Source organism: Hemiscyllium ocellatum, chromosome 29 (genome assembly GCF_020745735.1).
Source record: "Hemiscyllium ocellatum isolate sHemOce1 chromosome 29, sHemOce1.pat.X.cur, whole genome shotgun sequence".
NCBI classification, from domain to species: domain Eukaryota; kingdom Metazoa; phylum Chordata; class Chondrichthyes; order Orectolobiformes; family Hemiscylliidae; genus Hemiscyllium; species Hemiscyllium ocellatum.
The window spans coordinates 14,960,097-15,212,017 of NC_083429.1; the positions used below are offsets into that span (position 1 = coordinate 14,960,097).

Here is a 251,921-nt window from a genome sequence, read left to right on the forward strand (position 1 = left end):
GACACCGATTAAGAAATGAGAAACCACAATGTTTCTGGAAATGGAGTATTTTAGTTGCAAGGATACTAAAACAGTTTATTGGATGAATGTTCCTGTTCCTTTCTGGGCGGCACGGTGGCACAGTGGTTAGCACTGCTGCCTCACAGCGCCAGAGACCCGGGTTCAATTCCCGAATCAGGCGACTGACTGTGTGGAGTTTGCACGTTCTCCCTGTGTCTGTGTGGATTTCCTCCGGGTGCTCCGGTTTCCTCCCACGTCCAAAGATGTGCGGGCCAGGTGAATTGGCCATGCTAAATTGCCCGTCGTGTTAGGTAAGGGGTAAATGTAGGGGTACAGGTGGGTTGCGCTTCGGCAGGTCGGTGTGGACTTGTTGGGCCGAAGGGCCTGTTTCCACACTGTAAATAATCTAATCTAATCTTCACACACTGCAACATCCTGACAGTATCATGGTTCCATTCATCTTCTCAAGTAGGTGAGGTGCTTCCATTGTCATGTGGTGTCTGTCTGTCTGTCCTGCTCTTTGTGTGGCTTTGGTGTTGCTGGGTTGTGAGATCTTTGTCATGTCCATGGGAGTTTAAAGTGTATTCCATTGTCTGTGTGCCGTCTGACCCAGATCGTGAGCTGCTTGGGAATTCTAGGTGTCCTGGTACAATTTGGCCAATTTGCTTTTGTGGCCTACCATGGGTTAGCAAATCTTTTCCCACAATTACTTATTAATTTCTTTATAATCCAATTGATTCTGAGTTGTCAAAACCACCAAATTTAAATTTAATAGGTTTGTGCTAGCCAAGGGCCTGGTTAAAATTGATTGGCTCATTTCAAACAGTTGCCAACACATCAAAACAAGACTAAGCTTTCCAAATCACACAGCCAATTGATATGTTTCAATTTTAGAACTGTCTGCAATCTGAAGCCGCTTACACACTGTGTATAACGCTCAAGCTTAGAAAAGCACTTTATCTCTTAAAGGGATCATGCATCCTTTCCTCATATCACGTTTACAAAGAAATTCTATTTCCTGATTTCCACTTTACAAGTAATCTACACAATTTTGTAATAGGGGAAATATAATGCACTCCAACCTCGCAGTGCCCACCTCTCCCTATAGGCATCAAGAGCATTGGTGGATACTGTGTGATCCCTCTCCAATGACACCTGCTCATAGTCAACCTGTGCCCAGGAGCACACCTACAAGAATGTCCTCTGCACCAGTACCCAAAGATTAGGAGCATTGGACTAAAGTGCAAACAAAAACATAAAATAAGGCTGTTAGAATAACTTAAAAGGGAGTGCAAATGGAATCTCTACAGGGTGGAAATAGGCCACTTGGCCAAAATGTTCACACTGACCCTCTGAACAGTATGAGCACAGCAGGTCAGGCAGCATCCAAGGAACAAGAAATTCGATGTTTCGGGCATAAGCCCTTCTTCAGGAATGAGGAAAGTGTGTCCAGCAGGCTAAGATAAAAGGTAGGGAGGAGAGACTTGGGGGAGGGGCGATGGAGATGTGATAGGTGGAAGGAGGTCAAGGTGAGGGTGATAGGCCGGAGTGGGGTGGGGGCGGAGAGGTCAGGAAGAAGAATGCAGGTTAGGAAGGCGGTGCTGAGTTCGAGGGATTCGACTGAGACACGGTGGGGGGAGGGGAAATAAGGAAACTGGAGAAATCTGAGTTCATCCCTTGTGGTTGGAGGTTTCCCAGGCGGAAGATGAGGCGCTCTTCCTCCAACCGTCGTGTTGTTATGTCTGGCGATGGAGGAGTCCAAGGACCTGCATGTCCTTGGTGGAGTGGGAGGGGGAGTTAGTGTTGAGCCACGGGGTGGTTGGGTTGGTTGGTCCAGGTGTCCCAGAGGTGTTCTCTGGAACGTTCTGCAAGTAGGCAGCCTGTCTCCCCAATATAGAGGAGGCCACATCGGGTGCAACGGATGCAATAGATGATGTGTTTGGAGGTGCAGGTGAATTTGTGGCGGATATGGAAGGATCCCTTGGGGCCATGGAGAGAAGTAAGGGAGGAGGTGTGGGCGCACGTTTTGCATTTCTTGCGGTTGCAGGGGAAGGTGCCGCAAGTGGAGGTTGGGTTGGTAGGGGGTGTGGACCTGAGGAGGGAGTCACGGAGGGAGTGGTCTTTTCGGAACACTGATAAGGGAGGGGAGGAAAATATATCCCTGGTGGTGGGGTCCGTTTGGAGGTGGCACCCGCATGGGCCCCAGCTATGCCTGCCTCTTCGCAGGATATGTGGAACAGTCCATCTTCCGCAACTACACTGGCACCACCCCCCACCTTTTCCTCCACTACATCGATGACTGTATCGGCGCTGCCTCGTGCTCCCACGAGGAGGTTGAACAGTTCATCTACTTTACCAACTCCTTCCACCCCGACCTCAAATTCACCTGGACCGTCTCAGACTCCTCCCTCCCTTCCTATACCTTTCCATTTCTATCTCGGGCAACCAAATCAACACGGACATCTACTATAAACCGACTGACTCCCACAGCTACCTAGACTACACCTCCTCCCACCCTGCCCCCTGTAAAAACGCCATTCCGTATTCCCAATTCCTACGTCTCCGCCGCATGTGCTCCCAGGAGGACCAGTTCCAATACCGTACAGCCCAGATGGCCTCCTTCTTCAAGGACTGCAGATTCCCCCCAGACGTGATCGACGATGCCCTCCACCGCATCTCCTCCACTTCCCGCTCCTCCGCCCTTGAGCCCCGCCCATTCAACCGCCACCAGGACAGAACCCCACTGGTTCTCACCTACCGTCCCACCAACCTCCATATACAGCGTATCATCCGCCGTCATTCCCACCACCTCCAAACGGACCCCAACGCCAGGGATATATTTCCCTCCCCTTCCCTATCAGCGTTCCGAAAAGACAACTCCCTCCATGACTCCCTCGTCAGGTCCACACCTCCCACCAACCCAACCTCCACTCCCGGCACCTTCCCCTGCAACCGCAAGAAATGCAAAACTTGCGCCTACACCTCCTCCCTTACTTCTCTCCAAGGGATCCTTCCATATCTGCCACAAATTCACCTGCACCTCCACACACATCATCTATTTTATCCGTTGCACCCGATGTGGCCTCCTCTATATTGAAGAGACAGGCCGCCTACTTGCGGAACGTTTCAGAGAACACCTCTGGGACACCCGGACCAACCATCCAACCCAACCACCCCGTGGCTCAACACTTTAACTCCCCCTCCCACTCCACCAAGGACATTGGACTCCTCCATCGCCAGACATAACAACACGACGGTTGGAGGAAGAGCGCCTCATCTTCCGCCTGGGAACCCTCCAACCACAAGGATGAACTCAGATTTCTACAGTTTCCTCATTTCCCCTCCCCCCACCTTGTCTCAGTCGAATCCCTTGAACTCAGCACCGCCTTCCTAACCTGCAATCTTCTTCCTGACCTCTCCGCCCCTACCGTACTCCAGCCCATTACCCTCACCTTGACCTCCTTCCACCTATTACATCTCCATCGCCCCTCCCCCAAGTCTCTCCTCCCTACCTTTTATCTTAGCCTGCTGGACACACTTTCCTCATTCCTGAAGAAGGGCTTATGCCCGAAACGTCGAATTTCCTGTTATTTGGATGCTGCCTGACCTGCTGCGCTTTTCCAGCAACACATTTTCAGCTCTGATCTCCAGCATCTACAGACCTCACTTTCTCCTCTGAACAATATCCCACCTTGACCCCTTCTCCTATTATTCTACTTTTCCCCTAACTAATGCACCCAGCATACACATTCCTGAACACTATGGGCAATTTAGCATTACCAATTCACCTAACCTGCATATCTTACAGCATCCAGAGGAAACCCACACAGACATGGGCTGTGTGGAGTTTGTACAGTCACCCAAAGCTGGAGTTGAACCCAGCTCCCCAGCACTGTGAGTTAGCAGTGCTAACCATTGAGCCACTGTACCACACTTTGTAGGCAGCATGGTGGCACAGTGGTTAGCACTGCTGCCTCACAGCGCCAGAGACCCGGGTTCTGTTCCCGCCTCAGATGACTGACTGTGTGGAGTTTGCACATTCTCCCCGTGTCTGCATGGGTTTCCTCTGGGTGCTCTGGTTTCCTCCCACAATCCAAAGACGTGCGGGTCAGGTGAATTGGCCATGCTAAATTGCCCGTAGTGTTAGGTAAGGGGCAAATGTGGGGGTATGGGTGGGTTGCACTTCGGCGTGGACTTGTTGGGCCGAAGGGCCTGTTTCCACACTGCAAGTAATCTAATCTAATCTACTTAACAGTACTGCACATCCAAGGACTAATCTGTTCTGAATCTGCTTAGCTTTCACTCACAAATAGCACATGCATGGTCCACAGTGTGACAATGCTGTCACTTTAAGGTTATTTTGTCCTTGGTTTTTTTTGAAGAAAGATCATAAAAGCAGAGATAACAAAGGTACCATTTCAACAATGGAAGGAGAGTTGGTTTCTTCCAGTTTGTTTTAGCTGTCGCAGTCACAAGATGAGACAGCACAGGGGAATTGCAAGCTTCAGTAAATAACTCCTCGGACTTTCTTCTAAATTCTCTTTGGATGTTGTTCCCGACAAAAAAAAGTTAGGATCTAGACTACATTAAAAATTTTGAAGGGTCCAAAGTAAGCTACTCGATTGAAAGCCTTCAAATCATTGGACTCCACAAGAGTATTCTGGTTGTGGGTCATCCGAATGGTGGAGGCTCGGGACCCACTCCTCTCTTGAAGCTGGGTGACCTGATCCCTCAGGGAAAGGCTCTCCCCCAGGACTAAGGCACCCGGTAAAATAGATTGGACAGGGTAGGGGACAGGCACTGAGGAAAATACCTTCCTCCTTTTCACCACCTAATGACCCAGCAAGGTTTTGAGTGACTGCACCGAGTCCTACACCGGGCCCCGGGGATCGGTGGAGTTACTCCGGACCTGCGAGGCCGCGGCACAGCAAAGGCCGAAGGTTCACCCTGGGGGGAGGAACAGTCCCGCACTCCAATGATATGGAGCACCTCTCCTCAGGTATAATGGCTGCCTTACCTTCCCTCTCACTCCCCCAGCCTCTTCAGGAGATACGAGCCCGGTTGCTCAACAAATACCATTGGCTGGGGGCAGGCTGGAGGCGGGGCTATCTCCGGAAAGACTGCCTTTGTCACCCCTGGCTGACCCCACCCAAACTTCCGGCTTCCGTTACACTCAGCTACAGTAGGGAGGGTATCTGGCTCAGAGCCCCTGAGATTCAGACAATGTGGGGGCGGAAGCCAGCGAGGTTTTAGATTAGATTCCCTACATTGTGGGAAAAAGGCCCTTCGGCCCAACAAGTCCACATCGACCCTCTGAAGAGTAACCCACCCAGACCCATTCCCCTACATTTACCCCATCACCTAACACAATGGGCAATTTAGCATAGCCATTTCATCTGACCTGCACACCTTTGGAATGTGGGAGGAAACCCACGCAGACATGGGGAGAACGTGCAAACTCCACACAGTCAGTCGCCTGAGGTGGGAATTGAACCCAGGTCCTTGGCGCTGTGAGGCAGCAGTGCTAACCACTGTACAGCTCATGGTTGAAGGCGGCAGTGGCAGTCCATGAGTCCATGAGCACTGCTGCCTCACAGCGCCAGGGACCTGGGTTCAATTCCCGCCTCAGGCGACTGACTGTGTGGAGTTTGCACGTTCTCCCCGTGTCTGCGTGGGTTTCCTCCAGGTGCTCCGGTTTCCTCCCACAGTTCAAAGATGTGCGGGTCAGGTGAATTGGCCATGCTAAATGCTAGTGTTAGGTAAGGGGTATATGTATGGGTGGGTTGCGCTTCGGTGGGTCGGTTGGGCCGAAGGGCCTGTATCCACACTGTAAGTAATCTAATCTAATCTCTGGACAGCAGGCATTAGTCCTGAAGAATGGTTATACCTAAAACATCAACTTCTCCACCTCCTGATGCTGCCTGGCTTGCTGTGTTCTTCTAGCCTCCTGCCTGGCTACTTTGAATTCCAACATCTGCATTTTTTTGCCTCTTTAATCAGCAGCAGCAGTCTATAGGGCGGGGGCGGGGGCCTAGGCAATTGTCGAAAAGCAGGTCCAAAGTGAGAAGCAGGCAACAGAACAAGTTAGCCTTCTCTCCATACACACCACAGTATCTAGACTCTGACTACCTTGCTCACAGCCAGTCCCTTGAGTGACGAGATTCTGAGACTCCTGTGTTTTTGTATTTTTTTAATGAAACTTAAGAGGGTGCCAAAAAGATTGACAAGGACGTTGTCGTGACTGGAGGGTTTGAGTTAGAGAGGCAAAATAGGCTGTGATTTTCTTTTTCCCTAGAGCATCAGAGGCTGAGGGCTGACCTTATTGAGGTTTATAACATCATGCTGAGCAAGGTCTTTTTCCTAGAATGGAGTTATCCAAAACTAGAAGGTGTGAGTTTAAGATAAGAGGAGAAAGATTTAAAAAGGATGTGAGGGTGGTGCATGTATGGAATGAGCTGCCAGAGGAAATGGGGGAGGCAGGTACAACTACAACATTTAAAAGGCACATGAGTGGAACATGAGTAGGAAGGGGTGAGAGGGATATGTTGGTGAAAGAGACTAGGCCAGATTTGGATGTCTGGTTGGCATGGACCAGTTGGACTGAAGGGTCTGTATCCATGCTGTGTGAATCTATGACCCACTTACTGACTGCAATATTTGCACAGAGGCAGGTATTCTGTCATCAAGTCACCCTTTATTTAAATGTGCACAACACACGGGCTCTAACCAACCAGCTCAGAACCAATCCATAGAATTAGGAGACTCTGTGAATCTCCTGTTAATTCTTTTTCATTGTCACTGAAAGAACCACACAGGTTGGTATCCTGTCACCCTTTATTTACATATGCACAGTATATGGACTCTGAACAGCCATTTCAAAGCCAGTCCCTATAGTGAGGAGAATTCCTGAGACACTTGCTTATTTTTGTTAGCAAGGGCTCTATGATTTGCCCAGATTAACTGAAGATTTTCTGTGAAACTGCAATGTGCTGAAAAACATTGACCCTGAGGCTTTATTTGAAAATGGAATGCAAGGACCATGCCCAGAAAAACAGCAATGAGGTTCAGTCAAAGATGGGAATGAAGCACAGGCTTCAGAGAGGAGATAAGGTAGCATGGATAATAGGTGTAGGTGTAGGACATTCAGCCGTTAGAGCTGGCGCCACCAGACATGGCTAACCATGCAATTTCAGTCTTCCACTCCCACTTTCTCTCCATACACCTTTGGTTAGTACAGCATCTCTAACCACAAGGGCCATGTCCACCTCCCTTCTAAACAACTGGCTCCAACAACTTTCTGTGGTAGAGAATTCTATGAGTTCACAACCCCTGAGTGAAGAAATTCTTCCTCATCTCAGTTTTAAAAAATCACAACAGCAGGTTGTAGTCCAACAAGTTTATTTGGATCTATTGGACTATAACCTTGCGTAGGTTTGCTCACTGAGCTGTAGGTTTGATATCCAGATGTTTCATTACCTGGCTAGGTAACATCATCAGTGGCGACCTACAAGTGAAGCGAAGCTGTTGTCTCTCGCTTTCTATTTATATCTTTCTCCTGGATTAGGTTCCTGGGGTTTGTAGTGATGTCATTTCCTGTTCGTTTTCTAAGGGGTTGACAGATGGCATCTAGATCTATGTGTTCGTTTATGGCATTGTGGTTGGAGTGCCAGGCCTCTAGGAATTCTCTGGCATGTCTTTGCTTAGCCTGTCCCAGTCCCAGTCGAAATGGTGTTTTTTTTTCATCTGTGTGTAGGGCTACGAGGGAGAGAGGGTCGTGTCTTTTTGTGGCTAGCTGGTGTTCGTGTATCCTGGTGGCTAACTTTCTTCCTGTTTGTCCTACGTAGCGTTTGTGGCAGTCCTTGCATGGAATTTTGTAGATGATGTTGGTTTTGTCCATGGGTTGTACAGAGTCTTTTAAGTTTGTTAGTTTTTGTTTGAGAGTGTTGGTGGGTTTGTGTGCTACTAGGAGTCCGAGGGGTCTTAGTAGTCTGGCTGTCATTTCTGAAACTTCTTTGATGTATGGTAAGGTGGTTACGGTTTCTGGCTGTGTTTGGTCTGCTTGTCATGGTTTGTTCTTGAGGAATCTGCGCACTGTATTTTTTGAGTATCCGTTCTTCTTGAATACCTTGTATAGGCAGTTCTCCTCTGTTTGCCGAAATTTGTCTGTGCTGCAGTGTGTGGTGGCTCTATGGAATAGTGTTCTGATACAGCTTTGTTTGTGTGTGTTGGGATGGTTGCTGGTGTAGTTAAGTATTTGGTCAGTGTTTGTCGGTTTTCCATATACGCAGGTTTGTAGTTCTCCGTTGTCCTTTCTTTCGACTGTGACGTCCAGGAATGCGAGTTTGTTGTCGGTTTTTTTCCTCCTTGGTAAACTTTATTCCTGTGAGGGTGTTGTTGATGATGTTAAATGTCTCTTGTATCTTGGTGTTGTGTGAATTTTAACTTTGTCCACCCCAGTCCAACACTGGCTCCTCCACATTATTCCTCGCCTCAGTCCTGAATGGCTTACCCTTTCTTCTGAGACTGTGACTCCTAATTCTGGACTTTCCCAATGTCAGGAACATTCTTCCTGCATCTAGCCTGTCCCAAACCCATCAGGATTCTATATGTTTCTATCAGATCCCCCTCATTCTTCTAAAGTTCAGTGAGTAGAAGTCCAATCGATTTGGTCTTTCTTCATATGTCAGTCCCGCCATCGTGAGAATCCATCAGGTGAATCTTTGCTGGACTCCCTCAATAGCAACAACGTCCTTCTTCAGACTAGGAGACCAAAGCTGCACACATATAACACATAAAATGACTCTTATATAACTGTAAAAAAACACATCCTTACTGCTATACTCAATTCCTCTCACTATGACGGCCAGCATGACATTAGCTTTCTTCACTGCCTGCTGCACCTGCATGCCAACCCTCAGCAAGTGTTCCACCATGACACCCAAGTCTTGTTGCACCTGAATGTTTCCTAAACTGCCACCATTCAGATAATAATCTGCCATCCTATTTTTGCAACCAAAGTGGTTAGCCTCACATTTATCCACATTAAATTGCATTTATCAAGTATCAGCCCATTCAGCCAGATGTCCAAGTCACCCAGCAGCCTCTTAGCATCCTCCTCACAACATGCACTGCCACCCAACTTAGTGTTATTTGCAATTTGGAGATTTTGCATTCAATTCCTTCATCCAAATTGTTTATGTTTACTGTGAACAGCTGGAGTCCCAGCACAGAACCCTGGTGACACCCCACACATCACTGCCTGCCACTTTGAAAAAGACCCGTTCATTCTAACTCCCTTTTTCCTGTATGCCAACCAATTCTCTATCCACGTCAATATATTTTGTCCAATAACAAGAGCTTTAATTTTCCTTACTAATTTCTTGCGTGGAACCTTGTCAAAAACCTTTTGAAAGTCTAGATACATAACATCCACTGATTCACCCTTGTCTTCTCTACTGGTCACATCCCAAAAATTCCAAACAATTTGTCAAGTATGATTTCCTTTTAGTGAATCCATGCTGATTTTGACCGATTCTGTCATCATTTTTTAAATGCTCAGTTATTACATCTATAATATTTGATTCCAGTGTTTGGAATGCTTTCTTTTATTGGTCAGAGTATTGAGTACAGGACGTTGGTTAGGCCACTGTTGGAATATTGCATGCAATTGTGGTGTCCTTCCTATCGGAAAGATGTTGTGAAACTTGAAAGGGTTCAGAAAAGATTTACAAGGATGTTGCCAGGGTTGGAGGATTTGAGCTATAGGGAGAGGCTGAACAGGCTGGGGCTGTTTTGCCTGGAGCTTCGGAGATTGAGGGGTGACCTTATAGAGGTTTACAAAATTATGAGGGGCATAGATAGGATAAATAGACAAAGTCTTTTCCCTGGGGTCGGGGAGTCCAGAACTAGAGGGCATAGGTTTAGGGTGAATTGGGAGAGATATAAAAGAGACCTAAGGGGCAACTTTTTCATGCAGAGGGTGGTACGTGTATGGAAGGAGCTGCCAGAGGATGTGGTGAAGGCTGGTATAATTGCAACATTTAAGAGGCATTTGGATGAGGTATATGAATAGGAAGGGTTTGGAGGGATATGGGCTGGATGCTGGCAGGTGGGACTAGATTGTGTTGGGATATCTGGTCGGCATGGACAGGTTGGACCAAAGGGTCTGTTTCCATGCTGTACATCTCTATGACTCTATTTTCCCCATCGCTGATACCAGTCTAACTGACCTATAATTCCGCATTTTCTCTCTGCCTCCTTTTACACTAGCTACCCTCCAGTTCATTGAAACTCTTCCAGAATCTATAGATTTTGGGAAATGATTACCAACTCATCCACTATTTGTAAGGCCATTTCCTTAAGTACTTTGGGATGTAAAACATCAGGACTTATCAGGTTTTAATCTCCTCAATTTCCCCAATACCATTTCCTCACTTATAAGGATTTTCTTCAGTTCCTCCTTGACCCACAGTCACCTAGCATTTCCGGTAGATTATTTATGTCCTCCTTGGTGAACTCAGATCCAAAGTATTAGTTTGATTACCATCTCTTTGTTGTCTATTATGAATTCACCTGATGTGAAGTGTAAAGGACCTTCATTTGTTTCCACTAATGTTTTTTCTATTCACATATCTTTCCACAAGCTTGCTCTCATGTCTATGTCCCGTTCCAAATTAAACCTTTTGTTCTGCTCTGTTAAATTTTAAATTTCTTCTGGTTCTCAGGTTTCCTGTTTTTTCTAGCCAATGTATATGCTTCCTCTTGGGTTTGGACAAGAGACAAAAAAAAAACTGCAGATGCTGGAATCCAAAGTAAGCAGGCAGGAGGCTAGAAGAACATAGCAATTCAGGCAGCATCAGAAGGTGCAGAATTTGATGTTTTGGGTATGACCCTTCTTCAGGACTGCAGTCCTTACATCCAAAACATTGACTTCTGCACCTCCTAATGCTGCCTGGCTTGGTGTGTTCTTCCAGGCTCCTGCCAGTCTTCTTTGGCTTTAACAATATCCCTCATTTTCCTTATTAGCATGGTTGAGCCACGTTCCCTTTTTAGTCTAACGCCAAACAGGGATGTACAATTGTTGAAGTTCATCCAAGTTTTCTTTTAGAAGTTAAGGAGTGTGAAATCAAATTTTACATGGTCCCTCACCATGTTTGGAATGTGTAAAAAAAGTTTGTTTAAAACAGAATTTTGAAATTTGGTTATGTATTGTCTTTGTGATCTAAAATGTATAAATACTGGACGAATCCTTGAATTACTGCTACCTGAGAATCTTTTCTCTGGGGTCTCTCTTAAAATTAGCTCAGTAAAGGTATTGATCTGTACCTTGAGGCCCCTGAGATTATTTTGTAAAATAATCTACTACAATAAACCAACTTTCAACAATAGTTCTCACTATCACCTATCTAGCTTTTATTGCTCCCTGGCTCCTGTCAATAATCCGTTGTTTGCCTATGTTTTTTGTTCTCTTTTTCTGCTCTCCCTTTCCTTCTACCTAGACACGGGGACATGGAGAATGTGCAAACCCCACAAGGACTGGAATAGAGGCTCCACTTCGAGGTTGGAATCGAACCCATGTCCCTAGCACCGTGAAGCAGCAATACCAGCCACTGCGGCGCCCCAAAAGTCTACTGTTTCCAATTGATGTCTTTCAAGGTGGTGGGGACTTTGTTCATGCATTCATAGAATCATAAAATCCCTGCAAGTGTGGAAACAGGTCATTGGCCCAACAGATCCACACTGATCCTCCGAAGAGCAACCCACCCAGACCCATTCCCCTTCATTTACTCCTGAACAATGCCTACACATCTCTGAACACTATGAGCAATTTAGCATAGCCAATTCACCTTTGGAACCGTGGGAGGAAATCGGCGCACAAACCAGGTCAGACCTATGTTGAGTTTGAAAGAATTAAACATAGCAACTTTGATATTTGGGTGAGAAGCTATGTGGTTGACCAAAAAGCTCAAGAAGTGAGAAGAGTTTCAGAGATGGTGGTTGAATATGCATTGGTGTTTAAGTTGAAATTTAGTATCCGACAAGAATTTGATTCTGTGAGGCATGGAAATTGGGAGAAGAGGAGATTCTTCACTACAAAACAAAAAGTAGATCACACTGGAAATAGCTTACCACAGGTAAAAGAAAAGAAGCCCAAGAGGGTGAAAAGGAAGCAAAAAGCCTCAGGTGTGCCCACTGTGAAAAGGGAGAAAGTGCTGATCGTTGAGGAAAGGCTGTGGGGAAAAGGATGTGATAAAAGAATTTAAAACTAGTAGGATAAGTGAAGATAGTAAAAGAAATCCTGAAAGGAATCAAGGAATTGCAGGAGAATGCACAGCCTAGCGTGGGGCTAGATAGTGAGATAGTGCCTGATCTCTACAAAGACTTCACCTCTGTAGATAGGGTTTACTTAGGAAGGACAGGGGGAGAAGGTAGAGGGAGAACATTACCATATTGACAGATACAGTAACTGATTAGTCTCTCATAGCAAGATATCAAAGTATTTGCAATCTTTCTGACTTGTTACCTGAGAAAGTGATCATTTGTGGAATAAATGGACAGAGATATCCCCCTGTGTAAGATCAGGTTGAAATGTCCGCTCAAAATCAGGGAAGTGGTAGCGGGTGTGATTGAAAGTGTGTCTATTCCAGGAATACATTGGAAATGACCTTGCAGGATCAAAGGTGGGAGCGATGCCCCTTATAATGGAGAAGGTGAAAGAAAACCAGGGAATAGAGGATATTAAAGAAAAATATATCCCCTGGAATTTTTCCAGATGGTGTGGTAACACAATCCCACAGTCATGGGCGGCACGGTGGCAGAGTGGTTAGCACTGCTGCCTCACAGCACCAGAGACCTGGGTTCAATTACCGCCTCAGGCGACTGACTGTATGGAGTTTGCACGTTCTTCCCGTGTCTACGTGGGTTTCCTCGGGGTGCTCTGGTTTCTTCCCACAGTCCAAAAATGTGCAGGTTAGGTGAATTGGCCATGCTAAATTGCCTGTAGTGGTAGGTGAAGGAGTAAATGTAGGGGAATGAGTCTGGGTGGGTTGCGCTTCGGCAGGTTGGTGTGGACTTGTTGGGCTGAAGGGCCTGTTTCCACACTCTAAGTAATCTAATCTAAGTTACAGCAAGAAAGAAAAACGAAAGAGAAAGATGGAGTTGATGTCCAGTTACCTGACACCCTGTTTGATGAAATGATACAGGAAAAACCTGAATACGTAGAAGATCAGGCAGAGATGTTTAGTTAGAGTTATAGAGATGCACAGCATGAAAACAGACCCTTCAGTCCAACTCAGCCATGCCGACCACATATTATAAATTAATCTAGTCCCATTTGACAGCATTTGGCCTATATCCCTCTAAACCCTTCCTATTCATATAACCCATCCAGATGCCTTTTACATATTGTAATTGAACCACCCCCACCACTTTCTCTGGCAGCTCATTGCATTCATGCACCAACAGGGCATCATGATGACTCAGTGATTGGCACCACTGCCTCACAGCGCCAGGGACCCAGGTTCGATTCCAGCCTCAGATGACTGTGTGGAGTTTTCTCCAGGTACTCTGGGTGCACATTTCCCCCACCCCCCGCGTGTCTACATGGGTTTCTTCCAGGTGCTCCGGTTTCCTCCCACAATCCAAGGATGTACAGGTCAGGTGAGTTGGCCATGCTAAATTGCCCATAGTGTTCAGGAATGTCTAGGTTAGGTGCATTTGTCAGGGGTAAATATAGGGAAATAGGTCTGGGTGGGTTGGTGTGGACTTGTTGGGTCACGAATGGACTACCTCTCCACTGTCAGGAATGCTATGATAACTATTACCCCCTACCCTGTCCCTCCACAGCTCGTCATCACAGCGTGTCCAGCCCCGCCCCTGACTCGAGCCCTGCCCAATGGTAACACTGGGCAGAGTGTGACACTCCTCTGTGTTTGGATGTGAAGGTTCTTCAGTATGATGGCGCTTACAGTTCAGCGCTTGCTCTGGAAACGCGTCTTTACAGCTTCGGGGTTTGTTAGGGCCTGCGTGCCGCTGTTTAGCTCCGTGCACAGCAGGACCGTCTCCACCTGTATTGACCGTGAGTGGAATGTATACCGGAGGCAGCAGGGTGCATGGGCTTTGGGGACAGTCCGGGCGGTAGCAGTCAGCTCTGTATAAATCCGTTTGCAGGAGCCGGGCAAATGCTTTCGGAGGAATCAGACGACATTCAGCTGCGGGGAAATTGGAGAAGGTTATTCTTACGTCAACGAAAGTTTAATGGACACGTTCAAAATCGCGAAAAGTAAATGCGAAACTGCTGTAGTCATAGGGTTGGTAACTTGGTAAGACCGGTTTAGGCTCGTTAGTAAAAGAGGTAGAGGCAGGTGAGATCAGATAAGTATTTGAAAAAGGTAAGATTTTGGGGTAAATAAGAAAAAAATAGACCTAATTGCATAGCTTCCACAGAACTGACGCAAGCACAGTGGACTGAATGTGTTTTTTTACAGCTTCCATAGGGCTCTCGGACGATCAGAAAGAATTCCAGAAAATTGCCTTTAGTTTTGCTTTGAATGAAATGAGTCCACACATGGCAGAGTGGGATCAGAAGGTAAAGTGACATCCTGCTAAATGTATATGTTCATGTTGACTGCACCAACTTATATTTAAAATAGAATACTGTGCTTTATACAATGATGTACAGCTGTTGAATTGGATCAGACCTTTGCCATATCCATTTACAAATGATGAAGACAATAGTGAATCATAAAAAGGCAAGGTGGAAGAGCTCACAGTTGTCTTCATCCAGAAGAGAAGAGTGCACAATCTTTTTCTTGAGGCCTTATTATTACAGAGATATTGTAGCCTTTAGGAGAAAGTGAGGACTGCAGATGCTGGAGATCAGGACTGAAAATGTGTTGCTGGAAAAGCACAGCAGGTCAGGCAATATCCAAGGAGCAGGAGAATCGACGTTTCGGGCATGAGCCCTTCTTCAGGAATTGTAGCCTTTAGTCAACTTGATTTTGACTCCACGTGCTATCAGAAAACATGAAATTTGCCACGATCGATAGATTAATTGGTCTAACTGGACCACCAACAGTGTTTATGTTCCAAACAAAGAATCATGATCAAAGTTATCCACAAGTGCCTGCAAATGAAACCATAATCTTTTGTTCTATTAAAATCTTTCATAATGTTAAAACACCAACTCAGTTGTTGAAATTAATTTTCCATTTACATGTCCGTTCTCCCACCTTTTGCCAATCTGAGTAAACAGTTTAAAACTACTCTAACTTGTTTTATAGTTAATTATTCAGTCTGTTACTTGCTGATTCCATCTATTCAGACATTAGCTATAGATCCTTTGAAAATCCAAGTAATAAAGGGAGCACACTATAGGCTGCCTTAATCACTATCCTTCTGTCCTAAAATCTTAAGGGACTGATGTACTTGCACACCAAGGTCCCTCTGACCCTCGGTATTTTCCAGAGTCCTGCTATTGGTCAGGTATTCGGTTGCCTTGTTCGCCCTACCCAAGTGTATCACTTCACATTTATCATGATTGAATTTTATTTGCTACTGATCAGTTTGTCAAAACTTGTATAAAAACTATAAACAGCAGAGGCCCCAACATGAACCACTTGTGAGACATCAACTTGCAGTTGGAAAGCACACCTCAACCATTAACTGTTTCCTGCCATTTAGCCAATTGTGGATCCACTTTGCCAAATTTCCTTGGATACCATGGTAAGGTTCTTGAGATGCACTGGTGTCCCTACTTCTGAGTCTTACCTACCATTGAGATGTGAAACAACATGTATAAACACTTTGATTAAGATATTTAAAACTAGGTGAGAATGTGAATTCTGCAACAGATAATTCACTACCATCTGCAAAGCACAAAGCAGGCAAGTGATGGAACCCTCCTCGTTTGGCCAGATAATTGTCGTTGGAATTGCACTAAATATTCTAACATCAGGGACATTTAAGCCACTGCTGGACAAGTCTGTGGACAGTAGTGAATTGAGGATGTGTAGGTATCTTAGATTAAGGTAAATGCTCAGTACAGCATCATGGGCCAAAGGGCCTGTACTGTGCTGTACTATTTTATGTTCTATTTAATACCATCCTGAATATAGCTGCCCATTCGATTAAGATGCTGTACCCACATCTGAACATTTAGTACCCTGATGGAGAAAATATAGCTGAAATGTGTACTGTCTACAGCATGCATTAAATTATTCTGTAATATACACAATTCAAGTGACGGGCACCAGGTGCACGGGAATACTATCACCTCCAGGTTTCCCTCCCAGTCTCAAAGTATCCTGTGTACAGGAAGTACTCAAGTAAAGACTTTGGCAATTCAAGGAGAATGTTTGCTGTCACTTTCTGATAACCAGAATGAGCATTTCATGCTGACAATTTGAGAATTATTAATTAAATAAGGTATGATGAAGTGCAAATTGAATCCCCTAGCCATCTGATCCTTTCTACTGGATAAACAGTGACACAAATGTCACCTGTCAATATATAGTTTTAAACTAATGGATCTGAAATTTGACCTATCGATTCTTAAAATTACATTTCAAGAATGGATAATTGGTGCTTTTCATTAATTTAAATAAATTAGGTTCTGTACAGTCATTATTGATTAAATTTGTTAAGTCAAGATTAATTATGTTGGTGTTACTATTTTAATGTTTGCAATCACATTAACTACAACTGCTATCATCAGTTAAGTCCTTTTACATTTAGAATAGAACAAAGCCATCTTTCAAACTGAACAGAATGAATGCTTAAGGGAATGAATGTAGATACTACAATGGCCTGAATTTTGTTGTGATAATGACAGCGAAGTGTTTCATTATACCATTGATATTAACAGTAACTTCAGAAGTCTGGTCTGGTAACATGAAACCCAGACATGCCTGTGCGTAACAATAAATGATGTTGCTATTGACATCCACACCTTCATGAATAAATAGCGTATCTCTGCTATTTCAGAAGTTGCACTGCAGAGGTTTCCCCCAGACGGTAATCTCCACTGTGGTCCTGATCAGTGGTACTATTTTCTCACTTGAGCTATCCTGGAAAAATTTGGAGCTTGTTGACTGGAGTGTAACTGCTTTTCATAGCAGACTAGTGTCACAATTACCATAAAGCATCCTCATACTCCCTGGAAAGTTAATTCTGTAGCTGTGGAAAGTCATTATTCTGATAAAAAATTCTATAGTTTAAAATTATTTTCCTTTTTGTAGAAATCTTATTTTTAATGGTGGATTTTTAAGTGCGTTTAACCTGATTTGTTACGGGGATGTGACAGTAATTACAAATTGCCATTTTCTGTCGCCAAGGGCTAAACTTGGAACTAGAGTTGTTGGGTGAGTCGAAATCTTGACGTAAGTCACCAGCCAGCTTTATTCAGACAGTAGTCAGCTCACCTGTTTTGCAGCTAACCACAAAATCCTGGCCTGTTTCACCTTGCAGTAAATGTATATGCAAGATGGATGTTGAGTCCCAGCATCAGCTACTTTCTTTATTTGGTAATTTGCGGCATCCTTCAGCGGTTATTGTTGTTTTGAGAATGATAGCTGTAATCACTACAGTTCATCTGTTACTAAATCTATGCAATTTACTGGTTTTAAATCTCCACAGGTGTAATATGGGTCTATATTACACAAGCTGAAGGCATGTCATAGAGTCATAGAGATGCACAGCATGGAAATAGACCCTTCAGTCCAACCTGTCCATGCCCACCAGATATCCCAACCCAATCTAGTCCCACCTGTCAGTACCCGGCCCATATCCCTCCAAACTCTTCCTATTTATATACCCATCCAAATGCCTTTTAAATGTTGCAATTGTATCAATCTCCACCACTTCCTCTGGCAGCTCGTTTCATATATGTACCACCTCCGTGTGAAAAAGTTGCCCCTTAGGTCTCATATCTTTCCCCTCTCACCCTAAACCTATGCCCTCTAGTTCTGGACTCCCCCACCCCAGGGAAAAGATTTTGTCTACTTATCCTATCCATGCCCCTCAAGATTTTGTAAACCTCTATAAGGTCACCCCTCAACCTCCGACGCTTCAGGGAAAACAGCCCCAGCCTGTTCAGCCTCTCCCCATAGTTCAAATCCTCCAACCCTGGCAACATCCTTGTAAATCTTTTCTGAACCCTTTCAAGTTTCACAACATATTTCTGATAGGAAGGAGACCACAACTGCACGCAATATTTCAACAGTGGCCTAACCAATGTCCTGTACAGCCGCAACATGACCTCCCAACACCTGTATTCAATACGCTGACCGATAAACAAAAGTATACCAAACGCCTTCTTCACTATCCTATCTACTTGTGACTCCACTTTCAAGGAGCCATGAACCTGCACTTCAAGGTCTCTTTGTTCAGCAACACTCCCAAGGATCCTACCATTAAGTGTTTAAGTCCTGCTAAGATTTACTTTCCGAAAATGCAAGACCTCGCATTTATCTGAATTAAACTCAATCTGCCACCCCATTGGCCCATCTGGTCAAGGTCCTGTTGTAAACTTTCTTCGCTGTCCATTACACCTCCAATTTTGGTGTCATTTGCAAACTTACTAACTGTACCTGTTATGCTCAAATCCAAATCATTTATGTAAATGACAAAAAGTACTGGACCCAGCACCAATCCTTGTGCTGTGATATATTTTATACTTCATACATTATTACACATAATAATAATTATTATTATTACACATAGGGGATTATCAATTTGAGGGATTGTATATTTTTAGTATTTCCTTTTGGGTTTTGTTCTGAAGTGAAAGACTATAAGATGTAGGAGCAAAAGTAGTCTATTTAGTGAAATCATGGCTGTTCTTTAAGGCAAGTGATGAAAGATTTAAAGGAGATGCATGAGAATAAGAGTGGTAGGTGCCTGGCTTGTGCTACCAGGGAAGATGGTAAAAGGAGAGACAGTAGCAATGTTTAAGAAGCATTTAAACAAACACATGAATTGGCATGGAATAGACCATGTGCAAGCAGATAGAATTAGTTTAGAATGCTTTTGTAGTTGACGCAGACATGTTGGGACAAAGGTCTTGTTCCTGTGCTGTGCATTACTGATCTATGTTCTGATAATCCTCAACTCAATTTTTCTGGCTTATCCGCAAGTGTTGATTACTTTAGTCATTAGAAATGTGGCCAACGCAGCCTTGAATATACTTAACGACCCAGCTTTGACAGCCCTATGCTTAAGAATTCTACAGATTTACCAATCTGAGAGAAAACTTGAGAAATGAACAACTGCTTATTCTGAGATTTTACTCTTTGGTCCTGGAATCTCAGAAGGGGAAACAACGTCTCCCCATCGACCTTGTCAAACCCCTAAGAATTTTGCATGTTTCTATAAGGTCCTCTCTCATTCTTCTGAACTCCAGTAAGTACAAGCCCAAACTACTCAACCTTTCCTCCTAAAGTCCTTCCATACCTGCAGTGAACTTAGTTAACCTTCTCTAGACTACCCACAATACCAGGATTTTCTTTTAAGATAAGGCAACTGAGACTGTTGAAAGTACTCGGGTGGCACGGTAGCTCAGTGATAAGCACTGCTGCCTCGCAGTGCCAGGGACGCGAGTTCGATTTCAGCCTCTTGCAACTGTCTGTGTGGAGTTTGCACATTCTCCCCGTGTCTGCGTGGGTTTCTTCTGGGTGCTCCAGTTTCCTCCCACAATCTAAAGATGTGCAGGTTAGGTAAATTGGCCATGCTAAGTTGCCCATAGTGTTAGTTAGAGTTTAATGTAGAGTAATTTGGTAGGGGAATGGATTTGGGTGAGGTACTGTTCGGAGAGTCGGTGTGGACTTGTTGGGCCAAAGGACTGTTTCCACATTGTAGGGATTCTATGGTTCTGCTTCAGCTGTGGTCTGATCAGTTACTGGTATAATTTAAGCAAAGCTTTCCTGTTTTTTACTAAAAATTCCCTTTGAAATAAAGGCTAGTGGATGCTAACTTTTTGTGATATATATACCAGCAACCACAAATTCCTCTGTGCAGCTTTTTTACAATCTTTTCTGTTTTAAATAATACTTAGTTCTTCTGTTCTTCCCATCAAAGTGCAAAACCTCACATTTTCCCACATTATATTCCATCTGCTATGATTTTGGTCAGTTGCTAGCTCTGTCTTTATCTATCTGTAGACTCTTAAGTCATCATCACCACTTGCCTTTCCACCTATTTTTGTCAACCTCAAACTTAGTGATAGTATGTTTACTTCTATTATCCAAGTCACTATTTTGTAAATAATTGTGGCTGCTGTATCTTTCCTTGGTTTACAGTTAGCATCCTGAAAATGACTCCTTTATCCCAACTCTCTGCTCTGTTAGTTAGGCAATCCTATCTCCTCAACCCTTTATACCACCTCAAATACTAGGGTTATCTCATTGAGTAATTTTATGTATGGTATCGAATGCCTTTTGGAAATCCAAATATACTACATCTCCTGGTTCCCCTTTATCCACTATTTGGTACCACCTCAAAAACTAATATATTTGTCATGCATGATTTCTTGTTCATGAAGCCATGTTGACTCTACTTGATTATGTTATACATTTCTACATGCTCCACTATTACATCTTTTATAATAGCTTAAAATTTGTAATTTGGAAGATTAGTCCAACTTGCCTGTTGTTATCTTTCCATTGTAAATAGACAGTTTTCCAATTCTGAGATTTTTCTAGGATCCAACAATTCTTGGCGGATTAAGACAGTGCATCCACTATTTCTGTAGCCGCACCTAGGTGCAACCCATCAAGCCCAGTGGATGGTTAGCCCCAGTAGTTTCCTTAAACTTTCCCTTCACTGGTAATTATATTTATTTCCTCCTCTTCCCCCATTTAGTATTTTTGTAATGCCAATAGTATCTTGTCCTGCGAAGACTGGGAAATATTTGTTTAACTCTTCTGCAGTTTCTTGTTACCCCATTATTTTCCTTGCTTCATTCTTTGTTGTCTCTTTCTTACTTTTTATATCTTTAAGAAGGCTGTACTGTCTGTTTTTGTTACCTTCTGGTTTGATGTTATAGTTTATTTTTGGTCATCTTATGATGGCTGTTAAAACTCCCTCAGTCTGATTTTTTTCATATTGTATGTTTTTGTTTCTTTTCTTTAAAAGGTTTTTTTTAAGATTAGATTACTTACAGTGTGAAAACAGGCCCTTCAGCCCAACAAGTCCACACCGACCTGCCAAAGCGCAACCCATCCATACCCCTACATTTGCCCCTTACCTAACACTATGGGAAATTTAGCATGGCCAATTCACCTGACCCGCACATCTTTTGACTGTGGGAGGAAACCGGAGAACCCGGAGGAAACCCACGCAGACACAGGGAGAATGTGCAAGCTCCACACAGTCGCCTGAGGTGGGAATTGAACCCGGGTCTCGGGCGCTGTGAGGCAGCAGTGCTAACCACGGTGCCACCGTGCCGCCCACCAGGTCTTTTATCATTTATGTCTTTTAATATTGAGCAGGAAATCTTTCCAGTGGAGACAATGAGGAAAGCTGCGCAACTTGGATTTGGTGGGATTTATGTTCGTCAAGATGTTGGGGGATCAGGACTATCACGAGTGGACACCTCGATCATATTTGAAGCATTATCAACAGGCTGTGCAAGTACCACTGCTTACATCAGCATTCATAAGTAAGTAGCATTGAAAATTGCACCCAACGGACAAGTACTTTAAAATTCCCAGAGCAACTGATCCTCTCCTTGTAGTGTTATCGCTCATCACAGCAACAACAGTGGATGTCTTATACAGTGTATATGAGTGGAGAGGTTTTGCAGGAGTAAAAAGGAACTAGCAATAGTAGGGAAATTTGAGGACTTGAATGAAGACATGATTGAAGAGGCACCTTTTGAAAAGGTTCTTGAAAGAGTAGTGGGCAAGGTCTGTAGAGTGCCACAAGTATTGGTGCTTGGGCCGCAATTATTTCCAACATATGACTTGAATGAGGAAAATCGAAGTACTGTAGCCACATTTATGGATGAGAAAATAGATGGAAAGGAGAGTGTTGAGAATAACATAATCTGTAGAGGGATATAGGGCAATGTAAGCGAGCAGGCAAACACTTGGCAGATGGAATCTAATGTGGGAAAATGTAAGGTAATGCACTTTGACAAAAAGAATACAGGAGCTATGTATTATTTACAAAGACTGAAGGAAGCTACCGAATTTAGGAATTCTCATGCATGAATCATAAAAAGCTAACTTCCATATTCAACAGGTAATAGGGAAGGCAAATGGAATGTTAGCTTTTATTTCAAAGGGGCTGGAGTATAAAGGTTGGGGAGGTTTTACTAAAACTGCATAAGGTACAAGTTAATCCTCAGCCGACATACAGTGAACAGTTTTGAGCCCCTTCGCTAAAGAAAGATATGCTGGCATCAGAGGCAATCCAGAGAAGGTTTATGAAGTTTCCTCATCTTATGCGGAAAGGTTGAGTGGGTTTCTAAACAATAGAAATGTTGATTGTTTGGAAGGAAATGAGTAGTAGGTTCTTTAAGGCACCATTACTTCCATGTTGCCTTCACCTTTGTGTCATCAGTAATTATTTCAGTGTTCCCTCAATTCCTGAGTCCAGACAAGTACTTTTTGAAGTTAGAAATAACCCTGAAACAACTCTGGAACATCCATCACAACTTAACAGCCATTCATTTTATCATCAATAAGCTGCACACACTGAGGAAGGAGGGGTCCAGAGTGAGAGACAGCCCAAGTGAGTATATGGTGTGGGGAATTTGGAGGTAGTTTCAAAGTTTGGCGCAGCAGGCAAGCGGTATTGTTTGCTTGTTTTTTTGGCTCATAGCTTGTAAGATATTTTTTAACAGAATAAATCGAAGCCCAGGATCAGGGGCTCAGCACAAAAGTGACATTGCAGGTAACCTGTTGATAGCTTCTAATATTCAAAGTTTGTGAGAAGATTTGTAGCTCGGGTGCTCGTTGTTATGGTTCTGTTCGCCGAGCTGGGAGTTTTTGTTGCAAATTTTTTGTCCCCTTTCTAGGTGACATCTTCAGTGCTTGGGAGCCTCCTATGAAGCGCTTCTGTGCTGATTCCTCTGGCATTTATACTGGTTTGAATCTGCCGCTTCCGGTTGTCAGTTGCTGTCCGCTGCAGTGGCCAGTATATCGGGTCTAGGTCGATATGTCTGTTGATAGAATTTGTGGATGAGTGCCATGCCTCTAGGAATTCCCTGGCTGTTCTCTGTTTGGCCTGCCCTATAATAGTGGTATTGTCCCAATCGAATTCGTGTTGTTTGTCATCTGAGTGTATGGCTGCTAACGATAGCTGGTCGTGCCGTTCGTGGCTAGTTGGTGTTCATGGATGCGGGTTGTTAGCTGTCTTCCTGTTTGTCCTATGTAGTGTTTTGTGCAGTCCTTGCATGGGATTTTGTACACTACGTTGGTTTTGCTCCTGAACTATGAAAGCAACCACCCGAACACACACAAACGAAGTTGCATCAGGACATTATTCAAAAGGGCCATAACACACTGCAGCACATCTGAACTACAAAAAGAGGAAGAAGAGCACCTATACAAGGTATTCACCAAGAACGGATACCCGCGCAATTTCATCAACAGATGCCTTAGGGAAAGACAATGAAATGAGGACATGCCACAACCCAAGGGACTGGCCACACTCCCATACATCAGGAGCATTTCTGAACTGACAGCCAGACTGTTGCAACCACTAGGACTCATAACAGCACACAAACCAACAGCCACCCTCAGACAACAACTCACCAGGACAAAGGACCCGATACCCAGCATGAGCAAAACCAACATAGTGTACAAAATCCCATGCAAGGACTGCACAAAACACTACATAGGACAAACAGGAAGACAGCTAACAACCCGCATCCATGAACACCAACTAGCCATGAAACGACACGACCAGCTATCGCTAGTAGCCATACACTCAGATGACAAACAACACAAATTCAATTGGGACAACACCACTATTATAGGGCAGGCCAAACAGAGAACAGCCAGGGAATTCCTAGAGGCATGGCACTCATCCACAAATTCTATCAACAGACACATCGACCTAGACCCGATATACCGGCCACTGCAGCGGACAGCAACTGACAATCGGAAGCGGCAGATTCAAACCAGTATAAATGCCGGAGGAATCAGCACAGAAGCGCTTCACAGGAGGCTCCCAAGCACTGAGGATGTTACCTAGAAAGGGGACGAAACGTTTGCAACAAAAACTCCCAGCTCGGCGAACAGAACCACAACAGCTTCTAATATGACTATCGACTCTAGGTTACTTTCAAAATGAAGGTAAATAGGGGAAATGTTTGTAGGTTACAAATTAAATGACCAGTAGGAAAATTTCTAAGTCAAATTAAGAACTAAGTACTGTAAATAAAATAGATATTCAAGTTTGGGTGACCTGCTGTCCTGCATGATGTGGAAGCTATTGTTGTTCATAGTGACCACATCTGTAACAACTGTTCGTTGGTTGAGGAATTCTGGCAGTCTGATTTTCAAACACTGCTACATATTGGGAGGGAGAAAGTTATCCTCTGTGTTTCAGGAGGCAGTCACATCTTATATTAGTTGCCTTGAATTTGGTCAGGGACAGGATTGTGTGACTGTGAGTGAGGTAGGTAGAGGGATCCTGACAATTATGTTGTAGAACCATTAGCTCTTGAGCTTGTCCAGCAAGTGTGAGATTCTTGCTCCCTGTGTAGATGAAAGTGTGGATTGTAGAGAGGATGAGCAAACTGACCATGGCACTGTGGTACACTTGTGGTTCAAGACTAGAGAGAGAAAAAGAAGTGTAGTTGTAATCGGGGATTGTATAGTTGAGGGAATAGATGCTGTTCTCTGGCCAGGATCGAGAGTACTGAAGGCTGTAGATCCTGCCTAGTGCCTGATTCAGGGTATCAAATCTGGGCTACAGAAGAATTTGGAGTAGGAGGGGAAAGATCCAGATGTCGTGATCTATATAAATACCAATAATATCGCTAGAAAGAGGTTCTGGTGATGGAATATGAGCTTCAATGTGCTAAATTAGAAAGTAGAACTAAAAAGTACTCCACAACCGCCTGATAAAGGATCAGCGCTCCGAAAGCTAGTGCTTCCAAATAAACCTGATGTTGTGTGATTTTTAACTTTGTACACCCCAGTCCAACGCCGGCATCTCCAAATTACGGCTATTACAGTAATCATAGGGAACTGCAGGTAGACTAGGAAAATCAGATTGGTAGCAGGTCTTCGGAAAATGGAATTTCTGTGAAATGGATTGTTTTGGAGCAGCTTGTAGAAGAGTCTACTAGGGATCGGGCATTTGATTATGTTTAATGAGGAAGACTTGATTAGGGAGCTGAAGGTGAAGAATCCCCCGGGGGTAGTGCCCATAATATGATAGAATTTACCCTGCAGTTTGAGGGGGAGAAGCTGGAATCGGATGTAACAGTATTATAGTTGAGTGAAGGTGACTACAAAGACATGGGCTGACCAGAGTTGTTTGGAAGGAGAGCCCTAGCAGTAAAGAGGGTGAAGCAGCAATGGCAGGATTCTCTGGGGATAATTCAGGACACACAGGAGAAATTCATCCAAAGGAAGAAACAATGTACTAAAGAGTGGAAACCTGGCTGACAAGGGAAGTCATGGACAGCATAAAAGCAACAGAACAAAACATAGAATGTGAAGAAGATTATTGGGAAGCATTAGATTAGAAACCCTTTAAAGACCTGCAGAGGATAACTTCATAAAAAAACGGATTCGAAGATGGAATATGAGCAGAAGCTAGTTTGTAATATAAAAGACTAAGGAGAATATGGTGGGGAAGCTGAAACTTATGAAGTTGGATTAATCACCTGGGCCAAACGGACTACTCCCCAGATTTCTGAAAGTGGTAGCTCAGCAGATTATGGAGGCTTAGTGGTAGTGGTTCAGAAATGACTGGAGTTGGTGAGGCTCCCAGAGGACTGGAAAATGGCTAATGCAATATCTCTGTTAAAGGAGGGAGGAAGAAGACAAGAAACTTGACAAGTTTGCCTGATCTTTAATTTTGGTTGTTAGCAAGATTTTAGCATCTGTTATTCAGGATGAGATTTGGAGTACTTGGAAGTACATGGTAAATAGGGCTGAGTCAGCTTGGCATTGTCAAGGAGAAGTCATGTCTGACTAATGCACCTAACTGATAAGGGGATTGAGAGTTACAGGGACAAAGTGGGAGGATGAGATTGAAAAGCATATCACCCATGATCAAATGGCAGAAGAAACCTGATGGAGCAGACTTACGCTATTCGATCATATAACTTAAGGGCTCCTTCTTTGTCTTCTGCCCTTCAGCCTTCTATATTAGTGTTTTTCTGGCTGACCTCTTCTCCCTATCCTGCAAAAAAGTTTACTTTTTCCAAACCCTTCCACCCTTTTCTGTCCCATGCTAAGTAACACTTGCTTGTACCCATTGGAGTACATTGGCTGTTTGACACCCAGCAATACCAGGTAGAAATTCTCAATTCTATATTGAATTAATTGCATGAATTCATCACCTCATCTCCCTAACGTTCCTCAAATATCTGTTCTTCTGACTTTACCCTCTTGTAACATCATCCCCTTCTTTTACCTCATTGGATTTCCAATTTGGTCACTTTGGTTTTGCAATCCTAGAATTCCTTACTGAAATTCTATTGCCTCTTTTCCTAGCTTTCGATCCTATTAGGTGTCTTCCATTTTTATCTGTTTGTGTCCCTGAAGCATGCTAGGATGTTTTCCTGCGCAAAATGAGTTACGTAAGTGCAAAGCTAAATACTAAATAATGGAAACCTGAAACAAAAACACTTTCCTCTATTGCAAAATTCGTAGACTTTGTCTAGCCTTCTATTAACAGATGTTTTCTCCAATTAAGTGTCATTGCCCTTGCTTCAAACTCTGTTTCCTAGATACTAACACCATCCCTTTCTCTGATAATTGTCTGAGATTACGTCAGACTGTTTGTGATCACGATGTCATATTTGCTCCCAAGATGAATTCCAGTCTCATTTCCTGTGCCATCACTGAGTCTGCCTACTTCTCCATTCATAACATCACCTAACCTTTCCCCTTTCTCAGCTTGTCTGCTGCTAAGGCCATCATTCATATCTTCGTTAACCTTATGCTTGATTGTTTCAGCGCACAACTGGCTAGGTTCCTGCATTCTATCCGTGAAAGACTTCAGATCATCCATAACTTTGCTGCCCATGTCTCATTTCACTCTCAGTTCTGTATGTGCTGATCCATATTGGTTGTGAGAATTCTAAAATTCTCATCCACTTTTTCAAATACCTCTCTCTTTTCCCGAACTTTGTGAATGTTTCCCATGCCCTTTGAGATATCTACCTTCCTCTGAATCTAACTTATTGTACATTCCAGATTTTAATTGCTCCATAGTTGCTGACCTTGCTTCCAGTGCCTAGTTTCCAACCTCTGCAACATACCCAATCTCTACACTCCAAACCTCAATCTCGTGCTTGTCTTATAATGTGCTGATCAATCAGAGCTAATATCTGTGCCTAGATGCTTAACTTTTCATTATAATGCACCTACGAAGCACCTTCTTTTATTACTCTAAAGATGCTCTGTAAAGACAATACACACAACATAGCAGATCTGGCAGCATCTGGGAAGAGGGCACTAATTTTTCAGGTCATTGACTGATTATGTCAATTGGAAAAGGTTTTAAATACGAAAGCAAAGAAAGGGGATTGTGGAGTTTCAGGAGAACAAGAAAAGAATTTCTCTGTTGGTAGAATACAAGTGACACTAAAAGTCTAGGGGTAAGGGTGAGGCATCACAGGGAATGGGACAATTAAATAACAAAAAAAATCCAGTGATGTAAATAGATAAAGGCAGAATTATTAACAACAGCTGCTGTTCACAAAAAAACCAAGACCTGTGCTGATAGTTATCTGAAATTCTTCAAAAGTATTCAGTTCAGAAGGACATTGAGTCCACTCAAAGTGCTGTTTCTGAAGCATACATTGAACTTCATTCAAGCACTGTAGTAGGCTATGGGCAGGCAAGTTTATGTGATAGCAAAGTTACAGTCTTGACAATCAGAGGCACACTTAAAGAGTTAATGGAGGTGTTTTGTAGCATGTATGCCCAGGCAATAGAACATAGAACAGTACAGCGCAGAACAGGCACTACGGCCCTCGATGTTGTACCGACCTGTGAACTATTCTCAGCTTGTCCCCTTACACTATCCCAGTGGCTGAGTTAACCACATTGGCAGTAGGGCATTCCACGCCCTTACCACTCTCTGCGGAAAGAACCTACCTCTGACATCTGTCCTAAATCTATCACCCCTCAATTTGTAGTTATGCTCCCTTGTACAAGCTGACGTCATCATCCTAGGAAAAAGTATTTCACAGTCTACCCAATCTAATCCTCTGATCATCTTGTATGTCTCTATCAAATCCCCACTTAGCTGCCTTCTTTCTAATGAGAACAAACCCAAGTCTCTCAGTCATTCCTCATAAGACCTTCCCTCAGACCAGGCAACATTCTGGTAAATTTCCTCTACACATTTTCCAATGCTTCCATATCCTTCCCGAAAAAGGCAACCAGAACTGTACACAATATTTCAAGTGCGGCTACACTAGCGTTTTGTATAGTTGCAGCATGATATTGCGGCTCCAGAACTCAATCCCTTTACCAATGAAACTCTAACACATCATATGAGTTCTTAACAGCACTATCAACCTGGGTGACAACTTTCAGAGATCTATGTACATGGACTGCACATCCACATTACCAATAATCTTTTCATTGACCCAGTACTCTGCCTTCCTGTTATTCTTCGAGTAAAAAATGAGGTCTGCAGATGCTGGAGATCACAGCTGCAAATGTGTTGCTGGTCAAAGCACAGCAGGTTAGGCAGCATCTCAGGAATAGAGAATTCGACGTTTCGAGCATAAGCCCTTCATCAGGAATAAGAGAGAGAGAGCCAAGCCGGCTGAGATAAAAGGTAGGGAGGAGGGACTAGGGGGAGGGGCGATGGAGGTGGGATAGGTGGAAGGAGGTCAAGGTGAGGGTGATAGGCCGGAGTGGGGTGGGGGCGGAGAGGTCAGGAAGAGGATTGCAGGTTAGGAGGGCGGTGCTGAGTTGAGGGAACCGACTGAGACAAGGTGGGGGGGGGGGAAATGAGGAATGTAGTTCGGAGTCCGTGTGGGATCAGTCGGTTCCTTAGGCAGGTGCTGAGGAAGGAGATGTGGCTGTGGTAACGGGTCTGTTTGAGAACGTGGCTGAAGAGCTTCTGTGCAGAGGAGATGACCTGGGGGTGCAGTGAGAGAGGGACTCACTGAAATCCTTGTAGAGGGAGGAAGAGAGCTTCTTCAAGGAAGGCATCCTTGTAAGAGGATTCGCAGTAGGTTAAAATCTTCGAGTAAAAAATGAGGTCTGCAGATGCTGGAGATCACAGCTGCAAATGTGTTGCTGGTCAAAGCACAGCAGGCCAGGCAGCATCTCAGGAATAGAGAATTCGACGTTTCGAGCATAAGCCCTTCATCAGGAATAAGAGAGAGAGAGCCAAGCCGGCTGAGATAAAAGGTAGGGAGGAGGGACTAGGGGGAGGGGCGATGGAGGTGGGATAGGTGGAAGGAGGTCAAGGTGAGGGTGATAGGCCGGAGTGGGGTGGGGGCGGAGAGGTCAGGAAGAGGATTGCAGGTTAGGAGGGCGGTGCTGAGTTGAGGGAACCGACTGAGACAAGGTGGGGGGAGGGGAAATGAGGAATGTAGTTCGGAGTCCGTGTGGGATCAGTCGGTTCCTTAGGCAGGTGCTGAGGAAGGAGATGTGGCTGTGGTAACGGGTCTGTTTGAGAACGTGGTCCTGTTATTCTTCCCAAAGTGCATCACCTCACATTTAGCTGCATTGAATTCCATTTGCCACCTCTCAGCCCAATTCTGCAGTTTATCCAGTTCCCCCTGCAACCTGTAACATTCTTCCAAACTGTCCACTATTCCACCGACTTTAGTGTCATCTGCAAATTTACTAATCCATCTACCTATGCCTGTGTCTAAGTCATTTATAAAAATGACAAACAGCAGTGTTCCCAAAACAGATCCTTGTGGAACACCACTGGACTCCAGGCTGAATATTTTCCATCAACCACCACTCGCTGCCTTCTTTCAGAAAAGCAGTTTCTAATCCAAACTGCTAAATCACCCTCAATCCCATGACCCCACATTTTGTCCATTAGCCTATCATGTTGAATCTTATCAGAGGCTTTACTGAAGTCCATGTAAACAACGTCAACTGCTCTACCCGCATCTACAAGTTTGGTCACCTTCTCAAAAAACTGAATGAGGTTTGTGAGACATGACCAGCCCTTGTTGAAACCATGTTGATTATCTGAAATCAAATTGTTGCTTGCTGGATGATTATAAGTCCTACAACAGAAGTAAGGCTCACTGGTCTATAATTAACCTGGGTCATCTCTACTGCCCTTCTTGAACAAGGGCACAACATTTGCAATCCTCCAGTCCTCTGGTACTAAATTTGGTAGGCAATGATTCCATTATCAAAGCAAAGGCTCTGCTATATCCTCCCTAGCTTCCCAGAGAATCCTTGGATAAATCCTATCCGGCCCAGGGGACTTGTCTACTTTCACTCCTCCTAGAATTGATAACACCTCTTCGTAACTAACCTCGGTCCTTTCTAGTCTAATATCTCATATCTCATTCTTCTGCTCTACAATATTCTCCTTTTCCTGAGTGAAAACTGATGAAAAATGTTTGTTTAGCACCTCTCTGATCTCCACAGGGTCCACACTCAACTTCCCACTTCTGTCTTTGACTGGCCCTATTCCTACCTTAGTCATCCTTTTATTCCTCACATACCTGTAGAAAGCTTTAGGGTTCTCCTTTATTCTATTTGCTAAAGACTGCTTGTGTCCTCTCTTTGCTCTTATTAACTCTGTCTTTAAATCCTTCCTGGCTGATCTGTAACTCTCCATTGCCTCATCTGAGCCATCTTGTCTCATCAACACATATGCTGCCTCCTTCCGCTTAACAAGACATGCAATTTCTGTAGTAAATCACAGTTCCCTTACCTTATCACATCCTCCTTGCCTGACAGGGACATACCTATCAAGGACACGCAATATCTGTTCCTGAAACCAGTTCCACATTTCCATTGTCTGCATCATTGCGTTTTGCTACCCCATTCTGTGCATCCTAATTCTTGCCTAATCGCATCATAGTTGTCCTTCCCCCATTGATAATTCTTGACCTGTCGCATGTATCTAGAGTTATTGATGGGGCAGTATTTGGTCTCCTTATTGTAAAGTGGACCACATTGTGAACAGTTGATGCTTTATATTAAACTGAAAGAAGTCATGGCTTCATCTGATATGGGCCTTAGACATTGAGAACAGAGGAGGTGAAAGCTCAAATCTGTAGGAGTCCCCTGAGTCGATCCTGCTTGCTAATCTATTTCCATTTTGGATATTGGTCAGGATGATGGTTCCTCAGAATAGTACTGCCAGTCTTATGTCAGTGGCACATGGATGGCTGAGCTACATGGGGGAATTGGAATATGAATAGAAGAGTAATATTAACAGGGGATTCCATTTTCAGGGACCAGACAGGTGTTTCTGCGACTATAGACATGACTATACAATGGTATGTTGCCTGACTTGTGCCAAGATAATGGATGCACTGTCTGAAGGGAGGGTGATCAGCCAAAGGTCATGACCTATGTTGGTACTGAAGACTTAGACAGGAATGAGGACACGCTCCTGAAAGCAGATTTCAGGAAGCTGTGTAAGAGATTGAAAAGAAGGGCTTCTAAGTGTGTACTCTCAGGATTACTCCCAGTTCCAAGCCATAGCATTGAAACAGAAAAAAATGAGCGATTGAACATCGAACTGGTACGTAAGGTTAGGGCATCGGATTTCTGGAGCATTGGGACCTGTTCTGGGGCAAGATGGAACTTGTAGAAGCTGGACTGTCTATAAGGGAAATTTGCCACTATTGCTAGGAAGGATTTAAACTAAATTAGCTTACTTACAGTGTGGAAACAGGCCCTTCTGCCCAACAAGTCCACTCCGACCCACCGAAGTGCAACCCACCCAGACTCATTTCCCTACACCTAACACTACAGGCAATTTAGCATGGCCAATTCACCTAACTTGCACATTTTTGGATTGTGGGAGGAAACCAGAGCACCTGGAGGAACCCCACGCAGACACGATGAGAATGTGCAAACTCCACACAGTCGCCTGAGGCGGGAATTGAACCCGGGTCTCTGGCGCTGTGAGGCAGTAGTGCTAACCACTGTGCCACCATGCCATGGAAGGGAATGGAAACCTTAAGTAAACCCAGCAGGGAATCAAAGACAGAAACTTAGCAAGTGACTCTGAAAGACAAAGGAAACAGAGATTATACACCACAGGAATTTGGCAGTGTTAAAAGGTGTACATGCAAATGAAGCAGGATTTCAAATTAAGCCAACAGGCTGAGGGCACATCAACACATGGCAAGATGATGTCATTGGTATAACAATAATTTGGCCTAAAGACGGGCAAGACTGGCAGCTCTAGATAGTTTTCAGGCAGGATAAAGAAGGGGATGAAAAATGTCAGGGCATAATATTGATGGTTAAAACACCAATTGTAGCAATGAGGAGGGAGTATATACTAAACAAAGCATCAAATCTGCCAAATGGGTTGAGCTCAGAAACAGGAAAGGCAGCTATACTACTAGGTGTGTACAGTCAAATGTTAGAACAAATATGGAGGCGAATTTTTGTGCAGAAAGAAAAGTTTAATAATAGATAAGGATTTCAACTATTTGATGTTCAAAAGGGCTTCTTCTGTACTGTACAATTCTACCCAAATATCGACTAGGACACAAAATGTGAAAAGCAGAGTGCACAATTCTTGAATTGTGTTCAAGAGGACTTTGTTAGCCTTGCACACGATAAGCCCAACAAGAGAGAGCATAATTCTAGATTTAGACTTTGGAAATGAAGCCGATCAGGTGAATGATTATCAATAGAATCATAGAATTTTGGAGTACAGAAGGAGGACATTTAGCCAATCAAGTCTGTTCTGGCTCTTGAAAGAGCTACCCAGCTAGACCCATTCTCCAACCCGATTTTTATAGCCCTCTAAATTCATTACTTTCAAATGTATAACTAACTCACTTTTGAAATTTTCTAAAGAATCTACCTCCTCTTAATCTTCTTGATCTTCTCTGCTGCAAGGAGAGAATTTCTCTAATATATCCTTGTATAAGGAATCTTTCATTCCTGGTATTATTTTTGTAAATCTCCTTTGCTGATGAATGGAATTGGCATATTCCTGTAGAAAAAAACAATGAAGATTGGATGAGGTGCTTAAAATAGCTTGAAATAGTTTTATATGTTTCAAAAAAAGCTGGGTTAAATGCTAATGGAAATCAAATGGATTGTAAACAATAAGAATGAGAATGGAGATTTGAAAAGCCAATTGAAATGAATAAGTAACTCATGAATAAATAGTATAAATATATAACTTCTTTGTCACATCAATATTCCCTTTGGCCATTTAGGTTTCAGCAACGTAAGAACTATTGCAGGTCGTTTGGTTCCTCCAGCCTGCTCTGCCATTCATCCAGATGAAAGCCATTCTCCTACACTATCCACATAATATCCAGAAATCTATCAATCTCTGAATATAATCAATATCTGAGCTGCTGTCATTCAATCTCTCCTGCTAGTCACCTAACCACAGACCTTCATTTGTTCTTGTCCTATGCAACCTTTCCTCAAAATTTATTACATCTCTAACTTTTCTGATTTAAGATGACAGACTTGAAACTAGTATCTCTGATTTTCCAGACACCAAAGCTGCTTTTTTACGTATTTTCTATTTTACTGTTTTCAGTATCTACTGCAGAATTTTGTTTTTCCATTAGATTAAGTTGTCAGAATGAAATGAGATGAGGGAGATATGATAGAAGAAAATTCTCACAAAAAATGTTGAACTGCACCCTTATAAATGCTTTGTAGAATCCTGAGGACTGTTCTGCAGAGAATAGGATAAACCATGTCACTGTAAAACATTCAGCCCTAATGTGAGCAGTCTTTAAGCTACTATAGCTCGCAGCAGAAAAGTAATATTAATGACCACCAAGAGAGTCATTAGTTAATTAAAGCTAACAGCACAGATTTGTAAAAGACAATTCTTGTCAAAAAAATTCTACTGATCAAGAATCTGTAACATGGCTTTAGATTTATAGAAGATATTTGATTAAGTACGAATTAGAATGCTTGTAAATCAAATTGAAGACACGTTAAGGGAATATGGCAATTCAACAAAGGATGTTGTTAAATGGACAATCATGATTTGGAGATGCCGGTGTTGGACTGGGGTGTACAAAGTTAAAAATCACACAACACCAGGTTATAGTCCTTCAGGTTGAAGGAGCAGTGCTCCAACACTAGTGTTTTCAATTAAATCTGTTGGACTATAACCTGGTGTTGTGTGATTTTTAACTTTGAATGGACGAAGTAGCTAGTGTCTATTTTCCAGACTGGAAGATATAAATCTAACCCTAACAGGTGATTTCCCTAGTGGTCAGTGATCGAATAACTATTCTCCATAATGTGGGTAAATGATGTGGCTTAAGGACATAAGAGGTACTATGTCAAAATCAACAGATGACAAAAATAGAAAGTCAATGTTGGCTTTTGGTCTTTTTTTTTATCATAATGCAAACAAAGCTTGGAGCTTGTGATTATCAACTCTGAACTGAATGTATTGTTATTCTGTATTCCAGTCTTAGCTGGAATGTTACTTAGATGTCAAACTTATTGACGACAGTTTCAAAATGTTAATTCTATTTTAGGTTACGCAGCTGGTTTTCATCATATATCAGGACATAGATGTAAAGCAGAGTGGGTTAGATGGTGGTACAGTGATAATGTCACTGTACTTAATTTAATGGGGCCCTCTTGGTTGTAACTATATCTCTGGATCGAGAGGCCCGGGTTCAAGTCCAAACTACTCAGAAGTATGAAAAAACACCACTGAACACCGTTAGAAAAAATAGGTGAAATAAAAAAAAGAAAGCAGATTGGGTTAGATGGTGGTGCAGTAGGAATGTCACTAGATTTTATAATTCAGTGAGGCTTTGTTGTGGTATGGTGGCCATAGGGAGACAGGGTAGTGAAGAAGATGTTTGGTACACTTCCCTTTATTGGTCAATTCATTGCGTATAGGACATAAAAACCGAAAGAACTGCAGATGTTGTAAATCAGAAACAAAAACAAAAGTTACTGGAAAAGCTCAATGAATCTGAACAGTTCTGAAGAAGTGCCACCAGACCCGAAGCATGAACTCTGATTTCTCTTCATAGATGCTGCCACACCTGCAGCAACTTCTGTTTTTATTGACATTGAGTATAGCAGTTAGGAAGTCATGTTGTGGCTGTACAGGTCATCGGTTCGGCCTCTTTTGGAATACTGCATTTAATTTTGGTCTCCCTACCATAGGAAAGGTGTTGTTAAACTTGAAACGGGCTTGGTATCAGACATGTAGCTGTCAGTGTCCAAGTCTGGTCCAGGAGAAGCTATTTCAGAGGCAGGGATGTTCTCCTAGTGGGTCTGTGCTAGCTGAGTGGTGAGGAGGGCAGATGGTAACAGGATTGCACAAAGGCGTGAGCATCACAGTTGGATGGCCATGGCTAGCGCTTTCAAGCTGGCAATGATAGCAATGAGGGCCATCAGTCACTGCAGTAGGCCAGTGCCCCATGACCCCAGCCAGGAGGCTGCCCAATCCCAGAAGTCCCAGCAGGAGTTCTGATCATGCAGGACAGAAGCTGCCTGCCGGATATGTTGTGCCAGGTCTGTGATGTTTTCACTGGGGTCAGGAATGTAAGTGCAGCAGTCAGCACCAGTGAGGGCACATGTGCCCCCTTTTGCAGTGAGCAGGTAGTCCAGGGCCATCCTGTTCTGCAGAGCCACAGTACGGATGGCAACAGCCTCGCATTCAGCTGGGTGATTGCACCTGCTGTGGAGTTTGCCACCTCCTCTAGTGTGGCGGCGAGTTTGTGGGCTTCTACCTGTAACCATAGGGTTGCAGAATTGGGTGACATCAGGTAGAGAGCTGCTTCGATGGCAGCGAAGGCTCGTCTGCTGCGGGTCACGGGCTTTGGGAAGGGAGGGGACTGAGTGATTAATGAATGGTACAGCGTACCCAACATAGTAGCTCCCAGTCCAGGAAAATGGCAGCCAGGGGTAGGCCACAGATGGAATAGGTGCCGTTGTTGGTCCGGAGACAGCGGGTCTGGGTCCCTGTCCAGACAATAAGGAAGGTGGGGTTCTCTCTGGTGCTGTTGAGGACCTGTAGATTTAACATGCTGCCTTCTGCAGCGGATCGGCGTGCTGCGGGAGTTAGGAGCAGGGAGTCAGTGCACCGGCTCCAGCCAGCCTCCCATCTGGATGGCTGTGTGGTTTTAAACAGAAGGATTCCCAGATGGCCCTTGTGTGATAGTGTCAGCAATGGGTTAGCGCTGGGGGGCTCATGGGAGAGATTGTAGACTGGGTAAAACCACCCTTTACATTTGTCCAGGTGGTACCCCGCAGACCTCCAACGGCTGAGCTATTGGCACCATATTTGGGCGTGGCCAGTGTAGTAACTTCAGGGGATCTGTCTGGGTCTAGCCACCATTCCGCCATGTCAGAAATGTTTAAGGAGATTGAGGCTAAAGGAATGCCCCCGTGAGAGTGGACAGGGACCCTAGTTCAGACCCAGCAACGGATCTGATTAAATCTCTGGGCATACCCATGGGCCAGCTGCGAGCAGCTGGATCCATCCTTGGTAGTTGGAGTGGTTTCTTCCTCTGTGTGGTTCCTATTCATAGGTTGTGGAGCCCTCTTGCAGTGGGTGGCGTGTGTCCATTTAGGCCATCCTTCCAGTTTCACAGCAGTCTGGGTTGTCATTAGGATCAGGTACAGTCCTTTCCATCTATGGGAGAGAGAATTATTTTTAGTGATTTTATCATGACATAATCCCCGGGTCGGAATGGATGAATGGGCACTGATTGGGGTGCGGACTGGATTGAGGGGTGCGAAGTGGAAGGGGTGCTCCCTTAGGTGCATCATCATGTGGCCTAAATCCTTAGGGATCCATGGACTCTTAACAATGAGGGGACTGTGCGGAACAGCCGTTGGGCCGTCGTAGAACAGTGGAGCCTGTTCCTTGCCAAGTTGTACCTCTGTTGCCACTCCCACAAAGTACAGGCCAGTGAGTGCTTGTGGGGAGGTGAGGGCCTGGAAGTACAGCATATGTTGATGCCAGTTTCTCAGGCTGGTAGCTGCACAGTGAAACTGATGAAATGGCCTGTCAGTATCATCCAGCGGAGGACAGATAAAGTGGGGGTTGAAGGGGCTATTGGTAACAGGGAAAGCAGGGTGTTGAGAAGAGCGCGAGTCGGGGTAGTGGGGCAAAACCAGGCATAGCAGGAGCTTGTCTGGTTAGGAAATTCCAGGCTGCGGGTGATTGCCGCACGTAACATGGAATAGTGGGTGTCCAGGATCTCCAGTGTGAGACACTCCGGGGAACAGTGAATGCTGGCATTTAGCTTGCATAAAGTCTGCAGGAGGGTGACTGGGCAGGTAGCAGAAATTATGGTCGCATCAGGGAACAGTGGCTGGTCCAATACTAAAAGTCAACGGTTGTGAGAGTGTTCTGTCATGGGCATTCCCGAAACCCCGACTGTACGGACAGTGTTGGAACTTGGGGAAAGTTCCACAGAGGGAGGCGCAGACAAGTGGGTGGACCCGGAATCCACCAGAAAGGAGATGAGCTGCCCCCCCCGCATTTCCACATCCATCACCGGATTTTCTGATGTGGAGCTGGAGAGGTGTTTTGAGGCCGCCTGCAGAACCTCTCTCTCGTGACAGCCCGAGTTTATTTCAGAGGCACGAGGAAGGGATCAGCCATAATGTAGGCAGCTTGGTGGGGTGATGGGCTGTGGCTGCTGTGCCTGTGGGGAGAGAGGGAGGATGGAGGGGCCTGGCTGTCCCTGCCTGCATGGTACCTGGCAGCGTTTAGCCAAGTGTCCTGTTTTGCGACAGTTCCAACATGGTCCTTTGAAGAACCCTATAGGTCTCTGTGCTGGCCTGGCTGGTTGGTCCAGTTGTGTAATTTGGGGGAATGCCTCTGTCTGTCTTGGTGTGGTGAACAGTCCATTCCCATCCAGGTTAGTAAGTGTGGTCAAGGTGTGCCCCCCAGGATGTTGTTTGCCAGGTTAAGTTATGTAGTTTGTATACATGGGCATATGTAGTGAGTATGCATTTGATGAGAGTCAGTATAGCCATCGTCTCATTCTCCGTTAAGGGGATGCCTGCTGAAGAGTCCCAGACCTCCTTTTTCTTTTGTAATATATTTATTAGCAAATTTTTTTAACTTTACAAACATATAGAATTATTGAAAAATAAATCAATAACAAATGTCAGCATAATTAAAAGAAAACAAAACACAAATTACAATGCAACTGCTGCCTACCAACTACTAACCTACTCTATAATACAAAACAAACCCTAACACTGTACAAAGCAACACCAATAAATAAGTAAATAACTAATAGATCAAAAAAAAAAGCTAATAAATCAAAAAAAACCACACAGAATGCGTGCAAAGCTCCCAAACAGAGGAATGGGAGCATTATATATATACATGTATTAACTCAGGAGACCCCCCCCTCCAGGGCCCAGGGCTTGACAAACCTAACCATCCTGGTTAAACAAATGCCCTAGTTAAGACAACTGAGAAATATACATCCAAATAACACAAGTAGGGCTGCCATGTCTTATAAAAATGGCCTGTTGTGTGGTGCACTATGTTTGTAACAAAATAAGTCCAAGGGAATGTGCTCCATAATTAATTTCTGCCATCCCTGCAAGCCCAGCAGGTTCTCAATTCATCAGAATATTCTTCTGTGCACATTATGCAAGAATATTAAATAATTTCTTCCCATGCCCATCTAAAGATGGTAAATTCGGTAGACCTAAGAGGAGAGATATCGGGTCTACTTTGACTTCAGTCCTCAATACCTTCCTTATCTCTCCCGGCACAGCGCTCCAATAAACACGGACCCCGTGGCATGTCCAGAAGCAATGGGTAAGAGTACCTGCACTTATCTTACATTTGAGGCACACTGAGGATCCCCTTTTTTAAACTTCGCCAGATGGTCTGGTGCCAGATGAGCCCTGTGCAGAACTTTTTAACTGCGTAGCGCATGTCCTATTACAGATTGAGATCTTCCAAGCATTCTCCCATATGTTCTCCCATGTTTCAGAACAGATCTCCACTCCTAGCTCTTCCTCCCAGACCTCACATAACTGGTTTATATCCTGCCAGGCCCTGTCATCCAGCAGGCGATAGAGGGGACAACCTGAAAGAGTGCTTGTGGAACGTAGCAAAAACCTCTCTGTATTGGGCTGACAGGACTTAGTGGGAAGCGTAGTCTTCTTCTGGATGAAATCCCTAACCTTAAAAAAACGGAAAAGATCTCTGCTGGGCAACCCGTATTTGCGGCTCAGTTGCTCAAAATACATCATAACCTCCCCCTCAAACAATTCTTCCAAACGAGAAATTCCTCTTGCTGCTCATAGTTTGAACCCTGAGTCCATCATCCCTGGTCGGAACCCTGGCATGCCAACTATAGGTGTACGTGGGTGAAGTCTTGGATAAACAACCATCAGTCTGACGCATCGCCCTCCATACCCTGACTCTACTAATGACAATGAGATTCTGGCAGTAGTTCATAACTGTCCTCATCTTACCCATGAACAACAGCTTAATAAGAGGGCACTTTGCCTGGGAGGCCTCAATATCCAGTCAGATTGTTACCTACCCAATCGCACACGAAGGACGGCAGGGAACTCAATTGATACCTCTTGATATCTGAGAAATCTATTCCTCCCCATCCTTGAGGCAACTGCAATTTAGTAAGTTTGATGATTGGCCACCCATGATGCCAGAAAAAGGAACCAAACCATTCCATAACCTTCCGCAGCATTGATCTGGGAAACGTTATAGGGAGCATATGCATGGGATAAAGCAAACAAGGAAGAATATTCATCTTAATGAGAGATATTCGGCCCAGCCGTGAAATTGGAAGAGCATCCATCTCTGGAGATCTTGCTTAATATTGTCAAGCAAGTGAGCAAAGTTAGTCCAAAATAACAGATCAAACTTGGGGGTAATAAAAATGTCTAGGTATCAGAGCCCTGCCTGTGACCACTTAAAAGGGAACTTAGGACCACCTTCAACTTCGGGCAAATCCTTAAGGTTCCCCAAAGGCATAGTCTTATTTTGCAAAGTTAGTCTTATATCCTGAAATAGCCCCAAATGAATTGATACATTGTATCAAATGGGGTACGGAGGTCATCGGGTTCGATAAAAGCAGAAGGACATTGTCCACATTGTGTGCCCTCAATCCCACTTCCGGAGCGGTTATGTGGACATTCTGACGAATGGCTTCTGCTAGCGGCTCTATCACCAACGTAAACAACAACGGTGAGGGGGGCAGCCTTGCTGACTACCCCTACCAATCCTAGAATTCCCAGACTTCTCCCCATTGGTGATGACTGCGGCCAGAGGGTGGCGATATAAAACCACCACCCACCTAGCAAAGATCCCACCCAACCCAAACTGTTCTAAGACATAAAAAAGATACGGCCATTCCACCCAATCAAATGCTTTATCTGCATCTCAAACCCCAACCAAATCACCAACCTTTGAATCGATCATTGCTGGCATGGTTGGATCACATTCAGCAAACTTCTAATATTATTAGAGGACCTACGGCCCCTTATAAAGCCTGTCTGGTCCTCTTTAACAGTATGGGGTAACACCTTTTCCAATCTCAGCAATCAAAGATCTTGGACAGAATCTTGAAATCTGAATTTAATAAAGAAGTAGTTGAAAATGTGTTGCTGGAAAAGCGCAGCAGATCAGGCAGCATCCAAGGAGCAGGAGAATCGACGTTTCGGGCATGAGCCCTTACCCCCACTCCGGCCTATCACCCTCACCTTAACCTCCTTCCACCTATCGCATTTCCAACGCCCCTCCCCTAAGTCCCTCCTCCCTACCTGCTGGCACACACTCCTCATTCCTGAAGGAGGGCTCATGCCCGAAACATCGATTCTCCTGCTCCTTGGATGCTGCCTGACCTGCTGCACTTTTCCAGCAACACATTTTCAGCCCTGTGTCTTTTAGCACGGTGTCTGCCGGTGACCCAGGTGTAACAAGTGCATCTCCTACCTTGTTCTTGCAGTCTGAATATTTACCATGTCTTTTCAGGGTACTCTTGTTCATTTTTGGCCCCGGGCCATTCTCACCATGAAGTTGGGTTTGCCCAGTTCCCACAGCTTGTATCTCCTGGCAGAGGGTGGATGTCCATGCCCCCATGGCATCCTGTACATCTTGGGATGATTTGTAAGTGCTATATTTAAGTTTCGAGGAAAAAAAACAGAGATAGAGAGCTAACAGAACACCCAGGCATGGGTGATTGACAGGTTAGGCAATAAAAGTTACTCAAGTTGAACAAACACAGCCAGATGGGACACCTGAAATTAATAAGGCAAGTACTCAGTAACCAGAGAACAAGCAGACACACCCAAAACACACTTAGACAGCACAGGACAGGACAACACCGATGGGGCGCCAGTCAATTTCATTGGAGTTGTGGATCTGTCAGTAGTAAAGCGAGAATTTGATGAACGGTCTCTCCACGTATTTTGCCTAACTTTCTCTGTCCAACCGTCTTTCTCCTGGCTAGATCAGGTTCGTGATAGAAGTACTGGCTCAAGGTAGATCACACGTGGGCCAACTTAATGCTTGTTGTAAAAACTTTAGGTAATTAATTTAGCACAGCCAACGACTTCCACAAGCCCAGTCCACACTGCTCAATACTGAATTACCAGCTGCCAGTTTAACTTACCTTCCCACCAGACTACCTCCACAGGCCTAGTAGTGGCAGCTTAAAATTAAGTTAACAATTTAGGAGCCAAGTGACTACCTCCACAGACCAAAGCCACTAATGTTCCAAATTGCAGGAGCTGAAGGCAATTTGCCGCAGATCAGAATTATTGACACCTTCTGCAGTCATCTAGCCTTTCCCTGGTCTGACCCGCTGGTGCAGGGCTGGCTGCCAGGTACAAATCGGGTTAAATTAAAAATGTGAGGTTCGCTTACCCTGTTGAGAGAGAATAAAAAAACGCCGAACTGTTGGAGAAATTTGCCCAATAGGTTAGAGATCACAAAGCATAGCTCGAAGTGAAATTGACAAACCGTTTTTTAGTACGGCGATATCTCGGAAAAGAAACTGACTAAGCTGAGACGGTACAGACAGTCTGCCCAGGCAGTCAAGGATTCTCTTCCCAGAGCTGAGGATGAGACCAGTTTTTATATTAATGCTGCACAATATCGCTGATTAAGAAATGGGAAAAATACAATGTATCTGGAAATGGAGTAACCTAGTTACAAGGTTGCTAATTGGAAAACAGTTATTGGAAAACAGTCCTGTTCCTTCAACACAATGCTCCTGATAGTATTGATGGTTCCATTCCTCTTCACAGATAGGTGTTAATGTCTCCTCTGAAGTGGTGAGGTGCTGCCATTGTCTTGTTCTGGGAGCAATGTCCTTGCTGTTACCTCTGTCTGACTTGCTGCTTGTATTGTGGCTTTGGTATTGTTGGGTTGTGAAACTAACTGCCCTTGGGGCTTTGGGATATCTGTGGTGCTCTGTCATTGTTAGTGTATTCCTTTGCCTGTGTGCGCTGTTTGGTTTGGCTTGTGAGCCTGCGTGGGCATTCTGGGTGTTTTTGGTAGACTTCGGCCAATTTTGCTTTTGTGGGCCTAACGTGGGTTGGCAGGGTGGCAGATCTTTTCTCACACCAACTTTGCCCCAGGTGACCATTCTTAGGAACAGATTTTACACCACCATCTCCAATTTAGAAATAATCACTGCAAAAATCTTATATGGGGGTTGAAACATTGGGCGTAAGCTGGGCTATTTTCCTGAAACATCAGAGGTTGAGGAGTGACCTTGTAGTGTTTATAAAACCATGACAGGAATAGATAGGGTGAATAACCAAGGTCTTTTCCCCAAAGTAAGGGAGTCCAAAACTAGAGGACATAGGTTTAAGGTGAGAGGCATTAACATAAAATGGAGGGTGGTGTGTGAATGGAATGAGCTGCCAGAGGAAATGGTGGAGGCAGGTACAATTACAACATTTAAAAAGCATCCGATGGGTACATGAATAGGAAGCGTTTAGAGGGATATGGGTCAAATGCTGACAAATGGGACTAGATTAATTTAGGATGTGTGGTTGGCAAAGACAAGTTGGACCAAAGGGTCTGTTTCCAAGCTCTAGAACTCTGCGACTGGCAGCTTAATATTCCAAGGTTTAGATGTTTCAGGCTTGATAGAGAAGCATGTTAAAGGGGTGGAGGAGTAGCTTTACTGATTCAGGAAATGTCACAGCTTGTGCGAAGATTTGTAGCTCGGGTGCTCGTTGTTGTGGTTCTGTTCGCCGAGCTGGAAGTTTTTGTTGCAAACGTTTCGTCCCCTGGCTAGGAGACATCATCAGTGCTCTGGAGCCTCCTGCAAAGCGCTTTTTTGATGTTTCTTTTGGTATTTATAGTGGTCTGTCCTTGCCGCTTCCGGGTGTCAGTTTCAGCTGTCCGCTGTAGTGGTTGGTATATTGGGTCCAGGTCGATGTGTTTGTTGATGGAGTTTGTGGATGAATACCATGCACAAGAGGCCATGGCATTCATCCACAAACTCCATCAACAAACACATCGACCTGGACAGCTGAAACTGACACCCGGAAGCGGCAAGGACAGACCACTATAAATACCGGAAGAAACATCAAAGAAGCGCTTCGCAGGAGGCTCCAGAGCACTGATGATGTCTCCTAGCCAGGGGAAGAAACGTTTGCAACAAAAACTTCCAGCTCTGCGAACAGAACCACAACAATGTCACAGCTGTAATGAGAGAGGACACCTCTGAGGGCTCTTACAGGGTTGAATTTAGGAATAAGAAAGGTACAATCACTATAATGGGGTTATGCGATAAGCCTCCCAATATCCAGTGGGAATTGGAGGAACGAATATGTAAGTAGATTATTGAATGATGTAAAATAACAGTTTTTTTGTGGTAATGTTGATTTTTAATTTCCTGTAACTAGAACTCCCTTAGTGCCAAGGGCTTCAATGAGGCAGAATTTGTTAAGTGCATCCAGTATGGATTCTTGAAGCAATATATCGATATTCCAATTGGGGAAGGACTGTTGTATTGGGGAATGAGCCTGGCTGGGTGATTGAAATTCCAGTGGGAGAGCATTTTTGCGACACGATCATAACTTGTAAGTTTTAAGAAAGTTATGGAAAAGGATAAGACTGGTCCCCGAGTGAAAGTGCTAATTTGGTGGAAGACTAATTCCAATAATATTAGACAGAAACTGGAAAAATTTGATTGGGATCTGCTGGTTGAAGGTAAATCCACATATGACATGTTAGAATTTTTTAAAAAGCAAGTTGACCAGACTTCAGGACCAACATGTTACTCTGAGGATGAAAGATAAAGACGGCAAGTATTTGGAACCTTGGATATTGTATGCTTAGATAAAAAGAGAAAAGAAACAGAAATCAAACAAGGCCCCTGAGGAATATAATGGATGCAGAAGATCACTTCTAAAAGAAATTAGAAGAGCTGGAAGGGCCATTGAAGTATCCTTGGCAAGTAGGAATAAGCAGAATCCTAAGAAATTTTATATGCATGTTCAGAGCAAGAGGATAACTAGGAAAAAGGGTAGGTTCACTCAACAACAAAGGAGGGATATTGTTTGGTACAAGAGGAGGTGAGTGAATTCTTTCCATCTGTATTCACCATGTTCCTCTACTGATCTATAATCTATATCATGCAGACTCATGGCCCTAAGGCAGTCATTCTAGGTCCTGGAAAGTGTCCAGTCTATCTTGAATTACCTTGGAAATGCAACATATCTCAAAGGTTTGAGTAACAAGTGAAGCTAGCTCTTTCATGTTGCTAATATCCAGTACCATGAAAGCGGTGTTCACCACTGACAATGCTACTACCAAGCCAAACAGATATTCAGCCTGTCATACATTTGAGTAATGTGGTATTTGAATTTTAGTGCCTGCACAGTGCTTGGTATGTAAGCCAGATGTCCGAAAGACTGGCAGATATTATCAAACAGCACATCCCTTTGGCCGTTCGCAACAAGTGCTGACAGTGCCCAATCAGACCATCCATGTAAAATTCAAAACATGGTGCCCAACATTGGATATTGTCCAAGACTGAACAACCTTCAAGAGAATTATGCTGACTACCAATTTAAGATTGTCATTCGCATTCGCTGTGGCATATCTGCATATGATGGAAACTATGTCTATCTAGGTAGGGCCCTGTTCTTTGCTGACAGAAAGAATATGTGCATGCACTGCATCTGTTTCAAAAATATAGATGACAGCCATTCATTTTGCAGGATAGTACCTTAATTAATTGGAGTCAATGTGTATGGTTTAAAATTTAAGCAAAAATAAGTTAACTATCCATCATCATCTAACTTGTACATTCTTTATGGTAACTCTTCTACCAATTAGAGACCATTTGCCAATCAATCAGCATATCTCTTATACAGTGTATATGTTGCTTTCTGCTGAAAATTAGTATTTCCTGAAAATTACCACACAAAAACTTGAAAAAAGTGTCTATTTCCACACCATTTTACGTTATAGAGTCATCGTCATACAGCACAGAAACAACCCCATCAGTCCAACCAGTCCATTTCTAATTAGTCTACTATGCAGACCCTTGTTAAAAGCCTTTGAAGTGATGAGCCAGGAGCAGGCAGGTGGGACTAGTTTAGTTTGGGATAATGTTCAATACAGACTGGTTGGACTGATGGGGTTGTTTCTGTGTTGTATGACAATGACTCTATAACGTAAAATGGTGTGGAAATAGACACTTCTTTCAAGTTTTTGTGTGGTAATTTGCAGGAAATACTAATTCCTTTTATGTAATGTGAACAGTTTTAAAAACGTGAAAATTTAGGTCCCTGCATTCTGTACTGAACATAATCCCAAACTAAACTAGTCCCACCTGCCTGCTCCTGGCTCATCCCTTCAAACCTTTCCTATTCATTTACTTCACCAAATATATTTTAAAGGTTGTAATTGTATTCATTTCTACTTCTTCAGGAAGTCCATTCCATATGTGACCCACCCTCTGTGTAAAAGTTTTGCCTCTTGTCTTTTTAAAATCTCTTTTCTCTCGATTTAAAATTGTGCTCTGTGGGTCTTGAAATCCCCCCACCTAGAAAAAAGACACCTAGCATTAAACCTATCTATACCCCTCATGATTTTATAAACTTCTATATGGTCATCTCTCAAACTCCTACACTCCACTGTTACACTGTCTCCTTCCAGTAAGCCAATTGTGTATCCATTTGGCAAGCTCACTCTGAATCTCATATGACCTAACTTTACTAATGAGTCTACTATGCGGACCCTTGTTAAAAGCCTTTGAAGGGATGAGCCAGGAGCAGGCAGGTGGGACTAGTTTAATTTGGGATTATGGTCAGTACAGACTGGTTGCTTCTGTGCTGTATGACGATGACTCTATAAAGTGAAATGGATTGGAAATAGACACTTTTTTCAAGTTTTTGTATGGTAATTTGCAGGAAATACTAATTCCTTTTATGTAATGTGAACAGTTTTAAAAACATGAAAATTTAGGTCCCTGCATTCTCTAGCTTCCATTTCTTTCACTAGAAAGTAAATTGAACACATTACATTGGAAAAAAAATATTGTTAATGCAGGGACACACGGTCACCATCATCACCGCCTGTAGTTGTGGATTGTCTTCGACTCTTTCATGGGATTGGTTTAGTTTGTGTGATATGAAGATACAAGAGTAAATTAGGAAGGGAAATGGTATGGATAAGGGTAATGTAATCCTGCAGGAACTATACAGGTCTTATACAGGAATTATACAAGTATATTCTTGTTTCAGATGGAGAGCAATGAACATTCATTTGTTTAAATTTTGGTATGAAGCTGCACAATGTATAGTACTATGCCTCTCACATGCTCTGACAGCAGCTGACATCAGCACATGCACAGAGATTTTGACGCTGGCATCGGTGCATGTGCAGAAAGAAGCATGCAAAATGATCGCCGCTGGAATCGTGCTATTGCGTACAGAGTTGAGCATTTTTGAAAATACCAATTCTTAATTCTTCAGGAAAGTTATATCTAAATCGCGCTGCTGAAACATGCTTTATATGAGAACTACCTGAATCTAGTTGATAGAGGAACAGCCACCAGAGACTTCCCAACCAATCTCTTACCTTTCCTGACCGTTACCCATCTGTCTGACTGATCCTGCTATGCAATAACCCTTCTGAGTCTACCTGCCATCTCATTCTGCACCTCCTATGTTGCCTTAAAAGCACTTATACTCCAGAAAGTTAAAATGCAAAAAATTAAAATAAATACAATATCAAACATAAATCTTAAATAAAATCAAGCACATAGCTGATCAACTGAACTAAATGACTCCTCTTCAATTAATTCATCGAATTTTTAAAAAGTCTTCTCCAACACCAACCATGTGCAGGGTTTCCCAAATGAAAAATAAACGCTTTATATTTAAAACAACTGTTCGGCTTTTCAAAAGAAACTCTTGCAATGTTTAAAAAGCCTGCCTTTTAAAACACATTTAGTTTTTTGTAAGCTTTTTAATTTAGAATTTCAAAAATGTCAGCTGTTCACTGTAGGTTTCTGAAAAACTTCTTGAAGAAAAGCTCAGTTTGCAAGTGTTACTTTTTTTTCAGATGGATTTTTTTTAAAACTAGCTTTTCAGAGACCTACAGTGAGTGGCTGAATTTATTATTTCAAAGTTTAGAAGCTTAAAAAGGGAGTTTCATTTTTACATTGCAAGTGCTAATCATGATTTATTTTTCTATTTGTAAAATGGGTATAGATTTTTAGCTTCTAAATTTAGAATTTAAAAAATCTTCAGCTGTTCACTGTAGGCCCCTGAAAACTCTCAAGAAAATTCCATTTGAAAGAAATCGATTATTTTTGTTCAGTAAATAGAGTAACAATAACCAACCCCAATAACTTCTTAAGTAAGTCTGCAATCCCAGGAGCAGCTACAAGATACATGTTGCATGCACTCCCTCCTCCAAGCTGCATCCCTTCTATCCTACCAGATAATTAATTATTTATATAATTTCTCTTCGAAGATGGAATGTTTGTCTCACTCTGTCCTTTTATATTTCATACTGTAGTCCTGGACTAAATAAATTTCTCCTAACTTCTTTTGATTCTCTAGCAAACAAATTACTGCTCATCGTTGACTTTCCAATTAGCAGCAATAGCCTGTGTGCTCACTATCAAAATCCTTCATTGTTTTGAAAACCTCTAGTAAATGTCTTTATGGACTACAAAATAGAACATTGTGTAAACTGTGATATGTGATATATATATATATCACAGTTTACAGATTGCAGATTTGGGTTCTTGGATTCTATGTCAGTGGGTTTTTGTGTATCTGAAGTTTATTTATTTCCAAGTGTTTCTGTAACCATGATTTATTTCAAAATAATTTGAGCCCTACCTTTATCATTCATGATCTTTTGTGTATATTGATAGGGTTTTACAAATGCACAAGATAAAACAAGCTCCAGTTTAGAAGATTGAGAGGTTTATTTAGGCTTAAATAAAACACCCATAGCTTAGAGAGATTTTGCTTCAGGCTTACTATCATTTTAAGCAGTGCTATAAAATCCTTGGATGAAGATGGCTGCATCAATCATTACAACCGGGAAGAAAAGGATATAGTGAAACTCGATTATATTAAAGACAGTGATGGTTCAGACCAGAAGTGTAAAGAAGTTAAAGTCACAAGATGACTTACGTCTAACAAGGTGGCATGGTGGCTTAGTGGTTAGCATTCTGCCTCACAGCACCAGTATTGGGTGACTGTCTGTATGGAGTTTGCGCATTCTCCCCATATCTGCGTGGGTTTCCTCCCACGATCCAAAGATATGCAGGTTCGGTGAATTGGCCATGCTAAGTTGCCCATAGTGGTGAGGGATGTGTAGGTTAGGTGCATTCGTCAGGGGTAGACGTAGAGTAATAGGGGAGGGGAATGGTCTGAGTGGGTTACTCTTCAGGGGGTTGGTTTGGACTTGTTGGGCCAAAGGGCCTGTTTTCATACTGTAGCGATTCTATTCTATTCTAAGACATTAGAGGCAGACAATCTGGTGTAACTCCTTTTTGGGTGCTGTTCAAGTGTATTTATGTGCTGTGCTGGGTTGTTGATTTCTTTTTCAATTTATAAAAGAGTGTTTTGAGATTAATAGCATTATAGATCTTTAGACAGCATCTTCCAAATCCATAACAACATTCATACGGAAAGGCAACAGCGACAGATACATGGGAACACTGACACCAGCAAGTTCCCCTCCAAGCCACACGCCATCCCGATTTGGAAATGTATTGCTGTTCCTTCATTACTGCTGCATAAAAATCCTGGTGTTTCCTCACTAAGGGCATTATGAGTCAACCTAAGCACATGGACTGTGTCTCACAGTTTTGCTCATTGCTATATTTTCCATCCACATATGGCTATAATGAGCACTCAGAAATGCACACGATGCTCTAAGTTTGGCTTGATCATTGCTTTACCCAAGGCTATCATTTGGTCTTTCATCTAGTACTTCACACAGCTAGTTATTAGACAAAAAAAACTGTACTTACAACCAAGTTCTACCAATGATCCCAAAATAAAAAAGTGCTGTGATGGCCCTGCAGGTTTGGCACCATTTGTAGCGAGGGAAATAGATATGATGACTTTTCACAGAAAAAGTTAAATATGTAATATTTTTAAAAGTGAAAGGAATTGCTTGTGAAAAAGAATGAAAGAGCAGGTCAGCAATGGATCAAAACTTATACAACCAAAAGGAGAATTGTTCAAGTGGTAATGGGACAAGTAAAGAAACAATCAGAAGGTGAGGATGAAGACTAATGAACGATTGTCACCAGCAAATCAAACCTAAAGAGATACAAAAAAAAACCAGAGGAGGACATAGGTCTTATTGTTGAATTGAAAGCTTTGGACTTTCTGATTGAAAGGCATGGTTTTCCCATAGCTTAAATTTGAGTTTATCGGAACACTTCAGTCAGTTGAGCCCAGAGAGAAAGGTTGAGAATTAAAGTTGCATATGGATCTCTATGAATCTATTGGTATTTGAAAGCTTATGGTCATATTTATGGACTGAACGGAAATGTTTTCCACAAGGGTTACCCAATCTGGGTATGATCTGTCTGATGTAGAGCACATAGTTGACATCAATCTGTGTTGTCTAGTCTCCTTCAAATAACTTAGACAAATCTGTTATGAATTAATTTGCCCAGATGTCCCACAATATCAAAGTTCTCGAACACAAGCCAGTACCAAAGCAAAACAGTCCCACTTTAGGAACAAAATTATAAAACCTTTAATACTAAACCTACTATCCCTAATCCTATTTGGCCCTTAAGATTACAATGCCTCCTGCATCTCTTGTAGATTGACGCAGTTGTGCTCTCTGTGGCTCTGTCTCCAGGTCTGCGCAGCTGCTTTCTTCCTGTCCCTCTGTGTATGGTCAACTAGTTTCTACCTTTTGTCATGCTGGTCTCCTCGGAAAGCCTCAAACAATCCCGAGAGCGATTGCAAGAGTGAGATTTGCAGGAGAACCTTATTTTTATACCTTTCAGATGTTTTCTGAAACGTTATAGTTGTGGCCAATCAGGGAGACACAATTAATAGTTTGAAATGAATCAGTTATTTAAATGGCATGCTACTTTTTGTTCCTTTGTGTGGCAGTACCCAGTGTCTTTCTATCTAGGCTGTCCTTTGTTTAGTGGATAAGTTGTTGGTGTCTGTGCAGAGTAACCATTGCCTTTTACATTATGTTAATATCACTAGTACCTGGCTGCTGTGGTTGCACTGTGTCTAGTGTTTGGGTTTTTGTGATTTCAGAGTTTCACTTGGCCAATGTCTTCAGCATCCCCTGCAGTTTGGCCAAGTTAGCAATCAGAGCGCTGCTCCTTCAAATGTGAAAGCTTGTACTTTCAAATAAACCTTTTGGACTATAACATGATATTGTGTGATTTTTAACTTTGTCCACCCGAGTTCAACGGCACCTCCACATCACATCTGTATTGTAACAGCCAGGTGGCTGCTACATTTATAACTGTTGGTACCGCCTGCTATATACAGCATAGCAGCCTTGGCAATAATGAGGTCAAAGCTGGAAGAGTTGCAACCACCTTTAACCAGCAGTGTTGAGTAGACAGCCAGTTTATTCTTCATGTTTCCATCATTTGCAGGTGCCCTGACAACGTTCTCGCAATAGTGCTGGAAACTTATGCATGCTAAAGGATATCACATTCGGATCTACAAGTGTTTGGTCTACCTCAAATTTCATGGGTTAGGAAAAGTATCTCCGATTTGAACAACAGGTTAAACAAGCCATTCTAGGCTGCTATGCTACAGTGGCTGTGCAAGTGATATTTTCCACTGACAGGATACTGGAGAAAGTGGTGGCGTAGTGGTGACATCACTGGACTAGTCATCTAGAACCCAGGCTAACGTTCCAGAAACATAAGTTCAGCTCTTTCCATGGCAGGTGGTAAAATTTGAATGCAATAAAATGCTGCCATAATGGTGATCATCTAACTATTGTTAATTGTCATACAAACCCGTTTGATTCATTAGTGTCCTTTAAGGAAGTAAATCTGCCATTCTTACTTGGTCTGACCTTCATGGTACTCCAGATCCACAACAGTGTGGTTGACTGTTAACTACTCTCTGAACAACTGGGGATGGGCAATAAATTGTTCCCTAGTCCCATGGATAATGTATTTTTTAAAAAAAACTACTCTCAATGACATGCTGCCTGCCACAATATTGAGGGAAGTTTAGCATGAATTTCAGTGTCAGTGTGATGCCAGATATGTAGGCTGTATGTCGCAAGAAATGGTTGATCAATCAGCCTTTGTTTCTAATGATGATCAACTTGTGTCAGCTTTTTGATGTGATTAGCCAACACTTGCTGAAGATATTAACAATAAATTTGGAATAATTGGGCAATTTTTTTTAGATTTGATTCCCTACAATGTGGAAACAGGCCCTTCGGCCCAACCTGTCCACACCAATCCTCTGAAGAGCCACCCACCCAGACCCATTTCCCTCTGACTAATGCACCTAACACTATGGCCAATTCACCTGGCCTGCACATTTTTGGACTGTGGGAGGAAACCGGAGCACCCAGAGGAAACCCACGCACACATGGGGAGAACGTGCAAACTCCACACAGATAGTCATCTGAGGCTGGAATCGAACCTAGGATCCTGGTTGTGTGAGGCTGCAGTACTAACCACTGAGTCACCGTGCCACCCACATTCTTGGAATGTGGCTTTTTTGTGCTTTCTAGAAGCAGTCTACATTCATACATAGGGATGTGCTCTCTGCAAACAATAATATGTTCAAGCTTGAGTTTCGTTTAAAATTACTTGAGAGCTTGGGGAAACCTGTAGTTTCCAATTGCTTTCTCTGTGACAGTACCTTGGCCAGAATCTTCTGGGCAATGAGTTGGCATCCTTTTTTCCTGTATAGTATGTCCCCACTTCATGTTGGTTTGCTTTAAAATCATTCCCAAAATATTGTCATTATATTTATTCAATGTTACAAATTTTAACTGTGAGTTGAATAGTGCAAACAGACCGAGATAGAGCATGGTCAATCTGAAACTGTAGTGGCAGAGTGTCTTTTAAAAATTTATTTATAGTAGTTGCATTTATGTTATTTCTTACATAAAGACTGTAAGGAGAAACCCGAGAACTAAATACCTGTGATTCTGACTTGAGTTGTGGGTAAATTGTCGGTGGTGATTATAAAAGATAAAACTTATGGACATTTAGGGAGGCAAAAATTGATTCGGATGAGTCACCATAGTTTTGTGCAAGGAAAATCGTCTCTCAAACTTCATTGAGTTTTTTTGAGGAAGTTACCAAAAAGATTGATGAGGCCAGAGCAGTAGATGTTGTTTACCTTAGTAGCGCCTTTGAGAAGGTTCCGTATGGTAAGCTAATTAATAGAGATACGTCACATGGGATTCAGGGTGACCTTGTCAATTGGACATGCAATTGGCTTTACAGCAGGAGACAGTGTGATGGTGAAGGATTGGTTTATCGGACTGGAAGCCTATCATCAGTGGTGTTCCACAGGGATTGGTTCTGAGGTCTTCATTTATTTGTCATTTATGTAAATAATTTGGATGAGAATATGCAAGGCATGGTTACTAGGTTTGAGGACGACACCAAAATGGCATAGTAAACAGTGAAAAAGGTTTTCTAAGATTATAAAGGGATCTTGATAAATGGGTCAATGGGCTACAAAACGACAGGTGGAGTTCAATCTGGATAAATGTGAGGTATTGCATTTTGGTGCTACAAACAGGCATAGGGCTTATACAATTAATGAAAGGCCTTGGGTCGTGTTGGGTAGAGGGGCCCGGGGGGGAAGTACATAATTCTTTGAAGTTTGTGTCATATATTAACAGGCTGGTTAAAAAGGCATTTGGTGCACTTACTTGACTTCATTGCTCAGCCTTTTGAGTACAGGAGTTGGGAAGTCAAGTTGTACAGGACATTGGTGAGGCCTCTTTTGGTATACTGTGTCCAGTTCTAGTCACTCACTTTTAGGAAAGGTATTATTTAGCTGGAGAAGAAAATTATCAGAAATTTATCAGTTGCCAGGTTGGAAGGTTTGAGTTAAAGAAAGGCTGCATGGGCTATGATTTTTTTTATGAGCGTTGGAGTTGAGAGCAAACCTTACAGAAGTTTATAAAATAATGAAGGGTATAGATAGATTTAATGGAAGTTGTCTTTTCCCCAAGATGGGTGATTTCCAGACTAGGGCACATATTTTTAAGATGAGAGGAGAGAGAATTCAAAAAGACAGGAGAGGAATTTTTTTTACGCACAAGGTGGTTAGCATGTGGAATGAACTTCCTGAGGAAGTGGTGGATGTGGGTACAATTACAACATTTAAAAGACTTAGATTACTTATTGTGGAAACAGGCCCTTCAGCCCAACAAGTCCGCACTAACCCACCAAAACGCAACCCACCCAGACCCATTCCCCTACATTTACCCCTTCACCTAACACTAAAGTGAATTGGCCATGCTAAATTGCCCAAACCTGCACATTTTTTGGATTGTGGGAGGAAACCGGAGTACCCGGAGGAAACCCACGCAGACACAGGGAGAATGCGCAAACTCCACAGAGAGAGTCGCCTGCGGTGGGAATTAAACCTGTGTCTCTGGCGCTGTGAGGCAGCAGTGCTAACCACTGTACTTCCATGCTGCCACTGCCACTGTGCTACCCACATTTAGATAAGTGCACGAATAGGAAAGGTATGGACAGGAGCAGGCAGGTGGACCTAGCTTAATTTGGGATTATGTTTGTTATGGAGAAATTGTTGACTGCAGATGCTAGAGATCAGAATCAAAAGTGTGGCACTGGAAAAGCACAGCAGGTCTGGCAGCAGACGAGGAGCAGGAGAATCGATGTTTCACCCTTTATTAGGTTTGGCGTGGACTTGTTTTCATGCTGTATGATTCTATGACTATGACTCTGTATTTTTACATTTATATTTTAGAGGTTGTTTAGGTAATGCAGGTATTAAGGGATATTCAGCATTTCAATGCCGTGAAAAATCTTAAAGTACCTGAATGTACAGCATTTCTTTCACATACATGACATTCTACTATAATGTGCATTTTGTTAATATGAATTCGCTGTAATGCAATTGATGAATTGGAGACGCTGTTTCTAAAATGCGAACTATTAATATGCATTGGCTGTAATGTGATTACATCGACAACACTCTAAGCGCTGTTTCTAAAGTGCGATTTTTCTATAATGTGGGATTGCATAAGAACATAACCATCATGTTATAGAAGAACTACCTGTATAGCAATTTATTTTATATTGTAAATTATTTCAGCTATGAATGCACTGTACTAGACGTTCAGTATAGTATTTCAGCTTTTTTTTTCTGGGCAAGAGATGTCTGAGAGAACCTAATTCCAGTTTTTACACTGATTCCAATTGTAACCTGTGCTTCACTTTCATAATTTTCAAGAATGCAAATGCCATTTTAAATGATGGCTTACTTTAATATATATCGTGATTGTTTGAAATTTGGCATTCTTATATTTGTCATGATGAATGCAAGATGTGAAGCTTGGCAACATCTCTGTTTTTGGCAATATTCAAATTCTGTAGTACCAAGCAACAAATTGTAGGTTAAGATCATCGACACCAGACTGAATCAGACGCCCTGTCTGAAGTCTATAATTTCAACCTTACATCTCCAGAATTTATATATACTTGACTTGATTAGATCATTTTTACTCTTCGTCGGTTCCAACTTCTGTTGTCTGCTCATTTCCATCTTTCTCAAAAGCGATTCAGAGGCAGCATTTTAAAATTGGATTCTGAAGAAAATGAAAGAATGTGTCATTGAGTCACAATTTCCTTCCTCTGAAATCATGAGGAACAAATTTAGAAACAAATTTTGTTTGATTTCTTGGAATTAAATGCAAATTTAAAATGAAAATTTCCAACAATTCAGCTTGTACCTTGGAGAGAAAAACTGGCTAGCATCTTATGTGAAAATCTTTTTTCAGGATGTTTGACACATTAGCAGCTTTGTTATTAGTGTTTTGATTTGCCCATATCTATGAAGTTTGATCAGTTGTACCTTTATCACTGTTTCCCACGAAGTCGCATTGTTCTCAACATTCTCACCTGTCCAGATTAAAGCTGTTGTTGAAACATGTGAACTTGTCCAGGAATGGATAACATTCTGAGCAGACTTCAAGTGTGGCAGAATAATAATGGAGTGCCAAACTGTCCTTTTTCCAAGGCTGAAATAAACGGATATTCCAGCAGTGGAGATATAATGTTTTCCCTAAGCTGCTGAAGGGTCTGTTTCTGTGTTGTAAATCTCTATGATTCTATGATTGACTCAGATCCTAGCAGCACTTAGCTCCGAGAGCAGGAAGTTTGACAAAATGTTGATATAATCAGGAAATTTGGGGCAGCATAGCTGGTCTGCGTCCGACAGTTGGTGTTTGAATGGGATGGGGTCCATTTATGTTAAAAGCTTCAGCTGTTTTCTTTGCTTTTTGCAGCATGTGTGCCTGGATGATTGACGCGTTTGGGAGTGAGGAGCAACGCCATATGCACTGTCCTAAACTATGTAGCATGGAGAAGTTTGCTTCCTACTGTCTCACAGAGCCAGGTCTGACTTTTAATTTTAAAAAAATCTCAAAGAAACTTACTGCTTAAATCCAGTTTGGCATTACATTTTCAAGTTTACCTGTATACCTTTTTGAATTCCTGAAACTCAACCCTCAATCCCCAACATTGTTGTTTGAGGATGGGTAAGTCTGCAGTTGTTTACAATTTGTGCTGAGCTTCTGGAGAAGAAATAAACTTGGACTTTTTTGGGGGAAAAAAGAAACAATTGCAGATACTGTAAATCAAGCAGTTTAACATCAAGCTGGTCAGCACCAACAGGGAGAAAAGATGATTTATGTTTCTTTGATCACCCTTCAATAGAATTTTAAGCTAAAAGGCAAGTGAACAGTTGAAAAGAGTCAGAGGGAAAAGCAACAGATATTCCTCCTCCAAAAGGTGAAGTGTAAAACCTGGGAGAACTAGAGAATAGCAATGGACGCAAAGAAAGGATTGAGATGCAAAATGGCAATATGAAAAGAAGTATGCAGGAAATATCAATTCTACAAGTAACAGTTTTACTAGTATTTCAGAGAAAAAGAAGAATGTAACCATTTGAAGGTATCCTCAAATAGAGACTATAATGGACAATAAGGAAACAGCAGTCTGGATAAATGAGGATTTGTATCTGTGTTTTTGTAGCACAGGCAGTGGGCAAGGTAGGAAAAATAAGAATACCTTAAAACAATTCAAAAGGGAGAGCTTAGTCGATTTTAATGTAAGTTATGAAATGCATATGGAAAACCTTGTAATTTAAACAATCTCCCAGACCTTATCGTTTTTATCCATTTGAAGAAATTGTATTGTCTCATTCGTCATACCACAGTGCTTCACACCTACATTTTTCATATCTTGCATTTTGTCTGAAATTGTTCTGCTGTGTTGTCTAGTCCATCACCTGTCTATATCCTCTTGAAATCAACTAATATTGTCTTCCTATTTGTTTACTACTCATCCAAGTTTTCCCTCCTTTTCAGATTTCAAAATCGTGCTTACCCACCTTCATTGCTTCATTTAAAAATAATCTGAGTCAAGTCAGTCAATTTTATTGTAACAAATCTGCAGTGAATGGCTTTTTCCTTCGTTTATTTATGGTATGAGAGTCTTACTGACAAGGCCAGCATTTAATGCATATTACCTTAGTATCTGTGAGAAGGTGATGTCAACTCATTCATATTGACTAACTAGGATGTGGGGTTGAGGCCACAGTAGGATCTGCTCTGATCTTGTTGATTTGCAGAGCAGATTCTGCAAATGGTCTGCTGCTCCCCTATGGTGCTTTGCTTCCTTGAACTGCTGCATTCCATTGGTGTTGGACAAAGAGTACCAGAACTTTGATCCAACCCCAGTGAAGGACCAGTGATGTAGCTCCCAAATCAGAATGGTGCCTTTCCAATCGTTGTTACTTCTTTTTTCTAGGTAAGTTGAGGTCAGTGTTTGAAAGGTGCTATTCGAGCAGCCTTGGCAAGTTTCTGCAATGCATTTTATAGTTAGTAGATGCACTATCATAGACCTATGCTTTTCCAGCTTTTCAGAGCGTTGCCTGTAAGAGGCTAATGTTAACATTAAATTGATTGGCCTGTAGTTCTCAGGTTTATTCTTCCTTATTTTAAACACGAGTGAAACATTTGTACTCTTCCAATCCTCTGGCACGACATATCTAACTAAGGTTAATTGGATTATTCCTTAAGCCTCTCTGGATAACTGAGTCCTGCAAAAAACAGCACAGATCCTGCAGAATGAAAAAGATACCAAGAACAGCAAAGGGCCACATATTAGCTTATATGATTATAAGAGATTGTGAAAGAAATGTGCAAGGGACATCAACATCAATAAGAAGAAATTTTATAGTTACGTAACAGGAAGGTGGGAATCAACTAGGAAACAGTGAGGACTGCAGATGCTGGAGATCAGAGCTGCAAAATGTGTTGCTGGAAAAGCGCAGCAGGTCAGGCAGCATCCAAGGAGCAGGAGAATCGACGTTTCGGGCATAAGCCCTTCTTCAGGAAGGTGGGAATACCATTGGGCCACTAAAGATTGAAAGTAGGGAAATTGTAAATGATTTTGTGGAAATGGCAGAAATGTTGAATAATTGCTGTCTCATATTTACAGAAGGAAAGGAGGATGGGTTACCAGAAGTCCCAAGATTATTAATAGTGATTGGAGATAGGTCTAAATAAAATTAACCTAATTTCCTCATTGCACTGTTTTACTTAATGGAATTAAAGTGTGACAAATCCCCAGGAATTGGTTTCCATCCAAGGATGTTAAAGGAAATAGGGAATTTCATTGTGGTAATAGTCCAACAGGTTTATTTGAAATCACAAGCTTTCAGAACATTGCTCCTTTGTCAGGTGAAGTCAGCTGATAAAGATAAAGATAAACTATTTTTACTGTTTGGAAATTGTAGAACTAGAAAACCTAGTTGGAGAATTACAGCTAGACCGGTCTGACCAGACGTTAGGAAGCACTTCTACACACAGTTTATGTTTGGGACGTTCTTCCACAAATGGCAGTGGATGCAGGATCAGCTGTTCATTTTTAATCTGCGATAGATAAACTTTTATTAAACAAAGGTGTTAAAAGTTATTGGCCAAAGGCAGGGGAATGGAATAATGCCACAGATCAGCCATGATCTCATTGAATGGCAGAACTGGCTCGAGGGCTGAATGGCCTACTCATGTTCATTGAATCATAGTCCTACAGCACGGAGACAGGCTCTTGGCCCAAACTGATCCGTGCCAACCAAAATGTCTGTCCATGCTAACCCCATTTGCCTGCATTTGGGAAACATCAACTCACCTGCTCCTCGGATGCCTGACCTGCTGTGCTTTTCCAACACCACATTTTTCGACTCTGATCTCCAGCATCAGCAGTCCTCACTTTTTCCATTTCCTTCTAAACCTTTTCTATTCAAGCATTGTCCAAATGCCTTTTACAAGATGTTAATGTACCTGCATTGACCACTTCTGCTGTGGGGTCATTCCCAATGTGTTCCCCCTCTATGTAGAAAAAAGTTGTCCCTCAGGTTCCCTTTTATTCTTTCCCCTCTAACCTTAAACTGATGCCCACTAGTCCTCAATTTCCCAACCCTGGGAAAAAAACTGAGTGCATTCACCCTATCCATGCCTCTTATGATCTTATACACCGCCATAAGATCCCCCCTCAGTCTCCTACGCTGTAAAGGAAAACGTCCCAATTTATCCAACCGCTCTCTGTAACTCAGATCATTGAGTCTTAGCAACATCCTTGTAAACTTCTTCTTGCACTCTTCCTAGTTTAATAACATCCTTCTTATAGCATAGTGACCATATTAGTTTGGAACTGAGCATACATTTGGAACCTTATCTTTCCAAATGTGTGTCTATCTTATCTCAGACTCTTCTCAAGTAGCTGACTATCACAGATGTTAGGCTTACTGGTCTATAGTTCCCAGGCTTTTCTTTGCAGCGCTCCTTGAATGAGGGCAGAACATTCGCTACCCTCCAGTCTTCTATGACCTCACTCGTGGCTAACAATATATAATATTCCTATACTATTATGAATGACTTATTCATGAAAGGGAAGTGGATATTTAACGCACAGAAATTTAAGACGTGAGTAAAGTGTATGCGTTTGCATTGGGACAAAGTGGGAAGCTGTCTCTGAGAAACAGTACAAGCATGGTCTGTCAAATGGATTTCTTGTATCGCAGCAGAATTTATTCTTACATAATTTTCTAGGTTTAGTAACTGTGCACTGAACCCTTGTATCAAACCCTTTAAGGGCAGCACAGTGGCTCAGTGGTTAGCACTGCTGACTCAGCACCAGCGTACCAGGTTCAATTCCAGTCTTGGGTGATTGTCTGTGTGGAGTTTGCACGTTCTCCCTGTGTCTATGTGGGTTTCCTCCGGGTGCTCTGGTTTCCTCCCACAGTCCAAAGATGTGCAGGTTAGGTGAATTGGCCATGTTAAATTGCCCATAGTGTTGGGTGCATTAGTCAGAGGGAGATAGGTCTGGGTGGGTTAATCTTCCGAGGGTCGGTGTGGACTAGTTGGGCTGAAGGGCCTGTTTCCACACTGTAGGAAATCTAATCATCAAAGATGTTAGCTTTTGGTGTTTGGCAATGTAAGGGACATCTGTCACTGAGTCTGATGCTATCAACTGGGCCTCCAGTTGCTGATTTCTTTTTTTGGACGGATGAGACAGTGACCAGGATTTTGTTTGATCAGCAGACAGTTATATAACATTATTGTAACATTGCATCCAACAGGAAGTGGCAGCGATGCAGCTTCACTAATAACTACAGCAAGGCGAGAGGGAGATTCCTACATTCTCAATGGCTCAAAGGTAATGAAACGTGTTCAAATGTGTTTGCTAAAGCCATTTGATAATTTCAATAATGTTGTCCATTTGTATTGCTTGCTGATCAGATCTTTGAGAATGTCACTGTTCATGAATTGCCAGGCCTGTCAGATTGGCTATTTATTGGAACTCACTTCTTCTCAGGCTTTCATCAGTGGTGGAGGAGACACTGATCTGTACGTGTTGATGTGCAGAACTGGAGACAAGGGTCCCAAAGGCATTTCTTGTTTATTAGTGGAGAAAGGTACACCTGGACTCGGCTTTGGCAAAAAAGAGAGAAAGGTAAGAGGCTGGAATACAGAGTAGAGTGAACTTCCTCTTCATGGTGTGTAAGAATGAAAGTTGCTTCTGGTAGAGTAGATGCTTGGGCCACCACTGTTCCAGGAGGATGAGATAATCTCTAGATGCATCATTCATATTTTAGCAGAGTTACTTGTACAGTTGCACTTGTACACTGTTCCAGTTGCACATCTGTTTTACAATTAGTTGAGAGTCTAATTGTAATTAGATTTTAATTGTAATTGTAATCGATCCAGATCACAACAAAAGTTACAGTTTTGTGACATAAATATTCATCTTCCTGGTATACATATTCATAAAGTTACGTGAGTAATTTAATGTTGTCAAGTGTGTTTTTAGATTACTTAGTGTGAAAACAGGCCCTTCGGCCCAACAAGTCCACACTGACCCACCGAAGCACAACCCACCCATTCCCCTACATTTGCCCCTTTACCTAACACTACAGGCAATTTAGCGTGGCCAATTCACCTAACCTGCACATTTTTGGACTGTGGGAGGAAACCGGAGCACCCGGAGGAAACCCACACGTACACGGGGAGAATGTGCAAACTCCACACAGTCAGGAATTGAACCCTGGTCTCTGGCGCTGTGAGGCAGCAGTGCTAACCACTGTGCCACCGTAGGGTTATAGAAATTCTTTGGCAACTTGTTGCTGCATTCACTTATATTATAACCCAGAAAACCAATTAAAGTAAGATAGAACAAGAATCAGTCTTCACAGATTATATGAACATTTCTTTACAAAGGATGCATGTGTATCTCCTAAACCAAACCCTAGTTCCTGTTGATCCTATTTAAATAGGAGCCCATCTGAATCTCTGGCTGAAGTCCACCATCAGAATCCATTTATACACAACTTATTTAGAACTAGCAACTTGTAAGACTGAGCTCACTGTGTTTCCTAATTAAGGTGTCTAATCACATGTAACCGAGTGCAATTGAAGACTTGTGGTGCAGAAGTAGGAGCCCTACTTCTGGTCTATGAGGCCCAGGTTCAAGGTCTAAATAGGTGATTATACTTCAGGCTCTTGTGTGGCACCATGGTAGGTTCACATCCCACTTGCTGCAATGATATGTAGTAAGGCCTCTGTAACCGTTGAACTCATCCATGCCGACCAGATATCCTAAATAAATATAGACCCATTTGGCCCATGTCTCTCAAAACCCATCTGATTCATGTACCCATCTAAATGTTTTAAATGTTTTTAAAACAGTTTAAATGTAATTGTACAAGCCTCTTCCACTACTCCTGGCAGCTCATTCCATACGTGCACCACCCTCTGCATGAAAAAGTGCCCCTTAGGACGCATATAACATAGAACAGTACACCACAGGCCCTTCAGTCCTTGATGTTGTGCCAGCCTGCTATAATACTCCAAGGTCAGATCTATAGACATGGACCGAAGATCCCTCTGTTCCTCTATACTGCCAAGAATCCTGCCTTGAACACTCTATTCTGCATTCAAATTCGACCTTCCAAAGCAAATGGTTTCACACTTTTCCAAGTTGAACTCCATCTGCCACTTATCAGCCTAGCTCTGCATTCTGTCAATGTGTTGTTGCAACCTACAACAACCCTCCACACGATCTACAACTCCACCAACCTTTGTGTCATTGGCAAACCTACGAACCCACGCTTCCACTCATCCAAGTCATTTGTAAAAATCACAAAGAGCAGAGGTCCCAGAACTGATCTCTGTGGAACACCACTGGTCACTGAGCTCCAGGCTGAATACTTTCCATCTACTACCACCCTCTGTCTTCTAAGGACCAACCAATTCTGGATCCAGACAGACTGGTTTCCCTGTATCCCATGCCTCCTTACTTTCTGAATGAGCCTACCACGGGGAACTTTATCAAATGCCTTACTAAAATCCAGGCATACCACATTCACTGCTCTACATTAATCAACGTGTTTTGTCACATCCTGAAAGAATTCAATAAGTTTGGGGAGACATGGCTTCCCCTTCACAAAGCCATGCTGACTATCTCTAATCAAACTGCAAGTAATCACAAATCCTACCTCTCAGAATCCTTTCCAATACTTTGCACACCAGAGACGTGAGTCTGTAATTTCCAGGATTATCCCTGTTTCTTTTATTGAGCACGACAATAACATTTGCCACCCGCCAATCATCTGGCACTACTCTAATGGACAGTGAGGACACAATGATTATCGCCAAAGGTGCAGCAATCTCTTCCCTCATTTCCTGTCGTAACCTCTGGTATATCCCATCTGGTCCGGATGATTTATCTAGCCTTCTGTTTTTCAGAATTTTCAGTACATCCTCCTTCTTAATGTCAACCTTTTAAAATCTTTCCCCGCTCACCTTAAACCTATGCCGTGTAGTTTTGCACTCCCCTCATCCTGGGAAAAGCCCTTGACTATTTACTCTATCCATGCCCCTCAAAATTTTTTTTTTTTGTAGATATTTTTATTGAAATTTAACATTTTTGCAAATTTACAAAAATAAACAAAACTCTCAAATACAAACATTGATGTACAATTAAATCATATATACAATAGTCATAATTTGAGAAAGAAAGAAAACAAAAAAAGAAAAAAAAAGAAACGGAAAAAGAAAGAAAAAAAAACCTCAACTTTCTACTAATCTAACCTATAACTAACCAGAGTGTATACCTAAGTCTCTTACATGCTCGGAATGTATAAACATCAAATATAATAAAACCCGTATTCGCGCAGGATTCCTCTCCCAAGGGGCCCCGGAGCAGCCCGGTCTGAAATCTTCACTAAATAAAAGCCCTTGTTAGGATAGCCGAAATATCTGCATTTATATAATTCAAAAAGGGCTGCCATATTTTATAAAATAATTCAGTCTTTCGGTGCGCCATATTTGTGAGGAAGTCAAGGGGGATATATTCCATAATTAATCTGTGCCAATTTGAAAGTCCAGGGGGGCCCTCAGCCACCCAGTTCACCAAAATATTTTTCCTTGCACAGAAAGAGAGAATAGAAAATAGTCTCTTCCCATGCATATCCAGAGATGAGAGGTTCGAAAAGCCCAAAAGGAGAGATACAGGGTCCACCCTAATTTCCGTTCCTAAAATTTCTGTCAGGGTATTTGCCACTTTAGTCCAGTATCTGCGGATTTTCTGACAAGTCCACAGACAATGTACAAGAGTACCCACCTCTATTTTGCATTTAGGACACATTGGAGATGCTCCTGCCTTAAATTTTGCCAGTCGAGCCGGAGCTATATGGGCCCTATGAAGTATCTTTAGTTGGATAGCCTGAGTTCTGTTACAGATAGCAATTCTTCTAGCATTTTCCCAAATGTCATTCCACATATCCTCAGAGATTTCTAGCCCCAAATCCTGCTCCCATGTTTTAAGCAGGTCATCCATGTCTCCTGAGACTCCATCATGTAGCAAATGGTATATAGTACTAACGGAGGATGCCCCCGCTGGTCGTAAGACATTATGTTCTCTGTCTGATTTATAAAGACTATCTATTAATGTAGTCTTCCTCTGTATATAATCTCGAACTTGGAAGTATCGAAAGAGATCCCCATTAGGTATTCCGAATTTCAGACGCAGCTGCTCAAAGGACATCAGGATCCCATCTTTAAATAGGTCCCCTAAGCATGAGATGCCCCTGGATCTCCAGAGTTTAAAGGTGGCATCTGTAATCCCCGGTTGGAATCCCCATGCGCCTACTATTGGTGCATGGGGGGATGTTTTATGTGAGTTACCCTCATTTTGCCGCATTATATTCCAGGCCTTAATTGTGTTTAATATTATGGGATTTTTACAGTGGTCTGTAATGATTTTCCTCTTATCTGAAAATAAAAGGTTAATAAGTGGGTATTTTACTTGGGAGGCTTCGATATCCAGCCAAATTGATTGTGGATCAGATGAAACCCAATCAGCTATGTAACTTAGTAGGGAGCTTAACTGATATTTCCTAAAGTCTGGGAAGTCCAGTCCTCCCCTTGCCTGTGGAAGCTGTAGCTTCTTCAGCTTAATAAGGGGCCGTCTATGGTTCCAAATAAAGGAGCTCAACCAGCCATATAATTTACGTAGGGCTAGCCTTGGCAGCATCAGCGGGAGCATTCTCATAGGATATAAGAGACGGGGCAGAACATTCATTTTAATTAATGCTATTCTCCCTAGCCAGGAAATCGGAAGGTCTCTCCATCGCTGGAGGTCCTGCCTTATCCTTTCCATTAATTGTACAAAATTAGCCCTATACAGCTGATCAAATACTGGCGTGATAAAAATACCTAAATATAAGAAGCCCTCCAGGGACCAACGGAAGGGAAAAGGGGATCCGTCCATTAAGTGGGGTATCATAGCCAGACCACCCATTGGCATGGCTTCCGATTTTGAAAAATTAATTTTATAGCCTGAGAATGCACTAAATGTATTAATAACTTGAATTAGACGAGGCACTGACATTAAAGGATTACTGAGGAATAAGAGAACGTCATCTGCATAGAGGGTAATTTTGTGTTTACCTGTACCAATCCTCGGGGCCGTTATATTAGGATCAGTCCGGATGGCTTCTGCTAATGGTTCGATTATCAGTGTAAACAACAATGGTGAGAGAGGACATCCTTGACGGCAGCCCCTACCCACACTGAAGCCATCCGATCTTAACCCATTAGTAATAACAGCTGCTTTGGGGTCATTATACAATTTTGAAACCCATTTGGTAAACACCTGTCCAACGCCAAACCTTTCCAATGTGTAAAATAAATATGACCATTCAACCCTCTCAAATGCCTTTTCCGCATCCAATGAAATTACTACTCCTGGTATCTTTCCCTGATGACAGGCTTGGATCATATTCAAGACCCTTCTGATATTATTGGATGATCTGCGGCCCTTAATAAATCCCGTCTGGTCCTCCTTTATAATATATGGCAGTACCCTTTCTAGTCTTAGTGCTAACATTTTTGAGAGAATTTTAAAGTCTACATTTAGTAAGGATATTGGTCTGTAAGATGCACAATCTTCTGGGTCTTTTCCTTTTTTGAGGATAAGAGAAATATTTGCTTCTTTCAGCGTGGGCGGGAGACAGACTTGACTATGCGCAAAATCATACATATCCATAAGTGGGTCAACCAATATTCCTGTAAATTCTTTATAGAATTCAGCTTGAAAACCATCCGGGCCCGGTGCTTTTCCGCTCTGAAGTTGCCTAATTGAATCAAGTATTTCTTGGACTGTTAAAGGGGTATTTAGGGCCGACACCTGTTCCGGAGTCAGGCCTGGGAAGGTCAAATTTTTAAAAATGACTGCATCCTCCTAATCCTATCTTCACAATCCTGCGATCTATATAGTTCAGAATAAAATTCTTTAAAGGTCGCATTGATCTTTTTATGATCATGAGTCAGGGTACCTGTACTTTCCTTGATGGTCGGAATAGTTTGAGGGGCTTTCTTTTTCTTTGCAAGAAATGCTAAGTATCTACCCGGTTTGTCGCCATATTCATAGAATCTTTGTTTCGCAAATAATATTTCCCTTTTAGCCGTTTGAGTAAGCGCGGTGTTTAAAGCTGTCCTAAGAGCTGTAATCCTCTGCAATTTTGTGATAGAAGGTCTATCAGTGTATGCTGTTTCGGCTGCTTTTAGGCGAGCTTCGAGCAGACGCTGTTGCTCTCCCTTCATTTTCCTCTGGGTCGCTGAATAGGAGATGATCAAACCTCGTGCATAAGCTTTGATGGTCTCCCACATCATTGACGGATTGCTAGCCGTACCAGTATTAATTTCTAAAAAAGTTTTAAGTTCTTGGGAGAAGTACTTTAAAAATTTGCTATCTTTTATCAGGAAGGGGTCCATACGCCAATGCCGAGCAAATGTCCCATTGTTCTTTACCTTAGTTTCCATGTATACAGCGGCATGGTCAGCGATTGCTATAGTACCTATTTTACAGGTTGCTATAGAGTTTAGAAAAATCGATGGGGCAAAAAACATATCAATTCTTGTGTGACATTTATGTGGATTAGAGTAGAAAGAAAAATCTCTACCCTGTGGATGGAGACATCTCCATACATCTACCAATCCTAATTCTTTATTCAGGTCCGCCAGTTGTCTAGATCTGGGAGATACTCCAGCGGCACTCTTGGGAATCCTGTCTATTTCCGGATCCATAATACAATTAAAGTCTCCCCCTATAATTGAATGACGGGCACCAAAGGCCATCAGTTTTGAAAAAGCTTCCGTTATGAATTTAAAGGGGTGTGCCGGGGGGCAGTATACATTTAAGATCCCATATTCCTCTCCATTTATGAGGGCTTTAATCAAAATATATCGTCCAGATTCGTCTTTTATCTGATTTAGAATTTTCAAAGGGAAGTTCTTCCGGACAAGGATAACGACTCCCCTGCTTTTTGAATTAAAAGAGGAAAAAAAGGCCTGATCAAATCCGCCCTGTCGTAATTTTAAGTGTTCTTTATCCGACAGGTGTGTCTCCTGTAGGAGAGCTATATCAACTCTCTCCCTCTTAAGATTTGATAACATTTTCTTCCTTTTAACTGGCGAATTACTCCCCCTGACATTCCAGGTGCACCACTTAACTGACTGTTCAGCCATAATCATCTGGACAGATCCGAGACCCCTCGGGAGGGGAAACCCTATCTAGAACATCCCGAGCATGGAGCATACAAGATTTACAAAAGTAAAGATTCTCTGATACACTCAAAACAATATAACAAAAAACTCTTTCTAAGTATAAAAAATATAAAACATTCCGAATTGGAGATTTTCTCCCTTGTTCCCAGGGAGCGTCACTTCCTCTCCCACAGTCCATCTTACCCTCTTCCAACCAGTGCCCCACCCTTGACCCAGGTGTTCCTCAATAAAATGAGGAGAATTCAAATATAATATAAAGCTAGAGTTAACAGTGAACACCCCACCCCCACCCACACCCACATCTAAATATATTTGGGAATATTAATACCATATATAACTATAAGATTACAATCTCAACATGTAATACTTAAATATAATACCACAAAATAACAGGGGAAAGAAAAACAACCCCGCTCCTAAAAACAGAAGTAAAATAGAATAAGGTAATCACCTCTCCCCATCAACATTAACCAAACGCCCCAACATATATATATATATATATATACACATACACACATAGGGGGAAAGATGAGAAACGATGAAGGGATGTAAACCAAAATAATGGGAAAGGCAGACCAGCGTCCACAATCTCTTACAGTTTATTTAAGAGAGTCCAAGAATTCCTTAGCCTTCTCCGGTGATCCGAAGTTATATATGGATCCTTCGTGGCTAAGGCGTAGCGTCGCTGGATATCGTAAGGAGTACTGGATATTTAAGTCCCTTAAACGCTTCTTCACCTCATCGAATGCCTTCCTCTTTCGGACCAAAGCTGGGGAGAAGTCCTGGAACAGCATGATCCTGGATCCTTTGTGGGTCATAGCTTGGGGATCTTTTCCCAGATTTCTTGAGGCTTCCAGGAGCATCTGCCTCTCCCTATAGCTCTGCAGCTGGAACAGGACCGGGCGTGGGCGCTGGGTTGAGCCGGGCCCACGTACTGTGACCCGGTAGGCCCATTCTACCCTTACCTGGCCTGATCCATTATGCAGATTTAAAAGTTGTGGCAGCCAATGCTCTAAGAATGCTGTCAGCTGACCTCCCTCTTCCTGCTCGGGCAGGCCCAACAACCGAATATTTTTTCTACGACATCGATTTTCGAGGTCATCAATGTGGTTTTCTAGGTTCTGGACTCGATTCTCGAGAAAACGGATGTGGTCGGCTGTTGATTTTATCCCAGTCTCTGAGGCTGCGGCCTTCGACTCCACCTCTCTGACTCGGCACTCCAATTCCTGAATGTCTCTGCCCTGCTTCTGCAGCTCGGCTGATAGTGCTTCTCTGCTCTGCCGAGACTCATCGATAAAAGCATCAATCTTCGCCTCCCACCTGGCAAACATCTCCTCAAAGCTCATCTTCATTGGTAAATCTCCTGAAGTAGCTGAAGACACCTTTGTTGCAGATGAAGAGGGAGAGGGTGGGGGAGGGGTCCCTGCTTTCTTAGAGCCGCCTGTTCCCTTCCCTTTACTCATTTTCCAGCTAGTATTAGACTATTTAAATGTACTAATAGGTAACTATTTAGGGTTAACAACTATTATAAATGGTTTAGTGAGTGTGGTGGGGGTGGATAGCCCACTTTTCCCAAGTTTTGGGTAGAGCACTGTGGACTCAGTCTTGCTGGGTCGCTGCCATCTTGGATCCCCCCCCTCAAAATTTTATAAAGCTCTATAAGGTCACCCCTCAGCTTCCAGCACTCCAGAGAAAACAGTGCCACCCTATTCAATCTCTCCCTGTAGTTCAAACTCTCCAATCTGGCAACATCCTTATAAATCTTTTCTGAACCCTTTCAAGTTTCACAGCATCCTTCCTATAGCAGGGAGACCATAATTGCTTGCAGTTTTCCAAAAGTGGCCAAACCAATATCCTGCACAGCTGCAACTTGACTTTCTAACTCCTATACTCAATGCACTGACCAATAAAGGCAAGCATTCCAAATGCCGCCTTCACTATTTAATCTACCTGTGACTTCACTTTCAAGGAGCTATGAATCTGCACTCCAAGGTGTCTTTGTTCAGCAACATACCCCAGCACCTTATCATTAAGTGTATAAGTCCTACCTTGATTTGCCTTTCCAAAATACAGCATCAAATATTTATCTAAATTAAACTCCATCTGCCACTCCTCAGCTCATTAGCTCATCTGAGGTAACCTTCTTCGCTGTTCACTACATCTCCAATTTTAGTGTCATCTGCAAACTTGCTAACCACATCTCCTAAAAAAACTATATTTAGGCAATTCCAGGAATTGGCCTCTCGACAGTTTGTTGCTTATTATCTAGCCTCTCAGGGAGGGTTCCCTGAGTGCTGGGTTTCTTTTGCGAAGATCTGTAAACATGCAATCATCTAATATTTTGGAGTGGAATAAGTGGTATAAACTCTTGGAATAATTAATACAATAACAAACTTGTAATCCAAATGCTGAATTAATTATGCAATTTAGTCCTGCTGATGAAGGAAATGTAAGTTCATGTTTAAAACCGATAGTTTCTTTTGATGAGATCAGAATTTTCTCTTCTCCCTTTTCTAAACTCTTTGCTAAATAAGATGATCTTCCAACAGATCTAGCCTGTTCACTATCTACAAACCACAAGTCAGGAATGTTGATATGCTGTCCACTTGCCTCGCTGAGTCCTGCTCCAATAAGACTTGAAGCTCAATGTCATTCAAGTTAAAGTAGACCACTTACTTGGCAGCTTATTCCACACTTCAATCATTCACTCACTCCGCAACTGGTGCACTTCAGCAACTCACCAAAGTTCCTTCAACAGCATTTTTTTAAACCTGTGGCCTTACCTTCTAGAAATTCTAGAGTTATGCTCCAAATCCGCACCCCCCCCCCCCCATCCTGACTTGGAACTGTACTGCCATCCCTTCATTGTCGCTGGCTCAAAATCCAACATGAGAAAGTGATATGTAGTAGTAATGCCACTGGACAAATAATTCTGACCCCAGGGCTATGTTCTGGGGGCATGGGTTAAAATCCATATGATAGCTATTTCAGACATGGATTGAATGACCTCCTTAGAACATAGACATAGAACACTACAGCGCAGAACAGGCCGTTCAGCCATCGATGTTGTGCCAACCTGTGAACTATTCTCAGTTCGTCCCCCTACACTATCCCATCATCATCCATGTGCTTATCCAAGTTTTGTTTAAATCTCCCTAATGTGGCTGAGTTAACTACATTGGCAGGTAGGGCATTCCATGGCCTTACCACTGTCTGAGTAAAGAACCTGCCTGTGACATCTGTATTAAATCTATCACCCCTCAATTTGTAGTTATGCCCCCTCGTACAAGCTGACATCGTCATCCTAGGAAAAAGGCTTCACTGTGTACCTTATCTAATCCTTTGATCACCTTGCATGTCTCTATCAAATTGTCTTTTCATCACCGCCTTTCCAATAAGAACAGGCCCAAGTTTCTCAGCCTTTCTTCATAAGACCTTCCCTCCAGACCAGGCAACATCCTGGTAAATCTCCTCTGCACCTTTTCCAATGTTTCCACATCCTTCCCGAAATATGGCAACCACAACTGTACACAATATTCCAAGTGCGGCCGCATTAGCTTTTTATATAGTTGCAGCATGATATTGCGGCCCCGGAACTCAATCCCTCCACCAATGAAACCTAACACACCATATGCGTTCTTAACAGCACTATCAATCTGGATGGAAACTGTCAGGGATATATGTATAAGGACTCCAAGGTCCCTCTGCACATCCACACTACCAAGAATCTTTCCATTGACCCAGTACTCTGCCTTCCTGTTATTCTTCCCAAAGTGTATCACCTCACATTTAGCTGCATTGAACTCCATTTTTTGCCACCTCTCAGCCCAATTCTGCAGTTTATCCAATTCCCCCGCAACCTGTAACATTCTTCCAAACTGTCCACTATTCCACCGACTTTAGTGTCATCTGCAAATTTACTAATCCATCTACCTATGCCTGTGTCTAAATCATTTATAAAAATGACAAACAGCAGTGTTCCCAAAACAGATCCTTGTGGAACACCACTGGACTCCAGGCTGCATATTTTCCATCAACCACCACTCGCTGCTTTCTTTCAGAAAAGCAGTTTCTAATTCAAGCTGCTAAATCACCCTCAATCCCATGACTCCACATTTTGTCCATGAGCCTATCATGTGGAACCTTATCAGAGGCTTTACTGAAGTCCATGTATACCACGTCAACTGCCCTACCCTCATCTACAAGCTTGGTCACTTTCTCAAAAAACTGAATGAGGTTTGTGAGACATGACCAGCCCTTGTCGAAACGATGTTGGTTATCTGAAATCAAATTGTTGCCTGCTGGATGATTATAAATCCTATCTCTTATAATCCTTTTCAAAATCTTTCCTACAACAGAAGTAAGGCTCACTGGGTCATCTCTACTGCCCTTCTTGAACAAGGGCACAACATTTGTAATCCTCTAGCTCTGGTACTAAATCTGGTAGACAATGACTCCAATATCAAAACAAAGGCTTTGCTATCTCCTCCCGAGCTTCCCAGAAAATCCTTGGATAAATCCCATCCGGCCCAGGGGACTTGTCTACTTTCATTCCTTCTAGAATTGATAACACCTGTTCGAAACTAACCTCGATCCTTTTTAGGCTAATGTCTCGTACCTCATTCTTCTCCTCTACAATATTTTCCTTTTCTTGAGTGAAAACCGATGCGAAATGTTTGTTTGGCACCTCTCCGATCTCCTTAGGGTCCACACTCAACTTCCCACTTCTGCCTTTTCTGGCCCTATTCCTACCCGAGACATCCTTTTATTCCTCATATACTATAGAAAGCTTTAGGGTTCTCCTTTATTCTATTTGCTAAAGCCTGCTAGTGTCCTCTCTTTGCTCTTGTTCACTCTCTCTTTGGGCGGCATGGTGGCACAGTGGTTAGCACTGCTGCCTCACAGCGCCCGTGTCTGCATGGGTTTCCTCTGGGTGCTCCAGTTTCCTCCCACAGTCCAAAAATGTGCAGGTTAGGTGAATTGGCCATGCTAAATTGCCTGTAGTGTAGGGTGAAGGGGTAAATGTAGGGTAATGTGTCTGGGTATATTGTTCTTCGGAGGGTCGGTGTGGACTTGTTGGGCTGAAGGGCTTTTTACCACACTGTAAGCAATCTAATCTAATCTAATCTTTAAATCCTTCCTAGCTGATCTGTGACTCTCCATCGCCTCATCTGAACCATCTTGCCTCATCAACGCATAAGCTTCCTTCTGCTTAACAAGAGATGCAATTTCTGTAGTAAACCACTTTTCCCTTATCTTATCACTTCCTCCCTACTTGACAGGAGCATACCTATCAAGGACACGCAATATCTGTTCCTTAAACCAGCTCCACATTTCCATTGTCTGCATCCACTGCATTTTGCTACCCCATTTTATGCATCCTAATTCTTGCCTAATCGTGTTATAATTGCCCTTGCCCCATCGATAACTCTTGACTTGTGGCATGTACCTATCCCTTTCCATTCCCCTCAACAGTATCCAAAACTATGCATGTTTTTCTGTGCTGTAAAGTCCCACCATGGTAGATGATAAAATTTGCATTCATTAAAAACTAGCATTATGCTATAGAAATTCAATTGGTTCACTAATGCTTTTTAGAAAGGGAGATCTGCCATCCTTATCCTGTCTGGACTACATGTGACTCCAGACCCACAGCAATGTGGTTTACTCTTAAGTGCCCTCTGAAATATCCAAGTATATCATTTAGTTAGGGCAACTAGAGATGGGCAATATTTATGAAGTCTTGTTAATGGGTCTTAATGATTTGCTTACTGCAGTTGAACACTGCAGACCGAGAGATGCGGGTAATGACTCCTGAGGCAATGATAATGAAATTTTCATCGCCACCAGTAAAGCAGGTCCTTGTGGCCCAGTGAGTAACTAGTCTAACTACAAGAGGTTACTCCAGTGTGAAACAATCTGCTGATGCATCTTTGCTGTAGGATGAGTAAAGTGATACTTGGCCTATGGATCTCACGATCGGGCTAAGATCTTTCACAGGCGTACCCTCTTGTTTGCTGTGCTTCAACAGAGCCAGCTAAGGCCCATCATGATTACCTAGGTTGGTCTTCCTGCTCCTATGCCTCCATCAACTGTTTCTGCTTCAAAAATGAAAAACCAAAAAAATCTATACGATATCCTGAAAATGATTAGTCAGGGTAATTAATCCAAACTCATTAAAAAGAATCAGTCTTTCAGCTTTAAAAAACCTTGCTAGATCTGTGATGAATGAAGCAAGGAACTCTTATAATCCAAATCACTGCATATGACTGCCCTGTTAAATAGCTCTCCAATTGTTTTGGTCATTTTCTGTGGCCTATTCCATGAAGTGTTACCTTCCAGTCTGCCTGTGAGCATGTTACTAGTGATGTTGCGGAATCTGATATACATAAATTCAATCTATCAATCACATATTATTAAACTCACTAAGGATGATCATGGTGAGAACATGGTGTTATGTTGAAGGCCATGACCTCAAATATGTACCAGAGTTGTGTAAAATTAGAGGCCTGGTAACTGTAGTAAACAAAAATACTACCACTCAAAATCAGTCTTGAATGATCTCTGACTCTGGATATACACAGATATGCAGTTTATGGGATGGGGGGGGTCTATAAATACATTGTCTTATGATTGAATCTATGTGAATTCAGTAACTACAAAAACCGAATTAAACCAATAGTATCTAAGGTGAAAGGAATTCTAGCAATTTCGTGTTCTTGATAGAAATGATTTAATCATCAAACTTGTAGCACCCTTTCCTTTGTGATAAAATCCCATTTCAGACTTGAGAGCGTAAAAGTTAAAGCTGACGTGTCAATTTAATTGGATGTGAGCATAAGAGGTATATTTAGTAAGTTTGCAGATGACACCAAAATTGGAGGTGAAGTGGACAACGAAGAAAGTTACCTCGAATCACAATGGGATCTTGATCAGTTGGGCCAGTGGGCTGAGGAGTGGCAGTTGGAGTTTAACTTGGATAAGTGCAAGTTGCTGCATTTTGGGAAAGCAAATCAGGGCAGGACTTATACACTTAATGGTGAGGTCCTAGGGAGTTTGCTGAACAAAGAGACCTTGGAGTGTAGGTTCATAGCTCCTTGAAAGTAGAGTCATAGGTAGATAGGATAGTGAAGAAGACATTTGGTATGTTTTTCTTTATTGGTCAGAATATTGAGTACAGGAGTTGGGTGGTCATGTTGCAGCTATATAAGACATTGGTTATGCCACTTTTGGAATATTGCATGCAATTCTGGTCTCCTTCCTATCGGAAGGATGTTGTGAAACTTGAAATGATTCAGAAAAGGTTTGCAAGGATGTTGCCAGGGTTGGGGGATTTGAGCTATAGGGAGGGGTTGAATGGGCTGGGCTGTTTTCCCTGGAACGTCAGAGGCTGAAGGGTGACTTTATAGAGGTCTATAAAATGATAAGGGGCATGGATAGGATAAATTGAGAAAGTCCTTTCCCTGGGATAGGGGAGTCCAGAACTGGAGGGCATAGGTTTAGGGTGAGAGGGGAAATATATGAAACAGACCGAAAGGGCAACCTTTTCACGCAGAGGGTGGTGTGTGTATGGAATGAGCTGCCAGAGGAAATGGTGGTGGCTGGTACAATTATAACATTTTAAAAGGTATCTGGATGGGTATATGAATAGGAAGGGTCTGGAGGGATATGGGCGCGTGCTGACAAATGGGACTAGGATAGGCTAAGATAACTAGACGAGTTGGACTAAATGGTCTGTTTTCGTGCTGTACATCTCTATGACTTTATAACACCTTCATCCAATGGGCAAATAAAAAACAAATTCAATTAATAACAGCACTCTGGGTCACACTACACCACATGATTCAAGAAAGCAACTTGGCATTACCACCTCCAGTGAAATTAGGGATGGCAATAAATGCTGGCCTGGCCAGTCGTGCCCACGCTCTGTGATCATTCGTTACTTAAAAAAAAGTTAACCCGAGTCACAATGCAAGCAGCTTAACCTGCTATCTTGTCTTTATCTACAATCTGTCCTCTCTGTGAACAAGGAGTTGGTCTGTGTCTTTAATTAGACTACTCTGTTGACTAAGTCCATGACAAAATCATCCAGTTCATATTGTCTAAATTATAAATCTGTAAATTGAGCAAGCATCATGTGACCAATTTCTGCCTTAATATTTAAGGTTGGATGGAACTCTCAGCCAACTCGAGCTGTGATATTTGAGGACTGTGCTGTTCCTGTTAGTAACTTGATTGGAAAAGAAGGTGATGGATTTTCCATAGCCATGCATGGACTGAATGGCGGAAGAATCAACATAGGTAAGAAATTGTTCAAAGAATTAATGCCAGAGGAACTCAGCAAGTCTGGTAGTTTCTGTGGGGAAAGAACAGTCTAAAAATGTTTTTCAGAGCAGTTTGAAATTACTGGTATAGTTGCCGTCAGGTTCTGTCATGTGACAGCTACTACAAACTAGGATCTATAAGTGCTTGCTGATGATTGCAAGATTGAGTTAATGCCAGTCTTCAGGGTGTGGGCCCATTGGCAGCTATTGGGTTCAGGGATCAGTCAGTGCCAGCTGGCAGAATGCGGGGTCTGGTCAGTGCCAGCTGCCAGGATCACGATCCAGTCGGTGCCAGGACATGAGGTCTGGTTGGTGCCAGCTGACAGTGTGCAGGATCTGGTTGGTGCCAGCTGTCTGGATGAATTGTCTACAGAGTGTAGTTGCATATTTTTGAGTGACCACTTGCATCTACAACATCCCTGACTTCTTTTATGTTTGTTGAATGTTGAAACATGCTGCAACAAATTTCAGTGATTGCCTCCTAGTAGATAGTTCCTCTCCATTGCTTTCCCAGTTGAAATGCTGAAGTTTATAAGGCTCTTCATATTAGGATGCCCGGATGACATTGACCACCTTGCTGCTTTATGCTGTTCCCAATCGAAATGACGGATCCTGTTGTCCTCAATGTGAGAGACCTGGTCTGTCCGTCTCCATGGCATTCTGAAGATGGTGTTCATGCTGTTCAACCTTGCACAGTGAATTTGTGATTTTGTCCTGCTAAAGAATTCTCAACACAAACTTCAGGTATCCCTGATCGAAGCATTCAGGCCTCAGTGGTTAGCACTGCTGCCTCACAATGCCAGGGACCTGGATTCGATTCCAGCCTCGGGCGACTGTCTGTGTGGAGTTTCCACATTCTCCCCACGTCTGCTTGGGTTTCCTCCACAGTCCAAAATGTGTGGGTTAGGTGAATTGACCATGCTAAAATTGCCCATAGTGTTCAGGATATGTAGGTTTGGTGCATTAGTCAGGAGAAATGTAGAGTAATAGGGGTAGGGGATTGGGTCTGGATGGTTTACTATTTGGAGGGTAGGTGTGAACTTGTTGCGCCAAATGGCCTGTTTCCACATTGTAGGGATTCAATGATTTCTATGGGATAACTGATACATCATAAGCATTTTAGTCAATGTCTATTGTGGTTAAATTATTAGAATCTGTTGAGTAATACCAACTGATCAGAGCAATTCAGCATGGACATTTTAAATTATTTATGGGATATAGATGTCACCCAGTGACTTACAAGGCTATTTCAGAAAGATGTTGAGAGTCAGCTGCTTTACTGGAAACACATGTAATCTAGAACGGGTTACTGGACATCAGTGCACCAGAAAGGTTTTTATGACATTGCTAATTTATTGATAGTTTTGTCATAATTGAGACACGCTTTGTGTTTCAGATTCTTTGAATTGTGTTCAGTTTCCACCAGCTATCTTAATGCAGTATCAGCCAGTGCCCCCAGATTTGCCTGGGCTTCTGGTGGATTACTCGCGCAGTGACATTACCCACTGTGCCACCAGCTCAATGGATTTGCAAAGGTCTAATGAACATTAGTGACCTCAAAATGTGCTGATGTGGTAGATTTGGTGTACAAATCCATAGATCCCTGAAGGTGTTAGCACAGGTAGACAGGGCATTGAAGAAGGCATAGAGGATGCTTGCCTTTATTAATCGAGGCGTAGAATATAGGAACAAGAAGGTCTCATTACAACTTTATAAAGCAATGGTCAGACTGATGAAATACTGTGTGCAGTGTTGTCATATTGTCGGAAGGATGTGATTGCACAGGAGAGAGTGCAGGAGAGATTCTCCAGAATGTTGCCTGGGATAAAGAGCGATGAGAGAATGTATAGACTGGCTTTGTTTTCCTTGGAACAGAGGATGCACAGGGGAGGGAAGATCTGATTAGGGTGTGCAAAATAGAGAATCATACATAGGATAGACTGTACGAATCTTTTCCCCATGGCAGACCAGGAATAAATTTAAGATAAAAGAACAAAGAAAATTTACAGCCCAGGAACAGGCCTTTCGGCCCTCCAAGCCTGAGCCGATCCAAATGTACTGTCTAAACCTGTTGCCCAATTCCTAAGCATCTATATCCTTCTGCTCTCCACCTACTCCTGCATCTGTCCAGATGCATCTTAAATGAATCTACCGTTCCTGCCTCAACCACCTCTGCTGGCAATGCATTCCAGATGCCCACCACCCTCTGTGTGAAGTACTTGCCGCGTGTATCCCCCTTAAACTTTCCACCTCTCACCTTGAAAGCGTGACCTCTCGTTATTGAATCCTTCATCCTGGGAAAAAGCTTGTCTCTATCCACCCTGTCTATTCCCTTCATGACTTTGTAAACCTCAATCAGGTCCCCTCTCTATCTCCTTTTTTCTAATGAGAACAAACTCAACCTCTCTTCACAGTTAGATCCTTCCATACCAGGCAACATCCTCGTAAACCTTCTCTGCACCCATCCTTTTGGTAATGTGGCAACCAGAACTGTACACAGTATTCTAAATGCAGCCGAACCAATGTCTTGTACAATTTTAACATGACTTGCCAGCTCTTATACTCAATACCCCCTTCCAATAAAGGCAAGAATAGTATATGCCATCTTGACCACTCTATCCACCTGTGCAGCAATTTTCAGGGTACAATGGATCTGCACTCCCAGGTCTTTCTGCCCATCAGCTTTTCCCAAGGCTCTTCCGTTCATTGTATAATTCACTCTAGAATTAGACTTGCCTAAATGCATCACCTCACATTTGTCTGGATTGAAATCCACCTGCCACTTTTCTGCCCAACTCTCCAGTCTATGTCCTCCTGTATTCTTTGACAGTCCCTTATGCTTCCTGCTATTTCACCCATCTTCGTGTCATCTGCAAACTTGCTGATCATACCAACAGTGCCCTCTTCCAGATCATTTATGTATTTTACAAACAACAGTGGCCCCAACACTGACCCCTGTGGAACACTACTGGTCACCTTTCTCCATTTCGAAAAACTCTGTTCAACTACTATTCTCTGTCTCCTGTTGCTCAACCAGTTCTTTATCCACCTAGCTAGAACACCCTGCACACCATATGACTTCACTTTCTCCATTAGTCTACCATGGGGAACCTTACCAAACGCCTTACTAAAGTCCATGTGTATGACATCAACAGCCCTTCCTTCATCTTGGTCATCAGATGAGGAGTAAATGGTTTGAAGGAGGTCTGAGAAAAAGATTTTCTCACCTAGAGGGTGGTAAAAGAGTGAATGCGCTGTGTGGGAGGATAATAGAGGCGTGTGGCCATGCTCTCTCTCGAATTTAAGAAGCAACTGAATGAGCACTTAAAATGACAGTGGTGTGAGCTGTAGACTAAGTGCACTTAAATGGTGTGAGCATAGTTTGATGTTTGTTGGTTGGCATACACATGTTAGACCGAAGGGCCTGCTTCTATGCTGTATGACTCTATAGAGGAACAGCCTTATTTGGGCACTCTGAAGTCGTTTGACAATGACATGGGCAGGGATTTGGTTAGAAAATAATGAGTATGTATTCAAATTGGTAGAAAATGATCAGTAGCAACCCTGAGGAATCAACTGATGTCTCAAGATCACCATATTTAAATGTGTGGAGCATCCGGTGTTGGACTGGGGTGGACAAGGTCAAAAGTCACACAACACCAGGTTTTAATCCAACAGGTTTACTGTGGAGAAGGGCATGGATACTAAATGATTTTTTTTTCATCAGTGTTAGTTGTGGAGAAGGACGTGGAAGATATAGAGTGTGGGGAAGTAGATGGTGACATCTTGAAAAAATGTCCATATCTGAGAGGAGGATTTGCATAGAGGTGGATAAATCCCCAGGTGTACCCAAGAATCAGGTGTACCCTAGAACTCTGTGGGAATGTAGAGAAGTGATTGCTGTATCCCTTGCTGAGGTATTTGTATCATTGATAGTCACAGGTGAGGCACTGGAAGATGGAGGTTGGTTAATGTGGTGCCCCTTTTTAAGAAAGGTGGTAAGGAAAAGTCAGGGAACCATAGATCAGTGAGCCTGACATAAGTGGTGGGCAAGTTGTTGGAAAACATCCTCAGGGACAAAATTTATGTATTTTTGGAAAGGCAAGGGATAGATTAGGGATTAGGGATGGAAAAAAAGTGAGGACTGCAGATCAGAGTCAAAAAGTGTGGCACTGGAAAAGCACAGCAGATCAGGCAGCTGATGAAGAGCTTATGCCTGAAACATTTACTCTCCTGCTTCTTGGATGCTGCCTGATTTGTTGTGCTTTTCCAGCGCACAGTTTTTGACACTGATTAAAAATAGTCAATATGTGTGTGGAAAATCATGTCTCACTAACTTATTACTACTACAAAAAACTGAGTAAAAAGCGAGGTCTGCAGATGCTGGAGATCAGAGCTGAAAATGTGTTGCTGGTTAAAGCACAGCAGGTCAGGCAGCATCCAAGGAACAGGAAATTCGACGTTTCAGGCCAGAGCCCTTAATCAGGAATGAAGGGCTCTGGCCCGAAACGTCGAATTTCCTGCTCCTTGGATGCTGCCTGACCTGCTGTGCTTTAACCAGCAACACATTCAAAAAACTGAATCAAAGAGGATTGGTGAGGGCAGAGCAGTGGGCATGATCTATATGGACTACAGTAAGGCATTCGACAAGGTTCCTCATGGTAGACTGGCTAGCAAGATTTGATCACACAAAATACAGGGAGAACTAACTATTTGGATACAGAACTAATTTGAAGATAGAAGATGGAGGGTGTTGGTGGAGAATTACTTTCCAGACTGGAGGCCTGTGACTAGTGGTTTGCTGTAAGGATCAGTGCTAAGTCAACTGCTTTTTGTCATTTAAATAAATGGTTGGGGTATGAACATGGGAGGTGTGGCAAGTAAGTTTGCATCAGATGTTGAGGGGTGACCTTACAGATGTGTATAAAATCTTGAGGGGCATGGATAGGACAAATAGACAAGGTGGGGGAGTCAGGCCAGAACAAGAGGGCATAGGTTTAGGGTGAGAGGGAGAAGATTTAAAAGGGACTTAAAGGGCAACTTTTTCACAGTAAGGGTGGTGCGTTTATGGAATTAGCTGCCAGAGGATGTGGTGGGCGCTGGTACAATTACAACATTTAAAAGGCATCTGGATGGATATATGAATAGGAAAGGTTTAGAGGGATATGGGCCAAGTGCTTGCAAAATGGAACTAGATTAGGTTAGGATATCTGGCTGGCGTGGACGTGTTGGACAGAAGGGTCTATTTCCGTTCTATACATTTCTATGACAAGCTTTCAGAACACTGCCCCATCATCAGGTGAAGTCACCTCACCTGACGAAGGGTCAGCGCTTCGAAAGCTTGTAATTTCAAATAAATCTGTTGGACTATAATCTGGTGTTGTGTGACTTCTGACCTTGACCATATTTGAAGATGCCTCAGCATGTCACCATAATTAAAAGTGAAAAAGGTGGATCCAATTTCGCTGATGCCAAACCAGTTTGCATAGTAACTAAGGGGAAGGAAATAGCATTTTTTTGTGTGTTTATAAGATGAGCATGTTGTTAATTGTCTTGTAGGAGTGCAGGTAAGCTGTTTTCTTGTAGTCAATTTGTTTCAGGTATATCTAAAATGTCATTAGGGAGGAAGTTTCAGGATTTTCATCTCGCAGCACTAATGGAAATAGTGATAAAGGTCTAAATCAGGATGCTGTGCAGACAGAACAAAGGTATATGGTATACTGACTAGATTACTGGCACCATCTTGACAGTCTGTATGATTTTCATTTAGCGCTGTCATAGCAGTCTATCTTAGAGTAGCATACTTGATAAATTGATAGGCTCTCTTGGGGGAATCATAACTATTTGCTTATTTCATCTCAAATGAGTAGAAGCTTTCAAATGGGGGTAAAAGCTTGCTTTGAATGTGTTGCTGGAAAAGCGCAGCAGGTCAGGCAGCATCCAAGGAAAGGAAATTCGATGTTTCGAGCATAAGCCCTTCTTCAGGAATGAGGAAAGTGTGTCCAGCAGGCTAAGATAAAAGGAAGGGAGGAGGGACTTGGGGGAGGGACGATGGAGATGCGATAAGTGGAAGGAGGTCAAAGTGAGGGTGATAGGCAGGAATGGGGTGGGGACGAAGAGGTCAGGAAGAAGATTGCAGGTTAGGAAGGCAGTGCTGAGTTCGAGGGATTCGACTGAGACAAGGTGGGGGGAGTGGAAATGAGAAAACTGGAGAAACCTGAGTTCATCCCTTGTGGTTGGAGGGTTCCCAGGTGGAAAATGAGGTGCTCTGGTGATGGAGGAGTCCAAGGACCTGCATGTCCTTGGTGGAGTGGGAGGGGGAGTTAAAGTGTTGAGCCACAGGGTGGTTGGGTTGGTTGGTCCGGGTGTCCCAGAGGTGTTCTCTGAAACGTTCCGCAAGTTGGCGACCTGTCTCCCCAATATAGAGGAGGCCACATCGGGTGCAGCGGATGCAATAGTTGATGTATGTGGAGGTGCAGGTGAATTTGTGGTGGATGTGGAAGGATCCCTTGGGGCCTTGGAGAGAAGTAAGGGAGGAGGTGTGAGTGTAAGTTTTGCATTTCCTGCGGTTGCAGGGGAAGGTGCCGAAAGTGGAGGTTGGGTTGGTGGGGGGTGTGGACCTGACGAGGGAGTCACGGAGAGAGTGGTCTTTTCGGAACGCTGATAGGGGAGGGGAGGGAAATATATCCCTGGTGGTGGGGTCCGTTTGGAGGTGGCGGAAATGACGGCGGATGATACGCTGTATATGGAGGTTGGTGGGGTGGTAGGTGAGAACCAGTGGGGTTCTGTCCCAGTGACGGTGCTGCCTGACCTGCCCCAAAACGTCAAATTTCCTGTTCCTTGGATGCTGCCTGACCTGCTAACCTTGAGCCCCGCCCCTCCAACCGCCACCAGGACAGAACCCCACTGGTTCTCACGTACCACCCCACCAACCTCCAGATACAGCGTATCATCCGCCGTCATTTCCGCCACCTCCAAACGGACCCCACCACCAGGGATATATTTCCCTCCCCTCCCCTACCAGCGTTCTGAAAACACCACTCCCTCCATGACTCCCTCGTCAGGTCCACACCCCCCACCAACCCAACCTCCACTCCCGGCACCTTCTGCTGCAACCGCAAGAAATGCAAAACTTGCGCCCACACCTCCTCCCTTACTTCCCTCCAAGGCCCCAAGGGATCCTTCCATATCCGCCACAAATTAACCTGCACCTCCACACACATCATCTATTGCATCCGCTGCACCCGATGTGGCCTCCTCTACATTGGGGAGACAGGCCGCCAACTTGCGGAACGTTTCAGAGAACACCTCTGGGACACCCGGACCAACCAACCCAACCACCCCGTGGCTCAACACTTCAACTCCCCCTCCCACTCCACCAAGGACATGCAGGTCCTTGGACTCCTCCATCGCCAGACCATAACAACACGACGGTTGGAGGAAGAGCGCCTCATTTTCTGCCTGGGAACCCTCCAACCACAAGGGATGAACTCAGATTTCTCCAGTTTCCTCATTTCCCCTCCCCCCACCTTGTCTCAGTCGAATCCCTTGAACTCAGCACTGCCTTCCTGACCTGCAATCTTCTTCCTGACCTCTCTGCCCCCACCCCACTCCTGCCTATCACCCTCACCTTGACCTCCTTCCACTTATTGCATCTCCATCGCCCCTCCCCCAAGTCCCTCTTCCCTACCTTTTATCTTAGCCTGCTGGACACACTTTCCTCATTCCTGAAGAAGGGCTTATGCCCGAAACGTCGAATTTCCTGTTCCTTGGATGCTGCCTGACCTGCTGCGTTTTTCCAGCAACACATTTTCAGCTCTGATCTCCAGCATCTGCAGTGCTCACTTTCTCCCCGTAAAAGCTAGCTTTGCCAAGTTATCGAAGTCCTTCCAGCTTCATACAGATTTCAATATGCATATTATAATCGTATTATCATTCCCACACTTCAACATTCGTCTTTTTGTGTTTGCTGCAGTCTTTGCAAGTATTATCTGTTCCTATCTAATGCTTTTGATATCTACTAACTTTGTCAGTCCAAAAGTGTTTCTTTGCGAGTTCCCATTTTGATTGTTGGTTTGTTTATATATGGCTAAAGATTTAAAGCTTACTTATTTAACCCCTCCAGTACCAGGCTGTACGTACCCTGGTATGTATCCTTCTAGAGTGCAATGATTTCGAAGACGCAGCAAAGAAAATGTTGAGAGTGTGGTGCTGAGAAAGCACAGCAGGTCAGGCAGCATCCGAGGAGTATGAAAATAGACATTTCGGGCCAGAGCCCTTCATCAGGAATAACCTTGGTTCAACAAGTGCATGATGTGAATGATGGGCACTGTGTGACCCAATGTTGGGAGGAATTAACGTTTAATGTTGGGATTAGATGTCAAACAAAAGGGCTGATTGATCTTGGATGGCATTGATCTTTTTTAAAAAAAAGTTATGAAACTGGACTCATCAAACGAGAGAACCAAATGCATCAAATGAGTTATCCTCTGACAAGTTTCCAGCCTCTGATCTTTCTTTGTAATGTAGATTTTAAGTGCCTGGTCTGGGTAAGTTTCTAGTCTGAGATCTGTGTGGAAGAAAACAAAGTAAGAAGGAATGGAGCCACATCCATTGTGGATAATTCAGTAATTGCAACATCACTGAACACAACAAAGTAGTTAGATTTTCATTTATTGAAGATGGTCATTGTTTAATACCGATGTGGCTTGCCTATAAGGCCAAAAGTTATTCCGGTTTTACTGCACGCAGTATATTGTTTCAGTATTTGAAGAGCTGTAAGTTATACAGGAGCTGCAGTCATTAGCAAACATCTCCACTTGTGAAGGGGAGATGATTGATAAAAGGTGTGTAATTTATATACATTGTTTGTAAAGTTTGGATTTCAAAGTTGTGGCAAATCATTTTGCTTACTTTTGTAAGGGGTTTAAATAAACTTAGCCGGACAATCCTTTTATAGTGATCTATTCTAATATGAATCAGAGAGCAGTTGATGATTAACCTCTGGAGTGCAAACGGAAGGTTGATACTTTGGGCTTTATGGCAGGGAGAGCAAACATTGAAAGACATTAGCTTAAAATAATCAAGGAATAAGTTTAGTTTAGAAATTGTAGAGATTGAATACTTTCAGTGTCGTTCCAGAGAAGACCTAACTAGACCAGAGGCAAATATTGTTTTACTACAGAGTAGAGGACCGTTCAGAGAAAGTACAGTTATCTTGGGGTGAATGTTTCAATGGTGAAACCTTCAGATAGCACCTTTTGCTTGATAGATTAGTCAAATACTGATATAATCTATGGTTTCCTTGTTGTGAGTATTCATCTTAGACAACATCACAGTTCACACTAGAAAGCCGAGGAGAAACAGTTGTGTTGAACTTAAACTTGATACAGAGGGGTCAATTTTTAAAAATTTGAATGTGAGTTTGTTTTCCTGTGAGTTTTGAGACCTTTCAAACTGTGTTCTATATCTAGATGACTTTTTTTTTCTTTTATGCAATAAACTTACATACTATTGTTCAAGAGATTCTGCACCCTATATTTCAGTGAATGACTACCATATTTTCAAATAATTTCTATCAAGCCAAGTTCCATTCTGGAATCTGACTTTACCAGAAGTACTATCATTTGGGATCATAACAGAAACACTTCACTTTGCTTCTGGAATTCAGCTCTTTTATCCATATTACGATAAAGTTGTAGAATCCTTAGAAGAGTACAAAGGCAGTAGGAGTATACTTACGAGGGAAATCAGGAGGGCAAAGAGGGGTCATGAGATAGCTTTGGCAAATAGAATTAAGGAGAATCCAAAGGGTTTTTACAACTACATTAAGGACGAAAGGGTAACTAGGGAGAGAATAGGGCCCCTCAAAGATCAGCAAGGTGACCTTTGTGTGCTGATAGGGGATGTGTGGGGGAGATACTAAACTAGTATTTTGAATCAGTATTTACTGTGGAAAAGAATATGGAAGATATAGATATAGATTGTAGGGAAATAGATGGTGACATCTTGAAAAATGTCCATATTACAGAGGAAGTGCTGAATGTCTTGAAACGCATAAAAGTGAATAAATCTCGAAGACCTGATTAGGCGTACCCTAGAACTTTGTGGGAAGCTAGGGAAGTGATTGCTGGGCCTCTTCCTGAGATATTTGTATCATCGATAGTCACAGGTGAGGTGCCGGAAGACTGAAGGTTGGCTAACGTGGTGCCACTGTTTAAGAAGGGTGGTAAGGACAAGCCAGGGAACAAGGGACCAGTGAGCCTGACGTCAGTGGTGACTCTACTTTCAAGGAGCTGTGAACCTGCACTCCAAGGTCTCTTTGTTCAGCAACACACCCCATGGCCTTACCATTGAATGTAGAAGTCCTGCCCTGATTTGTTTTCCCAAAATGTAGCACCTCGCACTTATCATGGATTACAGAGAGAACTAGCCATTTGGACACGGAACTGGCTCAAAGGTAGAGGACAGAAGATGGTGGTGGAGAGTTGCTTTTCAGAATGGAGGCCTGTGACCAGTGGAGTGCCACAAGGATCGGTACTGGGTCCTCTACTTTTCATCATTTACATAAATGATTTGGATGCGAGCATAAGAGGTATAGTTAGTAAGTTTGCAGATTACACCAAAATTGGAGGTATAGTGGACAGCGAAGAAAGATACCTCAGATTACAGCGGGATCTTGATCAGATGGGCTAGTGGGCTGAGAAGTGGCAGATGGAGTTTAATTCAGATAAATGTGAGGTGCTGCATTTTGGGAAAGCAAATCTTAGCAGGACTTATACACTTAATGGAAAGGTCTTAGGGAGTATTGCTGAACAAAGAGATCTTGGAGTGCAGATTCATAGCTCCTTGAAAGTGGAGTGCAAGTAGATAGGATAGTGAAGAAGGCGTTTGGCATGCTTTCCTTTATTGGTCAGAGTACTGAGTACAGTAGTTGGGAGGTCATGTTGCGGCTGTACAGGAAATTGGTTAGGACGCTATTGGAATATTGCTTGCAATTCTGGTCTCCTTCCTATCGGAAAGATGTGAAACTTGAAAGTGTTCAGAAAAGATTTACAAGGATGTTGCCAGGGTTGGAGGATTTGAGCTATCCAGAGAGGCTGAACAGGCTGGGGCTGTTTTCCCTGGAGCGTTGGAGGCTGAGGTTTACAAAATTGAGGGGCACGGATAGGATAAACAGACAAAGTCTTTTCCCTGGGGTGTGGGAGTCCAGAACTAGAGGGCATAGGTTTAGGATGAGAGGGGAAAGATATAAAAGAGATCTAAGGGGCAACTTTTTCATGCAGAGGGTGGTACGTGTATGGAATGAGCTGCCAAAGGAAGTGGTGGAGGCTGGTACAATTGCAACATTTAAGAGGCATTTGGATGGGTATATGAATAGGAAGGGTTTGGAGGGATAGGGTCGGATGCTGGCAGGTGGGACTAAATTGGGTTGGGATATCTGGTCGGCATGGACGGGTTGGACCGAAAGGTCTGTTTCCATGCTGTACATCTCTATGAATCTATGACTGTATTTGGAGCTGAATGGCCCTGGTGGAATACAGACCACGGATTAGTGAGCAGTTATTACTGAATAAGTGCTTCTTGATTGCACTAATACCTAAATAATTTCTAATCAACAGTTCAGAAATGCTATCACATGCTTCTGGAGCAGCTGAGACCTGAACTTGGGCTCCCTTGTTTAGAAGTAGGGATGCTATCACTGTGCTACAAGAACCTTATTTGCTGACACCTCTTATTATGTTGAAGATTGGCAGCAGGCTTGTGAAGTAATTGGTCAAATTGGATTTTTATTGGTTTTTATGCAATTTTGGGATGTTAGTAAATGTATAAGTGTGAGATGGAGTTCAATTTGGTAAAGTGTGGAGTTATCCCCTGCACATAAAACTGTGAAGTTATCATAGCTGTACCAAATCAAAAGGTTGCCCTCTCAAAGAGATGACTGACAGTAGTCTAACCTAAGCATTGCTATATCTCAGGCAAGGGGAAGAGGCTAAAGAGAGTCTTTCATGGTAACCTCAGCCAGTGAGGGAAATGAATCTAAGGTATTGGCATCAATCTGCACTGCATCCAGCCATCCAGCTAACCAAACTTTAGAGAGTAGTAGGGGGTGTGGAACAGTCTGCCTGCAACAGTAGTAGACTTGCCAACATTAAGAGCACTTAAATGGTCATTGGATAGACATATGGATGAAAATGGAATAGTGTAGGTTAGATGGGCTTCAGTTTGGTTTCACAGTTGGCACAACGTCAAGGGCTGAAGGGCCTGTAATGTGCTGTCATGTTCTAATTAACCAATATATTCTAAGTATTGAGAGACTTGAAACTGTGGAAGAACTGGGAGATATTGGAATAGAAATATAGAAGTGATTTAAAGCTGGTGGAAATGTTTAAAAACAATTTAAAAGATTAATTATTTAAGGTGCGGTTATATGTAATGTAAATGTTATTTACAGTTATACAAAGTTTTGGTTGACCCCATTTAGAGTGATAACTTTTGTTCTTTGTATTGCATCTAAGGAAAGATATACTGACCTTGGAGGGGGTGCAGTGCAGATTCACCAGACTGATACATGTATATTAAGAATTATATTATGGAGGGGAGACAATGGCTCGGTGGTTTTAGTGTCATTACCACTAGACTATTCCAAAAACTTGATAAATGTCCTGAGGACTTGGGTTCAAATCTCACCATGGCAGGTGGTGGAATTTGAATTCAATTTAAAAAAAATGGAATTAAGAATCTATGAATGACCTTGAAATATTGTTGATTTGTTGGAAAAATCCATCTGGCTCAGGGAAGGAAATATGCCATCCTCACCTCATCTGGCCTACATGTGATTCTAGAGTTTTAGCAATGTAACTAACTCTCAAATAACCTAGAAAGCCAATCAGTTGGATCAGTCGCTACAAAGACTTGACAGAGAAATGAAACTGGACTGACCACCTGTTAAAGACCCAAGCACTGGAGGAGGTAATAGCAGAAACAGTCCTGTCGACCCCGCAAAGTCCTCCTTAATAACACATGGGGGATAGTGCCAAAATTGGGAGAACTGCCTCACAGACAAGTTAAGCAACAGCCTGATGTAATAATATTCTCAGAATCATACCTTGCAGACGATGGCCCAGACACCACCATCACCGTCTCTGGATATGTTTAGTGCAACTGGCCTGACAGGTCCAGGAGAAGAGGTGGCACTGCTATATACAGTCAAGGGGTAGTTACCCTAAGATTCCTCAACATTAACTCCAAACCTCATGAAGTCTCGTGACTTCAGATTAAACATGGGCAAGAAATGCTCCACTGGTTAGAAAGTACTGTCCTTCCTCAGCTGATGAATCAGTACTGCTTCATCTTGAACCATCCTTGAAGGAAGCACAAAAGGTAGCAAGAGTATGACTGATTCCCCACTCAGAGTATCTCAGCGTCCAGCAGCACTACCGATTGAGCTATCAAGTTTTAAAGGGACAAGGTCTGCAGCCAGTGGTGAAGGAGCCAACGAGAGGGAAACAAATACTTGATCCTTGCCAATCTGCCATCTGCAAATGCATCTGACCATAACCAGATCAGTAAGAATGAACACCATGTAATTCGTGTGGAGACAATGTCCTGTTTTCACATTGTGAACACCCTCCATTGTGTTGTGTCACTGCCACCATGCTAGAATTTGAAAAGGTATAGAAACTCAACAATAGGTATCTATGAGGAGCCGTAGGTCATCAACAGCAGTAGAACTGAATACAACACAATCTGAAACCTTGCATATCCCCCACTCAACCATTACCATCATGCCTGGTTCAATGCAGAGTGCTGGAGGACATGCCAGGAGTAACACCAGTTATACTTAAAAATGAGATGTCAATCTGGTGAAGTAACAATACATGCCTACTTGCCTCGATCATGTGGATTAGCCTTGGGAAGTGCAGGGTCACAGGGAAAAGGTAGGAGCATGAGTCTGGGTGGTTTGATTAGATTAGATTACTTACAGTGTGGAAACAGGCCCTTCGGCCTAACAAGTCCACACCGACCCGCCGAAGCGCGACCCACCCATACCCCTTACCTAACACTACGGGCAATTTAGCATGGCCAATTCACCTGACCCGCACATCTTTGGACTGTGGGAGGAAACCGGAGCACCCGGAGGAAACCCACGCAGACGCGGGGAGAACGTGCAAACTCCACACAGTCAGTCGCCTGCGTCGGGAATTGAATCTGGGTCTCAGGCGCTGTGAGGCAGCAGTGCTAACCACTGTGCCACCGTGCCGCCGACTTGTTGGGCCAAATGGCCTATTTCCACACTGTAGGGATTCTATGTACTTAACACTCAAGAAACCTGACACATGCTAGAACAAGGCTGCCTGCCTGAATTAACCACATCCACAAGCATCCACACCCTCCACCGCTGGCAGTCAGTAGCAGCAGAGTGTGCTCTCTACACAATGCACTGCAGTGTATCTTGTAGATAGTATCCGCTGCTGCTGGTGAGCGCTGGAGGGAGTGGATGCTTGTGGATATTGTGCCAACAAAGTAGGCTGCTTTGTCCTGAATGGTGTCAAGCTTCTTGATTGTTGTTGGGGCTGCATTCATCCAGGCAAGTGGCGAGTATTCCATCACACTCCGGACTTGTGCCTTGTAGATGCCAGCCGGACAGGCTTTGAGCTGTCAGGAGGTGAGTTACTCACGACAGTATTCGTATCTTCTGACTTGGTTTTGTAGCCACTGTGTTTGTGTGGTGAGCCCAGTTGAGTTTCTGGTCAGTTGCGACCCCAAATGTTGTTTATTTGTGATGGTCATAGCCTGACATTTGTGTGGTGTGAATGTTGCTTGTCACTTGTCAACCCAAGCCTGGATTTTGTAGCATTTGACCATAGACTGCTTCATTATCAGAGGAGTAATGAATAGTACTGAATGTTGTCCAGTCATTGAACATCCTTACTTCTGACCTTATTATGGGGGGAAGGTCATTGATGAAGCAGCTCAGGATGGTTGGTTTGGGGACCCTACCCTGAGGACCTGTGGTAGAGATGTCCTGGAGCTGAGATGACCTACCTGCAACAACCACAACCATCTTCCTATGTGTCAGGTATGACTCCAGCCATCGATGACTTTTTTTTATTAGCAAGTGTGCAAAAGGAGACGGAGTGAAGTCAAGTAAATTGATTTAAGATTCGAGCTAACCATGAGCCATTTAACTAGAGAAATGAGTTTTAACAACTGAATGGCTTGATCCATATCCTATGTTTCTAGGCACAGTGAGCGATCTTTGCATGCCTTATTCCCAGGTCCACTGACTCTGTGTCTCTGTATTACAGAATTTAAGCTTTCCTGTTTCTAACCTCATCCACGCATTTGTGATTTCTGCAGCTTCGTGCTCATTAGGTGCTGCATATGCCTCCATTCTCTTGACTCAAGATTATCTCAAAGTGCGCAAACAGTTTGGGAAACCTCTTGCCAGCAGTCAGGTATGAAAGACCTTGTAGTTCTTTGAGTGTTCTGCATGAGTGTGGAGTACAGTCATTTGGTACTACTTTAAAGTTGCTCAGGTGGAATAATCCCATTTCTAATGGAACAACATTGGATTGAACATGACGTTCAGAATGTAGCTATTCAAAGTTTGTACTGAAGGAAATGCAGTGTAGCTGCCACATTAGCTCATTAGAGCCAAGTGACATCATGCAAAGTAAATTAGGAAGAAAGTAGTGATTAAGCAGTCTCTCCATTTCCTTGACTATCTCCAATACCACACAGAGGAGGGCTGAAGGAGGAGCCACTTCAGAATTGAATGGAATAAGTACTGTTTGCGGAACCGCTTGTGGAGTATCCTAATTACATCAGTTTAAAATCAATTCAATTAAACCACAGTATTTCTGTTACATTGTGTCAGTAAATATATTGTCAAATTGCTGAAACTCTAGTTCTGTCAAAAGGGGAAAGAAGAAATTGTAGGAGTTAAGTTGAGTCAACCCTGACCTGTGTGATGATTCAGTGTGAAAGCACCTGGCAGGTTAAACAGACAAGCTATCTGCTGTGAATGTTAATAAGATTGTCATGGAATCCCTACAATGTGGAAGCAGGCCATTTGGCCCATCTAGTCCATATCAATATTCTGACAAGCATCCCACCCAGATCCGCCCTCTTAGCCTATCCCTGTAATGTTGCATTTCCCATGGTTAATCCACCTACCCTACACATCCCTGGACAATTTAGTATGGTCAATCTACCAAACTTGCACATCTTTGGACTCTAGGAGGAACTGTATGCAGACACAGTGAAAATGTGCAAACGCCACACAGACAGTCATCCAAGGCTGGAATTGAACCGGGGTCCCTGGAGCTGTGAGGCAGCAATGTTAACCACTGAGCCAATATGCTGCCATTTGTACTGACATCTATCCAGAGGCTTGAAGGTGGAAATTCTCAGCACACCAGTTTGGGATTTCAAATTTGGTTAATTAAGTTAATTGTATACATGTGGTATAAAAGCTTTTTGTCAGCAATGATGACCATGAAATAACTGAGTTGTCTTAAAAAGCATTAGGTTCACTAGTAAACTTTCCTGATATGTGTGTTATATACGTATTGATATCTTGCTTGGCACTCCAGTGCACAATTATAAGTCAATCCATTATTATATATAAATGCGTTGACTTATAATTGCTCACTGGAGTTTCAAGCAAGATGCTCAACTGTCATTAATACGAGATGACCTAATTGAAGCTTATAGGTTGATGTAATAGTGGCCGTAGAGGTGTGTGATAACATCTGTGAATGGGTTGATTAGATAAAAAGATTGAAACAACTCCAATTCATGGGAGGCTTGACAGGATGGATATGGAGGGGATGTTTTCTCTTGTTGAATCCAGAACCAGAGGACAAAATCTCAGAATAAGGTGTCACACATTTAAGACCGCGATGAAGAGAATTTCTTTTCTCTGACAGGGTGAGAGAAAGAAAACTATGAAATTCTTTACTGGAGAGAGCTGTCAAGGCTTCATCATTAAATATATTCAAACACAGATTTTTAATCATGGAAATCGAGGATTATGGGAAAAAGGCAGCAAAATGGAATTGAGGATTATCAGAGTAGCCATGATCTCATTGCATGGTGCAGCACACTCTGAGCTGAATGACCTCCTTTTGCTCTTGCAGCTAAAAGCCTTGTACCAAACTACTGTCAATTCACGTTGCAGCTGTACAAAACTCTGGTGCGACCATGCTTGGAGCCTTGCATACAGTTCTGGTCACCATATTATAGGAAGGATATAGAATCATCGGAGAGGGTATAGAGGAGTTTTACCAGGATGTTGCCTGGTATGGAGGGAAGGTCTTTGAGGAAAGCCTGAGGGACTTGAGGCTGTTTTCATTAGAGAGAGAAGAAGGCTAAGAGGTGACTTAGAGGCATATGAGGTGATCAGAGGGTTAGATAAGGTGAACAGTGAGAGCCTTTTTCCTTGGATGGTGATGGCTAGTATAAGGGGATATAGCTTTCAATTGAGGGATGATAGATATAGGACAGATGTCAGAGGTAGGTTCTCTCCTCAGAGTAGTAAGGGAATAGAATGCCCTGCCAGCAACAGTAGTGGGCTTGCCAAAATTAATGGCATTTAAATGGTCATCGGATAAACATATGGATGATAATGGAATAGTGTAGATTAGATGGGCTTTAGATTGGTTTCACAGGTTGGCGCAACATTGAGGGCTGAAGGGGCTGTACTATGCTATAATGTTCTATGTTCAATAAGCTAAATAAGAATAAAATTGAATTGGCAGTGCCCACCTGGGCGTATATTGTGACAAATGCTCAGTCAGTCCTGGAAAATCTTGCTCACTATTATCCGGGCAGCTGGGTCAGATTTGGGAGAGTTCTCCCTCTACTGATGGCTTACTATAGCTGCATTTTATGCCATTTACAAGGTGCACTACAGCAACTTACCAAGCCTCGTTGAACAACCCATCATCTCAACCATTTGAAAGGTAAAAGTAGCAAGCGTACAGGAACATACTACCTGAAAGTTCCCCTGGTTCACACACGATCCTGACTTGAAAGCGTACCACAGTTTCTTCAGTTTTCCTTGGTTTCAACTATGGAACTTTTATTTCTCACAACATTGTGGTGTATCTGCATCAGGTTGATGACTGGACAACTGTTCCAGAGACATGAATCACATTTCATCTATTAGCTGGGGAATATTTTAGTGACAATAATTTGAGGGAAAATATTGCCTTTATTTTAAAGGCAAATTGTGTTTGATTAACTTAATATGAATCCTTTGGTGCAGTTGCCTTGAGCACTGCTGAGGGTAATGTGATTGAAGTTGTGCACAGAAACTTTATAAAGACATTTGATGATAATACCATGCAATAAGCATGTTGCAAAACAGAGTTTCATTGATTTAAAGAGGTGGTGACAATGTGTATATAAATTAGCTAGGTAGAGAAATCTGAAACCAATGACGAACATTTGTTTCTCAGAAGTTGACAGTGTGCCCGAAGGGTCAATATTATGATTGGTGCTTTTTGCTTATGTAGAACATAATTTTGAAGTTTGCAGATGACCTGAAACTTAGAAATGCATTAAGTAATGGGGAGGATAATAATAACTTCATGACATAAGTTATGAAGTGGGCAAACATAGCAGATCTGTTAAAAATCACACAATACCAGATTATAGTCAGGTTTAATTGGAAACACTAACTTTTGGAGCGGCAACCACCTGATGAAGGAGCGTCGCTCTGAAAGTTAGTGCTTCCAATTAAACCTATTGGACTATAACCTGGTTTTGTGTGATTTTTAACTTTGTACACCCCAGTCCAACACTGGCATCTCCAAATCATAGCAGATCTGACTTATCATTTCACACTGATCTGTGCTGTGTTTTGGTAGGAAGAGTAGAGGCAAATGTAAACTAAATGGTTATAATTTAAAGATAGTAAGCAGGAATGGTATGACTAACCAAGCTGGAATTGTTGGTCTTGGAGCAGAGAAGATTAAGGAGAGATTTGATGTCGAATTATTCAAAACAAAGAAACATCTAAGTGGAATAAGATAAACTATTCCCAGTGACACTCATAATTAGCAGAGAAAAAACAGAAATATGAAGAAATAATGATTGGATTGTACTGTGCTTGGGCTAGCAGAAGTTAATTTCAATGGTAACCAGCAAAAAGGACTTGGATAAATAGCCCCTTGGAGAACAGAAAGTTGCTCATCATTTGGGTGTGAAGTGCCCTTGGAACTTAATTGAAAGCACAGTTTGTAAAATTTTTTTTTAGTTCATGGTCTGATTGCACTGTTGTTCACTTTTGTTGCATTTCTCTTGCAGTACCTGCAGTTTAAACTGGCTGAAATGGCAACTGGACTGGTAGCAGCTCGTTTGATAGTGCGTAATGCTGCTGCAGCTCTCCAGGAGGATCGACAGGATGCAGTAGCCCTGTGTGCGATGGCCAAACTCTTTGCAACTGATGAATGTTTTAAAGTAAGTATCTAGTATCCTGTCAGCTCTTCCAGTCTTAGTGAAAAAAGAACAAAGGATTAAACACAGTTCTAGCTAGACATAAATGTGGCATCAAGGCCTCAGCACTGCAGCACCAGTCTTCGATCATTTCATGTTCTAGAGAAGTATTTAAACTTCTGAAGGAAATAAAAACCAAAAAAACCGCACATGTTGTAAATCAGAAAAATAAATAGAAATTGCTGGAAAAGCTCAGCTGGTCTGGCAGCATCTGTGAAGAAAATCAGAGTTAACGTTTCAGGTTGAGTGTCCTCCTGTCCTAAAGAACAGTCACTCGACCCGAAATGTTAACTCCTGATTTCTCTCCACAAATGCTGCCAGACTTGCTGGGCTTTTCCAGCAATTTCTGTTTTTGTTTCAAAATTTCTGAAAGGCTCACTAAGATGAGTAGCAAAGGATTAACTTTGCTTTCTGTGGAAAGCATTCAGTGATGCTGTTATTAATTTGAAATGAGAATTGAGAGTGAGGATAGAGAGTTTAGGAAAAGTTCTTTAATGCTAAAGTCTGTTGGAACTTGAAATAGACAAAGGTAAAACAAATTGTGTGATAGGGAGTACTGGAGGTAAAGACCATACTGTATTTTAAAGAAAAATGAGATAAATTACTTTCATTTAGTTATCAGACTATGGGAGAACAATGTGTAGTAGCATTTAATTTTGGATTTCCAAAGTAAGAGTACTGTGAACCTGTCGATTCATTTCATTATATAAAGTAATTCATCAGATTTTGGGGGAGCTCAATCCAGTTAGCTCACAGCAAAAATGGTGAGCCATCATCTTGCAATGCTGTAATCCATACAATAAAGGTACATCTACAGTGTTAGGTAGGATTTTGTCACAACTTAACTGGAAGAATATGCCAAAGATCATAGAGTCATTCAGCATAGAAGTAGGCCCTTCTGCCCACCGTATCTATGCTAACAAACATCAAATGATGCTAATCTCATTTACCTGCCCTTATTGCTTCTCAGGGCTTGTTTGGGTGCTTCTTAAATGTGAGACTACCTGCCTCCACTAGACCTCTGATAGTGTGTTCTATGTTTCTACCATCTGGGTGAAAATAATTTTCTTCTGATCCCTTTTAAAACGTTTATCCTCACCTTAAGCATATGCCATCTGGTCCTAGACACATCTGCCATGGGAAAAGGTTCTAATGATCTATCCTATTTATGCCTCTTGTGATTTTGTATGAGATCAATCCTTAGCCACCTCTGCACCAGGGAAAACAATCCCAGCATATTCAGTCTCTAGTGATAACTGTCCATCCCAGGCAACTTCCTGGAGAATCTCCTCCACACCCTCTCCAGTGCAGTCACATACTTCCGATAATGTGGCAATCAGGATGGCATGCAATATTCCATCTGTGGCCTAATCAATGCTCTATAAAGTTGTGACAAGGCTTCTCCGTTCCTATATTCTACAGCCCAGCTAATGAATGCCATTTGCTGCCTTCACCACCTTGTCTACCTGTGCTGACTACTTTAGTGATCTTATCTATCATTATTCAGTCCTTAGCGAGCTACAATTCATTGCAAACCCTTCTCTTTTTGGAGTTCCCAAAACGTATCACCTCATACTTATTGGGATGAGATTCCTTCTGCCATTACTCTATGCAGTTTACCAATATCAGACTGTAGCTTGAGACCATTCTCCTCATTGTCAACAACACCATGAATTTTCATATCATATGCAATCTTATTAATTATATTTTCCATTGATCCCTACACTGCTGGTCACAGGCTTCCAATCACCCAAACAACTCCCCACCATCACCTTTTGGCTCCTATTTACAAATCAATTTTGGATCCAGTTTGCCAATTCGCTTTGGATTCCATGGGTTCTTATCTTTTAGACCAGTCTTCCTTCTGGGACCTTGTCAAACACCTTATTGAAGTTATATTAAAAAAAATCATCTGCTCTATCCTCATCAAAATTCATAGTCACCTTCTCAAAAAAACTCAAATTAGTCAAACAGACTCTCGCTCTAATGCATCCATGTTGACTACACCCCTGCATTTTCAAAATGTTGGTTTATTCTGTCCCTCAGAATTTTTTTCAAATAATTTTGCTACCATTGACATTGGATGAACTGACCTATCTCTACTGTCCTTCTTGCAACCATACTAGCTATTCTCCATTCATCTAGCACTTCACCTGTGGCCAGTAAAGTATAAAATGTCACTGCCAGGGCCCCAGCAATCTTCAGCCATATCTTCCATAGCAGCCTGTGACATATATCAGCAGCCTTGGGAATTTATGCATCTTTATGCCTGCTGAAACATCTAGTCTGTCCTTCTTGTTAATCTGAACATGATCTCGAACTCACCACCCCACCTGAAATCTCCAGCTATCATGTCTTTCTCCTTTGTGAATATCAATAAGAAATATTTATTTAAGACCTCACCTACATCCTCTGGCTTGTTGCACAGACTGGCCCTTTAGTTTCTAATAGGCCCCACTCTTTTCCTGGTAATCCTGTTACCCTCCTAGTTTCTGTTTTAAGTACCCCAACCCATACACTCTTTATATTCCTGAAGGGCATCCCTGTTTTTCTCTTTATCAAGATCTCATTATTCCCTGGCACCCAGGGTTCCCTGGATTTGCTGCCCTTGCCCTTTACTCTTAAAGGAGCATAGTGGCCCTGAATCTCACTTTGCTACTTTTAAAATACTCCCATTTTCCAAATGTGGACTTAACTGCAAACAGTTGTTCTATGTTTGCCAGGTCCTGTCTATTGATATTGAAATTGCCCTTCCCCCAATTTAGACACTTCACTTCTGCACTGTCCTTATCCTTTCCCACAATGACCTTGCATGGCTGTTATCCATAACATGTTTGTCCACTGTTAACTGGTTTCATTTCCTAGAAATAGATCTAGCACTGTCCCACTGGTAGGACTACTTTTCCACAAGCTGTCATAAAATGGGGGCAGCGTGGTGGCTCAGTGGTTAGCACAGCTGCCTCACAGCACCAGGGATCCAGGTTCTATTCTGGCCTCAGGCAACTGTTTGTGTGGAATTTGCACGTCTTCTCTGTGTCTGCGTGGGTTTCCTCTAGGTGGTCTGGTTTCCTCCCACAGTCTAAAGACGTGTAGGTCAGGTGAATTGGCCATGCTAAATTACCAGTAGTGTAGGTTATTAGTCAGGGGTAAATAATAGGGTTGGGGAATGGGTCTGGATGGGTTACTTTTCGGAGGGTTGATGCAGACTTGTTGGGCCGAAGGGCCTGTTTCCACACTGTAGGAATTCTTCAAAAAATCCCAATTAAACCTCCTCAGATGACCAATAAATTATCTCATTGACTGCTATTTTGAGGTGAACAATTTGTGACAGGTTAAGTCATAATAGAAACTAAATATTTAATATAACTTATTTGACTTGAACCGATGGCAGAGAAAAGAAAAGAATCCCAATCTACCACTCTATAATTAAAATTATACTCATATAAAGATTCAAACTGTAGACACTCACTCAAGGTTACAACAGACAAATGACAGATGTATTGACTCTGATATATTGGGTGGAAAAAATTACAGACAGAGCCAAATTCTGAAGATCTAAAGTCCAGATCACATTAATGGGTTAAATTGCCTTCCAAAGTTCATTTTGATTTCAGCAATATTGAACTGTGTTGTCTGTAAAGTGATGGCCATTCTTCACTTCATTTGTTGATCCAGTAGACCTGTTAGAATTCTTTCTTTTAAGCTTCCTTCTCGGTCCTTTTCATCCAGATAGAATAGGAGAGGGAGATGTGTTCATAATGCAAGATCTGGAATATCTCTGGCTGTCCTCCATCTTCGGATTTATAGTAAACCGAAGCTCAAGCAATTTGAGGACTGTTGTCAGGCTTAACTCAAAGATTCTTGGTGACAATTTCATAATAGCAATCTCATTGCTTTGTAAAAAAGCATTGTCTAGTTTTGATCCCTGTATTTTTAAGGGGCTCTTGTGGTGCAGTGTTAGCATCTTTATCTCTATAATAACACTCAACAAGTTGATTAGAAAAAGCAATCTGCACCCTCCAGGTCATCTCCTCTGCCCCGGAGCTCTTCAGCCACGTCCTGAAACAGACTCGCTCCCACAGCCACATCTCTTTCCTCAGCACCTGCCTACAGAACCGACTGACCCCGCATGGACTCCGGACTACGTTCAGGCCAACACAATTTGGACCCAACCAGGACAACCAGTACCTACAACAAATCCGAAGCCTCCAGCAGCAGACCTCCCTCCGGATCCTCCGCTCCATGCTTGCAGCCACGCACAGCTACCTACACTCCCTGCAGTCAGCCCTGCCCCAGCTCAGGACAACACTGTCCCAGACCTGCAAAGGACCTTTGCTGTTCTTCATCCTCAGAAGAATTCATACAGTGAACAAACATTTTTCCTAGCCATATCGAACATCAAAGAAAGTAAGTACAAAAAACTTTCATATACTCACCCCCACACTCCGGATTCCTCGACCTTTCCTGAACCTTCTCGCGACCTCCGGAGCCGCTCAGGCGACTTTGCCCACGAGGCCACTGCAGCCACCACCGCCGCACGGACTACAGCCACCTTCGACCATGCAGCCTCCGCGGTCGCCAGGAAGACCATCGCCGACAGATACGTGGCCGCTGTGGGATCCACGACCACCGGGACCAGAGCCGTTTCTGCCCGGCACGCCACTTCCGCCCCCGGAGTTGCCGTCGCTACAGCCACTTCCGTCCCCAGAGCTGCCATCGCCTGCAGTGACATCACTTACCTGCTCAAGGACCACACCACACGCTACGCTGCCCCCACGTCAATCTCCGCCCCCACGACTAACTCTGCCCCCACGACTAACTCTGCCCCCACTCCCAGCTCTGCCCCCACTCCCAGCTCCAGCCCCACACACCAGATCCTATCTCCCAGCTCTGCTGTATTTTCACTATCCCTCCAGACCTCCCCCTTTCTGAGGATGAACGATCAGTCCTCAGCAGAGGCCTCACCTCCATCCCCCTACGCTCCCGATCAATGAGTTCGACACAAGGCTAGACATTGAGCATTTCTTCCACCGCCTTTGCCTCCACGCCTACTTCTTCAACCAGGACTCTCGCCCACCCTCTGATGACCCCTTCTCCTGCCTCCAACACACCCCATCCAACTGGACACCCCATGCTGGCCTCTTACCCGCCCTTGATCTCTTCATATCCATCTGCCGCCGCGACATTGACCACTTCAACCTGTCCACCCCTCTCACTCACTCCAACCTCTCACCCTCACAACACGCAGCTCTCCACTCCCTCCGCTCCAACCCCAGCCTCGCCATCAAACTGGCAGACAAGGGAGGCGCAGTGGTAGTTTGGTGCATCGATCTTTACACTGCTGAAGCTAGACACCAACTCGCAGACACCTCCTCCTTCTGCCCCCTTGACCATGACCCCACCTCCCACCATCAAATCATCATCTCCCAGACTATCCATAACTACTTCACCTCAGGAGATCTCCCATCCACCACCTTCAAACTCATAGTCCCACAACCCTGGACTGCCCGTTTCTACCTCCTGCCCAAAATCCACAAACCCGACTGCCCCGGCCAACCCATTGTCTCAGCCTGCTCCTGCCCCACCAAACTCATCTCTGCATACCTCGACACTGTTCTGTCCTCCTTAGTCCAAGAACTCCCCACTACTCTCATTCCTGAAGAAGGGCTTACGCCCAAAACATCCATTCCCCTGCTCCTCTGATGCTGCCTGGCCTGCTGTGTTTTTCCAGCACCTCACTTTTCAACTCTGGTCTCCAGCATCTGCAGTCCTCACTTTCTCCTAGTTGATTTTACAGTTTTGACCAAGTGAAAAAGCATGGGGGTTAATATGTTTCTAAATGAGGAAACATCAGTGATGGATTGACTAAATGTTTAAGGTAGCAAATTGGTTCCAGTTACCAAGACTGCTTGTTGATGTTGACCTTCATGAATGTTGTTAAAGCTCATGAAAGTTTGCAATATTGCTTCACACGACTTATGACATATAGATGATTTATACAATTTGAGAAATAAGAATATTTTAGAATGGCTAGCCTCTGATTTGCCCAGTGTTCATCTGACTGGTCCAAATAATTTTGTGGTCAGTATTATCCCCCAAAAAATGAAGGTGGTGGATTTGTCAATGATAATACCATCGAGTGTCAAGAGAAGTGGTTGGACTGTTGGAGTTAGCCTTTGCCTGGCATTTGTAGTGTGAACATTATTTGCCATATATCGAGCCAAACCTAAATGTTGCCCATGTGGGCACAAACAGATTCAGTATCTTCAATATTGTAATTGTGAACTGAACACACAATCATTGATGTATATTTAATGATCTGATGAAACAGGGAAGGCCACTGATGAAGCAGCTTCATTTTGGCCCTGAGTAACTCCTAGTCCAAGACAATTGGCTTCCAACATCCACCACTTTCCAGAATGACCAACTTGCTGTCACTTCTTCAGGCAATAGAGAGTTCGTCTTGATTTCCATGGACTTCGAATTTTACTGGAATTTATTTACTGGCCTTTAGGTCAAAGGTGATCGCTTTCATCTCCGTTCTAAATTTCTGTTCTTTTGTTCCTGTTTGAACAAAGGCAGGAATGAGCCCTAGAGCGATGTACTCCTGGTGGAACCCAATCTAAGCATTGGTGAACAGGTATGGTCATGTAAGTGCTCTTGATAGCACAGTTGACGCATCTACCATCACCTTTCTGATTAAAAGTAAACCAATTGGAAAGTAAATGGCTGGGCTGGAGTTGTGTTGCTGTTTAAAGGCCATGATGTATCCAGACAGTTTTTCACATTATCAGGTAAATGTTGTGACTATGTTGGAGCATCTTAGCTATGAGACATAACTAGTTTTGAAGTAAAGGTCATCAACATTAAAGACCAGATTTTTTCAAAGTCCATACCCCATTGCTGGATCTAGTACAGTCAGATATTTCTTGATATCATGTGAAGTATATTGAATTGGCATCTAAGATGCTGGGGTGGATGGACTAAATGTTTAAGGTTGTAAATTGGTTCCAATTACCTCATGAGGTAGTGAAGATGGCATTTCTAGCCAAAGATGGTTATGATTGTTTCAGTCTAGTTTTTTGCTCCCATGTAGGGTTGAGCTAATATTGGTGATGGATTGTTCACAAAACTGTCTCCTCCTGTTGAAGACCATAAGAAACAGGTACAGGAGTAGGCATTCAGCACCTGAAACCTGCTCCACTATTCAATGTGTTCATGGCTGATCTGACATTCTTCACATCCACTTTCCTGTCCTTTCCCCTTGACCCTTGATGTCCCTACTAATCAAGAATCTAAGTATCTCAGCTTTAAATATGTACACAGACTCCTCATTGGAACCCCTTTGTTTAGACATGATGCTTTCTGGTTCTTGACTTTCACCTGCTCAGAATTCACCTTATCTATGTGTTTCAACATGATCACCTCTTGTTCTTTTAAATTCCACAGTAGGTTTCTACCTTTCAACTTTTGCTCATAAGACGATCCTTCTATACTGGGGATCATCCTAGTGAACCTTCTATGGTCTATCGCTAGTGAAATAATAACTTTCCTTCAAGGGGACCAAAATGCCCTCAGTCCCCCAGGTGTGTCTCATGATCAACTTGTACAGTTGCAAGTTCCCTACACTTAGATTCCAACACTCTTGAAATACAAACCAACATTCCATTAGCCTTCCTAACTTGTGCTAGCTTTCTCAGTTTCCTTCACAAGTACCCCAAATCCCTTTATATTGCAGCTTCTTGCAGTTTTCCTCTATTTATTTAGATAATCATTTTTGCCTCCCATTCAAAATGACTAATTTTAGATTTTCCTACATTATACTCTATTTACCAACTTTTTGTCCACTCACTTATCAATATCTCTCTGTAACCTGCTTGCCTCCCTCTTGCAACTTGCTTTTCCACCTGCATACTGAGAAAGTCAATCCGGGTGTTCCCCAACAGGAAACTCTGGATAAATTAGGACATACAGAACCTGCTAAAAACCAGGCGTGAGGCCTTCAGATCAGGAGGTGCACTCAAATATAAAAGATCCAAATATGACCTTCCCAGAGCCATTAAGACAGCAGGACCTATATCGATCCAAACTAGAGACCCAGACAGACACTCGGTGACTATGGCAAGGACTGAATGACATTGCTGATTCTAAAAAGAGACATTGCAAGATAGCAGACAATGACACATCCCCTCCAGATCCTCGCAAATATCCTTGCAAAGGCTTTTGCTAGTTCCCTTGCTGAGGAACTAATATATCAGAAGGTGGAAACCAAGCTGTAGGCTTAGATGGGTCAGATTCTGATCAGGAAATGAGGTAGAACATTAGAATATAGTCAGTGACTGGGAAAGACAAAAGAAACAAGGATTAAAAAGAATTCAGCAAAGGAATTGACAGATATGAGCTGCTCATTCTTCAATACAAGAAGCATTAAAATCAAGGCAGATGAACTAAGGGTTGGGGGTTAAAATATTAGCATGGATTCAGAATTGGTTGACAGACAGGAAATAGAGGGTGGTTTTAATGGGTATTTTTCTCTGTGGCAGGCAGCAATTAGTAGGTAACACAAAGATCGGTACTTGTACCCCAGCTATTCATATTTTCTTCTACAGATTGAGTTTTGTGATAGAAGTGTGGATGTGTAAAAGTGTACTTGTATAAAAGATATACAAACTGTCCTTGTATACCGGTTAATGAATGTCGACAGGCAGGCACAACAAGCAGTTGTGAAGGCAAACAGTATAATAGCCTTCAATGCAAGGGGCTTTGAATTCAGAAGTAGGAGTGTCTTACTACAGTTGTACAGAGCCTTAAAGAGACCACACCTGGAATATTGTTTGCAGTTTTGAACTCCCTACCAAAGAAAGGATATATTTGCCACAGAGGGAGTGCAGTGGAGGTTCACTTAGCTATTCCTGTGAGGAGTGATTGGTTCAACTGGGCCTGTATTAGTTTGAATTGAGAAGGATAAGAGGGAGTCTGATTTGAAATTTATAATGGTCCAACAGGACTTGACAGATTAGATCCAGAGATGAATTTTACCCTGGTTGGGAAGTGTAGAACAAAAGGAGGCAGTCTCAGGATAAGAGGGAAACCATTTAGGACAGAGATAAGGAAAACTTGCTTCCCATGAACCTCTGAAATTCTCAAAAACTGAAGTCTATGGAGGCCAAGAAATAGAATATATTCGAATTTTTGTTTAGATTTTAAAGGCATCAAGAGGAGTGGGGTGAAAGTGGGAATATGGCATTGAAACAGCGGAGTGATCATGATCCTATTGAATGCTGGAGCTGAATTGTTTACTCCTGTTCATACTTTCTTTATTTCTATGTGTTGGACAGGAGATAAGTTATCTTTTTGGCCTATCAGTGAGGGTACAGCTAGAAGACCATATGATTGTAAGGTAACATTCAGAATAATGGTGGTGAATAATACGCAACAATCCAGAGAGTGGACTTCATTGGGGTAAGAATACACCTGGGCAGGATTGACTAGAACGAGACGTTGATGGAAAATACAGTGGTCGAGCAATGGGCTGCCTTTAGAGAGGAGATGGCTCAGATATGATCAGGTTGTATTCTCTCAAATGGCAATGGTAGGATCAACAAAACTGAGCTCCCTTGATGACAAAGGAAATAAACACAAGCACACTTTTTATTTCTCTGTCAGATGGAAATTATGATAAAAAGAAAATGTGCTTCTGTCAAGTGTCTGATAGAAAATAAAACCGAAAACTACAACAAACACTGAAGTAAAAATGCAAATAAAAGCAAAAAGGAATTATGAGAAAGGGCACGTCCAAACGTCATCTCTGGAAATATACATAGTTTAAAAAGCAACTGGTAAAAGGAGATGTAGGGATGATCACAAACCAGAAAGGAGATTAATATCTGCAGGCAGGCTAAGTTGTTAAATGAACATTTTGCATCATCTTCCTTTATCAGAAGGGAAGATGTTAGCCCGGTCCATGCTGACAGAAGAGGAAACTGTCACTAGAAAGTTTTAAAATTGATGAGGAAGAGTGTCAAGTAGACTATTGGTACTTTAAAGAAAAGAAATCAAAGACCTGCAGATGTTGGAAATTAGAAACAAAAACAGAAATTGCTGAAAAAACAGCAGTAAACCCACTGGACCCGAAACATTACTCTGCTTTCTCTCCACAGATACTGCCAGACCTGCTGTTTTTCCAGTAATTTCTGCTTTTGCTATTGGTACTTATGATTGTCAAGGCACTCTAACCAAATGAGATTCATTCGAGGATTTTAAAGGATATGAGGGTAGAATTTGCAGGGGTACTGGCTAGAATCTTTCTGCCTTCTGTTGGTTCAGGGCATGTGCCTGAAGACAAGAAAATTGTAGACCTTGGCCTTGTTTAAGTAATGCTGTAAGGATAAGGTTAGCAATTGCAGACCACTCAATTTAACATTGAGTCAACTTCAGGAGTCAGTATGGATTTCAAAAGAGGAAACAATGTTTGACTAACTTGCTGGAGATTTTTGAAGATGTAACAAAAGCTTGATGAAAGTAAACCTGTTGGTGTACATGGACTTCCAGAAGGTCTTTGGTACTATGCTGCACAATAGACTTGAGTAAACCTCATGAAATAAGGTGGCAAGTCAGTAGCAAGGTGGATGCAAAATAGGCTGAGTGCTAGGAAATGGGAAGTAATGGTCAATGGGTATTTTTCAGGTAAGAGGAAAGTTTGTGGTGAAATTCCTAAAGTATTGCTTTTCTTAATAAATATTAATGATCTAAATATTGGTGTACACGGGGCAATTTCAAAGTTTGCAGATGACAAAAATGTGAATTGTGAGGATAGTGGAGAACACCGAAAGGACACAGATAAATTTCTGGAGTGGGTGGATAAGTGGTAGATCAGTTTCAGTGTGAAGTAGTATGGAGTGATGCTATTTGGTCGGAAAATGTTGAAAGATGATACAAAATAGGGAGTACAATTTTTAAAGTGGGTGCAGGAGCAGTGGGAACTGTATGTATGTGCAGATTATTGACTGTGACAGGACAGTGAAGGGAGCAGGAAAAATACAGTTTCCTTGGCTTTTTTGTTACGGACTAGACCAGACCCCTAGACCCTAACTTCTCTTATTTTTAAAGGCAAATGTGAAGTGCCTGTTCCAGTTGCAATGCGACTGGTCAAACTATTCAATGTTAAGCAAAACACTATTTATTTAAACACTAGTTAAAATACAAAGTTTGTATAAAGATTTGTAGCTCTGGTGCTGGTTGCAGTTGTTATGGATATGTTCACCGAGCTGAGAAGTTGATTTGCAGACATTTTGTCCCCTGTCTAGGTACCATCCTCCGTGCTATGGAATCACCTGTGAAGCGCTGCTGTACTCTGTCAGTTGGAATTTATTTGGTTTTATTCCCACTGCTTTCGGTTGCCGGTGCGGTTTGCTCGTTGCAGTGCCTGGTATACTGGATATAGGTCTATGTGTTTATTGATGGAGTCTGTGGATGAGTGCCACGTTTCTAGAAATTCTCTGGCTGTCCTCTGTTTGGCTTGTCCTGTTGTGTACATAACACAACAAGAATAGGACAAGCCAAACAGAGGACAGCCAGAAAATTTCCAGAAACATGGCACTCATCCAGAGACTGCATCAATAAACACATTGACCTAGACCCAGTATACCGACCACTGTAATGAACAAACAGAGCTGGCAACCAAAAGCGACAAGAGCGAAACGAAATAAATTCTAACTGACACAGTACAGCAGTGCTTCACAATAATAAGAACGTCATCTAGAAAAAGGACAAATTGTCTGTAAACCAACTTCCCAGCTCGGCGAACATACACACAACAGCAGCTAGTAAAAATATAACCAAAGGAGGAGGAATTTAGAATAAAATCTCAATTGGAAAAACTTAACTAAATAATAAATACAATAATGATTACTAATTAACTGTTCCAATACAGGAACATCCAACAAATACACCCCTCGGCAAAAAGGCAGATTCTGACACAAATTCTCACATGCAGTTCTCCCATCCAGGAAGAAAAAACATCAACAGAAAATTCAGAGATAGTAGCAGCCAGAAGACATTCACTAAAGCTTCTAAGACAATAGACAGTAGGTGCAGGAGGTGGCCATTCTGCCCTTCGAGCCTACACCACCATTCATTATGATCATGGCTGATCATCCTTAATCAGTATCCTATTCCTGCCTTATCTCCATAATCCTTGATTCCACTATCCTTGAGAGCTCTATCTAACTCTTTCTTAAATGAATCCAGAGACTGGGCCTCCACTGCCTTCTGGGGCAGAGCATTCCACACACCCACCACTCTCTGGGTGAAGAAGTTTCTCCTATCTCTGTCCTAAATGGCCTACCCCTTATTTTTAAGCTGTGTCCCTCTGGTTTGGGACTCGCCCATCAGCGGAAACATGTTTTCTGCCTCCAGAGTGTCCAATCCCTCGATAGTCTTATATGTCTCAATCAGATCCCCTCTCTAGTCTTCTAAACTCAAGGGTATACAAGCCCAGTCACTCCAATCTTTCAACATAAGATAGTCCCACCATTCCAGGAATTGACCTAGTGAACCTACGCTGCACTTCCTCAATAGCCAGAATGTCTTTCCTCAAATTTGGAGGCCAGACTGCATACAATATTCCAGGTGTGGTCTCACCAGGGCTCTGTATAGTTGCAGAAGAACCTCTTTGCTTCTATACTCCATCCCTCTTGTTATGAAGGCTAGCATGCTATTAGCTTTCTTCACTCTGTTGAGTCCCAATAGCTTCTGTTTAAAGCGAAACCTAAAAACCCAGACATCTTGATCTGTAAGAGCTTGGTCGCACCCATTCAGGCTGTTTTTTAAAAAAAACCCAAGGCCCCCCAAGTTGTTTACTCCAATGGTTCTCGTTCTGTGCCTCTGTCTTACAACTTCTCTTAGAAATCATTTTGTCCTGTATTGAAAAGTCACAGCATTGTCACATGATGAGTGATGGCATAGAATACACAAGTAATGAGATGACATTGAACTTGAATAAAACACTTCTTATATCTCAGCTGGAATACTATAGATGTGATGTGAATACATTGAAAAGAGTAATTTACAAGAATGGTTCCAGGGATGAGAAATTTCACTTATGAGAATAGATTGCAGTAGTTGGGACTGATTTCCTTAGAGAAAAGAAGGCTAATGAGAGATCTGATAGTGATTTTCAAAATCATGAGTAGGCTGTACAGAGTGTATAAGGACAAACTGTTCCCACTTGGGAAAGGAATAAGAGGGCTTAGATTTAAAGTGATTTGCAAAAGAAGCAAAGGTGATGTGAGAAAAAAACTTTTTCACCTCGAGAGTGATTGGGGTGTGGAATGCACTGTCTGGAAGTATGGTGTGGGTAGGTTCATTTGAGGCATTCAAAAGAGCATTGGATGATTGTTTGGAGAGATTAATGTGCAAGGGTATGAGGACAAAGCAGGACATTGGTATTAGGCAATAATGCTCATTTGAAGAGATGGTGCGGGCACAATAGTCCAAATGGCTGCCTCCCTACACTATAAGATTTCTCTGATTCGGTGATATTCTACAACCTCATTAAAAATTAATAATATGCACAAAAATGCATCTTTATGAAGAAAATAGACTAATACAAAAACTATAAAATAAATTCTGTCTCAAACAGATCTGTAATCAAGCGCTGCAGATGCACGGTGGTTATGGTTATCTAAAGGATTATGCTGTACAGCAGTTTGTTCGAGATATCAGGGTGCATCAGATCCTAGAGGGTAAGTATTTATATAATTTTCAGACTGATACAATATCAACTTAAATTGGTGATTCTAGAAAAACATATACTGCAGTGTCTGCATTCATTCTGGTTACAATCAACTTGGTGGGATCCTTATACCCAGTTTGAAGCTGCTTATTCACCTTATAATGTTCAGTCAGATTTGACGAAAGCTATATTCAGCCCACACACTACATTTCTCAATTTTGCTGTTTTTACGGTACTCCTGCGACAAGGTGAGCCTTGTTTGACTGATATGCTTTTTTTTATCAGCTGAAATGTAAATCTGGCTTTTGTAGTCAATTATATAAGTCACTCAAATGGTGATAACTAATTTACAATGAGTTGAAATGAAAAATGCTTGGCCTGTCAAAGGTGTGTGTTGCTTCAATGCTCAACATTTAGAGATTGGAGTAATATGAAAAAGACATGTGCAGGAGAGCCAGCATGTATAAACAGAACATGAATGCAGAAGCAGAAAGTCAGATTATAGTATTTGTTCAGTGCTGTACTACATACTAGCATGAGTAAAGATATCATATTACTGTTACCAAAACTGGAAGGTTAGAGTTGTAAGGAGAGGCTGGATAGACTGAGACGTTTTTCCCTGGAGTGTAAGAGGCTAACAAGTGTCTTGTAGAGGTTTATAAAATCACAAGGGGCAGTTTAGGAAACCTGGTCAGCATGGATGGGTTGAGCAGAAGGGCCAGTTTTCATGCTGTATACCTGTTTGACATCTGGATGTCCCTTGGCCCATCATGTATCTGTGTGGACTCTTTAAAAGATATTATGATCCCAGCTGATGGAATTACTGGATCCCAGAATTAAATCTGGCTTGGTAGATCATATGTTTAATTTTCTTTTAGTGATATTTAATCACAGCAATATATTCACATGAAGCTATAGATGATGTTTAACAGCAAAGCATAAGATTATTACAAAAAAGAGACAAAGAAAATCACCAAGTGATATTGAAGACAGTTTAGAAAGAACTTAACACAAATAGCAAAAGTTTAAACTTGTTTCCCAACCTAAGCCATTACAGAGTCGATTCTAGAGAAATGTCACTCCTATCTGTTTTCCCAATCATAACTTAAGCTTTTCCTTTCCTTTGGCCTTTGAAACCTTTTCTTCATAACTTCTTTGAGCCTGAAGGCGTGGGTTTATCATAATCTTGATTATCTAAACATTTTCAGTTCTAACAACTTGAAAGTTACTATGCAAATTCTTTCTTCGAAGCTCCATTGACTAGAAACCACTTGTGGTGTGTTGTCAAAGTTAATTCAGGGCTGGATGAGGAAGAAGAGAAAGGCTTTCACCAAATCCAAAGGTACAATTCAGCTTCAGCTCTAAAGAATATAGGAAGTGCAAGAGGGAACTTAAAAGTCATCAGAAGAGCTAAAAGGGTGAATGAGAAAGGACCTGCAAACAGGATTAAGGAGAATCCTAAAATATTTATGAATACATTAAAGGGAAGAGATTAATTAGGGAAAAAGTAGGGCCCATTAGGAACCAAAGGGACAATCTGTGTGTGGAGATGCAGGATATTTGAAGGTGTTAAATGAATACTTCTCTTGAAAAGACAAAAGTAGGCAGAGAATTGAGGAAAAGGAGCTATGAGGATCCTGCACAGCTTGACATGGGAAATGGGGCATGTGGGGCACTTACTTTATGCCACGACTGATGAATGCATCAGAGCAAGGAATTAATGTTGGAGTTGCACATGGTCAAAAATCACGGAATACCAGGTTCCAACCCAGTGCACATCAGAATTGTACAGATCATTTGTCAGGCCACATCAGGAGTACTGTGTTCAGATCTGGTCACCTCACTACAGGAATGCTGTGATAGCATTGGAGGTAGTACTGGGGAGGTTCACCAGGATGTTGACCAGGGTGGAGAAATTGAGAAATAAAGAGAGACTAGATAGGCATGGAATATTTCTTTTGAGCAGCAAAATCTGAGGGGAGACATGATTGAGGTGTGTAAGATTTAGGGCTCCGGACAGGGTGGAAGTCATTCCCCTTGGATGAGGGAGTCAATCATAAAGGGGCAGAGTTTTCTGGTAAGGAGCAGGAGATCCAGAACGGATTTGAGAAAAATCATCAGCGGATGATGGGAATGTGGAATGCACTGACTGGGAAGGTAGTAGAGGCTGGAAACTGTACAACTTTGAAAAAATGTTTGGATGAGCGCTTGAAATATCATAACACTCAAGGTTATGGGACAAGTGCAGGAAATTGGGATTAACACATCTTTTGTGGTAGTTATTGTCAGTACAGACTCAATGGGTTGAAGGACCTTTTCTGCACTGTATAACTATTTGTCTCTGACTGGTTCCCCTGATTTCTTCTGAACTAAAAATCTTGATTCTTCTGTTGCGAAATCAAATCAAAACTTATGGCAATGTTATGTTTCAAACAACAAAGAACATTACAGCACAGGAACAGCTCCTTTGGCCCTCCAAGCCTGCGCCAATCCAGATCCTCTATCTAACCCTGCCACCTATTTACTAAGGATCTGTATCCCTTTGCTCCCTACCCATTCATATATCTGTCTAGATACATCTTGAATGTCGCTAACGCTCCTGCCTCACCACCTCCGCTGGCAACACATTCTAGCCCCCCACCACCCTCTGTGTGAAGAACTTTCCTCATATCTCCCCTAACTTTTCCCCTCTCAGTTTGAACTCGTGATCCCTAGTAATTGAGTCCTGGGAAAATGTTTCTTGCTATCTACCCTGTGTACACCTCTCATGATTTTATAGGCCTCAATTAGGTCCTCCCACAACCTCCATCTTTCCAATGAAAATAATCCCAGTCTACTCAACCTTTCCTCATAGCTAGCACCCTCCATACCAGGCAACATCCTAGTAAACCTCCTCTGCACCCTCTCCAAAGCATCCACATCCTTTTGGTAATGTGGCGACCAGAACAATACGCAGTATTCCAAATGGGGCTGAACTAAAGTCTTATCCAACTGTAACATGACCTACCGTTTCTTGTACTCAATACTCCACCCAGTGAAGGAAAGCATGCCATATGCCTTCTTGACCACTCTAGAACATAGAACAATACAGCACAGAACAGGCCCTTCGGCCCACGATGTTGTGCCGAACATTTGTCCTAGCTTAAGCACCCATCCATGTACCTATCCAATTGCCGCTTAAAGGTCACCAGTGATTCTGACTCTACCACTCCCACCGGCAGCGCATTCCATGCCCCCACCACTCTCTGGGTAAAGAACCCACCCCTGACATCTCCCCTATACCTTCCACCCTTCACCTTAAATTTATGTCCCCTTGTAACACTCTGTTGTACCCGGGGAAAAAGTTTCTGACTGTCTACTCTATCTATTCCTCTGATCATCTTATAAACTTCTATCAAGTCACCCCTTATCCTTCGCCGTTCCAACGAGAAAAGGCCTAGCACTCTCAACCTAACCTTGTACGACCTATTCTCCATTCCAGGCAACGTCCTGGTAAATCTTCTCTGCATCCTCTCCAAAGCTTCCACACCTTTCCTAAAGTGAGGCGAACCAAAACTGCACACAGTACTCCAAATGTGGCCTAACCAAAGTCCTGTACAGCTGCAACATCACTTCACGACTCTTGAATTCAATCCCTCTGCTAATGAACGCTAATACACCATAGGCCTTCTTACAAGCTCTATCCACCTGAGTGGCAACTTTCAAAGATCTATGTGCATAGACTCCAAGATCACACTGTTCCTCCACCTGACTAAGAACCCTACCGTTAACCCTGTATTCCGCATTCTTATTTGTCCTTTCAAAATGGACAACCTCACACTTGGCAGGATTGAACTCCATCTGCCACTCCTCAGCCCAGCTCTGCATCATATCTAAATCCCTTTGCAGCCGACAACAGCCTTCCTCACTATCCACAACTCCACCAATCTTCGTATCATCTGCAAATTTACTGACCCACCCTTCGACTCCCTCATCCAAATCATTAATAAAAATTACAAACAGCAGAGGACCCAGAACTGATCCCTGCGGAACTCCACTTGTAACTGGGCTCCAGGCTGAATATTTACCATCTACCACCACTCTCTGACTTCGACCGGTTAGCCAGTTTTCTATCCAATTGGCCAAATTTCCCTCTATCCCATGCCTCCTGACTTTCCGCATAAGCCTACCATGGGGAACCTTATCAAATGCCTTACTAAAATCCATGTACACTACATCCACTGCTCTACCCTCATCCACATGCTTGGTTACCTCCTCAAAGAATTCAATAAGACTTGTAAGGCAAGACCTACCCTTCACAAATCCGTGCTGGCTGTCCCTAATCAAGCAGTGTCTTTCCAGATACTCATAAATCCTATCCCTCAGTACCCTTTCCATTACTTTGCCTACCACAGAAGTAAGACTAACTGGCCTGTAATTCCCAGGGTTATCCCTATTCCCTTTTTTGAACAGGGGCACAACATTTGCCACTCTCCAGTCCCCTGGTACCACCCCCGTTGACAGTGAAGACGAAAAGATCGTTGCCAACGGTACTGCAATTTCCTCTCTTGCTTCCCACATAATCCTGGGATATATCCCGTCAGGCCCGGGGGACTTGTCTATCCTCAAGTTGTTCAAAATGTCCAACACATCTTCCTTCCTAACAAGTATCTCTACTAACTTACCAGTCCGTTTCACACTCTCCTCTTCAACAATACGATCCCTCTCCTTCGTAAATACTGAAGAAAAGTACTCATTCAAGACCTCTCCTATCTCTTCCGACTCAATACACAGTCTCCCACTACTGTCCTTGATCGGACCTACCCTCGTTCTCGTCATTCTCATGTTTCTAACATACGCATAAAATGCCTTGGGGATATCCTTGATCCTATCCGCCAAGGATTTTTCATGCTCTCTCTTAGCTCTCCTAATCCCTTTCTTCAGGTCCCTTCTGGCTATCCTGTATCCCTCCACTGCTCTGTCTGAACCCCGTTTCCTCAACCTTATGTAAGCCTCCTTCTTCCTCTTTACTAGACATTCAACTTCCCTCGTCAACCAAGGTTCCCTCACACGACCATTTCTTTCCTGCCTGACAGGTACATACATATCAAGGACATGTCGTATCTGTTCCTTGAAAAAGTTCCACATTTCCACCACATCCTTCCCTGACAGCCTATGCTCCCAACTTATGCTCCTCAGATCCTGTCTTACAGCATCGTAATTTCCCTTCCCCCAATTGTAAAACCTACCCTGTTGCACGCACCTATCTCTCTCCATAACTAAGGTGAAAGTCACAGAATTGTGGTCACCATCACCAAAATGCTCACCCACTATCAAGCCCATCACTTGTCCCGGTTCGTTACTGAGTACCAAATCCAATATGGCCTCCCCTCTGGTCGGACAATCTACATACTGAGTTAGAAAAGCTTCCTGGACACACTGCACAAACACCGCCCCATCCAATCTACTTGATCTAAAGAGCTTCCAATCAATATTTGGGAAGTTGAAGTCGCCCATGACTACTACCCTGTGGCTTCTGCACTTTTCCAAAATCTGTTTCCCAATCTGTTTCTCCACATCTCTGCTGCTATCAGTAGATCAGATCTACTGATTTGCATTGCCACCTTCAGGGAACAATGGACCTGAACACCCAGGTCTCTCTGTACATCAGTTTCCCCCAGGGCTTTTCCATTTACTGTATAGTTCGTTCTTGAATTTAGTCTTCTAAAATGCATCACCTTGCATTTTCCTGGATTGAATGCCATCTGCCATTTCTCTGCCCAACTCTCCAAGCTATTTATATTCTGCTGTATTCTCTGGCAGTCCCTTTCACTATCTGTTACTCCACCAATCTTAGTGTCATCTGCAAACTTGCTAATGAGGCAACCTACACCTTCTTCCAAATCATTTATGTATATCACATACAACAGTGGTCCCAGCACAGATCCCTATGGAACACCATTTTGAGAAATACCCTTCCACTACTACTTTGTCTGCTGTTGCCCAACCAGTTCTCTATCCATCTAGCTAGAACACCCAGGACCCCATGCAATTTGACCTTCATCAGCCTACCATGGAGAACCTTATCAAACGCCTTACTAAATTCCATGTATATGACATCTGCAACTTTTCCCTAATCAATCAATTTTGTCATCTTTGTTTCCTCTTTATACTGTTGAGTTTTTGATTAAATTCACGGATTAACACTTAAGAAGTTCTCTAGATACTTGATTGCAGTCACAAGCCTGCTCAGCTCAGTTAGCTGGATGGGCTGGTTTGCAATACATCATGATGCCAACAGCATGGGTTCAATTCCTGTACCATCTGTGGTCACCATGAAGGTCCTACTTTCTCAACCTCATCCCTTACCTGATGTTTGGTAACTATCAATGTTAACCAAGGACTTGTCATCTTTCTAGAGAGAGCAGCTGTATGTTTCTCTGAGACTATGACAATTTTACTTACTATCGTCAGGGTGTACATAGGAACAGGAGTAGGCCAATTAGTCCCTTGAATCTCAGTGAGATTAAGGCCTAAATCTTGTCTTTGACCCATATTCCTTAATACCTTTGCTTAACAAAAATGCATTTATCTCAGGTTTAAAATTAACAACTGATTCTGCATCCATTGCCAGTTGCGGAAGAAAGATCCAAATATTTACCACAGTTTGTGTAGAAGTGTTTCCTAACATTTCTCCTGCGTGGTTTGACTGTAATTCTCAGACAATCTCCCAGTACTAGAAATGCTATAGTTGACATTTATTTACCCTATTTTTTCTTGTTAGTATTTTGAAGAATTTGATCAGATCATTTCATAGCCTCCTAAATTCTAAGTAAGCTGGCCTAATTTGTATAATCTCTCCTCATAACTTAACCCCTGAAGTCCAGGTATCATTCTTGTCAAACCTTCATTGTAATTCTTTCAGGCCAATATATCCTTTCTAAGGTTGGTGCCCAGGTCTGCACTCAGTGCTCCATGTGTATTTAGATCACTGCAAAATTTGACTTTCTGACCTTTAAGAAAGCTTGATGGAAATGTCCAAATTCGTTTGCTTCCATTTTAAAATCGAACTTCCAAAAATAATTATTGTATCCTATGTACTTCTCATCGTAAAATGCTATCCAATATCTTTGAAAATTTTTCGCTTCAAATCATAATCATTGCACAACAATTGTTGTATTTATTTAACAACTTTAACGTAATGAACTATCCCAAGGCAATTCACAGGAAAAATATAAAGCAAAGTATATCACCAAGAAAAGAAGGAAATTCTAGGTTAAATGACCAAAAGGATTTGGCAGAGTTCAATTTTAAGGAGTGCCATAAAGGAGGAAAATGTGATGGAGAAATGTAGGGAGGATGTTATTGAGCATGAACGGCTGAAGACACAGTCATCAAAGATTGCACAGTTTAAAATGAGGGTGCACAAGTGGCTAGAATTAGAAATGTTTGAATATCTTTGTAGATTGTGACGCTGAAGGAGAGTTAGGGAATTAGGAGAGTTATAGAAATAGGGAAAGGACATAAGGGGTTTGAAAACCAGAAAGAGATTTTTAAATTAATATAATGCTTGAGAACCAGTGTACATCAATGAGCACATGTGTGATGGGGAATTGGACTCAATGAAAGTTAACTTGGTAAAAACAAGGAATGCAGATGCTGGAAACCAGACTGTAGATTAGAGTGGTGCTGAAAAAGCACAGCAGGTCAGGCAGCATCCCAGGAGCAGGAAAATCCCTCCATTCCTAATCAAGCGCTTTTGCCCGAAACATCAGTTTTCCTGCTCCTCGGATGCTGCCTGACCTGCTGTGCTTTTCCAGCATCACTCTAATCTAGAGTCAATGAAAGTTAAGTCAAGGGCAGAGTTTTGGATTAGACAAATTTATAAAGTTGAGAATGTTGGAGTGGATTACAGTCATTATATTTAGAGGTAGTAATGCATGATGAGAGTGTCACTAATAGATAAGTTGAGATGGAAATGATCACACAGTAACAGAGGTAATAATAGTCAGTCTTAATGATTGCATATAGATGCTTACCAGTACTGCATATCAGATATATAGTCTGATAATTTAGCAACACTGATTGAGACAACTAATAATGAGCTATTGCTGTGCATTGTCAGAGTCTGTGTTAATAATAATGCTATGTCTTCAGATGTTGTTATTGTTGGGCACCATATAGGTGAGAAATAGGAGGGAGCCAAGAATATTCCTTGGGGAATGCTAGGGGTGAAGTTTAGGAGTAGGAAGAGAAGGTGTTGCAAATGATTTTCTTTCTCAATTTTGCATGGTAAGGAAGAAGAGCTTAAATTGAGAATGGGGCACAGCCCAAGTGAGGATATAGTTTAGGGGAAAAGAAATCTAAAAGAACTGCAGATGCTGTAAATAAGAAACAAAAACAGAAATTGCTGGAAAGGTTCAGCACCTGTGGAGAGAAATCAGAGTTAACATTTTGAGTCAAGTGACCCTTCCTTAGAACTGATGGCAGCTAGGAAAATAGAGTGGGAGGGAGGGGTAAGGAGTGATGAGCCCATAGAGGGGTAAGTGATGATGAGCCCATAGAGAGAGAAGAACAATTGGACAGACAATGGAATGGCGAATGATCTGGCTAAGAGAATGAATAGCTATTAATGGGGGTAGTTAGTGGATAACAATGTATTGTGTGTAATAGCAGCCTATGTAATAAAAGGCCTGGTCTGTTGGGGTTGGGGTAGGGACACAGGAGAGCTCAAGCCCTGAAGTTATTGAACTCTATTTTGAATCCAAAAGGCTGCAGTGTTCCCAAGAGGAAAATGAAGTGCTGTTCTTCCAGCTTGCTCTGAGCTTTGCTAGAGCACTGTAAGAAGAGATAAAGATGTTGGCCAGAGAGTAGGGTGGGGTGTTGAAGTGGTGGGCACATGGATACTCAGGATTATTTTGCAGACAGAATGTGGGTGTTCTGCGAAGCAGTCACCCAGTTTGTGCTTCATTTCCCCAATGTAGAGGAGGCAATATTGTGAACCACAATTGCAGTAGACTAGGGGAGGCAATAGCCGAGTGGCATTATCGCTGGACTGTTAATCCAGAGACTCAGGTAATGTTCAGGGGACATGGGTTCGAATCCTGCTATGGCAGATGGTGGAATTTGAATTCAATAATAACAGCACTCATGAATCCATTGTCAATTATTTATGAAAAACCTGTCAGATTTACTAATGTCCTTTGAGAATGCCATCCTTGTCTGGATTGACCTACATGTGACTCTAGACCCATAACAATGTGGTTGATTCTTAAATGCCCTTTGGGCAATTAGGGATGGGCAATAAATGCTGGCCTAGCCAGAAATCCCCCTCATCCCATGAATAAATAACTAGATTGTGTGAAGTGCAACTTCACCAGGTAGGTGTGTTTGGGCCATTGGATATTGAGGAGGAAGGAAGTAAACAGATAGGGGAAGGTGATGTGAGGCTGTGGTGGGATGGGCATTGGAAATTAAGGAAGAGTGGAGCAGGGTGTCCCAGAGGGAACAGTCCCGATGGAAGGCTGACAAGGGAGGGAAGAAAAATAAGCGACTGGTGGTGGCAGAAATGATGGTAATGATCCTCCTGGATGTGGATGCTAGTGGGATGGTAGGTGAGGACAAGGGCGATCCTATTGCTGTTGTGGGAGGGAAGAGAGGGGATGAAGATGGAAGTGCAGGAGATGCATCAGAACCGGCTGAGGGCATTGTCAGCTATTGTGCTGGGGAATCCTTGGTTGAGGAAGCAGGTGGACATTTTGGAGGCTTCCTTATAGAATTTGGCTTCATTGGAACAGATGCAACAAAGACAAAGGAACTGGGGAGAGAATGGACAAGAGTTTTTACAGGAAGCAGGGTGTGAGGATGTATAGTCAAGGTAACTGTGGGAGTTGGTGGGTTTATTGTGGATATTGGTGGCCAAATTATCCCCAGAAGTGGGAATGGAGATGTTGTTATGATGCTGCCACGATGAGAGGTTATTTTATTCTGGCTTTTTTTTTTGAAGAGAGGTTATAAGGCTGAAGTCCTGAGCTGTCTCTAAGAAAGTAAACAATCTGTGAGGCCTTGGGTTTTTGTTTGAAGTTGGAACAATGGAAGCAGTCTGGATGTGGCTAACTGTCTCAGTCCAGGCTTTCTAGTCTTTTTTTTCCGATTTTATGTTTAGTTTTTAAGGAGAAAACTTTGGGGTCTCAGAAGAGTTTAGTGATTCAGTGAGTGTCTCCGATCTGCTACTTGCTCTGAATTTTCTCTTGTTGTTTGTCCCTCCTGGATTGGAGAACTGCATGTGAGAATCTGTGTCTGAATTTGCCTTTTTGCCAATGGGTGTGTTTATGGGATGTTACTACATTGGAACAATTAATTAGTAATCATTATTGTATCTATTATTCAGTTAAGTTTTCCAAAAATTAAGTTATTTAAAATTCCTCTTTCTTTTGCTTGTATTTTAACTATGGATTAGATTGGTGCTGGAAAAGCACAGCAGTTCAGGCAGCATCCGAGGAGCAGGAAAATCGACATTTCAGGCAAAAGCCCTTCATCAGGAATACCTTGTATTTTAACTATGGTGTTTAAACAAATTGTGTTTTTCTTACTGCCAAATAGTTTGACTAGTCACATTGCATCTGGAGCACGGCACTTCACATCTACCTTTTTAAAAAGAGAAATAGTTAAGGTCCAGACTTCCTTCTTAAAATATGTTGAGACGGTCTGTACTGGTCCATAACAATTGCAATGAAGGGGGGAGTTAGAGATGGACCAGATGAGAGCAGTTTGGAAATTGGAAGCAAAATCAATTCCGGATGAGAGGGGAAGCAGTACCAACGATGTACTAGAGAAAGAGTTGCGGGTCGGGGCTGGCAAACAGTGGAATGAGGAATGTTCCATGTATCCCACAAAGACACAGGCATAACTGGGGTCCATGTGAGTACCCATGGCCCACCCCACTGACCTGAAGAACATGAGAGGAGTTAAAAGTTGTTCAGGGTGAGGATGAGCTTGACCAAGTGGAGGAGGCTGAAGGTGGGGACAGTTCAAGCCTTTGTTCCAGGAAGAAGCAGAGAGTCCTCACACCATCCTGGTGAGAGATGGATGCATAAAAGGATTGCACATCCACAATAAAGAGGAGGCAGGGACTTTGGGAATTTAGTACAGAGAGAATTAGGTGCTTTTGACTCAATTTTTTGGCTTATTGTTTGCAAGAATTTTTCTCAAGATAAAGTACAGGATCAGTGCCTAGCACAAAACAAAGTGTGACATTACAGAAACTTCATAAGTTCATTGTTTGATAATAGCTATTTGACTGCTATAGGTTGTTTTCAGATTGAAGATGAATAGAAATGTTAACAGATTACAAAATGAAAGACTAGTAGGAATTTTGTTTTAAAAATTAAGAACTAAATGAATAAAATAGAGATGCCAGGCCAAGCAATGTGTTGTACCTGCATGATGTCAAAGTTGGTGGACCCCATCGTGGTTCATAGTGACTGCATCTGGAGCAAGTGTTGGTCATCAGAGCTAATGAACTGGTCCAAGTTGCAAACACTGTGACACATCAGGGAGGGACAGTTACCAGGACACTGTTCTAGGAGACAGTCACACCCCTTAGGTTAACTATCTTGAATTTGGTTACAGACAGAGGATGTGACTACAGACGAAGCAGATAGAGGGATCCAGAAGTTAGTGCTGAAGAGTCCTCAGTCTTTACGCACGTCTTAATAGGTTCAGCATCCTTGTTCCCTCTGTTGATAAGAGCGGGGACTTTGGGAGGATGTGAAAACTGACTATAGCATATGTGGTAGAGGGAAACATTCAAGAGGTAGGAGAATGTAGAAATGTAGGTGTAATCGAAGATAATATAATCAGGAGGATAGACACTACTCTATGTAGTCAGAATTGTGAGGTCTAAAGGCACTGATGACTGCCTAGTGCCCAGGTTCAGGATATCACATCTGCATAGCAGAGGAACATGGAGTGAGAGGGGAAAGATACAGTTGCCATAGTCTATGGAGGTACCAATGATATAGATAGAAAGAGGATCTGTTGAGGGAGTCGATCAGCCCAGGGTTAAAATGAAAAACAGAATCAAGAACTAGTGAGCAGATGTGTTTTTGCAACAATCCAATGATGTTTTAATGTCACCTTTACTGAGACTGGCTTTTAGCTTCCAGTTTGTATTGATTAAATTGGAATTCCACCAGATGGCATGATGGATTTGAACCTGTGTCCCTAAAGTATTAGGCTATGCCCTTGTGTTACTAGTCCAGAGAGATTAAAACTATGTCATTGTATCCCCCACATAGATGTGATCTTGCTTCTTATGGTCACACAGGCTATATTCCTCATTCTACCAGAAAGTTCATAGCATCATAGAGTCATGGAGCCATAGAGATATATTGCATGGAAACAGAACCTTTGGTTCAACCTGTCACTGCCGACAAGATATCCCAACCCAACCTAGTCCCATCTGCCAGCACCCGGCCCATATCTCTCCAAACCCTTCCTATTCACATACCCATCCAAATGCCTTTTAAATGATTGCAATTGTACCAGCCTCCACCACCTTCTCTGGCAGCTCCTACTACCTTCTGTGTGAAAAAGTTGCCCCTTAGGTCTCTTTTATATTTTTCCCCTCTCACCCTAAACCTCTAGTTCTGGACTCCCTGACCCCAGGGAAAATATTTTGTCTATTTATCCTATCCATGCTCCTCATAATTTTGTAAACCTCAATAAGGTCACCCCTCAGCATCCAACGCTCCAAAGAAAACAGCCCCAGTCTGTTCAGCCTCTCCCTGTAGCTCAAATCTTCCGACCCTGGCAATATCCTTGTAAATCTTTTCTGAACCCTTCCAAGTTTCACAACATCTTTCCAATAAGAAGGAGACCAGAGTTGCATGCAATGTTCCAACAGTGGCCTAATCAATGCCCTGTACAACTGCAACATGACCACCCAACACCTGTACTCAGTACTCTGACCAATAAAAGAAAGCATACCAAACTCCTCCTTCACTATATTAATCCTCACTACAGTTTAGAGATTGGGAGGTGACCTTTTCTCTTTAGAAGAATGAGAGGTAACCATCTTGAAACATACAAGATTTTTGGAGGACTTGATAGGCTAGATATATAACATTTGTTTCCCACTTTGGGACAGTATAGGTTGTAAGGAAATAGCCTAATAAAGGTTTACCCATTTAAGCAGACATGAGAAGGAATTTCTTCTCTATTGTAGTGAATCTATGGAATTCTTTACAGCAGAGAGCTGTAAAGGCCGGGCTGTTAATTATATTCAAGGCTAACTAAGACAGATTTTAATCAGTAGAGCATCAAGGATTTTTGGGGAAAAACCATCATCTCCTGAATGGTGGAGTAGACTCAGTGTGCTAACTGGCCTACATCTGTTCCTGTATCTTATAGTCATGCAGATAGCGCACTGGAAATTGAGCTGCAGTACTCCAGGAGCCATCACAAAAGTTCAAAAAAAATTTATAAAGTATACACAAGTCCCCAATCTTCAGTTGTGATAAAAATGATGGAACAGGTTTCTATACTTAATGAAAACCACTATTTATTACAAATAAATAAATTCTAATTGTGGGTAAATGGTTATGAATTATCAATTCGGTTAAAACTTGAACCCTTTTCTAAAACCTACCTCTGTGTGCATATATACCTGCGTGCACGCACACAGTTGGTGTTACGGATAGGATGAAAACTACTTTGGGGGAGCAGTTCATTCGCACCAGTAGATTGGGTGTTCCTTTTGTTTCCCAAGTCCTTTAGCTCTCTGACCTTTTTCTTTGGGTTCTTCATTTCTTTACAGGTGACGCAGAATGATTAGTTCACAAATTACAGTCTCTGACATTTTGGTTGAAAGTAACAGCTGACAAAAATCTGTCAGTATAAACCAAATGGCTTTCTTTTTAGCTCCAGCATTTTACTTGAGAGAGTGAAACACATCACCTCCCTTTCTAGAGGTGCAAAAGCTTCTCTCTGCATTATTCTCAACTACAAGTGTTCAGCTATCCAGGAACCAATAACGCATTGTTGCAGGTCTGATGATCTTTGGCTTCTATGTCTATCGATGCGAAGGTCACGTTGTACATGCATCCCAATGCACCTTCCCCCACTGCTTACAAAGCAGCATTGTAAACATAACCTGCAATGAGTTTATCACTTGCTTTTTAAATGTACAATTCCTTCTTCAGTCCATTGTTATAAAGTAGTCCTTTTCCAATTCAGTCACCAATCAAAAATAAAATGATATAAAAAGTTATTGTCTTTACAGCAACAAGCTGCATTTATATGAACAAGACTGATCTTGAGGCAGTGTTTGTATTCTGAAGAAGTAATTTCTGATTTTTACATTTCTTGTAGGTACCAATGAAGTTATGCGAATGCTTATCTCAAGAAACCTGTTTGATGAATAATTTTTCTGCATGCTAGGCCAGTTCTGCAGAAGAGAAACAACTCGTCTGATTGAATGATTTTTCAAGGACATTTCAATCAATTAACAGTTACACATCTTCTTGATTAAATGAAAAATATTAATAGCTATGAACTAGCCTTTTCCAGAAAGAGAAAATGTCTGTACCCTTCAATGTAAGCTATCTGATCAGTAAAATATAACATTTTTGTTGTTTACTACTTTTGTGGCCCTGTACTGTACAAATTCTATATGATTAGAAACCCATCTGCAGCAACATGGCATAAGCACTCCAACCATAAACAAATTCTCATTGTTTCACTGTTATCATTGTCACAGCAGCACAGCTGTCCACTGTGACATGAAAGGCGCAACTAGCTACTGAACCTTGGCAACTGGTGAAATGCTGTAATTTTGGAAATGACTTAGTGTGAAAAACTGTCAACTGCAACCATAAATGTTACTAAACTATTGTATAACTTGCCAGCTACATAACCGGTTGGTTTTGGAATTGTTTAATCTCCCTACAGAATGACTCTGTGTGGCATAAACATTGCTTTTCAGTCCTGGCTGTTTTGACTAGTACTGCATGTGATGCAATGAAAATGGGTCAGGAAGCTCCATTCTCATCAGATGTGAAAATTACCCATCTCTGTTTTTCAAACAGATGCCAAATAAAATGACCTAGTTAAACTCTGTTTAGATTAGATTCCCTACAGTGTGGAAACAGGCCCTTTGGCCCAACCAGTCCACACCCACCCTCCAAAGAGTAACCCATCCAGACCCATTTCCCCTTTGACTAATGCCCCGAACACTATGGGCAATTTAGCATGGCCAATTCACCTGACCTGCACATCTTTGGACTGTGGGAGGAAACCGGAGCACCTGGAGGAAACCCACGCAGACATGGGGAGAATGTGCAAGCTCCACACAGACCGTCACCCAAGGCTGGAATCAAACCTGGGACCTTGGTGCGGTTAGGCTGCAGTGTTAACCACTAAGCCACTGTGCCGCCCCAACTGATTACTGGATATTGAAGTCTCAACATAGAAGGTCAAGTTGTTTTTGTGATATTTAAGATAGAAATGTTAATTTAATGTCAGGCAGTTAAGCAAGCTCAATGGGCCTCAGGCCTTAAGTTCAGCTAAGAATGGGAACAATGCTGTGTTCCCTTCCCAGATCAAGCAGAGATGAATAGGCAAAGAGTGTGAGGCAAAGCCAGTTTAAAACTAACAACGTGAGGACAGTCCTGTTCAAGCCAGGAATGTACAATACAAACATTGTGAAATCTGAGATCAAGTTATGAAAGGATCTTCGTTTAATCAATAGAGGTAGCGCTTCTAGAGTGTATTGCAATATTTAACCTCCAAGCAGTAAGTGAGACTGAGGAGTTGTAGAGCATTGTCAAGTAACTCATATAAGCCAAAGTGAGAAAACAAGTAATAAAGGAGGATGGTAAAGGTACAGATGACAACTCGGAAAAGGGAAGCAGCCGTGAATGAAACAACTAGCACTATAAGTATTAAATGGTTGTAACAGTATCTGAACTGTAGACCTAATTTTGCTGAGCCTGAAAATATTCCATGACCCTGCTATACTTTATTTCACGAATTTTGAAAGATTTGTAGCTCAGGTTGAGGTTCTGAATGTAGCTTTGCTAGCTGAGCTGGAATGTTCATTTTCAGACGTTTCATCACTGTACTAGGTAATATCTTCAGTGAGCCTCTGGATGAAACTCCACCCAGAGGCCCATAAATGATGTTACTTAGTATAGTGATGAAACGTCTGAAAACAAGCCTTCCAGCTCAGTGAGCAAACCTACATCCAGATGCTTTATTTCAATTATACTCAGAAGTTAAATTACATTTCTACCTGTTATACTTCAAATATATTAGATAATGCAATATATTTTACTAAGCTAGTAATTCAAAGACCTGAACAAATAATCCACAGCATGAGTTCAAATTCCACCATTGGAATTTGAATTCCGTTTAAAGCATCAGGGGATTTTGAAACAGAAATTGTCAGAAAAGCTCAGCAGGTCTGTGAAGAGAAATCAAAAGTTAACATTTCAGGTCCAGTGACCCTTCTTCAGAATTGATGGTAGCTAGGAAAAAGTTTTTTATACAGAAGATAAGGTGGGAGGATGGGGTATGGAATAAGCAATAATTTGGAGATGGAGCCCAAAGAGACAGAAGAGGAATTAGACAGATAAAGGAGAGGATAATGGTCAGCCTAGGAGAGTGAATTCCTGATCAAGGGCTTTTGCCCAAAACATCAATTTTCCTGCTCCTCAGATGCTGCCTGACCTCCTTTGCTTTTCCAGCACCACTCTAATCTTGACTCTAGCAGAATGAATGGCTTCTAATGGTGACTGAGTGGGTACTGTGAAATAGCAAAATGTGATAACAGGACCTGTTGTGTGGGGTTTGGGATAAGAAGATGGGCGGAGTACCTCAAAGCCCAAAACTGTTGAACTCGAATTTGAGTCCAAAAGGCTGTAGATTTCCCCGAGTGGAAAATAAGGTGATGTTCTTCCAGCTTGCGCTAAGCTTCGCTGGAGCACTACAGCAAACCTGAGACAGAGATGTTGGCCAGTGAGCAAAGCCGTGGGTTGTAGGAGCCGGCAACTGGAAACTCAAAATCTTTTGTGTGAATAGAATGTAGCCGTTCTGCAAAGTGATCAGCCTACACTTCATTACCCCAATATAGAGGAGACATCATTGTGAGCAGTGAATGCAGTATACCAGGTGGAGTGAAATGCAGGTAAAACTCTACTTCACCTGAAAGTTGTGTTTGGGCCCTATGATACTGTAGAGGGAAGAAATAAACGGGCAGGTATTATACCTTCTGCGATTGTAGGGGAAATTGTTGCTGGGGTGTTGGAAGTGAAGGAGGACTGGACAACAATGTCCTGTCAGAATGGTCCTTGCAGAAGGCTGACAAGAGAAGGGTGGGGATCATGTGTTTGTCAGTGGCATCCTGCTGGAAATGGCAGAAATTGCAACTAATGAACCTCTGCATGTGGATGTTTACGGATGGTAGGTGAGGACAAGAGGGATTCTATGAGGTTTTGCTCCTATCATCTTTCTGCAGGACTTGATCCCCTTTTATGCTTTCCTGGGATAGCAAGCTTAAGTCTCATGGAATGCAAATCCTGTTGCATGTGGAAACTTCTCTTGTCCTTGATTTCACATTTTAGAAGGTAACCACCCTTGTGTATACAGGTAGAGGGGAATAAGTAGCTTCCAGACAAACAAGGATGGTCAGGCACATATTGCAGGTATCCGAAATGAATTTTATTTAATTACTGGTTTGGACACTCTATGGAATAAAGTGGAACATTAAGGAATTGGAATCCCATCCTGTTCATAAAGCTGAAGTGCATGTATAGTAGATACTATGACGACAGTCAATGATCCTCTGTATCTATGATTATCCAGCTAAGGCATCAAAGTGAGTGGCTATCCCAGCTTTACTGACCTAATTGTTTGTGAACTTGATAAACTGATCTTTCTGATGGTTTATGATATTTGTAGCCTCGTTTATGCGTAGATGGGCTCATGACTCAGAGATGCCGCACAAATCTGCAGGTAACCTCATATAAGATATTAACAGGAAAAGACAAGATAGATAAACTATTTTCAGTGGTTGGGTTTTCTAGAACTGGGGGACATGGTACAAGAATTAGGGTCAGGTCATCAGGAAGAATGTTAGGAAGTACGTCTACCCATAAAGATGGGTAGATGTTTGGATCTTACTTCCACATATGGCAGCTGTAGTGATTGGAATCAGGGCCAGGTGGATCTCATTGAGATCCTTGATTGAGATTGTTAACCTGGGCTAAGGGAGCCCTGGCTGACAGATAATAACAGGAGATTCAGAAGGTCTCCTCAGTCAAGACACTGGCTTTGAACTGGCTGTTCTGAGCCCATGTGTAGAAAGTAGAACAGTATAGCACAGCACAGGCCCTTTGGCCGTCAATGTTGTGCCGGCCTTTTATCATAAGGTCAGACGAACCCTTCATTGTACTATTATCCATGTGCTTATCAAAGAGTTGTTTAAACGTCCCTAATATATCTGACTCAACGACCACTGCTGGCAGTGCATTTCATGCACTCACCACTCTGTGTGTAAGGAGAGTGATATCTCCCCTAAAGTTTCATCTAATCACTTAAAATTATGTGATAGACATTTCTGCTATGGGAAAAAGTCTCTGGCTATCCACTCTATCTGTGCCTCTCATCATCCTGTACACCTCTATCAAGTCACCTCTCATCCTTCTTCGCTCTAATTAGAAAAGCCATAACTCCCTCAGCTTTTCTTCATAAGACATGCCCTCCAGTCCAGGCAGCATCCTGGTAAATCTCCTCTGAAATCCCTCTTAAAGCATCTACATCTTTTCTATAATGAGATGACCAGAACTAAACACAATATTCCAAGTGTAGTCTAACCAGGACTGTATAAAGCTGCAGCATAACCATGTGGCTCTCAAACTCAATCCCCCTGCTAATGAAAGCCAACACACCATACTCCTCCTCAACAACAAATCAACTTGGAAAGCAACTTTGAGGGATCTATGGACATGGGCCCCAATATCCCACTGTTCCCTCACACTGCTAAGAATCCTACCTTTAACCCAAATTTGACCTTCCAAAGTGAATGACTTCACATTTTTCCACATTGAACCGACACTTATCAGCCCAGCTCTACATCCTGTCAATGTCCCATTGCAGCCTACAATAGCTCTCCACACTACCCACAATTCCACAAACCTTCGTGTCAGAGGCAAACCTACTAACCCAGCATTCCACTTTCTCATCCGAATCATTTATAAAAATCACAGAGCAGAGATCCCAGAACTGATTCCTGCGGAACACCACTGGTCACTGAGCTCCAGACTGAATACTTTCCATCCACCACCATCCTCTCTTCTACAGGCCAGCCAAATCTGTATCCAGACAGCAGGATTTCCCTATATCCCATTCCTCCTTACTTTCTGAATGATCCTACCATGGGGAGCATTATCAAACATCAGTATGGTACACATGTAAACTTTAACCATATTAAATAAAAGGGTGACTTGGGTATTGGCATACTGGCCTCTGCACAATTATTTCAGCAGTGGAAGGGTGATCAGTTATTCATTTTAAATCATGAGGTTTTTTTTGTTAAGCAAAGATATTAAAGGATGTTGCCCAAAAGCATCTATTTGGAGGCCACGGATCAGCAATGATCTAATTGGATAGTATAGCAGGCTCAAGGTGCTGAATGGCTTTCTCCTGTTCCTACATTCCTATAATCTCCAGGATGAACTGCAGGCAGAAATGTTCAAAGTCAATGTCGTCTTTAATCTGTTACTTATTGGGTGCTTGTCATTTTCTGTCCATGGATAGATGAAGGCTCCATGTTGATGAGTCTCTCAAGAATTTTGCCTTGCTTCCAGTTGCTGCTGTGGACCTGAGAGACACCTTTCCACCAACTGCACACCATTTTGCCTTGCTTTCTGCAGTGCTTCTTCATGACACTGTTTCATGGTATGGTGCCAGTTCCCTCCACAGCTGAACAGTAGCTAAGATCAGTCTCTGAGCCTCTTTGCTTCCCATTCTATTGGCAAAATTGGGAATAAGTGGATAATACTTGACACTAGGTGTTTTAATAGGTACCCTCCAGCACACATTTTATGCTGTAACATCCTATGCATTTACTGCAATGTCACTTCCTCAAATTCGCTCGTTATTGGGGGTTACTGGGGGTTTTCTGATGCAGTGGTAGCGTCCCTATGTCCCAGCTGCTTCAATATGTCATGCCTGAATAGGTTGATTAAAAATAGCCACATTTTGCTAATGCTGCTGTTGCCATTTCATTTAAATCTCAGGACTGTCACATGGTTGTGCATCTTATCCCAGTAACATCCTTAACGCTTTAAGTGTTGGACTATAAGAAACTAGAAGATGGAACTTTTTGTACATTGCTCAGATGATGAAGAATTTCTTTTGCTATTTCTTAAAAATTAATTACTTAAAACTTCAAGGAAGAGGGAGTTTACCTAGTGCTTAAAAAAGACTTTATGAAAATAGTATCTATCAAAGCTGTTAAGAAAAGATGAGAGATGCATTTTGTAACTTAATTGCAAGACAAACAGGCTTGGAGAAACCTTCCATCTGTGCTGGAGGTTGCCTTGCATTATTCTCTGAAATATTGTTGCTTTTCAATGCACACCTAGAAGTCATTGAGGAGAGACTTGTACGAAGAAACAATACTCTCTCTCTCTCTGTCTCTCTCTCTCTCTCTTTTTCTCTATCAGTAGGAGAAATATCCTTAAAATAAAACCAGCTCTTTCAGTTATACTTGGGGGAAAAAACTGAAAATTTAAAGTAACAGGGCTCCTCACAGGTTTCCCATCTGGAACTGAAATCTGGCATGAAGCTCTCCCATCATTCTGTGACTGTCAGCAATTGTTCGTGTCAGCAGCAAATCAGGAGCTTTGATTGTTTTTGTGACCTTTTCCAATTCCATGATATCTCTGCAGAACTGTATTGTGTTTTCTGCGTGCATGTGTGAGATTAAGAATATATATTGTAAGTCTGCACAATATCTTTCTTAATGATTTGTTTTGCCATTTAAATAACAATTTTTTTTAATAAACAAGTTATTGCTGCTTTTAATGGAGAAATCTGGTGAAGGTCACTTTTGTTCCAGATAACCATAATGAAGAAAAATAAATTGACCATTTTGGTAATTAACTAAAACATGTGCAGTTTTGATATGGCTTGCACAATGGTGGAGCTTGAATGCCAGCACATTCATCCCATCAGTGTTGTCACATATAAATGGTAATTAGGTAGTACAGAGTTTGAATATTGTTTGGGAAAATAATTGTCAAGGTTTTTCATCAAGTCAAATGATCCGAAGTGCCAATGTAAAAGGAAATCAACTATGATACTACATGAGAGGAGACTGCTGATTGGTTGCGATGCACTAAGATCTGTGACCTTTTTTTTGAGTTGAACCAACATCCCTGTGTATTAATATATGGAGTTACCAGTGTGTCACATTGCAAACCAACATACGGTTTTAAATTGGTTTTAGTGCAATTCTTCATGGACTAAAAACTATTAAGCAAATATTGTCCAATGGCAGAATCATATCAAAGGTTGGACACTGAATTGAGTTTAGCAAGTGCGATCTTATTGGGCTATGGTCATACTTTGCTTTTTGCAAGCAATCAAAGAAATATGACAGTTGACATGATTTACCAAACATTGAGAAAGGTAGTCTAACATACCTAGTTGTTCCTTCAATGCCATTGTGTCAAAATCCTAGAACCTTCTTGGTTGACTGCCAATTTAGGATTGCCAGTCAGGTTCTTAGCATCATGCACTTGCTAAGACTACATATATCCTTTTTTTTCTTTTTCGAATCAGCCTGTTAAGGGATGTTCTTATGCTCCTCTGGAGCAGGTAGGGCTTGGCATCCTGTTGTTTGTAGACAGACACAGGTACTGCACCTGTTCCAACTCAACAAAATAGCTGGTTCTGATTCATTTCTCAGGGAAATGTATTGACGGAAAAAGAATCTATAGTTTATAATTTAAACAAATTAGCTTCCTAACAGTATTGTGGGTGTACCTACACTAATTGGCCTGAAGCTGTTCAAGAAGACAGCTCAGCACCACCTTCTCAAGTGCAGTTAGGGATGAGCAATAAATGATGGCCCAGGCTGCAGTGTCACATCTCATGAATAGTATTTTTTAATTATTCATTCGTATGAGATGGAGAATGTCTCTTGTACTTGACAGTTGTATTGGTACTGCATAGCATTTACATGAAACAGCTGTTTACCTGTTGCTCAAAATCCTTAACCTGTCAGGGTAATCTGAGGTAAACTGGGCATGTCTTGCACCAAACATGATGGTCATAGGCCAACATTTGATTTTATGCAATTTTCAGCTAGAAATATTCTAGCTGAATATAGTCAGGTACCCATTATCCCAGGGGTGACCTTACAGCACCCTATTTCAGCATCAATTAATCACCTGAGCCCTATTTACAGTAAGGCCAATTATAGCTGCTACCTCACCATAGACTACTCTAGGATACAGGTCTTTGACATCGTCGTTTGGACTTGCAACCATTGTGTGAATCAATACTCATTTGAAGCTATGAATGTTGCATGTAATACAACTGAGGTCAATTTAATTACACCATACATTCATAAATGGATGTTATTGCTGTGGGATATCCACTCTTGGGCCCCTGTTTTGTTGAATTCCATGAGAATCATATCTTTATTGGCTATCTTTTTTTAAAATTTGTTCATGGATGATGTGTAGCTCATCAGGCCAGCATCTATTGCCTAAAACTCTTGAACTGAATGATTTGCTGAGTATAATGAGTCGATAATATTATGATGTGTCCTGAGTCACATTTACATAGAAGATAGAAAAGTACAGCACAAAACAGGCCCTTTAGCCCACGATGTTGTGCCGAGGAGTAATCCTGATGTAAAATAAAATTACTTAACCTACGCATCCCTCAATGCATTGCTGACCATGTGCATGTCCAGAAGTCGCTTAACTGTCCCTAATGACTCTGCTTCCACCACCACCACTGGCATCGCATTCCATGCATTCACAACTCTCTGTGTAAAGAACCTTCCTCTGACATCCCCTCTATACCTTTCTCCTAATGTCTTAAAACTATGATCCCTCGTACCCGTCAATCCTGCCCTGGGGAAAAGGCCAGACACATTAAGGGCAACATATTTTGTGAAGCCTTTTGAGCGATGTTATTACACCCCCTGGACGAGGTGGTACTTAAAATCCTAAATAAAAACAAAAAGAACTGTTGATGCTGTAAATCAAAAACAAAAACAGAAATTTCTAGAAAAGCTCAGCATGTCCAGCAGCATTTGTGGAGGGAAATCAGTTAATGTTTTGATTCTATTGACCCTTCCTCAAAACTGGACTTCAAACCCTGTTCTTTGTAGATAAACACATGCAATGCACCAGTTTCAGTTCAACAAATTGGTGATAGCCATTCTCTGATTTATTTCTCAGAGGTAATGCATTGACAAAACAGAATCTGTGGTTTAGAATTTAAACAACTCTTGGAAGTTACCTGTCAGCTATCATTAGCTGGTATATTCTCCATGGCAACCCCTCTACCAGTCAGTGGTCACTTGCTAATCAATTAGCACTTCACTCTCACAGTATAAAAGTTTGTGTTCCCTTTGCATTAGTCCATGTCAAGACAGAAAAACTTTGACAATTTTGACTTAGTTTCAGCAATATTCAGGGATTGCCAAACTATCACTTATGCTGTTCAGGGCAGGATAAAGAACTAGGTCCAGGTCTATATTCCTGATGAAGGGCTCTGGCCCGAAACGTCGAATTTTCTGTTCCTTGGATGCTGCCTAACCTGCTGTGCTTTAACCAGCAACACATTTTCAGCACAGGTCTATCTCAACCAGTACGAGGATAGAACTGCACACTAGTGTCTTCCTGAATTGTGTTAGTTTCTATCAAACTGTTTTTAACTGAAATCTGTAACTTCCAGGTCATATATGTGTATGTCCTGCAATTGGTACTGGCATTATCAACACCCTGGCAGTTAAGAAGCCAATGCAATGTTTGCATTGATTTCAGAAGGGCTAGAATGCAAAGAGCAGAGATACTGCTGAGGTTGTATAAGGCTCTGGTCAGACCATATTTGGAATATAGTGAGCAGTTTTGGATCTTATATCTAAGGAATGGTGTGCTGGTGGTGGAGGGGGTCCAGTGGAAGTTTACAAGAATAATCTTGGGAATAAGAGTTCATATGAGGACCATTGAGGACTCTGGGTCTGTACTCAATGGAGTTTAGAAGGACGAGGAGGGTCTCATTGAAACTTACAGAATACTGAGAAGCCTGAATGGAATAGACTTGAAGAAGATGTTTCCACTAGGATTCAAGGACACAGCCTGAGAGTGAAGGACGACCCTTTAGAACTGAGATGAGGAGAAATTACTTCAGTGGAAGGGTGGTTGATTTGTGGAACTCATTGCTACAGAAGGCTGACTGTGTGGAGGCCAAGTCATTTAGTGTATTTAGACAGAGATAGCTAGGCTCTTAATTTGCAAGGAGATCAGGGAGAAAGCAGGAAAATAAGGTTGAGAGATCTCAGTCATGATCAAACAGCAGAGGAAATTCGATGAGCTTCTATGTGTTATGATCTTACAGTCTGTCCTATTGGATAGATAATATAAATTGGAGCAAAATGCAGATATTATATGCAGCCGTTGCAATGATATAAATAGTGTGTTGCCTATCCCATGGTATAGATAATTTAACATCATTCATGGTACTCATATGACTTGGAGTATACATTACCCGTGCTCCAGGAAATATTCACATTATGTAAACATCATCTTATTATACAGATAATATACGCTCCCCAACTTGTGGGATTGGACATATAAGTACAGAATAGGATCAAGACACAATGCATCCCCTATAACCAATAATACACATCAATTCATATTGTTTCAGATAGAGAGTTCAGAATAAAATAAAACATTTTTTTATGAAAACAATAATATGTGCCATCTAACCTGTATCAAATACAATAATTTGTTATAGTCCTTTGAGTACATGTTCAGTGAATGTGCTTTAACATTTTATCACAAATACATTTCAGGCAAAATGTGGGAAATTGCAGAGTCCATTTGTTGGAGTTGTTGTCATTGTTGTGATATCAGCAACTTGAGGAGCTTTGAGGGTTTCCACAAGTCCAATCTGTAGCCTCCCTTGTTTGAAATCGTCCTGTAGTATAATCAGAGAAATGGCATATGAATATACATTTTATAAATAATACACAAGATTTTATGAATTTTAAACCTTTGTTGACTTTGAAAGTGTAATCAGTATTGATATTGCTGTGCAGTTTGGTGGAAATACTGCATTGCTAGAAAAGCTGAAATTTTGATGAGATGTTAAAAGAATGGCCAGGTTTGCTCTCTGAGTTGGATTAAAGATACCAACTGGAGCAGAGTTGGAGGAGAAGCATGTAATGATCTGATCAGTTGGGGAACATCAATCTCTCAATCACTACTGTCAAAACCATGTTAACTGATCATTTGGTTTGAAGATTATGCTGTGTACATACTAACTACGGTGTTTGCTTGTGAAACACAACTCACTGCTCTTGAAAAATATCTCATTGGTTGTAAAGCATTTTGGAATCCCTTAAGATTTGGTTGAATGCTGTAAGAATGCAAACACCTTAATCATGTAATTGTGTCAACACTAATAAAATCCAGTGGACGTTTATTAGGTCCAATGATGAGATTGCAAGTTTTCTTTTAACTTAAGAGAAACTGACATGCAAAACAATATTTTCTCACAATCTTCTCTTTTCCATTTCAGATTACCAGTTTTGGTAACTTTTTATCTACATCAATACTGAGGAAGTTACAACAAGCATCAATGCAGGGAGATCAGACATATTTGAATGCTGTGTGCCAATAGACAATAGCAAAGATTATTTGGAGTGGAGTGGCAGACAACAGAGAGCAAAATTCAAATCTGGCCATTAATGTCGAGAGTCAAGTAGGTAAGTTATTTAGTTTATTGGTTAGGGTTTTTGATTAATGTAAATGATCAATTTGTTGTTCATTTGCTTTTAGTGATTGGTGCTTCAGTCATTAAAAAGCCTTAAAACTAATAACAGTTTGGGGACAGGGAAGTGTTGTAAGTGAACATTTCTGCTTAAGATGACTCCATTTTGGAATTATTCTGTTCAGCAACGTTGAGTTGAAGTGTATGTTGGAGACACTTCATCATGAAGGAGTATGTTGGAAGTTTGCTTCAAGTCTTAGTCAGATTTCATAGAGAAACAGGATCAGAATGAGATTGCTGTGACAATAAGGGAATACAGGTTAGTGAAACTGCAGAAGCTGATCCTATCCAGTAGGCACAATGTATTTGCTACTTGTGAGAGTGAAGAGAAAGATTGTTGTTTCCAAGAAGGGTTCACATATAGTGCTTAGGGCTAAAGGGATCAAAGAGAAAATGGAATTAGGGCACTGAGTTGGGTGGGAGAAAGGGAGGACTGCAGATGATAGAGGTCAGAGTTGAGAGTGTGGTGCTGGAAAAGCACAGCAGGTCAAGCAGCAATCGAGGAGCAGGAGAATCGACATTTCGGGCATAAGCCTACTGAGTTGGATGTTAAACCACAATCGTATTGAAAGGCAGAGTGGATTTGAAGGACTGAATGACTTACTGCTGTTCCTATTTTCTCTGTTTCTATGTTGAAAGGACAGCTGGAATGATGACCATGCGGCACCTTGGAGAGGTAAATTGTTCATAAGCTTAAATATTTGTTTAAATATTCTCTGTCTATGCCACCAGCATGCCATAGAAGCTGTGTATATCATGACAAGGTACACTGTAGCAACTTGGGAAAGTTTCTACTTATTAAGGCCAACAGGTAGATGAGAAATTTACTATTGTCCTGACTTAAATGTTCTAGAATTGGGCAGAAAATACTGGTCTACTCCCACAATAACTCCCACATTACGAGTTAATTAAAAGACACTCCTGTTGCCATTGTCTGATTTATTGCTGCTCTGTTTTGCATTTAGGATTTAGCTTGAAATTTGAGATTGCTTTATTGTAATATTGTTGCTTGTCACTTACCCTGATACTGTTCTCCTTGAGAACCCAAATATCCCCGCTGATGCAATCCAATCTCCCCATTTTCTGTGCTTGCAGTGGGATAGCCGCCACCTCCATGTGTGTAGTTTTCCAATCCTACAAGCAGTGTCATCATATCTAACAGGGTATAACCATGTCCCCCTGCACTCACATCCTTCACAACGCATACCATTGCCAGACGATTAAATGACTCCAGCTGATTGATGTTTGCACGCAGCAAATGGAGAATGATGTTGAGGTCATTCAGAGCACAACCCAGCATCTTCTTACTAACCAAGTTAAATGCAGGAAGCATCTCATATACAGCCAAAAATTGTTTGTCCCAGTAACAGAGCTGCAGTAGGGTGTAAATAATCATGGGGACTAAGAGAAGGTAGACAGCACCATTAACCACACTAATCATCTTGAATATAGTCACTGAAGTCAGCTTACACTGAATCACAGATGGGATGCCAGGATCATTGGCCAGGAGTCCTGATTTGATGGAGCAACTGAATTCATCCTGGAAAAATGCTGGGAAATGGCAATAGACGAGATAAAGACAGGCAGCAGAAATGAACACCAACATAAGTAGCTGCCTCATGTAGTACATGCAAACAAAATAATAGGAGCGACTCTTGCAAGCCAGGTAACGCTGTAGAAGTGGAAACTCAAAGAACTTCTCCCTTCGAGCTCTTTCAACACAAAAGAAACACAAAAATGTAAATATGCATGTAAAACAATCATGTAAAATTGGATTGGCATGTAAAACAATGCATCTATAATGTTTTGACATTATAATGATGCTCTTTTAAAGGAGTGAAAAGTCATTGATATGTCAATGCAGTAAAAGCAAAGCTGCACCTCAAGTTTAGTGATGTTCTGATGGGCTCAGAGATTTTGTTTTCCATCAGTGTGAAAAAGAAACTGCTACCAGCACAAAGCAGGTATAATTGAAAGTGGTACAGGAGATGAATAACAGGATTGCCACTGTGAAGGATCTATTGAAGAATCATCAGTCCAAAATAATAATTCTGTTTCTCCCTGTTAAAAACTGCCTAAGCACTACTAAATATTTTCAGCATTTTGTGTTTTTATTTTAGATCTTTCACATCAAGATGTTATCCATCATCTTGAAGTCCTGGTATAAGACCAGAAATATTTCAATTACTTGACCCAACAGCATTTCCCACAGCCCAATTTAGAGTCCATTCTCTTGTTTCCGCTCCTGTCATTTTCCGCTTTGCTTTTTTCATCTATCACTGCCAATCGCCAAATATCATTCAGTTCTACCAATTCCACCACAACGTGCATACTCAGATGCCATAGCCAACGTCTTCCTCAAATGCAAACAAACCATTTAGGTAGGAGGAGACAATTCAGCACCCACTGGTTTCTCTCTGTTCCGTAACTCTTGAAATTTCTGCCATTTAGTTTGCATGGGATTATGCAGGATAGGCAATATAGAGATGTTTCATTCAACTCAACCAGACCATGTTGGTGTTTATACTTCACTTCAACCTCTTCCCATTTTTCCTCAGCTAAAGGTGTCATCATAACACAGCATTGTCATCTCCCTTATGTCTTTGCCTAGTTTCTCCTTAACCACATTTACATTATTTAACCAGTGTCAGCAGTGAGTTCCTCATTCTCAGCACTCTTTAAGTAAAGAAGTATGTCCTGACTTCCCAGTTGGGTTTCATAGTGACTGTCTTTTATTGATAACTTCCAAAATGTGTTCTTTCCTGCAAGAGAAAAAATGATCTCTGTGTTCACTCTATTAAAATCCTTTCATGATTTTACCTACCTATATTTCTGCTTGCTTTTTTATCTTGATAAAATAAATATTTTACATTTCTCTATACTTAATTTCTACTAATTTGTTTCCCCAGCCTATGCCATAGAGTCAGACAGCATAGCCTCTTCGGTATGTCTGTTAGTATCATTCTCTCTTTTCACAATATTTCCAAGCTTCATGTCATCTGCAAATATTGTCTTCCTGCTCCGACACACAAATCTATTAAAACATTCAACATTCATGTCAGAAAGAGCAGTGGTCCTTATACTGATCTTTAAGGGCACCACCATTCGCTCTTGGACACTGGAAAAGAATTCTTCATCACTACACTTTAAGCCCGAGCTGATTTCATTGGGACACTGCTATAGTTCTTTAAATCCCACACGATTATCCTAACACGTTTTATGTAGCATTTTATGAAACACTTTTTCAAAGTACATATGAACAATATCACACACACCACCCACATCTGTATGCTCTATTGTTTCATTGACACCTTCATTGCTGCACTTTTGGAGATCAGACATCAAGGAAAAGTTAATACCAGGATCCTAAACAGCATTGATGTACAGAGGGACAAACAAAAAACCAAAAAAAAAGCAAAGGAATAGGCCCGCACCATTCCTGATCCTCTATCTAAACTTGTAGCATATTTTCTAAGGAACTTGGGTTCAAGTCCATAGTCCCCTGAAAATGGCCATGCAAGTGGATAAGATGGTCAAGGAGGTCCAACCTTGCGACCTCAGAACTCTCGGTGTCTGACCTTGCTGCCTCAGAACTCTCGGCCTCAGAACTACTAGCTTTAGCACAGGCCTGACATGGCATCCTCCTAGCCAGCAGGATGGCCTCTTGGTCCGGCATGGAGTCCTGTCAGCCTTGCATGGCGTTCTCTCGGTTTGGTATGTCGATCTCCCAACTGCCCAGCATGGCGGTCTTCGGGTGGTATGTGATGGTCTCTCGGTCTAGCATGGCCTCAGCATGGACTTCTGGTCTCGAGGTGATACCAGAGCCCAGCCTTGTGAATCCTGAGGTAAAGCTGGGTGCAATATGGAGTCAGAGCCCAATGCAGACTGGAGGTTAGGTGCAAGCGTGGAGTCAGTCGGAGGACCATTGTTTTGAACTTCTTGTTTTCTCCAATTTATAATGTATTTCTAAAATCTACAAAGCTGGACCTTTTTACTTCTCTATTTTTCCAAGAGCTGTAACTGACAAAAACTGTACCTAGGGACCTTTGTATCTTGCTTGATGGTGTAAGTGACAACTTGTATAACTTTCACTGTACTCATTTGAATAAAACTAATAAAATAAAACTAATTTTATTTCAGCAGTAGTTGCTGTGTTCTATTAACAGGAGTAATACACTTACAACTCCCACTGAGAATCTTAGAGGTGTACAGCACAGAATAAAATCGATTGATTCCAAGCTGGTCAAAAGAAACCTAACTATTGTAATCAAATTTTCCAGCACTTGATCCTTGGTATTGCAAGTGCACATCTAAATACCTATTAAATGTTGAGAGTTTCTTACAGACAGTGAATTGCAGATTCTCACCAAACTCTGGATGAAACCTTTTCTCTTCATATCCCCCTTGGAACCTCTTGCCCTTTATCTTAAATCTATGGTTCCTGGTAATTGATCCCTCCACCAAGGGAAGAATTTCCTTCCTGTCCATGTTCTCTCATGATTTTATTCATTTCAATTATGTCTTTCTCAGTCTCCTCTGCTCCATGGAAAACAATCCAATCCAATCTTTCTTCTTAAGTAAAATTGTCCAGCTAAGGCAACTTCCTAATAAATCTTTATTGCACCCTTTCTAGTTCAATCCCATCCCTTCAATAATGTAGATTCCAGAATTGCTATGGTCTAACCAGAGTTTTATACGGTTGCAGCATAATCTCCCTGCTTTTAAACTCTGCATTGACTAATACAGCTAAGTAAATATGTGCTTTTTAATCACTTTACCTGCCTGTCCTGTTAGCATGAGGTACCAGCGTACATGAACACCAAAGTTCCTCTGATCATCAGTGCTTCCCAGGGTCCTACTATCCATTACCTTGATTGTCCTGCCCAACAGCATCACCTCACAGTTATCCAGATTGAATTCTATTTGCCACTGATAAACCCACCCAACTGGCCTAGATCCTCCTGTAATGTAAGGATATCTTCATCATTATTTACCATCCCACTAACTTCAAACTTATTGGTCAACCCTCCTACATTCAAGTCTAAACTATTTATACGTAATGCAAACAGCAAGGTCCCTACACTAATCTCTGCAGACGATGGCTTCCAGTCACAACCGCAGAATCCCCACCCCGCCTTGATCATCTCCCCTTGCTTCCTCCTACTCAGCTAGATCTGGATCTATTTTGCCAAATTTCCTTGGCTCCCATGGGCTTGTATATTTGTTATTAGTCACTTGCCTTTATTACTGGTCTCCCATGTGGGACCTTATCAAAGCCTTGCTGAAGTACAAGTAGACCACATCAAATGCATTGCCTTCATCTACCCACCTGGTCACCTCTTCTAAAAATTCAATCAGGTTGGTCAGCTATAATGTCCCTGAACAAAACCATGCTCACTGTTTTTGATAAATCCCTGCTTCTCCAAGTGCAGATTAATTCTGACAATAATCCTGTAGCGAAGGAACTTGAATAAGTACAGTAGACCAAGGCAGTTTCTATCCTCCTCAGTAATCTTGGATGCATCCCATCTGGATTCATAGACAAAGTTAACGTTCTCTACTTCGGACACTGTGATCATTTTAAGTACTATATCTATTTTTAGCCAATGTAGTTTCTCTACCTGCTTATTTACTGTAACCTTGGTAGTATTCTCTTCTTTAATAACAACACACTCAAAGTACTTATTTAACCATATCCTTTTCCTCTGCAAGAAGCTGTCATTTCAGTTCGTAATTGATAGGTCCTTTCTGTTGACTTCAGCTTGCTATTTGTAGTCTCATTAAAGACTGTAGTGTTCCATTATCGGCTAAACTTTTCTCTTGTTTTCCATTTGCTCATTTGCTTTCTTTTCTGCATAATTGTTGAACATATCAAATTGGCATTTATTATATGCCCCCTTTGTTTGTTTAATATTAAATTCATTTTCATTAGTCATCCAGAGATATCTTGGTTTAGTTGTCCTTGCTTTCCTCCTCATTAGCAATATATCTGACTTCCTCAACATTGAAAATGGCAAGCCTAGCAGTACATTGGTACAGGCTGAAGAAATCATGCCTCCAGCTGACATGTCTAGCAAAACTGATTACCTTGAGCTGATTTCAGCTCAGAATATAATAACACCATAATCATATGCGTTTCAACATTTGTTGACAAGTGTGGTGTTGAAAAAGCACAGCTGGTCAGGCAGTATCCAAGGAGCAGGGGAATCGATGTTTCGAGCATAAGCTCTTCATCAGGAATGAGGGGGTGGCCCAAGGAGACTGAGAGATAAATGGGAGGGGGAATGAGATTGGTAGATGGAGGTGGGGGCTGATGGTGATAGGTCTGAAAGGCGAGTGGAGTGGATGGGCAGGAAGGAAGACAAACAGGTCAGTTCAAGAGGGCGGTGCCAAGTTGGAAGGTTGGAACTGGGATGGGGAAATGAGAAAACTGGTGAAATCTACATTGATCCCGTGTGGTTGGAGGTTCCCAAGGCTTTCTTCCTCCAGGCATTGGGTGGCTATAGTTTGGTGGTGGAGGAGGCCCAGGGCTTACATGTCCTTGGCAGAGTCAGAGGGGCAGTTAAAGTGTTCAGCCACAGGGTGGTGAGGTTGTTAGTGCATGTTCAACATTTGTTTAGCTCCAATCTAGAAACATGCATCAACAGTGGGTATGTTAGGCAGTACAAGAGAGTAAATTGTTCCATTTAGGGACAGATTAAGAAAGATGTTAGGAAGAGCAAATATACAATTACAATACACTAATCTAAATGCACAAAATGAACATGATCGGTGAACTACAAACAGAAATAGCCAGATAAGGATGTGATACAGTGACAATAATGAAAGTGTGGCTTAAAAATATTAATATACAAAAATATAAAATATTCAGAAAAGAGAAAGAAATGAAGGAAGATATGATAGCAGTACAAATTAGGAAAGACAAAGAAAGAACAATTCCTTTGATAGGTAGGGGCAGAAACCATTTTTAGAGTTGAATAACAAAAAAGGCTGCTGATGCTCCTTGGGTATTAGAAAAAAGAATATAAAACAGTACAGGCCCTTCAGCCTTCGATGTTGTGCTGACCTTTTATCCTACTCAGACTAACCTACATTTTACTGTCATCCATGTGCCTATCCAAGTGTCGCTTAAATGTCACTAATGTCTCTGACTCTACCATTACCGCTGGCAGTGTATTCTATGCACCCACCACTCTCTGTGTAAAGAATCTACCTCTGACATCTCCCCATATCTTTCTCTACTTGCCTTCAAATTATGTCCCCTTGTGATAGCCATTTTCACCCTGGGAAAAAGACTCTAGCTATCCACTCTATGCCATTCATCATCTTGTGCACAGGGTATTCCACTGGGTTTCCAGTGAGACAAAGAACAACAACGAGAACAAAGAAAGTTACACTACAGGAACAGGTCCTTCGGCCCTCCAAACCTGCGCTGATCCAGATCTTCAATCTAAACCTCTCGCCTATTTTCTAAGGATCTGTATCCCTCTGCTCCCTACCCATTCATGCATCTGTCTAGACACATCTAAAGTAATGCTATCATGTCCACCTTTACCACCTCCGCTGGCGATGTGTTCCAGGCACCCACCACCCTTTGTGTAAAGAACTTGTGACCCCTAGTAATTGAGTCCCCTCACTCTGGGAAAAAGCTTCCACCCTGTCTATACTCTCGTGGTTTTGTAGACCTCAACCTCCATCTTTCTAAAGCATCTACATCCTTTTGGTAATGTGGACACCAGAACTGTACACAGTATTCCAAATATGGCCGAATCAAATGCATATACAACTCTAACGTGACCTGTACTCTGGTACTCAAAATTCCATCCGATGAAGAAAAGCATGCCGTTTGCCTTCTTGAACACTTTGTCTTGAACATTCTGCATTGCCACCTTCAGGGAACAATGGATCTGAACACCCAGATTTCCCTGTACATCAATTTTCCCCAGGACTTTTCCATTTACTGTATAGTTTGCTCTTGAATTGGAGCTTCCAAATACATCCCCTCACATTTGCCTGGATTGAACTCCATCTGCCATTTTTCTGCCCAACTCTCCAATCTAACTATATTCTGCTGCATTCTCTGACAGTCTCCTTCACCAGCTGCTCCTCCACCAATCTTAATGACAACAAGAGATTAAAAATCTGTAAAGTACAGAAAAAGTATAAAATATAAACATAGAAATAAATATAAATAAGGAATATAGAATATAAATACATAAAGAATATAGGAAGTATAGTGGGTAAGTTTGCAGATGACACCAAAATTGGTAGTATAGTGATCAATGAAGAAGATCTTGATCAATTGGGTCAATGGACTGAAGAGTGACAAATGGAGTTTAATTTGGATAAATGTGAGATATTGCATTTTGATAAATCAAGGCAAAACTTATACAATTAAAAGTACAGACATGGACAGTGATGTAGACATCTAGGAGTTCAGGTACTTAATTCTTTGAAGTTTACATCAGGTTAGGTGGGTAAGAAGGGGTTTAGCATGTTTGCCTTCATTGTTCAAGACCTTTCGGTATCGGAGTTGGGTCATTATGTTGAAGTTATACAGGACGTTAGTGAGGCCTCTTCTGGAGTACTGCATCCAATTCTGGTGTTACTACTAGAAGGATATTAATAAGCTGGAGAGGGATCTGAAGAGATTTTTTAATTTTATTATTAGATTTTTTAGATTCTCTGTAGTATGGAAACAGGCCCTTTGGCCCAATAAGTCCACACTGACCCTCCGAAGAGTAACCCACCTAGGCCCGTTCCCCTAACATATATTTACCCCGCCATCACACCTAACACTATGGGCAATTTAGCATGGCCAATTCACCTAACCTGCACATTTCTGGATTGTGAGAGGAAACTGGAGATCTACCAGGATATTTCTGCGAAAGGAAGGTTTCAGTTATAAGGAGAGGCAGGATAGACTGAGACATAGAAGGTTGATAGATGACCTTATAGAGGTTTCTAAAATAATGAAGAATATAGATAAGATGATTGGTGGGTGTCTTTTCCCTAGAGTGGGGGAATTCCAAGACTAAGGGCATATTTTTAAGGTGAGAAGAGAAAGATTTAGAACGGACATGAGGGGCAGTTTTTTTTTACATAGAGAGTGGTTCACTTGTGGAATGAACTTCCAGAGGAAACGATGGATGCGGGTCAAGTATAATGTTTGTTATACATTCTGGTTGGTTATCGGTTAGATTAGTAGTTAGTTGAGTGTGTTTTTTATTTATCTTTTCTCTTTGTTTGATATGTTTTGGCTACTATTTATTTAATATCTAATTGTATATTAATGTTTGTATTTGTGTGTATTATTTTGTAAGTTTGTAATAATATGTTATAAAAAATTTCTTTTTCTTCAATAAAAATATCTATTAAAAAAAAGACATTTAAGTAAGTACATGAATAAGAAAGGTTTGAAGGGATATGGGCCAAATAAAGGCAGGTGAGATTAGTTGAGTTTAAAGTAACAGTCGACTTGGACTGGTTGGACTGAAGAGTCTGTTTCCATGCTCCATGACTTTATGCAGGAAGTTACAGAATTATGAAAGAACTATGAAAGTGGTGATATTGGGGTATTTTCTCATTATCCTCGTTGATTCTTATGTAGTTTACGTATGAGAACCAGTGTTCCTGGCCCAGTTACAAAGAAGGCAATTTTGGATCTGATGCTGGTAAATTAATTGGGCGAAGGTATCCATATCAATACCTCTGGGAACACTTGGCCAAGAGTTTATTTTCATTCCTTCTTGGCATGTGGGCAGCGCTGATGAGACCAATATTTATTGTCCATCCTGTGCAGAAGGTCCTCGGAGTAGTGTCCTGTGCTGAGCCATCTTCAATTACTTCAATGACCTTCCCTCTATCATAAGGTCGGAATTGGGGATTTCTCTGATGATTGCACAAAGATCTGCACTTATTGTGACTCCTCAGATATTAAAAATGACAGAGTCCATATGCAGCAAGGCTTGGTGAACATTATGGGTTTGGGCTGATAAGTGGCAGGTGACATGCACACAAATGTCAGGTTGACAACTGTTTCCAACAAGAAAGAATCTAACCATTATTGACGTCCCAAGACATTCAATTGCATTACCATCACCTGTTGGATTATAACCTGGTGTTGTGTGATTTTTAACTTTGAATTCCTGACTGTTAACATACTGATAGAACATAGAATAATACAACACAGTACAGGTACTTTGGCCCTCGATATTGTGCCAACCTTTTATCCTACTCTAAGATCAAACTAACCTACATTTTACTACCACCGATGAGTCTCTCCAAGAGTCACTTAAATGTCCCTAATGTATCTGACTCTGCTACCACTGCTGGCGGTGCATTCCACACACCCACCCACTCTCTGTGTAAAGAACCTATCTCTGACATCTCACATAAAACCTTCTTCCAATCACCTTAAAATTATGCCCCCTCATGATAGCCATTTCCACCCTGGGAAAAAAGTCTCTGGCTGTCCACTCTATCTATGCCTCTCATCATCATTCAAGTCACATCTCATCCTTCATCGCTCCAATGAGAGAAGCCCTAGCTCAATCAACCTTTCTTCATAAGACATGCCCTCCAGTCCAGGCAGCATCCTGGTAAATCTCCTCTGCATCCTCTCTAAAGCTTCCACATCCTTCCTATAATGAGGTGACCAAAATTGAACACAACATTCCAAGTGTGATCTAACCAGGGCTCTATACAACTGCAAGGAGATAGTGAGGTCTGCAGATGCTGAAGATCAGAGCTGAAAATGTGTTGCTGGAAAAGCGCAGCAGGTCAGGCAGCACCCAAGGAACAGGAAATTCGATGTTTCGGGCATAAGCCCTTCATCATTCCTGATGAAGGGCTTATGCCCAAAACATTGAATTTCCTGTTCCTTGGATGCTGCCTGACCTGCTGCGCTTTTCCAGCAACACATTTTCAGCTCTATACAACTGCAACATAAACTTGCAGCTCTTAAACTCAATCTCCCTGCTAATGAAAGTCAAAACACCATACACCTTTTTAATAACCCTATCAACTTGGATAGCAACTTTGGACATGGACCCCAAGATCTCTCTGTTCCTCCACACTGCTAAAAATCCTGCCTTTAACCCTATCATCTGCATTCAAATTCGACTTTCCAAAATGAATCACTTCACACTTTTCTACGTTGAATTCCATCTGCCACTTCTCAGTCCAGCTCTGTGTCCTGTCAATGTCCCATTTCAACTAACAACAACCCTCCACATTATCCACAACTCCACCAACCTCCATGTCATTGGCAAACTTACTAACCCACCCTTCCATTTCCTCATCCAAGTCATTTATAAAAATCACAAAGAGCAGAGGTTCCAGAACGGATCCCTGTGGAACACCACTGGTCACCGAGCTCCAAGTTGAATACTTTCCATCTACCACCACCCTCTGTCTTCTATGGGCCAGCCAATACTGAATTTGGACAGCCAAGTTTCTCTGTATTCCCTGTCTTCTTACTTTCTGAATGAGCCTACCATGAGGCACCTTGTCAACGCCTTGCTAAAATCCATATTCACCACATCCACTGCTCTACCTTCATCAATGTCTTTTGTCAAAGAATCCAAGAAGCCTTGTGAGGCATGGCCTCCCCCTCACAAAGTCATACTGACCATCTCTAACCAAACAATGCTTTTCCAAAATAGTAATAAATTCTGACTCTCAGAATCCTCTCCAATAATTTGCCCATCATCAAGATAAGACTGATTGTTTGTAATTCCCAGGGTTATCCCTATACCCTTTTTTTAACAAGGGAATAATATTTGCCACCCTCCAATCACTGGTGCTACTCCATTGGCAGTGAGGAGACAAAGGCTCCAGGATTTCTGGAGCATAAATTGGGAACAGATATTTTCAGGGAAATGCACGACAGAAATATCTAGGTTGTTTAGGGAGTACTTGCTGTGAGTGCTAGATAGTTTTGTCCCACCAAGACAAGGAAAGGATGGTGAGGGTGAAGGAAACGTGGATGACAAGAGATGTGAAACATCTAGTCAAGAAGAAGAAGGAAGCTTAGTCATAGAACCTCTGCAGTGTGGAAACAGGCCATCATGGGGAGGCAATGGCCTAGTACTCTTAACCCAGAGAGGCCTAGGTAATATTCTGGGGACCCAGGTTCAAATCCTGCCACGGCAGATGGTGGATTTTGAATTCAATAAATATCTGGAATCAAGAGATTGTGATGACCAGGAATCCATTGTTGATTGTTGGAAAAAAAACATCTGGTTCACTGGTGCCCTTGAGGGAAAGAAACTGCTATCCTTCCTTGGTGTGGCCTACATGTGACTCCAAACCTACAGCAATGTGGTTGATTCTTAACTGCCCTTTGGGCAATAAATGCTGGTTATCCAGCGATGCCCTCACCCCGTGAATGAGTAAAAAAAAGTTTAAAATTTGGCCCAATAATTTATACCGACTCTCTGAAGAGCAAACCACCCAGACCCATTCCCCTATTCTATAACTCTACATTTACCCTAACCATGCACCTAACCTACCATCCCTGAAGACTATGGGCAATTTAGCATTTCCAATTCACCTAACATGCACATCTTACTTATAGTTGAGGAAGCAAGGATCAGACAGGGCTCTAGAGGGTTACCAGGTAGCCAGGGAGGAACTGAAGAACGGACTTAGGAGAGATGAAAGTGGGTCTGAGAAAGCCTTTGCAGCTAGGATTAAGGAAAGCCCAAGGCGCACTACAGTTAAGTGAGGAACAAGAAAATGGCCAGAGTAAGGGTAGGGCCAATCAAAGATAGTGGAGGGAACTTGTGCCTGGAGACAGAGGAGGTAGGGGAGGTCCTTAATGAATACCTTGCTTCAGTATTCACTTGTGAAAGGAATCTTGTTGTTTGTGAGAACAGCCTGGAACAGGCTGATTTGCTCAAACAGGTTGATATCAAGAAGGACAATGTGGTAGAAATTTTGAAAAACATGAGGATAGATAAGTGCCCTGGACCAGACGGCATTATACCCAAGGTTGCTAAGGGAAGTGAAGGAAGAGATCATTGAGCCTTTGGTGATGTTCTTTGGGTCCTCACTGTCCACTGAATAGTACAAGATGATTGGAGGGTGGCAAATGTTATTCCTTTGTTCCAGAAAGGGAATACGGATAGCCCTGGGAATTGAAGAGTAGTCAGTCTTACGTTGATGGTGGGCAAATTATCGGAGAGGATTCTGAGAGACAGGATTTATGATCATTTGGAAAAGTATAGCTTGATTAGAGATAGTCAGCATGGCTTTGAGAGGAGCAGGTCGTGTCTCACAAGCCTTACTGAATTCTTTGAGGATGTAACAAAACACATTGATAGAGATAGAGCAGTGGATGTGGTTTATATGGGTTTTATACATATATTTGGGTGGTTGGATTACCTGAAATTCTACCAAGGTAGTGTCTCCCACACATCCTTCTCCTGTAAACCTGAAAAAACAGTTCTGTGTGCCAGATTGCGAAGGCACCTAGTTTTTAAAAATTCTTTATTTTTATATAGTCTCTTTGGGAATTTAGAATGCTGGGAACGGAAGTTAGGGAAGTATGGGTCACCACTAGTGTCCCTGCTGATGCATCTGTGGGAATGCATCCAACTCCAGCTCCTCGAAAACTGCGTTAGGGAACTGGAGCTGCAGCTGGATGAACTTCGGATCATTCGGGAAGCAGAGGGGGTTACTGAGAGAAGGTACGGGGAGGTAGTCACACCTCAGGTACAAGTAAAAGACAGATGGATTACAGTCAGGGGACGGAAAGTGAACCGGCAGACAGTGCAGGGATCCCCTGTGGCCGTTCCCCTCAATAGCAAGAATACCATTTTGGAAACTGTTGAGTGTGCCGTGGGGTATAGGTCTCCGGCACAGAGTCTGTCCTGGAGTATGGAATTGCTCAGAATGGAAGGGGAGAGAGGAGCAGAGCATTAGTCACTGGGGCCCCATAGTTATGGGGACAGACAAGAGGTTCTGTAGGAATTAGACACAGTTGGTGTTTGCTTCCCACATGCCAGGGTTCATGATGTCTCAGATCGTATCTTCAGGATCCTTGAGGGGAGCTAGGGAGCCTGGAGCTAGAACAAACAGAATTGTTATGTCTGGTTTGTTGCTTGTGCCACGTGCTAGTGAGGTGAGGAATAGGGAGAAAGAGGAGTTGATCATTGGGCTATAGGGATGGTGCAGGAGGGAGGGTTCTGGATACCTGGATAATTGGGGCTTATTTTGGGGTCCTCTACAAACAAAGATGGTCTACACCTGAACCAGAGAGGTAGCAATATCCTGGGGGACAGTTACTAATGCTATTTGAGAGGGTTTAAATTAATTCAGAAAGGGGATGGAGAGCTAAATTGTAGTTCTAGTGTCCAGAAGGTTGAGGGTAGTGAGGTCATAAATATGGTTTCAAGGTTGCAAGAGGGCAAAGGCACGCAGGGAGGTGGTGTGAAGTATGTCTATTTCAACACCAGGAGCAACCAGAATAAGGTAGGTGAATTTGCAGCTGGGTTGGTACCTGGAATTTCGATGTTGTGGCCATTTCAGAGACATGGATAAAGCAGGGGCAGGAATGGTTGTTGCAGGTTCCGGGATTTAGATGCTTCCGTGAGAACAGAGAAGATGGTAAAAGAGGGGAGGTGGGGTATTCTTAGTCACGGACAGTATTACAGTGGCGGAAAGGATGTTTGAGACTTGTCGGCTGAGGTACTGTGGGCTGAGGTTAGAAATAGGAAAGGAGAGGTCACTCTGTTGAGATTTGTCTACAGGCCTGTGAAAAGTTCCAGAGATGTAGAGGAAAGAATTGCAAAGATGATTCTGGATAGGAGTGAGAGTAGCAGGGTAGTTGTATGGAGTCTTTAACTTTCCAAATATTGACTAGAAATATTATAGTTCGAGTACTATAGATGGGTCCATTTTTGTCCAATGTGTGCAGGAGGGTTTCCTGACACAGTATGTAGACAGTCCAACAAGGCGCGGGGCCACATTGGATTTGGGAACGAACCCAGCCAGGTGTTAGATTTGGAGGTAGGTGAGCCCTTTGGTGATAGTGACCACATTTCGGTTATGTTTACTTTAGTGATGGAAAGGAATAGCTATATATGGCAGGGAAAGAGGTATAACTGGGGAATGGCAATTATGATGCGATTAGGCAAGATTTAAAATGCAAAGGATGGGGAAGGAAACTGCAGGAGATGGGCACAATTGAAATGTGGAGCTTATTCAAGGAACAGCTACTGCGTGTCCTTGATAAGTATGTACCTGTCAGGCAGGGAGGGAGTGGTCGAGTGAGGGAGCCGTGGTTTACTAAGGAAGTTGAATCTTTCATCAAGAGGAAGAAGAAGGCTTATGTTAGGATGAGACGCGAAGGCTTAGTTAGAGCACTTGAGAGTTACAAGTTAGCCTGAAAAGACCTAAAGAGAGAGCTAAGAAGAGCCAGGAGGGGACATGAGAAGTCTTTGGCAAGTAGGATCAATGAAAACTCTGAAGCTTTCTATAGGTATATCAGGAATAAAAGAATGATTAGACTAAGATTAGGGCCAGTCAAGGACAGTTGTGAGAAGTCGTGCATGGAGTCCAAGGAGATAGGAGAAGAGCTAAATTAATATATTTCATCGGTATTTACACTGGAAAAAGGCAATGTTGTTGAGGAGAATACTGAGATACAGACTACTAGATTAGATGGGATTGAGGTTCACAAGGAGAGAGGTTAGCAATTCTGGAAAGTGTAAAAATAGATAAGTCCCCTGGGCTGGGTGGGATTTATCCTAGGATTCTCTAGGAAGCCAGGGAAGAGATTGCAGAGCCTTTGGCTTTGATCTTTAAGTCATCATTGCCTACAGGAATAGTGCCAGAAGACTTGAGAATAGCAAATATTGTCCCCTTGTTCAAGAAGGGGAGTAGAGACAAGCCTGATAATTATAGACCAGTAAGCCTTACTTCTGTTGTGGGTAAAGTGTTGGAAAAGGTTATAAGAGACAGGATTTATAACCATCAAGAAAGGAATAAGTTGATTAGGGATAATCAACACGGTTTTGTGAAGGGTAGGTCGGGCCTCACAAACCTTATTGAGTTCTTGGAGAAGGTGACCAAACTGGTGGATGAGGGTAAAGTGGTTGATGTGGTGTATGTGGACTTCATTAAGGTGTTTCATAACGTTCCCCACAGTAGGCTATTGCATAAAATACAGAGGCATGGGATTGAGGGTGTTTTAGCGGTTTAGATCAGAAATTGGCTAGCTGAAAGAGGACAGAAGGTGGTAGTTTTTGGGAAATATTCATCAGTTACTAGTGGTATAACATAAGGATCTGTTTTGGGTCTGTTTGTAATTTTTTTAAAAGACCTGAAGGAAGGCATTGAAGGATGGGGTAGTAAATTTGCAGATGACATTGAGGTCGTTGGAATTGTGCACGGTGCCGAAGGATGTTACAGACTACAGAGGGACATAGAGCTGGGCTGAGAGGTGGCAAATGGAGTATAATGTGGAAAAGTGTGAGGTGATTCACTTTGTAAGGAGCAACAGGAATACAGAGTACTGGTCTAATGGTAAGATCCTTGGCAGTGTAGATGAGCAGGGAAATCTTGGCGTCCATGTACTTAGATCCCTGAAAGTTGCCACCCAGGTTGATAGGGTTGTTAAGAAGCATTACAGTGTTTTAGCTTTTAGTGGTAGACAGATTGATTTCCGGAGCCACGAGGTCATGTTGCTGTACAAAACTCTGGTGCGGCCACACTTGGAGTATTGTGTACAGTTCTGGTCATTGTATTATAGGAAGGATGGGAACGCTTTGAAAAGGGTTCAGAGGAGATTTACTAGGATGTTGGCTGACATGAAGAGGAAGTCTGATGATGAAAGGCTGAGGGACTTGAGGCTGTTTTTGTTAGAGAGAAGAAGGTTGAGAGGTGACTTAATTAAGACATATATGATAATCTAAGGTTAGATAGAGTGGACAGTGAGAGCCTTTTTTCTTGGATAGTGACGGCTAGCACAGGTTTAAATTGAGGGGTGATAGCTATAGGACAGATGTCAGGGGTAGTTTCTTTACTCGGAGAGTAGTAGGGGCATGGAAAGCCCTGCCTGCAACAGTAGTGGTCTTGTCAACTTTATGGGCATTTAAATTGTTATTGGATAGGCATGTGGATTTTAATGGAATAGTGTAGGTTAGATGGGCTGTGGATTAATTCCACAGGTCGGTACAATATGGAGGGCCAAAGGGCCTGTATTGCGCTGTAATGTTCCATGTTCTATCATATAATCATAGAATCCCTACAGTGTGGAAACAGGCCACTTGGCCCCACACCACAAGCCCACACTGACCCTCCAACAAACAATCACCCAGAGCTATTCTCCTACCGTATGACTTGCTCCTCGGATGCTGTCTGAGCTGCTGTGCTTTTCCAGCACCACTCTAATCCAGTTACATTTCACCTGACTAATGCACCCAACCTGCACATCCCTATACACTACAGGCAATTTACCATGGCCAGTCCATCTAACTGGACTATGGAAGGAAACTGGAGCACCAGAGGAAGCCCAGACATGGGCAGTCTGTGCAAACTCCACACCGACATTCACCCAAGGCTGGAATCAAACCCGGTCCCCGGCACTATGAGGCAGCAATGCTAACCACTGAGCCACTGTGCCACCCATAGATAGCCAGACACCTTTTCTCAGGATGGACAAGGCTATCATGAGGGGACATAAAATTTAAGGTGATTGGAGGAAGAATTTGGGGAGATGTCTCTGCCCTTCACACAGAGAGTGGTGGGTGCCAGCATTGGTAATATACATTGGGGACGTTGATACATTGGGTAATATACATTGGGGATGTTTAAATGACTCTTGGATAGGTCCATGGATGATAGTAAAATTCAGGGTATGTAGGTTAGTTTGATCTAAAAATAGATAAAAGAACTGTGCTGTACTGTTCAATGTTCCAATACTTTGCTCCAGTATTCACTAGTGAGAGGGACCTTGTCGTTTGTGAGTACAGCTTGAAACAGGCTGATAGGCTCAAACAGGTTGGTGGTAAGAAGGAGGATGTGCTGGAAATTTTGAAAAACAAGAAGATAAATAAGTCCCCTGGGCCAGACAGGATGTACACTAGGTTACTACAGGAAGTGAGGGAAGAGATTACTGCACCTTTGGTGATAGTTTTGCATCCTCATTGTCCACTGGAGTAGTACCAGGTGATTACATTGTACATAGAACTTTATGCCTATTTAATGTCCAATGCCCATTTAAATGCCCTTAACATCAGCGAGTCTTCTACTGTTGCAGACAGGCCGTTCCACGCCCCTACTACTCTCTGAGAAGAAACCACCCCTAATATTTGTTCTAAATCTATCACCTCTCAATTTAAAGCTATGTCCCCTCATTTTAGCCTTCACCATCCAAGGAAAAAGGTTCTCACTGTCCACCCTGTCTAATCCTCTGATTATTTTATGCGTCTCGATTAATTCACCTCTCTCAACCTTCTTCTCTCCAACGTAAATAGCCTCAGATTGGAGGGCGGCACATGATAGCTATCAGAAATGAACTGGACGAGTTATATAAAGATTGTGTCTGGAAGAGTAAATTAAAGGCTGGTTGTTCTGCAGCAAGTAATATAATTTCTCACTCTTCAAAGCCTACCCACCATTTACAAGTACTGAAGTACTTAAATATTCACAACTTGCTCTGAATGAATGAAGCTCCAGAAGCATTCACGAAGCTTGAGACTGTGCAGTACAAAGCATCTGACTTTACTGGCAGGGCGAAAAGAGGTGGCATAGGACCCTTCCACCAGCTTGCTTGGGATATAAGGCTTCAGTACTGTTGGCATGTTGTGAGAGCCCGTATCCTTTGTAGTAGCTATTATCATCAGCCATGTTTTTGAAATCACGTGACATGAATTGAATTGTATGTAAATATAGTCTTGTATAAGTAAGAAATGCCAAGGGTTGGTTTGTTATCCATATGCAAAGACTGTACATAGAACATAGAATATTACATCGCAGTATAGGCCCTTCAGCCCTCAATGTTACGTTGATCTGTGGAACCAATCTGAAGCCCATCTCACCTGCACTATTCAAGTTTTGTCCATATGTCTATCCAATGACCATTTAAATTCCCTTAAAGTTGGCGAGTCTACTACTGTTGCAGGCAGGGCATTCCACGCGTAAAAAATGAGGTCTGCAGATGCTGGAGATCACAGCTGCAAATGTGTTGCTGGTCAAAGCACAGCAGGTTAGGCAGCATCTCAGGAATAGAGAATTCGACGTTTCGAGCATAAGCCCTTCATCAGGAATAAGAGAGAGAGAGCCAAGCCGGCTGAGATAAAAGGTAGGGAGGAGGGACTAGGGGGAGGGGCGATGGAGGTGGGATAGGTGGAAGGAGGTCAAGGTGAGGGTGATAGGCCGGAGTGGGGTGGGGGCGGAGAGGTCAGGAAGAGGATTGCAGGTTAGGAGGGCGGTGCTGAGTTGAGGGAACCGACTGAGACAAGGTGGGGGGAGGGGAAATGAGGAAGCTGGAGAAATCTGAATTCATACCTTGTGGTTGGAGGGTTCCCAGGCGGAAGATGAGGCGCTCCTCCTCCAGCCGTCGTGTAGTTGTGTTCTGCCGGTGGAGGAGTCCAAGGACCTGCATGTCCTCGGTGGAGTGGGAGGGGGAGTTAAAGTGTTGAGCCACGGGGTGATTGGGTTGGTTGGTTCGGGCGGCCCAGAGGTGTTCTCTGAAGCGTTCCGCAAGTAAGCGGCCTGTCTCACCAATATAGAGGAGGCCACATCGGGTGCAGCGGATGCAATAGATGATGTGTGTGGAGGTACAGGTGAACTTGTGGCGGATATGGAAGGATCCCTTGGGGCCTTGGAGGGAAGTGAGTGTGGAGGTGTGGGCGCAAGTTTTACATTTCCTGCGGTTGCAGGGGAAGGTGCCGGGGGTGGAGGTTGGGTTGGTGGGGGGTGTGGATCTGACAAGGGAGTCACGAAGGGAGTGGTCCTTGCGGAACGCTGATAGGGGAGGGGAGGGAAATATATCCTTGGTGGTGGGGTCCGTTTGGAGGTGGCGGAAATGGCGGCAGATAATACGTTGTATGCGCAGGTTGGTGGGGTGGTAGGTGAGAACCAGTGGGGTTCTGTCTTGGTGGCGGTTGGAGGAGCGGGGCTCAAGGGCGGAGGAGCGGGAAGTGGAGGAGATGCGGTGGAGGGCATCGTCGATCACGTCTGGGGGGAATCTGCGGTCCTTGAAGAAGGAGGCCATCTGGGTTGTGCGGTGTTGGAATTGGTCCTCCTGGGAGCAGATGCGGCGGAGACGAAGGAATTGGGAATATGGGATGGCGTTTTTACAGGGGGCAGGGTGGGAGGAGGTGTAGTCCAGGTAGCTGTGGGAGTCAGTCGGTTTATAATAGATGTCTGTGTTGAGTCGGTCGCCCGAGATAGAAATGGAAAGGTCTAGGAAGGGGAGGGAGGAGTCTGAGACAGTCCAGGTGAATTTCAGGTCGGGATGGAAGGTGTTAGTAAAGTTGATGAACTGTTCAACCTCCTCGTGGGAGCACGAGGCAGCGCCGATACAGTCATCGATGTAGCGGAGGAAAAGGTGGGGGGTGGTGCCAGTGTAGTTGCGGAAGATGGACTGTTCCACATATCCTACGAAGAGACAGGCATAGCTGGGGCCCATGCGGGTGCCCATGGCAACTCCTTTAGTTTGGAGGAAGTGGGAGGATTGAAAAGAGAAGTTATTCAGGGTGAGGACCAGTTCAGTCAGTCGAAGGAGGGTGTCAGTGGAAGGGTACTGGTTAGTGCGGCGGGAAAGGAAGAAGCGGAGGGCTTTGAGTCCTTCGTGATGGGGGATGGAGGTGTACAGGGACTGGATGTCCATAGTGAAAATAAGGCGTTGGGGACCGGGGAAGCGAAAATCCTGGAGGAGGTGGAGGGCGTGGGTGGTGTCCCGAACGTAGGTGGGGAGTTCTTGGACTAAAGGGGACAGGACCGTGTCGAGGTATTGGGAGATGAGTTCGGTGGGGCAGGAGCAGGCTGAGACAATGGGTCGGCCGGGGCAGGCAGGTTTGTGGATTTTGGGCAGGAGGTAGAAACGGGCGGTGCGGGGTTGTGGGACTATGAGGTTGGAGGCGGTGGATGGGAGATCCCCTGAGGTGATGAGGTCCTGGATGGTCTGGGAGATGATGGTTTGGTGGTGGGAGGTGGGGTCGTGGTCAAGGGGGCGATAAGAGGAGGCGTCCGCGAGCTGGCGTTTGGCTTCAGCGGTGTACAGGTCAGTGCGCCAAACTACCACCGCGCCTCCCTTGTCTGCGGGTTTGATGGTGAGGTTGGGATTGGAGCGGAGGGAGTGGAGGGCTGCACGTTCTGAGGGTGAGAGGTTGGAGTGGGTGAGAGGGGTGGACAGGTTGAGTCGGTTGATGTCACGGCGGCAGTTGGCTATAAAGAGGTCGAGGGCGGGTAGGAGGCCTGCACGGGGTGTCCAGGTGGATGGGGTGTGTTGGAGGCGGGAGAAGGGGTCGTCAGAGGGTGGGCGGGAGTCTTGGTTGTGAAAGTAGGCACGGAGGCGAAGGCGGCGGAAGAATTGTTCAATATCTCGCCGCGTGTTGAACTCATTAATCCGAGGGCGTAGGGGAACGAAGGTGAGGCCCCTGCTGAGGACTGATCTTTCATCCTCAGAGAGGGGGAGATCTGGAGGGATGGTGAAAATCCGGCAAGGCTGGGAGCTAGGACCTGGTGTGGGACTGGAGCTGGAGCTGGAGCTGGGGGCGGGGTTAGGGGCGGGGACAGAGATCGAAGTAGGGGCGGAGTTAGACGTGGTGACGTTGCTCGACGTGGGGGCGGGGTCATGCGTCGTGACGGAAATAAGCGTGGGGGCGGGGTTACGTGAAGCGACGGGAGATGGCGTGGGGGCGGGGTTATGGGCGGGGTTATGCGTAGTGACGAAAGACGGCGTGGGGGCGGGGAAACCTGAGGATTTGTGCTCCTGCAGGTTAGTGATGTCAGTGGGGGCGGAAGTGGCTGCGTCGACGGCAACCGGAGGGGCGGAAATGGTTGCGGCGACGGAGGAGTGGTGGTCATTCCCGGTGGCCGCGTGGGTCGCGGGTCCGTCGGCGATTGTGGAAGCGGTTGTGTGTGTGGTGGTCACCGGGGCAGTTGACCTCCACACTCACTTCCCTCCAAGGCCCCAAGGGATCCTTCCATATCCGCCACAAGTTCACCTGTACCTCCACACACATCATCTATTGCATCCGCTGCACCCGATGTGGCCTCCTCTATATTGGTGAGACAGGCCGCTTACTTGCGGAACGCTTCAGAGAACACCTCTGGGCCGCCCGAACCAACCAACCCAATCACCCCGTGGCTCAACACTTTAACTCCCCCTCCCACTCCACCGAGGACATGCAGGTCCTTGGACTCCTCCACCGGCAGAACACAACTACACGACGGCTGGAGGAGGAGCGCCTCATCTTCCGCCTGGGAACCCTCCAACCACAAGGTATGAATTCAGATTTCTCCAGCTTCCTCATTTCCCCTCCCCCCACCTTGTCTCAGTCGGTTCCCTCAACTCAGCACCGCCCTCCTAACCTGCAATCCTCTTCCTGACCTCTCCGCCCCCACCCCACTCCGGCCTATCACCCTCACCTTGACCTCCTTCCACCTATCCCACCTCCATCGCCCCTCCCCCTAGGGCATTCCACGCCCCTACTACTCTCTGAGTAAATAAACTACCTCTGACATCTGTCCTATGCCTGTCAAACCAATTTAAAGCTATTTCTCCTCATGTTAGCCATCACCATCTGAGGAAAAAGGCTTTCGCTGTCCACCCTACCTAGCCCTCTGATTATCTTATATGTCTCAATTAAGTCGTCTCTCAACCTTCTTCTCTCTAACGAAAACAGTATCAAGTCCTCAGCCTTTCCTCATAAGAACTTCCCTCCATACCAGCCAACATCCCAATAAATCTCCTCTGAACCCTTTCCAAAGCTTCCACATCCTTCCTTTAATGCAGTGACCAGAACTGTACACGATACTCCAAATGCGGCTGCACCAAAGTTTTGTACAACTGCAGCATGACCTCATGGTTCTGAAACTCAATCCCTCTACCAATAAAAGCTAACACACCATCTGCCTTCTTAACAACCCTATCAACTTGGGTGGCAACTTTTAGGAATCTCTCCAAGATCTCTCTGCTCATCTACATTACCATTAGCCCAGTACTCTGTATTTCTGTTGCTCCTTTTGAAAGTGAATCACCTCACACTTTTCCACATTAAACTCCATTTGCCATCTCTCAGCCCAGCTCAGCAGCTTATCTATGTCCCTCTGTAACCTGCAGCATCCTTCAGCACCATCCACAACTTTACTGACCTTAGTGTCTATTGCAAATTTATTAACCCATCCTTCTATGCCCTCATCCAGGTCATAAACAGCAGTGGACCCAAAACAGACCCTCATGTTACACCACTAGTAACTGAACTCCAGGATGAACATTTCCCATCAACCACCAACCATTTCCCTCAATCGGTCTTCTTTCAGCTAGCCAATTTCTGATCCAAACCGTTAAATCATCTTCAATCCCATGCCTCCATATTTTGTGCAGTAGACTACCATAGGAAACCTTGTTGAATGCCTTACTGAAATCTATAAACACCACATCAACTGCTTTACCCTCATCCACCTGTTTGGTCACTTTATCAAAGAACTCAATAAGGTTTGTGAGGCACAACCTACCCTTTGCAAAACCTTGTTGATTATCCCCAATCAACATATTCCTTTCTAGATGATTATAAATCCTATCTCTTAGAACCATTTCCAACACTTTACCCACAACAAAAGTAAGGCTCATTGGTTTTTAATTACCAAATTTGTCTCTACTCCCCTTCTTCAGGGGAATCAAACTACTCTAGTCACTATGTATGTCTATGTAGTTTTTTTACGAAGCAAGTATATTTTGCCACCTGCCACAGATCTGCTCTAACAACAATGTCCTTTAGGACTTGCTCAGTCAGTGGTGGTACTACTGAGACACTCTTGGTGATAGATATTTAAATCCGCCATCTGGTGCACATTCTGTATCTTTGTTGCCGTTCATGATGATTTCAGTTAGTGTTCAATGTTGGGGAATATCAATCCATCAGTTGAGGAGTAGAGTGGATGGTCATGGTGTCCTTGCCCATATTTGGCCTGATACTATGAGTCAACATTGAGAATTCCCAGGGCAACGTTCTACTGATTGCACATCACTGTATCGTTTGCACTGAGTTAATTATCTGCATGGTTGAACAGTTCAATCTTAATTTACTCACATGCCTTTTACCTTGCTCTCCTTTAATTTAACACATGCAAAATTCTGCTGCCTGTTTTCCAACTCGCATCAGGTTTCATTCACCTCTGTTTCTCTGTGCTTACAGGCCGACATTGGCTCCCAGTTTGGCAATGTGTCATTTTTAAAGTTTCAAATCTCTCCTTGACCTTACCAATCTTGTAACCTCCTCAAGCTGTGTAACCCACCAAGATAGTTGAGTTTCTCCAATACTGGCCTGTTGTACATCCCTAATTTTCATACTTGACTGTTGTTACCTGTGCCTTCAACTGTCTGCCCCTAAATTCTACAATTCTCTCCTAAACCTTTTCACTCCTTTTCTTATTTTTTTAATAAGATGTTTGTTAAAGCTAGGTCTTTAACCAAGCTTTTAGTCATTTGCCTGAATATCTCTTTGTGCCCAGAGACAAATTTTGTTTCATTAAGCAATTCTGTGAAGCACTTTGGAACATTTTAATGTGTTAAAGGCTCTATACTATACCAACATTTTATTCACCCCCAGTTTCTGTTCAATGATTGGCCCCATCCTGTTTATTCACTGGAGTGATCAGCTTCACTCAGCCTGAAATTTCCTGTCACATCATTTTCCAAATCAAAGATTATAGGTTTGTGCAGGTTTTCTACCTGTCTAATTCTTCCTGGATCAGACGCTTGGCATTGGGGCTGTTCTCATGTTTCTTCACAATCAATTGAGCCACTTTGATGGATCGATTGTAGGCTTTATCCAACTCATCAATAATGAAAAGTAGGTCAGCGGTCAGGGTTGGAGTGACAAATACTTTCCAAATCAAAGCAGGAAGATACATGATCATGCCAATCACCAACAGAGAGTACGGGAACACCTGTAACAGTAAGAGAATGACAGTCACACTGATCACCAATAGAGAATACATTACATGAATTCTGTGAGGAAAATTCTAAGTGAATGAGAGTAATAGCATTTAATATCTGCAAAGTTGTCTTTTGAAGCTTTTAGAATAGTTCAAGCAGAGGAGGCCATTCAGTCAATTGAATCCATGCTGGCTGAGAGCAAGAGCAATTTGTCGGCTGTCAGTTTCCCACCCTTTACTTTTTTTCTATTTTCTAATCAATTTTCTTTTGAAAGCCATGATTGATATGCCTCCATTACACTCAGGGAATCAGTTTGCTGTAACCATTCTCTGTGAAAAAAAGGCCTTTCTTCATGTCACCATTAGCTATTTTGAGATTTGTTTTAAGTTAGTGTCCACTGGTTCTCAATCCTTCCATCTGGAGGCACGGTTACTTTCTATCTACAGAGCTGAAACTTTTGTGATTTTGAACTCTTATCCTACCTCATTTGGAGTGCCACACAGGAGGCCACTGAGTAAGATAAGGGCCCGTGGTGTTAAAGGCATGTTGCTAGTATAGATAGAAGCTTGGCTGTCTGGCAGAAAACAGAGATTGGGGATAAAAGAATCCTTCTTAGGATAGCAGCCGGTGAGAAGTGTGTTCCACAAGGCTCAGTGTTGGGACCACGACTTTTCATTTTATATATTAATGATCTAGATGAAGGAACTCAGGGCATTCTGGCTACGTTTGCAGATGATACAAAGATAAATGGAGGGACAGGTAGTATTGAAGAGGCAGGGAAACTGCAGAAGGATTTGTTCAGATTAGGAGAGTAGGCAAAGAAGTGGCAGGTGGAGTACAACGTGGGAAAGTATGAGGTCATGAACTTTGGTAGGAAGAGTAGAGGCAAGGACTATTTTCTAAATGGGAACAAAATTCAGAAGTCTGAAGTGCAAAGAGATTTGGGAGTTCTAGTCCAGGATTCTCTCAAGATAAACCTGCAAGTTAGTAGATGCTGGAGATCAGAGTTGAAAAGAGTAGCACTGGAAAAGCGCAGCAGGTGAAGTAGCATCCGAGGAGCATGAGAGTCAATGTTTTGGGCATAAGCCCTTCATCAGGAATGTGGGGTTGAGAAAGGGGCTGAGAGATAAATAGGAGTGTGAGGGTGGGGGTAAGGTAGCTGGAAAGGCGATAAGTAGATGCAGATGGGGGTTCTTAGTGGTAGGTCAGAGAGGAGGGTAGAGCAGAAAGGTGGGAAGAAAGATGGACAGGTAGGACAGTTCAGGAGGGCGTTGCTGAGTTTGAGAGTTGGATCTGGCATGAGGTTGGGGAGAAGAGATTAGGAAACTAGAGAAGCCAGTGTTGATGCTGTGAGGTTGAAGAGTCGCAAGGTGGAAGATGAGATGTTTTGCTTCATTGGATGGCTTGGATATGGCAGTGGAGGAGGACTTGCCCAGGACTTGCATGTGTTTGGCAGAGAGGGAGGGGGAGTTGAAGTGGTCAGCTACAATCGATGGGGTTGTTTGGTATGTGTGTCCCAGAGATATTCCCTGAAACGTCCCACGAGTTGGCATTATACAATGAATGGAAGGGCCTTGGAAAAAGTTGATAGGCAGAGAGATCTGGGAGTGCAGGTCCATTGTACCCTGAAGGTTGCTGCACTGGTTAGATTAGATTAGATTACTTACAGTGTGGAAACAGGCCCTTCGGCCCAACAAGTCCACATCGACACACCGAAGCGCAACCCACCCACACCCCTACACTTGCCCCTTACCTAACACTAGGGGCAATTTAGCATGGCCAATTCACCTGACCCGCACATCTTTGGACTGTGGGAGGAAACTAGAGCACCCGGAGGAAACCCACGCAGACACAGGGAGAACGTGCAAACTCCACACAGTGAGTCGCGAATTGAACCCGGGTCTCAGGCGCTGTGAGGCAGCAGTGCTAACCACTGTGCCACCGTGCTGCCCACAATAGATAGGACAAACAGGAAGACAGTTAACGATCTGCATCCATGAACACCAACTAGCCACGAAACGGCACGACCAGCTATCCTTAGTAACCACACACGCAGATGACAAGCAACATGAATTCGACTGGGACAATACTACTATTATAGGGCAAGCCAAACAGAAAACAGCCAGGGAATTCCTAGAGGCATGGCACTCATCCACAGATTCTATCAACAAACACATCGACCTGGACCCAATATACCGGCCACTGCAGCGGACAGCTGGAACTGACAACTGGAAGTGGCAGAGACAAGCCACTATAAATGCTGGAGGAAACATCACAGAAGCGCTTCACAGGAGGCTCCTAAGCAATGAGGATGTCACCTAGACAGGGGACGAAATGTTTGCAACACAAATTCCCAGCTCAGCGAACAGAACCACAACATACTGTGTACCGTTCTGGTCACCACATTACCAAAAAGATGTGGACACTTTGGAGAGGGTGCAGAGAAGGTTTACGAGGATGTTGCCTGGTATGGAAGGTGCTAGCCATGAAGAAAGGTTGGGTAGGTTAGGTTTATTTTCATTAGAAAAAAGTAGATTGAGGGGGGACCTGATTGAGGTTTATAAAATCATGAAGGGTATAAACAGGGTGGATAGAGACAAGCTTTTTCCCAGGATGAAGGATTCAATAATGAGAGGTGATGCTTTGAAGGTGAGAGGTGGAAAGTTTAAGGGAAATACATGCGGCAAGTACTTCACACAGAGGGTGGTGGTCATTTGGAATGCGTTGCCAGCAGAGGTGGTAGAGGCAAACACGGTAGATTCATTTAAGATGCGTCTCGATAAATGTATGAGTAGGTGGGGAGTAGAGGGATACAGATGCTTAGGAATTGACCGACAGATTTAGACAGTACATTTGGATGAGTTCAGGCTTGAAGGGCCAAAGAGTCTGTTTCTTCACTGTAAATTTTCTTTGTTCTTTGTAGAACAACAATGCCTTCCAGCACATCTGCTCTACTTCCCTTACCTCCGACCTTGAACTCCACCCTGTAAAAGCAACAAGCCATCGAATCCCCGGTCCTCACCTTCCACCCCACTAACCAACGGATACAATGCATTGTCCTCTGGCATTCCCACCATTTGCATTCAGACCCTACCACTACAGGTATATTTCCCTCCACAACACTATCTGTTTTCCTGAAGACATATACCCTTCTTCTTTTCTGCCTTTTACACTATTATTATCCCAGCCTGTATTAGGATAATTAAAGTTGTAAATCTTATATATCTCTCTGTAACTTTCCTTCAAAATTGATCCTCTACAGCACTGTGAATTCTTCTTTTCTGTTAAGCAGAATTCAAGAAGATGCTCTCCTGCCACCACTTCAGAGGCCATTAGGGTTGGTTAATAAACACTGACCTTGACAGCAACTCCCACATTCCATGAACAATGTTTAAAAATGGTAGTGGTCAGCCACATTCTTGACCCATTACATCTCATGCAATGTACAGCCACAATGCTTTTTGGGAGTTTAAGGAGTTCAAGTCAGATTTTGATTTTGCCAAGGCAATGCACAGTGTTACTACTCTAATGGGAAGCATAAGGTGCAAATCAAGCCCCACAGTTGTCCTAAATGTGAAATATATTTGAAGGATAGTTATTGTATGACTGAGAGCACAAGAAGAAACTTATGCCAGCTTCCAACAATGAATGAGAAAATAAATTTATCACAAATTTATCCCTTCTCATGTGGGTGGAATGGATTATTAATTCTTAATATTCAAACTTAAACTATACTCCCTTTAAATCCAATTACATACATTTAATCACAATTAGGAAAGACAATACAGATGAGACAAACAGTTTTGTAGGAATATGGTGGTGGAAATTGTCGACAAAAAGCAATAACATCTGTGGTCAAGATCCAAATCCATAAGGAGAAATGAGATTATTTTCTTACAGTTCTTTTGATTTTGCTGATGGTGTCACATGTTTGGTAACTGTGTCAATCCTTAATTTGGTATCTGGTCATTTGGACCTGTCTCTTGGCTTGAATTAAAAGTTTTTCTTCCTTGCAGAGCCTTTTGAGTGTTATTTAGTTCAGAGAAACAGATGGATCTGGATTTAATTTAGGCTTCTGAGAGGTATAAGAACCTAACTGCTCTCTGTTCAAACATCTATTTCGCACCAATCCAAAAGCTGTTACAGGTGTAGTTTCCTGAGTTCATCCTCAGGAAGGTCTCATCATCCCAGGATTCAAACTGGCGAACCTCCCTTGCACTTCCTCTGTGGAACGTATGGCCTTCCTTAGACAAAGGAACCAGAACCACACCTTACTCCACATGTGGTTTCACCAGTATTCTATACTACTGAAGCACCGGTCCTGTACGCAATTCCAAAAGATTAACTGTTGTTTTCCTTCCTTTGTTTGCTGCACCTACTTGTTGGCTTTCATTGACTTTTGAACAAGGCACATAGATATGCTTTGACATCAACATTTTCCAGTCTCGCACAACTGAAGAAATATTCTGCACTGTCATTTCTCTTACTAAACAGATAACCTCAATAATGCTCATTGTAATCCATCTGTCATGTTCGCACACACTTACTCAGCCCCTTTGAAGCCTCTTTGCATCTTCTCAAAGCTCACATTCCAAGCAGATTTTGTATTGAAGTCTGTGAATAGCTGGGGCCAAGGCCCTATGTGGTAACCCACTAGTCACTGCCTGCCAGCCTGACAATGGTCCATTTATTCCTACTCTGCCTATTAACCAATCTTCAAACCATGCCAGTGTTTTACCCCAATTCCATGCACTTCACATTTTCTGACTATTCTTATATATTGGAATTCTGCTTAAGTCTTTGAAAATCCAAATACACCACATCCACTTGTTCCCTATTATCAACATTGTTAGTAACATTTAAAAAAACACTGTATCAGGTTTTCAGAATGACTTCCTCTTCTTAAATTCATGTTGACTCTGTCTAATCAGACAGTAATCACATCTTTTACATTGGATTCTCATATTTATTTCACTACTGACATCAGGCTAATAGGTCTGTCCATTCATTCTTAAAGTCTAGAATGACATTTGCAACTTTCCAATTTACAGGCAGTATTACAGAATTAACAGAATTTGGAAGGGTGCTCGCTAAAGATTTAGATGTAATTTTATTGTCACGTATACTTGAGTACAGGAATACAATGAAAAGTGTACAAAGTTGCCATTCTGTGGTGCCATTTTAGCAGTAGAAAAAATAAAAGAAACAGCCAAAAGGAAAAGAAACATTCAGATCACACACGCCTCCGCCATGAGTCTTGGCCACCAGAAAAACAAAACCACAAAGTCTATTTTCCCTCAGTCTGTGATCACTCGGATGCTCCAACTCCCGAGCCAGAATGCCTCCGATGTCAAGTATCCAGGCCCAGCCTTTGCCAAGAGCCACACTGCCAATGGAATAATGTTGCCATGCTTTGGCGCCATCTTACCTCCACTGATGTCACTGCCACCATAAGTCTATTGAAGCTGCCGGGTTCTGAACAGAGCTCAGATTTGATGCTGTGCCCACCATGCTGAAGCAGCTTTGGCTTACGTTGCTGTCACCTCCTGGGAGTGCCAGTTCAGAAAAGAAACAGTTCCTGCTACTTCCAACACTCCGGGAAGGGAACCACTCCAACATTTATGGAAGGAACTGCTCCCACCAGGATTAATTATCTCATCCACTATCTCTGTATGGAATCTCTTTCAAAATGTGGATGGAAGCCATCACATCCTGGAGATTTATCAATTTTCAGTCTCAATAGTGATTTCAATATTTTGTTTTTGTTACTAATTTCTTTTACTTCTATAGTGAAATTAAACCATCCGATGTTAATTATTTCAGGGAAACACTCTACACAGAATGTTTGCACAGAGGGTGGTAGGTGCCTGGAACGCGTTGCCAGCAAAGGTAGTAGAGGCAGGCATGGTAGATTAATTTAAGGTGCGTCTGGACAGATGCATGAGTAGGTGGGGAGCAGAGGGATACTGATGCTTAGGAATTAGGCAATAGGTTTAGACAGTAGATTTGGATCAGCACAGGTTTGGAGGGCCAAAGGGCCTGTTCCTGGGCTATAAATTTTCTTTGTTCTTTGTTCTTCAGTGTTTCTCTTTGAAGACAGACAAAAAAGTACATATCTCTTTCTCTGCCAATTCTTTGTACCTATTGTAAATTATATAGAATTTTCAACATAAAATATCGAAATTTATATCTATATAATCATTTTTACAGACATTTTAAGGTTTCTAAACATAGATATATTTAAAAAGACACAAATGTGGGTCCATTATATGAAGATACTGGCTGGTACCAGAGAAAAGGAAACAGCAAAGAAACTTAACCACATATTCTGTCTTCCCAGGGGAAGATATAAAAAATCTCCCAGGTGCATTCGAGAACCAAAAGGCTATTGAGAATAAGGAACTGAAAGACATTCGTATTAATAAAAACAGTAGTACTGGACAAATGAAATATAAGTGAGACCACACCTCAAGTACTATGGTCAGTTTTGGTTCCGTTATTTGAAGAGGAATGTAATTGCATTGGAGGCAATTCAGTGAAAGTTCACTGGATTGATTCTGATTTTTTATTGTCAGGCAGAATCAAGTACAAATACAGAAGTGCAGTGAAAAGTGTATAATATCACCACACAAGGCGCCATCTTAGGTACAGGTACCTCGGTAAGAATCTTCAAAACAGAGGAGAAGGAGCAAAGTTAAGCATTGTAGTAATTATAGGACAATGACAGTTTAAGTAGAAAATAAAGAAATATAGCTGAAAGATCAAACATTAGAGTCTTTCTTAAGTGCTTAGGCATGATGGGACCAAACCTCAAGGAATCACCTCAAGACCAGACGTCCACACTAGGCCAAAGACTGCTACATGCCTCTGAAGTACTGTGCCGGGCCAAGAGACCACCTTGTTGACCACTGAGGGATCGCCAGGCCAGGAGACTGCCACAACAGGCAGAGAGATCACCACACTTGGCCAAACATAGAGTCATGGAGATGTACAGCATGGAAACAGATCCTTCGGTCCAACTCATCCATGCTGACCAGATATCCCAACCCAATCTAGTTCCACCTGCCAGCACCTGGCCCATACCCCTCCAAACCCTTCCCATTCATACACCCATGCAGATGCCTCTTAAATGTTGCAATTGTACCATCCTCCACCACTTCCTCTGGCAGCTCATTCCATACACGTACCACCCTCTGCGCGAAAAAGTTACCCCTTGGATCTCTTTTATATCTTTCCCCTTTCACCCTAAACCTGTGGCCTCTAGTTCTGGACTCCTCAACCACAGGGAAAAGACTTTGTCTATTAATTCTATCCATGCCCCTCATAATTTTGTAAACCTCTATAAGGTCACCCCTCAGCCCCCAACGCCTCAGGGAAGACAGCCCCAGCCTGTTCAGCCTCTCCCTGTAGCTCAAATCCTCCAATTCTGGCAACACCCTTGTAAATCTTTTCTGAACCCTTTCAAGTTTCACAACATCTTTCTGACAGGAAGGAGACCAGAATTGCACATAATATTCCAACAGTGGCCTAACATTTGTCTGTGTACCAAGAAGGAGAAATGATTTATAAGTCATGTGCTGAAAATGAGAGACCATTTCCCCGAGGGACACCATCAATGTTCTGTCTACTTAATCTACTGTCCTATGTGTGACTTGCCTTGCCAAGCTGGGATGCTGTCATGCAAAATCAGGAGGCTGTCACACCAGGCAGGAGGCCACTGCACCAGGATGATGGAGCAAGCTATCCTAGATCTGGTCCTGTGTGATGAGACAGGAATAATTAATGACCTCATAGTGAGGGATCCTCTTGGAAGGAGTGATCACAGTTTTGGTTGAATTTAGAATATGGAGAGTGTGAAGATAAATTCTAATACCAGGGCCCTGTGCGAAAGAAGAGGGACTACAGCAGAATGAGGAAGGAATTGGCTAAAGTATACTGAAAACAAAGATGTTATGGTGGGACAGTTGATGGGCAGTGGAGGATTTTGAAAGCAATTTTTCAAAGTGTTCAGCAAAAGTATATTGCAGTGAAAAGGAAAGACTGTAAGAAATGGGGTAATCTGCCATGGGTATCAAAGGAAATAAGGGAGGCTATCTAATAGAAAGATAGGGCATACGAAGTGGCCAAGATCAATGGGAAACTGGAAGATTGGGAAAGCTTTAAAGGCCAACAGAAATCCACAAAAAGAGCTATAAAGAAAGTAAGATAGAACATGAGAAAAAAAACTAGCATTGATAAACGCAGGCAGCAAAAGTTTCTATAAATATTTAAAATGAAAAAGAATGACAAAAGTAAATGTGGTCTTTTAGAGGTTGAGAAGGAGCATTTAGTCATGGGATATGAATGAAATGGCTGAGGCATTGAACAGGTATTTTTGTTGGTCTTCACAGTGGAGGACATGAATAACATGCCAGTAATTGACAAAGAGACAAAGGTAGCTGAGGACCTGGAAAAAACCATTATCACGGAAGAAGTAGTGTTGGGGCAAGATAGACTTGTCTAATGGCCCTGATGGAATACATCCCATGGTACTAAAAGAGATGGCGGGAGAAGTAACAAGTGCACATGTGGTAGTTTTTCAAAATTTGATGGACTCAGGGGCAGATTAGAAAACAGCAGATTTGAGGTCACTATTTAGAACTAGAATTCCTACAGTGTGGAAACAGGCCATTTGGCCCAGCTAGTCCACAATAACTCTCCAACGACTAACCCACCCATACTCATTCCCCTATTACTCTCCATTTCCCTCTGACTAATGTACCTAACCTACACATCCCTGAACACCATGGGCAATTTAGCATGGCCAATTCACCTTAGCCTGCACATCCATGGACTGTGGGAGGAAATCCACAGGGAGAATGTGCAAACTCCATATAGACAGTCGCTCAAAGCTGGAAGCGGACCTACGTTCCAGGTGGTGTGAGGCAGCAGTGCTAACCACTGAGCCACAATGCCACGGTAAAACAAAAATAGGGAATTATAGACCAATTAGCTTCTATAGTGGAAAAGATGTTTGAATTTATTATTAAGGAAGGAATAGCAAGGCATCTAGATTGGGCATTGGGCAGATGCAGCATGAATTCATGAAGGGCAAATTATGCTTTTGGAATTCTATGAAGATATTACGGACACAGTAAACAATGGGGACCCAGAAGATGTGATGTACCTGGATTTCCAAAAGGTCTTCAACAGGTGACGCACATGAGGTGCTGCACAGGATAAGGATACATGGTGTTACAGGTAAAGTATTAGCATGGATAGAGGATTGGCTGACTAACAGGAAGCAGAGAGTTGGAATAAATGAGTGCTATTCTGACTGACAATCAGTTACTAGTGGTTGCCTCAGGGATCAGTGTTGGGACTGCAATTATTCACAATTTGTATAGATGATGTAAAATTGGGGATGACATGTAGTGTGTCAAAGTTTGTAGAGCACACTAAGATGAGTGTGCAGAGACTGTGAAACTTTGCAGAGGAACATAGATACTTTGAGTGTGCAAAGGTGTGGCAGATGCAATGTTAATAAATGTGAAGTCATCCATTTTAGTAGGAGTAACAGTAAAAAGGACTATTACTTGAATGGTAAAAAGTTGCAGCATGCTGCTGTGCAGAGGCACCTGGATGTCCTTGTGCATGAATTACAGAGGGTTGGTCTGCAGGTACAACAGACTAATGGAATTTTGTCCTTCATTGCTCAAGCGATTGAGTTTAAAAGCAGGGAAGTTATGTTACAGCTGTACAAGGTGCTGGTGAGGCCACTCCTGGAGTACTGTGTGCAGTTTTGGCCTCCTTACTTGAGAAAGGATGTACTGGCACTGGAGGACATCACAGGAGTCTCATTAGATGGATTCCAGAGTTGAGGCAGTCGGTTTATGAGGAAAGACTGAGTTAATTGGGATTATATTCATTGGAATTCAGAAGAATGAGAGGTATCTTATGGAAACATATAAAATTATGCAGGGTATAGACAAGATAGAAGTAGAGAGGATGTTTCTACTAGTGGGTGAAACTAGGCCAAGAGGACATAGCCTCAAAATTAGGGGGAGCTAATTTAGGCCTGAATTGAAAAGAAACTTTTTCACCCATAGAGTTGTAAATCAATGGAATTCCCTGCCCAGTGAAATAGTTGATGCTACTTCAGTAAATGTTTTTTAAGGCTAAGTTAGATTTTTTTTGAACAATAAAAGAATTAAAGGATACAGTGAGAGCGTGGGTAAATGGACCTGAGGCCACCAAAAGATCAGCCATGATCTTATTGAATGGCAGAGCAGGCTCGAAGGGCCAGATGGCCTCATGCTCCTAGTTCTTATGTTTGTCTGACTGTCTGTGTTGAGTTTGTACATTCTCCCCGTGTCTGTGTGGGTTTCCTCCGGTTGCTCCAGTTTCCTCCCACAATCCAAAAATGTGTAGGTTAGGTGGATTGGCCATGGGAAATGTAAGGTTACAGGGATGAGGTGTGTTTGGGTGTGATGCTCTTCTGAGGTCTGTATGGACTCAATGAGCCAAATGGCCTAATGTCACACTGTGGGAATTCTACAATTCTGTGAGGTCTGGGATTTGTCTTATGATGAGCGCCAATACTCATCATTGATGCCAATACTCTCTAGAGTTCAGAAGAAGGCGCAATCTAATTGAGGTATATAAGGTATTAAAAAAAGTTGAGTGATGATGTGGGCATTGAGAGAATGTTTCCTGTTGTGGAGGGGGAGTAATCTACAACACAAAGACATAGTTTTTAAACAGTAGATAACAGATTTAAAATAGAAAGGAAGAGAAATGACTTCACTCAAAGCATCTTAAATGTATGGAATTTACTACTTCAGAGTGTAATGGATGCCAGGACATTGAGTAAAGTTAAGGAGTAGATAGATTTTTAATTAGTACATAGTTAATGGTATTACTCCTGCCCTATCCCACCATTATTTTCTAAGTGTCTAGTTATTACAGGTAGAAGATCCTTTATCCGAACATCCAAAAACTGAAAAGCTCTGAAATCCAAAGGTTTTTTTGTGTTTTTTTTCTCATTACCAAGGTTGTTTGGCATGCAACAGTTAACCCAAGTCGACACCCACTCAATGCATGTCACTCAGATGCAACATGGGGGGGTGGGTTGATCATGGCCAAGCATGTTCTTAGTTAGAGGTCTGCTTCTCCAGTAAGGTTTTTAAAAATTTCACCATTAAACTGTCACATTCTGAAAACTGAAAAATTCTGAATTCCAAAAAACTGCTGGTCCTAAGCATTTCGGATAAAGGATCTTCTATGATCTTCTACCTGTAATTCCTTTATCAATGAATCACTACTTCTGATGTTAGGCTAACATGTTTGTATTTCCCCATTTTTTTCTCTCCCTTCCTTCTTAAATAGTCTTGTTACCTTTCCTACTTCCAAACTACAGCAATCAATTAACAGCCTAGAGATATTTTGAAAGTAACCACCAGTGTATTTCTGTAGCCACTTCTTCCAAAACACTGGAATGTAAATCTTTAAGAATAAGAATATAAGAGTGGCACAGTTGCTCAATGGTTAGCATTGCTGCCTCACAGCACCAGGGACCCAGATTCAATTCCAACCTTGGAAGACTGTCTGTGTGGAGGTTACCCATTCTCCCTGTGCCTGTGTGTGTTTCTTCCACATGCTCCAGTTTCCTCACACAGTTCAAAGATGTCTAGGTTAGGTGGATTTGCTGTGCTAAATTGCCCTGTAGTTTCCAGGGATGTGCAGGGAAAGTGGATTAGAACATAAAGCACAATGCGGCCCTTCAGCCCACAATATTGTGCACAGCATTTATCTTAATCTAAGGTCAACCTAACCGACACACACCTCAATTTACTGCCATCCATGTGTTTGTCCAGCAGTCGCTTAAATGTCCCTAAATTCTCTAACTCTACTGCCACTGCTGGTAGTGCATTTCATGCACCCACCACTCTCTCTGCAAAGAACCTACCTCTGACATCTCCTCTAACCTTCCTCCAATCACCTTAAAATTATGACCCCTCATGACAGCCATTTCTGCCCTAGGGAAAAGTCTCTGGTTACTTACTCTATCTATGCTTCTCATTACCTCTCTATCAGTTCACCTCTCTTCCTTCTTCTCTCCAGTGTGAAAATCCCTAGCTCACTCAACCCCCCTTCATAAGATAAGTCCTGGCATCATCCTGGTAAATCTCCTCTACACTACCTAAAGCATCAACATCCCTCCTATAATGAGGCAACCAGAACTGGACACAATATTGCAAGTGTGGTCTAACCAGAGTTTTGTAGAACTGCAGCTAAACCTCGGAGGTCTTAAAATCAATCCTCCAGTTAAGGAAAGCCAAAACATCATATGCCTTCTTAACAACTTTATCAACTTAGGTGGCAAGTTTGAGGGATCTATGGATGTGAACCCCGAGGTCCTGCAGTTCCTCCACACTGCTAAGAATCCTGTCTTTAACCTTGCATTTGCATTCAAATTCGACCTTCCAAAATGAATCACTTCGCACTTATTCAGGTTGATGTCCATCTGCCACTTCTCAGCCCAGCTCTGCATCCTGTCAATGTCTTGTTGTAGCCTGCAACAGCCCTCGACACTATCTACAACACCACTGACCTTTGCGTCATCAGCAATGTTACTAACTCACCTTCCCACTTCGTCCAACTCATTTATAAAAACTACAAAGGGCAGAAGCCAAAGAACAGATCCCTGCAGGACATCACTTGTCACCGACTTCCAGGCAGAATACTTTCCATCCATAATCATTTGCTGTCTTCTTTCAGCCAGCTAATTCTGTATCCAGAGTTGAGAGTGTGTTGCTGGGAAAGCACAGCAGGTCAGGCAGCATGTGAGGAGCAGGAAAACCGACATTTCGGGCCAAAGCCCTTCATCAGAATTTCATGATGAAGGGATGAAGGGCTCAAAATGTCAATTTTCCTGCTCCTTGGATGCTGCCTGACCTGCTGTGTTTTCCCAGCAATACACTCTCAACTGTGATCTCCAGCATTTGCAGACCTCACTGTCTCCCAATTCTGTATCCAGACAACCCAAATTCCCTACATCCCATGCCTCCTAACTTTGAGCCTACCATGGGAAACCTTCTCAAATGCTTTACTGAAATTAGCCATGGTAAACGCGGAGTCACAGGACTAGGGTGTGGTGCAGGGTCTAGATGAAACATTCTTTTGAGGAGACTTGATAGATTTGTAGGGATTCTGTGGGAACTAGGAGGAGTAGGCAATTCAGCCTCGAGAGCCTGAACTACCATTGAGTATGATCATGGCTAATCTCCAAAAGATGATAAATTATAGGGGCAGAATTTGGCCCATTGTCTCTGCTCTACCACTCAATCATGGCTGATCATGTTTCTCAACCCCATTCTCCTGCCTTCTCCCTGTTATTCTTGATTCACTTATTAATCAAAACCTATCTCTCCCTGTCTTAAACACATTCAGTGACTAGACCACAGTGGTCTGTGGCGATGAGTTCCACAGATTCACCACTCTCCACTGAAGAAATTCTTCCTCATCCCAGTTCTAAAGGGTCATCCCTTCATTCTCAGGCTATACAAAGTTAAAAATGGCAAGTACTCATGTGACTCAGCCAACGTTGTCTATCTTATACGTTGCAGGCAAGGATGCCCGGAAGCATGGTACATTGGGGAAACCGAGCAAAGGCTACGACAACGGATGAATGGGCACCGCACAACAATCAACAGACAGGAGGGTTCCCTCCCAGTTGGGGAACACTTCAGTGGTCCAGGATATTCAGCCTCGGGCCATCGGGTGACCATCCTCCAAGATGGACTTCGGGACAGGCAGCAGAGGAAAGTGGCCGAGTAGAGACTGTTAGCTAAGTTCGATATCCATAGGGAGGGCTTCAACCGGGACCTTGGGTTCATGTCACATTACAGGTGATCACCATTGCACCACACACACACAGATATTCCTCCAAAGACACACACTCTCACACTCACACATGCACCCCCTCACAGACTTAAGACACTCTGCACTTACTCACAACCCCCAACCCAGACAGACACACACACACACACACAGACAAAGACCCACATGCACACATATATTTTGTGTGGTGAATTTGTACTTGCAGAGTTACATTGCACTTTGCTCAAAAACTGCATTCATTCATGTAGAACTCTGAGCTCAAAAACTGCATGAATTTATGTAAAACTCTGTTATCTCACTTTTTAGATTAGAATCAATCTGAACATCAGGTCATAGACAGAGGACACAGGGGGCTAACACCTTCAACATCTTGTCTAGCTATCACCATTGTTAACAGCTAACCCGAGAATGCAACTTTAAAAAAAAGGTTTTGTGATTTACACATGAAAGTGATTTACACTGTATTCTAACAGATGAAAGGCTTAACCGACAATCAATTTTTCAATGTATAATTTCAGTTACATCACACTGTAAATTTTTGCTATAAATTCTGCGTTACGGTCGAGCCCTCCACTATCACCTGATGAAGGAGCGTCGCTCCGAAAGCTAGTGTGCTTCCAATTAAACCTGTTAGACTATAACCTGGTGTTGTGTGATTTTTAACTTTGTATACCCCAGTCCAACACCGGCATCTCCAAATCATTCTCAGGCTATGCCCTTATGTCTCAGTCTGCCCTACTAGTGGAAGCATCTCCTCCAAATCTCACCAATCCAGGCCTCTTAGTATTCTGTATGCTTCAGTCAGTTGCCCCCCTTGTCTTCATGAGGTCCATTGAGTACAGACCCACTCAACTACTCCTCATGTGACAAGCCCTTCATCCCTGAGATCATTCTTGGAAACCTCCTCTGGCCCCTATTTAATTCCAGCACATCCTCCCTTAGGCACCAGGCCCAAAACTATATTCCAAATGCGGTCTGACCAGAGACTTACATCACCTCAGCTGTAAACCTCGGCTCTTGCATTCTAACTCTCATGAAATGAATGCATTGCATTTGCCTTCCTAATTGCCAACCGATCCTGCATGTTAATGTTATGAGAATCCTGAACTAGGATTGCTAATTCCCTTTGTGCTTCAGACTTCCATACCCTTTCCCCATTTGGAAATTCACCTACAACACTATTCTTGCTACCAAAGTGCATAACCTCACACATTCCCGTATTATATTCCATCTGTCACTTCTTTGCCCACTCTTTTTACCTGTCTGCCCTTCTGTAGCCTGCTGTTTCCTCAACACCACCTGTCCCTTCACTTATCTTTATGTCATCTGCAAAATTAGCAATAATGAACTCAGTTCCTTCATCCAGATCATTAATGCACAACATGAATAGTTATGGTTCAAACACTTATTCCTACAGAACTTCACTAGTGACCAGCTACCATTTAAAAATGACCTCTGTATGTCTACTCTGTCTTCTGCCACTCAGCCGATGCCCAATCTTGGCCTCAACTCTACTTTTCTGCCCATGGATTTGGAATTTTTGGAGCTTTTTTCTGAGGAAATGACAGGCAGAATCAGGGTATTCAAGTTGTGGTGTATTTAGATTTTTTTGTAAGACGTTTGATAAGATTCCTCTGAAGAGATTGGTTAACAACGGTGGAGTATATGGAATTTGGGATAGTATGTTGGTGTGGCTTGAGAACTAGTTAACAGACAGAAAATAGCGGAATAAAAGGGTCATTTTCATTGTGCCAAATTGTGACAGTTTGTGGCACCACAACGATTTTTGTTGAGCCCTAAATATTCACAATCAATATCAATAATTTGGAAGTGAGCACCAAATATAATATTTTAAAGCTTGCTCATGACACAAAAAGCATGTTCTGCCAAGATGCAAAACAACTTCAAAATGATTTAGACAGACCAAGTGAGGAAGCAAGAACACGGCAGATGGACTGTAATGTGAGGTTATCTACTATGAAAAAAAAACAGAAATGCAAGGGTATTTCATAAATGTTGAGAGATTGGGTCATGTTAATTTTAAAAGGAACCCAGGAGTTCTTCTTCATAAGATCATAGAATCCTTATAGTGTGGAGGCAAGCCCTTCAGCCTATCAAGTCTACACTGACCCTCTGAAGAGCATCTCACTCAGATTACTCCTCCTACACTTTCCCCATAACCATGTGTTTCCCATGGCCAATCCACCTAACCTGCACATCTTTGGACTGTGGAAGGAAGCTTAAAAATGTGTTGCAGGACAAGCGCAGCAGGTCAGGCAGCATCAAAGGAACAGGAGAATTGATGTTTCAGGCATAAGCCCTTCTTTGGGAATGCCAATTCTCCTGTTCCTTTGATGCTGCCTGACCTGCTGCAATTTTCCAGCAACACATTTTTAAGCTCTGATCTCCAGCATCTGCAGTCCTCACTTTCCACTGTGGAAGGAAGCCATAGCCAGAGGAAACTCCAACAGACACAGGGAGAATGTACAAACTCCACACAGAGGCTGGAATTGTACCTGTGAGGTGGTTTGAGGTAGCTGTGCTAACCACAGCCACTGTACTGTCATAAGTCAGTGAAATATGCAGAGCGCAATTAAGGCTGTGGTATGTTGGTTTTCATTGCAAGAAGATTTGATTACATCAGTAAAAATGTCTTGCTGCAATTGCATCCAGCCTTGGTGAGACTGCATCTGGGGTATTATATTCAGTAGTGAACTCCTTACACAAGGAATGCCATACTTATCAAGATGGTAGCAAGATGGGGCCGGATATGGTCGACTCCTTACGAATTCCTGCATGCGGATCTAAGGTTCCTATTTCCTACAATCATTCTACACTCTTTAAACTTAATAGCATGCTTTTAAATGTTACTAATAACTCTGTTTTACCTGTGTTTTTGTTTTTGCCACTGTTTACCTATTATTTACTATCTATGCTACTTAACTATGTGATCTGCCTGTATTACTCGCAAGACAAAGCTTTTCACTGTGCCTCGGTACACGTGACAATAAATTCAGTTCAATTCAATTTATTACAGTAGGAGTGAAACAAAACTTTACTGGACCAATTTGCGTGATAGCAGGATTATTTTATTGGAAACATTTGAACTGACGGGGCTTATATTCTCTGGAGCTGTGAAGATTAAGACCACATCTTTGGAATTCAAACAAGTGGATCAATCTTTGTGTATATATAAAAGAGATGGATGGATTTGTAATAAAAATATCAAGGGATCATGGAAGAAAATTGTGTGGTGGTAGAAGATCTGCCATGATTTAGTTGAGTGGCAAAACAGGCTTGAAGAATCAAATAGCACCCATTTCCTACGTTGCAACGCACAAAATTATAGCACGTTCACATAAGGAGACGAGAAAAAATTATTCCCATTCCATTTTGTTCAAACATTCAATCAATTTTTTCATGATGATACTTTCCTGTTACATGCCCACAAGTTATGTCAAACTGAAAGCCCTGTCGTTCTTCCAGATAATAACCAGAGACTGTATTAAATGGTTTGCTTTCTCAAGTTGACTCTGATTCTTTTACCATTCATCTTAAAAAGGTAACCTCTGGTTATCAAACTTTCTATAATTTCTCTCTTGCCTAGACCCTCCCTGTGTCTGCGTGGGTTTCCTTCGGGTGCTCCAGTTTCCTCCCACAGTCCAAAGATATGCATTTCAGGTGAACTGGCCATGCTAAATTGCCCATAGTGTTAGGTGTATTAGTCAGAGGGAAATGGGTTTGGGTGGGTTACTTCTGGGAGGGTCGGTGTGGCGTTGTTGGGCCGAAGGTCCTGTTTCCACGCTGTAGGGAATCTAATCTAATAGGGTCATAGAGTAGAATCCCTATATTGTGGAAGCAGACCATTCAGCCCACCAAGTTCACACCAAATCTTCAAAGAACACACATCCAGACCCACCCCATCCCTGTAACCCTGTATTTCCCATGACTAATCCACCTAGCCTGCACATTCCCTGGACACTATGGGCAATTTGCCATGGCCAATCCACCTAAACTGTACATCTTTGGATTGTGGGAGAAAACAAGACCAACCAAAATAAACTCTTGCAGAGAGAGGGAGAACATGCAAACTCCAGACAGACAGTCACCTGAGGGTGGAGTGTTAACCACTGAGCCGCTGTGCTGCTCTCTGAAATCCCTTGATCTGCTTTGTTCTGAGGACACTAAAAAGGAAGCAGGCTCATCAGCCAAAAGGGTGGCCATGAGTACTTGGATGGATCCCAGTAATGCCTGTCGCTTTGTGGGGTAAACGGAACATTCCTTATTACAGGATTATTCCAAACCCACCCACTGGGGTATCAATCAGCGCTGCTTCCCTCACTCATCCAGAATTGGGAAGGTTTATCAATTTCATTCCCAATTTCCTTCCCTGTTACATTCACCTGGCCCATCTATGACTCCTCTCTTCCCTTCCTCGAGATCTCTGTTTCCATTTCTAGGGATAGGCTGGCAAACCAATACCCTCTACAAGCCCACCAACTTCCATAGTTACCTCCACTACATATCCTGACACCCTGCTTCCTGTAATGACTTTATTCCATTCTCCTAGTTCCTCTGTCTGCACTGTATCTGTTCCGATGATGCCCACTTTGACAAGGGGGCCTTTGAAATGTCCATTTTCTTCCTCAGCCGAGGAATCCCTATCACCACAGTTGTCAGAGTCCTCAGCTGGATCCAACCCATCTCCTCCACTTTGGCCCTCACCCCGTCTCTTCCCTCTCCTGACAGTGAACTGGCTCCCCTTGACCTTACCTACATCCTCGAGTAAAAAGTGAGGTCTGCAGATGCTAGAGATCAGAGCTGAAAATGTGTTGCTGGTTAAAGCACAGCAGGTCAGGCAGCATCCAAGGAACACGAAATTCGATGAGGGCTCTGGCCCGAAACGTCGAATTTCCTGTTCCTTGGATGCTGCCTGACCTGCTGTGCTTTAACCAGCAACACATTTTCAGCTTTTACCTACATCCCACCAACATTCACATCTAGAGGAACAGTCTGAACTTCAGAAATTGGCATCAAAAACAGAAATTGTTGGAAAAGCTCAGCGGGTCTGGCAGCATCTGTGGAGATAGATCAGAGTTAATGTTTCAGGTTGAGTGACCCTTCCTCAGAATTGTATCAGTTCAGTTTTTGTTTCTGATTTACAGCATACACTGTTCTTTTGGTTTTCATTCAAAAGTTGGCAATTAGAGAGGAGTGTGTGTGTGTGTGTGTGTGTGTGTGCGCGCGCGCGTGTGTGTAGTGCAATGGTGGTCACCTGTAATGTGACATGAACCCAAGGTCCCGGTTGAGGCCCTCCCTTTGGGTACCGAACTTAGCTATCAGCCTCTGTTTAGTCACTTTTCGCTGCTGCCTGTCCCGAAGTCCGCCTTGGAGGGCGGTCACCCGAAGGTCGAATGTCCAGGGGACACACACACATTCACACACACGCACACACAGGCACTCCTATACACACATACACACTGACCTACACACTCCCACAGGCATCCTCTCAGAGACTTAGACCATTCTACACTCATGCACGCACATATACATTCTGTCTCACAGACACTCACAACCCCCCACCCCAGACATGCACACACACTCCCACACACACACCTGCACCCCCTCACAGACTTAAGACACTCTACACTCACTATATACACATATACACTCTCTCTCACACTCACAACCTCCAACCCAGACAGATACACACACAGACAGACACAAAGACCCACATGCACACATATATTTTGTATGGTGAATTTGTACTTGCAGAATTACATTGTATTTTGCTCAAAAACTGCATGAATTCATGTAAAACTCTGTTATCTCACTTTTTAGATTAGAATCCATCTAAACATCATGGCATAGACAGAGAACACAGGGGGCTAACACCTTCAACATGTTGTCAAGCTATCACCCATTGTTACAGCTAACCTGAGAATGCAACTTTTAAAAAAAGGTTTTGTGATTTACACATGAAAGAAGTGAAATTATCATGGTATTCAAACAGGTGAAAAACTCAACAGACAGTCAAGGGATTTTTCAATGTATAATTTCAGTTACATCACACTGTAAAGTTTTGCTGTAAATTCTGTGTCTTAGGATTGAGTCTTCCACTATCACCTGATGAAGGAGCGACGCTCTGAAAGCTAGTGCACTTCCAATTAAACCTGTTGGACTATAACCTATTGTTGTGTGATTTTTGGCTTAGTGAAGGGGTACAATGGTAATGAGCAAACCCAGGAGATCCAAAGGCCTGGTGAAGATATGTTTCAATATGTCCAAGCATTGCTTATGTTTAATGAGGAGGATGTAGAAGCCTTTTTCATTTCATTTGAGAAAGTGGCTAAACAGATGTAATGGACAGTGTCCCCCAGATGTTCTCTGAAATGTTTCAGATTTTGGCATCCTGACTCCCCAATGTAGAGGAGACCACATCGGAGGAAGAGGCAGATGAGATTTCATGTGTATGGAAGTAAAGGTTACATTTCAGAGAACATCTCTGGGACACACACATTAAACAACCTCACCACCTGGTGGCCAAACACTTTAACCCCCTCTCCTATCCTACCAAGGACATGCAAGTCCTGGGCCTCCTCCTCTAACTACCCAATGCCAGGAGGAGGGATGCCTCATCTTCTGCCTTGGAACCCTCTAACCACACAGGATCAATATGGATTTCACCAGTTTCCTCATTTCCCCTCCCCCAACCTTATCCCAGACCCTCGGGATAATTAAATTCCAAATCGTCACTGCCCTCTTGAACTGTCCTACCTGTCCATCTTCCTCCCCACCTATTCACACCACCCTCCTCTCCGACCTATCGGGGGTGGCACGGTGGCTCAGTGGTTAGCACTGCTGCCTCACAGCGCCAGGGTCCCAGGTTTGATTCCAGCCTTGGGCGACTGTCTGTGTGGAGTTTGCATGTTCTCCCCGTGTCTGCGTGGGTTTCCTCCGGGTGCTCCAGTTTCCTCCCACATTCCAAAGATGTGCAGGTCAGGTGAATTGGCCATACTAAATTGTCCATAGTTGGTAGGTGCATTAGTCAGAGAGGGGTGGGTTACTCTTCAGAGGGTCAGTGTGGGCTTGTTGGGCCAAAGGGCCTGTTTCTACATTGTGTGGGGAATCTAATCTATCACCTTCACCCCCCAACTACATCTACCTATGGCATTCCCAGCTACCTTCCCCCCCAGCCCCACCTCCCTCCCATTTATCCCTCAGCTCCCATTGCCCACAAGTTCCATTCCTGATGAAGGGCATATGTCTGAAATGCCAACTCGCCTGCTTCTTGAATGCTGCCTGACCTGCTGTGCTTTTCCAGCATCACACTCTTTGACTCTGATCTCCAACATCGACAGTGCTCACTTTCTCCTCTTATTGAAGATAGTAAAAATAGTTTACCACAGAGTAAAAAGGAAATCCCTGATGGGGAAAGAGAAGTAGAAAAGGTCAGGTGTTTTCACTGCAATAAAGTAGGGCACATGAAGTTGGAGTGCTGGTGGTTTAGAAACACACTGGGAAAACTGGATAAGCCAGTGAATTTTGTTGAAGTGGTAACAGAAAGCACAGTGGAAACTAAAAAGCTGCACCAGAATGTATAATCTAGTCAAGGGTTGGTTGAGAGGAAAGTGGCAGATGTTCTTAAACAATTTACTTGTACATGTCAGGAGAAGCAATTAAAAAAATTGCAATTTTAAGAGGTATGGGATCATGTCAATCTTTGATGGTGAGAGTTGAGGAAAGATGTAATTCAGAAGGAGCATTGCCAGAAAAGTGGAATATGTGGAATTCATGGTGAGCCGAGAAATATTCCTTTACATAAAGTGAGGTTAAAGAGTCCAGTGAAAAGTGGAGAAGTGATGGTAGGAGTACGAGAGAAACTCTCAGCTCCAGGAATACAATTTGTCCTTAGAAACATTATAGCTGGATCACAAGGGGGAAGTGCTGCCTACTGGGATTGAAAAACCAGTGGAATATCAGGCAACTGAGGTATTATAGGAAACATATCCTGGAACTTTTTCTGACTGTGTGGTAACAAGATAACAAAGCCACAGGTTGAAGCTGGAGGAAAAATCAAAGTCAAGAGCTAAGGAAATTGAAGTTCACTTCTCAAAGACTATGTTTGGTCATGTGGTTGAGAGAAAAACAAGAAGATGTGGAAGACAAAATGGATATTTTTAGTTCAGAGAAATTAACTGACTTACAACAGGCAGATGGAAAATAAAGCAATTGCATCAAAAAGTGTACACATAAGAAGAATCTAGTGGTTGCAGAATGTTACTATTTTTAAAATGGCTTCTTGATGAGGAAATGGATACTATCACATATTCAGGCAGTTGAGAAATGGGCAGAAGTTCATCGAGTATTACAAGTGGGTTACAGAAAGGAGGTAATGCAGGTAGCATATGAATTACCAATGGAGTTTATTTACAAGTAAGTAAAACTCAAGCTAATATTACAGAAACATTTTTACTGGCCTGGAGTGCGTGAGGATGTGATTGAATTTTGCTGGGCATGTTATAAAACCTCAGGCAGCAATAAACCAGCACCCTTAATACCCATTCCTGCATTGGAGGAATCTTTTACAAGGGTCTTCATTGATTGCATAGGACCCCTAAAACAAACTATGGGAATTGGCATTTGTTGACCATAGTGGATGTGTCCACTAGATTTCCAGATGCCATTCCATTACGCAGTGTCACAGCTAAATGAATTGTAGGAAAGTTACTCAACCTTGTTACAAGATAAGGAATACTCACACAGATACAGTCAGATCAAGGGTCAAATTTTACATCAAAATTATTGAATGAAATTATGGATAACTTTGGAATATAACAGTTCAAATCCACTGTGTACCATTTAGAATCCCAGAGAGCATTAGAATGATGGCATCAAACTTCAAAGATCATGATGAGAGCTTATAGTCAAGACTATCCAGAGGATTGAGATAATGGAATTCCATTTGTACTTCTTGCACTTAGGGATACATCAAATAAATCTATCAAATTTAGTCCATTCAAATTAGTTTTTGGGCATGAGGTGAGAGGACCACTGAAATTATTTAAGGAGAAATTGGTGAGTCAGCGTTCAGGTCCACATGTTTGGACTATGTGTCAAATTTCAGGGAAAGATTAAATAGAGTGCATGAGTTAGCTAGACAGCATTTAAAAGTAAGAGATTCTCCTGCTCCTCGGGTGCTGCCTCACCTGCTGTGTTTTTCCAGCACCACATTTTTCAACTCTGATCTCCAGCATCTGCAGTCCTCACTTTTTCCTAGCATTTAAAAGTAATACAGTATGTGAAGAAACAGGAAACAGACAAGAAATCATAAATTCACAGTTGTTAGTGGAGATAAAGTGATAGTGTTACTTTCAGTGGTAGGTGAACCTTTAAAAGCAATGTATACTAGTCTTATCAAATTGATGGGAGATTGAGTGAGATGAATTATCTGCTAAGAATGCTATATAAAAAGAGATCTCACAGAGCGTGCCATGTGAATATGCTCAAAAGGTATTTTGACTGCTAAGGAAAGTAAAAGGAGAAAGTGTAACTTGTTGCAACACAGAGCGAAGTCCACTGTCCAGATGATTCTGAATTCGACATTCTTCAAATTAAATTGGACAAAGAGGGCATTCTCAAAACTGGAATAAATTTTTTTATTAGATTACTTACAGTGTGGAAACAGGCCCTTCAGCCCAACAAGTCCACACCGACCCGCCGAAGCGCAACCCACCCATACCCCTAACCTAACACTAGGGGCAATTTAGCATGGCCCATTGACCTGACCCGCACATCTTTGGACTGTGGGAGGAAACCGGAGCACCCGGAGGAAACCCACGCAGACACGGGGAGAATGTGCAAACTCCACACAGTCAGTCGCCCGAGGTGGGAATTGAACCCAGGTCCCTGGCGCTGTGAGGCAGCAGTGCTAACCACTGTGCCACCGTGCCGCCCCTATTACTGAGTTACCTTCTAGAGGAAACTTAAAATGACTCAAAAAAGTTACACAGTAATAGAGTCATGCAACACAGAAACAGACCCTTCAGTCCAACCAGTCCATGCTGAACATAATCCCAAACTAAACTATTCCCACCTGCCTGCTCTTAACTTATATCCCTCCAAATTTTTTCTATTCATGTACTTAATCCAAATTTATTTTTAAAACATTGCAATTGTGCCCATATCCACCACTTCCTCAGGAAGTTAATTCCACACACAAACTACCTCTCCGCTCACCTTAAAATATGTCCCCTGTACTTGAATTCCCCCAACCTCGAGAAAAATCACCTACCATTAAGTCTATCTATACCCCTCATGATTTTATAAACTTTTCTAAGGTCAGCTTTCAATCTCCTACGCTCCAGTGATAAAAATCCTAGGCTATCCAGCCTTTCTTTATAACTCAAGCCTTCCAGCAACATGGATCATGGATAGTGTTGATCTTCTTGAGCACTGATAGAATTGTATTCAATGAAGCAACTGGAGAACATTCCATCCCATTCCTGATTTGTGCTCGTAGCCGACTGACCAAAGGTGAGATCCGCATTCCCCTTTTCAGAATACCTAATCTCTGACCTCTGACCATGTTATTGAAATGGTTGGTCAAGCTACATCAGTGTTGGACAAGACAGGATATTGATAGCAGTCAAGATTAGAGTGGTGCTGGAAAAACAAAGTAGGTCAGGCAGCATGCTGAAATGTCGATTTTCCTGCTCCTCAGATGCAGCCTGTCCTTTTCTGGCACCACTCTAATAGTGACTCTAATCTCCAGCATCTGCAGTACCCAGCTCTGCGTAGGATATTGATAGCAGGCAATTCAGCCATTGTACTCTGAATGAGTATCATGGGGAGATGGTTAGATTCACTTGCATTGGAAACAACCATTACCTGGCACTTGTATTGGTTCCAAAGTTACTTGTCATTTATAAACTTCACCCAGAATGTTGTCCATTTTGAAAATAGCTGAGGAATGACACATGGAAATAAACATTATGAAATCAGTTCACCCTTTTCTGACCTTCTGGTAGAAAGAAGGTCATTGATGAAGCAGTTAGCAAGAGTTGGGCCAAAGACATGCAGCCATGAGGTGTTTGGTTTCCAATGACCATATCTCATCTTTGTTCCTACATACACTCTTAGACCTCCATAATGTGACCCTTTAGTGAAAGATTAACCCTGCTTCATCGACAGCCCTGAGCTCAGGAAACAATTTGTTAAAGTGTGCCATTTACATTAAGATTTTTTATGGATCAGGCCAGATCTCCTCAAAATGTCTGAAGAAGATAGCCCAGACCCTAGCTTTTCTAGTTGTTTCAAGCAGGTGTAGAGTAGATATTCCAGGAATGATGCAGCTGGCCCAACCACTCTGTTTTAAACTAAACAGAATTTATTTTCACATGAACAAAAGGAAACCGAATTTAGAATAACTTAACTATTAAAAAACCCAGTCAAGTATCGCAACTTAATGATGCTGTTCCAAATTCCTGCAACAAAATCCATAAACACCTCTGACAAAAAAAGGTAAACAGGGTCTTACAGGTGGGAGAGATGGCAGAGAGATTCAGCATGAAACTCCTTCTTCCGTGCAGCTGTTTCTTTGACCAACAGCCTCAAAAACCTGACTGATTGCTAAAGCCAAAACAAACCAGAGAAAAACTGAGCTGGGAGAACTGGCCTCTCACTAACATTATTCAAGACGGAGACTCACTAACACTATCCCAGAGGGTGACCCTCACATGATCCAAGAGGGAGACTCACTAATGTTATTCTAGATTGGGACTCACTGACACTATCCCAGAGCAGCACTCACTAAAGTTATTCCAGAGGGAGACTCACTAACATTATCCCAGAGGGAAACTCACTAACGTTATCCAAGAGGGGGACTCACTGACATTATCCCAAAGGGAGACTCTAACATTTTCTAAGAGTAAAATTCACTAACATTATCCGAGTGGGAGACTCACTAACATTATCTGAGGGGGAAACTCCCTAACATTATCCAAGAGTGAGACTCTAACATTAATCAAGAGGGAGACTCACTGACATTGTCCAAAAAGAGCAAGACTGACGCACATTATCTGAGAGGAAGAGTCACTAACAGTGGGGAACTTACAGTGAGCCCTTATGTTTCACAGCTGCTATTACAACCACTTGGGGAGATATGTGGGAATAAGCTAAGTACTAATCTAATTATGCATGTGTAGATATAGGAAATGCTGTTCCAATTAAGCAACATTTTTATAGAATTAAACCTGTTAGAGATTATAATATTAATCTCCAAAGATATTGAACACATGCCCGATATAATCAAATGATTTTCAGCAACTGGAGCTCATCCATTGTAATGTTGCCAAAATCAGATGTTACCCAACAATTATGTGTATCTCAAAGTTAATACAATTACAAAGTATGGTTTTGATCCTTTTCACATTTGGAAGACTGTATTGAGAAAGTGGGAAAAGCAATTTCCATGTCTAACTTGGCCTTACTCAGACAATACTAGCAGGAACTTTTATTCAAAAGAGTGAAGACAGTTTTGGCTTTTGTGGCACCAGATGAATGATGCTGAAAATGTGTTGCTGGAAAAGTGCAGCAGGTCAGGCAGCATCCAAGGAGCAGGAGATTCAACGTTTCGGGCATAAGCCCTTCTTCAGGAATGAGGGTTTATGCCCGAAATCAGATGAATGATACCAATTTAAAATCATGCCAATTGGTATGACAATGCACCAGTCACATTTCAAAGACAACCAATAAAGTCATTTCTGGATTACCCAATTGTACACTGTACATCGACAACCTGGTGATTTTTAATCAACATTTTCCTAGCAACCAGTTCTGAAGAAGGTTCACTGGACCCGAAACATTAACTCTGATTTCTCTCCATGGATGCTGCTGGACCTGCTGAGATTTTCCAGCAACTTTTGTTTTTAGTCCAGGATCCTGGTCTCTAGGATCAGAGTACTCAAATGGCCAAAGAAAGTGAACTTGACTCTAACCCTTCATTTCCATGTACGTTTTACAACCTGTGTTCAGGCACAAGAGGAAGCAAGTCAAAATGCACATGCTCCTATTAAGAAATATAAACATACATAGATAAATTTAGAGAGGCCCATGCTCCTGATTAGGTTTTGGATACTGTTTCATGTGCTGTCTTTAATGGCTTCTGCATTAATGCCTCTAGACAGAAAGTAACTACATCGGAAATCATGTGTATGGCAAGTCAGAGGGTATATACAAATATATTTTTCCAAACATGCCTTTTTCATAAAGCCATGCATGTCTATTTATTTTCATTTGCAAGTTATCAAACATAAAGGTTTTGAAGAAAATGAAAATTTGTGTAAAATTTGTTCATTCTCATCTGTCCAATTTTTGTCTGTTGCTTTGCATATATTACATATAGAATTTTAAATCATTCAGGTCTTCTATTGATATGCACATATTTGTTATTGGCTGTTTGTCTTGTTCATGGAATGAGGCTCCTTCTCCTGAAATGTCTTTTAGTTTGGTTTTCAGTTGTTCTGGATACAATTGTCTTTGCTACATGATTGTTGCTCAAGTTCCTGTCTGGTTGATATCACGTATCTTCATTGTTGATGTTGTAATACCTCAACATTGGCTTTGTAGTCACTAGTTGTTTGACAGGAGTGAATATTAAACTAGAATAGTACAGCTAAAGAGTAAGCCTTTCTGCCCACTATGTCTGTGCAAACCATGATGCCATTCTAAACTAATCCCATCTGCCTGCACAAGATCTGTATCCCTGCCTGTTCATATACCTGTCTAAATATCTCTTATTATTGGAACCAGGAGAGGCCTTGGGAATTAGAGGTCTGTTTGTTCATAAATAATTAAACAGACCTGAGCTTTATAAAGGTTCAGCATCACTAATCTGTTTTTATGCTTAATTCCTCTGCCTCCATGAAACTGATTTGGAGATGCCGGTGTTGGACTGGGGTGTACACAGTTAAAAATCACACAACACCAGGTTATAGTCCAACAGGTTTAATTGGAAGCACACTCGCTTTCGGAGTGACGCTCCTTCATCAGGTGATTGTCAGGTGATTCATCAGGTGAGTGTTGCTCCGAAAGCTAGTGTGCTTCCAATTAAACCTGTTGGACTATAACCTGGTGTTGTCTGATTTTTATCCATGAAACTGAACATTCATAGCAATGAGCTTGTTTGAGCATTCAACTCTGACAAATTACATCAGGTACTTTAAAAATCTAGTAAATTGGTGTAGTACTTTCACATCTGTTGGTTGCTCCATCTTTATTATAGCTCTTGTCCTGTCGGAATTCAAGGTGTTTTTACTGTCAATGCATGAATAATGTGGTTGATTGCAGATACTTCAATTGAATTCTTTTGTTGTTCAATCTCCAGGTTCATCTAGTCAGCTCTATCGAGCAATTGCACTAAATTATGATTGTGCAATAGCTCCACACCCATGAAGTATGAGATCATCCACAGCCTACTGCTGCTTCTGCTCCTAGAAAATCCTCAACCCTCTCATGCTGTCTGTGCTAATTCTCTCCCAGAACAGTTGACATGCTAAATACTTTGCATAACTATCTATGCCTTTCAAATAATGTCCAGAATACACTTAGAAAACTGTTGACTTCGCAACGAGATTCATAAAGACCTTTGCAAGTAACAGCAAAATTTATTTATGTTTGGCATGAAATAATGCAATCTCTTCAAAACTTCTTTGAGATTTATGTACATGCTTGGAATTCCAGGTTTCCTCACTGTTGTATTAACAATTGTTGGAGTTGTCACTTCCTTGATTGCTGTCCTCTTTTCCACCTCCCAGACCTTGATTTCCAGGATGGACTTGATGGCAGCTGGAACTCTCTTGAAGATGCTGAAGTTGTGAAAATGCCTTTGTCATTTTTTAGGATGTATTTCAGAAGTTAATGGCCCTGCATATTTTCTCTGTATATGTCGAGTTATGAATTCTAGGTTTGGACTTGTTTCAACTGAGGGAAGCTGTCAACTACCTGGAACTGCAGATTTTCTGTCCTATAAATATTCTACCAACAGTACTGAAGACTTGTACTCCAGAATTAGCAATACCCTCAACTAAGTTGTTCCAGTACAGCAACAATACTGACATTCAACTAATGCTGTGAAAAACTGCCCAATTCCTGTCCACAAAAGAGCAAATCCAACATGGCCTATTTTATAGTGTGGCAGTAGGCCATTCGGCCTTTTGAATCCAGACCAACCCCCCAAGGAGCATCCCATCCAGATCCACGCCACTACCATCTCCCTGTAACCCTGTGTTTCGCATGGCTAAGCCATCTAGCCTGCACATCCCTGGACACTATGGGCAAATTAGCATTGCAACCTAAACTGCACATCTTTGGATGTTGGGGGAAACCAGAGCACCCAGAAGAAACTCCATACAGGAAGTTGCCTGAGGGTGGAATAGACCCCAGGCCCCTGGTGCTATGAGGCAGCAGTGCTAACCACTATGCCACCATGCCTCTTACTGGTCCATCATCCAGCTTTCGGTCATCAGCAGTGATGGAAGTCATCAGCAGCTGTTATCATTTAATCAACAATAATCTGCACATTTGATGTCAGTTTGGATACCCCATGACCTCATTACAGCCTTGGTCCAAGTTTGGACAGAAGAGTTGAATTTAAGCAAAGATGTGAGGATGACTGCCCTTAAGATTGAGATCATGTTTGATCGAGTGTGTCAGCAAGGAGTACTAGTAAAACTGGAGTAAATGAGAATCAAGGAGAAAACAATTCATTGATTAGTGTCATACAGAACATGAAAAAAAAGGTGGTTCTGATTGTTGGACATCAGTCATTTCAAACTTGGAACACCATTGCAGGAATTCCTTAGAATATTTTCTAATCAACCCTATCAGTGACACTATTACACCCCACTAGAACAGGTGGCACTTGAACCCAGGTGTCCTGGCTCAGAGGAAGGGACACTATTATTGTACAATAAGAAACCCTGTTTGCTCAAGATACGATCCTAGGCCTAACAGTATTCAGCTGCTTTATCATTGACCTTCACACTTCATAAAGTCAGAAGTGGGAATGTTCGATGTTGATTGCCCAATGTTCAGCACCATTCACAATGCCTCAGATTCTGAAGTCATTTATTGTCTAGGTCTCCCTGCATTTAGTTGTGTTCAGGCTTGGCTGATAAAAGGCAAGTAACATTTATATCACACAAACAATGATCAGCTCCAACAATGGTCCTTTGACATTTGATGGCATTCACTGAATCAGCCACAAAGGGTTACCATTTATTGTGAATAAATTAATAAAAAATCAACTCAACCCTTTAACATACTTTTAGCATTTACATGCTGGTAGAAAATTTCTGCCTTTTTAAGTTTGCTACCATCAAGTGCTTAAATTCTCACTTTACCTGTCTTATTTTCCTCTTCATGATTTGAAGATGCCGGTGTTGGACTGGGGTGTACAAAATTAAAAATCACACAACACCAGGTTATAGTCCAAATAAACCTGTTGGACTATAATCTGGTATTGTGTGACTTTTGGATCAGATTAGATTCCTTACAGTATGGAAACAGGTCCTTTGGCCCAACAAGTCCACACTGACACTCCAAAGAGTAACCCACCCAGACCCATTCCCCGACCCTATATTTACCCCTGACTAATGCACCTAACACTATGGGAAATGTAGCATGGCCAAAACACCTGACCTGCACATCTTTGGATTGTGGGAGAAACCAGAGCACCTGGAGAAAATCCACACAGACACAGGGAGAATGTGCAAACTCCACATAAACAGTTGTCCAAGGTGGGATCAAACCAGGGTCCCTGGAGCTATGAGGCAGCAGTGCTAACCACTGAGCCACTGTGCCACCCCCCTTTTAATTTTCCTCTTCATGTGATCATTCTATCCTTTTGAAAACTATCACTCAAAGAATGTATGCATTTCTGGCAAGTCTAGCCTATTCCTGATAGCACAGAGGATAGTTATGAGTCAGACATTTTTTTTGGGTCTAGAGTCCATTTCAGCCAGAATAGTAGATTTCTTTCCCTAAATTAGTGAACCAGCTGGGATATTATGGCATCAACAGTGGTTACTTGATTGCAGTTGGATTAGTTTTCCTATTCCAAATTTCTGTCATTGTGGAATGAGAATTCATGTCCCCAGAACATTGGAAAATTGTCCAGCTTTTTCTTGTACATAAAAAACAGGACATTCCAACCCAGCCAATTATCACCCATCACTCTAGTCTCAAAAATCATGAAAGTGATAGAGGGTGTCATCAACAGTACCTTCAAGCAGCTCTTGGTCAGCAATGGAGGAGAAAGTGAGAACTGCAGATGCTAGAGATCAGAGCTGAAAAATGTGTTGCTGGAAAAGCGCAGCAGGTCAGGCAGCATCCAAGGAGCAGGAGAATCAACATTTCGGGCATAAGCCCTTCTTCAGCAACACATTTTTCAGCTTGGTCAGCAATAATCTGTTCAGTGATGCTCAGTTTAGGTTCTACAGGGACCACTCAGTTCCTGATCCCATCTTGGATCAAACATGGACAAACGAGCTGAGTTCCAGAAGTGAGGTGAGAGTGACAGCCCTTGACATCAAGGTTGCATTTGACTGAGTGTGGCATCATGGGAGACCTATCAAATCTGGAATCAATGGTCATCAGGTCAAAATCTCCAGTGGTTAGAGTCATACCTGGCACATAGGTAGATGGTCATGGTTGTTGAAGATAGGTCATCTCAGCTCCTAGACATCTCTGCAGGAGTTCCTCAGGATAATGTCCTCATCCCAACCATCTTCAGCTGCATCAACAACTAACTTTCCTCCTTCATAGTGTCAAAAGTAGGGATGTTTTGTGATAATTGCATAACGTTCAGCACCATTTGCAATTTCCCAGATACTGAAGCAGTCCATATTCAAATGCAACAAGTTCTGGATAATATCCAGGTTTGGATTGACAAGTAATGTTCATGCCACACAAATGCACGTGACCATTACCAATCAGAAACAATCTAATCACCACCCTTAACATTTAATGGGGAGAATGCTGGTAAGTGGAGTTGAAATGCCCATCAGCCATGATTGAATGGCGGAGTGGACTCGATGGGCTGAATGGCCTTACTTCCACTCCTATGTCTTATGGTCTTAATGGTGTTACCATCACTGAACCCTCTGCTATCAACATTCTGGGGTTATCATTGACCAGAAACGTCAAATAAACCTGTTGAACTAAAACCCGATGTTGTGTGATTATTATTGTTGAGTGTCACTTGGTAGCACTTTTGACAATTCCTTCCATCACTTCACTGGTGAGATTAGGGATAAAGAAGGTGATGTATTTAGATGCACACGACAAGATCAGAATACTTAATGTGTGTTTTTTTTATCAGTGTTTACTTAGGAAGAGGACAAAAATAACACTACAAACAAAGATGTTAGAGGAAATGAAAGGGGTGAAAACTGAAGGGTTGAATACACTTGAAAGACCAACAAAAGCGAATAGACATACTTGGCTACCACTGACCAGAAACACACACATATAAATCTATGGGGTGAACTTGCATTTTCAGATTTGAATTTGCAGATACATTCTACTTTGTTCAAAAAAGCGCATAATCTGTAGACTGTCAGTCAATGTGAACATAGAACTTTACGGCGTAGTACAGGCTCTATGGCTCTCAATGTTGTGCTGATCTGTGGAAGCAATCTGAAGCCTATCTATCCTACATTATTCCATTTTCATCCATATGTTTATCCACTGATCATTAAAATGCCCTTAAAGTTGGTGAGTCTACCAACTTAGCAGATAGGGCATTCCATGCCTACTACTCTCTGAGTAAAGAAACTACCCCTGACATCTGTCCTATATCTACCACCCCTCAATTTAAAGCTATGTGCCCCTGTGATAGCCATCATCATCTGAGGAAAAAGGCTCTCACTGTCCACCCTATCTAACCCTCTGATTATCTTATATGTCTCAATTAAGTCATCTCTCAACCTTCTTCCCTCTAATTAAAACAGCCTCAAGTCCCTCAGCCTTTCCTCATAAGACCTTCACTCCTCCCAAGCAACATCCTAGTAAATCTCCTCTGAACCCTTTCTAAAGCTTACACATCCTTCCTATAATGTGGTGACCAGAACTGCATGCAATACTCCAAGTGCAGCCACACCAGAGTTTTGTACAGCTGTAGCATGACCTCGTGACTCCAAAACTCAATCCCTCTACCAATAAAAGCTAACACGCCGTATGCCTTCTTAACAACCCTATCAACCTGGGTGGCAACTTTCAGGGATCTATGTACATGGACACCGAGATCTCTCTGCTCATCTAAATTCCTATTTTGAAAATAAAACCAGTCTGGCTCCAGAATGAAATTTAGAAATTAAACTGGTCTGGCTCCAGGATGAAATGCAAACAGCCTTGAAACATGGCCTCACACCTCTAAGGTGTCACCTTTATTCTGAGAAAACCTGAAGTTATCTTGGGGCAGGGATACATTTTAATCAATTGAAACCTGCACCTCCATTCTAAGTTATTAAAGACTTAATAGCCATCTAAGTTTGGTCGATACACTCACATAAGTTTATGACCCTTTGATTTTTTTCCCATAAATTCTGTGTCTGATGTATTCTTCTCACGTTACTGCCTGAGGAAGGAGCAGGGGCTCTGAAAGCTTACAGTTTCAAATAAACCTGTTGGAGTAAAACCCGGTGCCGTGTGATTATTATTGTTGAGTGTCACTTGATAGCACTTTCGACAATTCCATCCATCACATCCCTAATGGGATTTGGGATAAAAAGGGTGATGTACTTAAATGCACAAGGTAAGGTCAGAATACTTAATGAGTTATTTTTTAAATCAGTGTTTACTTAGAAAGAGGACAAAATAATATTACAAACGAAGATGGTAGAGGAAATGGAAGAGGTGAAAATTGAGGGGTTCGATACACTTGAAAGATCAACATAAGTGAATAGACATAAATGGCTATCATCCCAGGAAATGGGGTATATGATCGCTGAAAGGCTTGACATAATATTTCACTCTTAAGTACGGGGATCAGTCAGTGTAAATGTGACACTCTAGTCGAGAAAAGGAGTAAGATCATTCCTACTAACTACAGCTTGGTTAGATTAATATCAATGGTGAGTGATGTAGCTTAACTAATTATCAAGGGAAAGATGAAGAAATTATCAGGTTTTTTTTTATTGACAGGCTATAGGCATCACTGGCTAGGATAGTATTGCCCATCCCTAATTCCACATTGCTGTGTGTGTGCAGTCACAGTCGGCTATACCAGGCAATTGACATTAGTGAATCAGATGGGTTTTCTGACATTGATCTCCTGATCACCATTGTAATCATAATTCCAGATTTTGATTTAAATTCCATTGTCTGCCATGCTGGGATTTAAACCTGAGTTCTAGGAACGGGATCTCTGGATTAATAATGCCATATTCCCTGAAAGGCACTTGGAGGAGTCTGAGTTAATTGAGGAGAGCCAGGATCATTATGCTTAACTAATTTAATTTAATTTTTGATAAGTAACAGAAGGTTGTAGAATGAATGAAATGGAAGTTAATAAAGTGTTTGACAAGGCGCCACATAAAAAGCCTGATTAACAAAATTGAGACTCATAGGTTAGTCAAATTGAATTTTTAAAATGGCTTTAGGACAGAAAACAATGAGTTGTGCTAAATTGTTGTTTTTCAACCTGGAAGATGGTAGACAGTGGTGTCCCCAAGATTTATGGGGGGACCAGTGCTTTTTTGATATAACTGAATTGGATGTTGGAACACAAAAACAATCAAAGTTTATCAATGAAAATAAATTTGGAGAACTGGCAAAAAGGAGAGTCAGTGGCCTAGTAGTCACTGGACTGTTAATCCTGAGGTTTACTCCAGAGTACCAACCGAGCGTCAATTGAGGTAATGTCCAGGGGATCCCGGTTTGAATTCTGCCAGGACAGATGGTGGAATTTGAATTCAATAAAGAAGTCTGGAACTAAGAGCCTAATGATGACCATGAATCCATTGTTGATTGTTGGGAAAAACCCGTCTGGTTCACTAATGCCATTTAGGGATGGAACCCGCTGTCTGGACTGCATGTTATGCCAGGTTCATTGCAATATGGTTGACTCTTAACTGCCCTCAGGGAGGGCAATAAATACTGGACCAACCAGTGATGCCATTGTCCTGTGAATGAATACTAAAAAAAAAGGGGATGATTCAAGATTAGATTACTTACAGACCCGCCACCCACCCATAATCTAACACTACAGGCAATTTAGCATGGCCAATTCACCTGACCCCACATCTTTGGACTGTGGGAGGAAACTGGAGCAAACCCACACAGGCATGGGGAGAACGTGCAAACTCCACGCAATCAGTCATCTGAGGGGGGAATTGAACCCAAGTCTTCGGCGGTGTGAGGCGGCAGTGCTAACCACTATGCCACCATGCTGCCCATCCAAATCATCTACGAGGAGACATTGATCTGCACGGGGAGACAGTTGATGATTTTTACAGAGAAGTATGAAGTGAAGCATTTTGGCAGAAGAATTAGAGGCATTAAAAACTTATGCTACAATTCAAAATAATTTGCTAAGACACAAGAATTTGGGATGCATGTACACAGATCTTTGAAAATGATAGGGCATGAGTACAAATACAGGGAAATTCCGCAAAACATTAATAAAACTCTGGTTAGGCATCACAGTTTTGAAAAATGTGAGAATCCTTGAAAGGTTGCAGTGTCAATTTACCAGAATGCTTCCAGGAATTGGATTTTAGTCCTGGGTGAGTTGAAGAAATTCAGGTTGTTCCCCTTTGTTCCAAAGAAGTTTGCAGGGAGATTTAATAAAGGTGTAAAAGATCATGATTGATTTAGATAAAGTGGACATAAAAATTCTGTTCCCATGTCTTATGCTACGAGGAGTAGGGGTTTTAAAGTTTGGGACAAGTGATGCAGAGGTCATACGAGGAAGAACTTTATTTGTACAGGGAGTGGCATTGACCTGGAAGTCACTGCCTTTAGCCTTTACCACCTGATGAAGGAGTGTTGCTCCGAAAGCTAGTGTGCTTCCAATTAAACCTGTTGGACTATAACCTGGTGCTGTGTGATTTTTGCCTTTGTAGATGGTGGGAAGCAAAGATAATCAATGGTTGCAAAATTAAATTGATGGCTCCTTGAAAAAGACCACCTTGTAGAACTACAAGGTTATGGAATGAACTGGACTGCTACAAGGACAACCAAGGACAACCTGCAAAACAGGTTGCATTTCAATGTTAGTAGACAATGACAGCATTATAGAAACAGCATGAAAGTTTTTTGAAATGAGTGCTCAAATTAGAAAGTCCCTGAGCAATAAAAACATTGAAGGTGGGACCAACCAAGGACAGCAATACCTGAAACATATGACCAGATGACCAGTGTTGGTGAAGGGGAAGAGGCAGTATCTACGTCAGTATCAGATTTTCTTTAGGTATATGATGCAGTTATGCTTTGAACATAGAACATAGAAAAATACAGCGCAGTACAGGCCCTTCGGCCCTCGATGTTGCGCCGACCGAAGCCTACCTAACCTACACTAGCCCAATAACCTCCATATGTTTATCCAATGCCCGCTTAAATGACCATAAAGAGGGAGAGCCCACCACTGCTACTGGCAGGGCATTCCATGAACTCATAACCCGCTGAGTAAAGAATCTACCCCTAACATCGGTCCTATGCCTACCACCCCTTAATTTAAAGCTGCGTCCCCGAGTACAGCTGACTCCATTAGCGGAAAAAGGTTCTCACTGTCAACCCTATCTAAACCCCTAATCATCTTGTACACCTCTATCAAATCTCCCCTAAACCTTCTTTTCTCCAATGAGAACAGCCCCAAGTGCCTCAGCCTTTCCTCATACGAGCTTCTAACCATGCCAGGCAACATCCTGGTAAACCTCCTCTGCACTCATTCAAATGCCTCCACATCCTTCCTATAGTATGGCGACCAAAACTGCACACAATACTCCAGATGCGGCCGCACCAGAGTCTTATACAACTGCAACATGACCCCAGGACTCCGGAACTCAATTCCTCTACCAATAAAGCCCAGTACACCATATGCCTTCTTCACAGCACTATTTACCTGGGTGGCAACTTTCAGAGATCTGTGTACATGGACACCAAGATCCCTCTGCTCATCCACACTACCAAGTAGCCTACCATTAGCCCAGTAATCCATCTTCTTGTTACTCCTACCAAAGTGAATGACTTCACGCTTACCTACATTGAACTCCATTTGCCACCTTTCTGCCCAGCTCTGCAACTTATCTATATCCCGCTGTAACCTGCCACATCCTTCTTCGCTGTCCACAACTCCACCGACTTTCGTGTCATCCGCAAACTTGCTCACCCAGCTTTCAAGCCCCTCCTCTAGGTCATTTATAAAAATGACAAACAGCAATGGTCCCAAAACAGATCCTTGCGGAACACTGCTGGTAACTGCACTCCAAGATGAACCTATACCATCAACTACTACCCTCTGTCTCCTTCCAGCCAGCCAATTACTAATCCAAACCTCTAATGCACCCTCCGTAGTTTTTGCATTAGCCTACCATGGGGTACCTTATCGAACGCCTTGCTAAAATCCATATACACCACATCTACTGTTTTACTCTCGTCCACTTCCTTGGTCTCCTTCTCAAAGAACTCAATAAGGTTTGTAAGGCACGACCTGCTGACCTTCACAAAACCATGCTGACTATCCTTGATCACATTATTCCTATCCAGATGTTCATAAATCCTATCCCTTACAATTCTCTCTAAGACTTTGCCCACAACAGAAGTGAGACTCACTGGCCTATAGTTACTAGGGCTATCCCTACTCCCCTTCTTGAACAAGGGGACCACATTCGCTATCCTCCAGTCTTCTGGCACTATTCCCGTAGACAACGAGGACATAAAAATCAAGGCCAATGGCTCTGCTATCTCCTCCCTAGCTTCCCAGAGGATCCTAGGATAAATGCCATCAGGCCCAGGGGACTTATCTTTTTTCATCCTTTCCAGTATTCCCCAGACCTCTTCCCTACATACCTCACGGCCATCCATTCTAATCACTTGTGACTCAATATTCACATCAGCAACAGTGCCCTGTTCCTGAGTGAATACTGACGAAAAGTATTGATTTAGTGTCTCTCCAATCTCCTCTGCCTCCACGCACAACTTCCCACTACTATCCTTGACTGGACCGATACCTACCCTAGTCATCCTTTTATTCCTGACATACTTATAGAAAGCCTTTGGGTTTTCCCTAATCCTACCAACTAAGGACTTTTCATGTCCCCTTTTCACTGCTCTTAGCTCTCTCTTTAGATCTTTCCTGGCTACCTTATAACTCTCAATCGCCCCAACTGAACCTTCACGCCTCATCTTTACATAGGCCGCCCTCTTCCCTTTCACAAGGGATTCCAATTCCTTATTAAACCACTGCTCCCTCACAAGACCCTTTACTCCATGCCTGACTGGTACATACTTATCAAGGACACCCATTAGCTGTTCCTTGAACAATCTCCACATATCATTTGTGTTCTTCCCTTGAAGCCTACTTTTCCAATCCGCGCATCCTAAGTCATGCCTCACCGCATCATAATTTCCCTGCCCCCAGCTATAACTCTTGCCCTGCAGTGCACACTTATCCCTCTCCATCACTAGAGTAAAAGTCACCGAGTTGTGGTCACTGTCCCCGAAGTGCTCACGTACCTCCAAGTCTAACACCTGATCTGGTTCATTACCTCGAACCAAATCCAGTATAGCCTCACCTCTTGTTGGCCTGTCTACATATTGTGTCAGGAAACCCTCCTGCACAAATTGGACAAACACCGACCCATCTAACGAACTCGAGCTATAGCTTTCCCAGTCAATATCTGGGAAGTTAAAGTCCCCCATAACAACCACCCTGCTACTTTCACGCTTCTCCTGAATCATCCTCGCAATACTTTCCTCTACTTCTCTCGGACTATTAGGAGGCCTGTAGAAAACTCCTAACAGGGTGACCTCACCTTTCCTATTTCTAACCTCAGCCCAAACTACCTCAGATGGCAAGTCTTCCTCCATCGTCCTTTCCACTGCTGTAATACTATCCTTGACAAGCAATGCCATACCTCTCCCTCTTTTACCCCCATCTCTGACCCTACTAAAACATTTAAACCCTGGAACCTGCAACAGCCATTCCTGTCCCTGTTCTACCCACGTCTCTGTTATGGCCACAACATTGAAGTCCCAGGTACCATACCACGCTGCAAGTTCACCTACCTTATTTCTTATACTTCTGGCATTGAAGTATACACACTTCAAGCCACCTTCCTGTTTACAGGCACCCTCCTTCGAGATTGATGCCATGTTCCTAACCTCCCTACACTCAAGGTCCTGTACCCTAAAGCTACAGTCCAGGTTCCCATGCCCCTGCAGAGTTACTTTAAACCCTCCCAAAGAGCAGTAGCAAACCTCCCCCCAAGGATACTGGTGCCCCTCAGGTTCAGGTGTAGACCATCCTGTTTATAGAGGTCCCACCTTCCCCAGAAAGAACCCCAGTTGTCCAGAAACTGGAATCCCTCCCTCCTGCGCCATCCCTGTAGCCACGCATTTAACTGTTCTCTCTCCCTATTCCTCGAGTCTCTATCATGTGGCACGGGTAACAAACCAGAGACAACAACTCTGTTCGTTCTAGCTTCTTGATTGGCTTTGATTACAAAGTTGATAGCTTATGCCCCAGAATGCATAATTGGAGTTGCTGCACAGTAAGTTACAAATACAGCCTTTAGAAACTAAAATAGAAATAAAATAAGTACTGAGAGTGCAACTCATGGCTTGGTGGAGAAAGGGGAAGAGTTGCATCAATATAAAGGAAGAGAAGGAACAAAAACTGAAATTGCTGAAAAAATTCAGCAGGTCTGGCAGCATCTGTGCACAGAAAGCAGAGTTAACATTTCAGGCCCAATGACCCTGCTTCAGAAAGGAAAAGAAAAATTAGACAGGGCAAAAATAGAGGTAGGAAGACTGCAAAGAGATAAGGCATGACAAACCCCTCTAAAGGGATTTAGAGAGTTACCAAGTAGCCAGGAAGGAACTGAAGATTGGATTTAGGAGAGTTCAAAGGAGGCATGAAAAAGCCTCGGCGAGCAGGATTAAGGAAAACTCTAAGGCATTCTACACTTAGGGCAGGATCAAGAGGATGGCCAGAGTGAGGGTAGGGCCAATCAAGGATAGTGGAGGGAACTTGTTCCTGGAGTCTGAGGAGGTTGGGGCGGGGCATAATGAATACATTGCTTCAGTATTCACTAGTGAGAGGGACCTTGTTGATGAGAACAGTGTGAAACAGGCTGATATTCCGAGCAGGTTTATGTTAAGAAGGTAGATGTGCTGGAAATTTTGAAAAGCATGAAGATACATAAGTTTCCGGGGCCAGGCGGAATATACCCAAAGTTACTACAGGAAGCTGTGCTTTTGGCGATGATCTTAGCACCCTCACTGTATAGTAGAGTAGTAGCAGATGATTGGAGGGTGGCAAATGCTATTTTTGGATTAGTGGTACTGGAAGAGCACAGCAATTCAGGCAACATCCGAGGAGCAGTAAAATCGATGTTTTGGGCAAAAGCCCTTCATCAGGAATAAAGGCAGAGAGCCTGAAGCATGGAGAGATAAGCTAGAGGAGGGTGGGGGTGGGGAGAAAGTAGCATAGAGTACAATAGGTGAGTGGGGGAGGGGATGAAGGTGATGGGTCGGGGGCGGGGAGAAGGTGGAGTGGATAGGTGGAAAAGATGATAGGCAGGTATGGCAAGTCATGGGGACAGTGCTGAGCTGGAAGTTTGGAACTAGGGTGAGATGGGGGAAGGGGAAATGAGGAAACTGTTGAAGTCCACATTGATGCCCTGGGGTTGAAGTGTTCAGAGGCGGAAGATGAAGGAATGGAAGACGTATTCAATGTCACAGTGTGTATTAAATTCATTGAATTTAACATTGAATTCATTGAACACTAGCAACAGTTTTCCTTCAAGATCCTCCGCTCCACGCTTGCAGCAATGCGCTGGCACCTAACCTCTCTACAGTCAGCCCTGCCTCAGCTGAGGGCCACACTCTCTCAGAATTGCAAAGGACCCACTCTGTACTACATCTTCAGGAAAATTCGTACTGTCAACAAACAGTATTTCAACCCCATCTCAAACATCAAAAACTGTAAGTACAACAAACTTTTATCTACCCACCTCCATAACCAGTGCTCCTCAAACATTCCAGAAGATTTCCCCGGCCTCTGGAACCACTCGGACTCTATTAGCCGTGCAGCTGGTGCAGCTGCCACCCCCCGCTGATTGATGATGTCACTTCTGCCCCCATCATGGCCACTCCCACAACCACTTCCACCCCTTAAGTACATTTAAGTGACTCTTGGACAGTCTCATGGTGATAGTAAAGTATAAGATATGTAGGTTAGTTTAATCTTAGAACAGAATAAAAGGTCAGCACAATGTCAAGGGCCAAAGGACCTGTACTGTGCTGTACTGTTCTATGTTCTAATGTGAGGCCAGGAGGTGCACAGACTTGAACCAACTGGCCATGTGGCGAGAACTAGTTTAGGTCTCTCTGCATAGGCCATAACATACTAAATGTTCACTATGAAATATCCAACACTTTTTGAGCCATTATTTCAAAACTTTGTTGTGGATTTACACCCATAGGGAATGAATGCTATATTATTTTACCTGAGAGGAATTGCCTGAAAAAAGACTGTTCTTGGTCATGTGTATCTTGCTAGGGTATGATCTTCAGAAAAAAATTGGAGTACTAACTGCTCCATGAGAGTGAGGCAGGAGATAAAGGACATCCTTCCTGTTCTAGTCCATTTGTGTCCCCGTGCATGTGCATGGATACCCTCTCTCTCAAAGTTTTGAGTGTCAACCAAAGTACAATGTTTCTTCAGTAGAAATGCCTGGGTACACCTCCCCATTTACTGTTACGGGAACTGCATCTAATCAGCACTTGAGTCATAGAGTCATAGAGATGTTCAGCACAGAAATAGACCTTTCGGTCCAACCCGTCCATGCCGACTAGATATCCCAACCCAATCTAGTCTCACCTGCCGGCACCTAGCCCATATCCCTCCAAACCCTGCCTATTCATATACCCATCCAAATACCTTTTAAATGTTGCAATTGTACCAGCCTCCACCACTTCCTCTGGCAGTTCATTCCATACTCGTACTGCCCTCTGTGTGAAAAAGTTGTCCCTTAGGTCTCTTTCATATCTTTCCCCTCTCACCCTATGCAATCGATATGTGGAGTTTGTTCAAGGAGCAACTATTGACTGTCCTTGATAAGTATGTACCTGTCAGGCAGGGAGGAAAGGGTCGTGTGAGGGAGCAGTGGTTTAATAAGGAATGCCTATGTAAAGATGAGGCGTGAAGGTTCAATTGGGGCGATTGAGAGTTATAAGGTAGCCAGGAAGGATCTAAAGAGAGAGCTAAGAGCAGCAAGGAGGGGACATGAAAGGTCCTTGGTTGGTAGGATTAGGGAAAACCCTAAGGCTTTCTATAGGTATGTCAGGAATAAAAGAATGATTAGGGTAGGAATAGGTCCAGTCAAGGATAGTAGGGGAAGTTGCGTGTGGAGGCTAAAGAAATTGGGGAGACACTGAATGAATGCTTTTCGTCAGTATTCACTCAGGAACAGGACATTGTTGCCGATGTAAATATTGAGTCACAATTAATTAGAATGGATGGCTTTGAGGGATGTAGGGAAGAGGTGTTGGAAATCCTGGAAAGGGTGAAAATAGATAAGTCCCCTGGGCCTGATGGTATTTATCCTAGAATTCTCTGGGAAGCAAGGGAGGAGATTGCAGAGTCATTGGCCTTGATTTTTAAGTCCTCGGTGTCTACAGGAATAGTGCCAGAAGACTGGAGGATAGCAAATGTGGTTCCCTTGTTCCAGAAGGGGAATAGGGATAACCCTAGTAACTATAGGCCGGTGAGTCTCACTTCTGTTGTGGGCAAAGTCTTAGAGAGAATTGTAAGGGATAGGATTTATGAACATCTGGATAGGAATAATGTGATCAAGGATAGTCAGCATGGTTTTGTGAAGGGCAGGTCATGCCTCACAAACCTTATTGAATTCTTTGAGAAGGTGACTAAGGAGGTGGATGAGGGTAAAGCGATAGATGTGGTGTATATGGATTTTAGTAAGGTGTTTGATAAGGTTCCCCATGGTAGGCTACTGCAAAAAATATGGAGGTATGGCATTGAGGGTGAGTTGGAGGTTTGGATTAGGAATTGGCTGGCTGGAAGAAGACAGAGGGTAGTAGTTGATGGTAAAGGTTCATCTTGAAGTGCAGTTACCAGCAGTGTTCCGCAAGGATCTGTTTTGGGACCATTGCTGTTTGTCATTTTTATAAATGACCTGGAGGAGGGGCTAGAAGGTTGGGTGAGCAAGTTTGCGGATGATACGAAAGTCGGTGGAGTTGTTGACAGTGAGGAAGGATGTGGCAGGTTACAGCGGGATATAGATAAGCTGCAGAGCTGGGCAGAAAGGTGGCAAATGGAGTTCAATGTAGGTAAGCGTGAAGTGATTCACTTTGATAAGAGTAACAAAAAGATGGGGTTCTGGACTAATGGCCGGATACTTGGTAGTGTGGATGAGCAGAGGGACCTTGGTGTCCATGTACACAGATCTCTGAAAGTTGCCACCCAGGTAAATAGTGCTGTGAAGAAGACATATGGCGTACTGGCTTTAATTAGTAGAGGAATTGAGTTCCGGAGTCCTGAGGTCATGTTGCAGTTGTATAAGACTCTGGTGCGGCCGCATCTGGAGTATTGTGTGCAGTTTTGGTCGCCATCCTATAGGAAGGATGTGGAGGCACTAGAACGGGTGCAGAGGAGGTTTACCAGGATGTTGCCTGGTATGGTAGGAAGATCGTATGAGGAAAGGCTGAGGCACTTGGGGCTGTTTTCATTGGAGAAAAGAAGGTTTAGGGGTGACTTGATAGAGGTGTACAAGATGATTAGGGGTTTAGATAGGGTTGACCATGAGAACCTTTTTCCACGTATGGAGTCTGATATTACGAGGGGGCATTGCTTTAAATTAAGGGGTGGTCGGTATAGGACAGATGTTAGGGGTAGATTCATTACTCAGCGAGTCGTGAGTTCATGGAATGCCCTGCCAGTAACAGTGGTGGACTCTCTCTCTTTATGGGCATTTAAACAGGCATTGGATAGGCATATGGAGGAAAGTGGGCTAGTGTAGGTTAGATGGGCTTGGATCGGCGCAACATTGAGGACCGAAGGGCCTGTACTGCGCTGTATTTTTCTATGTTCTATGTTCTATGTTCACTCTAAACCTATGCCCTCTACTTCTGGACTCCCTGACCCCAGGGAAAAGACTTTGTCTATTTATCCTATCTATGCCCCTCATAATTTTGTAAACCTCTGTAAGGTCATTCCTCAGCCTCCGACGCTCCAGGGAAAAAAGCCCCAGCCTGTTCAGCCTCTTGCTATAGCTCAAATCCCCCAACTCTGGCAACATCCTTTAAATCCTTTCTGAACCCTTTCAAGTTTCACAACATCTTTGTGATAGGAAGGAGACCAGAAATATCTTTTTTGAGGTACTTTAGGTGTTGGAGGTAATTTCCTCGAATTCCAGGAGCAGCAATTCCTGTTTTACATGCTGATGCATTGTTTTGGAACTTTGGAAAAAAAAGTCAAAACAACAGCAGTTTTAAAAGGGAGAAGAACAGACAAAGGAAGCACATGCTGAGGTCAGTGCAGGAGAGAGTTCTAAGCCAGTCAGTATCTTTTTTAATATCTTCAAATGAAATGTAATCGTGACATTCTCTAAGTAGAGTAAAAGCTGCATATTAAATCCAGACTTTCAAACAGACATGTTTAATTAGGGTAGCAATCAATTGGCACTTGTTTTTCACCCTTTTGCCAAAATGACCCCTCAATTTACAAAGTTGTACTGTTCTAATTCATTCTTGTGTGTAGTGTTGGTAAAGGATTATGACTGAGCCCGAGTTTTCAGTACCTTGTGAATCCAGAGTGATGCCTGCAAACTGCCACTTGTTTGAAGATGATGGTGGAGGAGGGTCTCCCAGCAGTACAAATCCACATATGTGGCCTGTTTCAGCGAGAAATTACTGGGAGGAAAACAGGTGATTTGTGATTCTGAAAAATAGACAGTGAAAATATCATTTTCATTTGCATTTCTTCTTTCTGAATCTGGCTATAAGATTCCTGATTTTTGCAGTTATTTCAGACCAACATTTCACACATTAGATTACTTACAGTGTGGAAACAGGCCCTTCGGCCCAACAAGTCCACACCGACCCGCCGAAGCGCAACCCACCCATACCCCTACATTATCCCTTACCCCTTACCACTATGGGCAATTTAGATTGGCCAATTCACCTGACCCGCACATCTTTGGACTGTGGGAGGAAACCGGAGCACCCGGAGGAAACCCACGCAGACACGGGGAGAACGTGCAAACTCCACACAGTCAGTCACCTGAGTCGGGAACTGAACCCGGGTCTCCAGGCGCTGTGAGGCAGCAGTGCTAACCACCGTGCCGCCCACATCTGCTAGAGCACAAGACAAGACCACAAATGGTGTATTACTAATCAGTTATGGTAGTACGCAGTCACCCTTTCCATTCAGATATCATATTGCATTGCAAGGGCGGGATGTTGTTAGAAAATGCAAATTCCATTGGGTTTTAAATGAAGTAATTATCTGTAAGGGGAGATGGGAGCATAGTGGTAGTCACTGAACTAGTAATCCAGAAGCCCAGGCTAATTTCCTAGGCCTCCCCATCTCCATTAATGACAACCAACAGTTTTTACAAACCCACTGACTCCCACAGCAACCTGGATTACACCTCTTCCCACTCTACCTCCTGCAAAAATGCCATCCCGTATTCCCAATTCCTCCGCCTCTGCCGTATCTGCTCCCAGGAGGACCAGTTCCACCACAGAACACACCAGATGGCCTCCTACTTTAGAGACCGCAATTTCCCTTCCCATATGGTTAAAGATGTCCTCTCGTCCACATCCCGCACCTTCGCCCTCAGACCCCACCCCTCCAACTGTAACAAGGACAGAACGCCCCTGGTGCTCACCTTCCACCCTACAAACCTTTGCATAAACCAAATCATTCGCCGACATTTCCGCCACCTCCAAAAGGACCCCACCCCCAGGGATATATTTTCCTCCCCACCCCTTTCCATCTTCTGAAAAGACCATTCCCTCCTTGACCACCTGGTCAGGTCCACGCCCCCTACAACACAGCCTCCCGTCCTGGCATCTTCCCCTGCCACCGCAGGAATTGCAAAACCTGTGCCCACACCTCCTCCCTCGCATCCATCCAAGGCTCTAAAGGAGCCTTCCACATCCACCAATGTCATTTATTGCATCCGTTGCTCCCAATGCGGTCTCCTCTACATTGGGGAGACTGGACGCCTCTGAGCAGAGCGCTTTAGGGAACATCTTTGGGACACCCGCATCAATCAATCACACCACCCTGTGGCCCAGCATTTCAACTCCCCCTCCCACTCTGTCGAGGACATGGAGATCCTGGGCCTCCTTCACCGCCGTTCCCTCACCACCCGACGTCTGGAGGAAGAACGCCTCATTTTCCGCCTCGAAACACTTCAACCCCAGGGCATCAATGTGGACTTCAACAGTTTCCTCATTTCCCCTTCTCCCACCTCACCCCAGTTCCAAACTTCCAGCTCAGCACTGTCCTCATGACTTGTCCTACCTGCCTATCTTCTTTTCCACCTGGCATTGTGTTCCTGCATATGTGTACTTGTTGGTGTTTAATAATTGTGAAACTTGTGGATAAGCCACAATTGAAGCATATAACAGAAAGGACAATTTGTAGAAATGTTTTCACACTGAGATGTAGGCTGAAAATTTTAATAAGCCTTTTGTGAGCCAAGGGATGCAATTTTCTAATGTGGGGGTGAATGGGGGTGGGTAGGTACTTCTATCCAGATTGATGGGTTATAGGCACCATCTCATCCCTGATCCATTTTTCCACAGGCAGGATCAAGGGGTTACCTATGCATATGTAGCCAATTAAGATAAGGTAATGGCCAGTAATTAGAGATTATCTGAAAGTTTCCAGCATGAACAGCTGCATGTTTTTTTTTAAGATTCCCTACAGTATGGAAATAGGCCCTTCGGCCCAACCAGTCCACACCGACTCTCCAAAGTGTAACCCAACCAGATCCACTCCCCGACCCTATATTTACCCCTGACTCAAATACCCATGACACTATGGGCAATTTAGCATGGCCAATTCACCTGACTTGCACATCTTTGGACTGTGGGAGGAAATCGGAGCACCTGGAGGAAACCCACGCAGACACAGGGAGAATGTGCAAACTCCACACAGACAGTCGCCTGAGGTGGGAATTAAACCCGGGTCCCTGGTGCTGTGAGGCAAAAGTGCTAACCACTGAGCCACCATGCTGCCCTTCTAGCAGCAGATTGAGTGTTTGGTAGGTAGGTTCCAAGTAAACTCTCCATAGCCTGCGCCCTCCACAATCTGGCCAAAATCGTCTTGGCGAAAACTGTTGCAAAAAGATGCCCTACTGAGGCATTTACCTTCCTTAATTAAGGCTCTGTAGCCGTGGCCATTTCGTATTTTAAAATTTTTTAACATTGCTGAAATGGAAAGACCCTCCCTCCATCTTACTTTGAATACCAGGTTACAACTTCTTCCATACTGGATGCATCTTATTGGTCATCATCAGTCAAATAATAGTTTATTAATGGCCAATTGACATGTATAAATAGGATTCTGTCCTCCGACCAAATAGCAGTCTGTCTCTGTGAGGTTTGAGGACTGTGATTACTTCTCCCCAGGCAGACAGTGGATTTGGGAGTGGGATGTATCCAGAAATGGACTCAATGTTGGTGTCCCAGCCAGGAATTAAAATCAAATATGGGATTTATGTCAAATAAAGCAGACGGTGCCAGAATGAATGGGGCACAAAACCTAAGAATGCACAGCAAATAGGATTGTAAAAATGGTTTTTAAAAAAGCAGAGTTAAATCGTCTAAATCTGGATATGTGATCAAAGTCAAGACCTGAACATTGAAGGGTATTTGATATTTCACAATAATGGGAAGTTAGGAATAGTTGGTGGGAAAGCTTTGTTAATCAATGATAGTCCAGTAGTGAGTGATAGCCTGCCATTTGAATGAACAAGGTGTAGAATCCGTTTTGGTACAGATAAGCAGTGAGATAGTAAAGAAGTCACTTGAGGGAGGAAGTAAGAAGGAGTAGTTCATAGGCTACCTGAAAGTAATTACATTTTGCCAGAGTATACAGGAAGAAATAAAAAGGGAATGAAAAATGGTATGAAATAACCATTGTTTACTAATCTTTTCAGATTAAAGATAGTTTGGGCAGATCTGATCGACAAAGGTAGTCTGGAAAGTGAGTTCACATAATGTATTCAAACAATTCTTTAGAGCATTATGCAAGCAAACCAACCAGAGAGGGGCTATTTTTGACTAGAACGTAGAACCAGACAGCACACTACAGGCCTTTTGGCACTCGATGTTGTGCCTGCTTTTTATCCTATTCTAAGATTAGACTAACCTACATACACTTCATTGTACTAACTTCAATCTGCATATGTAAGAGTCGCTTTAATGTCCCTAATGTATTTGACTCTACTACCACTGCTGGCAGTGCATTCCATGCACCCACCACTCTCTGTGTAAAGAACTGACCTCTGACATCTCCCCTAAACCTTTCTTCAATCATCTTAAAATTATGCCCCCTCATGATAGCCATTTTCACCCTGGGGAAAATGTCTTGGGCTAGTGATGACAGCCTTAATCAGCAATCTCATTATATAGGTGACAATGTTCATAACATCGTAGAATTTCACATTCAGCTTGGAGATGGGAAGTATGAGCCAGAAACTACTGTTTCAACCTTGATAGAGATAGTTAAAACAATATGTGGACAGAGATGAGTGAATAATGGAACTAGCTTAGAATGTCAGGATAAAAGAGATGTAACAGCAGACAATGAGAGGGATATTGATAACTTTCATTGATAAAGGAAAGATAATTAAGAATGGTGCGTTAAATATTCACTCCCTTCACCTCTGATGTACAGTGACAGTAATGTGTACTACCAGAAGATGCACTCAGCAACTCACCAAGGTTCCTTTACAGCACCTTTGTAATCCATTATTCCCAGGAGCTAGAAAGACAAGGGTAGCAGCTGCATGAGAACACCACTACCTGTAAATTTCCCCTTCAAGTCATATACCATCCTGACTTGGAACAATATTATCATTATTTCACTGTCAGTAGATCAAACATGTGGAACACCCTCCCTAACAGCCCCCCAAAGACTGCAACAGTTCAAGAACTCAGCTCACCATCACCTTCTCCTGTGCAATGGGCATTTAGAATCCTCTGAGCCTTTGTTTTTGGTTGTAATTCCCTCTTGGGGATGTGGGCATCGTTGGTTGGCCAACATTTATTGTCTGTCCCTAGTTTCTCCTACCAACGTGGAAACCTTCACTTTTATTCACATTCTTTTCCATCTGCCAAGCTCATTCACTCAAACAATCTAAACCTCCTGAATAGAAACCAAAAGAACTGTGGATGCTGTAAATCAGAGACAAAAACAGAAATTGCTGGTAAAGCTCAGCAGGTCTGGCAGCATTTGCAAAGAGAAATCAGAGTTAATGTTTTGGGTCAAGTGACTCTTCCTCAGAACTCAGTTGAGGAAAAGCTGCTTTGCCCCCTCCTTACAACATTCCCACCAACTTTGTATTATCTGCAAAGCTGGAAAAATCAGAACTATCTTCCACCTCCAAATCACTGATTTCAATTGTGACCAGCTGGGGCTCAAGAGCAGATCCTTACAGGACCCCACAGATAACAACTTGCCAACCTAAGAAAGATCCATTTATTCTTCTTTGTTTTCTGCCTATCAACCAATTCTTTACCCATGCTTGCACATATCCCCCAGTCCCATACTTCTGAATTCTGTTTAATAATCTTCTGAGGAACTTTATCAAATGTCTTCTGAAAATCCCAGTCGACTGCATCCATTGGTTACCCTCTATCAATTCTGCTATAGTATCCTCAAAAAAGAGTCAATATGATTTCACCTTCCTAAATTCATGTTGGTTCTGCCCAGTCAGACAATTATCTTTGAAAGGTAAAAACAATGACTGCAGATGTTGGAAACCAGAGTCTAGATTAGAGTTGTGCTGGAAAAGCACAGCAGTTCAGGCAGCATCCGAGGAGCAGTAAAATCGACATTTCGGGCAAAAGCCCTTCATCGGGAATATGGGCAGAGTGCCTGAAGAGTAGAGAGATAAATGAGAGGAGGGTGGGGGTGGGGAGAAAGTAGCATAGAGTACAATAGGTGAGTGGGGGAGGGGTGAGGGTGGAGTGGATAGGTTGGAAAGAAGTTAGGCAGGTAGGACAAGTCATGGGGACAGTGCTGAGCTGGAAGTTTGGAGCTGGGGTGAGGTGGGGGAAGGGGAAATGAGGAAACTGTTGAAGTCCACATTGATGCCCTGGGGTTGAAGTGTTCCGAGGCGGAAAATGAGGCGTTCTTCTTCCAGACTCATGTGGTGAGGGGATGGCGGTGAAGGAGGCCCAGGACCTACATGTCCTCGACAGATTGGGAGGAGGAGTTGAATTATCTTTGAAATATTCAGTATTCACATCATTTATAGTAGATTCAAGTATTTTCCTTATTACAGGTCTCAGTCTAACAGATCTGTTGTTCACTTTTCTCACCCCTTCCTTTTTTAAACAGCAGGTGTAAGTTCACAACCTTCCAACCAGCAGGCACAGATGCAGAATTTTGAAAAGTTTTCACATCTCACATCAACATCGTTTGCAAAATGTTTCCCCAATTAATATAGAGGTCATTCCAAGGAAAGGGATGAAAAAAATTGCTTCTCTTGGATGATTATTAATCTTTGAAATTCTCAACCCTAAAAAAATTGTGATTGCTTAGCATTAATGTATTCAAGATGGGGATTTATGGGTCTAATAAGAATCAATAGATATGCAGATGTGGTGGGAAAATGTTATTGAATTGGTGTAAAAGATCAGCTGCGATAATATTAGATGGCAGAACAGTCTCGTATCTATTTTATATGTTACTTCTAAGGAGTTAATCAGAAAGACTAGTGAAATGCTGGATGTTAACTCATGGAGCTCAGAATTCAGAAATGAAGAATGATCAGACTGTGTTTAGTCTAGGCCCTGTGCCTGAGAAGGCAGGTATCAGCAGCACAGATTTGCTGTATAATGTTTATGCACAAAGGTTTTATTCTGATGTGATCTGTAATCTCTTGAGTATAGAAGATTGCAGGTGTAGGAATAATACTTGAGGTATTTACAACAGTAGAGGAATTTAGTAAGAACATTATTTCCTGGTGTGCTGGGCTCCAGAACTAAAGGACAAATTATTTAAATTCAGTTAAATGAAACCAAAATATTGTTGCATGAAGCATAGTTGAAATCTGGAACTCTTTCCTCTGCAGGACTAGAGTCGATTGAAACATCCAGGACTGACATAGATTTTCATTAGGTCAGTATATTCAATAATGTAGAACAAAGAAAATGAAATAAAATGGAATAAACATGCTTCAGGGTTGATAAGCCCCTGTTTGAATCAGGAGACAGCTCAAAATAAAGGTTGGAATTGCATAATAAACAATTATGCACAAAATTAAATGCTGTTATAATAATTGTTTCAACAGGTAGAACAAAGTCTAAATAGACTAAATTTCCTCTCTCTCTTCCTGGCAGATCTTTGGAGTGAGTTTGCTACATCCTATAGCCCGTGCTCAGAATCTGCAAATGGAATTGTTTAATTTGAGAGGGGGTCAGCTATTGTGCTGCAGCTACCACAGAGTTGTGCTGATCAGAAAACTCTCCGATCTTACCATTTGCCTTTGGCAGATTGGAAAGATTTACGGATTACTAATAAATGTGTTTAGCCACTTTATTAACATACTTTCCTTAACATCAAATCCTGGAATGAGACTCAAGCCCAGACCTTTAAGTTGAGAAGTGGGGATGCTACCCACTGCACGATATGACCTTGTACAAATTGCCTACTCTTGTTCTGACAATCCTACTTCCCCATTTTTCATTAAACAGCTTATTGGCTAATGAAAAACATGTTCTGATTATTAGATATTATTCAGCATGCATATATATTAACCTAGCATAAACTAACCATCAACTATGCATTATCTAATTGTTCATGGATCATTAACAATGTATTAAATAATCAGAATCAGTTCTTAACTAACCATTATTCAGAAAGCATGAACTATCTGTAATGCATGAATGATCTGTTATCTAAATAATTAATCTTCAAAAACTTAACCATTCAGTGATCAATTTTAAAGCAAATGAAATTGAGAATAATAAAACTTACTGAGAGAGATTTCTTTTGCCAGTGCGGCTGAGACCAGGAGAAGAGGGAGTCCCACGGAGATAAATTTAATAATTCGATCTGTGGCCAGTTCTAAGCGTAAGCCCTTGGCTCTTGAATCCTTTGGTTCCCGGATTAGAGAGTCAGATAAGATAAACTCTGTTGCTATACTGGCAATAGACATTCTGACTGAGAGTGGAAATGACAATAGATATTTGGAGGTACAAGCAATACAGACACAAAAAGGAAAGGAAGACTACAACAGAATTTAACTAAAGGAATGAAAGTGCCACAGGAACCAAAAAAAATCAAGGACAATACTAATTCAGGGAACTTTGTTTAAAGTAAAATAGAGAACATGAAAGCATGAAATCGATGATTTGAGCACATGTAAGAGGAGAGCTGCAGTAAAGCCTTGGAACTGATGGAATCTGACTATATTGGGAGATTATATAGGAACAGGGGCTGGGCCAGAACTAATTACAAACTTCACAGTGCCAGGGAACCAAAAACCTTGTCATATAGTGGAAGTGACTACAGTAAATGAGAAGGAGAAACAGATGCTACATTCTTTGCTGACCAAAGATACGTAATCTTGACCAGACCAACCCAACCCTAAACACAGAGTAATGCTATCAGATTAGAGACTTCACTAGAAGATCTTTAAGGCAATTTGGAGCATGTAGCTATTTCTGGAGCAACCCAGCTCCCTGTTGCATATTCAGCTTATAGTAAATGTAGTATTCACAAATAAACCCAAATTGGTTCTGCCCAATGGCTGCAGGCAACACCACATCAAAGCAGTTGTTACTTGAGCAGAATTGAAGCCAGATTGAGTGCACTGAGAAACCAGAGAATTCAGGATGAAGCCCTACACCAAGCATATTTCAAGACTTTTCAAATGGTGCTGCAAGATGTAAGCATGTTGAAAAAAACTAATACATTATAAGTGTTGCAAATCTGTAAAAAGAATAAAATGTGTTGTCAATACTCGACAGGTCAGGCTGCATATGTAGAGAGAGCAGAATTGTTTGCATCAAAGCTTCCTCTGAGCTGACAGCAATCTGGAATGTACCACACATTGTATTAAACAGGCCTCTCACTACAGTGAGCTCAGACAGGGATTGAACGAAATTTCCAACCCGATTGTAAAACTGTAAGTGGCTGGAGAGACAGTGGAGGAAAACTGGAGTTTGACTAGCAGTGCCTCGAGCACAGGAGAAAAGAAATTTGGCCAGAGACGTGAGAGTGTATAAGAATAGCTAAATGTGACTGGGCAAGCAACATATTTGAGCTAGATGGAAGGGCAAGTGTGTCCTAAATTGCATGATCAGATGGATGGAAAGTGAGAGGCGAGACAAGGCCACAGAGACTACGGAAAGATTGAACGTTGGAATCTATGCATATTCATGACCCATCTGTCAAGCTGTAGCACATGGAGATATTAGGGATAATGCCCTGATAGGTGTTCAATCTATGAAAGAAGAGAAAGGTTGAGCCAGGTTAAAGTAATGTTTGTCGTAGCACATCTGCCTGCCAGTCCCAGATTCATGCGAGTTGGGAAATGATGGCTTAGTTGCAATGTCACCAGACTAGTAATCCAGAGGCCCAGGATAAAGTTGTAGAGACATGGGTTAAAATCCTGCCACAGCAGCTGGTGGAATTAAGTTGTCTCCAGCCTATCACCCTCACCTTAACCTCCTTCCACCTATCGCATTTCCAACGCCCCTCCCCCAAGTCCCTCCTCCCTACCTTTTATCTTATCCTGCTGGGCACACTTTCCTCATTCCTGAAGAAGGGCTCATGCCCGAAACGTCGATTCTCCTGCTCCTTGGATGCTGCCTAACCTGCTGCGCTTTTCCAGCAACACATTTTCAGCTCTGATCTCCAGCATCTGCAGTCCTCACTTTCTCCTCACTGAATAGTAAATCTAGAATGTTAAAGGGCTGGTCTCACGTTTAATATCTCAGATTGTCATAAACACCCATCTGGCTTCACTGATATTCTTTAGAGAAGGAAATTGCCGTCCTTGCTTAGTCTACCCACGTGTGTCTATAGACCCAGAGTGATATGGTTGACTCTTAACTGCCCTCTGACATAGCGATTCAGTTTAACGGCAGTTAGGAATGGGCAATAAATACTGTGCTTCACAGTGATGCCCATAGCCTGTGAAAGAATGAAGAAAATAAATTCTACCTTAAGCCAAATGATCTAAGAAGTCCAACAGCATCTAAAATTCACAAATCTAGCAGGTGCAGCCTATAATGTAATACACCCAGTCTGTGATAAAATTGATCAGATCAGATCAGATCAGATTGGGTTTAACAAGATGCAGAGTCTTCTCCCCATCAGCAACTCTGCTGGAGCTGTACCCTGTAGTTGTATAATAGTGGCCCTACAATCAAACAGGACCTAGTAAGTCGTAGGCTGTTTCTTTAAGTCTGCCTTCAAAATTTTGACTGCTCTTCCCATCAGACCATTGAGTAACGAATGATAGGGAGCTGTCCTCACATGTTAAATGCCATTCAAATTCAGGAAATACTTGCAGTCCGTGCTGGTAAATGATGGCCTGTTGTCTGTGACCAACACCTCCAGGAATCTGTGTATTGCAAATGATGTTCACAACGTTTCAGTCATTGTCTCCGTGTTTGATGAATTAACCCAGTTCAACCACTTTGAACAGGCATCCACATAAACCTACACCCTGTGAAAGGACTGGCCGAATCAATGTGTAACTGAGTGCAGAGTTTCTTTGCTGGCGGTCTAGGTATTGCCCCACCCATGCAGCTATGTCACCATCCAATCTGGCCACCAGATGTAATGTCTCACCAACAGCTTCATTTTGAATGACTTTGGTGGAGTACAGCCAGTATCTGGCAGTGATCTTTGCTCAGGTCAATCATTCTTGCTCCCCATAATAATATGCTATCTTGTATATTGATCCAGTCTTGACATATCCAGAAAGGTATCAGTTCTTGTGATCACGCTTTTGTTACCCCCTTCATCACCAACTGTTTTAATTTTGTTAGGATGGGATCATTTTGTGTCCACAGTCTGATATTGTCAGCAGTGATGGCAAGGTGTCCAGAAGGTTTAAAGCCAGAATGGACTCTTCCAGTGGTAGCACCATCAGTGGTGTATCTGCCATTGTGGGGTTGGCACAAGGTATCTGCTTCAGCTGCTTAATCAATGACTTTCTCTCTGTCATAAGGTCAGAAGTGGGAATGTCCATCGATAATTGCACAATGTTTAGCATAATTCGCGACTGGAACTGAGAAATAAGAAATGAGAAATAAGAAATGAATGATCACCTTATAGGGATTGTATTTTAGACCCCCTTTGGGCGGCACGGTGGCACAGTGGTTAGCACTGCTGCCTCACAGCGCCTGTAGACCCGGGTTCAGTTCCCGACTCAGGCGACTGACTGTGTGGAGTTTGCACGTTCTCCCCGTGTCTGCGTGGGTTTCCTCCGGGTGCTCCGGTTTCCTCCCACAGTCCAAAGATGTGCGGGTCAGGTGAATTGACCAAGCTAAATTGCCCGTAGTGTTAGGTAAGGGGTAAATGTAGGGGTATGGGTGGGTTGCGCTTCGGCGGGTCGGTGTGGACTTGTTGGGCCGATGGGCCTGTTTCCACACTGTAAGTCTAATCTAAGTCTAATCTAATCTAATCTAATCTAATAGTCAGAGGGAAATTGAGAAACAAATTTGTAAAGAGAGCTCAGCTATCTGTAAGAATAATATGTTGGTTATGATAGGGGATTTTAACTCTCCAAACATAGACTGGGACTGCCATAGTGTGAAGGGTTTAGATGGAGAGGAGTTTGTTAAGTGTGCACAAGAACATTTTCTGTTTCAGTATGTGGATGTAACTACGAGAGAAGTTACAAAACTTGATTTACTTTTGAGAAATAAGGCAGGGTAGGCGACTGAGGTGTCAGTGGGGGAGCACTTTGGGGCCGGTGACCATAATTCTATTAGATTTAAAATAGTGATGGAAAAGATTAGACCAGATCAAAAAGTTGAAGTGCTAAATTGGAGAAAGGCCAATTTTGACAGTACCTAGGGAGTGTTGCTGAAGAGAGACCTTGGAGTGCAAGTTCATAGCTCCTTGAAAGTGGAGTTGCGGGTAGATAGGATAGTGAAGAAGGTGTTTGGTATGCTTTCCTTTATTAGTCAGAGTATTGAGTACAGGGGTTGGGAAGTCATGTTGCGGCTGTACAGGACATTGGTTAGGCCACTGTGGAATATTGCATGCAATTCTGGTCTTCTTCCTATCAGAAAGATGTTGTGAAACTTGAAAGGGTTCAGAAAAGATTTACAAGGATGTTGCCAGAGTTGGAGGATTTGAGCTATAAGGAGAGGCTGAACAGGCTGGGGCTGTTTTTCCTGGAGCATCAGAGGCTGAAGGGTGACCTGATAGAGGTTTACAAAATTATGAGGGGTATGGATAGGGTAAATAGACAAAGTACTTTCCCTGGGGGAGTCCAGAACTAGATGTTGTGGCCATTTCGGAGACATGGTTAAAGCAGGGACAAGATGTAGATGTTTCAGCAAGAACAGGGAAGATGGTAAAAGAGGGAGAGGTGTGGCATTGTTGGTCAAGGACAGTATTACAGTTGCATAAAGGGTGTTTGGGGACTCATCAACTGAGGTAGTATGAGCTGATGTTAGAAGCAGGAAAGGAGAGATCACCCTGTTGGGGGTTTTCTATAGGCCTCCGGATAATTCCAGAGATGTAGAGGAAAGGATAGCAAAGATGATCCTCGACAGGACTGAGAGGGACAGGGTAGTTGTCCTGGGGGCCTTCAACTTTCCAAATATTGACTGGGAACACGATAGTATGAGGATTATAGATGAGTCAGTTTTTGTCCAGTGTGTGTAGGAGGGCTTCCTGACACAGTATAGACAGGCCAACAAGGGGCGAAGCCACATTAGAGTTGGTACTGGGTAATGAGCCTGGCCAGGTGTTAGATTTGGAAGTAGGTGAGCACTTTGGTGATAGCGATCACAACTCTGTTATGTTTACTTTAGTGATAGAAAGGGATAGGTGTATACCACTGGGCAAGAGTTACAGCTGGGGGAAAGGCAATTACGATGTAATTAGGCAAGATTTAGGAAGCATAGGATGGGGAAGGAAACTGCAGGGGATGGGCACATTAGAAATGTGGAGCTTATTCAAGGAAAAGCTACTGTGTGTCCTAGATAAGTATGTACCTGTCAGGCAGGGAGGAAGGTGTAGAGCACGGGAGCTGTGGTTTATGAAGGAAGGGAATCTCTGGTCAAGAGGAAGAAGAAAGCTTATGTTAGGAAGAGATGTGAAGGCTCAGTTAGGGCGCTTGAGGGTTACAATATAGCCAGGAAAGACCTAAAGAGAGAGTTCAGAAGAGCCAGGAGGAGACATGAGAAGTTGTTGTTGGATAGGATTAGGGTAAACCCTAAGGCTTTCTATAGGTACTTAAGGAATAAAAGAATAACGAGAGTAAGATTAGGGCCAATCAAGGATAGTAGTGGGACGTTGTGTATGCAATCAGAGGAGATAGGGGAAGCACTAAATGAATATTTTTTTGACAGTATTCACTCTAGAAAATGACAATGTGGTCAAGGAGAATACTGAGATACAGGCTTCTAGATTAGGTATGATTGAGGTTCACAAGGAAGAGGTATTAGAAATCCTGCAGAGTGTGAAAATAGATAAGTCCTCTGGGCCGGATGAGATTTATCCTAGGATCCTCTGGGAAGCCAGGGAGGAGATTGTCGAGCCTTTGGCATTGATCTTTAAATTGTCATTGTCTACAGGAATAATGCCAGAAGACTGGAGGATAGCAAATGTGGTTCCCCTGTTCAAGAAGGGGAGTAGAGACAATCCTAGTAATTATAGACCAGTGAGCCTTACTTCAGTTGTTGGTACAGTGTTGGAAGAAGTTATAAGAGATTGGATTTATAATCATCTAGAAAGGTATTTGATTAGGGATAGTCAGCACAGTTTTGTGAAGGGTAGGTCATGCCTCACAAACCTTATTGAGTTCTTTGAGAAGGTGACCAAACAGGTAGTTGAGAGTAAAACCGGTTGATGTGGTATATATGGATTTCAGCAAGGCATTCGGTCAGGTTCCCCACAGTAGGCTGTTGTACAAAATGCGGAAGAGTGGGATTGTGGGAGATATAGCAGTTTGGATCAGTAATTGGCTTGCTGAAAGAAGACAGAGGGTGGTGGTTGCTGGTAAATGTTCATCCTGGAGTCCAATTACCAGTGATGTACCGCAACGGCCGGTGTTGGGTCCACTGCTGTTCGTCATTTTTATAAACAACCTGGATGAGGGCTTAGAAAAGTGGGTTAGTAAATTTGCAGACGACACTAAAGTCGGTGAAGTTTTGGATAGTGACGAAAGATGTTGTAGGTTACAGAGAGATATAGATAAGATGCAGAGCTGGGCTGAGAGGTGGCAACTGGAGTTTAATGCGGACAAGTGTGAGGTCGGAGTAACCGAAATGCAAAGTACTGGACTAATGGTAAGATTCTTGGTAGTGTAGATGAGCAGAGAGATCTCAGTGTTCAGGTGCACAGATCCTTGAAAGTTGCCAACCATGTTGACAGGGTTGTTAAGAAGGCATACAGTGTTTTTGCTTTTATTAACAGAGGGATCGAATTCCCGAACCGTGGGGTTATGCTGCAGCTGTACAAGACTCTGCTGCACTTGGAGTATTGCGTACAGTTCTGGTCACCGCATTATAAGAAGGATGTGGAAGCTTTGGAAAGGGTTCAGAGGAGATTTACTGAGATGTTGCCTGGTATGGAGGGAAGGTCTTACGAGGAAAGGCTGAGGGACTTGAGGCTGTTTTCGTTAGCGAGAAGAAGGTTGAGAGGTGACTTAATAGAGACATATAAGATAATCAGAGGGTTAGGACTGGGAGAGTCTTTTTCCAAGAACGATGATGGCGAGCATGAGGGGGCATAGCTTTAAATTGAGGGGTGATGGATATAGGACAGATGTCAGAGGTAGTTTCTTTACTCAGAAAGTAGTAAGGGTATGGAATGCTTTGCCTGCAATGGTAGTAGCTTCGCCAACTTTAAGTACATTTAAGTCATTATTGTACAAGCATATGGATGTACATGGAATAGTGCAGGTTTGATGGGCTTCAGATTGGTATGACAAGTCAGCGCAACATCAAGGGCCGAAGGGCCTGTACTGCACTGTAAACGTTCTATGTTCTATGTTCTATATGTTCTGGACAGCATAGGTTTACGGTGAGAGGGGAAAGATATAAAAGAGACCTAAGGGGCAACTTTTTCATGCAGAGGGTGGTGCATGCATGGAATGAGCTGCCAGAGGAAGTGGTGAAGGCTGGTACAATTGCAACATTTAAGAAGCATGTGGATGGGTATATGAATAGGAAGGGTTTGGAGGGATATGGGTCAGGTGCTAGCAGGTGGGATTAGATTGGGTTGGGATATCTGCTCAGCATGGACAGGTTGGGATATCTGCTCAGCATGGAAGGGTTTGTTTCCGTGCTGTACATCTCTATGCCTCTATGACTCCTCAGATACAGAAGCAGCCCATGTTTCAATGCAACAACATCTGGATAATATCCAGTCTTGGCCTGACAATTGGCAAGTAAAGCTCGCACCACATAAATGCCAGGCTATGGCCATCACCAATAAGAAGCAAAGCACCAGCCCTTGACACTTAATGATGTTACCATCACCAAATCCTCCTTTAACAACATCCTGGGGGTTATCATTGACCAGAAACTCAACTGGGCTCACCGCATAAACACAATGGCTGCAATAGCAGGTCAGAGGCTAGGAGTACTGCAGTAGGTAACTCACCTCCTGACTCCTCAAAGCCTGTCCACCATCTCCAAGGGCATAAGTCAGGAGTATGATGGAGTACTCTCCATTTGCCTGGATGAATGCTGTTCCAAAATACTCAAAAAGCTTGACACTATCCAGGACAATCAGCCCACTTGATTGGCGCAACATCCACAAGCATCCATTCCCTCACCAAGGATGCTGCCCTTGTCCTTCTAGATGGAATTGGTCATGGATTTGAAAGGTACTGTCCAAGGATCTTTGGTGAATTACTGCAGATATATGGGAATACCACCATCTTCAAGTTCCCCTCCAAACCACTCACCATCCTGACTTGGAAATATATTGCCATTCATTCGCTGTCTGTGGGTCCAAAATCCTGGCATGCCCTCCCAAAAGCAATTTGGGTCAACCCACAGCAGGTGGACTTGCAATAGTTCAGATGGCAGGTCACCAGCACCTTCTTAAGGGTAATTAGTGATGGACAATAAATACTGGCCAGCCAGCAATGTCTTCATCCCACAAAATGAATTTTTAAAAACTTGGCATCCTGGACTGTGTTCCAACTTGTAATTGTGTGCACCTTAGAATAAGAGTTCAACGCTGGTATACACTTCAATAGGAGGGGAACTAGCATCCCTGAAATAAGGTTCTCTAGTACTGCTCAGGAGGGTTTAAACAAGAGTGGCAGGGGGCTGGGAACCAGAGCAGCAAGTAAGAAGTGGCGGTATTGAGGGGAAGGTAAATGTTAAGACCAGTAAGTCAGAAAGGAAGGATAGGCAGAGACAAGTAAATGAACATAATGATACTAATGAGTAGAAGTGTGTTTGATTCAAGGAGTATTATAGGTAAGGCAGATTAGCTTAGAGCTTGGAACAGTACATGGGACTATGATATTATGGCCATTGCAGAGACTTGCTGGAAAAAGGGACAGACTGGCTGCTCAACATTCCAGTGTTTTGCTATCTTAGATGAAATAGAACAAAAATAAAAGAGTTGGAGTAGTTGCATTACTAATCAGGGAGAATGTCACATCTGCACTCGGACAGGACATGCTGAAGAGCTTATCAACTGAGGCAATATGAGTAGGGGTCAAAAATAAGATGGGTGCAGTCATTCTAATAGGATTATAGGCTCCCCTACAGCTACTGAGACATTGAGGAACAAATATGTAGGCAGATTATGGAAAGATGAAAGAACAACAGTGTTGTCACAGTGAGTGACTTTAATTTCCTCAATATTGACTGGGACTCCCTCAGAGAAAGAGGCTTAGATGGGGAAGAATCCAAGAAGGTTTCTTGAAACAGTATGTGGATAGTCCAACTATAGAAAGAGCTATACTAGACCTTGTACTGGCTAATGAGCCTGGCCAAGTGACTGTCATTTCAGTGGGAGTGCATTTTGGAAACAGTGATCACAACTCCTTCTGTTTCAATTAGCTATGAATAAAGGTGGGTGGCACGGTGGCTCTGTGGTTAGCACTGCTGCCTCACAGCACCAGGGACCTGCGTTCAATTCCAGCCTCGGGTGACTGTCTGTGTGGGGTTTGCACATTCTCCCGTTTCTACATGGTTTAACTCTGTGTGCTCCGGTTTCCTCTCACAATCCAGATGTGCAGGTTAGGTGAAATGGCCATGCTAAATTGCCCATTGTGTTCAGAGATGTGAAGGTTAGGTGCATTAGTTAGGGGTAAATGTAGAATAATGGGATAGGGGAATGAATCTGGGTGGGATACTCTATGGAGGGTCGGTGTGGACTTGTTGGACAAAATGGCTTGTTTTCACACTGTAGTGATTCTATGAAAAAATAAGTTAGGATCTTTAGATTAGATTCCCTACAGTGTGGAACAAGTCCACACCTATCCTCTGAAGACTAAACCACCCAGTCCCATTTCCATCTCACTAATGCACCTAACACTATGGGCAATTTAACATGGCCAATTCACCTGACCTGCACATCTTTGGACTATGGGAGGAAACCAGAGCACCCAGAGGAAATCCATGCGGACACAGGGAGAATGTGCAAACTCCACACAGACAGTCGCCTGAGGCGGGAAACTGAACCTGGGACCCTGGTGCTGTGAGGCAGCAGTGCTAACCACTAAGCCACCGTGCCGCCCCATTTTGTAAAATTACCCTCATGTTTCATCCTCTCCCCAACTTTTTGCTCTTTGAGTTACCCTCTGCTGATTTTTAAAGGCTTCCCACATCTTCACTACATTCTATGCTTTTTACTTTTTGGTTTTGTCACTGACTGCCTTTTTTAGGAAACTTTCTACATTGTGGGAGGGAAAATTATGTCAGTATTAGGCAGGAGCTAGGGAGTGTTAATTGGGAGGCACTGTTATCGGGCAAGTCCACATTTGACATGTGGAAGTTGTTTAAAGACCTGCCGAAGAGAGTTCAGGACCAACATGTTCCAATAAGGAGAAAGAACAAGGATGGCAAGGTCAGGGACTCTTGGATATTGAGGAAGTTTGTAAATTCAGTCAAAAGGAGAAAAGAAAGCTAAAATCAGATAGGGCCCGTAAAGAATATAAAGAAAGTAGGAAAGAGCAAGAAGGGGCCATGATATGACCTTGGCAAGTAGGGGTTAAAGAGAATCCCCAGGCATTCCACAGATACATTAAAAACAAGAGGATAACTAAGGAGAAGGTAGGACCATTTAAGGATAAATGAAGGAGCTCATGCTTCACAGCTGAGGATGTAGGCAAGATCCTAAGTGAGTACTCAGTGTAAGTATTCACCCAGGAGAAGGATATGGAGGATAATGAAATTAGTGTGGAGCATGCTAAAATGCCAGGACATTTTGAGATCAAGAAAGAAATTATGTTGGGTCTTTGAAGAACATTAAGATAGACATATCCCCACAGCCTGATGGTATCGACCCCAGGTTATTGAGAAAGGCAAGGGAGGAGAATGCCAAGGCTTTGACCAAGATCTTTGTATCCTCACTAGCTACTAGAGAGGCTCCAGATGACTGGCCAGTAGCAAATGGTTTTCCTCTATTTAAGATAGGAAATGGGGATAATCCAAAAACTATAGACTGGCGAGTTTCACATCGGTGGTCGGGTAACTACTGGAGAAAACCCTTAGGGGTGGAGTTACATGTATTTGGAAATGCATGGCCTAATTAGGGACAGTCAGCATGGCTTTTTTGCAGGACAGGTCGATTAGCTTGATTCAATATTTCAAGGAGAAAGTGAGGGCTTTTGTCCAAAATGCTGATTCTCCTGCTCCTCAGATGCTGCCTGAATTACTATTTAAAATCTGATTGAAGATTTGTAGCTCGGGTATCCGTTGTTGTGGTTCTGCTCGCCGAGCTGGAAGTTTTTGCTGCAAACGTTTCGTTCCCTGGCTAGGGAACATCATCAGTGCTGTTGGAGCCTCGTGTGAAGCGCTGCTTTGATGTTTCTTCCGGTATTTATAGTGGTTTGTTCTTGCCGCTTCCGGGTGTCACTTGCTTTTCCATTACTACACTCTTCAACTTTGAATATTTCAAGGAGGTGACAATGGTGATCAAGGAGGGTAGAGAAGTGGATGTTTACTACATGGACTTTAATAAGGCTTTCGAAAAGGTTTCTCATGGTAAGCTCACCCAAAAGCTTAAGATGCATGGGATCCATGGCAGCAATTCTGCATGGATTCAGAAGTAGCTTGCCCATAAAAGGCAGAGGGTAGTGATGGAAGGGTTCTTTTCATGCTGGAGATCGATGACTAATGATGCTCCACACGGATCCGTGCTAGGATCTCTGCTGTTTGTGATATATGTAAATAATTTGGATGAAAATTTAGATGAGTGGATGAATAAATTTGCAGATGACACAAAGATCAGTGAAGTTGTGGATAGTGTAGAAGGTTGTCAATGGATACAGAGGGACATAGATCAGTTCCAGATATGAGTACGGAAATGGCAGATGGAGTTTAATCCAGGTAGGTATGAGGTGCTGCACTTTGAGAGATCAAATGTTAAGGAAATGTGTACAGTTTATTAGTCTTGTCGACTCTGAGGCCCAAGTAGATCACCTGGGGTACCTGGGTCACACATGTTTCCCTCATCGGGCATACCCTCACCTTGGAGAAACATTTCAGGACTATGACCAAGTTCTCTCAATGTTTTTTATTGGTCATCTATGTTATTAACATGCCACCTAGGTAACTGGTGACCTGGGGTAAACCTGTAAAATGTTCTCTACCACTTTCTGGAAAATGGCACTGGCTGATAATACTCTTTTATTGGTAGAAGTCCTTAGGGGCATTAATTGTAAGCATGCCTCTAGGAATTCTCATTGAAGTGCAATTGCATGGCTCAGATCCAGTTTTGTGAAATATAGACCACCTAGCCAGTTTTGCATATAAGTCTTCTATGCAATGGACCGGGTAATTATTGTGAAAAGCGATTCACCATTTATATGAAATCCCCACAAAGGCGAATCGACCTATTGGGCTTCACTATCAGTACAACCTTTACTTTCCAGCCTCCTGATTACTACCTTTCTCTTTTGCACATAAAACAAATAGCATTAACCTTGCAGAATTGTGGAATTGCATCTTGGTCAATATTTAAGCTAGTCTTGGCCCTTTTGATAATCCCCAGACCTCCCTGAGAGGTTTTGGCATTTAATTGGGACTTCACTCAGGCAGCCATTTTCTAATTGAAAAATATTGAACCAGTCAAATTGACCCTTTCTCAACCAATTTTGCCCCAACAAGCTTGGCCCAAGCCTTTTCCCACAATCAGTGGTAACTATACCAGTTGCTTCTTGCAGGAACCAGAACTGAAGTTGTACCTTAATCTGTAGGGGTTTGCCAGTATAGATTCTCAACCTGGCTGAGGTCTTAAAAAAACATAAGGGTTGAAGTCCAGAGGAAATTTTGGTAAAGCCTTCCACAATCACTGATACAACTGTGCCGGTATTGGAACTGGGCTAAATTGGAGCAAAGCCAATTTTGATTGTCCTTGGCGGGAGCTTTCAAAAGTTGATTGAGGGAGGCTGTTTGCAGATGAAGAGATATCTGGTAAGTGTGAGGCTTTCAAAACTGAGTTAATGAGAGTGCAGGGCCAACATTTTTCCGTTATAGAGAACCCTGGATGACTAGAGTTGTTGAGATTCTGGTCAAGAAAAAGAAGGAGGAATATGATATGTATAGGCAGCTGGGATCGAGTGAATTCCTTGAGGAATACAGAGGATGTTGGAGTTCATTTATGAGAGAAATCAAGAGAGCTAAAAGGGTGTCTTTGGCAGATAACATAAAGAAGAATCCAAAGAGATTCTACAAGGACATGAAGAGAAACAGAGTAGCTGTGGAGAGAATAAGGCCTCTTAAAAATCAACAAGATCATCTTTGCCCAGATACACAAGAGATGAGTGTGATCCTAAATGAAAATTTTACATCAATATTTACATCTTGAAGAGAGTCTACATTACTGAAAGTCTTAAAACATATGAAGGCAGATAAATTCCGGGACCTGATGAAGTGTATCCCAGGATTTTGTGGAAGCTAGGAAGGAAATTGTCGGGTCCATTATGGAAATATTTGTATAATCGTCAGCCATGGGTGAAGTGATCTAATATTGGAGCGAGGTCCCATCATTTAGGAAAGGCTGCAGGGTAAAGCCTAGGTAAACCAGTGAGCGTAATGTCTGTGGTAAATTGTTAGAGGGGATTTTGAGAGACTGGAACTCTTGCATTTGGACAAGCAAGAACTCATTTGGGATAGTCAGCGTGGCTTTGTACATGGGAAATCATGTCTCACAAATTTGATTTAGTTTTATGAAGGGGTGACCAAGAAAGTAGATGAGGGCGGTGCAGTAGATGGTGTCTACATGGACTTTAGCAAGGCCTTTGACAAGGTGCCAACCACATGGTAGGTTGTTGAGTATCATAGAATCATAGAATCCCTACAGTGTGGAAACAAGCCATTTGGCCCAACAAATCCACATTTATCGTTTAACAGTATTGTTAAAACGCATGAGATGCAGGAAGAACTAGCGAACTAGATACAAAATTGGCTCAATGGTAGAAGACAGCAGATGGTGCTAGAATTTTGTTTTTCAGACTAGAGGCTGTGACCAGTGATGTGCATAGCAATTGGAGCTGGGTCCACTCTTATTCATCACATTCATAAATGATTTTGATAAGGATTTAGATGGTGTGATTAGTAAGTTTGTGGATTACACCAAAATTGGTGGCAAGATGGATAGTGAAGAACATTATCGGGGAATGCGGCAAGCTCTTGTTCATCTAGGTCAGTGGGCTCAGGAATGGCAGATGCAGTTTCAATGAGATATTGCGTTTTTATGACATTGAAGGTGTGTACTGTACCTTTAAGAGAGAGTGAATGTTATTGTGAACTGAGAGATTGTAAGTATCTGTGATATCACTAGATGTTAGTCTCAGAGTGCACTGGAAAACTGAAAATGTGTAACGGTTTGGCTTTGAAATTTTGGTTGGGATTTGGTTGCTCTTTTGACAACAAATGAAATGTAACCAATCAGTCTAAACTATGTGCCTGGATACTAAAACCCAATCGAGTTTGAAATTATTGTTTTGCCAACATTGAACCAATGAGATGATCTGATATAGCGGGGTTGGGTTTAAAATGTGGACCTTTTGAAAATTGGGCAGAGAGTGACAGCATTGAGAGCTAACACCTTGCTTCAAGAAATTAGGAAACATTCTTTTTCCAAAGTAACTTTTCATATGAACCATACTTGCAGTAAAAATGAAAAAGAAGACCCGGGGGATCTTCAGAAAGAGTGAAGTCACAGAAGATAACAGCAGCTGTGTGGTTTTAAAATTAGATTGATGTAATTTGAGTATTTTATTGGAACAGTATATTGTTATAGAGTTGGAGGCAGATAATAAGCAGTTAAGAAAAAGTGGGGCTTAAAGTTGTGAATAGTTGTTGTTTAATATTCAATTTAAGAGTAAAAAAAGTTGATGTTATTTTCTTTAAATTGTGAAAATTGAGAATTTTGTCACGCATATTTTAACAAATTACGAGGTGAGGTGAGCTTTTCTGGATTTTAATTAAAGAGGGGTTCACCACTGTGTCATAACACTTTTTGTGGGTCAAACCAGGATTTACACGGTCATTGATAGAGTCCTGGGGAGTGTTTTAAAGCAATAAGATCTATGGGTACAGGTTCATTGCTCCTTGGAAATGGAGTCTGAGATAGACAGGATAGTGACAAGGTTTTCAGAATGCATGCTTTCATTAGTCTGATCATTGAGTATATGAATTGGGATGACTTGTTGCAGCTGTACAAGATGTAGGTGAGGCCACATTTGGTGTACTGTGGGCAGTTCTGGTCACACTACAATAAAAAGAATGTTATTAAACTAGAAAATGTGTAGAAAAGATTTACTAGGATGCCACCTGGACTGGAAAGTTTGAGTTATAAGAAGAGGTTGGATGGGCTGGAACTTTTCTTTTACCCTGGAACAAAGGAGTGTAAAATCCTGAGAGGCATAAATAAGATGGATAACCTACAGTTTTCTCCATAGTAGGGGAGCCTGAAGCTAGAGGGCACAGGTTTAAGATGAGAGGGGTGAGATACAAAAGGGTCCAAAGGGACAATTTTTTCACATAGAGGGTGGTGAGTAACTGGAATAGCCTGCTGAGGTAGTTTAAGAACCAGTTAGACAGGTACGTGGATGGGATAGGTATAAAGACCAAATTCTGGCAAATGGGACTAGTTCAATTGTGAAAAATGAGCAGCGTGGACAAGTTGGGCTAAAGAGTCTGCTTCCATGCTGATGACCTTTATGATTCTATGACTAGGATTCTTTGGTGTTCCCCAAGCTTAGTCAGCCTGAGAGGGTGTTATTCAATCAGCATACAGTGGTATACCACAGGTTTTGATGCTGGATTCCTTGCTGTTTGTCATGTACATTACAGTCTATACATGAATGAAGGAAGTACACTCAGTAAATTTGCAGATAGCACAAGTTAGTGGTATAGTAAATAATGAGAAGGAAAATTGTAAAGTACAGGATGGACTAACAGTAGCATCTGGAATTTTATGTTCAAAAATGTAAGATGATGCATTTTTGGAGTACTAACAAGACAAAGGAGTTGAATAGTAAGATTCTAGAAAGTCCAGAGGATCAGAAGGATCTTGGTGTACATGTCTATGAACCTGAAGGCAGCATGGCAAGTAGATTAGGTGATTACAAAGGCATAATGATTCCTTATTTCTGATATTTGTAACACTGATGTTTCAACTTGTTCTTGCATTTTTTTTCTTTACATGTGTAATGAACCTTTTTGTGTATTTGGTAAAAGTACATTGGCAGCCTCTTGTGAAAGTTTTTGATGATTCATCACCATAGTAGGTAAATAGCGAATATAAAATTAACAATCTATCAAGCCAAGTTTCATTCCCTTATTTAGTGTTAACATGAGCTGGGATTGTAATTCATTGGTATTCTTGTGAATTGCCCTAATATGTTCAAGACTAAAAGCTTTGACAAAATGTTATTTTTCAGCAATACTATAATTTTTCAGTTAGGTCCATCATGCTGAAAATAGGCTGCATTCAGTTTAAAGCAGACCTAAGAATATTCCACTGGTATAAAGAGAAATTAACGAGCATTCTATTATAGAGCCATAGAGCTGTACAGCACGAAAACAAATCCTTCGGTCCAACTAGTCCATGCTGACCAGATATCCCAACCTAATCTAGTCCCATTTGCCAGCACTTGGCTCATATACCTCTAAACCCTTCCTATTCATATACCCATCCAGATTCCTTTTAAATGTTGCAATTGTGCCAGCCTCCACAACTTCATTTGCAACTCATTCCATACACACACCACATTATGTGTGAAACATTTGCCCTTTAGGTCCCTTTTATATCTTTTGCCTCTCACCCTAAACCTATGCCCTCTAGTTCTGAACTCCCCAACCCCAGGGAAAAGATTTTCTCTATTTATCCTATCCATTCTCCTCATGATCTTATAAACCTCTATGAGGTCACCCCTCAGCCTCTGACACTCCAGGGAAAACAGCCCCAGCCTATTCAGCCTCTCCCTGTAGCTCAAGTCCTCCAACCTTGGCAACATCCTTGTAAATCTTTTCTGAACCCTTTCAAGTTTCACAACATCTTTCCAATAGGAAGGATATCAGAATTGCACGCAATATTCCAACAATGGCCTAATCAATGTCCTGTACAACTGCAACATGACCTCCCAGCTACTGTACACAATCCTGTGACCAAACGTCGTCTTCACTATCCTATCTATCTGTGACTCTACTTTTGAGGAGTTATGAACCTGCGCTCCAAGGTCTCATTGTTCAGCAATGCTCTCTAAGATATCCATCCTACCACGATAGTGACATCAGCAAACTTGTAGATGGCAATCATTTGGAATTTGGCAACACAGTCATGGGTATACAGGGAGTGCAGTAGGGGGCTGAGAACACATCCTTGAGGGACTCCAGTGTGGAGAGTTATCATTGAGGAGTTGCCTATCTTCATTGTCTATCTGTGGGTCAGGAAGCTAAGGATCCAGTTGCAGAGCAAATAATAAAAGAAATTTAAATTTAAAAAAAATACACACTGAATTTTCCAGCCTTGGGTGATCCCAAAGACATGACATTCCAAGGAAGGGCGCTAGCTAGACTATCTTTTTGACAGAGTAACTTACAGATATTAAGAAAGAGCACATTGCCTTATGAGGAAGGCTAAACAGATTAAAGCCTGAATTCTCCATGGGTTTAGAAAAGTCAAAGGTGACTTAATTCAAACTTCTCAAATTCTTTGAGGGTAACTTGACCAAGTGGATATTGAAAGGGTGTTTCCTCTTGCAAGAGAATCTAGGACGAGGGGCCATGATGTAAAATAAGAGGTTACCTATTTAAGACAGAGGAGGGAAAATGTTTCAGAGGGTTGTGAGTCTTTGAACTTTCCTTCCTCAAAAGGCAATAGATACAAAATCTTTTTAAGGCAGAGTTAGATTCTTGGTTGCCAAGGGAGGGGGTACTTGTTTGTTGTGTCACCATTATCGTATCAGACTATATGGGCTGCTCTCTTATTAAAGAGAAGTGACTGGTAGTGATTTAACCTCAGGCAAGGGAAGAGGTTTAAAAGGAGAGTCCTTCATGGTAACCTCTAACCAGTGATGGGAATTGAACCCACACTGTTGGCATCACACTACTCTGTAACCAACAATCCAGCCAACTGAGCTAAACCAATTCCCATTAGCAAAGGGAAAACAGATTATCAGGGATATGCAGGAATGAGATTAAAATCAGATAAAACGCAGGACAAATCCAACCTGGCCAATTACCACCCCATCAGTCCACTCTCAATCATCAGTAAAGTGATAGAAGGTGTCATCATCAGTGTTATCAAGCAGCACCAGCTCAGCACTAATCTGCTCAGTGACGCTCAGTTATTTCTTGTTGTTTGCCGGGGCCACTTAGCTCCGGACCTCATTGCAGCCTTGGTCCAAACATGGGCAAAACAGTTGAATTCCAGATATCGAGGTGAGAGTGACAGTCCTTGACATCAGACTGTATTTGACCAAATGTGGCATCAAGGACCCCTGAAGAAGGGCTTATGCCCGAAACGTCAATTCACCTGCTCCTTTGATGCTGTCTGACCTGCTGCGCTTTTCCAGCAACACGTTTTTCAGCTCAGCAAGGACCCCTAGTAAAACAGAACTCAATAGGTATTGGGGACAAACTCTCTGGTGGTTGAAGTCATACCTGACGCCTAGGAAGATGGTCGTGGTTGTTGTAAGTCAGTCATTTCAGCTCCAAGACATCTCTGCAATATGATTGGCCCAACCATCTTCAGCTGCTTCATCAATGACCTTCCATCTATCATAAAGTCAGAAGTTGTGGGCGGCACGGTGGCACAGTGGTTAGCACTGCTGTCTCACAGCGCATGTAGACCCGGGTTCAATTCCCGACTCAGGCGACTGACTGTGTGGAGTTTGCACGTTCTCCCCGTGTCTGCGTGGGTTTCCTCCGGGTGCTCCGGTTTCCTCTCACAGTCCAAAGATGTGCGGGTCAGGTGAATTGGTCATGCTAAATTGCCCGTAGTGTTAGGTAAGGGGTAAATGTAGGGGTATGGGTGGGTTGCGCTTCGGTGGGTCGGTGTGGACTTGTTGGGCCGAAGGGCCTGTTTCCACACTGTAAGTCTAATCTAAAAAAAAATCTAATCTAAGTATGGAATGACAATAGGCAATTAACATTCGCCCCACAAATTCCAGGCCATGACCATCACGAATAACAGACAATCTAACCACTGCCCTTTGGTATTCAACGGTGTTACCATCACTCAATCCCCCTCTATCAACATCCTGGGAGTATTCATTGACCAGAAACTCAACTGGACTCACCAGATAAATAGTGACTATGTGGGCAAATCAGAAGGTCGGAATACTGCACTCCCCAAAGCCATTGTCCACAAGGCACAAGTCAGGAGTGTGATGGAATACTTCTCACTTGCCTGAATGAGTACAGCCTCAACAACATTTAAGAAGCTTGACACCATCCAGGTCAAAGCAGCCCACTTGATTGGCATAATATCCACAAGTATCCTTTCCCTCCACCACCATATCTCACTGGCAGCAGTGTGTACTATGTACGAGATACGCAGCAGAAATTCACCAAAGATCCTCAGACAGCATCTTCCAAACCCATGACCACTTCTAGCTAGAAGGACAAAGGCAGCAGGTACATGGGAACACTACCACCCTCAGATAAACTGCCACAGGCGACAGCTCACCATGACCTTCTCAAGGGGCAATTAGGGGACGGGCAATAAATATTAGGCCCAGTCAGCAACACCCACATCCCACAAATAAATAAAGAAAGAAAATAGATGAGCCATAATCTTATTAAATGATGGATCAAGTTTGAAGGACTGAGTTCTTTATCCCATATGTTCATCATAGGTAAGCCACACTGTAAAGACACTTTTGGGGATTGGAGTCCCGCAGTGGAGTATGTTGGGGAAGAGCATGTACTGAGCAGTGAGTGATAAAATGTCTTATAAAACTCCATCTGATCAGGGAGAAACAATCAGCATGAAGACACAGGGAAGCTGTGAGGTGATTGGCTATTTCGGAACAGCTTTAGGGACTGAGAGAGAACTACTGGAGGGAGACAGAGTGTAAAATCTTTATTTCTTGTTATTTGTAGTTTGCTAGGAATAGAGAGAGAGTGAGCGAGACACAAAAAATCATCTGATTTGGTGAGCAGTGGGTAAAACTGAGTAATTTGTTCTCGTTTAATGTTTGTAGTTGATAAGGATCACTGCCAGGAAGACTGTGCTCCATGAGTGCTTCTCCTGCAATATGTGACAAATCAGAGACACTTCCAGTGGCCATGGTAACCACATGAAAGAAATGCATTCAGCTGTTGCTTCTGATTGACCGCATGGAGCAGCAGCAGAAGGACTTACTGTGGAGCATCTGTATTGCTGCAGATATCATGGATAGCATGTTTAGCAAGTTGGCCAAACCACAAGTATGGGCTGCACAGGCAGAAAAGTGTTGGGTGACCACCAAGAAAGACCACTAGTAGACAAGCAGTGCAGGACGAGGTTATCCCCTTCTCAAACAGATATACCTGTGGCTCTGTGGTTAGCACCACAGTCTCATAGGGCTGGGGGCACAGGTTTGATTCCTGAGAATTTGCACATTCTCCCCACATCTACTTGGGTTTCCTCCCACAGTCCAAAGATGTGCAAGTTAGGTGAATTGATTGTGCTAAATTGCCCATAGTGTTCAGGAACATGTAGGTTAGGTGCATTAATGTAGAGTGGTCTGGGTGGGTTACTCTTCGGAGGGTCGGTGTGGACTTCCACATTGTAGGGATTCTATCATTTAAAGGATACTATTGGAAAGTTGGCCTTTCAGGGGAAAGCAGTAAAAGCCAAGTTGATGGCATCGTGGTGGGCTCTACTGCACAGCATGGATAGCTTTCGTGATAGGGAGCTCGATAACATGGGGAACTGGAAGACAGTTCTGTGGTAGCAAATGAGAGTCTTAAATAGTACATGGCCTCCCTGATACCATAATAGCTGCAAGGCAATCTGAAGGGGGAGGGTGAACAGCCAGCAGTCTGAACTAATATTTCTTTCACTATGACACACACAGATCTTCTTTGGTAAAGATCGAAGCAAAGTAGTAATTTAATACTCAACTATGCCTCTATGCATGAATTCTGACTTTAGCCCTTAATAGATTGTACTCCTTCTATCACACTTTTTAAACTATTAATACTACCATTACCATAATCATAATTGCAGATCACCAATAATATCAAATTTTAATTAGAATACGGAGACATACGGAGTTGTAAATTTAGCATCTGACTGGAGAGAATGTCTGGAATGTTACACTGTATGTAGTGTCAAAAAAGATTCAAGCGAGAAAATGAAAAGACAAGCAGAACTTGTAATCACCTGCTGTATTTCAGACTATGATCATGATGGTTTGAAAACAGACAGCAGTATGGACAAAGGACACATTTGCATTACTCACCTTTGAAGAGTACAATGAGACAGAGAATAAAAGTAAGCTTCAGTCCTAATTTGGGTGGATTTATTTGGAAGCACTAGCTTTCGAAGTGCTGCTCCTTCATCAGGTGATTGTAGGGAATAAGATTGTAAGACGTAGAATTTATAACAAAAGTTTACAGTGTGATGTAACTGAAATTATATCTTGAAAAAGTCATAGATTATTTATTTAGTCTCTCATCTTTCAGAATGACCATGTTAGTTTGAGCAAACTCCACACAGACAGCCATCCAAGGCAAGAATTGAACCCAAGTGCCTAGTACTATAAGGCAGCAGTGCAAACCACTGAGCTACTGTGCCACCCAAATTCTTTGTTAGTAACTAATAAACTTATAGTATTTTTGTTTAATTTAAGAAAGCCTTGATAAATTAGCTCCTTTTGAAACTTTAGATCATTTTGATCTGAGGGGAAGGAAGGAACCCTTTCAAAATTAAACTCGTTGTGATCAACCAAGGGGATGGGTGAAAAATCCCTTAAATTCAATTTAACCCCATCTCACCTGGGACCTTAATGGTTTGAGGTATACTGTCTGGAACTGTAATCAATTTAGGTATGTTCCTGAGTTGTAACAGTATGCCAAGAAAAGATCTTTGGATTACGATTTGTTAGCTGTTACTTTCTTATCATGCTCTCTGCTTTATTTACTTTTTCAATTCCCCTTTGAACCTCAATTTATCCCCCTTATGATATTCTACCTGTTTCTCGCTGTATGAGATCTGTTTTAAGCAGACTTTTCCTCCTTCAACTTAATTTCTGTTTTTCATCCAGGGAGCTCTGGATTTGTTTCTCTTCATGGGAATTTTGTAATGAAAATATAAATATGTATTTTAATACGGTTTACTATATTTTAATACGGTTTGGCTTCTTAAATTTTTAAGTTAAATATGTTTGTGTGTTTGGAATTAACAATTGGCTTTTAAAGCTACTATACCCATTATTCCAAGATGTGAAGGTGCCCATGTTGAGTGGGGTGAATAGGTCAGAAGACAGATGATACCAGGTTTGAGACAAGCAGATTTATTTGAAATCACAAGATTTTGGAGCATTGCTCCTTTTTCAGGTATAGTGAGAGAGAAGCACACAAGCACAGAATTTACGGCCAGAGAGCTAATGGTCAGAGAGATCAAAACATTACACAAATGGTATGAGTGGAGTGTTGACAACCTGAATAATAAGTCTCTGCAGGTGATCAAGAGTGTTAGACATAGAACATTGAACGTTACAGTGCAGTACAGACCCTTCGGCCCTCTAAGTTGCACTGACCTGGGAAAATAATCTGATGCCCATCTAACCGAGACTGTTCCATTATTATCTATATGTATGTCCAATGGTCAATTAAATGCCCTTAATGTTGGTGAGTCTACTACTGTTGCAGGCAGGCCATTCCATGCCCCTACCAATCTCTGAGTAAAGAAACTACCCTGGTATCTGTCCTAAATCCTCACTCCTCAATTTAAAGCTGGGAAGCATCAAGATATTTAAGGGCGAGAGAGATATATCCAAGGTTATTACAGGATGTGAGAAATGAGATTGCTGCGCCTCTGCGATGATCTTTGCATCATCAGTCTCCATGGGAGTAGTAGTGGATGATTGGGGGCAGGTGAATGTTGTTCCTCTGTTAAAGAAAGGGAATAGTGAAATCCCTGGGAATTACAGACCAGTCAATCTTATGTCTATGGTAAGCAAGGTATTGGAAAGCATTCTGGGAGATAGGATTTATGACTATTTGGAAAAACATAGTTTGATTAAAGATAGTCAGCGTGTCTTTGTGAGGGGCAGGTCATGCCTCACAAGCCTTCATGAATTCTTTGAGGATGTGACAGGACAAGTTGACAAAGACCGAGCAGTGGATGTGGTGTATATGCATTTCAGTAAGGCATTTGATAAGGTTCCCCACAGTAGGCTCATTCAGAAATTAGGATATATCTCTCTCACCCTTAAATATCTTGATGCTTCCCAGAATTTCCAGCACATTCACTTTCTTAGTATCAATCTGTCCAAGCCTATTAACCTGGTCCATGGTGTTGTCACTATCAACAAGGTCCCTCTCTCTAGTGGATACTAAAGCAAAAAATTCATTTAGGGCCTCCAATACCTCCTCAGACTCCAGGCACAAGTTCTTTCCATTATCCCTGATCAGCCCTACTCTCTGTCAGACCATTGTCACGTAATTGTAGAATGTCTTTGGGTTTTCTCCAATCTTTCCCACCAAGGCTTTTTCATGCCCCGTCCTAATTCTCCTCAGTCCATTTTTGAGTTCTTTTCTAGCTACCCTGTAATCCTCCAGATCCTTGTTTCCTCAACCTTAAGTAAGCTTCCTTCTTTCTCTTCATGAGAAGTTCCTTTTCTCTTGTCATTCAAGACTCCTTCACCTTACCATTCCTTGCCTGTCTCAGAGGGACAAAGTTATCCAACACTCATAACAAGTGCTTCTTAAACAGCCTCCACATTTCTGTTGTTCACTTCTTGTCGAACAATTGTTCCTAATTTATACTCCACAGCTCATGTCTAATAGCAATATAATTTCCCCTCCCGCACTTAAGTACTTTCCCATATTGTCTGTTCCTATCCCTCTCCATAGCTATGGTAAAGGTGAGGCAGTGTGGTTACTGTCACCGAAATGCTCTCCCACCGAGCAATCTGATACCTGGCCTGGCTCCTTGCCTAGCACCAAATCCAATATGGGCCTCCCCCCTGTCGGCTTATCTACATGTTGTGTCAGGAATCCTTCCTGGACACACCTGACAAAATCAGCTCCATCCAGACCATCTGCACTAAGGAGATCAATCAATCAATTCCAATCAATATTGGCAAAGTTGAAGTCACCCATAACATCAACCCTGTTACATCTGCACCTTTCCAGGATCTGCTGTCCAATCTGCTTCCCTCTCTCTGCTGCTATTAGAGGGGGGTCTATAGAAAACACCCAATAAAGTGACTGCTCCTTTCCTGTTACTGACTTCCACCCATACTGACTCAGCAGACAAACTCTCCTGAACAATCTTCTTTTCTACAGTTGTTCTGCACTCTCTAATTAACTATAATACTACCCCCCACCACCTCTTTCACCCCCTCCCCAGCTCATTTTAAAAGATCTAAACCCTAGACCATACAGCAACCATTCCTGCCCCTGTGAAATCCATGTCTCCGTTATGGCTACAACATCATAGATCCAAGTACTAGTCCATGCTCTGAGTTCATCACTCTGATTCCTGACACTCCTTGCATTGAAACAGACACACTTTAGTTCATCCCTTTGCCTTATCAATTGTGTATCCTTCCTGACAGATTATCTGCATACTATTTTTCCCTGTTCAACAACTAACCTACCCTCTGATCTGTAGTTCTGCTTGCCTGCCAAACTAATTTAAACCTGCCCAGATGCTGTGGCAAATCTCCCATCCAGGACATTGGTGCCCCTCCCATTTAAGTGCAACCCATCCTTTATGTACAGATCCCACCTTCCCCAGAAGGTACCCCAATGATCTTCGTATCTGAAGCCCTCCATCCTGCAGCAGTCCTTAGCCATGTGTTTAGCTGCACTCGCTCCCTGTTCCTTGCCTTACCAGCACGTGGCAGCAGTATCCTGAGATTATTACTCTGCTTTGTGCTGCTCTTTAGCTTCCAACTTAACTCCCTGAAATCACTTTTTAGATCCTCATCCTTTTTCCTAGCTATGTCATTGGTGACAGTGTGCGCCATGACTTCTGGCTGCTCACCCTCCCCCTTCAGAATCTAATTGACTCAATCAGAGACATCCCAGACCCTGGCACCTGGGAGGCAACATACTTTCTGGGAGTCCTGTTTGTGACAACAGAATCTCCCGTCCGTTCCTCTAACTATTGAGTCTCCTACCATTAGCGTTTTTCTATTCTCTCCCCTTCCCTTCTGAGTCACAGAGCCAGGCTCAGACTTGGCCACTACGGCTTTCCGCTGGTAGGTCATCCCCACCAATAGTATCGAAAACGGTTTACTTATTATTGAGTGGAACAGTCACAGGAGATCCCTGCGCTGATCCCTTTCCATCCCTGATTGTAACCCATCTACCTTTCTCCTGTACCTGAGGTGGGATTACCTCCCTGCAATTCCTCTCTATTACACCCTCCGTATCCCAAATGATCCAAAGTTTATCCAGCTCCAGCTCTGGTTCCCTAACGCGGTTTCCAAGGAGCTGGAGTTGGATACACTTCCCGCAGATGAAGTCAGTGGTAACATTAGTAGTGACCCTTACCTCCCACATCCTACAGGAGGAGCATGCAACTGCACTAACATCCATTCCCACTGTTCTGAATTCCCAAAGAGAATATTGAAAAGGTGTTCTCAACTAGGAGGGAACATTTCTGTCTGGTGATTGTTGCACAGTGTCCATTCATCCATTATCATACCATCTTCATGGTCTCACCAATATACCATGCCTCGGCACATCATATGCCTGCAGCATATGAGGTAGACAACATTGGCAGAATCACATAAGTATCTGCCATACATGTGATGGGTGATGTCCCCACATGTGATGGTAGTATCCATGTTGATGATCTGATATGTCTTGCAAAGATTGCCTTGTTGTTATCCTGAAGACTTGGTAGTTTGCTGCGAGTGATGGTCTGTTTAAGGTTTGGCAGTTGTTTGAAGGTGACAAGTGAAGATGTAGGGATGGTCTTAGCAAGATACTCATCATCATTGATTACGTATTGAAGGTTGCGTGGTGTAGTTTCTCTGCTCAAAGGAAGTACTGGACGACAAAGGGTACTCTGTCAGTCATATCTTGTGTTTGTCTTGGGCGGCACTGTGGTTAGCACTGCTGCCTCACAGCACCAGAGACCCGGGTTCAATTCCTGCCTCAGGTAACTGTCTGTGTGGAGTTTGCACATTCTCCTCGTGTCTGTGTGGGTTTCTTCCGGCTGCTCCGGTTTCCTCCCACAGTCCAAAGATGTGCAGGTCAGTGAATTGGCCATGCTAAATTGCCCATAGTGTTAGGTGAAGGGGTAAATATAGGGGAATGGGTCTGGGCGGGTTGCTCTTCGGAGGGTCGGTGTGGACTTGTTGGGCTGAAGGGCCTGTTTCCACACTGTAAGTAATCTAATCTAATCTTCTGAGGAGGTTGTTGCGGTTTTTCGCTGAAGTATGTTGGAACTAGCAATCGATGAGTTGATCATTGGATCCTATTCTTATGAGAGCATTCTTCAAAATCTTTAGGTGTTTGTTGTGTTCCTCCTCATCTGAGCAGCACCTGTATATACACAGGGATTGTTCGTAAGGGTGTTTTTTTAAAACATATTTCGGGTGGAAGCTGCAGCATTGTGAGGTTATCCATGACCTTGCAGTAGCATGAGGTACTGAGGTGTCCATCCTTGATGGAGATGTATGTGTCCAAGAATGAGGCTGATGCTGAAGAATAGTCCATAGTAGGTTTGATGGTGGGATGATGGAGTTCAACGCAGAAAAGTGTGAAGTAGTTCTCTTCGGAAGAATTAACAGGAATGCAGAGTTGGTAAAATGGTAAAATGGTAAAATTCTTGGCAGTGTAGATGAACAGAGAGATCTCAGTGTACAGGTGCATAAATCCCTGAAAGTTGCCACCTCGGTTGATCGGGGTGTTAAGAAGGCATATGGTGTGTTGGCATTTATGTATGCTTCCCTTTTCCTCTTGGCTAGTCATACAATTTCTCCTGTCAACATGGTTCACGAATCTTGCCCTCCCTATCCTTTGCCTTCAACGGGACATGCCTATCCTGCACTATCTTTAACCTATCTTTGAAAGCCTCCCACATATCAAATGTGGACTTTCCTTAAAATAGTTTTGTTCAATCCACATTTCCGAGCTCCTGCCTAATTTTGATATAATTGGCCTTGGCCCAGTTTCGTCCTCTTCCCTTATGACCACTCTCATCTTTAATTACAAATATTCTAAAACTTACAGAATTGTGGTCACTGTTCCCAAAGAAATCCCCCACTGCAACTTCTACTTTCTGTCCTGGCTCATTCCCCGATACCAGGTCCAATATGGTCCCTCCCCTTGTTGGACTATTGACATACTGCTCTAGAAAACTCTCCTGGACGCTTCTTCCAAATTCTACCCCATCCAGACCTTTGATGCTAAGTGTATCTCAGTCAATGTTGGGAAAATTAAAATCTCCCATCACCACTACCCTACTGCCTCTACATCTTTCCATAATCTGTTTACTTGCTTGTTCTACTACCTCACGCTCACTGTTGGGAGGTCTGTAATACAGCCCCAACAATGTAAATGCACCCTTCTTATTTCTCAGCTCCACCCATAATGTCTCACTACCCAAGACCTCCATAGTGTCCTCCTTTAGCACAGCCGTGATATCATCCCTGACCAGCAATGCAACTTCACCCCCACTTTTACTTCCCTCCCTGTCCTGTCTAAAGCGTCTATATCCTGGAACATTTAGTTGCCCTTCCTACAACCAAGTCTCTGTGATTACAATAACGCCATACTCCCAGGCACCAATCCAAGCCTTAAGTTCATTTGCCTTACACACTATACTCCTTGCATTAAAGTAGATGCATTTCAGGCCACCAGTTCTTTTACGTTTATCCACTCTCTGCCTATTCTTCCCTTTATTAGTGCTATTTTCATGATTCTTACAGTCTCCAGTCTCCACCTTGCTGCCTACTTGTTTTCTCTTCTGTTTCCCAGCCCCCTGCCACATTAGTTTAAAACTTTCCCAACAGCAGGAGCAAAAACTCCCCCAAGGACATTGGCTTGGTCTGGTTCAGATGTAGACTGTCCCTTTTGTAATAGTCCCACCTTCCCCAGAACCGGTCCCAATGTCCAACAAATCTGAACCCCTCCTTCCCACACCACCTCTCAAGCCATGTGTTCAGCCTGCCTATTTTTTCCTTTCTATGCTGGCTAGCACGTGGCACTGGTAGTCATCTAGAGATCACTACCTTTGAGGTCCTCCTCTTTAACATCTCTCCTGGCTCCCTGAATTCTTCTTTCAGGACCTCATCTCGCTTTCTACTTATATTGTTGGTGCCTATGTGCACCAAGACAACTGGCTGTTCACCCTACCCTTTTAGAATGCTCTGCAGCCGATTAGTGACATCCCTGACCTGAGCACCTGGGAGGCAACATACCAAGCGGGAGTCTTGTATTCGGCCACAGAACTGCCTATCTACACCCCTCGCAATAGAATCCTCTATGGCTATGACCCTACAGGTCTTTTTCCTGCCTTCTGAACAGCAGTGCCTGCCACGGTGCCATGAACTTGATAATTGCTGCCCTCCCCGGTGAGCCAACTCCCCCAACAGTATCCAAAATGGCATGCATGTTGTGGTGGGAGGTGACCACAGGGGACACCTACACTGCCTTCCTATTCTTTTTCTGTCTTTTGGTCACCCATTCACTGTCTCCCTCAGCAACTCTAACCTGTGGTGTGACCAGTTCACTAAACATGCTATCCACGACCTCCTCAGCATCACGGATGCTCCACAGTGAATCCATCCGCAGCTCCAGAGCTGTCATGCGGTCAAACAAGAGCTGCAGCTGGACACACTGGATCAGTAATTGGCTTGCTGAAAGAAGACAGAAGGTGGTGATTGATGGGAAATGTTCATCCTGGAGTCCAGTTACCAGTGGTGTACCGCAACGGCTGGTGTTGGGTCCACTGCTGTTTGTCATTTTTATAAATGACCTGGACGAGGGCTTAGAAGGGTGGGTTAGTAGATTTGAAGATGACAATAAGGTCGGTGGAGTTGTGGATAGTGACAAAGGATGTTGTAGGTTACAGAGAGACATAGATAAGCTGCAGAGCTGGGCTGAGAGGTGGCAAATGGAGTTTAATGCAGACAAGTGTGAGGTGATTTACTTGGGTCGGAGTAACCAGAATGCAAAGTACTAGGCTAATGGTAAGATTCTTGGTAGTGTAGATGAGCAGAGAGATCTCGGTGTCCAGGTACACAGATCCTTGAAAGTTGCCACCCAGGTTGACAGGGTTGTTAAGAAGGCATACAGTGTTTTTGCTTTTATTAATAGAAGGATCGAATTCCAGAACCATGGAGTTATGCTACAGCTGTACAAAGCTCTGGTGCGGCTGCACTTGAAGTATTGTGTGCAGTTCTGGTCACTGCATTATAAGAAAGATGTGGAAGCTTTGGAAAGGGGGCAGAGGAGATTTACTAGGATGTTACCTGATATGGAAGGAAGGTCTTATGAGGAAAGGCTGAGGGACTTGAGGCTGTTTTCATTAGAGAGAAGAAGGTTGAGAGGTGACTTAAGAGAGACATATAAGATAATCAGAGGGTTAAATAGGGTGGACAGGGAGAGCCTTTTTCCGAGAATGGTGACGGCAAGCATGAGGGGGCTTAGCTTTAAATTGAGGGGTGAAAGATATAGGACAGATGTCAGAGGTAGTTACTTTACTCAGAGAGTAGTAAGGGTAGGGTATGGAATGCTTTGCCTGCAATGATAGTAGATTCGCCAACTTTAAGTACATTTAAGTTGTCATTGGACAAGCATATGGACATACATAGAATAGTGTAGGTTAGATGGGCTTCAGTTTGGTATGACAGGTCGGCGCAACATCGAGGGCCGAAGGGCCTGTTTTGCGCTGTAATGGTCTATGTTCTATGTTCTATGTTCATCATTGATACCAACCGGATCCCGATTATGGCAGATACTCTGAATTGTGGGTGGGGGTTAAAATGGGCAGTGAGAGAGGAGAGGAGGTGTTGCCACTGAGAAGACTAAATGAAAAATATTATGTTATGATCATAATACTTTATTAGTTTAGATTAATGCTCCAGAAATGTAAAATCTTGAGGCAGCTCAAATAGAGCTAACTTATGATATCCATTGACTTGTTGGAGACCAATCATCTCAATTTCAGGACATTGCTGCAGGTGTTCCTTAAGGCAGTTTTCTAGGCCCAATTATCTTTCGCTTCAACAATGACCTTGCCTTCATTATAAAGTCAAAAGTTGGGATGTTCTGTAGACCTTTTTGTTATTCCTCAGCTACTGAAGCAGTTTGTATATCAATATCTAGGAGGAGAAAGTGAGGTCTGCAAATGCTGGAGCACAGAGCTGAAAATGTGTTGCTGGAAAAGCGCAGCAGGTCAGGCAGCATCCAAGGAGCAGGAGAATCGACGTTTCGGGCATAAGCCCTTCATCAGGAATCTGAAAATCTTTCAGCCTTCCTGAAGAAGGGCTTATACCCGAAACGTCGAATCTCCTGTTCCTTGGATGCTGCCTGACCTGCTGCGCTTTTCCAGCAACACATTTTCATATCAATACCTAGACAACATGCAAGCATGAGCAAATTGTGACAAGTAATACTCACACCAACAAATTCCAGGCAATGGCCAATGCCAACAAAAGAGAATCTAACCACTTTCGTTTGACATTCAACAGCATTACTATCATCAAAAGCCCAGTATCAACAACCTGGCCTCATCATTGACCAGACTATGTTTGGACCAGCTTTCAACATTATCATCAGTTGTTCTTTAATTTGAGGATGATATCTACTCTGTTTCAATTTTCTGCAATGGGACATTATATTACTGAACAGGCTGATTACTGACACACAGATCTTTGAGTGTATAACATAAACAGGAACAGGTGAAGGAATGTCAGCCCATTGAGCCTGCTCTACCATTCAATATGATCATAGCTGATCACTTATTGGCTTTATCTCCACTTTCCTGCTCCTACTCTACAATCCTTCAATCCACTGTTAATTATCTCCTCCTTTTACTTGCATAATATGTGGAGTTGTGGATTCCACAAATTCAAACTCTTTTGGGAGAAGTAATTTCTCCTTGATTCTACTTGTTTCAAATATGCTACCCCTTATCCTAAAATCATGAATTCTTATTCACAAGGTATTAATGGATTTCCTTCCTTTTCATTCCCTGATCGCCCTTGGAATGGTGGCCATATGAGACATGTTATGGAGCAGACAAAACCCCCTCAAGATATTGAGAAGATAGTCTAGACTTTTTCTTATTTTACATGTAAATGTAAGGTGTTGTGTTCCTGATGCAATTCGACTGGTCAAACCACTAGATTTAAAGCAAACCACACTTCATTCATCCACTTCAGTTAAAATACAACAAAAGAAAAAAAATGAATTGGAATAGCTTAACTTCATTGGAAACTTAACAGAATAATAAGCACAGTAACTATGCAGCCGATGGAATTTATCCTGTGCTGCTCTGTGTCTGTTATACAGTTCAGGCCTCACTACAGCACAGAGTTGTAATGTTCTGTACACTACACTAGTCTTTTGTTGACTTGCAGAGGACTTTGTGGAATAATCACTACTGCACTGTGGGCTGAGCAGCTGATTTTTTTTTAGAATCCCTTCGGCCCAACAAGTCCACACCAACCCTCTGAAGAGTATCACACCCAAACCCATTACCCGTCCTTCTACATTTACCTCTGATTAATGCACGTAACTGACACATCCCTGAACACTGTGGGTAATTTAGTACAGCCAATTCATCTGACCTGTACATCTTTGGATTGTAGGAGGAAATTGGAGCACCCAGAGGAAACCATACAGACATGGGGAGAATGTGCAAACTCCACACAGTCACCTGAGTCTGGAATTGAACCTGGGTCTCTGGCGCTGTGCACCAGTAAACTACCATTCCGCATTGTATATCCTCATCATTGGTCACCTTCTGAATGTAGGTTTGCTCACTGAGCTGAAAGGTTTGTTTTTAGATGTTTCGTCACCACACTAGGTAACATCTTCAGTGAGCCTCTGGATGAAGTCTCCAAAGGGAATTGGTTATCTTTTCAAAGAGGTGCCTGCCAATGTATGTGAAGTCTTCAATGTTCTCCAGATTTTCTCCTTCAACAAGATGAAATGTGAAATATTTGGCTGACTAGATCTGCTTTGATTTGAATATTTTTAGGTCAACACTCAAAGGCAGGTTAGTGCTTCCTATATGCAGAATTGAATAAATTGAAGGTGTCTTTCAAATGTGGTGCAGAATGGCCATCACTGCAGTCATCCATAAACTTTATTTTTAATTATGTATATCTATAGTGGTCACATTTAGCTTTGGTGCAGAGGTGACTGAAGTTAAAAGTATTTTCCATGTTATGACTGTGGTAGAAGGAATGCACTGAATATCAAACCCCGCCACTCCTCAAGTTGCAAATTTAAAATTAAAAATTTATTCTAAAATGGCCACTGTTGTTCCTTGCTATCGAGAAAAAAAGAGACTTTCACCAAACTTCTTCATAAACTTTACATCTACTAATTATAACACAAATTGAGTCAGATGACAAAGTATCTAAGCTGCAATGCATAATTAGAACTATATTCTCTTTTACTCCTGAACTTATGTAACTCTTACACAGTGCAATAACAGCTCTGCAGAGATGCTACTTTACAAAAGAACAAAAGTGAAAAATACCTTTCTCGACCAATGGTCTGTAAACCAAAAGATATAAGCTGATGATTCTTCTTTGTCCACTAAGCTACTTGTTGACAAAATCAAATTGCCTATAGGCAGGACTTATACACTTAATGGAAAGGTCCTAGGGACTGTTGCTGAACAGAGAGACCTTGGAGTTCAGGTTCATAGCTTCTTGAAAGTGGAGTCACAGGTAGATAGGATAGTGAAGAAGGCGTTTGGTATGCTTTCTTTTATTGGTCAGAGTGTTGAGTACAGGAGTTGGGAGGTCATGTTGCGGCTATACAGAACATTGGTTAGGCCAATGTTGGAATATTGCATGCATTTCTGGTCTCCTTCCTATCAGAAAGATGTTGTGAAACATGGAAGGGTTCAGAAAAGATTTACAAGAATGTTGCCAGGGTTGGAGGATCTGAGCTACAGGGAGAGGCTGAACAGACTGGGGCTGTTTTCCTTGGAGTGTCGGAGGCTGAGGGTGACCTTATAGAGGTTTAAAAAATTATGAGGGGCATGGATAGGATGAATAGACAAAGTCTTTTCCCTGGGGTAGGGGAGTCTAGAACTAAAGGGCATAGGTTCAGAGTGAGAAGGGAAATATATAAAAGAGACCTAAGAGGCAACTTTTTCTCGCAGAGAGTGGTACGTGTATGGAATGAGCTGCCAGAGGATGTGGTGGAGGCTGGTACAATTGCAACATTTAAGAGGCATTTGGATGGGTATATGAATAGAAAGGGTTTGGAGGGAAATGGGCTGGGCACTGGGAGGTGGGACTAGATTGGGTTGGGATATCTGGTCAGCATGGACTGGTTGGACCTGAGGGTCTGTTTCCATGCTGTACACCTCTATGACTCTATATACCACTGGAAAATCTTTTAAATAAAGCTTCAGCTTTACGTGAAAATCAACTGGTTCCAAGTCTTTGGGAAGGAGCCACAGCTCAGCTTTTCCATGTTTGCAAAGTAGTAAGCATATTGTGTCATTTACTTTACCAAATTCTTGAGTTTCAACCAGGGAAAGAAGATCCTGTAGCTTTTTAATTCTTCCCCCTGCTTCTTCTCTGACTCCCCAGGTGGTCGACACTGACATCAAATTCAGCCAAAGCTGTTAGATAACCAACTGCACAGATGCAGATTTTCCTATAACTGGGGTAAATCAATCATTTCCAGATAGTGGTCAAATACATCAATATTTTCCATTGTCCACATAAATATATATTTATTTCCTGCACCACCTAGACAGAATTTAACACTTGTATCAGACGGTAGTTGATCTTTGAGGGCAATACCCACTATCAGGCTGTAAGCAGAATGAAGGTATCACACAGCCTGGTTAACGCTGAATTTTAAAGGTAAATTTTCATATGGTCCATTCATGACACCTCTGTAAATACTGTGGCTACAAAAACAGATGAGAAGTTAGGAATTCTGCTGTGAGTAACTCACCATCTGACCCCCCCAAAAACTGATCACTGCCTTCCAGGGACTAGTCACGAGGTCTCTACTGACCTGGATAGATCTTGAAAGAAACTGAAGATTATAGGACAAAACAGCTAATTGTGTTGTACTCTTAAATGCACAGTCCCTCCATTACCAGCACAAAGCAGCAGAAATATATTATATGCAAGATTAGTTACAGTAACTATCCAAAGCTCATTCAACAGCACCTTCCAAACCCATAGCCTATAATGATAATGCAGGAAACCATAGACCTCTGTGTCTTATAATGGTGATTGGGAAGCAATTGGAGAGAATTCTTAGGGATAGGATTTACATACGTTTTGAAATTTTTCAAACAGGTAAAACAGGTGATTGATAAGGGTAGAGCAGTAGATGTTGTCTACATGTCTGTATGGCATTCAACATGGTAGGCTCATCCAGAAGCTTAAGATGCATGGGATCTATGGTGACTTGGCCACTTGGATTCACACAAAGCAGAGGGTATTGTGCAGACGACACAAAAGAAATTGGTGGAGTTGTGGATAGGTTATCAAAGGATACAGCAAAATACAAATCAATTGACGGAGAACTAGCAGATGGGGTTTAATCCACTAAGTGCACTTTGATTAGATTACTTACAGTGTGGAAACAGGTCCTTTGGCCCAACAAGTCCACACCGACCATCTGAAGTGCAACCCACCCAGGCCCATTCCCTTACATTTATCCCTTCACCTAACACTACGGGCAATTTAAGCATGGCCAATTCACCTAACCTGCACATTTTTGGACTGTGGGAGGAAACCGGAGCACCCAGAGGAAACCCACACAGACAGGGGGAGAATGTGCCAACTCCACACAGACAGTTGCCCGAGACAGGAATTGAACCCGGATCTCTGGCTCTGTGAGGCAGCAGTGCTGACCACTGTGCCACAATAGATGGTTAATAGCAGGACCCTGAATAGTATTGATGTACAAACAGATCTTGGAGTTCATGTCTATAACTCCCTGATAGTGACCATGCAACTAGATAGGGTAGTAAAGAAGATGTGTCAACCTTGTTGGTTGGGAAATTGAGTAAGAGTCAGGATGTTATAAGGCAGCTTTATAAGGTTTTGGTTAGACCACACTTAGAGTATTGCATTCAATTCTGGTCACCACACTACAGGAAGGATGTGGAGACTGGCGCAAAAGTTGTTTACTACGATGCCACTTGGATCACAGGGTGTGAGCTGCACAGAGAGGCTAAAAAAAAACTGATTGTTGTTTCTGGAGCAGCAAAGGTTGAGGGAAGACTTGATAGAAGTCGATTAAATTATGAGATACATAGAGAAGGGTGGTGATGGAGGCATATATGATTGAGGTGTTTAAGGGACTTTTAGATAAGCATGTGAATACATAAGGAATGGAGGGCCATGGACCAAGTGCAAGCAGAAGAAATCAATTTTATTGGGTGTCATGTTCGGTACAACATCGTGGGTCAAGGGGCCCATTCCTGTGCTATACTGTTTTATGTTCTATGATGGAGGGAAAGTTGTTGTTGAAGCAGCAAAAGATTGTTGGGACAATGACATGAACATGAAGAATTTCTGCAGAGATATCCTAGAGCTGAGATAACCTACATTCAACAACTATGACCACCTTCCTATGTGCCAGGTATGACTCTAACCAGTGGAGAGTTTGACCCCTGAGACCATCAATTCCAGTTTTACCTGGGCTCCTTGATGCCGCAGTCAGTTGAAGGGCTGTCAGTCTCGCGTCATCTCTGGAATTCAGCTCTTTTGTCCATATTTGAACTAAGCTTGTAATAAAATCAGGAGTTGTGTAGCCTTTACAGAAGTCATCACAGTTCAGCTTATTGCTGAGCTGGTGCTGCTTGATGGCATTGTGATGACAACTTCCATCACTTCACTGATTGTCAAGAGTAAGCTGATAGGGCAACAATTGGTTGGGTTGGATTTGTTTTGCTTTTTACATACAGAAGATATCTGAACAATTTTCCACATCGTCAGATAAATGCCAATGTTATAACTACTAGAAGAGATCCAACAGGTTTCGAACATGTTATAAACAAAGAAATGAGATTAACTACACAAAGCTTTCCTTTACTGAAGCATAATTTTTCAATTTATAATCAATTTTCTCTGATTAACTCTATCACTGATAGGCTGATTGACCTGTAATAGTCTGCAGATTTATTCTCTCTACTCTGAACACTAGTGTCAATATTTGTAATCGGCAGGAATTGGAAGTTTGATTTCAAAATTCACACATAGTTCCAAATTGGTTGTGGGACAAATGAGAAGACATGAATAAACATGTTCACAGGATTTTGACTGTCAAAGTAAAGCTTGTATTTGGATAAGGTGGTCCATTTTGGCTAAAAGAATAAGAAGCTTTTTTTGAAAAAAGTTATGACTCTAAATGGAGCAAGGAAGCAAAGGAGATTAGAGTGTTCAAATCTAATTACTGATTTAGCAGCTACCCTCTCGCCTGACCACTGCCTCACCTTTGGGTGGTCTGCATTGCTCTTAACAGGGTTTGTATGTAAATGAATCAATTGGAAAATACTGGTCAATTTGTGGTAGTGATTAGCACAGTGGGTCAGGCAGCATCCAAGGAGCAGGAGACTAGATGTTTAGGGCAAAAGACCTTCATCAGGAAAAATCAGCTAATCTTCTGAGGATCTGACTTTGAATCTCACTATTGTAGATAATAGATCTTGAATTCAATAAAAAAAATTGGAAGTGAAAATCTACTGATTATCGAAAAAAAAACCATCAGGCTCACTAATGTCCTTCAGGGAAGGAAATCGGTCATCCTCACCTGGTCTGGCCTGCACATTACTCCAAACCCACAGCAATGTGGTTAGCTTTTAAATGCCCTCTAAAATGCTTTAGCGAGCCACTGGGGCAGTCCTGGGCAATAAATGCTAGTCAGTCAGCAATACCTCTGTCAATTGTTCAAGAAAACTTTCTTAATCAATATGTAGATGGCCCTAGTCATACAATCACAGAGATGTACAGCACAGAAATAAACCCGTCAGTCCAACCCATCCATGCCGACCAGATATCCCAACCCAAGCTAGTCCCACCTGCCAGCAGCCGGCCCATATTCCTCTAAACCCTTCTTATTCATATAACCATTCAGATGCTTTTTGAATGTTGCAATTGTACTAGCCTCCACCATTTCCTCTAGCAGCTCATTCCATACACGCACCACCCTCTTGCCCCTTTTATATCTTTCCCCTCTTACCCTAAACCTATGCCCTCTAGTTCTGGACTCCCCAACCCCAGAGAAAAGACTTTGTCTATTTATCCTATCCATGCCCCTCATAATTTTGTAAACCTCTATAAGGTCAGTCCTCAGCCTCCGCTGCTCCAGAACAAACAGCCCCAGCCTGTTCAGCCTCTCCCTATAGTTCAAAGCCTTCAACCCTGGCAACATCCTTGTAAATCTTTTCTGAACCCTTTCAAGTTTTACAACATCCTCCCGATAGGAAGGAGACCAGAATTGTACACAATATTCCAATAGTGGCCTAACCAATAAAGGAAAGCATACCAAACACCTTCTTCACTATCCTATCTACCTGTGACTCTACTTTTAAGGAACTATGAACCTGCGCTCCAAGGTCTCCTTGTTTAGCAACACTCCCTAGGACCTTACCATTAAAGTGTCTAAGTCCTGCTAAGGTTTGCTTTCTCAAAATGCAGCACCTCACATTTATCTAAATTAAACTCCATCAGAAGGGGCAAAACTCAACCTTGTCTAAGGAAATAAGGTAGGGAAAATGATTAAGGTGTTAGTGGGAGAGCACTGTAGGACCAGTAACACTAATTCTATTAGTTTTAAAATAGTTCTCAAAAAGGACAGGCCTGCTCCACAAATTAAATTTCTAAATTGGGGGAAGGCTAATGTGGATGGTGTGAGACAGGAACTTTCAAAAGTCGATTGGGGGTGGTTATTTGCAGATAAAGGGACATATGGCAAGTGGGAGGCTTTCAAAAGGGAGATAAGAAGCATTCAGGGACAGTATTTCCTACTAGTGTGAAGGGCAATGTTGACAGGAGTAGAGACCACTGGATGACTAGAGATATTGATGTTATAGTCAAGAAAAAGTAGGCAAATGTCAAGTATAGACAGCTGAGTTTGAGTGAATCCCTTGAGGAGTACTAAGGTGTAGGAGAATACTTGAAAGAGAAATCAGGAGCGCAAAAAAAGGGACATGAGCTAGCCTCGGCAGATAAGGTTAAGGAGAATCCAAAGAGAGTCTCCAAGTAAAAGAGTAACTTGGGAGAAACATAGGGACCCTTAAAAATCAACAAGGCTATTTATGTGCCAAACTTTAGGAGATAGATCAAGGAAATAAACAGTAATGTATTGGAAAGCATTCGCATTACAGAAGAGGAAGTGCTTGATGGTCTTTGCCTCTTGAACATTGATGTTGTATCTGATTCTGTCACCTCCTCTGCCAGCACAATCAAAGCACTTACCGTCTCTGTGTAAAAAAGCTTGTCTCTCACATTTCGTTTATACTTTTCTCCTTTTACTTTAAAGTATGTCCCCTAGTAATTGACATTTCTATATTGGAAAAAGACTCTGATTATTCCTTCCATCCCGTCTCTCAATTTTGTTCCTTCTAAATCCAGGCAACATCCTGATAAACCATTTCTGTAACCTCTCCAAAACTGCCAAGCCCTCCAGGTCATGTGCTGATCAGAATGGTTCACAATATTCCACATGTGGCCTACTTGAAGTTCTATACAGCTGCAGGATGACATGCCATTTTTTGTAATCTGTGCCCTGACCATTGAAGGCAAGTATGCCATACGCCTTCCTGACCACCTTATCCTCTCGTGTTGCACTTTCAGGGAACTAGAAACTAGAACTAGACCTGCATGCCTAGATCACTCAGTATGTTAATACCTCTAAAGGATTCTGCCACTTATTGTAGACTCCTATCCCATATTAGACCTTCCAAAATGCATCATCTCAC

The 251,921-nt window shown here is 42.6% G+C and overlaps 2 protein-coding genes across 4 annotated transcripts; one reads left to right on the forward strand and one right to left on the reverse strand.

The window, feature by feature from the left end:
* Positions 1-13,924: 13,924 nt before the first annotated feature.
* Positions 13,925-124,409, forward strand: acad8 (acyl-CoA dehydrogenase family, member 8). Of its 3 annotated transcripts, XM_060846760.1 has the most exons (11): positions 13,925-14,077; positions 14,487-14,587; positions 21,486-21,655; positions 56,293-56,402; positions 60,651-60,727; positions 60,887-61,024; positions 75,804-75,939; positions 91,326-91,423; positions 95,283-95,435; positions 109,114-109,216; positions 123,559-124,409. In XM_060846760.1, the coding sequence occupies exons 1-11, from the start codon at positions 13,954-13,956 to the stop codon at positions 123,609-123,611; spliced, it is 1,263 nt and encodes a 420-aa protein (XP_060702743.1). In that variant the 5' UTR covers positions 13,925-13,953; the 3' UTR covers positions 123,612-124,409. The 3 variants fall into 3 exon arrangements, with proteins under 3 accessions (XP_060702743.1, XP_060702742.1, XP_060702744.1); XM_060846759.1 differs by lacking the exons at positions 109,114-109,216; positions 123,559-124,409 and adding an exon at positions 99,495-99,862; XM_060846761.1 differs by lacking the exons at positions 13,925-14,077; positions 21,486-21,655; positions 109,114-109,216; positions 123,559-124,409 and adding an exon at positions 99,495-99,862 and having other exon boundaries at positions 14,498-14,587.
* An 11,870-nt stretch (positions 124,410-136,279) lies between these two features.
* Positions 136,280-212,919, reverse strand: panx3 (pannexin 3). Its single transcript, XM_060846725.1, has 4 exons — positions 212,739-212,919; positions 205,315-205,454; positions 160,181-160,398; positions 136,280-136,979 (listed from the first exon to the last, which is right to left on the reverse strand). Exons 1-4 carry the CDS (start codon positions 212,917-212,919, stop codon positions 136,280-136,282), a joined length of 1,239 nt encoding a protein of 412 aa, XP_060702708.1.
* Between the last annotated feature and the right edge of the window lie 39,002 nt (positions 212,920-251,921).

What these genes read in the sequence shown, in the direction of transcription:
- acad8 (XM_060846759.1), top strand. Translation starts at nt 13,954, where the DNA reads ATGATGGCGCTTACAGTTCAGCGCTTGCTCTGGAAACGCGTCTTTACA. An exon ending in TGGCAGAGTGGGATCAGAAG is followed by an intron (nt 14,588 to 21,485) that starts GTAAAGTGACAT and finishes AATATTGAGCAG; the next exon opens with GAAATCTTTCCAGTGGAGAC. An exon ending in CTACTGTCTCACAGAGCCAG is followed by an intron (nt 56,403 to 60,650) that starts GTCTGACTTTTA and finishes TGCATCCAACAG; the next exon opens with GAAGTGGCAGCGATGCAGCT.
- panx3 (XM_060846725.1), bottom strand. Translation starts at nt 212,919, where the DNA reads ATGTCTATTGCCAGTATAGCAACAGAGTTTATCTTATCTGACTCTCTA. An exon ending in GGCAAAAGAAATCTCTCTCA is followed by an intron (nt 205,455 to 212,738) that starts GTAAGTTTTATT and finishes TCTATTTTTCAG; the next exon opens with AATCACAAATCACCTGTTTT. An exon ending in ATCCAGGAAGAATTAGACAG is followed by an intron (nt 136,980 to 160,180) that starts GTAGAAAACCTG and finishes TTGTGTTGAAAG; the next exon opens with AGCTCGAAGGGAGAAGTTCT.